We start from the raw sequence: 288,358 nt of genomic DNA, 5'->3' as shown, positions 1-288,358 counted from the left end.
AAAGTATGTTGGAGTCAAAAATGAGACTGCAGAGTTTCTTTGAGCTAATGAACGATCGAGAGCATCTTGAGAATGATTGTAAGCGATATTTAAAAAATAATTATGACTCGGGGCTCTCTTTTTTTCCAATTATCTAATTAACTTGTATTTTTTTTTTCATTATTGATGCCAGCAAATTAAAAAGAGACATCTCGGGGATAAACAAGTCCTGTTTTTTTTTTCTTATTTTGGTACACAGGTGTTTAGAAAAGTAGCTCTATCAGAGATCAATCAATGGTACACCCAATGGATTTGAAGAAACAGTCTTAGTAACTATTGAACTTGGCTTTGGCTCCTCTCCATTGACTAATTGGGGTCAGGCAGTTTAATTTTGAAGAATTGGCCCTAAAGGGACATGGCCATCATTTCTCCGGAGACAATATAAAGTCTTAAAACTACTACTTTTCAGAACTTAGACCCCCCAACATGATTTACTTTCCCGGGCTACACAAAATGATGCGGCGGGCCAGATTCGGCCCCCGGGCTGCCACTTTGACACAGGTGCCCTAACACATTGTCCTTACTCGATCTGCTTTCAGGAGGATTTTCGAAACAAAGTCCAAGATTACATCAAGCACTACGCCAGATGATAGACACATCAGGCCACACCAAGTTTGCTGCCAAGCTGCTCCGCCTTTGCCTCAGCTTATTTCTCCAGTCCACACTGAATAAGTCTTTCGGGTCGGACGCTGTTCACTTCGCAATAAACCTCAACATAAACCGACCCGGGAAACACGTTTTGAGAAAAGGGCGCGTAGCACGACGCTTTTATTATTCTTTCGGCGGTCACGGCGACTCTGCTCGCTCGACACTAAGACAACTGACGGCCAGCCGGAGAGCCGGCACTACTCGACTCTTTTCTTTTTTTTGGTCAAACGCGAGTAGTAAATAAAAGAAGGTTATATGGGCGCGTTCTCCGTTCTAGTGCCTGCAGTGTTCGTGTTGCCAGAAAGAGGGGGGAAAATGCATGCCAGGTTACATGGTGTTATCGGGACACGTTTCTGGACACCTTACGTGCTACTTGCCCACCACTCAAAGACAGCGTTTGAATGATCAGCACCATATCGTCCTCATTCACGCACACGCTTGGAGCTTTTTTTTTTTCTTCTAACCTTTATGTGTAACATCGGAGTCGCACCTCTTTGTCATCTCCTTCCCCTGTTTTTCACACTTTCTAAAACACAAAAATTGACAAACTATCATTTTGTAGATGACGTAACCCCAAAAAAGGGTACATTAAGTCAATTTTGAGTCAACTTGAAGAAAAAGAATCTTCCACGTTAATCTTTTTTCTGTCAGTTGTTAATGTTTGTCAATTACAAAGGCAATGTAAGATGTTAAACTAAGCATCATTGCCTCATATTTGAAAACAAAGAAAAGGACAGGTTTAACAAAAGCGATTCCAGTTAGATTGATTCAAACTTTGCCTGGATTAACCACGTGAGAAAAAAATTAATTACGGTAAAAATATGAATTGTTGTTATGCCATTAGGTGAGAAAAAATATTTTTAAATTTAAACAAACTTATTTTAGTACTATGGTAGAGACTGGTGCATTGTGATTAACGTACACGCTCCTTTTATGCTATAAGAAACTCGTCAATGTTCTGCAATTAAAAAAAAAAAGAACTGCTATTAAAGGTTTAATTAGAACACATTTCTATTCAGTTTTAAAAACATGTTACATTTTTGCATTTGGACATCTTTTTTGCCATGTTCAAAGAAAAAACTGCGAAAAGCTGCAAATGATGCTTTACCATGACTAAATTGACAAAAGCTTTGATCCCCAATTATTTTTAAAAAAATCCAAGTGTGTATGTGTACTGCTATGTCAAATGCTAAGCATCTATCGCAGCGTGGTACCGCCAACCTGTCCCTAACTAACTGTCAACGCTATTTTTACCACCCGATCAGATCAGCTTTGTGTTTACGCGCGTGTTCACCGCGTTTCACGAAGGTGTTGAAAACTAAGTTCAGCTTGTGTGAAGACTATTTAGAAGCAATTCAAAGACAAAAAAATGGAATATCATTCATTTTTTAATTGTCTTCTAAATCGGAACACTTAATAAGGAGACTTAAATGCCGCAAAACTAAATGTTGGTCATTTTTCATGTGTTTTCATGCTCAGTATTTGTTTTGACGGTCACTAATGCTCTGACGTTGGAACGGATGTCCCTTTCACTTAAACACTGCATGGTGTGCTGTTTATTTTCCGATGCTGCTGTTGGAGAAAAGCGTGTCTGCATGAGGTCTATCCATACCAAGAGAGAATTGAGATTGACAACTAGTTGATCCTTCAAAATCTTCAACCCTCTCTAAGATTGTATATCCATTTTTTTAAATAAAGAAAATACAAACACCATTGGGTTGTTATTAATATTTTAGTGGGCGCTAGCAGAAGTGCCAATAAACTCAATCAAACGTACTGATATTTGTCACTTGATCACATCATTATTATGACATCGAGAAGCATACCAGTAACCATTTTGACTTCATCTGAAAAACATGACATTTTATTTATCTCTTAAAAGCGACATTATCTCTTTTAATGTCAAAAATATGCGACAGTTCATCAGGCTATCATGAACAGAAGTGCTTATGTCGGAGAAACAATCCTAGTGAATCCCCTTGTGACAGTGACGGCTGACAGCGACTGCCACATAATGATTGGCAATGCCATATCAATTTTTTGCAAGATCACCTCTAATGCCATGGTTTCCCAACAAAAAAAAATCACCCTGGCGACAAAATCGAAACTTGCGAAGCAATATTTTCCTGGTCAGGAATTAATGAGGGGCTGAGCAGAAATCTCGGTCGTGTCGACAAAAAACCTGCTTACACCATTAAGTGTGAGATTAATGGCTTTAAATGATAACTCATTTATCACATGTGGCCTAAATGCAGCCCATAGTGCTTTAAACTCCTTAATGCAGGGGTCTCGAACTCAATTTACCTGGGGGCCGCTAGAGGCCGAGTCTGGGTGAGACTGGGCCGCATCAGGATTTCCACAAGAAAAGCACTGATAAAACATTCCAACGTTATCAAATACCTTTATTTTTTAACAAAAAATAATGAATTAAATAAATTAACTTAAAGATGAATAAAAAATAAATCAATCAGTAATATAAAACCAAATAATACTAATGAGCATACAGTAGATATACACTGGCTGGCTAAGTAGAGAAAATGAATTATTTTTATTCCGTTTCAAATGTCTGTATTAACAGCTCTTTAACCTTTAACTTTCTGAACTTGAATGGAACATTGAACATGAAATATTCTGAACACGGCTTCTTTTGCCTACTCCTTGCTGCTAGAGACCTGGCAGCGCTTCTTCTCACATAGTCACATTTGGCTTGAGGGAGGAAGCAGTAGAGACCCTCAGTAGAGCTTGAAGATGCTCATCAGTAAGTCTGGACCTGTACTTGGACTTATTGAAGTTCAAGGTGGAGAAGAGCTTCTCACACAAGTATGTGCTCCCAAAAAGGCACATGGTCCGCTTGAACCTTCGGGAAAGTTCAGGGAAGCTGGGGGTCAACTCTCTCAACAATTGCCCAAGCTTGTCTGCTTCTCCACTCACCTCCCTGAACTTGGCTTTGAGTGCAGAGTTGCACTGCAGGTCAATGAGCTCCATTTGAAGCTCAGGAGGGGCATCTTGCACATCAAAGGAGAAGGGGTCCGCAAAAATTTGAAATGTGGCTTTGTGTGTCTTGAAGTCTGCAAATCTGTGATCAAATTCCTCCTGTAGCTTCGAAATGGCCTCAACATACTTCTCACCACTGAATGGTGTGCCTGCATCCACGAGAGCCTTGCATGCTGGGAAATGGCAAAGGTTGAGAGAGCTGGGCTTTCCATAACACAAGTTTAGTGCAGAATGCTCTCACGTTGTCATAGGCAGCACTGACAAGTTGCCCCTGGCCTTGTAGCTTCTTGTTCAGTACATTAAGCTCATGTGTGATATCAACAAGAAAAGCCAAGTCCATGAGCCATTTGGGATCACTTAGCACAGGATCAATCAACTCACAAACGGCGTAGCTAGCTTTGACTGCTGCATTACTGTCTTTGGTAGCCTTCTTGAAGAGATCCTGTTGCCTCAGAAGACGTGTTTTAAGACTGGCAACCTGGTTGGCTCTCTCATCTCCCTGGTATTTTTCGTACTCCACAGCATGTCTCGTAGTACAATTACGTTTCAAATTGTATTCCTTGTGCACCGCAACTTTTTCAGTGTAAATGAGACACGTCGGGGTGCCCCTGTGTTCAACAAAGAAATATTGCACTCCCCACTTTTCTTGAAACTGTCTGTGCTCATCACCGACCTTTCTCTTCACGGCAGGCTTTGAAAGAGACATCTCTGGGGCTCTGTAATATGTTTTTCCACTTGGAATGAGTCTCGGGTTGATCTTTCACATTCAGTCGCGCGGGTTTGTGGCGCATGTGCACTTTCGCTCTCCGTTTCAATCGCGGAGATGGCTACAGACACTGACACAGGCTGGATCACGGATCATAGCGCCTCATTCAGTTGTATGCTGAGAGCAGCGGAGGAGTGTGCGCGCCGAGCGGAGTGATCGGCCTCACGGCTTCTCCTCCGCCCAGCTGATTGGAGGAATGAATGAGTGAGTGAGCGAGGCACTGGACAGCCCGGCCGATGTCCCGCCCTCCAGAGCCGTATACCTCACCGTGATTGGTTCATTCAGCTCCGAACCAAAGTTCCCTCTAATTTTTTGTTGGTCTGAGCAGAAAGACAACCTCCCCGAGCGCACTGAGTACCAGTGTGAGCGACATGATCGGTACTCGGATGATTCGCCTAAAGTCGTTTCGCCGACGGACGTTTGACAGACGGGCAGGTCGCCGAATGGACGTTCCACCGAACGTTCATTCGGCCGAACGGAGGTTCCGCCGAAACGGGATTCGAACGCTCGCCCCGCCGGATCGTGTGTGTACAAGTTTTTCAACCTCGGCCCGCGGGCCATATACGGCCCGTTAGGATTTTTAATCCGGCCCGCCGCCGGTGTTGTCCAAATTATAGTAAAAATCAATGTTCGTCTACCATCAATGGCAGTCCGGGAATAAGCACTCTTGGGCAGGCAGATGTAGCAGAACCGAGCCGTAAAATGACAGCAATCGGGTCAAATCCATCCTAAAACAGCATTTAATGATTAAATACAAATACTGGATGATATCGCGATGGAGGCAAAAAAACGTCTATTGACGTCCATTCGCCAAACGGCTCAAAATGCTCTCAAATTCGGTCAAATCCAGCTGAAAACAGCGTTTAATGATTAAATACAAATACTAGTATTTGTATTTAATCATTAAACTAACAAATACTAGTACGACCTGTCCGTCTGTCAAACGTCCGTCGGCGAAACGTCTTTAGGCGAATCATCCGGTCACGACATCATCATTGCTCGCTATCGGCACACCAGTATCACACCTGCCACAAGCAGGTGCATGTCAATGTTCCCTCTAATTTTTCATGTAAAAAAACATGCTGTAAAACAAGAAAAACATGAGTGGACAGAGCTACTGCCACTGGCTGCCACTTAAACGGCGCCATCATGGGGAAAGGGGTAAAAAAAAAAAAAAAAAAAAAAAAAAAAAAAAAAAAAAAAAATATTGATCTTTCATATTAAGACGGGGGCCGCAAATTATCGTCCCGCGGGCCGCAGTTGGCCCGCGGGCCGCATGTTTGAGACCCCTGCCTTAATGTGTGGAATTGACATGTTCTGCCCTGTTATTGGCTGGCATTTCAGAGTGTCCCCTGCCTGGTTTCTATAGTTAGCTGGGATAGCCTCCAGCACCCCCCGCAAACTCCTGTGAGGATATGTGGTTATAAAAATGTACTCTTGAATTAAAACAACAACAACCTTTGAATATTTAAATATGTCAATTTTATGCGTACCGCTGCATTCCATCCCTGCCACACTTTGGGAACCTCTGCTTTGAAGTAAGTCTAAATTCCTCTAAATTGGCTCTATTTTTCCGAAATGTAAAGACAAATAAGTGGACATCCATTAGTGAAAATCATGCTGCGGCTGCTATTTAAGCATCTGGGTGTAGATGGTGGTGGGGGGTAAATCAGACTTTATTAGTAATGTCAGGAGGCCCCAAGGCCAGACAGTGTTGGATGAATCAGATGTCAGAGTTTCATCTTTCTTGCTTTACCAAGAGTGCAGTTGCGTGTGTTGTGTGTCTGCCTGTTTTTTGTTTGCGCGTTTGTTGTGCTGACCTGGTGGGCGTTCGCTGCTCGCCGCTCGCTCCATTCTGAGCGCAAACGTGCTTTAATCCTACGTCCTGGTGAACTGTTGCTTCCAGACTGCATTCAATTTTGGCTACTGTCTAAAAAGTGGCTGATTTACAAGGTCAATTGCTGTGGTATGTGTTTCATATACAATTGGAAAATTAGTTGAAAATGTATAGATTGGTTTACTAGATTTGACAGGATTACCCTTAATAAAAGTTAAAAAAGATTGGATTTTTGTTCCAACAATATTCTCGATATGTCGCAAATAAATGAACCTGCAGCTTATTCATCGCTTAAGAAAATAAAATATTTTATTCTATCATAAAAAGTCGCATAAAAACTTGTTTTTTACATTCATCAATGGTTTCATGTTCATGTCACCATTAAAATGAGCACTCCAGTGTTTATCCCCAATCCCATGCAAGAAAACAATCATTTTCCTCCCTTTCAATTAGTATTGGACACATCTAATTAAAGTTTAATCAAACAGATCATGACCGTCAACTGACACCTGTCCAAGTCCAATATACATCCATATTTGTAAGTTGAGCGCTAAGTGGCTCTCCATTCGCTTTGTTGTGCTTGAAAGGCCGCCCACACTCAAACGCGGGCTGTGGGCGGCTTCTCTTTGTGCAGCCACATGAGTTTGGCAGCCTACAAACACAAAGTCAAGCCAACTTGCACACAAACACAAATATACATCACTTCTGTGATGCAATTTCGTTTAATTATCACCATCGGATGTGAGAAATGTTCTTTAACGCTTATTACTGGTACAAGGTACAAATATCTATTATCCGACTAATGCATTGCTAGGATGGATGCTTTAAATTTTGAACAAGCGGCTGGAAAGGAAAAGCACTCCCATCCTGCCGAACACAAGTAGATCATAATGTAGTACATCTAGAACGGGAAACGTCACATGGACAAAATGCTACATAAGAGTGCTTATCTAAAAAAAAAATGGTTGCCTTCAATGAAATTAACCCATTTGTTGCCATTAATGACAGTAGCTGGGACCCCCTCAGTCAAAATGGATTGGATAAATATTCCTGTCAGTGACTGAAGATCTTAAAAGTTTAATTATCTTGTTTAACATGCAAAAAAAGTCAATTTTGAAGGCTATTTTCAATGTGACATCAGCCCTTTGCCATTTTACGTCTTTTCTTGCTATGGTCCATCCTTTTTCCACCATGTTGACTAAGGCAGACACATTTCTCTTCAGGCATTCTTTCAACTTAACCTACCCCTGGCTGCACTTCCTCATTTGTTTGACTCATTGTCTTCCACATCTAACTTCCACAGAAAAAAAAACCTTATTGCATTTTTCAAGACCTTGCGGGTCAGTTATGCCCACTCCATTAATAACACCAGACTTTGGATTGCTTGTGTAACCTGACCTGGAGTCGCTTTTGTTTTTGCTGCCCCTTAGACTTGGTAAATCAAATATAATAATGTGGCAGCCTGGTAGAAGTTATTATGCTGCGTGAAATATAAGCCTGCTTATATGAACACAAAACTGATAACTTGTGAGATAACTTGATTGCCGGAAAAGTAATCAAATGTAGAATTTAAGGAATATCCCAAGAGGTTTTTCAGATACCGCCTAGCTTTGATGAAACGCTGAAGGCGATCGGGCACGACCAAAGAAAGGCTATCTCAACATCAAAAGTAGATATTTTGGAGACTTAGTACAGGTACATTTCTAGAAATTTCAATTTTACTATGCTGAGGGTTGAAGATGTGAACTGAAAAGCTATCTTATCTGCATGGTGAACTCTTCAATTGCAGGCTGTGAAACCAGTTGTATTACATTTCTTTGCAAGAACAAGATTCTAAACTCACTCAAATGGACAGCAAGTCAACAGAAAAGGAGTTAGTACTCTACTTCTGGCAAGGTCCTTGATAACATCTCATCCAGTTGCAGTTCCACTGAGGGAATTGGGAATGAGAAAGAAATACACAAGGGATGCTTGGGAATCAGAAGACGGCACTCCTTTCCGGAAAATCACATGCAGCCACATCTGTGGATGCTATTACGCTGCCTATTAAGGATAAGAGGCAAGAGAACCATGTTTATTTTAATGTCTTTTTTTCTGATTGTTATACAAAAGTGGTCAAAAATAACAGCAGTCCAATTGGATTAACCATGTTCAGTCTAGTTTTTAATATATACTGTACAGTACTGTATGCTTGAGGGTATACTAACCCATTTGAAATGAATAATCTACTCTTTCATCCAGTAAATTTGATAAGTAATATGTACAAAGATGTTATTGCCCCCTTGTTCACTTGAAGAAATACCCACAGAAAAAGTACATTGTCGCTACTATGAAACATGACGTAGACTTGCTTCATTTGTCTTTTATCTGGCGGGATACAATGATAAGTATCAATGTATTTGACAGAAAAAAGGATAAATAATTATGTATGTAAAGAAAGAAACTGTGATCTCTGTGAGTTTATGCACATGTCTATGCAGTATCATCATAGAACAAAAAAGGGCATTGAAAAATGCTCATCACCCACAACAGTATCATTTATGCCTATTTTTGTCCACAAACAGTAGAAACCCTCCCATCGCAATGATGTAATTGGTCAGCAGGCAGGCTTTTGGCAGCATTTGAACCTAACTGAGGTTGCCATAGTGATTCACTATCTAAAAGCAGCTTTGTAACACCAGAGGAGCTGTGTTATAAGTTCTCCGGTTCGTACGCCACCGACGAGGTGACGTGGGAATAAAAATACGGGACAGTTCACGTCATTGATGCGTTGGCAAAGCAACGTGGCATTGTCCAAATCAGGGGGTTGTGACATTTGGCTTTCTCTGGCCTGCCAAACAAAGCGAACGCAGTTGCCCACGCTTGTATCAAGTGCCATCCGGAATGCTTTTACGCTAACCCTTTTCTTACAAGTTCAACAATCATGTGGTGACGCAACGGCAAAAGCTTTGAAAATCCACTTTGCAGCTCTGCTAATTATTTTCTGCTGCCTTTTGCGCAATTAATTACAACCGGGCCAATGTCAAGAGGGAACACATAAATGGATGCAAATATTAGTTTACTTTCAAGCATGTGGTAATTAGTCTTAGTACAAATAGCGTTAGATGCCATCTGTATTTTAGGGACATCGGCATGCTTGAAAAATGATTGTCTTTTGGAAAAAATAGATGTATATGCATTGATCACCACCAAAATGTGTTGAACAAACCAATTTTTTGCCACTTTTGTGAACTCCGTTACCTACTTTTTTGCATGAAATAAAAATAAAAATGCTCAAAAATGACGTTTGAGCTACGGGAGCACCGAGAAACATTCCAAACAGGCATCAGGACTCTGGCAAAGTCAAAATATGACAAAAAGTGAACTTACGTACCAGTCAATCTTTGGCACTTTTGTAAGGGTACACTTTTCTTTTCTTCCATAAATGCTTAAAAATCATAGTCAGTCAGGAAGCAGCTATTTTGGCAAAGTCAAAATATGACAAAAAGTGAACTTACGTACCAGTCAATCTTTGGCACTTTTGTAAGGGTACTTTTCTTTTCTTCCATAAATGCTTAAAAATCATAGTCAGTCAGTAAGCAGCTATTTTGGCAAAGTCAAAATATGACAAAAAGTGAACTTACGTACCAGTCAATCTTTGGCACTTTTGTAAGGGTACACTTTTCTTTTCTTCCATAAATGCTTAAAAATCATAGTCAGTCAGTAAGCAGCTATTTTGGTGATTCCCGCGTCGTACATGGTCAAATGATGACATCAAAAATGGGAAAAAGGAACCTATCAACCTGTTCAGCTTGAGAAAATTTGAATTTCCACTCGTTACACACATTAATAAGACACTTTATTCAAGTTTTCTTCTGATCGCAAGGTCAATTTTCATCCTTCCAATAAAATAAACAGTTATTCTTTCTATTGTCAAATCCGCCTTCTATTCCCAAAAAAAGGTTTTGGCACAAAGTACAAAGTGAGCATGTTAGGGAGGAGTGGGCGTGTTCTGTTTGTTTCTGCTGATAGGCAGGTTACAGCTCAACGAACCTTAAGTGGAAAGAAAGCGTTCAAAAATATCAATGAGGAAACCACAGTGTGCCAGGAGATCATCAATCAATACAAAGCTCAGTTCTGTAAAACAAAAGCGTTCACCATTGGCAGCACTTCGAAGAAATGTGCCTTGGTTTACTTGAGCTGTTAAAACTGTTATTGTGCTTTGAAATGTGGTTTGAGTTCTTTGAACATTCGGACCTGAGTAGACGACCACTTTTCAATCAAGTTCAGAATGATCGTAACTCTTTCAGTGACAATGACAGTGACAGACGTCCAATCACGGGTTGTTTTCATCCTTCTGCTGTGAATTTAAATGAGTTTATCATGAAGTCTGGCAGCAGATGAATACACGTCTCTTGATGTCTAAAGCAGCCAATGAGTTGAAGGATAGTTCTGTGTGTGTTGGGGGAGAATTTTTTGGGGTAAATTTTGATACGACTCACTTTTAATTAGACTTTTCATCATGACTTCATCATGAAAAGCAACCTTCCAATGCCTAAACTCATACCACGTGCGCCGTCATCCATGTCTTTGTTCAAGTCCATCATCTTGGTAACGGCAAAACAGACCTAGATTTAAACCAATTTTAAATATTGCATTTGCTGCGAGGTATTTTCTAATGTACAATAACAAGAGGAAGTTGGGGAACACCAATCTAGAAAGTAAAAATTCCTATACTGCACCATTCCTTCGTGATTCTCTGCTGTACAAGTGCTTTCAGTCATATAAATATCTGCTAGGCTTGTTGTCATCCGGTTCCTCAGGGTCCATTTTGCCCCTAAAAAAGCACTCAAATCCCAGCATCTTTTTGACTCCGCTAGACCATGCCCTCGCTTCGCTTGCTTCTCCACACCACCAATGCGGTCATGAGCAGCGTCACCAGGATGGGCATGACGATGAAGGGGCCCAGAATGCGGTTAGGGGGGTCCCTGAGCAAGCGCCCCGACAGCGAGCAATTGTGGAAGTAGGTCTTGTGCACACGGATGAAGAAGTCGTCCACTAGCAAGTTGGGCCAGAAGCAGTCCATCTTGAGCGCCACCTGGTACGTGCAGTTGGTCAGCTCGCCATACAATCTGAAAGATGAGAAGACATGTCTTTGCAGCAGGTTTGGGGACTGTCAAATCTCATAAAGGTTGATGGTGTTTCGTTTTGTGCAGTCGACATTGTCGTGATGTTTTGCTCCCCACACAAGCCAATATTGTCACATTCAGGTCAGTCTTTCATTTTTAATGAATCCCCTAAACTACATTTTATACTGATAAAAGATCTAAAGAGAGCTGTTTTTGTTGAATTGCATCCAAGCAATTTCCTTTCATTTTTTTTACTGTTTGGATCCTTCATCTTGTATTTATTGAACATTTTTTTTACTGTTTGGATCCTTCATCTTGTATTTATTGAACATTTTTTTTTATTGTTTATCTTGCATTTGATTTAAATGGTTTCTAATCTGTCACTGCTCCAAAGTGATCCAGTCATATTTCTTGTTACTAGAAAATTCCCATTAGGAGACTTTGGTATATTCAGAGAATAAAATACCGTAAGCGTACTTGTCTTTAGACTCAATACAAGAATTCCATTTTCCTAATCAATTTTGCCTCATTTTTTTTCTTCAATTCAATAGTCATTGCGCTGCTCCTTCTGGTGTGCATGGCTTTGCCTAGATTGTTTTTATCTGATATAAAAACCTGAAGTTTCTCAAAGTAGAAAGTAAACCAGATTGACCCAAATTACGACCCCCCTGTATTAAACGTTGCGTATTTTCCTCTTCGGTAAGGGTCGGCGGGGACACCAGGATATTTTCAGACATCCTGCAAATTGCTATTGTGGGCATGGTAATTGGTGACAATACAGAGGAACAGCGGGGGAATTCGGAAGGGCTGGTTGATTTTCTGGACGACCTGACGTGCATAATCAAAATGTGTCTGCCGCGGAGGGAAATAGGAGCAAAGAGACTCGCCGACATGTGTTGTTGTTGTTGTTGCGGCGGGCTAACGTGACGTTCAGCTACTTGGATAGACGCCAGACGGCACTGGTGCAGGATGTCAGTCTAAAGAAGCACTTCCTGAGCTACTTTAACATGTTTGAATGAGCACCAAATTTAAGACATAACGGACATTAAAACAATTGTACTTTTGTCATTGAGTTACTCCTAAAAACACTCCAAAAAGCAGGCATAATTCATTCAATAAATGCATCCTTCAGCGGTGTTGTTGATTATGATAATCATATGCAAATAACTGCAGTAAGCTTTAATACCACAAAATTAGTCATGGTTTGCCAATTGCTCCTTGTCAGCAGTGTACTAATAATAGCAAAATAAATGACACCCATTCCACAAATTTGTGTATAGATACAGCAAAGTGCAAGTGGAGAGACATGAATCTAGGTTCATGCACAGGGCATGAAATTGTGAAATAATCACCTGGAACGTTGCCATATTGTTTTTAATTTCACACAGCCAAATGAGGTTGGCAACTGATGCAGACAGGCAACGGCTGATTTCTTCCACAACAAGAGAAAAACGAGGACCCCTCAGGTGTTGGATTGAACAATTGAATTACGATAGCGGGACATGAGCAGAAAGATTATGGGACTCGAAATTAAAATGCCCTTCACGGTCAAATAGGAAACAATGGAAAACATCAAATCTCGTGACATCAAATGAAGACAAATGAGGAGAAAAGGATTGCATCGCTGCATTTTATGCATAATTTCCTGCCTCTTTGCCACTTTATGTTTACAGTCACTCATTAAATGACCTTCGATATACCGGCAGAATCTAATGAGATCCAATACAATAGCTTAATCCCAAAAGGCTCCAGCACCCTACGAACATGATACTCAGATACGGGTCTTTCCTGGTTATTGGTGACTGCTCATCATTCTAACTTTTTTTGAAAAAAAAATTTTTTTGGTGTGTTTTAACAATCAGGAAAATTCTGTGACTAATTTTAAGGAGATTTTTTTATTTTAGTTAGACCACCTCCCAGTTAAAATGGTTTAGACGTCTCTGACCGTCAGTGGTGACCAATGAATTACTAATCGAGCAACTTTGACAGCCTTTAAACAAACTCTCACCACTTCCTGGATGCCATCGAGTCATTAGAGCCCTAAAACCCGCCAGCCATACTTTTCCAATAGGGTGTCTAATGAGATGCTTAATTGGAGCGCGTCGCGGCATTGAAACCACGCTGCCTTAGCTTTCCACACAATTGAGTGCACAATCTTTCCCTCGGCCTCGCATTTCTACAAATGGAGCTTGGATCCCCCAAAAGTACTTTTTAAAATTATTACACAGCTGACAGGCGTGCATGGCTGACTGAACAGAACACCTTCCAACGTTGAAAATTGAGCTATTTTTACACTGGGAGCCTGCAGTAAGAAAATCGGAGTAACAAATACAGCTGTAATTAGGATTAATCGTGAAGTGGAAATATTCGCCTCAAGATAATTTCATGGAATGTCTTCTTCTACTTGCACGTGGCTTTCTGGAATAGCCTTATCTTTTAGGATTACTGCACAAGATAAGTCACATTATATTCATCATGGTTAATACAGTGCACTCAACATTATAACAGGCACTCTGAATATCACATTTTCCTTTGTAACCGTATGTAATAGACACGTAATGGAGGTCGCGCACTCGCTTATGATCAAATTGGAAAACTTTTTCCACTTTGGTTGGTTTGCAATACTCTGCCATTAATTCAGTTAGGATGATAAATTCCAACTGGATAATTGCTCTGCTCATTAAATACAAACAGACTCGGGCTATGGAAGAACTTTCCTTTTGGGCCGACTGCAGAGAAAACGAGTCAAAGCTAGTGTTAATTAGGATCAAACAATGATTTTATATATTTCAACTTCAGTTTCCAATGTTAGTTTAATGTAGGCAAGGCAAATGTATTTGTATGAGCTCCAATTCTGGCAACCAGAATTGCCAATATATTTATAACCGTGTGCTGTCGATTGCTCACCGGTCTTTTGGTCGCCAGTCTTTTGGTCGCCGGTCTTTTGGTCGCGGTCTTTTGGTCGCCCCGACCGTGACAACGGGCGACCAAAAGACCGGCGACCAAAAGACCGATGACCAAAAGACCGGCGACAAAACAAGGTAAAACAACACAATCTACGCATCAATAAAAGCCAACAATGGCCATGAGCAGTTTCACTGAGCCAACGTGTGAGTGTATAAGAGTTTGTATGTACATGCGTTGTCCCTTTAAGAAGCTACGTCAGTCAGGGTCTTAACAAGTTCTACAACAAAAAACAATAAAAGTCCGGGAAATTTGGAGCTTTTCTTTAGCCTGATAATTACTAGGGCATCAAGTATGACTAAAAAGTAATTCGCAGTTTGTATTTAGGGAATTTGAGCAACGATTTAAATGGTAATTATCACTTACCTTCAGGGCGACCAAAAGACCGGCGACCAAAAGACCGGCGACCAATCGACCGTGTACCATTTATACCATACATTTGACATGTCATTCCAAACTTTTCTTTTTAACAGTGTCCCAATTGAACAAGAAGTCTTACATTCTTATTGAGTCCTACTTCTGAATTTCCTTACACCTCTTCATAAGAAGAATGCTTTTTTTTGCTGCGTTTCTTAGCGGAGTGCATTACATCTTTGCTTTTGCGTCACATTTATGGCACTGTGCTCGGCGCCCCTTTGTGAAAATGACTCATTGATTTAGACGTGCGTAAAAGATTTCCCAGTGGTGTCGTTAGGCGACCTCCCGCATTCTGAAGCTGTCACGTATCGTGTTCCTTGTCGGATGTTGACTAGTCAAGAACTGAGATGCCTTGATATTGCACTGAATTTTTCTTCTGTGGTGCCTCCCTGCTGCAGCAAAGCTTGTTAGTACAGTATTTTTGGTGGAACTATTAAATAAACAAAAGCTCTGCCATCCAATTTTGCGCAGATCTTCAACACTTCAACACGGCAGAATTTTTAGATTAATTCCCTGAAGTCTGAGCCAGGAAGCCAACTTACTGTTGAATTACTGCTCGTAAAACTTTTTATGGTGGACATGTCCACTGAATTTCACGGGTTGGTCAGATACATTTTCTCTAACTTTTCCAGTAGCCACTAGTGTAATAATTGGAGCGGTCATGGTAGACTAAAGGAAGCTTTTACAAGAATTCCATAATGAGAATGTGCAAGGAGGACTGGTTCTCCTGGGAGGAGGAGTATGACAAAGACTCTTGGCTTTTTTCGTCACAATGTCAGTAGACTTTTTTTCAATTCTCTTTTAACAAAAGAGGTCATGGGACACCTTTGTAGTGTAATGGATGGCAGGTGCACTCTGGAATGGACGGTGAGTTGAATAATGTATACCATCGTTCAGAATGCCCCAGAAAACATATAGAGACACAGATTCTAACTTATACAAGGAATTCTTGCCCAAAACTAATGAATCAAAAAGGCTGATTTCCTTTTCAGTCTTCTGGATCATGATTGTAAAGTTTCCGTTGGTTAAATGTTTCATTAGACTGACACTGAGGTGATAATGGCAATAAATTCCTGTGAGTGAAATAAGTATTTTTTTTAATCGCTGAATGATTAAATATTTAAAAGTGAGAAACTGAGCACAGGAAGAAGAGAAGCCTGATAAGCGAGAGGCCTCCTTTCGTCTTATACGTGTCTACGTCACATTTCCTGAGTTTCGATCCACCACACCGATAAGCCGGACCTTATTTTTCCCCATTGCCCCATTTGATTGCTCTTCGACGCAGTATTAGACTAAGTTTTGACGTCATGCTCTGTTTTTCGGAGGAAGCTGAATGCCGAAAACGAGGTAATGATTGGCCATTGCCCTGATATACTGTTACAAATCACACAATGGCTGTCTTGACTGGTCAACCGCAATGACGCACGTGATACTTTAGTTTTAAACTTACTAACAAGTTGACACACAGGAAACTCAGAGTAGAATGCGGGAGGCATGGAAAACATGACATTTAAAACAGGCGACACATATACTGATAATTAATCTGGGTTTAAACTATGATTGCCCTTTCACTTGAGAAATAAACACTGTCTGTTGTACGCTCAGTCCCGCCCTCTTGGCAGCAGCATCACGACTGCAAACAAATAATAAATATTTGGTGCCCAGACGCCTGTGAATTAGATGACTGGTGAGCGTGTATTGAAAAAAATAAAAATCACTGACAGTGTGCCCGTTGCTTACAATTTCCAACATCATTGATAGTAATCAGGCTAAAAAATATATATATTTTGTATTGTTTTTTCCAAATAGTGTGGGTATCGGCATTAGCCGATACGTCACAGTTGTATATATGAGAATTATTATTGGTTGTGGGGAAAAAGGCAATATTTCTTTCCAATGGGACTAAACGGTTCCCATGGTGATAGTGAACCATGACGTCCAAGACAAATAGACTGACAGGTAAATTATAGTACAATTTGAAAGCCTACATTAGATGTTTTACATTCCTTTTTTTGTGGCAGCACATAAACTGACCTGACTCGAGTGCATGCTTGACATTTCCAACCGTGTTTGCACTGTAGCTGACCTCGTGTGAGTCAAATAGCAAAAGACTGTAAGCCTAACGTGCACGGGATCACGCCATGGTCATACGAGGCGGAAGTAGGGATATCAATTATTTAAGGACAGATTTTCACTTGACGCTGACCTTTAAGCACAGTCTCTCAGAGCACAGCTGGACAAATCTCGTGACCCGTAGAGGAAGAATTTTGTTATTTATAGTACAAGTGGACCAACTGACACACTCAAAGGGACTATATACACTTTATGGGGAAAAACAACTTTTGCGTATCATGCATCTTTCGTGAATGGATTTGTGCAAATATGGAAAGCTTTTGATTGTGGTCATGTTGCGTTATTTTTTAGAGAACTCACTCAACAGTGTCCTCCCAGCTGCACCAGTGTCGCTGGTCCAACTCTTGCATGTCCAGTCGGAATTTCTCTAAACAGAACTCCTCGATGGCGTACTCGTAATGGGGACCACAGCTCAGACCTGATGTGCAATGAGTCACTGTTGGGGAAAATAGAAAAGAAAGAAGAAAATTGATTACCATGTTGCAAGTATCTACTGTATGAATCAAAGCCAGAACCTCAAAACTGTCACCATGCCACAAGGCAATCATCAGTATGTCAAAAACAAGACTAAATCAAATAATTAGACTTTACATGAACACTGGCAAGAATACAATGCTGCATAAAAATATACTACATAAATAATAATCAAACCTATTTTCCACTCATAGGCCAAGATACTATAAAAATACACCAACAGCTGTTATGTAGTGACTCGTTCAGATTATTCATGTGATGATTCATGATTCAAGGAAATCTTTTTCACTGAAATGATGTCTGACTGCCTCTATCGTTATTATTCAAGATAGCAGCACAACGCCCACTATTTTGACTTTGAAACAGTTTTGACGGCTGCTCATTGACGACAATCTAAATGTGTTGACCGCAAAAATCTGTGTTTCATGAAGAAAATACACTATCCTTCCTATTCTTTTTTTTGCAGGATATAAATATTCTGATACATATGTATTATTGCTTTTCATAACCTGAATACTTTGTATATAGAGAAGTTTGTAGGTATATATAGAGGTCCACTGTAATTACACAAAGTGCCAAAAGCAACCAAACCCAGGTCACCAGGTCGTCTGCAGTGAAACGAGCCAAACGAGGTAGGCGCCGTTTGGCTTTTCAGAAAAGCTGTGCATACATCTGATAGATTAGAGGACCGACATGAGTAAGAAATGTGCCGTCCTTCTATTTCAGTTGGAAATTTGCAGCTGTCAATCACATGCTGACACACACACACACACGTTTGCACACACACACACTTCATCTGACAGCTAATAAGACAGTGGGAGACCCAGGCAGGAGATTTCATAACAACATCTGTGAACTGTTGACATTGTTAACTGGAAACAGGGATCAAGGAGAGATTTTCATCAAAGAGATGTAGAAATGAACTTTTAGCCTGTTTAGACGCTTAGACCTTGGAAATGGACTGCATCACCAAGCCCAAACAACATGTACGCATACACACTTAATTCAGCTCTGGCATTCTATAGATACAAATTCACCTCATTATTATATGTATTTTATTCTGTTATGCCACATATTGGCACATTCATTTAAAAAACGCAACAATATTTCAAAACGCCATGTCCTCTACGTTTGAAGCAACCTGTTGTGGAAGGAACAAAAGGTATGCAAATTAATTTTAAGATTGTGTATCACAATTTTTGGTTGCTCTCCTGATTAAAAAAAAAAAATCAGCTTTTCACCTTAGTGGCTTTGAGACACGGTGAGTGACATTTTTAGAACATTTTCCACACTACCAAAACCACATTAGTACTTGATAGGAGCACCATTTATCGTGGCTCATATCTCCCACGTTGGGGGCAGTGGCGTTACTGAAACCCCACTTAAAACCAATTTAGCTGGCCTGGAATTCTAACCTACTGAACACGGATCGATGTAATTGGATTGTACGATTAGAAATTGAAACTGCAATGTTAGTGAATGAAGCCCTACATCACACAAAGTAATATTCTTCCGCCCAATGACAGCAAACGTAGGCTACAAAATGTTAGTCATAAACAGTACTCTTTCATAATATAATGACTTCATAACTTATAACTGGCGTGGAGCTTCACAAGCTGCTCTCCCCCTCTGAAGTCTGCTCCTTGTGACTATTAAACCCCTCAAGCATGCTTTGATGCAGCTTGGCAATGTTTAGTGGGTAAAGTAGCAGCCAAAAATAAGCCAGAAAATTTCAATATAGCTTTGAGCTCGCTGTTTAAGCCAGTTCACCAGCTAGCTTGGGCTGAAGTTGAAGAAGAAAGAAAATTGTTGTGTTGGGTGATAAAAGACAGGACTGATGCATGAATGATTCTTCATCATTTTTGTCATCCGAAAAACAACAACGACAAAAAATCTATCACTATTTGCTGTAGGAAAGATCCTTAACCATCAAAGCTGACATTCGTGGTCCTATTTACGGGCCGCAGTTAAGCAGCTAATTACCATTAGTATCTGGCCTTGCACACAGATGTTTGCAATTGTTTGTTATGCAAGAGCTGCACGTTGTTATCGCCGAGTTGGATAGGTAAGTACAAAAAGACATTGTAGCTGTGTGTTTGGCTTCCGTGCTTCTGCACATTAGTCGCTATCGCAAAATGCAATATTTACTTTGCAGGTCTATTTCATTCTAATGAATGTGTTGCTGGAATAAACAAGGGGAGATGCAGAAAGGTTTTTATTTCCATGGACATCAAAAGATGTAAACTGACAATGCAGATGCATTTTTTTCCTTTCCTGACCTGTAACGATACCATACAATTATTTTTATTCTACATACATTGGGTTTATTTGCGTGATTTGTTCATTGTTGTGTATATCTGATCTATAAGTACTACAAATGTTTGGGGGAGGTTTTATACTCATTAAATCCAAGGGTTCACTTCCATGTTATTTCCACAAACAAAACTATAAGTATTAGTTCATCTTATTTTTACATTATGATGGTATCATCCTCATTATAAATGGCTAAAAATGAGTTAAACAGACCATGTATTGATTAATTACAGGGTCCATTTTATAACCAATCACCAAAAATATACAAGGCTATACAATATAGAATATTTTTTACAAACATAAAGAAATGCATTTCTCTTTCATATTATTAAGACCTTAAATAATACATTTAATATGAACAACAAATCCACATCCTGTCACTATATCTACGAGTTTTAAAAAAGTGCTATAATATTCTCAGATTTGTGAATGAACACTGGCATTTTGTACTCTATTTTTACAATGGCAATTACTGGTCATGACCAACTGAGGCCATGAAAGCCATCTATGACCTAGTTCGGACTTTTTTATGCTGAGAGCAGGAAAAAAAAACAGTGTGGCTCTGGCACCACGGACACCGAAACACACTGCAAATGTGATGATGCATGCATGAATAATTCAATGTTATCTGGGTTAAGAATATTTGACAAAAAAACAGCTTGGGACATCCAATGAAAAACACTTGCCTTAAAAAAAAGCACCAATACGTGTGAAATAATGTTGTGTGGTCGGTTTTGCCTTTTTTGTTTTTTTTAAAGGGTTATATAATTCAAGTATTATAGCATTTGCTATAAATACCACATTGGAGTTGAATGAAGTGGTGCTCTACTACTAGAGAAGGTTGTAAAAGGTTTTGGTTTGGGCATTTGGTAGACCAAATAAATGCACACATCAATGACGTACAGATGGACCTTGGCTAGAGACAAACCTGAAACTGTGCGTGCATGTCAAGTTGGTCCCATCTATCACCAGGCGGTCATTAACAACAGCAGGGCTATCAGCCTTCGAAGGTAATAGCACGCAATTAGCATGGATGAAAGGGCACATCAATAGAAGCAGCAGCAGACGACACTGTACTATAGAAGTATGCCAAAAAGCTGCAGGATGAATGAGAGATGAGATTTTTTCTCTTATTTCATGAACCAAATTAGATATTTTTGGAATGGGGTTGTAAAACTGAGTATACCTGCAGATAACCCACATAGGTGCAGGGAAAAGATGCAAACTCAATAGCTAGAACAAAACCCGGATTTGAACTGTGAAGCCACCGTGTCATCAACTTATTTATGAAATAATTTATTTATTAAAAAAAGATATGATTGATTGATAAATTACTGATCGAAATAATTGGAAATTGAAAGTATTTCAGTGTTGAACTAACTGAAATTGCTTAAATTTGGTGGCTTGATTTATAAATGGAATAATTGGTAGAGTAATCAATTTGACAGATATTCAAGCATATATAATGTAACGATTTGCACTCGTAAAAATTAAACATTTATAATGGCTTTCCAAGCAACTAGAAGACACATTGTGTCTTTGCTTAAATATACTGAACGTGTGCAAAATAGGATGTTTTTCTACGAACAAACTTCTCTGTCCTAATATTTACCACCGCAGATAAACAACAGAAGACTTTATTTAAGAACAAAGAGGAAGTTCCGTGGATAGAACAACAATGTGAAACATTTCCATGAAGAGCCGACGTCCATCAAATAGGAAAATGTGCTGTTTTGCATTTTGGCTGTCAGAATATTCACTTTGATGAATATTTCAACCGTTTTACACCCATGGGGGGGATCCCTTGTGCAAACCCATTATTTTTTGCACCTCAACCTAGCCAAGGTTAGTGTCACTCTTTAGTTTTGTCTCATCTGTCTGTAAACACGAGCACCCCTTGGCATCAGCACTACCTTGAACAAATAACAGAGCATTTGACATATATAGAAGTCAAAATAGCTTGAGTGGTGTCAAATAGCTGTCGACCGATTTATTTTTGGACAATCACCAGGATGCGCACACGCACGAGTATGCTTTATAAATGCCCCACTAGGAAAAGGAGTGACAGTGTCAATCGATAGTTTTAGCCTCTAGAGAAATCTCGGAGGTTCGGATTTCCAATGAGGAGTAAAGCATCCCTTGTGTCCTTGGTCTTCTAATTTAAGGAACCCAGACAAGACTCTCGTGACTGCAAAAAAAATCCCACTGTGTATTATCATATTCCAAACAAATCCATGAATCCAGTGACACAATTCTTAGTTATAGCTCAGCCTCTGTGTTGTGTTCAAAATCTCGCTACCAGAGTTGAGATTTGAGATGAGGCAGCAGCAACATTGGTGTATAAATGTGTGGGTGAATGGGTGTGAATGTAAAGGTAAATGGTAAACAAGGTGTAGATCAAGGGTGTCAGACTCGGGTTAGTTTGCGGGCCGCGTTAACGTCAACTCGATGTCATGTGGGCCGGACCATTTTAGATATAATATTTAGATTATTTTTTATAAATGGATTAAAACAACTGGATTAAAAGCCCTGAATATTCAGTTTTTTGATAGATCTAAAACTATGTTTATTTTAGCTTTTTTATATATATTTTTTTAGATTTTACAAAATGATTTTTGAACTAAAAACACAGAAAAAATGGATTAAAAATTACAATTATTGATTTAAAAGGGGGAAAATCAGGAAATGTAATATACATCTATACTCTTCATTTTAATTTGATCCAAAAACAGAAAGTCGGCACTCATGATTTACTTTCCCGGGCCACACAAAATGATGCGGCGGGCCCGATTTGGCCCCGGGCCGCCACTTTGACACATGTGGACTGTAGATAAATGCGCTATGCAAGTACTCTCTATTTTTTCTTTCTTATCGGGTGTCTGCATGCGCACATATAATTCATTTAGGTCTTATAGATGCCTGACGTCTTGTTGACTAAAGAGGCAACTATAATTTGACTCTTCAAAAAGTAATTGTTTGTGTCTCATTTTCCGTTTCGCAGCAAATTAGGCCTGCTGAAGCTGATTTCGATAAAAGCTACATGACAAGGAAGTCGGGCGACGGTTTGGTTCCTATAAATAGCTTGCCATCTACAAACTAATGTGTGCAACTGGAAGGGGTAAATTAAAAAAAGCAGCAAGGCAGAACGTCAATAGATTAGCAACAAACAACACTGTTGGAAATATATGTAGGCCCAGAAACTATGATGCAAAACAACAAGCTGCTCAATTTAAATTCTAATTATTCCAGTGCGTCAGTGTGATGTCATACTACGACTCAAACGCCTTGAATCACAGATGTATTTCTTATTTGTTTTATGTGTGAGTGGGGACTATTAAGATTTAATCCGCAAATGTTTTCACACAGTGAGGCCACAATGTTGTTGAGTTTGTAATCTCATTAGAAAATGTGACTGAGCCAGTTGAGCTGTTGCGGTTGTAGCAAAGGGCAAGTCGGATCTCAGACCGATTCAGTGAACACTAGCCAGACTAAAAGGGCAGAACAACAGTTTATGTTCACCTAAGCAGGCCCAAATTTTACCCTGAATCAGTCAACTGGGACCATGATCATCCATTACCTCCATTTTATTTCTCTGTGTCGTGACATTTTGACACTCATTTTCACACCTATTGGCAATTTAGAGATTTCAACACAAGACTCTTGCTTGTAGAAGATGGTAGGAAGCTGAAGCACAATAAGAAAAGTCGGACAACCCAGACAAACCATAAAAAGTCCAAGATTCCAATATGCGATCTGTTGACTGGAAAGTGTGCGTGGGAATAACAACATACCTTAAAACATAGTGTGGGAGAGCGAGGCTGCCAGCATTGTTGCTGTAGTATGGCATTATGATATTGTCATTAGGCCCACTAATAACATTGGCATTCTTTCAATACTGGGAAGTGTAATTGAATTGAAATCTGGCTAAGGAAACAGTAGGAGTAAAGGAAGGGAACATAGGCCGGGCCAAATGAATCCTGCTTCTCTCTTATGATATGAATTCACATATTGATATGCCTGCTGAATACAAGACAGATGTAGAATTTATCCACACATCGAAAATACAATTCTACAAAAAGTCAATCTTGCTTCCTGGCATCATTTCTTTTGCTTATTTATTCTTCTACTAAGCTTTTCTGTCTCTCTCTACAACACCTGTATAGTGATAGAGTGCGAAACCTCCCTCGTGTTCAGATTACAATTTTAATCTGCACCAATTCCCAGGACATGCCGATGAAATCTTTGACATTCTTTCCCCAAGATATTGTATCTTGGCATGCATGACAATGAAACATGAAACATCCAGCAGAGCCTAATAATATGATATATATATATATATATATGTATAAATGTTTATATATATAGTATGTATGTATATATATATATATATAAATATATGTATATATATGTATGTATATATATACACATATATGTATATATGTATGTATATATATATGTATGTATGTATATATATATATATATATATATATATATATATATATATATATATATATATATATATATATATATATATATATATATATATATATATATATATATATATATATATATATATATACTATTTGGTATTTACTATATTCTGGGTTTTCAGCTATTGTGGTCGGGTCTGTGATGGATGAATTTGGGTCCACTGTGCCCAGCCAATTAAGGCACAGACCGCAACAAAAGGTTTAATCAACAAACACTCCACAGATTTGCTTTCAACCACCCTTTGGCGTGCAAAGTGTGGACCGGTGTTGGCATGTGGCTAAATGGCTCCCACTCCCACTGTGACAGTGTTAATGACAGTCCCTTGGTGGTTATTGCCTTACAGACAGAAGCGGTCAGTGAAAGCGATTGGATGAAAAAGTGTAAACAATGGAAACATCTGGAATAAAGAGCAGCCCTCATTAAATTCAATGACAATTTGGGGTTCCAATTGAACAAAGCTTCTACTCCTAGCAACATTCTTGTGTTGTACAATAACAGCTTTTTAGAATAGTGAGTAAGGATCTAGAAGAAAAAGTTCAGTTTATACAAATAAAAACAATTTTAAATAAATGAAGTTGTACTTCATTCAATTGGTCCACAATAGCTAACATAAGAAAAATACAGAAGTTTAACTTGCCTAAATCTTTATCAACAATAAATATACATATACTATGTATATAATATAACATGTATACTTAGATTTGTGAAATAACAAGAGGAATTTTCCATAAATTCAAGTCAAAGTTTTTACAGAAAACATCAAACTGCATAAAAAAAACAAGTCATCACTTTGAGAAAATTCTATTTACTTTCAAGACTTTAGCTTTTTTAGTATGAAAACAAATTAACTGACTTGTCAAAAGTTGCTAAAATGGTCTTTCATGACAATAAGAGCATGAAAAAATATATTTCCCCACACACGGCTTGAAATATTCCCGGTACGACTTTCACACTTTGGACTGTAAAAATATGAAGAAACCCCAACCGCTCAACAGCAAACAAAGAGAAATCCGCACATGCACACTCGCACGCTCCAGTAAACAGCGGCGCCTCAACACTTGCTCATTAGCTGCTCAAGCCCGACGATGAAAAACAGTGCACCCCGCCGTGCATAGACACACGTACTGTATACATACAGTACTATGCACAAATTGTCAGCGTTCCCACACAAGAAATCATAAAACAGATTCATAGCGAGAAAATGAGAGGCGCGCGTGCGTGTGAAAAGCGCTCCGAGGCTATACTGCTTCGTGTCGACGATCGAGCATCACGAAGGGATTTTTCACGGGTGACGGATTTTTTGGCCCGCAGATTAAGTGAAGTGATAATTCAGCTGCATCTTATATTTTGGAGCAGATCAAGGGTTCTGGAAGGTGATGATGAGAAGCATCAATTTTAAGAGCATTTTAAGAGCAGGTTACATTTGGATAGATTTGTAGCCTGGAGGGTGGGGGGGGGGGTGGGGGGTGAAAAGCTTGCCAGTGGGGGGAAAGTGATGCATGGCGGAGGACGCCAGGTGATTACTGATACAAGGGAATTTGCTGCAACTTGTGAAGATTATGTTTATTTCCAGAGAGTTTGGTAATGACCTCCGTTGACCTTTGTTGAATAAGTGAAGAAAAGTGGTTACACGGTTTGTGAGTATTGTTAAATCCAACATTTATTCGAATAAAGGTTGTGATAGTTTGAGATTGTTCATTATAGTTTGTTTTCATTTCGCTTGTCAAATCCAATGAGTAATTTTTGGACTATAAACCACATCTGACTATCTGAATGCCCATCAAATTTAACAAGGAAACTATTTTCTGACATATAAGCCACGGTGATGTGTAAACCACAGGTTTTCACATTGTATTATGGGATGTTTATACCAAAAGACCTGCCACATTGAACTTTAAAAATTCATGAATTAGCTGCTCTAGAATACAAAAATACACGGTTTCAGAGCAGGGAAATAATGTCAATTTAGAACATTTATAGAGTGAGTTTATTAGTTTGTGTTTTTTTTTATTTGAATTAAATTTCTATTTTCCTTAAGATTTATAATGTAATAAACCACAATGAGAAATATCAGTAATAATTCTCATAACTACTTACAAAGAGCTGAACAAACATCAAATGAAATTTAAAAAAACATCATAACATTCAGTTGAATCCCATTTAAACAAATCTTAGTCTAAATTAATGAGTGGAAAGAAGTGACAGGGAGGATTTAGATTTTTTTTTTCATATTTGACATCTCAATTTTCACCCACTTAAGCCAACACTCACTGATTGAAGGACACTTTTCAATGCAGCATCCCTGCACTTTGCCGTTGAAGCACAATGCATGAGACAGATAATAGATAACAAGACTTTAACAAGGTGAGTGCCTTATTGGATGACCTCAGAAGTGAAAAATATTGTTTGCATTATGCAGTGCACAATGCGGCATACTATAACCAATAGGTATTTTTTGCATTAAAAAAAAAACTAAAGAAAATTCAACGAGAAAGAGTAACATTTCCATCAACACAATAATTCACATCCGCAATGTGATGCTCGAGCTGTTTGAAATGGCCACTTTTATCTTTACATCCTCGGCACATAGGCCCATTATCTTGACTTCATTTTTCCTTCCGAAGTTATGCAAAAGCAAAAATACACCCACACTTTTGCCCTAGATGCTCCTCTTTCGATGTCAGTGAAAGAATACCGGTACCATCTGGGCTGCCTTCCGATATATTCTTTTGCACATAAATGCAGTCCTCTGATGTCATTTTTTTCTTCCTGTTGAGGAAAATCTGAAAAACGACAACTACTCTCACAAAGGTTAATAAAGCAGCAACCATTTTTTGACCATATAAGACGTTAGCAACTTATTGGCAAACGCACACAATTTCTTTACTTGTGTCTTATTTATCCCTCGATTTTTTGTGACTTTCTCGAAAATGTTATCCCACACAAGATCAAAGAGAGTAACCATCCGTGCTATGCGCTACCCGACCACATTATGTCTCATGACCAGCTTTAAACCTGCGTCAGTCATTTCAGTGAAACTTCAAAATGAGATTATTGCCCCTCACCTGATTCTAAAATGATATATTCCACATAACATGCAGTTGGAAAAAGGTTCTTCAGTGTAATAAAATAGACAATTGCAGTGTACAGTTAGCTAATGAAGACAAAATGGGGCATTGTGAATTGCAGCAAAGGCGAAAAATGAGTCGCAGCACCTTTTTGGTAATTGCAATTCTTGTTACAGAACAACAGAAGCGAGCACCAAATAAACCAAGCAGGCGTCTTTTGTGCTTGATAGCGCTTCTCCAGCTAAATTTATTCATAGCATGATCACTGATGACACTTATTCTGTAATGGATTGGACGTCTATTGCTGTCAATGGCATGGAAGCATTCAATAAAATGACTTTTTCCAATGTCTACTCTGTTTGGTGTTGATAGCAAATACGTTTGATGGGAGTTAATCTATCAAAGTCAGTATAAATACATGTATGAGTACTATGCATGTATAGAAAACTACAGCATTTATCAAATTATATATTTCTACTGTACAAGAGCGCCTGAAACAAGTTTTGTGCATTTATCTTAACATCTAGTGATTGTTATTTCCCATTTCAATATATTGAAACACACTGACAGCCCGCAACACTAAAACATCAGGGTCGCGGGGGGTGCTGGAGCCTCTCCCAGCTAACTACACCGGGCGGGGGACACCCTGAATCGGTGGCCAACCAATCGCAGGGCACGAGGATACGGACAACCTTTCACACTCAAGGCACTTTAGAGTTTTCAACCAGCTTACCTTGCATGTTTCTGGGATGTGGGAGGAAACCGGAGTACCCGGAGAAAAGCCACACAAGCCCGAAGAGAACATGCAAACTCCACATAGTGAGGACCGACCTGGTATCGAACCCAAGACCCCAGAACTGTGAGACAGACGTGCTAAATATAATATAAAAGAGCACTAAATGAATTTAAATGGAATAAAGTTCCTTCATATGTCATGATGATTTTAATGAATGGAATTAAAGTTGTTCCACAGTGTGGTCACGATACAGCAGGACAGAAGCATTTGTTTTATGGTCTACTTACCCAGGATGATCCACAGAAGCGTCCGTTTGTGCTGGGGTGCCATCCCGGCGCCCCCCGGCACAAAGTTATGCGGGGTCTCGGGAGGCTCTCAGAGGGGCTCGCTGAGTCCTGCGGGAAGCCGATCAACGCGCATGGTGTGCGGCCACCGAAGTAGGTGAGAGCTTCGCTAAAGAGCCAACAATCGGTCGCATGCGACGGGGGAGGACAGAGGTCCGGGGTGGGGGGCGTGACCGGCTAGGGGATGGGGGTAATTGGCTACCTTCCACCTCCAAGAAACACCGATCGGTGCGCGCAGTTGGGGAACGTTCGGTGCGCCATGGGGAGGGGTCGCTTTGGCCGGGATAAAGTTGAGTCGCGGCTCCGACGGCGACGGTGCTCGTCCAGGCTTCAGTGTGATCGTCCTTCCGTGAGGATGCCACACTGGATGGGCGGAGAAGACACGGGGGTAGACCCAAACATAGCAATCACCGCACCGGGAGGCGGGATGAGCCCCGTTTAGGGGTGTTAGGTGGGGGGGAGAGGCGGTGAATTCTTTGGGGGAGATTTCCATTGGCTGCTCTGGTAATTGGGAATGAAGACTTTTGAATTGGGAAATCTTTTTATATAATAAAAAAATGAATTCTAAATGCTATTAAGTCTTTTTATTACATTTTCTTTGGGATCAATTCCTCTATATGTGAGTGACTTCCCAAAACTTCATTTCTATCTCTATTGTTACCAATTATATATATTCCCCTCTTTTTCTAACTACCACATCACATAGTTTGTCAACCGGGGGTTAAACTAATGTGAACTGTCTCTGAAATAACTATTATTTAGTTTGTGTATTCAACTAAATGTACAATTTAAATTATGAACATGTTATTTCTTTTTTTATAAAGACTAAATACAAAAAGTGGATAACTAAGGTGTCTTTTCATTACCAATTATAGTATTTTAAAGTTGGTTAATGACAAGTGCGTATATCGTATTGAAATAACATTGTTTGTTACTGCTCTCTTGTGGCCAAATATAGAGCTACAGTGTTGGCATTTTAATCAACGGTGGTGTTAATGAGCATTCAGGTGTAATTTACATCAATTCAGTCACTGGAAAATTAACAATCTTTAAAAAAATCATTAAAACATCAACCATACAGTGATGTTCAAATAAAAGTTTATTTTGTATATAGTCAAACATCAGCCCCCAAAAATTACAATTCACACATTACACAAAAAACAGACTTTCAAACATTTCCCCCCTATTTTGACACATCAACCCATTATAACATAGAACAGAAATAATAACATTCAAGGGGGAGATTCTGATATCTTTAAAATCTGTTGGGAAAACAAAGAATTAAATGAAAAGAAATGCTGACAAGCGTCCGGTTTCCATTCAAGCCGTGATGATCACCATCATCGATTGCCATCAAAGGCAGTAAATAAGTTAATCTTTCGGTATTCGTTCCCAAAGCAGGCTGGAACTTTCCAACCAATAAAAATCACACGTGTTGTTCAGTGGACAGTCACCTTGCTCTTTAGCACAAATCCCCTCAGAGTCATTTTCCAAATAAACACTATCATTCCCATGTCATTGACTGTACATTGTAGTATATAATACAACACTGTCTATCTGCTTCTCTAGCCATCAACATTTCTGTATGATGCCATGCTACTCCACACATTTGCCATTAATAATTACGCTTACTGTATTTTAACCATGTTGCACTCAGCTGGCTATCCTGATCTTGAGGACCTGCCGTTTAATTTGGTATTATTACCATGAATTGGTGGATGGGCTGTCTAAAGCAGGGTCAGGTGGGATGAACTGTGGGTGGGGTCTCCTCTTTGTCATAACCACCCCAGTGAGTGGCTGAACTCAGAACCCGCTCTAGCCAGCACAAAAAAGGTAATAACCTCTGCTGTTTCTACTATTAGTACTGTAAATTCTCATTTTCTTTAAATACAGTGACAAAAAGTATATTAGTGGTGTGTTTGATGCCTCTAAGGAAAATGAGGAGAGTCCACCCAGAGTCCAAAACTCTATGGAAACCATGACGGACAAGATGCAAGCTTCCCAGGACGGAGTGATAGGAAGCAGGTGGGCAGCATGTTTATGTTCTTTTTTTTCCAAGCGTCTGTTTCTACGTAATTGCGTACACGTAAGCGTCGGTGCGTACAGCAAACGGAGTGTGAGTTCAACGCACACCACCTTAGGTGGAATCAACAAGTGCGTCAAACAGGGGCCTCTCTGGTTACACTCGCAGGATTGTACGCAGCCACCTGTCGCTGAGGCCAGAGGACACCCTGTTCTCCCAAAACAGGTTGGAAACAGAAAGATAGCGAGTGAGTAGGAGTTGGTGAATCAGCCCCATTGTGTTTTACAAAGAAGCCTCACTTTTGAATCAAGGCCAAGTTATCAAGGCAGGTTTCAAATTTCCAGAGGTACAGAACGAGATATAAAGGATCCGTTTTTGGGCTCATACTGACATAAACACTGGACTTAAAGGCGTTTCTCATGTAATACATGCTGAAAATAATATTGTGTCACATTTCGTGCTAAACAATGTTTAAAATGTGTGACAATTAAGCCAATTTTGCACATTTATTTCTAAATAATACGTGACATTTAATCAGGAACTAAATATTTAAATAAAATGTTAAATCACAGTCTTATATCTAAATCGCAATCAAAAATATTAAATCCAAGTTATTTTCAGCATGTCCTGCTTTATAAACGGCACTTTCATTAAGGGGGGCATATTTTCATCAGGCCATTATACTTGGATCAGTATGCAAATGCCAATATTTGTATCAAATCCTTTTTAGGAGAAAGTTGCGGCGCCATGGCCATCTGGATTCAATTACTTCATCAGGACTGCTGACTCACAAAAGCACCTGCTTGCTTGTACCTCTAACACACAGGTACATTGTGGACAGGTGGAAAGATGGATCAACTAGAAGTAGATTTTCCCCTTTTTTTCTTGACAGGAGAACTACAAGGATGAACTGAAAACAGATACTTTGGGTTTTGGCTAAAACACTGATTGCACTTGTAGAACACCAGATTGGTGAAAATGTGTCCTCTATAGGTTAGAATGAAAACCCCACACCCACTGTGGACCTTTTGTGGAATAGTTTGCCCAGCCCTGTGATAGAGCTATCCTTATCTTGCAGTTGATTGTTATTTTTTACATTTTTTAATTGCAAGATACAGTATCAAATGCTTATTTTCACTGATCTGCTCAGTTTGACTTTGTCTAGCGAGTAATAAAATGTGTATATTTGTATATATTTATGTGTCCGTCACAGGCATCGAACAAGCAGTATGGTTAACGCACCTTCGTCCTCCTCAGGCCTGCCACCTGTGGCAGTACAGAGCAAGCTCAGCCAATCATCTCCCAGCATCAGGGAACCTCTTCTATGTGCCAATTATGTGCTTCAGGCCAGGGCACACATTCAGACACGTATGGACCATTAACATATTTTCTTTGTAGAAAAGTTGTTGTTTTTTCTTCAGTTAATTTTAGAGTAAAAATTAATACTGTTTACTACTATATAGCAGCCAGGTGCTATTTGGGTTGAAACAATTTGGAACTTCAGCCAAAAATCTAGATTCTGAATCTTGCACAATGTTGTTTCTGCAGGCCTTGGCTCTCATGAACCTATCAGTCAACAAAAGGTGTGACAGTAAATATAATCATTTAGACTAACATGCACCCTACTTTTAACCACTGTTCTGAACCGTTGTTTACATTCTTTTGTGTTACAACAGCGTGGCTTACCACCTTCACAAACAGCTTCTCCGCTTCGCATGCCCAAGCAACTAGCACCGCTGGACCTCAGGCCAAAAGATAATTGTGCTGCGCACATACTAAAGCACTGTATTGCCTTGAAGCCCATTAGCAAGGATCCTCTTAGTCCTGTTAGTGCGCACAGAAGAAGGGCAAATCCTGACAAAGTGTGCAAGAGTATAACACAACAGTGCCCAAAAAGTAGTGAACTAAAGAGTGCTCCGAAGTCCAAGAGTCAGCAGACGACGGGATCTCAAAGATCCAAATCTACTGTGGACTTCATCACATACAAAGACATGTTTACAACCATTCCCAGTGAGGGCAATGGGCCCGCTATGTACGAAATGTTTCCTGGTTCTATTTATGATAATTTTCAAAATCCAACTATCTGTGAGAACAACCAGTTGCAACCAGTTCCTCCCAGGAGGTCACGTCACGTCAAATGTAGACCATTGAAACAAGTACAGACGACCAGCGAGTCCTCAAAAAACACCCAATTCCCATTGACTGACACATGGACATCTTACGAAAGTAGTGGCCCAACTGTTATGTCACTAGTTTACCAGAAATTTCTAGATAGTGTTGTCGATGGGCAACTTACAGATGATTTGCTCCAACGTCTGGCTGAAGAGTTGAGCTCATTGGATGCAATAGATATATCCATTGGCCCGTGTCCCCAAAACCTAGAAATGGAGCACCAAAAAGGGGGCAATCACATGCTAGAGAGAAATGATAACCATGGGGTAAATCTGAAAATAAATACTACATTTCCCAATAAATTAGGTGGGAAGTGTTTGGTATTCAAATTATAATTGTTCCTCCCCTACAGATGACAAATAAGGCCTCGTCTAGCTTGGGTGACAATACTTCATGGACAAAGGGTGAAGAACTTGGTAGTGGAGCCTACGGGACAGTAAGTACTATGGTAAACTTACTTATCTTATTAAATGAACCTGGTCTCTGGTAGGACAAATACCTTCCCTCTCAATCTCAGGATGATCTTAATATGAAAGAATATAACACCATACTAAATATAGATGGAACTTCCCAGGTATACTGTGGTCTGACCAGCCAAGGCCAGTTAATAGCAGTGAAGCAGGTGAATCTAGATGTCTCCAACCCAGAAGTTGCAAGGACAGAGTATACCCGCCTGGAAGGGGAGGTCGAGCTTCTTAAAACGCTTAGCCATGCCAATATTGTTGGTTTCCTCGGGACTTCATTTCAGCAACACGTGCTTTCCATCTTCATGGAGTACATCCCAGGAGGCTCCATTGCAAGTATCCTTCACAGGTTAGTCTGTTGCAATTAGAAGAGATGGTTGCTCTCTTACTCATACTTTTTTTTCAGATTTGGTCCACTTCCTGAGCGTATTCTGGGATTGTACACCTACCAGATCTTAGATGGTGTGGCATATCTTCACCTAAATGGGGTGATTCACCGGGATTTGAAGGGAAACAATGTCATGTTGATGCCCACTGGGGTCATTAAGCTCATAGACTTCGGTTGTGCTCGACGCATCAGCTGCGTAAGCCACACCAGTATCAACAGTGCGGAACTGATCAAGTCTGTTTGTGGGACTCCGTACTGGATGGCTCCAGAGGTAGCGAACTAGAACTGTAATTGACTTATTTGCCTCCTGGTTAATCAATGTCATGTCACATTTCACAGGTAATTACCGAGACAGGATATGGCAGAAAATCAGATATCTGGAGTATGGGCTGCACTGTCTTTGAGATGGCCACGGGGAAACCTCCGTTAGCACACATGGACAAGATAGCGGCCTTGTTCTACATCAGTGGTAAAAGAGGTTTAATGCCATCTTTGCCAGATGGATTCTCCGAAAATGCTAAAGATTTTGTGAAAATCTGCTTGACAAGGTGAAAACTTTTGCTGCTTGTATAGTGTTCGATGAAAATCAGATTTACTTCCTGACAGTTTTTTTCTCTAGTGACCAGAAATTACGACCTGCTGCAGAACAACTGCGCCGACACTCATTCATCCTGAGAAACAGGGCTGGGTTTACCACTTGGAAAGCCCAGAAAAAACACTTCTGCAGACACTCAGATGGACTTTATGATTAACAAGCATCACTCGATGATTGGAGCTTACAAAGATCGATCGGTTTATAAGCGTGGAGCTTGAAAAACATTGGAATTTTAGGGAGTAAGGTAATGTTGCCTGGTATGCAAATTAAGCAAGTTGATGAATCGTACATACTGCTAATTACAAAAGCAATTGATATTGAGGTTGGTGCCAATCTTGAACTTAATTTATTTATCTTCTCCCCTGATTCACAGATGGTTGATTAGATTCATTATTTTTATATGGATACAGTACCAGAACAAATTACAGTACTTACACTTCCCATAAGATGTAAAGGAACACCTGTTCTTAGTTAGGTTTTTGGGCACAAAAACACCTGTGTTCATCTTGGGTCAGGACAGTTCAAGTTAAGACTGACAAGAATGCACATATGATTTTTTGGGGCATATTGTATAATAATACAGTTAAGAGCAGACAGTTTCACGGCATGATTCAGAATTGAGTTTAATGTCAAGAACTAATGCAGAGACAATGGCTGAAATGTACCAAACTGGATAACAAACAACAAACAACCAGATGTGCCCAGAGAAGATTCAACTTTTGTCAAATAAAAATAAAGAAACCACAGCAGGGCATTTAATTAACTGATTTTCTTCCACATAGCAGTCGAGTAAATGTCATTGCCAAGTAAAAAGCTCCAGCAGCTTTGTGATTACTGGGATGCACTTCAAAGGTTATAAAGTATCGTTTTCCATCTTGGCACACTGATATCTTGTTAGCTTGTATTTTTTTTAGGTGCAACTCTTACCACGAAGGTAATATGGTCAAAATCACATGCCTCGCACACTGCATGTCCCAATGGTGTCCGATCGAATTACCAACAGAACAGTTTTTTGTTTGTTTTGTTTTTACAAATATTTTGTCATAATTACAAGTTGCTCCAAACCTGAGTAGTCATGATATAGTTGATGTCTTAACATACAAAAACGTATGTACATTTGCCTCCACTTCCTGTGAACGGTGAGTGTTCTTCCATATCCCTTTGCAGAAAACTTACAACTCAAACAGTACTAAGTGTAGAAAACAAGACAGTTACTTAGATGAAACTACACGAAAAAAATGCATCCATCCGTATTGCAATAAGGAATGACATCAAACATAAGTCAAAGTCCTCTCCAGCTGGCCATTAGAATGCTGCGTAAAATTGCATAACTCTTATTTAAATAGAAAACGAAAGGAACAAAATGAGGGCGCATAATTCGTGACTATTGAAAAACTTGTAATACTTCAGTTTTCCTATAAGGAGATGTGAAATGCAGGAAGATTATTTTCCCCTCACTCCAAATACACACTTCCGCACCCACCATCCAAACGCAAAACCTTTGCGTGATCAGTGGCGCATTTCAGGAAGTGGAGACCAGCAGCGATTTTACACCCACTGAAAAATGGGATTTACAGCCCAGAGGTCAGAGTATGGAAGCTTTACGTTCCTGCTTTTTTTCTATCACAGGCCCAAAAACATTCTTCATTTCTTAGAATAATGTCCTGCCTTACAATAAAGGGTTTATAATCACCTCAGTTTCCCACCTAGGGCACTTAACAAGGTGTCACATAATAGTTTGAACTGTAGGTTGTTTCTTGCAATATCCACGTGACGACTCGTGTCTGCACAAAAGTTGCTCAGTGCTTCTGGTCTCCCACTTCATGAGGTGACCCACCAGGGGAGAGGAACTGCTGAGAGGTCCGTAGCCCACCTGAGTGGAACAGAAGGGAGGAGAAGAGGCGGAAGCGGAAGTTAGCAACACCATTGCAAGCTAGTAGACGAGACACTTCAGTATAAGAAAGAAGTGAGGCGAAAACGTACCTGCAGGACCAGAGCCGACCTTGGAGAGTTTGCTCGGTTTTGAGCATGACGTGGAGGAAGATGAGGCAAGGTGTTGATTGTGATTGACCTCGGGGTGTGTCCTCTTTCGTAACGAGGAAGAGGTCAAAGATGCAGAACCGCTATGAGGAAGTGCGATTCCTTCTAGCGTTAACAGTCCTGGAGGACCTCGGTACAGGCCTTCGGAGGCCCCCTGTCCGTTCCCGCTGTGAGAGTGGGGGTTGTGGTGCGTGTGTTTATGATGGCGGTGAACATGATCAGCACCTCGGTACTGTTTCTCTTTGCTCACGAGAGGGCTGGAATGTTTGCTCTTGTTGTTGTTGGTGGTGGCCGCGCTTTCGTCAGATGAACTGTGACGCTCTGCCGACGAGGAAACTTTGATTTTCATCTTGAGTTCCTCCTTGCTTCGGTCCAGCTGGGTGCTTCCAGAATTGGGAATTGCTAAATGGAGATTCAGTGAACTTTTGTCCCATTTGTCACCGTGATGCCGTCTCTCTTGTCCTGATACCGTGGAAGGAACTCTGTTCTTCATTGGTGAAGCAGTGGCAGTGCTACCGCTACCTAAACTATGGGCACTTTGGGACATTTGATGCATCTGTGAATACTTTCTATGATCGACTTGGCTCAAAAATGGCGGTGCATAGCTTGAGGTGGATGACAGATCTCCCCTGGAGTTGTTCTCTGCAAGTGTAGCGTGCTCCTGTCGGCCTTTCAGCGCAGAGGCGGCAGAATCTACAGTGTGTTTTTCTCTGTATTTGTCCAGCGACATTTTGGGGACTGAAGAGTGTTGAGGTGGTGGAGGATAGGAAGATGAACTAGATGGCAGATGCTTACCAGCTCCACTTGCACACGCTCCTTTCAGTTCGTGTTTGATATTGAGATCGATAGTTTTCTCAGTCTTGATTGCTAATAACGGTGGGTGCAAAGAGGCAGAAGATGCCTGTAAGGACAGTGTCGGGTCTTGATGAAGGGGGCTGAGGGGTTCCTGTTTAATATAACTGGATGAATAGCCTCCTTGACTCGGATTGGGCTGGGGCCATTCACTGTGGCTAGGTGGGTTATAAGGGCCAGCCAAGGAGTCCAGAGATAGCGGCACACCTCCAGACTGAGCCGAAAGAGAGACGGCAAAGGCAGGGCCTCCCTTGGGAAAAGTGGACCGTGATACTCCGACAAGTGAGACGTCAAGCAGGGAATGGTCATGGAGCATCGAAGGACCAGCAATGGAGGCATCGGTCAGTTGGCTGTTCTCAGATTTGGGCTTCTTCGCAGCTTGGGTTGCCTATAATATAGAGAATATTTTGTTGGAGTTACAAAGACTAATTGGTCTGGAACCCAGTAACCAATAATAGAAAACTATAAAAATGATCTAACTGAACATCCCCATCATATAGGTAACACAGCAATTTCATAAAGGGTTGTTGCCACTAAAACAATATTTAACTCAAAGTACATGTTGCCCCAACAATATGGCCCCAACCAATGATTTTTAAGCATTGGAAAACTGTCACTGCAACTACTAAGTTCTAATTTCAAATAAGTGACTGCGATACATTTAGAACAGAAATGATTTGTCTTACTCTCCAGTTGCGTATTCTCTTTAACCGACTTGGTGTCTTTTCCAGAATCTGCAGAAACTCATGAGTCAGCTCTGTAAAACATAATGCAAATGGATGACTATAATGTAGTTGTTCCTCTACATAGTAACAATAGGTTAAAATACTTCCAAGATATTTTAGCCAAAAATCCTACTAGAGTTTGGTCTTACCATCAAGCAGCTCAAGAGTAACAGAGCTGTCCACGTACACCCACCAGTGTTTCCCATCGGTAGACACTGGTATCTCCCAGTTGGACCACTTGCATGCCAGGTGAATACACACACATGCAATCACTGTGGGCTTGTACTGTAGGCAGAATGTAGTGAGGTGTAGACTGGTGTGTGTGTGAGTGAGTGAGTGAGTGTGTAAAGGTATGCCCATTGAACAATAGGTATGTATGCATGTGTGTGTGTGTGTGTGTGTGTGTGTGTGTGTGTGTGTGTGTGTGTGTGTGTGTGTGTGTGTGTGTGTGTGTGTGTGTGCGTGTGCAGAAGACGTGAAAGGATTGAGGCCATCGTCAGGATCGGTCCCACATGTGAACAAAAAAAAGGAGGACAAAAGGCGCAAATTGTTTCAATTCATGGTTCGTATCCACGTAAACAAAGCTGAAAAATATTTTGTGTTGGTCAATTAATATGGAAAAATTGAACTTGAAAACAAGTTTTCCCCAAACCACCTGCGAAATGATGACACGCTGGTTTATCAGGTAAGGCCCATACATGCCAGAAAGGCATTGAATAAAATTAACTTCTGTGTGGGGAAAAAATGAAAATATCAAGTATATGAAATTGTAACTTTTTTTTGTAATTTGAAGGAAAAATTAAGGTAAATACTAACATAAATAAATTGAGTTGCTTCAATGTTGAAAGCATAAAATATGTGGCTTGTTGAAGGTAAAGAATGGGCTAAGCAACAGCAAAATATTTTTTTTCAGTTTGTACAGACGATATCGTATCACAATTCATCCCATCTAATGTATTTGATTGAATAAAATGTGCAGCGTTTAGCTTCACATTACAAAAAAAGGACTACATTCTAATCCAAGAGATGTGAAAATTTGGCTAGTGTAATGAAAGTTATTTTCAGATGAGCACATTAAAATCATAAGACATTAAACCCGTTAAGGACCCACATTTAATTGCATCTAGTCATATATCAAATAAAATCTTAAAACATTTCTACCATACTCATAATTTTGTAAATGTATCTATTCTTGGCATGCGGGTCGTTAATGGGTCAGATTTGGTAAAGATTATTATGCGTTGGTAAAAAAAAAAAAGCTTAAAAAATAAAACACCAAAGAACGTTTACAGATATTCATATATGCACAACAAACGAGATATGAAAAAGAGAATTTAGAAAAATGATTTTGCTGTACTTACCGGAAAGACCTCTATGAGAAATGTTTACGTCTGCGAAATCTTTAGCGGCTATTCAGGCTACCAAAGTGTCTTTTAGAATTCTGCACTTTTTCGCAACCGAACAAACATGTGGCTTTTCAAGCGCACCACTACACTTCGCATCTTGCATTCAACCCATCGGTGCCAACACATGGTCCCCTGTACAATACACCGCACTGCGACTGGGGCCGGTAACGCCTCAGCCACAAAACCCCTGTCCCGCTCCCTTGGGTGGAGGGAGGGGAGTCACGGGCCATAGGCGGGCGTCCCAACAACCACCAGTGCAAGGAGGGCCTGTTGGACACTGAAAGGGTACCCTGCATAACAGGAAGCAATGGTGTGCAGTCAAAGTGCAACAAAGGAGGGGCAGGATAACAACCTGTTGGTAGCCATGAAATAGGAAGTCTGAGCCAGATCCTTGCTTGCTGTGAGACACAAAAACAAACCACATGAACGGGGAAAGCAGCCACAATTCATTTAGGTCAAACAACAACAAGACTTGTAACAAAGATTGCAAATTTTTACAATTCAGTCCTGGACCTAGCCTAGAGTGGCTCTACAGATCTTCAGTGTCCAATGGGGAACCAACTTAGTAAATAGCGTTTCAAAGTATGCATGTGCATATTCATATGATCAGGGTTTTAAAGAGCCCCACATCTATTTTAAGAGGTAGTATTGGAAAATAAATACAAAATAAAGAAGTCTCTACCTCGTACTAGCTGGGAACATTTCACCACATCCGTGTGTGGATGATCAATAGTAATTTCAAAGCCTGGAACAAAATACAAGACGGGTGAGTTTTTAGTTTTTTTGGGAGGTGACTTGTCATTTTCTTCTCATTTGACACAGACTTTCTTTTCTTCAGACTACACAAACAAGGGCAAATAAACACTGGTTAGAAACAAAGGATTTTTAGGCATTTTGGTGAAAGTCAATCACAAAGTTATACAAATGAATGAATGAGTAAAAAGTGATTCCTCTGCCCAGATTGATTGGGTATACAGTGGTACGACGAAAATTTCTCAGAAAAAAACTTCATTACCCACAATCAATACGTGGGTAAGCTCAGCTATTGCATTTCCTGTTATTCTTTCTAAGGAAAGAAGCTCTCACGATCGTTCTTTAAAGACTATTTCTCGTTGGCAAGTGGTCGTGCGTTATCCTATTGTGAGGACATTTGTGTGCATCATTTTCGGAATATTTTGAAGGCAATACAACAGCAAACAGTCCATCGATAGCGAATGTGAGGGTGGAGGCGTGGCAAACCGCTAACCCGGAATAACCCGAGTTAGAAGAAATCAAACATTTTTTCCCAATCCAATATCGAGTTTTTGGTGTTTTTTCAGAGGGTTGTAACAAATTAATTTGTTCATTCATTTCAATGCGAAACGTTCACTCGAGTTACGAAAATTTCAACATACGATCTCAGTCTCGGAACGGATTACGATCGTATGTCGAGGTACCACTGTATAAGCAGCTTAAAAGAAAAACGACAAGTCACCTTATGAAAATTCATACATAGGACAGTAGTGGATGTTGAGTTGACAAGTAAACTGTCATCAATAGGAGGAAACCCTCAAGTATGGCGGAAGCCAAAATTGATAAGAATGCACATGGTGCTTGCTTTCTTTCTCTCTCTCTCTCTCTCTCTCATATCATATCATCATCCACTCTGGTCACCACTACTTACCAAGAGTCTGCAGCACTATGGATTCAAGTATCACCAGCTCTTGGGCTTGCTGGAGGTATGCCTGAAGTTTGATAGACAGTCATTACATAACAATTGTAATGAGTCTATGATCTCACCTAACTGCTAACTTTATATGACCCAAGCTGAAATCAGAGAGGCCATTACGCTTTTTAACTTAAGCGCGTGTAGCCGTTTAGACTGTGCCAACAGAAAAAAATGACCCTGACAACAGGGAGCGGCACAGGGTATACATTGGGGAACCACGGCCAATGAGTGGACAGGAAAGATGACTCATGGAAAGGAATGGAAAAGAAAAACAACAACAACTTAACATCATGCTTGACATAGAGGTCCTCCAACTTACATTACTCTTAGTGTCAAGAGGTGATTCTTGCGGGTTTAGGCAGGCGTGCGCAACTTTAATCACATACTCCAGTTTCCGTGGCTGTTCTTCCACCTTGGCGGCCAAAAATAGGGCGGTGGGAGATATTGTCTGAAATGAAAATTATGGAACACATTCAGATATCCCTCTTCAACATTTAATAGTGCTTGAAAAATAAATTAAAGGTAATAGTACTTACATTCCTGTGAAATTTGGTGAACGAGTGGTGCATATAAAATCTATGCATGTAAACAATTGCTGTATTTATAGTCAGTTGAGAGCTGGAATGTGGGTCAAGGGAAATAATGACACTGTTGGCTCACTTATCAATTGTTTTCAGTCTGGTTCTGATGAAAACAACTGAATTCTTGGAGTAGACAGAGCTCAGATCATAATCTATTTTTTTACATTGGAAATTATTATAAATAATTGTAGTATGAAACTAATTTACACTAACACGGAAAAAACTGAAATATATTACAAATATTAAGCCAAATTTTCCCTTTGCTAATTTATACAGCACTCAGTTGACAATACCTTATCTTTTTTTAACATATGCACTAAATATCACAGATATTGTAATGGACAATGTATGGATGATGATCTCAAGGGTGCATCACACTATTTTTAAATATGTTACCAGATTACATTTTCTGATAACACTTCCCAAATTCCCCTCTATGTCGCATGAAATTCCAGATACAACTAAATCAATCCGTGAGGCTTTCTGTGAGAAAATGTCAGGCTCTTGTCGACATCGGGATTTTGAGGGGAAACCCAGTTGAAAGTTTAATGAACAGGTGGCTGCTAAAGTTCCTAGTCTCAAACATGATTCCCGGCCTTCTTATCGACCAAAACCTACAGCTTGCTCGCTAGCATGCTATATGCTAACCGTGGCTAAGTACAACGTGTTCCAGGTGGTTTAGATCGGAATTATCCAACGCGATTTCAGTAAAGCGTTATAATTTGCGCGATTATTTGTATATTATACAATTAACAGACGATGCGTTCACGGCGGATTTCATGTCGGATCGTTCGCTAGCTTCCGCGTCTGACTTCGGAACCAGTTTGTTTCGGAAGGATACACATTGAGCCTCTGACCCATGTCTTGGATCAAATTGGCCGCTTGTTGCCGGTAAGATAGCTCCCGATCCGGTTCGACTCCGCATCGGCGAGATGGCGTGGTTTCCAGCTGCTCCCGGGTGAAAACCCATCTCGAAGAGGACCCCCGGCTCGCCGCCATTGCTCTTCGACGGTCATGGAGAAAGCGGAAGTGACGTCAGTGAACACAGGAAACCGTGAAAAATTAGTAGAAGCTGCTAAATCAGTTTTAATGTAAACCAAGGATCGAACCACTCATATAGGGATAAAATTCAACGTTTATGAATTTAAAATTTTACTTTACTATTGAATTAAGTAATATTCTAATTAATCCATCCTCTATATGAGCCAAGGAGTCTGGGATTTGACAGGTGGGGAAGTCCTAAAATTCACGTTAAGGCATAATTGATACAAACAAATGTATATTGGCTTTACTCCCAAAAGACACGTGGGAACAGCACCACACCCAGATAATCAAATGGATCATCAAAGAATCATACATGTTGCAGTCCAAAAAGTACATGTGTATTTGTACTCGGCTTATATTGTAGATTTGGGATAGGGCCGCATGATCAGCTCATGTTCTCAATACCCGTTTTTGAAAATGTCATTGCATTCCACTTGGCAAGAGGAGGGCATACTAAAGAGTTACCCGTTTGAATGGATTTGTTTGTTTATTTGACTAGGGAGGCAGAGGTCAAATCCAAAGGTCACCGGCCCACTTGGATCCCTGGGTGTGTGACAAAACATTTGTCGCAAAAGACCTTGAGGTAAGCATTTCTAGTACTTTACATTGTTGATTCATATTACTACACACATACAAAATATTTTTTCTATCCCGTTACCAAGGGGCTCTGTATGTGTACATTTCTGTGTGAAAATTGGTAGCTTAATTGATGTAGATATGCCCTGAAAAATCATTACGATCTTCTGGCTTCTGCGGTGACGTGAGTATCATATTCATGTGACAAAATGGTTCCACTTAAAATTACAATTTTTTTAATTGAAAATTACCATTTTTGTATTTTCAACTTCGATCACATATGGATTTCCAAGCAAGTGGCAAGGGAAGGAAAGGCAAATTTATTTGTATAGCACAATTTGACACAAGATAAGTGGATCCCTGAGAGGATTATTCTTGGATTTCACGCAATAAAAACATCCTTCCTTTCAGTTAAAATGTATGGAAGGTAAAATGTTGCATTATTGTGTCTGCTTGAAGAACTATCCATATTTAGTTTTGTGTGCACATATTCCCTGAAAACATGGAATAACACTCAATCAAATGTGAGTTGAAGGATTTTAGGTGCATCACTGGTTGAAGTAAATCTGCCTTCTACTCAAAGTTTTCCTTCTTGAGACCCAAAAATTCCAGTGCATTTCCAGCCAGCAGCTTGTCCTGTCAAACAAAAAAAAGCTAGTAGTTGTTATTTTGATTTTTTAAAAACTAATAAATGATTTTGATTACATATTAGGTACCCTGGGACTCTCAAATGACACTAAATCCTATGGCACATAGGTTAAGGATCAAAACTTATTATAGAATAGAATTGATTGCAATACAGGTAGTTATCAAGGAGTATCTTTTTTTGATATTGAAGATCCTTGCCTTGGGGCAAAAGTGAGGCAGTAACTTAATAAGATGCTTAAATGGAGGTTTGCAAATGTGCAATATCATTTAAAAATGAATACTACCTTTAAAGTTTCATCAAATTCCTCCATTGATTCAATTAGAGCTCCAGGTTGCAGCTCTCCCAGTGGGAAAGGGTAATCTGTTCCTAACATCACTTTATCCTGAAAACAGAACAGATCATCAGTGCGGGAGTCTTTTCTGACCACTTATAAGACCCTCACCTTTCCAATGACGTCAGTCAGAAGCTTCAAGGAGACAGGATCGTGAACGAGGGAGTCAGTATAAAAAGAACCAAGGTATTTCCGGGGATTGGTTTTATTGTGCACAGCGCACAAATCGGGACGAACTTTGTGACCATGTTCAATTCTACCAATTGTGAATGGGAAGGAACCACCTGCAAAAAATGCAGAGGCTGTTGTTGTTGTTTTTAAAAAAATATATATATAGTAGTAGATTTGTGTTTGTAGTATTAGATGCATAGTTTACCTCCATGAGCAAAGCAGACTTTCAATTTCGGAAATCTCTCAAAGACACCTCCAAAAATCATTGAGCAAATCGCCATTGTTGTTTCTGTGGGCATGCCTTTTGATAGACAAGAAAAAATATAATACGTGATGACAAGAATTTAGTGCAATTTTTTACTCAATCAAATTTGAAGCACTTTGATAATTTGAATGTCATATTTGATATATTCATTCCCTAAAATTGAAGCGTAAACCAATCAATTAGATCCCGATCCTTGTATGTACTTGTAAATTAGGCTTTTTTCATTCCACAAAAGTTCATTTGCTTTAGTTTTGGGGTAAGCAGCTACAATTTGGAAAACTTAACAACAATGTTCTACTGATGATTACAAAAAAAATGAGATCTTTTATTTCCTGGTGAAACAAAAGAGTATATATATATATATATATATATATATATATATATATATATATATATATATATATATATATATATATATATATATATAAAACTTGGTAAATATGGTGTTTGTTCAGTGTACACAATATTCTCAAAGTCTTAAATAATCAGTCATCTTAAAAATGACCCAATGTGGGATTGACTTTAGTTCCAACCGAGCTGGTCACATTCTGCAGAAAACAAGAAGCACCTGACTGGAATCAACTGGTTGCACTTGAAGGACATCAGATTGGTAAACAAAAAAGTGTCTTATGGTTTGGAACGAAACCCCCCCACCCACTATGGCCCTTTGTGGAATAGTTAGCCCATCCCTGATCCAGGGTGTTTGATTCAAGACATGCACGTTGACCTGCAGCAATTTTTAAAACATCACGCATCTACGCCATATCCCTCACCCACCAGCCAGGGCAGCCAATACTTAGCCATTCTCCCATCCGTCTGCATGTCCCACGGGTGTACAAAAATGGAGCAATTCAGCGCCTCAGCCTCCTGTATGAGAAACATGCTGCAGTGTCAGTGCTTCTTAATGAGCAGAAACATGACCCCCAAGAAAGTCATAAAAATATCGAACGGGAAGGAGGGTGAGGTGTGAATACTCGATGGTTTGCAAACACTGCTTACAGCGTAGAAAGGATCAAGGTCAGCCGCATTGAGGTCCCAGTTGTTTATATGCGAACCGATCTGCACGCCGGGGAAACCCAGTTCCCGTACGCAGCGCCGCATCTCCAGCACGGCCAGGTCGGGCGCTTGCATGGGCAGCGTTCCCAGGCCCACGAACCTTTTAGGGTGACTGCGCACTGTCTGGGCCAAATCATTGTTCAAAAGGACGCAGAGATCCAAAGTGTCGTGTGGTTTGGCCTGAAGTTATATTTTTGGATAATATTAAAAAAACTGTTTTGTTTCAATTTAAGATTCTTCTAGTGTGTCTTACCCAGTAGCTGAACATTACAGGAACAGTGGATAGGGCTTGAACTGAGACACCTGAATATTGGGAGGGGTAGAAACTCTCTTTGAGTTCATTGATGATGTTTGTGAGTGTGGACCATTGTGCCAGTGATTTTTACCATATTGATTCATGTCTCGTATGCGCGCATCTGCATCCCAGCAGTTTTCTTGAATAACACGAAAAAGATTCCCGTCCTTCATCATCTTTGCTTCACCCTGAAATTAGGTTAAAATTCCAAAGCTCAAATGGTGCGGTAAATCTTGATGCTTTGGATATTTTGACAAAAGTAGGTCACCTGTTAAATCATCTAGAGATGTTTTAAATGGTTCAAGGCTGGGATATTTCCATTGAGCAACCTTTAGTTACGTTTTTTATTTTATTTTATTTTTTATTTTATTTTTTGACAGTTAAAGACAAGTGGACCTTGTGTTGGCTGGATAACAGCCACATGAGGGCAGCATACAGTTTATAACTTTTCATACTGCAGACCCTTAAGAGAGTGATTTTATGACGACCCAAAACAAGAGCTCACCTTTATTCATTTAAAAAAATAATTTATAAAATAAATATAATATCTTTATAATTTTATATATGATAAATAATTTATATGAGAAAATGCACTATATAACAGTTTAAAAACAAATAGTATATAATATACATAACAGTTAAGTAAAACTGAACTCTACATTAAAAAAGACACCCCTGCATCAAAAAAATGTTAATTGATTTAATTCTAATTTTTAACATTTAATTGACTAATTCTCTCTGATTTGAAGGGAATATTGTGTATCCTTTTGCAAGCATCAGGCTGCTCTCGACTCACCTTGCAGTGATGATGAAGCTGGACAAACCCTCCGTAGCCGTACCTCTGAAAAACAATTAGTTTATAGTTTGTAATATATCTGTTAATTGAAATGTAAAATCAGTACAATATAGTATCCATACTTATTATCTTAAACGGCCACAATCATATTGAACCTATAGCCTTTACATCAAAATGACGTGCAAGTTTAGACTCAAATTTTGGATAAATAATAATTCTGTTGTAAATTTTATTGGACAAACTTACAGTAAAAGAAAGCTAAAAATGAGAACATCTCATATCTACCAACAATAAAGTCGGCCAATCATTAGCAAAAGCCAAGCATGTGTAGTTATTGGTTAAAGTTTAACTACTAGCTGAGGTATGGACTGAGCAGTCCCGTTTAACACTGCATGAACATTTTCACTAGATATCTTGATGATAAATACAAAACTAACACAAAATAATATACTTTTGTGAATGAATAATAACAAAAATCTGGCTGGATGGACCATGTGGGCTGACTCTCCTCTCCATTCCATAACATTTTTATTTCCCAGTGAGTGCCATGTGTTGTTTATCATCCTACCTTCTTTAAATCAGGCCATTCCTTAGGTAAAATATGATTATGTATATCAACCTTCATCCTTTTGGACATTAGGCAACCTGCCTGCAGCACTTTCAGTTTTCTATTATTGCGAACAGCCGCCAAAAAGAGTCCTCATCGTCAGCCAGAAAGCAATGACCGACAGGTGAATAACTGCAGCTAAGACAGCCCTTGTCATTTATTAACTTAGGTTAGAATCATGTCATTTTGTAAATAGAATTCTAGTTTAATTTTTTGTTTTTCTAATGCAGCATTTACATTAATTCATCTCTCTAGTTTTGTTGGTCAAGCTCTTTAGGCTATTTTTTGCTATTTTTGCATTTGTTAATTTTCTGCTTTCTATTCTGGATGTAATTCTAGAGTTGAACACTAGATGATGACAATAAAATGTTCACTTTTATTCTGTCAAATTGGCAAAAGAAGAATGAAAACAGGAAGCTTTTGAGCTCAACCAAGTTTTTGAATGTCCCAATCCTCGTCCCTCCTTGATAGGTTCACAATTACTGATGGCCATAAACATACTAAAAAACCATTAAACTAGCTGTCTGCGGTGGAAGCTAAAATGTTGTTCTGTATTTTGACTTTTAACATAAGCCGATTAACTCATTTGTGTTCCTTCATTATCAGGCCTCACATCTAAAATGGATTGGACGCACACTTTATCACTGTCATGAGTCGCATAAACCATTGGACTTGGAAACAATAGACACTATTGAAGATTGAAACTTTACTAGGTACAATAACGAGATTAATTTGGTCCATTTTATTCAATAAGGACACTTAGTCACAACACTTTGTCACAACAGTATATTCAGCCATGAAAACAAGTTATGTGGCATCATGTGCTGATTAGACAACATCCCATTATGTCACTCACTGCTTCACCATTGTGGTGGTTATTCACAGGGGGCTGTCACATGTGCAAGCCCTACGCAAATACCACACTGGACATGCGTGATTTTCTCTTGAGTTAGCGGCCATAATGTGGTCACACTGCCTTTATGACAGTTATGGAAGCTTCAGGCCTCAGGAGACCACTTCCTGTCTGCAATTTTGACTAAGCAGCCTTCACGGAAGGATATGTGGTCATTTTAATGTCGCAACCTAAAAACTAGGTGGCTATAGGGAACTAGACAGCTTGGTAAACCCTAAAGTGTCTGTGGGTAAACAAATTGTGATGTTGTTCAGCACTGTTTTGTTGAAAAAGTAAGCAGGTGCTAGTGATCTCTTTTTCTAAAATGTTTGTGTTATGATAAATGCTTACACTGTTTGCCCCAATAAGGCTTCCAATTCTAACTGATGTGTTTGGACAGGTGAGGTACACCCAGGACTGGTTTAAAATAAACACTTACATTGACAGCTATAGACAATTTTGAACTTGAGATAAATGGCTTAACATTTTTGTAATGTAGGAGAATGCTAGAATCCCTGAACCTGATCTGTCCTTTCAAAAAGTAGTCTACTATGCAGCTATTATATTAATATTCACCCAGTGGAGGTATAAATATATAAATAAATATATATGTAAATAAATAATAATAGTGCGTCAGCCTCACAGTGTGGGTCCTGGGTTTAAATCCAGGTCGGTCCACCTGTGTGGAGTTTGCATGTTCTTCCCGGGCCTGTGTGGGCTTTCTCCGGGTACTCCGATTTCCTCCCATGTTCTAAGGTAGGCTGATTGGACACTCTAAATTGCCCCTAGGTATGAGTGTGAGCGTGAATGGTTGTTGGTTTCTTTGTGCCCTGTGATTGGCTGGGCAGCAATTCAGGGTGCCCTCCGCCTCGTGCCCGAAGGCAGATGGGATAGGCTCCAGCACCACCCGCGACCCTAGTGAGGATAAAGCGGTTCAGAAAATGAAAAAAAAATGAATGACATGAAAATATAAATCCATTGAGTAGACAGTATTCGATGTTTACAGGAAAAAGATGAAAACACAAATCATTAAACTTGAAAGAAGGAGCAAAACATTTTTTTAAATGGAAAAAAAAGGTGGGGCGGAATGTGAGGGTACCGCCCGCTACATCCACACTACAATATCGCATCACTGCATCTAATAACTCCAAAGTGTCTTGGATCTCACTTGGGCTGCTTATTCTATTCACGATCCTCTTCATTGTGGGTGTCACAAGTTGCTCTTGCCTTATCGCCGGATGATATCTTTTTCCCCCCGCCTTTTACATCTTTTTATCTGTCATTGCATCGCCATCGCCCCCCTCCTCCTTCTCCTCCTCCTCCTCGTCCTCCGCCCCACGACGCAATCTAGCCGGCGCTGGTGATGTTATAACCCCTCACGCTTGGATGTCTGCTGCGCTCTTCATCGTCCAACCTCCGCGTCATTTCGGCTGCTCTTCCACTCTCAAACTCCAATAGAAGTCAAAGCGAGCGTGCCCATTCAAGCAATGTCAGACCCGGCGACCCGAGAGTCCTACCCAGTCCCGGATTTGACCATAGTGGATCCGTCTCCTGGAAACGTGCGGAACGGCCAGTGCGCCCCGGATGGCATCGGCAACAGCCACCATAACCACCACAACAGCCAGCGGCAGCAGCACGTCAAAAGCCCCGTGCAACATGAGGGGCTCACCACCGGCCAGGAGATGAAAATTACCGACAGTGTGGAGGGAGAAGGTACACTTACTCCCATTCATCAATCTTAATGTTATTTGTCTACTCCCTGGGGAAATAATAAGGGGGTATTTTTAGCCTGCTCTTGTTTGAATTATTCATAAATCAGGTGGATCCCCCTTGATAGTCTTCCACACCCTTAAAAATTATATATATATATATATATATATATATATATATATATATATATATATATATATATATATATATATATATATATATATATATATATAAATTTGGCAAAAATCCATGGGCAACATAGGGGCCTCGTGATTAGTACCTCTGCCTTACAGTTTTGAGGTTCAGGGTTTGAATTCCAACTGTTCAATGAGGTTGTCTCAAGGTGCTCTGACATCCTGCATTCCAAGCATATCTCAGGTTAAGTTAAGAATTTTAATTCTCCATAAATGTGTGTTTTTCATGGTTGTCATGTTGTGTAGCTTGCATTGCATGAAACAATGAACTGGTTTAGGTGAATGAATGAGAATGTCAGTGTGGAACATTCCCTCTAAAGTTTTGACCATTCAAAATTGGGCTCAGCAATTGGTTGAGGATTGCAAATGTTGAAATTCCGCTGAGTTTCTCAAGTTTTAACCCCTTTGACATCTACTGTCACCCATTTGTCAAAAACCTGGTTTCACCTTGGTGCCAGTCACATGCATGATGACCGGTAGAAATCCCTTACTGTGTGTTTGCATACTTTCAAGAAGCATGTGTGTGAAAGAGATTATGTATGATTTTTGGCCATTTCTAATCCCATTCATTATATGCGCTAGTGGAACTAAACATTCCATAGTGTATAAGTGGGCCCACATTAGGTAAGTCAATTCTAAACCTTCAATCACCCATCAGATTTATTTAATCTGTGTATGTTTACTAAATATTATTACTAGGGATTAATTTACATTTATTCATGATGTTTAGCCATGTCAAGATGTTAGATTGAAAGAGAGGATTAATGAATATGTCTGAAAAATGTGCTAAGAATGAGAATGAAATTTGTAAATGGAATGACTAAAACATAATATGTTATCTTTTTGACCAAAACAGCACCCAAAAAAGTATTACTACGCCTTTAAAGCAAGCAAAAACCACAACAGTCCAGATGCAATTGAGTCATTGCATGAAAATAAAATAAGAAATAACATCTAGTACATGATGATGTCTGTTAATGTAACAGATGGGTTCAAATAGAAACACACCTGAGAGTCTATTTTTACAATGTCCATGCACTTTGGCCTTTCTGCACAGAAGGAAGAAATAGTATAGCTAGTACTCTCCCTGGCAAAATGATACGTTGTGTTGCTAAATCAAAGTGTTAAGGATAAAGACGATGGCCTTGTTCAGAAAATGAAATGTTAACAGTGACAGCATTGGTTGAAATGTACAGTTTAATTAATGTGATTTGCAAAAAGTCACAGTCTTGAAGAGTATTTATGTGTTCTTTCTTGCTTATAGTGTGCAATCAACCTGTGATTGAGACCATCCAGCATCTTGAAGTGCTTTTTATAAATAACTGAATTATTCGGTATTTAAAACAAGAGTGAGGAAAGCTAATTCTAAAACTAGATTAAGACAGAGTGTGCCTTTTAAAAATGATGATCACAAAACATTGAATACAGGTGTCAGCATCGAATTTGGATTTTTGAAAGGTACACTATGGTATCCGTACTCACTGTCAAATGTGAGTTAATATAATTATCATTACTACATTATCTTCTAAACAAGAGAGTTATTGCTTTGGCAACACTTTGCCAAATGGAATGGGTCCATGTGAAATCTATTTTGGTAGGATGAGCAATAGCTGTGAATGCTATTTAGCGTGTAAAAGTTTCATCTCATGAATATTGTAAGACTCTGCAGAGGTCGCTTCATGTTTCACGACGACGGATGTGCTTCAGGCACTGAGAGAATCTTGAATCATTTTGTCTGTGACTTGAGGCAAAGTCTCAAATATCTCAGACGTGTGAGGTTTAGACAAGTAGATGATAAAAAAATGCAATTGATTGTTCATCTGTGGTAAATCTCATTTGGATGCCAGATGTTTTAGCACTGCACATTGGAAAAACATCAGCAGCTTGTTTAACAAGGACAGATTTTCTTGCTTTGTACTTTCCTTTCTGCCTCAAGCTGTTTTATTATTTGCTTACATTTAATGTTCTTTAAATAATCATTTCTAACCAGCTACTACATTGCTACATACAAAAAGTTTGAGACATTTTACCGTCAGTTTTCGTGTGAGTTCAAGGATTTTATTTCTTCCCAAAGACAAAATCAACCCCCCTCCACATAGTCTGAATCTGTCATTGAAATGATTTTATGTTTTTACTGCAGGTCTCCTGGAGAGCAGCTTGCGACTGAAGCCTCATGAGGCTCAGAACTACCGAAAGAAGGCACTCTGGGTCTCGTGGATCTCAATCGTGGTCACCCTCATACTGGCTGTGACAGCGTTCAGTAAGTATTGAAAATTCTTTGTCATGGGCTTTTGCCCTGGTTATTAGTATGTGCAAAAAAATCTATCTATCCTGACAATTGTTACTAGTGTACTAGAGTCGTACTATGGGCACTATACCCTAAATTTGTTGCCAGACAATTGCAAAGAACACACTCATAACTAAGGACAGTTTGAAGAATATTGGTGGGACTTTGGAGCAAACCAGAGTACCCATGGAAAAAAAAATGCCACACAGAAAAGCTGAAACCCAGCATTGAACCCTTAATCTAAGAACTGTGAGGTGTGTCCTATAACCACTCTTGCGCTGCTACTTTTTCATCTCAACTCATTTTTTCTACATTCCTCAGAGAACTTTCAATGTAAATCTTTTTGGGGAACTAAACACAGTCATGTGATCCCTGCGACACTGTCAAAGATTGATGTTCTTTGGTGTCATCATCACAAGACAGAGACAGTGGCACTCATGTAATACGCAATGCTGGTGGTGATAAAAGATGTTGCTTTGTCATCTTGACAAAGCATCAAGCAAGTCGAAATTGCTATGTCATTTTCAATCCTGGAGTTCTCAGAATTTTATAATCGACTTGGTCAGACCAAATCTAAACATCAACTCATTGTTTGTAGCTCATAAAAGCATGTTAACAGATGACAGACCAACGTCATCAATTACTATTGCCATGTAATCTGAAGCAAGTTATTAGCCATTTCACCAAAACAGATTGTAAATCCTCACAGTACAAAGAACAATCAAGATTGTTTGAGGTAATTTGATACATCCCCGACATTAAACTTGAGAATCAAGGACTCAATGAGAAGGACGAATGAACAGCAGGGCACGCCTCTCAGCAGTGCGAGGTCCAGTCAAAGGACAGGTTATGAGTTCATGGTGAAGAGATCAATCAGTTGACTGCATTGTCACCGTGTTGAGTTGGAAAGTAGTAAACCCGCATGAGCTCTGAAAGCAACATTGCCAAACAGATGAATTATGGAGATGACATACTAGTCTGTAAAATGTGAAGATGCAGGATGCAGGAATGAAGCAAGATGAATGTTGGCAGGCGGCACCTGGGATCTGCTAGTTGTGATGGCTCCGCTTGAAACAACACCACTAGCGCTCTAGTTTCAGTTCACTCCTTTTGCCATCTTCTTTCTTTGATGTCTCATTGCCTTTCTGCCTCCTTTCTCAACTTTACCTAGCAAATGAAATTTCTGGCTCTGCGTGGGCTTCTTCAAATACATCGTATGAGAAGAGGTGTGCCAATATGTAAATGAAACGCAACATTTTTTCCTCTGTTGAACCTATTTAGAATTTCAATTTATCAGAGGCTCTTTTAAATGGAAATGTTTCACAGAAGATCAGGAAGAAATTGAGTATTTTTGACAGTTATCAAAGGCCATCTTATTACACGTTTAATAATAATTACCCTAATTAGAGGGTAAAAAGCAGAGATTCAAATAGTACCCTATTTTTTTAATGGGGGGGTGCTCCTGCGGAAGCACTGTAATAATTGAGCACCAACCCAGATACATAACGTAAAAGGCAGACATAGTTATAAATAAACGGTGAATATTTATCTATGTCTGTGCATGCAGACTAAAACGTGTCTTGAAGAAAAATCGGACCCGTGCTTGTTACCACAGTAAACACATCCAGTTATATATATAAAAAATATTTGCAAACAATTTCATTAAATGTTATTGTGTGCCATCATTGTTTATTAAAATGTATGCTGATTGTGTACTTTAAAAGGTGGACAATCTTGCAGTAATCTCTCCTACGTCGCTGGGGTTAGGTTCTTCAATGAGATATATCATGGGAGCAAAAATCACTAAGTCACTGTTCAGAAAAAATAACGATCAATCTTGATAAGAACAAGCTGAAAAAGACTGATGCTCAGAACATCACTGTGATGTAACTTTGAGTATGGAGTATTCTTGTGATCATTACATAGACATTTGCTGACACTGGAACCTTTAATTCATATGCCGACTGCAACAAAAACAACACCGGTGTCAGCAGGCCATTCATCACACACAGGCCAAGGCTGGAGAAAGATTTGCCCGTCTTGCTGCAGCTCTGCCTCCCGACAATGGACTCCCATGGGGTACGCAGTCACGCCCACTCCCTCTTCCTTGCTATTCTCTCCCTTCCAAGCCATTCTCCTTTGTTATCTTCTTTTCCTCTTCTCTGGCTGCTCTGGAGTCACACACCAAAACACCGCCATCTTCGACACCGACGGTCTGTCTCACACATGAAAACACAATCATTTATTCATTTTCTTTCCCTGTCTCTTGGATCTATTTTTAGGACTGACTATGTGGAAGAAGTCTATATATAGAAAGAGTGAGTGGATGGGAAAGCGCTAACTTTTAGGCCAAATGACATTGTTTGGGGACAAAAAGTAACATTGCCGATGGTTTGAGAACTGTGAAATTACATATTAATTCCCTGCCATAGGGCTCATTGTTATAACTATGATAACACTATTTCTCCCAGGTCATTCAGACCACAAACCGCCAATACTTGAATTAAAATGTTAGATCACGTGTCAAAGTGGCGGCCCGGGGGCCAAATCTGCCCCCCCGCATCATTTTGTGTGGCCCGGGAAAGTAAATTGAGTGCCGACTTTCTGTATTAGGATCAAATTAAAATTAAGAGTATAGATGCATATTAAATTTCCTGATTTTCCCCCTTTTAAATCAATAATTGTAATTTTTAAATCATTTTTTTCTGTGTTTGTAGTTCAAAAATCATTTTCTAAAATCTAAAAATATATTTAAAAAAAAGCTAAAATAAACATTGTTTTAGATCTATAAAAAACTGAATATTCTGGGCTTTTAATCCAGTTCTTTTAATGCATTTATATAAAAAACAATCAAAATATTATATCTAAAATGGTCCGGCCCACATGAAATCGAGTTGACGTTAATGCGGCCCACGAACCAACCCGAGTCTGACACCCTAGTGCTAGATCATCAATCCATCGATTTTGACTTGCTGGAGCAATGCCATCTGATTTAAAGAAAAAGGTGCCCTACACCCTGATCAACATTGTTAAATTATGTTGTAGACAGTGGTGCATTGAGACCCTTTTTTCCACATAATTATTTACATAGTTGTGCCTTCCTGACAGACAATGTCAAATACTAGTAAAGCTGAATGACGCCACACAAAGTTGTGTGCTGGTATGTTAATCTTGAGTGTTTAGGATCCATGATGTAAACTATGTGAGCATTGTGTAAAATAAGTTTTAACTTGTACTCTCTCGACAAGTGTATTGTTGGATAGATTCCATTTGTTGACAATTACTGAATGAACAAGAAATCGTATGTGGAGGGTGACAATAGTGGTGCTGTTAGAATAAAGCGGACACATTCAGAATGACAGACTCCACCGTAGACATGCATATTTGCATCTCCACTTCTACCAGTAACAGTTGAGTCAATTTTTATAATAGTGAGTGACTTTTGTAAAAATCAGGAGCAGTCTGCAAGACACGAAACTACAAATGTGCAAATTTTACGCAATGTGATGAAACCTTTAAATAATCATTTTTAAAAACAACAAGAAGTGCAGCCATGGAACCGAAAGAGCCAAAGGCAATTACAATAAAAGACCTGACACAGCACACAAGTAACCTACAAAAATACAAAATCTGTGGAAAAAACAGGTATCAAAAAAGACCGCAACTAATTGGGGGACACAGAAACAATCACTGCCTGCACCGAAGTAGGGCGAGAAGAACCACTGCACCATCGGATGGCTCTTTATCTGTCATTTCTACTGAATATTGATATGGGTTCTCACTCTCTCTTGCCTAGTCACGCTTTCCGCTTCCTTGGTTTCTCACAGCAGATGCTTCTGCCGTACTTTGCTTTCTGTTAGAACTGAAGTCATCTTTTTTCCAGCACATCTTAATATTACTAAAATACATCAATACAAGATGTCCCTATAAAATGACGCCTTATTTCTGACATGTTAATGCGTTGGACTTTTAGTGTTTTTGTGTAAAATACAGTGATATTGATCGAACCCCAAATTAGAGGTTTTATTTGCTGTAGAGATGAATGTCCCTCTAATCTCTGTGAGATTTACAGTAGGAGATCAAAATGAAGATGAGAAATTCCTGCATTAAATGCTTGCAATCTTCTTTCTTTTTTCTTCATCAATTTTTGGCCATAAGCATTTCCACCCAAGTGCCGTCTGCATTTTATCAGTGTGTTTTGCTTGGCTGTCGAAAGCTAGCCATCTGCGGCGTAATTATAGGACGGCCCTCTCGGCAGCCTTGCACCGTTGTTTCGCAGTAAACACCACTTGACTATTTTTATGTCTCGTCACCAGAATAACCAACAAGATCAGATAAACGTGTCGGTAGAGAATGTGCAATGAAGTCTTCTTATGCCCGAGATATACAAAGGAAAATTTCACCGCTATGAATTACAGTTTGTTTCAACCAACAGAATACTCAGTGGCTTTATTATATGAATTCTGTAATGGAACCTGCCACTTTCAACTAGCAACTTTCTCTTAAAATATGGTGCATTGTGACCAATGTTCCCAATTGCGCACTACTCTCGTCTTCTCTGCGCACAGCAAATCATATGGAGCGCACAAAATAAAATCCCTTTTTTTTTTTAGCTGTGAGGCCGACGCGCGAACCACTCATCCGCCGGGCCGCCCATTCATAGATATTAATCATTACATTTTATTATTACTAAATCATTTATGTGCAGTAGACATGCACCTGCTTATGGCAGGTGTGATACTGGTGTGTGCCCATAGCGAGCAATGATGATGTTGCTCACACCAGTACTCGGTGTGCTCAGGGAGGTTGTCTTTCTGCCCAGACAAACAAAAAATTAGAGGGAACATTGATTGTGACATCCAAGGTGTCATTGGACCGGCATATTAAATTGCGTTAAATCTCCATTATCACGTTGAAACAAACCTGTTCACATGAGCTTGATTATTCAGTGAGGGAGCTTCGTCGCAAATGGCATAAAATGATAATGTCATGTAACATACCAGGAAGCTTACCTGTGCAGAAGCTTTTTAGAGGTGACTGTAAAACAATCCACAATTAGCTTGTTTTGTCGTAAACGATGGTAAACTGATGAATGGAGGGAATTCATTACCAAAAGGCCCGAGCTTTCTTCTACTTTAATATGACAGTGGGGTATATTAGTAAATTGCATGCCAGGGAGAAGGAAGCTTTACTAAAGGGGGACTGGAAAACGCTGGGATCCAACATCACTCATGAATTTTTCATTAAAGCTATACTTGGGGGCGAACACAAAATGTAAATAGCATTTAAAATGTGGAACTCCATTTTTGTGTGTGGATTTATTGGCATAAATTCAACCAAAATACGAGTACAATTTGAGTTTTTCATTGCTATTCTCCCACATTTCTCCACCAAAGTGAGAGATCAGAGATGCTTCTCTTTGTGTTCACAAAGCGTTGCTGGTATGCCACAATTCCATAACCGTAATGTGAAATACCACATATCTAAAAAACACGGATGTGCTAACCATTCTTCCACTGTGCTGGCATCACCATATTTACTTGTGGGAAAAAAAACACTGCAGCATGTCAGAACATGTTTTTTGTCACTTGCACGAGGCTAAACAAAACATCGGAATAACCAAACTGTATTGGATGTCGCACCCTGCAATGTGAAATTAGCCCAAGATGACTATTGGTCTGAATGTGATTTCTTTACTATATAAAAGGTGTATTGACTCCCAGTTGAAAATGTACGTCCTGCTACTTTTTTAAAATACACCATCAGAAATACTCTGTGGTGTTTTTAATACTGAAATGTCAGTGTTCGCTGTTGCGTCTCTTTTTAACAAGCTCTGCTGTGTTGCATCTGGGTGTCATTAAACAGTAGTTAACTGGTGAGTGCTGACATGAATAGCACGTGTGGGCACACGCTTGTGTTTTGTGTGGTTCTTATTAAGGGAAGAGGATGTGTGGTGTCTTGATTTTTATTGTGGTTGCGACCTGGTTGACGTCCCATTGAGCAATGTGGTCACAATTGACAATATGTTAGACTCCGCAAGAGTAGTGAGATAACATTTTTGCAGTAGATTTTGCTAACTGCCATTATGCATTCATTTATTTTCCATTTTGCTCATCCGCGGGGGTGAGGGGTCCCACTCAGTAGGTGGGGTACTCCCTGAACTAGATGAACACATAAAGGAGATTAAGCTAGAGATGAAGGAGGCAGGTTTTATATTACTCAGGAGGGAATCCTCTTTTTTTATTTAAGAAGATACCGATGTTGAGATAGTCATACACGAGGAAGTGAATGTGAGAGGAAAGGGTAGAAGGGAGGTTAAAGAGAAGGTGGGTGCGCTTAACTACAGAGCCAACAGCGCAGTGCAGAACCTGGTGCTCGGTCTTGAATTAATTATTGAACGCGATATTTTGCAGCTGGGCAAAGGGCTGCGGCCTTCTTGGATGTCTGCTAAAAGGCCGGAAGTATGGATCACTGGACAAGTGATGTTGCAGTATTTTTATACTGACTGACTTCATGTGTGCCACTTAAGTAGTCCCACTGGTGTCTGCTATCCTCAGTCGAAATCTTGTCATGCTTACTTTCTCTCCTCACTTTTATGCAAAACAGTTCCCAAGGAAATGTTCATTTTATGCCAATTACTTTAGAAAATTTATTCAGTTAAGAGGAAACTTTTGTTTGTCTCAAGGACATGGCTTCGTGCCTAAAATATCAATTTGTTTCTGCCCAGAGAGATCAATTCATGGCTATATGGTATTTTTTATAGGACATTTAAAAGCTCCCTACTGGCCTTCAGTTTTTTGTGTGTGCTGAAACCAGAGCATTCAAAGCCGGTCTTCCAAGGTTTGGACACATTTACAGGTTACTGTTAATTTTGACTCACTGGCTGTTCATTTAGGGACATTATCATTAAGATCAATAAAAAGGGACGCATAAATGTACCAAAAACAACAAGAATTGACCCAGAAATGGCCCACAACCACCAAAATTGACCAAGAATAGCCCCAAATCATCAGAAAGTGACAACAAATACGACAAAATAACCCAAAGTGCCTCCAAAACAAGTAATTGGCTGCCATTGGCTGCCATTGACGGTCATAGACGTCCTATCCATTTGAAGTGGGAGGCACGGCACTAAATGAACATGACAGTTTTGATGACTAGAGGTTAGTTTAGAATTCTTCATATACGTTTGTATATATGTATATGGACATTAAATATCCTGTTTGTCTATATTGTGAACATTTATTCACCCCCGCCCTAGCCCACTGAAATCTCTCCTCCTATTCCTTCCTTTTTTTTTTCCCACACCTCCATATCACTCTTCTCCACTTCACCCATTCTTGATAAGCACGGTGCCAACTCAAAGCTCACACTCAAGCGAGTATAACATTTCTATTTATCCATTTTGTCTGACACAATGAGAGCAAAATGGACTAAAATGAACACAAAACATTTACATCTAAATTGTTTTTCCCAATGAAATGAATGCAAATCACTTGAATCTAAAGTGTGCACTCAAGTTAAATAGGATGAAAACCAGAAATGAGACTAAACCTGTTATAGTTCATGGGTCAGTGCATTTTAGCTTGCTCCGAATGCTCATTGTTGGAATGCAGCAAGTCACACATTGAAGATTCCTTTGGACCCAATTAGGCTCAAATAATCCTACATCAACTGAGCCAGAGAAAGATTATATTTAGATAACAGGCAGACAGGTGGTGTGCCGTGCTTGCTACTTTTGCACATGGATAGCATTCAAATGAAATGGGTTGCAAATGTACAAAAAATTGTGTCAGATATGAAAACCGCCAACACTAACGAACTAATGTCTGCCATTTTGTGTGTCTGTTCGTGTGTGTTTCCACAGTCGTATCTTTCATGAGGCACAGCGCATCGGCGTTTGGATTTGCTGTGAGTTTCTAGCCTCATCTGTCCTTGTTCCCTACATTTGCATTGATCAATTAGTCATAACTTTGGTGTCAGTGATTTATTAATGAATCTTGGAAGTCGACTTTTATTGGTCCACGTTGTCTCCAAGGTAACGGAGCAAAAAAAGGCAGGACTGAGATTAAAGCACAGGTGTACGTGCTGTTAAGAAAGATACAATAAACAAAAAGTGCTATAGATCTTTTTAAATTGGTAAGACTCCCAGTGAATGATCTTTTTTTTACTGCCATTGATGGCGACAGGCAACTAATAATCCATTTAAACTGGGAATGAGGCCCCTCCTATTTGAAATGGACTGGACATTTATCACCTCAATAAAAGTATATTATATCACCTCTAAATCAACTATGTTTAACTGGGGTAATCCAAAGGGGCCACACTAATAATGTACTTTAATTTCAAATTGGGTTCCGCAAAATTGTCCCATGTGCCTCAATTGGTCCCTGAACCGCAGGTTCGAGACCTCTGACCGCCTACTTCAATAAGAAAGCAGGAAATATTCCTGCTCGTGAATTCAATTTTCATTGTGTGGAAGACCATGGATTCACACAGTCATACCGATTTAAATTGTTCGATTGTATCAAATTGTATTGAGGCGTTACCGTTCCGCATTCCAGTAAATCTTTATCCCATTGAATTGATTTTTTTACACATCATAGAAAATGTTAAAAGCTTTATTTGTAACCATCTAATAATTCTGCCGTCCTTGTATTTTTCTCCTCGAATCGTACCTTGTGCGGCTAGTTTGACGCTACCTTGGATGTTCTATCATCAATCATCGTGCTGTGGCGCTACAGCAACGCCGCCGCTGTCCATTCAGCGCACAGAGAATACATGTGAGTGGGAATTGCTAAATTCATGCATGATCATGATCAATGTCCATGAGATTTCTTCTACATGGCTTCTACTAGGAAAGTCTCTGAAAGTACACTAGAATGGATCAAAGACTGTTAGCTTTAAATCTAATCATTTGGATTTAGCCAGATCACATTTGCTAATGTTTGATGTCTGGATTTGCTGTTTTGTTTGCAGAGCGTGTGTGGTCCTTGGGATTGTGTTTCTGCTCTGCTCGCTCTGCATTCTTGGAAAGGCCATTCATAATCTGGTTACAAAAATGCACCCAGAAGTGGTAAGACATAAAGAAACATCTTTACAGCCGAACCACAAAAGAAGCCTATCTGATGAAATGGTCATTATGAAAGGCCTCATCAAATGTATTTGGATTTAAATAATACCTTTGATCTACTTGAATATTTACCTGAGACTACATGACATTCTGTGATTTATGTAATCCTCAAAGAAAGAGGGCTAATCATAATTTTAAGTAATCAAAATGAAATACTTTCATCTGCTTTTGCCTTGGAAAACATCTATACATTTATATTGTTAATATTATTCATAGCCCATTTTTTCTCAGTGTAGATGTTTTGATTCTGTTGCAATTTTTCACATTTTGCAATGATACAATGATTTGGAAGCAACAAACAAATGGAATCAAAATTTAAAAAATTACATCAATCGTTCTCTATAAAATATCCTGTTGCTTTAAAATAATGTTTTTTTAATGTCTGAAACTTTACAAAATTGTCCTTAACCTTCAAAATTGTTTAGCATTTTTATTGCCTTAGGTAAAATGTCTCATTCACTCATTTTCCATTCAGCCTAAGCGAGCGAGGGTCACGAGGGTGCTGGAGCCTATTCCAGACAACTCTGGGTGGTTGACAGGAGACACTGAATTAAAGTTTAACTTCTTCTTTAATAAGTTTAACAAAACAATTGCCATGTAGTGTGCATACAAAGCTTACCTACTCAATGATCAAGGGCTTCTTCATGAATAAGTCTTCAAATGGAAGTTGATAATGATACTCCATGGTGGTAACATCATCTCTGTAAGTACACATTTTTAAATAGAAACACAAGGAATGCCACCAGCCACTTTAAACAGTATTCATTAGTCATGGAGGCATGTTTGGTGTTGATTCTCATCCATGACTTCCAGTCTATTAGCACTAATTGGCTGTTCAAGTGGAGTGAGGGAGACCGGTGAAGGCTCAATATCAGGGATGTCATGTATACGCTCAGTAGCCTCCATCATTAGCAAAGCGTCTAGGCATAGCGGTGTTTGCAGTGCTCCACTTATCCTAGACACACAAAATGTATCTCATCTCGCTGTTCGATGGATCTACATACACTCTTAAATGGATCAGAGCCTCTTAAATCAAAAGTATGACACTATAAAGGCTTTGACCCGACTTTATATGGTTCTGATTTGGAATTTTTACAGAAAAATCATTCGGTAATGAGGGGGGGAAATGATGGCTTTTACTGGTGCCGTAAGAGGGGCAATTGTCTCTCCTGTCAATCTTCTGCTGATCATGAAGCTTCTTTCAGTCCAGTCAAGAAAGTCGCACTTTGTGCGAGCTCGTTTCATCTAAATATCATGTCTGTGGTCATTACTCTGTCAATTTCATGTCCTCTGTGCTCTTTTCTGACAGCAGTTGCCATTCATCCGGACAATTTTGCAGTTGTTTCAGTGTGTCTTTGACCTTTCGCTACTTTAGTGTGCTCTTCAGAGTTTTCCCTCTATGGTGAATTGGGATCGTGGTTGCGTTCTTAAGGGAAAGCGGCAGGGGGTGTTCAATTTTTTTTCTTTCAGAGGGCCGCTTTAAATAAAATCGAAGGCTGCATATGCCAACTTCAAATCATTTCACTTTTATTTGTTATATAGACAAATGGAATCAGTTTTTTTAAAGCCTTTTAATGCCTTTACATGTATTAAGTAGTATTAAGTCATTGTCTGCCAGTCCTCCCGGTCATAATGAATTAGACCTCTATAGGCTGCATTAAAGCTTCTTGCTAGGAATCTCAGTAATATTTTCATCAATTGCTGGGGACCAATAAAAACTGAGCAGCCGCGCCTTAAAAGCTCCAGCGGCAAAATCGTACTCCGCGCGGGCAGAAAGTTGCGAATCATTATTCGTGTCACGTTGTGGCTTGCTGCTCTCATTGCGAGCTGTCTGCAAGCAGCGCCTGATTAAACGCAGAACGTGGAGATTGTTTGCACCATGCGGCAACTGTGTGAAAAGGAAACTCAAGGACTGCACGCTATTTGAAGTACTTCAAATTACGGAGCATTTTATGAGCTCTACAAGGTAGACATCTTATTTCTTGCCATTGACAATGATAGATGTGACATCTACAAATATTGAATTGGGAAGACTGGTAGAGAATGATCATGTTCCAACAGGTGCAGTGCTAGTGGTCTTGAATTTTCTGTATCACTTCTACTCACAAGGGTTGCTCTACATTTTTTTAGGATGACTTTCTCTTCAGCGTGTCCATCGTGAGCGGATTTGTGTGCACCATACTGGCTGTTGCAAAGTTCATGCTGGGCAAAGTGCTTACAAGCCGCGCACTCATCACGGATGGTAGGTCAAACACGCTTCAATGAGAATCATGGACTAAAAAGCCAATAAAAGACTCGACGTAGCTGCGGTTTCTATGATGACGGATGCTCTGTTTGCATTGGGACCACCAATTGAATAGAAAACAATCCGAGCTGCAACGTTCCATGGGAATGAGAAAGACAAATCTATCCGTCGGTTCATTCATTTTCTCTTTTCTTTCAGGTTTTAACTCTCTGGTTGGTGGGATTATGGGTTTTACCATTCTCATCAGCGCCCAAGTGTACAAGGACCACCCTGATGTGTGGTTTCTCGACGGCGTGATTGGAGCCGTCATTGGACTCGTCATTTTCGCATATGGGGTCAAGTAAGAGATGAACTAAAAGTCGTCTCCCTTTGTTTGACTGTAAACAAGCAACACACTAAATCGTCTCCACTTTGTGTCTCGACAGGCTACTAATGGATATGGTGCCCCGTGTGAGACAAACACGAAACTATGAACGATTTGAGTGAGGTTCACACACACACTAATTGCCCACCCCTTAGGCACTAAATGTAGTGCTTGGACATTTAAATTACAGGCGCTACATTCGTCACCATCTTCACAAGTGTACCCCTATGGAGTGCATATGCTGCATTCATGCATTAACACATCTTTATTAAAGGTATTTTTGTTCGCAAACCAACAAGAAGATGGAATGTGTTCAACCAGCTGCGCCATTGACCCATAAAACCACAACATACATTTCAGATTGCCCTTTTATTTATTTTATTTTATTAGTATTTATATGTCCAAAAAAAGGTTCAAGCAAACTGTAGTCAGCAAATCAGATTTTTTTGTTTTTTATGTGTTGTGTCAACAAAATTAGCAACACGGATACATTTTGTTTACTCGTTTCCGTGGGCAACATCGGATAGTCCCCATTTAATCGAATTGGTTTCTCTATAACTATTTGACTGCAATTGACTTTGATAGACACCTCCCACTTAAAAGGGATTGAACGTGTATCACCGTCAATGGCAGCTCCCACTTTCCTTTAAGGATTAAATCTACTATATAGACAACGTATTCAAACCCACTTCATCAAACTCTTGATTAATTGTAATTTGGAACAGATTAGATGTAGTAACCTTAAATGTATTTATGTTTATGTACTGCAGTATTTTACTGTATGGGTTTCGTTTTGTAACATCCTCTCAGGTGTTGATGATCAATGTGAAGGCACTGTTCTCTCAAATATCCAATGTGCCATATTCTTGGCTTGGAATATCAAATTCTCATATTTATCTTTTATTTATTGCTATTTGTGTCATGCTTGAACATTCATTTGAATATGTTAACCATTGCAACCTAAAGTGGGGTCAACATGGATGGGTTTTTAACGTGTTAATCGATTGGAAATGCGTTCTAGCCAACTCCACAATGATGTTTTAGGTGTCACATTGAGTTTTCGTAAGTGTTTTTGTAATTTTCGTAAGGGAGATCGGGGGTTTTGATCTTTTAGAGACATCCAAAATTTCAAGACTTTAATCGCAAAGGAGGGAAAATGTGATATGCTAATGTTTACCCCGCGTTGGAAGAGACATTGCACAACGACTGAGTCTCTTTGTAGATTGTCAGTCAGGACACGGTCATTCACAAAGGTTCAATTGAGGCAACTTACCCCGATTCAACTTTTGTTGAACACTGACTAAGAGGAAAACAAGTGGAAACGTTGCAACTTGGCAAATACAGTTCACATTATAGCCTGTATTTTCCCACCAGCACAGATTATTTGTGCATGTTTCCACTTTGTAATGACGAGAATGTAAATAACAACTGCACAATCTGTGAGCGATTCCACCGAAAACAGACACTTTGTGTCCAAAATGGACAAAATTGACAAGCTAACCTCTGAACCGCTTATCTTCACAAGGATCGTTGGGAGTGCTGGAGCCTATCCCAGCTATCCATGGGCACCAGATGGGGGAAACCCTGAATCGGTAACAATAAATAAAAGAATATTTATTAAGAGACCAACATAGTAAGACTTTTGGACTGAAAGATGCTGATATTGAATGAAATATTTAAAAAAAGGGTTTACTCTATACTTCTCTTACTATGTAAATATTGAAATAAAATGACACATTTAACTGTCGATTTTTGCATTGTAGGGTGTTGTTGTCTGACAGTAGTGGCATTTTCGGCCATGTGTGTTATGTGTGGCTAAACCGGTGGACTAAAAAAACAAAAAAAATCATGATCCATGCTATTGTATTATAATTGGTTTGTGAATTGGTTAGGGGTTATTGTTCGTGGGTGTCTGCCAGGCTTGTTGCTTGACATAGATGCCATTTTCCATCTATTTATACTGAGCTAAACAATATTATACATGTAAATACTTTGTACTACCAATTTGGATAGTGTCCATTTTGAGTAATAGAAGTGATGAAGGATGTGATTAGCTGATATATAGATGATGTGATATCTGTGGAAAATACAAAGGGTTCACAAATACTGAGCTACTATATATATTTACTGTATTGAATTTTGATTATCAATGCGTGTGAGCCCCCTTCTGGTTAGAAATCACATGGCAACGGCTTTGTTTAGTATGCTGTGTATGTACACAGGGAGTCCTCAGTTAAAGCAAATTCAAGCAAATATTTATTGATGGACCAGATAAAGTATAAAAGTAGCTTATTTATTATGTTGTATTTTACAGTGTAACACTGTAGGGTGGTGACTAATGCCAACTATGAATGAATCAACTCGAAAAACATCATCACCAATAGCACAAGGATTTGTATCATGCCCACCTAAGCATTAGTGACAATCTAACAAAGCATCTTTTTAAGCACATTCTGACTTTGTGAAGCAAAGAACAAGCTGACAAAATCATCAGGGTTAATCAGTTGTTTAGCAAATATGTTTTGGATGTAGACCTTTCTACCTCTCTTCTTAGCACTGTTTCATTCCTTTTCAACTTCACTTCACACATCTTCATTCATCTACTGCACATTATAATGCTGCCATGATGGACCTTTATTCCTAGAATCTGAAAGAATATGTATACATCCATCCATCCACAAGACCATTCATTTTGTAGAAGAACACAGCTCTCATTCATTAACGGTCACATGTTCTTCAAATAGTATTTGCACTGATTAATAATACCAAATCATTGATGGGATATGATTGTTCAATGCTGACAGGGGTAATGCTCTTCTCAATACAGTATATGCTTTGCATGGGCTCAATCCAATGTACTCCCTTGGTAGTAAGAAATGTATTACACAAATATGTATCTTTCAATGTTTGTACTGTAATACGATCTGTGATATTATCTATTATGTGTTCTTCATTCATGTTAAAACACATATTTGTTTAAAAAGAATTTTATTAATAAAGATTCATGCTCATCCATAAATGAATTGTCTTTTTGTTTTGTTTTTTTACAGTGAGGCATATTTATGAAATCATTATGAGCTCAACTATTTAAGAATACTGGACTCACACAATTTTGTCATGGTAAAGGCATATTAAATAGATCATAATGCCATTAGGCCATGAAAATTAAGTTTTATACTCCTAATGTGGGTTTAATGAAACTCCAAACTTGTGAGCATAAGCGGCTCAAAAGATGAATGAATGCATTTATTTTTTTGAACCATTTACTTCTGTTTCTATATATTTATAGTCTGTTAGTGTCATTGAGTATATTTTACGTATATCTATATTATTTATTAATTAGGTTTGCAACTACAGAAAGTAGCTGGAAATATATTATATACAAAGAAATACACTTTCAAATACCGACTCAAAAATATTGTTTAGTATAATTATAGGAAAGTGCGAGATGAAAGTGTACGTGTGAACATAAAATCTGTTAAAATTCTATGATGTTTTTTTACTGCTAAAAAGGGAATTCATTGCGTGTTCAAAGGTAAATATCTAGAATAATATAAACATGTAAAAGTGCGCAGTCGTTTCACAGGTTGAAACGTTTGCGTGACGTCAAATTTACCTCGTTTGCTATTGGCTGATGGACTTTAACACGGAAGTGTTATCCTTTCGCAGACTTTCGCAACATGGCAGCAGAACCATGGAACAAGATAAATATTCCCCTTCCAAGTGCTATTCACACCATCTTTGTGCAATTTACTCCAAAAACAGGTACGAAGTGTGGTTTGTATTCTATTTATTATTACTTTTTTTTCAATCTAAATTCACTCGAAGCTCCGTGCGAGTCAGCATGATGCAAAAACCGCACGTGGGTGAGCTAATGTGTGTATCGTAGAAAGTGTGTTTATTTATTTTTTACAGCCGAGACTATAACACGATTGCTGATAGAGATTGAAAAAACCCGGCTAATTCTTCGGAGTAAGATACTTCAGACGGAAATTCGACTTCTCTACGCTTTGCTGTACACTCTCAATAACAGCGCGAGGGGGAACATAACCTTTCGTGTTTTAAAGCGAGTAAGTACACACTATACAATACGTGTGTACCACAAAGTAAACCTAAACGTGCATCATTCATCATCTAATGTTTGTTTTGCTGCCACATCCAGGTTGAACAATGTATCAACAGACTAAGAGAAATGAAGCTGGACATCGCTCTACTGAAATTCAGTGAATTGTGTCCCAAAATAGTTCGAAGGTACACACTATCATTCTTTCCACTCATTCTGAAGATAAAACATTATCTCATCTCATTTTTTGAACCGCTTTATCCCCATTGGGGTCGCTGGAGCCTATCCCAGCTGAATTCGGGCCAAAGGCTCGGGACACCCTGAATTGGTGGCCAGCCAATCACAGGGCACAAGGAGACAACCATTCACACTCATGCCTAGGGGGAACTTAGTGTCCAATCAGCCTACTATGCATGTCTTTGGAACGTGGGCGGAAACCGGAGTACCCGGAGGAAATCCACACAGGCCCAGGGAGAACATGGAAACTCCACACAGGTGGACGTGACCTGGATTTGAACCCAGAACTGTGAGGCTGACACGCTAACCACTCACGCCACCGGGCCGCCCGGATAAAATATTATGACTACGATTATTGCAAAATGTTTTTATATTCCGAATATATTTGTCAAAAGTACTTTTACTTTGCTGACAAAATATAACATCAAGGTTTTATCATTATGACAACTATTATATATATATATATATAAATTTCATGAGTAGAAGTGACTGTTTACATGGCATTTAACCCCATCTAAAAACACCCTACCCCCATGTTTTAATTTGCTCTTGCACCGTACTCATCTCTTTTCAGAAAGCTGAGCTTAGACAGGGGCTCGTGTGAACTTCCGAGCCAACCCATAATAGAGTGGCAATGTCTGAAAGTGATGGGAGCTGCACAACTGCTAAAATGTACATTAAAACACTGCAGAAAAGCTTTCCTGTATCCTTCCCGGTACACGTTCGATTGGTCGCCGGTCTTTTGGTCGCCTGGAAGGTTATTGATAACTACCATTGAAATCGTTGCTCAAATTCCCTAAATACAAACTGCAAATTACTATTTAGTCATACTTGATGCCCTAGTAATTATTAGGCTAAAGAAAAACTCAAAATTTCCCGGACTTTAATTGTTTTTTGTTGGAGAACTTGTTAAGACCCTGACTGACGTAGCTTCTTAAAGGGACAACCATCGCATGTACATACAAACTCTTATACACTCACACGTCGGCTCAGTGAAACTGCTCATGGCCATTGTTGGCTTTTATTGATGTGTAGACCATGTTGTTTTACCTTGTTTTGTCGCCGGTCTTTTGGTCGCCCGTTGTCGCGGTCCGGGCGACCAAAAGACCGCGACCAATCGACCGCACACAATCCTTCCCATATGGGGCCAATGAGTAAAACTGCTGTATTTTTCATATTCTGTGCCACCACCTTCCCTTAAACATTTTCCTGTAGCTTATCCAAGCAGCACATGAAAATCGATTTCGAGATCCGGAATTTGACGATAACCAGCATGGTCAGTCGCATTTGGTGAGGCAGCTGCACTTTTTGTAGATAAACATTCCTAATTATTATCAGCTTCATTCTTCCTGGTTCTTTCTTGGACTTTAGGTTTTTTTTCCGAGGGATTCTGTCGCGCTTGTTACCTCTCTACCAGGACCTGTATGCACTCGGGACACAAGTGGCCCTTGCCCGACCTATGCCCTTCCTTCTGCATTTCGAGTTGCCTGCCAACTTGTCCAACTTCCTCGATCTTAGTGGAGTAGATTCCATCACCTCCAAACCAAAATCTCCCAGGGACGGCGTAGACCATGATTCAACAAAAAAGCGAATGTGCCGTGTTAAAGCGAAGCGCACGAAAAAGATTAAAGAAGATCTTGGCGTTGCTGTGCAGAGAAGTGAGTGTGGATTTTATGTTCTTTACAGTAATCCCTCAATTATTGTGTTTTTACTAATCGCGAATTCACTACTTAGCGATTTTTTTTCCGCTATTATTGTTTTTTTAAGTTCATAAAAATGTGAAAATCCATGCTGAAACTTGTAAGCGGAAGTCACTTTTGCTACTAGGACACTACTTCGCGATTTTTTAATTATTGCGGCCATGTCTGGTCTACAAAAACTGCGATATTTGAGCATTCGAGATTACTGTATAGATTTGATTTACAACTTTCACTGCCAAGGGGCACCAGTGACCGGCGCTATTTCAATGTAACATTCTAACAGCCAGGAAGAAGGCTACAAATAAAATGAAATACGATTCTGTACTTTCACCTATATTTCGTGGGCTGATTTAATTTCTTCAGTAGGCCTAAAATATGCAGAAAATTCCATGATCGTGGAATCACGGGTTACTGTAGGAACGATGAAGTGTGAAATTTGGCATCTTTTCAACTATCAAACTTCCCAATTTCATGTGTTAAGATGTTGTTGTTTTTTTGAACAAAGAAGCATTTGAAGAGGTAAATAAATAAACTATTCTGTCTTTTACAGAGCCACTTTTGGACTCTGACATCAAACCTGTCACAGTTACCAAGGTAAAACGTGTCACAGGTACCAAGGTAAAACCTGTGACTGTTACCAAGGTAAAACCTGAAACAGTTACCAAGGTAAAACGTGTCACAGTTACCAAGGTAAAACCTGTCACATTTACGAAGACTGTAGCAAAGGTAAAAACATTGACATAAAAACAAAATCCTCAGATTTCACTTGCTATTGCATACTAATTCTTTAATTTGATGCTTCAGAAGAATCTGCCCAAGGAAGAAGACAACGCCAAGAGAAAACGCTCGTTTCACAGACACGTCAGGAAAGCCGCTACCTTCAAAGACGTGGCCTTCACTCTTGAAGAAATGATCAAGTGGTGCACATCCAAGAAAAGGAATCGGACCAAACAACGTTTAACCTTTCTGAGATTGAAGTGCCGAAGGTTGACAGGAGCTGAGGCTTTAGGTTATAAGTAAGAATAACAATTTGCAGTACAGTTTGGTTTGACAACATATCAATTCAAGTGTGGTTAATTTTAATTTGCAGTGTGCAGAACAAGTTGCGGAAATTCAAGCAAGATGCTTGCCAGGCTCCGTGTGGCATTCAAAGCCCGTTCCTGAAGAGGCGCTACTCTTTTTTCGCCTGCCAGAGAAGCGGTCGCCTGAGAAAGAGTCTTTGGTCATTCAAGATGAATTTTTTATCATCCAAAGTGAGGAATAATGTGAAAAAAAGAGTTGAGCCAAAGAAGCACTTGTCAAGTGCAATTCCAGATGATGATTGGATAAGAAAAATAGGAGAGATGTCGACACCCTCGTTGGTTGCTAATGAAAGCTATGATGACATTGATACGATTTTTGCATCTGTAGGTGTGTGACAGTTTTTTTTTTAAAATAAAAACCTAGTATTTAAGATTTTTTATTTAACTTTTTATTCTGCATTCTTGCCCAGTAGGCAAGCAACGATGCACCCCGGACTGAACTGTCATTCAAACGGCTGACACATTCAACCATCTCGTGTATAATAATGCACATTTTTTCCCCCTGAAAATGTAATGACAAGGTTTTTGAAATTATAAAATGTTCACCCATGAGTCACACATTACCCATCCTATTTCAAGATTTATTTTTCTACAAATAGCATTTCAAGTTTTCCCCTTTCTTATTTATGGTTTTCAGTCAGGAAATATCTTTGTCAACTTTCCTTTTGCGTCGGGGGCCATCTGTGGGAAACTTTCACTCGATTATTACCGTGGCAACAAATAATGGCTGAAATGTGATTGGTTAAATGCTTAAATATGAAAACACCTGGAAGCAGTACAACCAGGGAAAGCAATGAAAGGAAGCTGACAGACAATTTGGAATTATTTAATAAGTATTCATGGTAAAAATATAATTAACATCAGTCTGTGATTGAGATATTTTTAGGCCAGCAGAGAAGGCCTTGCAGGCCCTGACGGTCCAACACTGAGTCATTGTATACAATACAATGAAGCATTTTTTTGCGTTTCAAATGTTACATTTCACATGTGCGCCTTCAGTATTGCTATGTCTGAATCAATCCAACCCCCAATAACTATTTTATGGCTATAAAACCTTTACTGCAGCTACAGCTGCAACACATAAAAAATAATCAATAAATCAATGCACAAAAATGGGGTAAAATCCACTTTCTAGCAGCATTTCATGATTAAATACAAATACTGGAGCTTTTCAGACATTACAACCGGGCCGGGGGATGATTTTCCCGGGAAAAGACAGTAATGAACGTCAATGGCGTACAGGCAAACATTCCCCGAAAATGGGGTAAAATCCAGCCGAAAACAGCATTTATTGATTAAATACAAATACTGGAGCTTTTTAGACATCAGAACCGGGCCCGGAGTATCATTTCCACGGTAAAAAGACAGCGATGAACGTCGATACGTCCATATACATCCATACGTGAATTGGCAAAAAAAAAATATATACACTGCCACTGTTTAAATGTCTAGAAGTAAAAAACAAACACTAAAGTGCATGTCATCACAATGTTCATAATGTGCAATACTGTATTTTAAAGGATTAAAGCCGAACCAAAAAATATTTACAGCTCCCCCCACTGATTAATGCACGTTATGATGAAAACAATGTGTTTTTTAAGTATGAATGCCCAATCAACACGTATTTAAAGCCCCGCCCCCGCCCCACCCACTGACTAATGCATGTTATTATGAAAACAATGTATTTTTTTTAAAGTATTAATTCCAACCAAAAAGGCTTTACCCCCCCCCCCCCCCACACACACACACACTGACTAACGCACGTTATTATGAAAACAATTTATATTTTGTGTGTGTCTATTCTTAATAGGCGTGGCCAAGGTCAGAGTTCAAATAGCCGACGTCAAACCCAAGATGGCTGATGCCAGGAGGCAGCACGGGAGTGCACTGCTGAGCAGCTCAAAAGTGACGATTTGCCGAAGAAAGCCTGACAAACTTCACACAGGACGATGCAGCACATTCGGTACGTTGTCGTTTGGGGATTTCGAAGCCCCAGTTCTCGTCTTAAGAGTGATAAGAGCATGATTCGTTGACGTGATGTAGCCCCATGTGTGTGCAGACAGCAAAATGTTTGCAAACAAATTGGCTACATTGCGTTACCGATCGCTCTTTGTTTAAAAAGAAATCATTCCTTTGTGTGTTTCAGTCCCTCAACGAGCACAGACTGCTGGGAAACATCAAGAATGTGGCCAAAACGACCAGAAACGGGCATCTTGTCGATGGCATAAAAAAGTGAGTCATTTTTAAATAGTTCCGATTTTCTCTATCGGTGTAATATTTAAACGTCAGCGTTCAGTATTCAAGGCTTTGCGCAATTGACTCGTTTTTCATCATGATTCGTTCAAATTTTGAATGAAAACACTAACTAGCTTGGTGTTTTTTTAAAATAGCAAAAACCTGTGGATAAGTCACCCACACAAATGCCATTAGTGGACGTGTAAGGAATAAACAGTAATCCCTCGATTATCGCGGTTAATGTAGACCAGACATGGCTGCGATAAATGAAAAACTGTAAAGTAGGGTTATCCCTATTGAACTTAATTTAAAAAAAAAAAAAAAACATAGTGGCAAGTGTAGGAGTAGCTTACGCTTGTGAGTTTCACATCTTTCTGAACTTACAAATAATAATCGAACATATGCTTTGTCATCATCATTGACTTGACAAAAGCCAAATTATCATCATACCCAGATAACTGCGTATGGTAATTGGTACAAAAAATTCTGCCATTTAGTGGAACTGTGCACTTGAATAGATTACATACTTTTACTCTGTTAACTTTCTTAAAGACCTCAGGACCGTTTCATTTTTAGTTTTAAATGTGGTTTTGACAAAACCTAAGTGAGACATTTAAACATTTTTTCCTCGGCATAAGAGAAAAATGGAAGCTTTTTGGATATTTTTTAAAGAATGAATGGATTTGAAATAATTGACTGAAAAACTCAAGGCAGAAGTAGGATTTACTTTATTTGTTATTTTCATGCAATTTGTACCTTGTGGGCCCCTGTCCAGTGTGTTTTCTATATTTCCCACCACATCAAGATCCTGATTATTTGTTTGTGGAGGAAAACATGAAAAATAGACTGGATAAGGGGCCTTTAAAGACTCGGATCATTTTTAGTCTCTCTGCAGCAGACAAAAAGAAAACCAGACCATCAGGAGTATGTCTAATATTGCCTTTTGCAGTGTCTGAATAATGGGTACCCTTTTGATGTTTTATAGAAAAAACTAAATCTAGGAGTTTTTTAGTTAAATTTGACTTAATTAGGCCCTTGTCTGTATTTCTTTTTTTATGGTACTTAATATATTGTGCCTTGACCCCTTTTTGTTTTCCAGAATTCCACCCAAGGGGGGGGGAACAAGGTTTCCTGCCTATGTACAGAGGCTGACGCACCCACGCATTTCTCGGTGCTGGGCGTTACGCGAGAACCTATCTCCAAAGTTTTTCAAAATAAAAGGTAAGACCTTGCGAATGTTTTTTTACTTAACTTTGTGTATTGACCCCCTTTTTTGTTTTCCAGAATTCCATGAGGGGGACAAGGTTTCCTGCCTATGTACAGATAGGCTGACGCACCCCCCCATTTCTCGGTGCTGGGCGTTACGCGAGAACCTATCTCCAAAGTTTTTCAAAATAAAAGGTAAGACCTTGCGAATGGTTTTTTACTTAACTTTGTGCCTTGCCCCCTTTTTTTTCCTCCAGAATTCCACCTGGTGCCAAGGGGAGTGTCTTTGTCCATTTGAAAATGGATGAAGGCAACCCTGATTTTTCAAAATGCTGGAGGGCCTGGGCGAACCTATCAGTGGAGTTTTTCAAAATAAAAGCTCTTGTAAAGTATATATGGGTGTTATGCTAGAACCTATCTCCAAACTCTTTCAAAATAAAAGTTTTTCAATGTATACATGTGTTTGTCTTTATCTAACAAAAATGCAAGTAACAATGCAAGTTAAAAAAATTTATTTACAGGTAAACATTTCAACTTTAAAATACTTAGTTGGCATTACATTGAAGTGTTGATTGGAGTAGTCAGTCTTTGGTTTGTCCACCTGTAGACATAAGACAAGACTTTAGTTAAAGGTTCACAAAATAATTTTACACTTACAATTAATTTTTGTAAAATACACTTAGAAAATAAAATAATAAAAGCTGGGGGAATAAACACAGAAAATAAAATTAGGAAAAAACTGGGTGTATATACACTGACAATAACATTAGAAAAAAAGCTGGGGGAATAAACACTTAGAAAAAAATGGAACTTAGGAAAAAACTGGGGGTATATACACTTAGACTTTTTTTTTAAAGCTGGGGGTATATACACTTAGAAAAAATGGAACACAGAAAATAAAATTAGGAAAAAACTGGGGGTATATACACTTAGAAAAAATGGAACACAGAAAATAAAATTAGGAAAAAACTGGGGGTATATACACTTAGAATTTTTTTTTAAAGCTGGGGGAATAAACACTTAGAAAAAATGGAACACAGAAAATAAAATTAGGAAAAAATGGAACACAGAAAATAAAATTAGGAAAAAACTGGGGGAATAAACACTTAGAAAAAATGGAACACAGAAAATAAAATTAGGAAAAAACTGGGGGTATATACACTTAGAATTTTTTTTTTTTTAAAAAACTGGGGGTAAATACACTTAGAAAAAAATGGAACACAGAAAATAAAATTAGGAAAAAACTGGGGGTATATACACTTAGAATTTTTTTTTTTTAAAGCTGGGGGAATAAACAGACAATAAAATTAGAAGAAAGAAAATTAAAAAACTGGGTATATACACTCAGAAAATAATCTTAGAATTTTTTTTGGGGAATAAATACTTCGAATTCCTGCTCTAACTGAGATCCTTCTTACCTTAAAGATTTAGTCAAAGGGCTGTGGAAATGAATGGCCAGTGAAACATCACCATGATGATTTAGGCTTTTATTCAAGTTGGATTTTCAGAAGTACAGAGACACCATATGATTCAAGTGGGCAACTTGCAAGGAAGATCTCAGGCCTGTTGCATGCAAAAAATAGCAAAAGTTAGAATATATAGAATGGAGATTCAACTTTTTTAGTTTTACCTTCATCTGGCCCAGTCTCCTCTTCCTTAACCTCAATAGTGCTCTAGGCATGCTAGAAGAACTGCATCTTGGTCCTAAACAGGGAAAATTTGCACACAAGTTAGCATGTATAGAGCCTGGAGATTCAACAGATAGGCTTAGTTGTTTTTTGGGGAAGTAGTTTTATCTAGATGCTAAACAGGGACAACTTGATTTAATCAAGGTATTTGGGGGTTGCCAAACAATTACAGGATAGAGAAATCTTACAAGAAATTTAATAAACGATCAAGATAAAGAATGAAAATTAGTTAGCGAGTGCCAAGTGCTATTTTTCCTTTTTCAGACAAGGCGATTAAATTTACAGACTGACGTTAACAGCTAGGACAAGGGTGTCAAACTCGGGTTGGTTCGCGTTTGTTTTTCATTCCAAAAGGAAACAAAATATTTTTTTGAATATGTTCAATATTAGAGTGGAAAACAGAATTTTTTTTAAATATATTTATTTTTAGATTTTACTAAATGCTTTTTGAACTAAAAACACAAAAAGTTAAAAATTACAATTATTGATTTAAAAAGGGGAAAATGAGGAAATATAATATACATGTATAATCTTCATTTGAATTTGATCCTAACAGAAAGTCGGCACTCATGATTTACTTTCTCGGGCCGCACAAAATGACGCGGCGGGCCAGATTTGGCCCCCAGGCCGCCGCTTTGACACCAATGAGCGAGGCGAAAGTTGGCTTAATAGTTTTGCATACGGCGATTAAATATACAGACTGACGTTAACAGCTAGGAGAAAGTTGGCTTAACAGTTTTGTATAAGTGATTTTTTTTTTGTAAAAACAGAACAATTACAAATCGGCAACGGGTGTTTAGCACTCGGAATGAAAACTATCATTACAAACTAAGCCGTGCCTCTGCATGTCATTCTAGAGTGAGCATTTACCCAGCAAACTGTCGGTTGATGACTCGGCGTTGTTTGATTAAATTTAAAGTCTTGCCACACGACTCAATAATGGAGAGAAAACGGACAACATACTTTTAAAGTCAAATCGTGACGCTAACGCTAATGTTAAATAGTAACATACGGCACACAGCCGGTGAGGAAAAGAGTCGACGGTGTGCTAAACCTCGCATTAAACTAAGATATTTGTTGGCGTTTTGGGCTCAATTGATTGCTGAAAAATCTCCCGATAGCATGATAAAAACGCATTTAGGCCAGTGAATTGCGAATCGTCTTCTGCTTACCTCGTTAGCGTGCTGGTCGACAGTCAGCGTGGGAAAGGAATGGTTACTGCGCATGCGCTTAATTAACTCGTCTGCGTCTACAATGGGCGTAAACTCTGGCTACTCCACTCTACCACTAGCCAATCATAGGTGAAAAGGAAAGAGCCTGTAGAACTAATTATGAAGATCTTGAGGCAGATTTCTGACCCTGGCAACAAATAATGGCTGAAATGTGATTGGTTAAATGATTCAATATGAAAACACACATCTGGAAGCAGTGCAACCAGGGGGGAAAGCAATGAAAGGAAGCTAACAGACAATTTGGAATTATTTAATAAGTATTCATGGACAAAAGATAATTAACAGGTAGCTTCAGCCTGCCGGAGATTTTGTCTGAAACAAGATGGCCGCTACTACTTACGTCGCTGATTCCGCATTAAGAAGTCTAGCCCTACGTATAGTTACTTATCTGGCCGTTAGTGTTTCCCATCCGGAAGGTGGGGCTTTTGTTGCCGACTCTTTTTCGGGGGAACCAATGCACCAATACGGTCCTTTAACCCAACCTTCCTGATAGCACCGACCAAAGGAAGGTATACATACAAGTTAGTGCACTGGTAAGTTGACAATATTCGACTTATAATAATGAACTGGGGCGATGTTTTGATTTTTGGCAGGGCGCCTCGGAATAAGTGTTTCTACTTTCCTAATGGTATTACTCACCGTCAAGTTTACTCACTTTTATTGTAACGATCAAAAGTCTAATAACGACATGCAATTTGTGTCAAACGCCCTTTATGGTTCATCGTTCAGTATATTTTGAAACAAGTCTGCATGAGCGTTAACGTTGAGCTAATTTAGCCAGGGTTGTTCATCACAAGTGTCCATCACCTGGCGTGTGTCATTTAAAGGGGGACACCCGTTATTCACTCTTAGTTTTAAATTGCTTATTTTCCCCCATCGCGCTGAATGTTTTGTGTTCCAAAGTTTTCCTGCTGAGTAGGCGACACGCCCAACCTCTCTTTATAGAGATCGTGCTGTAAAACAATCGGTGAATTTGTTTTATATAACTTAATGGTCGCTATGTATTTTGTATCTTTAGTGTTTTATTATCAGGTGGTCACTATAGATCAAGATGACACAAATGACAGTTTTTTTAGTTGATGCTTTTGCCGATTTTATTGATTTTTCTAACAATCGTGGCTCAAAAGTGCTTAATAAAGTAGCCTTTAAGTAGTTTGTAAAGTTTGGAACGTAAACAAACCGTCTGTGGTCAAAACAAAAGCAGACCATCATGGCAAAATAAGGTAAGATTTACATCCTGATCTGAAAAATGTCACTAATACTTGGGTGAACCTTAATAAATGATATCTTTCTCTTGGTTATTGAGTTGCTTCAAATATATTGCACTGTTTTATATGTATTTTAGGTTATGACAATAGAGGTGGATCTTATGAAAATATTTCTAACCATGAGTCAAGTGAAGGGAGAGATTTAAACAGCTACATTCCAAGATGTCATCAATTGTCGGTGGTATTATTTCAACAGAGAGAAAACTGCTGTGGGGGAGAGATTTCTTCAAATAGTTCTGTTGTAATGGGTGGGATTCTAATGAAACCTGTTTTACACTGGAAAAGACTTTCTCCAGTTGTGTAACTTAAAACTGTTCAAATCCTCAGATTTCAACTGCTAGTCGTTTAATTTCATGATCAGCTAATTATTTATTTATTTTAGGTATTGTAATAAGCCCAATTTGACTGTTATGAGTGGAAAAATTGTGGATGAGCTTCACCCTCCATTTCTTTTTGTGTTATTTATATAAAAAATATAATCAAGAAAAGGCTTGTGAAAGAAAGGTAGTGTAAAGGATGCTACAATTTGTGGACCAGGCCCTCATATCCAAACATTGCTGATGTTTTACCTCACAAATACCATATTTCCCAATTTAAGGTGCCGATAGTTGGTTGGAATAGGCTCCAGCACCCCCCTTGACCCTTGAGGATAAACGGTACAGAAAATGAATGAATATATTCATCCTGCTGGACTAATACGCTTGTGGTATTGGTTTTCTTTTTACGTAGTCAGAGTAGATCAGTTTATCAGCGCATTCAGTTCCTGCTGCTTCTTTTGGTCAAAGATACTTCTGTTTGCATCCCTTGGCATCATTAGTGTCATTAGTATGCATTGTGGGTTTCTCTTGCAACAGTTCCGCCTGCCTGCTTTATACTATCTTTACAAGAGCGAGTAATTTGCGCTTAATATACAGGCTGTTCCTTTTTTTAGCTCACAAGGAGAGTGCCCGCTTTCCATGCGAAAGGTAGTGGGATCGATTCCTGCATAACTCCAAGTTGTCACTTTTCAGCTTAAACAAAGGTGACCAAATGATATAAGCCTGCACAAAAGCTTACAATTTGAAGAAGCCTTACTATACATTACTAAACACTATGTATTTTCACCTTACCTCACTATGAAGCAGAGGGACAGCCAGGTGCGGACGTGCAGATATCTATGGCTCACGCAACCCCATCCGGGGGCGCTCGCAATCCATGGAACGGCGAGGCGAGTCCTAAATTGTTTTGTAGTTGGTGCCTTCTTTGCAAAATTTGTGAAGAAGGCACGTCACACTGTCTTCGGTGACTGAGTCCGAGCATTCTCTAACACTCAAAATGCCTTTTCTTTTGAAGGGAACGCCATTTCTTAACCTGAAAAGATAGACATGCCAAATGTTACACACAAAAACTTGAACCATTTCTACACAAGCTGTGAAAATCTGAGGTCATTCCAAAGAAAATTGTTCAAAATTATTGCCCTATGAAATTGGGTCAAACATTTTGGAATACCCCGTACTGTAACTTTTTCTAGGCAATATTAATATAATGGGATAAATAGCATAAATTCATCACGCTGTGCATTGAAAGGGTAATGTACATGCTAAAGGACACACTGTCAGTCAAAATTGATTAAACGTCTATGTGGCAGTATACATGTATGTTTGCCTATTCTCCCCTTTCAGCCATTTGTTTGAGCCCATGCAATTTTAACACTTATAATTATGTATTTATACACAGCCTTTGTAGGCCTGACAGCAGGGGTCCAACTGTGATGGACTCGTATCTATAAAGACCACAGCTTTGACTGGTGCTTAATCGAGCGGAACCCTTACATGATGCACTACTTTTGGGAGAAATTGCCTGTTTTATGTGTCCAGCTTTGATGGCATCGTAGCTTGTTGGGGTTTCCATCCTCTTTCATCATTATCAATGGGGGGTCCCTACATCTGGCATCAGGCGGGAGGGAATGCTGTCCTGTTTTTTTCCCTCCCTTGATAAAGGGAGTTTTGATGAAATTTTGTCCAAGTAGCACAGTTTAATCTATATTTCAGGAACTCAGCAACCCAAGTGGTTTTGAGACGCCCCCACGGCCCCCCTATTCTCTAACGCTGTATTCCATACAGCAGATCAGATCATTTTCAATACTATATGGGTCATATTTAAGAAAGCTAGTCTTTTCCCCTGGCTCACATTTAGAGGATGGTTTAAAATGATACATTTAGAAAAGTTAATTCAACAATTTTTACACACTAGTCTGTGTTGTTTACTTAAGATAGGTTTATTTACAGTATTACGAGTGTGTGTATGTATTAATTTAGCCCCATGTGTAAATTATGCTGAGTAGAAGACACATGTTGGCATCCTGTCCATCAAGCTTTTCACTGACCTGCTTTGTTAACAAAGGGAGGAAGGACACATGGGTGATTCAGGAAAAATACCACATCCTCACCATCCCACTTGGCAAACTCAGATTTGTCTTTACCTCATAATGCTAGTCCTGTGTGCCTGTGGGATTCTTGGACGATGATGTATGTTGGTGACTGATAATAGCTCATGGCGTTGGAATTTTTAGTCAGATATGTTTGTGGGTTTTGAAAGTTCCGTGTAGATTCGTCAAGAGGGCTGGAGAAGCATTTTCAACAACACAGTTAATCCTCAATTAAATGGACGAGGGGTTGTCTGTTGCCGATTATCTGTTAAAGTGAAGCACTATGAGGTTGTAGTGTAATGTCTATTTGAAATTAGAATATTTGCGTGCCATTGTTTTGATTGGGCCAGGAAATATGAGGAGGAAAATACGTACAATAGGTTTTAACCTATTGGAGTCTCTATGGCGAGTAATAAAAATGCCACATTTCAACACAATTATAGATTAGTGCTTTGAATATGAGGTACGTAAAAGTGTTTCTTTAAATGCATATTCGAGCAGTCCCCATATTCTGTACAAGGTTTTTTGCCTAATCATTTTAAAGCGGGCAAGCTTTAACTCTTGAGGTTAATTCAAGTTAATTCAGGAATGAACAGAACAATTTTGAACAATCTTGGTTGAAGTAATACATCTCAAGTTTCATGAAGCATGTTTTGTACACAAGTAGTATCTTTTGATATGCATTTACAAAACAGTAAAGAAACTCTTTGTGACTGAGATGGAAGATATGGAAGTTAGCGGAAAGCAATTGACTCGGACCTTTTGCCCTTTAAGGCTGTGACCCAAATTGTACAGAGATGACCAGGGACTGCTCTTATGCTTTTAAAGAGCATAGCTGAACGTGATTGATTTGTAACACATTCCTGAAGGCCAACCTCATCAGCTGAAATGACCTCAAAATGGTGAACTTCATGAAAGTGGGGAATTGGGAGTTGCCTGCTACAAGCGTGGCGTTGATTCTGAACGGTCCGCTTGTCATTCGCAGGTTGTCAAGAGTGGTAAGAGGTCTTTTTTTGCAGCCGTGAGGGACCACTCTGATGATGGCTAGTGGCAAAAGTAAAAACCAGAGTTCTCTCGCTCTGCACAAGGTGATAATGGTAGGCAGTGGCGGCGTGGGAAAGTCGGCACTCACCTTACAGTTTATGTATGATGAGGTAGGTATCCGTGACCAGTTTCAATTCTTTATGTCCTCTTTAAATCTGTCATAACACCTGTAAACTGCATTGCAGTTTGTGGAGGACTATGAGCCCACCAAGGCAGACAGCTACAGGAAGAAGGTCGTCCTGGACGGCGAGGAGGTCCAGATCGACATCCTGGACACGGCCGGCCAGGAGGACTATGCCGCCATCAGGGACAACTATTTTCGAAGCGGCGAGGGCTTCCTGCTCGTCTTTTCCATCACCGAGCAGGAGTCGTTCGCGGCCACGGTGGAGTTCAGGTACCCCGCCACCTGACGTGTTTTCATCTTGTATCATTCAAACAAAGTAGAGAAAGATTGAGTGTGATTTAAAGGGAACAGATCCTGCGAGTGAAGGCGGAGGAAGACAAGATCCCGCTCCTGCTGGTGGGAAATAAGTCTGACCTGGAGGACCGCCGGCAGGTGTCTTTGGACGACGCCCGCGGGAAGGCGGAAGAGTGGGCCGTCCAGTACGTCGAGACCTCTGCTAAAACCAGAGCCAACGTGGACAAGGTGCTTATTCTCACAGGCAAATTAACAGATGAACACACATAAGCACATGCATGGACTTACACACAGATTCCTACCTTGATCCTTATCTGTTTATTTCTCTTTGCTTCCATTCAAAGGTTTTTTTCGACCTGATGCGTGACATCCGAGGGAAGAAAATGGCTGAAAACAAGGATAAAAATGGAAAAGGAAAGAATAAGAAGAGCAAGAAGAGCTTCAGAGAACGATGCTGTCTACTCTGAACTGCTCACAGACATTATGACGCACAATACAACTGCCCAGTTTTTTTTTAAATTTAAATGTACGTATATTTTTTAAAACATGTGTTTCCAATACTTAATACTTGTTTCCGGCCATTGAAACTGCCACCGACACTAACTGTGGTCCTTTTCTTCTGTGGAACTAAGACCTACTGGCTGCCTTTAATTCTGTCCCAGCTGCTGCTTTTTCCATTGCAGGTTTTTTTTTCTTAGTATTTTACTGCTAATGAACTCTAATGTTAAGTGTTTGTCATGTTAAATTAAATTTACAGCAACATAACATGGCTAAACAACTCTAATCATATTAATTTATTTTTTTTCCTTTTCCTACATGGTGCTCATTCATATTAACAGAATATTTTGTGCTATAATTACATGAACACAGCTTGCAAAAAGATTCATTTACCTTTCATCTTAAAAACGTTGTACTATTTTTCCATTCTTTAGTTAGGAACATTTGTGAACATCGTAAAACACATTCTTAATGTCTTATGTACTGAATGAGTTCCATTTTTCCCCCAGCATTCCCTAAGTGCACCTTTTTGGTTAATTCCAAGTACAGAAAGTGCCAATCAAAATGCTCTTGTTTTCTCGGCAGCAGCTGTATTTAAAAAACAAAAAACACTAACATTCCTGTGTTGATTTGATGTCTTAACTACAAGAAATATGATTTTGCCAACATTCTTTATATTTTACCCCATGAACTTTTTGGGGAGTGTTGTTTCTCTTGTGTATTTCTGAATAAATGTGTTTATAATATATTTCTATGCCCCTGCTTCCACTGCCACAACAAACAATTGAAACGAGCCAAAACCAATGCAGAAGTTGCTTTGTTAGCTGTGATTTGTTTCTGTTTTCCATTGTTTAGCAAAAATGTTTGTGGCACTTTCTACCTTTATCTGACAGTGATAAACTACCACGTATTTATTCCGGCTCAGTCTTCTCCTACTTGGAGGAATTTGTCTCCCTGCTGGAACCTTTCACAGCCTTAACAAAATACAGCCACATTATTTGTTGAGGGTAGGGATAGAAAGTGTCCCCTGGCACTGTGCAAAACAATGGAAATACCACTGACTTGAAGTATTACTGCTACTCTAGCTTCCATAACCAAACATAGAAGTCATTTTTTGTGCTGTGCCAGGTTCTCGATTGCGCATTTTAGTCAAATGGGAATTTTATACTGACCCCATTCTGCTGTCTTATGGTATTTATGGTATTCTGAGATCATTGCTTAACAGGGATATTAAATCTGTATACAGTATTGTTATATTTTCACCTTAGTTGTAGATGCAGCGTGTATGTGCTGGATTAATTAGGTGCATATTTGAGCGCTATAAGTACGTGCAAAACAGCAGTTATCAGGAATATATTTTCATTACAAAAAAAAACTGTCCTGCTTAATTTAAAACTGTTTAACATGCACTAAGTATCTTGCTTGGTATAATTCTTCTAAGCACAACATGTATACAAACTAATTATTACAGTATAACCTATTACACAACTATAGTCAGGAAATAAATTCACAAAAACATTTTTTAAGTAAAGCAATCAATCCAATAACTGCTTTTCAAAGGACAACTGGCAACCCAAGTACCAATAGTTTAGTATTTTAGTGTGTGCCCTCCCAAAGTCAAAGACCAACAAAGCAAGCGAGATTTTGAGCCCTCCCTTGGCCTGTCTAAAAACTGGAAACAAGTTTAATAGGTCGACTTTCTTATTTCAACGGAGAAAAACATTTATGTGCCACTTTTTTTTCTCGTGATTACATGAATACGATGTACTCAAAGTTAATTTAATGGTAGGTTAGTGATTTTTTTGGGGGGTAAAACTGACACATTCCAGGGATGGGCCTGCCTCAGCATCTCCACCTGAGGGATGAGAGTCAGCCCTTCTGATAGGCACATTTAGCCGCTCTCCCTCCACTCTGCCGCTAAGTAGGCAGATTAGGTGGTCCGTTAAACTCGCAGGAAGGCACTTATTTGGAAATATATGAAAGGGCAAAGTGAGGCAGCCTAATGACCGATGCACTGTCACCAGCACACTCCGAGGTCTTTAATCATCACGCGGAGAAGAGGCCCCGTCCTCTGAGTAACCCTCATTATATCTGAGCTAATGTTGGCGATGAGGATGTTCAAGTGATAAAACACCATCCCGTTTCTACATTATACGCAAAGAGAAACACACTCTGTGGAATTGAGTTCGACCAGCAAGATAAATGCAATGAACGAGGAATAACTTCTATTGGAGCAACTGTTCTACTGTTGTCGTCTCTGAGGAAGGGGTTGCCTGTTCTCTTCCCTGGCCAGCAGATGACACTCTTGCTTTTTCATTTTAGTCTAGTTTTTTGTGTGCAAAAGTACAGGTCTCCCTATCGCTTGCCATGTTTTAATTCCTCTTTTAAACTATAACTCCATTGACTGGTGATGAATGACCACAGTCTACTTTTTAATATTTTTTAAAGAAAATATTATTATTATTATTATTCTGTTATTTTTTAATAAGGAAAAAAACCTTATTGTACAAGGTGTTTTTTAAGAGAAAAAGCCTTACTATCATTTTTTTTAAAGGAAAGAAGCCTTACTACAGATGGTCTTTTTTTTTTTTTTTTTTACAAATAAAAGCTCAACTGTATGTGGTTTACTTTTTTTGCATGAAATTAGGCTTTCTATACATGGTCTTTTTTTAAAGGTAAAAAGCCTGACTATACATGGTCATGTTTTGCAAAAACAAAACACACATTTACTATACATTGTCTACTTTAAAAAAAGAAAAATAACCTTCACATGGTCTTTTTGTTTACGATAAAAAGCCTTACTTTACATTGTTATTTTTTTAACACCCTGACTATACAATGTGTCATGTTTTGAACAAATAAAAACCATACTACTATAAATGGTCTACTTTTTTTTTTGATAAAAAAAACCTTACTATACATGGTTATTTTTTTTCAACAAATAAAAGCCTTACTACTATAGATGGTCTACTTTTTTTTAAAAGAAAAAAAACCTTACTACACATGGTTATTTTTTTTCAACAAATAAAAGCCTTACTATACATGAATCTACACCTTTTTTTCAACGAACTATTCAAACATGTGAAGGCTCTAAATATTTTTTTTCAGTTATAAAATCTCCATTGCCATTATGAAAGGACATTTAATGGCTGCATACAGTATACTTTAAAGTTCTATCGTCAGCGGGCAGCCAAAATACTAGCAGAACCGTCATGGAACCACAGCTTCTTTTATTCCCGTCACTTCAGAAGACATCACATTGTCTTCACTTGAATCACACGTTATATTTAGAATACTCTCCCAATACTTTTCACAGGAATCCCTAAGCTTAACACCACCTTTATTTCCGTCTGTCTTTTTGTAAGCAAACACGGCTTTATTGGAAAATGCGGGCCTGAACCTTTTAAATCTGTAATTTAAAAGTGCTGCTGCAATTCCCAAGCCTACAATTTGAAAATGTGCATTATTCACCATTTCAGCTTCTGATCTGTCACATAGTAAGACCTACTTTTCGGAGTTCTGACTAATGGATGCCGACTACTATCTTCCACGTAACATAGGGCTCTGCTCAATAGGGGCTACACTATATGTCAAAACGGTCCCACAGTGCTCAAAGACAAAGACGTCTCGCTGTCCCTGTTCCATCCTGCGCGGGCTTTCCTGGGGCTCATTCCCAAATGGGGTCTTCTCATCCCTGAGTACTAAAGGCACACACTTTAAATTGGGTCTTTCTTTTTTCACCAACCACAGCTAAACTCGGGTCCTTTGGTTTAGTTTTTTTTAACACGAGAGCTTTACATTAAGCTATTAGGGTCTGACACAGGGGGCTTAAGTGTGAAAATGTAGATTTTTACTAAGTCCCAATACACCCATTTTTTTTCCAAGTTCCAACATGCCCATTTTTTTTCCTCCTAAGCCAAGGTGATGCTGACGACATTTGGGCCAGACAGAAAAACGTGACAGCATGATATGGACATCAAAAGACCACCTGGACAAGGCATGACAAGACCACCTGAGATGGTACACGGTCGATTGGTCGCCGATCTTTTGGTCGCCCGGAAGATAAGTGATAATTACCATTCAAATCGTTGCTCAAATTTCCTAAATACAAACTGTGAATGACTATTTAGTCATACTTAATGCCCTAGTAATTATTAGGCTAAAGAAAAGCTCAAATTTCCCGGACTTTTATTGTTTTTTGTTGGAGAACTTGTTACGACCCTGACTGACGTAGCTTCTTAAAAGGGACAACGCATGTACATACAAACTCTTATTTGCATTTGAGATGCCACGCCTTTTGGTATTTATGCATCTTAGCTGAGTTGAGAGACAGTAGCGGTACTTTCCTGCAGCTAGACTTTACACTGGTTGAGGACATGGTAATATGAGCCAATATTGTGCTTTTTCAATAACTCTGGAATCGACTATACTCGGAGGAAATTGCAACCGGTGTCTGAATTATTCTTCACTGCATTTTGAACTTCCTCTGAGCACAGTAAGGTTTATTTTAACAAGCTTTCGGGCTAATGTGTTACATCCTCTCCATTTCCAATGAGGGCTTGCATGAAGTTTTCAGAGAGGAAAATTCTCAAATGGAGTTGTTTTGGAAGCAGTGAGAATTGTTTTAAAAAAAGCCAGATATATTTGAAAATGGGCGACCCGGTGACTAGTTGTTAGCGCATCGACCTCAAAGTTCTTGGACCGAGGGTTTGATCCCTTGCCCTCCCTGTGTGGAGTTTGCATGTTTTTGCGTGGGTTTTATCCGGGTACTCCGGTTTACTCCCATGTCCCCAAAAAACAGGCAGGGTAGGCTGTTGAAACACTCCAAATTGCCCCTAGGCCTTCTTCCTTGTGAGGATAAGCGGTACAGAAAATGAATGAAACAATATTTGACAATTTGAGCGTACAACAGCGGCCTTATGTTAATCTTAAAAATCTATTAGATTTGATGATTAATCGCCATTATTTTTTCACCTCTAACTGCCTATCCAACCATTGTGAGAGCTGCTTTTCTCACTCAGTAACTTGACAGTGAGTATACTCTGATTGTTAATGTGCTTCTCTGTCGGTGTCAGCAGCGTGACTTTTTGAGTGATTGACAGGCGAAGGTGACTGTTCTATAAAAAGGAAGTAGAGGACTCCCGGAGGGCAGATGTTCTTTCAATTTGCTGTGTGATTTTAATTTGAGTATTTCTAAATCTTTTATTGCCTTGGTGTATTATTGGGAGCTTTTCCTATTTCCTTTGTTTGTTTCCGCATGGCCTACCTTGAATTAAGTTGAATGGGTGGACAATGGCATGAAAATTGATTTATTTAAAAATTGTTTTTTCCCCATAAGTGTTTGAAATCATGAAATGGTGATTTCATATAATGCATGCCAATTTTCATTGACAATCATTATAACTGAAATATAGTTATTTAGTAATTTACTTACGGGGCGGCCCGGTGGATGAGTGGTTAGCACGTCAGCCTCACACTTCTGGGGTCCTGGGTTAGAATCCAGTCGGTCCATCTGTGTGGAGAATTCTAAAATTAGATGGCCGGTAATGGCAAAGCATCATCAAACCATCAGACTGACTTGAATTAGTCACCATTTGGAATAAATGACTGTCCATTTCTACATTTAAGCAGAAATTTGGAAGAAAACAGCATGTGTGTAACAACTGTCACGACACTAATTCATGCCAGAGTACCCCGATAGAACTCAGGCATGCCTGGGGAGAACATATAAATTCTAGACAGGATGGTTGGAACCCAACAGAGATCAAACATTCAATCTCAGAACTTTGAGGTGGACGTGCTAACTACTTCTTTTTATTTTTACTTTTACTTTGCAGTATTAGTCATGGTGAGACCAAAAGTTGATTCCCAGATACCCGTATAGCAAGCGAGGGCCTCTATCAGAGGGAGTGCATCATCAATTCTGACCTGGTCTGACTTTTGATTAAGCCCAGGAAGTTCCCAGGAATACGTGTTCGCTGGTGATAGATAGATAGTACGTGTCACTGCTAAATGAAAGGATGTGTGGCGGAAAAGATACCTCTCCTTTCTGATGCTGGTGGACAGGTTTCTCTCTTGTGCAATAGGAGACTGCTGCTGTTTTCTCTCCTCAATAGATTTCCGGTGACAGAGCAGCAATGAGGCACTCTCTGAAGATTTTTTTCCTGAGGGGATACACAGAAGTCAGTGCCCTTTTCTTGCCACAAAAGGGGAATTAGGCCCTTTTCCCCTGTACAACATATACTGTATCTGTCCCGGTTGAACCTTCTGATCAAGTTCTACTTATATTTCTGTCTGTCAAAAAGGCCTTGAGTAAAGATCAGAGAGAAAGGGGCCATTAACCACCTGCAAGCACTTTTTGTCTTTCTTGTGACATTGTAGGACATTTTCTCTGTTGGTATTGGTGTCTGTTCAGAATGTTTCCTGGCGCTCTCTGGCTCAAAAGGTGTTTTATGAGCATTTTGAAAAGCGTAATAGCCCTGCTTAGAAAACTGTCAACATTTTTTTCACTGTAGGCTTGTCAGAATTTTTTTGATGGGAATATTTTTATAGCTCAGGCGATTGTGTGTCGGCGTATATTGTGCAGATTAAGAATTTAGGACTGTTTTTGACACCCTTTTCAGATAGAATGGATTGGATGTCTACCAATGTCAATGAGTTAATAGTAAGTACGTTCTCTAGCCGTTGAAAAATTGCTACGTTTTGGAGATACATTCCAGAGTTTAGGCAATCAGTCTGATTGAGTGAAAATCTGATAACTCCATTTCAAATTTACCATGATTTGGAATTTCAAAACATAAAAAAATATCCTTGAATGATGGTAAAATAAGGGCAAATTTGCTGTTTGTTTTTTATTTAAAAAAACCCCCACTAAAACAAAAAAAGCGAAGAATTGTGTACTGTTTAACAAATTGGGATTCTATGGTGACTTTCAACAAGCATATGGAAATACCTGACTTCTATGCCTCATAAACACGCTTGCAAAACTTCTCCCTGGGCATCATCCCTTTATAATGTATTTTCCTCTGTTTAATATTGTGGAGAACTGTAAAACAGTCTTTATATCCACACAAAACTGAACCGGCCAGCTACATCTTGGAGGTCCCGTGTGACGAACTGGTTTTGGTTTCCGCTTCGCAAGTGTCCGCTTGCTTTGCTGAGTAACTGCTAACACAGCCGCACTGCAATTGCTGAGCCGTGTTTATTGTTCAATTGAACAGCATAGGCTGTTTTTGATAGAAGATAGGAAATGCTAAGTCAAAGCTAAATGGGCTTCTAGACAAGACTGAACTGTGACTGAGCCCACAAAAGGAGAAAAAAAGAAGACATTTGTGGGTAAGGAGAGAAGGTGAATATGAATGTTGGCAATGATCCTATTTTCAAGTGATCTTGCAATTAATTTCAAATCCAACGTGCTGCTATGTGATGGGGAAACTGCCAAGACACTTTATGAAAGCTCACTGAGCATGCGCTGGAACTGTAAACCCCGATCAAGCGACACCTTTGTCATGAAATATTGTATCATCATAAGTGTGCAAAACAGTGGCGCTTCCAATGAGTTTAGGGAAAGAGAAAAAGCTGCACAGTAAACAAAAGGGAACAATGGAGGATATCCAGGATTTAGTGTTCTTTCCTCTTGGCATGTGACTGTTTTATTACAAGAAAATGAGTTTTGTTTGTGAAAAGGCTGCTGTATGGCCATCTGGGAGAAATTCTCTGCCTTTCTTTATGGATTTTTTTTGTTTTTGTCGAGGTGTTTGTTTGGGTTTTCTCTGGCCAAAGTCCAAAAAACGTAATGCTTGGTTAATTAAAGACCCTAGCTTGCCAGGTGAAGGAAAGTTTAATTTGCCCCCCATGATTGACGGGAGAGCAGTCGAAAAATATAACCACCTTTCACCCTGAATCAGCTAGAATCAAAAATGATCAGGATCTATTGACCTTGGTCAAGTGTGTTTTTTCCTCCTTGAAATCAGTGTATTTGTAAGCTTGGCACACTGGTCAAGAGTGGGTGGCTATACCCCAAATTGTATTGCTTTGTTCAAAACAAAGCTTCTAGTTTGTTTTGTCTTCTGATTTTCGGTGGCACCAAATTCATGTAAGGTACTGATATTTTAAAAAGATCGGATGGTGATTATCAGATTGTTTAGTAGTTGAAAACTGACGAAAAGTTACAGTCTGGTACTCACTTCTCAGCTTAGTCCCTCGTATCACACATCAGCACTTCCAGCCTGGTTCTCCATCTGTTCCTCCGCTGAGATTGTCCTCATCATGAGGCTAAATAATGAGAGAGAAGGAGCGTTAGCCAACCGGTATTTGGTATGACATGGACAACGTTTGAGATCATCACAGCTCTACTTGGGCAAACACCATTAACCCCCTGCTGTTTACACAGGCTGTTATATTGATGCTACATCATCGTCTCCACTTTTATGAGAAAATACTTTTGCCTTGTCTTGTGTTTCAATAAATCAATAGTTGATTCTACGGTCATCTAACAGCCGGGAGACATTTTGAGAAACAGTCTTTCACATAATTCATATGAGCAATAAACGTTTCACAAAGACTGTCTTTACAGAACGAAACCAAACTATTGTGATGTATGTACTACCAACTGTCTTGGACATGGGAAAATGCCACCAATGCCAGGAAAGTGCCACAGCATCAGGGCATTTAAAATAGGTACACAGAGAAAAATTCTCAAGGATAATCAAATTGCAACAAAGAGGAAACACTTAAGAATAAAAGATGTGTGGTTGATTGTTGGCAATGATTGCTCACTTCATCCAAACTTTGCTTTCTGCTCAGTGCTACACATTGTTATGATTCGTGTAAAGCACAAGAGAATTTTTGTTCGATGACCAAATAACAGTCGCCATGGTGACTGTCCCGTTGGATGGGAAAAATACATTTAGGCTGTCAATGTATGAATGATATACAATGACCAGTAAGTGCCAAGTGACAAGTCCATGGTTATACGGCATCGCTTATTCATTCAGCCAGTAAGTGCTGGAGCTCAGCTGAGACCCTTAAAAGGGTATCAAAATGGTATGGGAAATGGATAAAAGAACAGAAGAGTAATAACACAAAAAAAACATCAACAATTAGCGAGTTGGGCAAATGCGTCACAGAAAACGTGTGGAATTTTAGAAATTCTATCCAGTGTTGCGGTATAATAAAAGACTCATCTCCAAGGACAAAGCAAACAGCTAAATAAGTCCTTAAGTTGTTTGTGCCTTTGCTTGGCAGCACTCACACAAAGAAAAGAACAGAAGGGGTATAAGATGAAGGAAGACCATCTTTCTTCTCTAATTTTGTTATGATGGATAGTGTAGACTGAGTGCCCTGATGTGTGTTCTGCGTTGTGACCAGCGGGGTCATTCATCGATCCCCAGCCATCTCCACTAAACCACTAATAAGACACTTGGCATTTTCCCTGGTCCTTTGTGAGCTTCCTCTACCCCTTTCATTTATTGGAGAGGTTGGATTGTCTGTGCTTGTGTGTGCTTGTGTGTGAGAGACAGACAGCAAAAGAGAAAGAGACTCCGACTATCAGTATTGTCACGTCATCTGATGACTGCGTGTGGCAAGAAGTCTGTCATAGTTCATGTAAATTGAGCAAACATGAGTAGGGGTCTTTGTTACAGTGCAATTTGTGTATTCCAAACTATACGATAAGGGAAAAAAAAAGGATACTAATGTCAATCTCCGCAACAGAAATGTAAATAGCCGCAACGTGACAGTAGCAAACCTACAGCGCTAGAGTCGTTTTATGACCATGTCTTTTTTTTCAGTCGAATTTAGTTTCACTAAAAAAGTGTGGTTGTACTTCTGTAGGTAAATGTTATACATGGACGCCTACAGTTTGGATATTGTCATAATTGCTGGCTCTGGGCTGGCTTGTGTTACACATAAGGCATTTTGTGTTTTGATTTCATACAGGTTTCCCCATTTTAGAGCAATTTTTCCTTTGCTCTGGAAGGTAATGCTTTCAATTACTTGTCTTGTCATTTAGTCACCATTGGTAACTAGCACAGTAAGTTTTTTACACACGGTTGACTCTTGTTTCTTGGCTACCGCATTGTCTGGGGGCTGAAAACACATTCCTCTACTGTAATATTATTTTTCTTAAACTACTCCTAAGTTGCCCAAGGTAGAATGTTTTGTATCAATGTCAAACTGGAAGTCCCGCTAACATCATTCTTGCCGAGGAAATGAGATTTTCATCCAAGATTTTATGCCACATGGCTCCCTGTGAGTGAATGTCGTGAAGTAATCCTATACCCTTTGGAGATAAAGAGCCTGGAAGCGTAGTGTTTCCACTGCCATGCTTGTCTGTAGGACTTAAGAGAAGGCTTAGATGCAATGGTGATGAGATAAGCTCAAACTGAAGTTTGAACCCACATGGGACATCTGAAAGTCAAATTGGCTCTGGAATGAAAACAATATGAATTCCAAATTTGGTGTTTTTCCAAGCCCATGCTCTATTAAATGGAAATTTCCCAACACAATTGCCAATATTGGCGATAGATCCTCAACAAAGTGAATAAGCGCGATATTTGTCGGAAGACATCTGCTCAGCTGAGTGCTTGCAAGCTGGATTGTATTGAAAAATCAATCTAAAAAATGAAAAAAAAGCCACAGCACAAGCACAGGAGATGATATACACCTACCCTGGGCCGGGTGTCCCAAGACCAGCGTCCTGCATAGTAATAAATTTGTCTGAGGAAAAATGATGACAAATAAAAGGCCTTTAAATGTTCCTATTTTCTCTACCTGACATGTCACGCAGAATTGATGTTTCACTATGTGCAAGCACAAATTACCCCCAGAGAGGAAAAAAAATAAGCAGTTCAATGCAGACAGCGTGGTGAGCAAGGTGGGGAGGTTCCCGCCTGACATATTCAGATTGATCGGCTCGTGGGGAATTTAGTGGGCCGGACTTTACTCTTCATCACAGTCCTTGACTCAGTCCTGATTGGAGTGATGCACCTTTAGCAAATGGAGCTCACCTGTTGCCTTCGATAAGTTGTAGCTCATTTTGTTTTGAAGTCTTGCTATCAACTCAAATCCTGATGTTGTCATGCCTTCTTGGATGCAATTTACACTCAATCTTGATGCAATATATTTCATAATTAGGTTAGTCCGTTTCATAGAGTCAAAGATAGCCCATCAGATCATAAGCCGCTGCTTACTGCCCCCAAGAGTGAGCGCCTCGCTGTTCGCAAATCCCTCTCTGCTCCTGATGTGTGTCCTGCAGATTGGTTTCGTGCTGCTTCAAGCTCTAGGACCACACAGGCTTCATTAACTGATAGCAGCAAGGATTGAGACACCCCAGGTTTGGTCAGAGAGCAGCAGGAGTGAGAAATATCACATCTTACCTTGTCTGGCACATTCTAAAACTCTCCGTCTTATGTGTTTACACCTACTATTTTAGTCTAAACCTTTAGTTTTATATGATAAAGGAGAAACCGGCACGTATATGCAGGGTCGTTTCATCGATCATCCATTTTTTTTCACCATTTTTTCCTCATTTGGGTCACAGATGAACCGAAGCTATTCTAGTTGACATTGGGCAGGGTGCAATGCTGGAGGAAGCAAATGACCCTGGGAACAAGTTTTCTTTTTCTCCTTTACTATAATAAAATGAAAATGCCCATCCACTACAAGTAGATGGCAGTGACACTTTTATTGTCAATGTGCGAAGAGAGTATTGGCCTTACCCCAAAATGACGCCTTGAACAGCTGCGTTGCCTCTTTATCATGACTATGAAGACGTCTGAGGTCAATCTTTACAGGTCACAACTGTGAACGTCTGCGGGAATCAGACAGAGAAAATCATTAGGGTCAACATGAGAATGCAAATTCAAGCACAATTAACAGAAACATGGTGGACAGATGTCGCAATCAGCACATAAGAGTTTGTATGTACGTGTGTTGTCCCTTTAAGAAGCTACGTCAGTCAGAGTCTTAACAAGTTCTCCAACAAAAAACAATAAAAGTCCGGGAAATTTGGAGCTTTTCTTTAGCCTAATAATTAATAGGGCATTAAGTATGACTAAATAGTAATTCGCAGTTTGTATTTAGGGAATTTGAGGAACGATTTAAATGGTCATTATCAATAACCTTCCGGGCGACCAAAAGACCGGTGGCCAATCGACCGTGTACCATTGGATTGTGTACTTGATCAGACAAAATGAAGTCTCTTGAATAATCCAATTAGTTCCAAGTGTTATGATTTTTTAAATATCAAAAGGTAGAAACAGTTTTACTACCGTATTTTCCGGACTATAAGTCACACTTTTTTTTCCTTTTCAAATAGTAATACTTAAGTGCAACTTATCTATGAAAGCCTGTTATGTTGTTTATTTTTAACTGATAGTTTACTGAAAAACTGTTGTTTGTTCTTGCTTTCTGATAGAATAAAAAAAAATGCCCTCCCATAACTGTGACTTATACTCCAGTGGTCTCGTTAAAAGTGTTCCTCACTTCACTTAACGTGCCATCTCTGATTTAGGCGATATTAGTTTAAGATTGAACTGTCGCATTTTGTAGATAGCGAGGCAATCTAAAAAGAAAGCAAATGATTACGCCCTTGCGCAAGAGAAACTAGTTGCAGGAATCCAAGTGTTGTTTTTCTCCTTTGGGTTAAATGGTAGACTGTGGTGAAATGTCATCAGTCAAAAAGTGAAACAAACAAATAGTTTATTGATTGTTGTGTTCTTTAGGAGAGGAAGGACTGGAGTGATTGGCTAAATCATTAAAAGGAGCTGAAGCGATGTCCCAGAAACATTTCACACAATTTGGAGGATGAGTCAAATTTAATTGTGAGCGTGGTGTTGCTTTTAAAGAAAGCAGTATTGCCCCTTCTTTCTTTCATAGGATTCCAATTTACAATTCAGTGTAATGTGTTTATAATTGAATATAGCAAGCATACAATACTAATGGTAACGTAAAAGAATAATCAGGAACGTCACATGTTTTATCAGAAGTCAATGAAACAACAAAATTGGCTAGTAGGTATCACCGAACTAGAATTATTTTATCAGCTCAGAAAACTTAAAAAAAATGTGAGTAAGTAAAATAACAAGTTGAAGTTGGGAAAGGCAATGGACCAGAAAAAAAACAAAAAAACAACACAGGATTTGTCCTAAAGATCCATTTCGAAATCACAGCTGTCTTCTCACTATAATCACAGCCTGCAGGGGGTATATTTGCACATTTGGGGATTATTTTAATATATTGAGTTGCATTCAACAGCATTGTTTTTTTGTGATGGTCTTTCTAAGAAGGATGTAAAATGTCAGAGACTCAAATTGCATACCTCCCCAATTATGATCCATCAACTCTACAAATACAAACCTGCTGTGAGATTCTTCAGCAAATGCCACTTTAAATGCTGCTTTTTACACCGGTCATAATTATGGGCTGCAAATCTGGCAGAGCAGATGGTGGATAAACCAGTAAATGTGAAGCAGAAAAAAAAAAATCACAATTTTTACCCTTCTGCTTTAAAAATCAGTTAGCTTTATCTTGAAAAATCCCAATACACCATTAAATACAAGCAAAAACTGTCATTTGGTACTCAGATTATGGATTGATATCAATTCTGTGTTTTACACTAATACAATAGCCGTTACATTTGTTGACTTAAGGAAACTTATAATGGGAGCTTGTGATGTCCAAGATCAGTTTATAAGATTGAATCAGGCTGGAGGAAGTGATATTTAATTGAATATTTTAGAACTTCAGGCTAGCTCATTTGATTTTGACCCACTCAATAGTACGTTTATTTACCTTATTTCTTTTCCTTACACATAATAGCTGAAAATGCATCCATTTTTCTAAGCATTTGTCCTCAAAATTGTGGCAGCTGATGTCAAAAGGTAGACAGACTCAAGTAGTTGCCTGACAGTTTTAAATTTGCTGAATGCCTACAGGGTCTCTGCCAGGTTTTGATGGAAGATGCCTGGGGTGACAATGGTTCACATCCCCTCTTCATTTTGAAAGGTGCAATAATAATCACAAACACAAGTTGTTGCTCTAACTTTCAGACAGCTTTATAAAAAAAATGTGCCCAACATATCTCTGAAAACAGTAGGTTTAAATTGGGAGTTTTGATAGCTGATCGCTCATTAAAAAATATGCCATACATTGCAGCGACCTTTATTCTATAGTGCAAGATTACGCAACATGAATGACGACTGTACAACTACTTTGTGTGCCTGCTGACTGCATTGGGAGCCTTAATTATTTCACCGAACTCGCCCAACAAATGTGGATTCACAAACTGCTGCTCTGAGTCTCGGTGGAGGTCATTAGAAAGGGGATAAGTACGTATCACCGCGCATTGTTTGCTGCAAAAGCAATGGGGAGGGAACACAAGGAGAACTGGATGAAGAGAGAACAAAATCTGTGTATCCAGGGGATAATAGGAGATTTTCTTTAAGGGACAGAGGATAGAACAGAGGATGCAGAGTAGAGGACTGATTCGTGCAAACAACCCTGCAAAAACTAAATAAATAAAAACAAATAGAACCCATCCGTCAATCTCTTGTTTGTCTTTTTGGAAAAATTGCTGGTATCTGACCACTCCTCGTGACCGGACGTTTGGTCGCCGGACTTTTGGTCGCTGGACGTTTGGTCGCCCGGACCCAAACGTGCGGCGACCAAACGTCCGGCGACCAAAAGTCCGGCAACCAAAAGTCCGGCGACCAAACAAGGTAAAACAACACGGTCTATGCATCAATGAAAGCCAACAATGGCCCTGAGCAGTTTCACTGAGCGGACATGTGAGTGTATAAGAGTGTGTATGTACATGGGTTGTCCCTTTAAGAAGCTACGTCAGTCAGGGTCTTAACAAGTTCTACAACAAAACACAATAAAAGTACGGGAAATTTGGAGCTTTTCTTTAGCCTAATAATTAATAGGGCATTAAGTATGACTAAATAATAATTCGCAGTTTGTATTTAGGGAATTTGAGCAACAATTTTAAATGGTAATTATCAATAACCTTCCGGGCGACCAAACGTCCGGCGACCAAAAGTCCGGCGACCAAACGTCCGAGTACCACCACTCCTAAAGGTGGGCCAACATCCAGTATGAATGGGTATCGGTTATGTAACAAGAAAGAGAGGCATTCACCCTAACATGAATATTCAATATCACTTCAGTACATATTTCATAAAACTTGCACAAGTACAGCAAGTCCTAAATTAGGATTTTGGGTGCCCTGCTGCAACAGATGTGTTTAAACTCACACTATTTATACATAGAGTCCTGTTTTTCTAGATTTTGACCAGATAAACATTGTCGTTGGGTCATTTAAGTTTGTCTGAAAATACGCAGGTGCCAAAATTACCTGCTTTAGTTTGCATATTGAATATGTAACATTGAATATGTGTTGAGCTACTCCATTTACTCCATGCAAGATGAAGGATCTCATTGTCAGTAGCACTTAATCTCTGTCTGCTTCCTCTGTATTATTGCAAATATGATCTCACACCAGCGCTACACATTTGCATGTGATAATTGGTTTGAAACTGCAAATGTACAAGGTAATTGCCAGTCACCGAGCTCCCTCGTTCGCCACCAACTCTTAAAAATAAATAAATAAAAGATTTCATGTGATGTGATTCAAGGTTAGCTTCATGCTTCTTCACAGTTGGAGCAAAATTGCATGGGGAGGGGGTAGGGTGAAGGCACAACCCTATCGGTTCGTGTCAGATGCAAATTCCCTGTTGAGGCTTTAATTGCATCTCTGGTTAATCCCACTGCTTGTCAGGGAGTCTTCTGCTCGTGGCCTTTTGCCAAGCGATAATCGCAAAACTGATAGGAAAAACATCAGGCACACCTGTCTCAAAGATATGGCAAGTAAATTTTGCAGTGACCAATTTAAACAGTGGAGTAAAAAGCACCACATTGCAGAGCCAATCTATACCTTTCCTCCAGTTGAACGGCACAAAAAACTATAATTGCATTAAATAGATTTGAGCAGATAAAAGATGATCCGGTGGACACCAGCTGCATCAAGGCAGATGTTTATGTTGGATTTTGAAGACTAGCAAGGGATTTCCTGGCAGTTTAGTGTGAGTGAAATTAGATTAATTGAAACAAATTTGCTTCTGTAAAATACATTTTTTAAAAAGGACCAGGGCGCATTGTGCTGGTACTTGAAATTCAATTGGTGGCTGATGTATCTGATTCAAAGCCATGCATGCTGACAGATAGTATAAATGGCACATTTTATAGCGCTTCAGGAGCCTCGCCCATTTTCTTTTCAACCTAAACTTTCAGTGGAGAGTTGAAATCCAAATCCAGCCTCGAACTCCATGTTTCCTCTATATTTCTTTTTGCGACCAGTTTTGTGCTGCTTTTCAAGGAAACAAACTAGACAGTGTTACGCGGTTGTGACAGTAGCAGGCCAGAGCTCAAAATGTAAAGACTTTGAACATTTTCGATACTATCACAACACAGCATCTAAAAAATCTGTGACCAACGCTATGTTAAAAAAAAGTACATTTTCCCATGTTCAAGAAATTCAAGCAGCAAGTTTGACAAATCCACAATACACCAACGATGGTGGATCACATTCTCTTAGAGGGGGGGGAACAGTTATTTATTATTAATAGCAGTACTGCCATCAATATTTCACATCAAGATTATGAAAGAACCTTGCCTTATAATGTTTAACTATTTGGAAAAAAAGGGATCAAAGCTTGAGTACATTGCTTCACATTTTGTTTTACACCCACACTTATGAGAGTAGAAGCAGTCATCCAGCTGTAGTCTGGTTTTAGCCAATTTATGTTTGATTTATTACAATTGAGAATCCTCCATTCTTAAAGCAACTCCTAACAACACTGAGAAAACAAGTGAGGTGTTGACAGCATGGATTCGACAAAGGCTGAGCTGGACTGGAAAACTAAATAGACTCAAGGTAATGATGCAAAGGAAGCACAGCTGGTAAAGCAGAAGCACAGGAAAAGATCTGATTGGCTCAAGACCACATCTTTTTGGAAGGTGCATTTGTTTAGAGGCTGATGACATCTACACATCATGTGAAGCCAAATTCAGACACTAGAAGATGCCTTCAGATGCAGTCCATTAGTATTGTCCTAAATGCCAAGACACAGACTTTTGGGGAGCATGAACCGAAACAAGAACAGGAGCACAACATAAAATATGAAATACCGTTTGTTTTCAAGGTGTCTTGCAGTCAGTCCCAGAGAATAAGAGAACACAAAGGTCATATTCACACCTGAACTGTTTGTTCCATATTAAATCCTAGCTTGTGGTGCACACCTTTTGTGTTGGGGTCCACAAACCAGTGAAATCTGATGCAAAGCAAAAAATCCAATCCAAGACCTGATTGGAGAGGTAGTCTCGCTTTGAAGCAAACTGTGGTGCGGGTTGCTATATGTAGGAATTTGACAGCATTGTGGTGTGAAACACACATTTTCGCACTTAACAGGACTTCACAGCCAGAGGCAGTATGTGAAATGTTTTCAGGTTAACACAGTCTCTGGTTAGCAGTACGTCGGCTAACATGAGTTGGGCTTCAATTTGGAACAACGAGAAGACAAAATACGGGAACATTAAAGATATGGAAATAGCATCCTGTGCTTTGAAGACAAAATTCGGACTCTTAAAATGAACTTTAACCTGTACAGGCAGGTAGCGGAGGGAGACCATAGCAGAACCACATGCTTCCACTTACATTTTGACAATTTTAAACTAACTAAAGACATTTGACAGATGATTGGCATTCTCCGCGTTTAAGTTCTATTTTATATCAAGATACGGACTTAAGATGAGTACATACTTTGTAGAGCTAGAGCTATATTGTTATGAAAACAAGTGACATATGTCAGCATGACTCCTACGAACTATTCCAGATTGTGGAAAAAAAAAAGTGCCCCGTACGACTCTTAACAGCGTTTTTTCGTTGCAATGTTTAGACATTGAGCACAAGCTACATGCTTTTTACCCTGACCTTTATCGATTCTACCGAACATGCTCTTACAAGAAGTACAGCAACATTTCGTCATTTATTCGTTTCCCGTTCCCCGCAAAAAAAATAACTATCTTACTATGCTCCTACAGGAACAGCATTTCTTTACTACAAACTGTGAACTGGCAGTGTTACACATTGCAACTTTACAGAGGTTCAATGTTGAGCTCAACCTCATTAATAACCCTCAGGAGTTACAAACCTGTTTGACCTTAATGGTTCACCTTTACAAATGGTTCAAATATGGCAGGTCCAGAGTTTTCCGTAACAAATGGGAATCCTCGACCCTCTGAGGAGTTGAAGCCACTTACTTATAAATGTGACAAATTACCTTTCCAGAGATCTTCGTCCTAATTCGTCCCCAATAGCCCGGGTCAATAAATGACACCAAGGAATGACCGTGGTCGTGACATTAGTAGTATGGGTTCTCCTTAGTGGATATTTTAAAAAGGCCATAATACATAATTAAAGTTTTCTTAAATGGGATCTGTAAAGGAAAAAAGTATTAATTCTTCACAGAACCCATTCATGGCCCCAAGGCATAATTGAATGGAACCGTATATGTAATCTTTGATGTGTTAAACTTAACCCATTAAGCAGCTTTTTTTCCGGTGGTCACACTGCAGGTGTACTAACTAACCACCATGAAACCCAGCCATGAATTCACTACACAATTCACTACAAGCATGCAGGGCAACACTAAATCCTCTCTGTAGAAGATGATACTAGGACACTGAGCCAATTTACTGACATTTACTCACACCGAGGCCTTACTCTAACTATTTCAATACCAGCTGTTTACTGAAGAAAATTACATTTAATGACACCGTTTTCATGCGGAGCAGGTAATGTCAGGTAAAAATGAGCAGGAGATGCTATTACAAAAAAACAAAACAAAACATGCCTGTTTGTTTTAGGACAATACGCAAAAGGGTGCAATTGTGGAATATGTCATTTGTCTCAAGGGGTAGTTAGGTCATTAACGATCACAAAAAGGATTGACAGCTATCTAAAAGATTTCAGTATGTATTGAAACTGCTCAAAGCTGGGGTAGCTAGCTCCCATGGGGGAGCATAAAAAGAGGATCTTATTCTTTTTTTCTCCAACTTTTCATTTCCCGCATGGTTGAATCTGAGTGCACACTTTGGTATGCTTTTGTCTCCTCTCTCTGCTGGTTCTCTCTTGTCTTTTCTGTCTTATGCTTGACATTTCTCCATTTAGGTCAGTCTCAATAGGAGGGGAGCAGTGAGAAAAGAACAAAACCCAAAGGCGACAGTATAAGAAACAACTATTTAGGTATGCTCCTGTAATACATGCTGTCAAGGGTTCAATGCTAATTGTCTCCACAAGTAGGAGAGTCTTTGCTTCATTTTATTTTGGGATTGCATGGTTCATTAGTAAGGAGAGTGAATGTTTTGTCTGTTAATGAAAAAAAGAAATGAAAGACTGGAATTCTCAGCAGCTTATGATTACACAGAGGTACATCTTAATGGAAATGGAATTCAAAGCTGGACCAGATCAAATGTGAGTGCTAACTTCTAAGAGTTGGAAAGCGAGGAAAAGTATCTGCTTCAGAATTAATGAAGAAAAATCTTTAGTATTTCAAGTGAGGGAAACACAGAGGCACTTTGTGAAAATCTGATCATTTTCCAAATGCTTTTAAATCATCCAGCTGTAAACTCAAACACTGGTGCACAGAGAGAGTTATTTGAAAAAGATAGATAAAAGTTGATATGGCCCTCTTGAAACAAAGCACCCAATGGAAGAGCAGTTGGTGTCTCCCAGTGTCATCTGATGCTTGCCCAGACGAAGCCTAAAACTATCAGTAAGATGATGAGCCTCTTGAGGTGATGACACCGGGGGAAAGAGGCAGCTCTTAATCTTCTGATACCCACTTATCTGGCAATTTTCCCAACATAGCAAGACACCAAATAGTGTCTTTTCTCTGAGGGTTATTTGCATAGCTGCTCCACATTGTTCCTGCTTATATTGATTGGACGAAAACTCCATCTCCAAACATAGAGCTCTGCAGTGGATAGTATCACATGGTCTAATATCTCCCTGCAAAAAAGGCAAAATGTCTGGATTGCTAATTAGGGATGCGGACTGAAACATAGCTCGTCTTTTCAAAAGAGTCTGGCATGCTCGAGTGGAGCGCGACAGAGGGAATCCATCTCCAGCCATCTCCCCTATCCATTAGCTCTGCATGGGAGCTGTTGCCAGCCCTTGCGAATGAACTCTTTCTGATGAGCTGAGCTGATCAGCCAGGAGGGCCATCATTTGGACGCAGTCAGTCAAGAGGCTTCAGTCCACACGAAGATGACCAACTAAGAAATGAATTTCCCGTGATATAAGATTGAGCCAAAGCATTTGTCCATTTCCTTCACGGAGAATTTTAACTCATAAAAGTGAACTCGCTTTGAACAGCGTGGGCAGAGGTGTAGCGCAAGATGTCAGCAGTGCTGGGGAAGTCAAACTTTTGCATTCCTAACCAGTGAACTGGTAGCATTGGTGCTTACAGTTCTGTTCAGTTTTGAGATTTTTGAACAAGTATTCAAGCTCATGTTTGGAAATGTTAAGATCAAGTTTGTTTACCTGCATATGTAATACTTTGACTACAAAACAATAGGTGACGGGAGGTGTGGAAAGATGTCCAGATTCAATGAAAGTTTCTTTCCTCTAAGATTGTTGAGGGAGATGTTCCTAAAAGAAAACTGGCATTGCCAAGACTCGGAGACCAATGAGACTAAGACTTTGTCCATGTGTAGCAGGGTATTTATCGAATTTAAGAAATTCTCTTTTGGTTTGACCAACCAGGCACACATAAATGCAAATTTTGGGCATTAAAATGATTGCATGTCCGGAGCACGACCTCGAACTACTGTTTAAAAAACGTCATTTTCACACTGTACCAAAGTCTGTTATGGACTTAGTGGGTGGCCGACAATTGAAAAAAGTTAGCAGCTTTATAAAGGTAAGATTGTCTGTCCTCACCTCTTTCGGTCTAAACCAGTCTATAATAACTCAGGGTGTATTTTTTAAGACAATTGATGAGCGGACGCTCAATAACTTTGATGAGAATGGGGGGTTCAGACTCTTCGTTATCCCTTAGCCTACCTTTTACATAAACAGGGCAAAAATGTCATTACGGGGAGAGGAAAAAAAATGACTGCAGTAGTGAACTCATAGACCTCACACCTGGGGAATAGAAAGCTAAGCGACCGGTGATATAATCTACATAATTACATGTCATATAGTGGTTCATATTTATTATATCAAAGGCAATAAATCAAGTTAAACCGAATTGAGCCAAGCATTGCATTAATCAGACAATGAAATAAAAAGCAATGGACCTAATTCTACAAGAGACTACAATTACTGTCACAACTTAATAATTAACATTTTATAATATGAGTATATGTATCCCTTTCACCTCAGTCAAACCAACAAGGAAAGGCACAGAAAAACCCAGATGACTGGCTTCAGATCTCGCGACAGTGTTTTTATTTACTTCAGTAGCCTATTGGGGGCACTAAACCCTCAGAAACTGGAGTATGTGAACACATACACACAACACGCATCCAGTGAAATCACTGTTACTAGTGAGAACTAAATGAATAATCCCTGATACGAAGACTGTCTCAAATCTAACGCGAATACCACAGAATGCGTGCTTGATGAAATTTTTCTTGGTTCAACATACTGTAGTGCCGGTGGGGGCGTGGGCATTTCCCAAGCCCTCTTTATATTTCACCAAAGGAATAGCCAGTAACCGATGTGCAATACATCAACGTGTACAATGGAATCGGGAACAATTGGATGTTGATATCCGTTAGCTGATTGAAAAGCGTTGTTGATAAATAAAGGTTCTTGACTTTAATTATCTGCCATGGATGATATCCAAGCCTCGGGCTGTTTGTATGCATTTGCTGCCAATAAATGAACTTTGGCAGAGAAAGTTATGACTCCTTGAGCAATGGAGTCTGACTGCGAAAAACATTGTCACTCTTTATTAAGGCTGTAAAACAAATTGAACCCTTAATCAAGACAACGGCGCTCGTCATGATTAATCACAAATGGAACACATACTGTCTCTGACAGCATATTGGTTCATCTGCCTGTTACCCACTCAATGAAGGTGAGAATGTATGTCTATCCATGTGCCAAGACTGACTGGTAGCCTGTCCAGGTTAGATTCCATCCATACCCTACCCAGTATAGAATATACCTACTTTGATGGAAGTATCATTAACATTGTGACACCTGAACAAAACCATGTCAGTTTTTTTGACCCATTTAAACATGACGCCATCAATTGTGCATTTTGGATCTATTTACTTCACAATTTTAGATTCAATACATTGGGCTCCTTTGGAACTACGATGAATGCTAATTAGATGGCATTCTAAAGTTAATCAAACACTTGTACTGCAAAAAACGCTTGCGTTTGCAGTGTTTATGTAACAATCAAGTATTGACCTACTGAGCACTAGCAACTAGTATATAGGGTTTGTTACTATGCTTAATTAAACTTCAATAAATGGATGGCCATACGGGAGGGGAGACTGTACATTGGCTTCTCTGAGACCAGAAAACAAATGCCCTGCGTCTGGAGGTCTAGATTGCATTCTTATGCTGCACTTATCGCGCTTTGCATGCATGACAGCTGAGTGCAATGCACAATAGGTTTTGGCAGCAGGCGGGTGAGTTAGTTTTCCTGATCGTATTCTTCTGACAGATTACCTGCGCCTGTTCTACTCACTTTATTGATTACTCAATCACGGTGGCAATCATGCCACATAGGAGGATATACGCGACAGTTATCATTCGGAAATACCCGATATGTCATCAACATTTCCTGTTCTCGAGAGGCTGGGGATGTTTGCGGAAGTTTCAGTACACAGTAAACTAAACCTGGGGTTTCCGTAATTGTTGTCTAAGCATTTTCCCATCTTAGTAAGATCATTAAGGTTTTGGGTCTAACTTCCACATGGTCCTTAAATATGAAACTAGGTCATAAGCAAAGCACTTTGGCTATCCATCAGTATTGTTACGACACGAGTCTGTTATACCCCTGTATCAAAAGACAGTGGGAGCTAACTAAAAGCGTGTCGATGACAGTGGTCAGTTTCCTCTCCAGGCCGTCTCATTTCATCTATACCTCACTGTCTATTGTGTCTCACGGGGTCTCTGGAATGAGCCTCATTATCGCACAGCTACAGGATGGCTAACAAATGAGCTACAAGACAAAAAAATGCAATCTGGATCATGTGTACCAGGATTTTCATGTACTGTAAGCCTACACGATTAACTGGAATTCAGTCATGATTGTCTCTACATTTGAAGCAGGAAGAAATGTGTACAAAACAAATTTGCTCAAGTTTTCTTGAAGTGAGCAAAAAGTTGACAATGGCAATTATATACAATATTACGTATGCCAAAATATAAAGAGGATTCCTTTTTGGACTAATGTGTATAAATCAACCCAAAGTGGGGTTGCTTTGACAGCTTGGCAAATCAGATTGTCATCAATGCATTGAGGGGATCTCTAAATGTGAATCCATCCAGTTCTCTTATAACATAAAAGCTGCTTCATTCCAGGAGAGGCTCTAGATGATTTCCCAGAACAGATTTGATTAAATGAACATGCTTTTCATCAGAAACTGTCAGTCACACACTTCTGTACAACTGTATGTTCCACAAGTGGCTTTGACTGGTGTTACTCGAGCAAAGACGTCTGGGTATAAACCTCAGTGGAGAGCGGCAATAAACGGATGAAAACCTCTTGTTTTGAAGAAGCAATTAAATATGCCAAATATTTTAAGATGATTTAAGAATAGCTAGAGCTAAGAGTAGCTTATTTCAACTGTGCTGTCTTGAACATGATTGTGGCTCCTTAATTCAAGGCTAGACCAAAAAAAAAGTCTAAGAGACGTCTTATTTCCATTGAAATTCATAAGCCATGCTTCTCTACCTTGGTCCAATCCAAAGCTCCAACCATCTTGAAATCATAACACTTACCCGAATGCAACTGCTGGTGAAAGGGAAGACTGACTTTTGATGAGATTCATTAACTGGTGAGGCAAGACCGTCTGGAGTTCCTCGTCCAATTAGAGCGGGTCATTTGATGCCCAGTTCTAAAATCGAAAGATAGAGATCATATTTTATTAAATGTGTCCATCTGCACTGTGTTCTAATTAGTGGGTGTATCGTCAATTTGAGACTGAGATTGAGAGGGACCACGAAAGGAACTGGTTGTTGACTAGTTACTCCTAGGGATTCCTGATATTAGTTATAGTACATTACAGGATACTTTATTGTCTCTTTAAAAACAGCAGATGGTGTCAATAATGAACCAGCGCCAAATATTCAGTTTGCCATGTTTTACATTCAGTTTTTAACCCAGTGACTTTTCTAGAGGACTTAAAAGATCAAAACAATTTATTTTGCCATCACCTTACAGTTTTTGAGTCACATTTTTGGAAACACCCTTTTTGGAAATGACTTTCTTCACAAGTTTGCTTTTAAGAGATTATTGCTGATTTTCTTAAAGCATTCTTTAACATTCTAGTAAAATCAGCCACCGTTTTATTGAGAGTCAGTTGTGCAGTCTGCCCTAGAGCGAACAATAATCACAAATAGTTCATAATTATAAGGACATTTTTTGGGGAGAGAACGCAATGACATCATACTTCTCTCATAGATATTTAATTTAGAAAATTGACAATAGATTGTCATTTATATAATGATGACCTTCTGGATTCAGCAGTGAAGCAAAGCAAGAAAATATCACATAAGCTAAGAGTAGCCTAGGTTCGTTTCTTCTGATTCAACTCCCCCACCTTTTTTTGAGTTGTCCAGTAATTTCTCTGTTGGTTCAGTTAAAAGAGCACCGGTAGCACCCAGAAGAGGAAAAACAAGGTTGCTGTTTTGAGGGATTTGTCTGAGGCTGGGATGGTCAAATTTGAGATTAAAAAATAAAAAAACAAAAAAGCTCATTTACAGCACTAAGCTGCTTCCTTGTGATATCCTATTCATTATTTTTTTGTAGAGGCCAAAATAAACTCAAAAACCAAATGTCCAAACAACCGAGATGGTAAGTAATGAGCTAAAAGATGAATGTGTCACTTTGAGACAAAAAGAAAGACAATATTGGAGCAAAGTCATTTCTTCCTTTGTTAGCTCAGTGTTTCCATGCAAGGAGAACAAAAGGCAATTACCTGTTCAATAGCTTTTTGTCCAACAAGTTAGTTTTTTTTTTTTAAATTGAACAATTAAGCGATTGCTTCAGTTTTGAAATGTGAAAGAATAAAGGTTGTCAAACTTTGAATACTAATTTTACCCAAACTAATCCTGTCTGAAGTAGAAGTAGAAAGATAAGCAGTGTTGAAAATGGATGAATTGAGAATTGTCTGATAAATTTCTGGTAGGACAAACTAAAATAATCACAATGTTGCTAAAGAAATTGGATAAGATCATCGATATCTATATAATAGGTTATACTTTAATAGTCATTCGAGGAAACCAAGCGAAATAACTTTTAAAAAAGTGCTTTGTATCAAAAGCTTCTTTAGTCAAGAATCAAAAAATAGGGCTGTTTTTACATTCCTCAATTTATTACTGTCCACAGTTGTCACCAAATGTGAAGTCTGAGGTTATTGAACTAGAATGTCAGATGGCTTAAAAGCTAATTATACCAAGGATTTATGGCTTGAGTCTTCTTATGGTTGTCCATGTCATCAGGCATTTCTTATTAAAAGGACATTAAGACTTTTTTTTTGCTTGGAACGGACAGTTTGGGAAAGAACACCTTCAATTTTACAATTGCTTTTTAAAAAAGTTTTTAATCTTTACAGAAACATTAAAAGCTGTCAAATTGATTCCGAATGGCTCAGAGTCATTATCAAACCCAACTAAGTTCTCACAAAGTTTGAAGCGTGCAAAGGAATTGTTAAGACTGGATAGTGGTGAGGCTAAAAATCTAAATGAAACGATCGTCACGCACCAACCTGGAAAGGTGGCAGATCATAGAATGGACATAAAAAAATGCATAATTAGTCCCCCATCTTTTAGTAGTCCTTTACATCAAAGTTCAACTATGCAACCACGTACTTGGAACGAGTGACCACATTTTGCTCTAAAACCTTGAAATAGTCTGTCATCGGGATTTGAGTAATAGCAGAAGCTCAAGAAGCTCATTTGTTTCATCCATATTTTCATATTTATGAAACTGCGGGGATTGTAAGCTAATTTTGCAGAGGGAGAATTTCTGTATAAGAGCTTTTTTTCCACAAATCCTGACAGGCAGACAATGGATTTTTGTCATTAATCCACCAGCATTACTTTATAACCAGTTAAAGCTGTTGTGACATTGTGACAAGTATTTGGTGCCCCTCACTCTGTTTTTCCTTCTTTTATCATTTTGTCAGCAGACTGAACTTGCTTGCTTTACCAATCAACAACAGCGTATTTTCAGAGCCGTTCTGAACTCATGAATTAGGTTCTGAGCCCTTTAATGGGGGAAAAATGCAAAAGAAAAGTCTCTTATCATGCACAGAAATTGCATTAGGTAATTTAGAAAACAACAGAATGGTGACCCCTCTATAAAAGTACATACTTGCATAATAATATAGCATTGTGTCTCATCTCCAAGGCATATTTTATTCAATGTTTGGGTCAGACAGATTGCTTTGCCAGCTCCTTTCAACTGAAAAATAAGATGAATTAAAAGTGTTTGGAACAGTGTCAAGACAGTGATCGATTTATCCTAACCCAACTCAATTAAAATTATACATACGAGTATTATAAATAGATACTAGATAGATTGAGTGAGCTCCTCAGGAATTTGTCATTGTGAGTCACATGACCGATCACACTGTGTGAAAATGCAAGATGCCCATTTCACTTTCAATAGAACTTTTCTTCTGGAACGGATTATACGCTAATTCATCCCAGCCGGACAGTTTGTCCTCTATTATAGAAAAGTCATCATTGTCATGTATCATGTATTATGTTTCCCTCAGGAAGCAGTTTGGCCCGGGAGGTGGAGTAAGCTGATTCATAATTGCAAAAATCCAATTGTTTAGGTATCCTTAAGCAAGACATTCAACTGCTAATTGCATTTGATGACCAGCATGGCAACTTTCTCTCCAGCATGGGCCATTAGTGTCTTAATGTGGACATGAATGGGCGACAAGAATGTATTGAAAAGTTACATGAGTGGTCGGCGGACCAGAAAAGTGCTGCGTGAATGCCGTTGCTGATGATCATTTAGGAAATTAATGAGGATTTGTTCTGTCCTTTTGAATCAGCATATAATGAGGAATTTCCAGAGTGGCTAGCTTCCAGGAACTGTAGAGTATATCCACTTAAGACCTCCGCTGGCCAAATGTTATCCCACTGGGTCGTCACCATTTTGTTTCATGCCACAACAATTAGGCCCACCAAGGCTAAACTCAAAATTTGCACTTAAAACGTCAGTTTCTACGTGGGCTTCTGTGTTAATGAATTTAGCAGACTAAAGTGTTTTTTTTCCAATTAAATGTCAGCAATTATTTGTTTTACAAACAACACCATTGTGAAAACATTTTCAATTAAATACGTCAGATAATAATAATACTTTACAAAAGCTCTGCTCCCCAGATATATTCTATTCTCACTTGTCAAAAAGCTCTCTAGTCTAAAACATTTATGGTATTTGTTCACAGATTGTCACAAAAGAGGTCACGATGGTGTGTGATTCTACTGAGACTCCATTTGCACTCTGCACTTTAAAAGGATTGACAAATCTGTGTACATTCAAAAGCGTCTTGTCTTTAAATTTTTAGAATGGAAGAGACTAAAGGAAAATATGAGTGAGCATGTGCTCTCTTTATAGTTGGCTAAATCTGGAGCCAGCAATATCTGTATGGGCAACAAATAAACACCATCTCAGCAAAAACACCGCTCACTTTCCTGAAGGTAGCCACTACTGATAGAAAGCTTACAGAAAGTATGGCTAATGCCTTGAACATTTGGTGAAAGAACTAGATTTAGAACCAAGACCTGATCACCAAAGTTATAGAGCAGTGTTACTGCCAAAAGGAAGGACTGAATTAATAATATAATAACTAACAACCACAAAAATGTTCCCAAAAGACATTTGGTTATGCAAACAAATCCATGGTTTAATCACTGCTGGGTTCTTTTAACAGTAGCAGAAATTGAAAATAACTCAAAACAACTGTTGTTTTGATTTCTATAACAGTCTGTAGTGCATTTTAGGGAAAAGTGCCTTTTAACAATCGTTTGCGTTTTGATGTCACTATTCTGTGTGCTGCCATCTAAATCCACAAAGGCCTTTTACATTTGGATGGCAGCCATGCTTCAGAAACAGTGAATTGGAGGCAATCTGAAAATACGCAATTGGATGCTTTCTTCATTGTTATCCCATAATTGTAATAATGCACTGTAGAGATTTGACCCATATAAGTTGTTCATAAGTGATCAAGGCCAAATAGCGTCAGCAGGAGAAATGGAGAAAAAGTGGAAAAGCACAAGACTAGCTGGAAGAATGTATCGGAGATGAAGGCGAGACTCCCATCCTCCTCCATTCCAGCCAGTAGCGTGGCAAAGATCCATCATACCCCCAATGTTCAAATACGTGCCTATTCATTCTGACAGAATGTAAAGTAAGCCTCTCCTCCCAGGAATGGTGCACCTAGAGATACAGTATAACAAATACTTGTCTAGCAAGAGAGCAATAAGTGCGACAATTGCTTTGGTACAAGTTATGGAGCGAGGCCATCACAAGTTCTAACCAATTGAGAGAAGTGGAGGCAATTCCGGATTGATATATGCTAGATAAATTCCAGTTCCATTAGAGATAATAACCAACCTGAGGCCTGACTTGGTGCTATTGTTCACATCAGGAGAGGAATAACTGCTGGTTATGGCTGAAGAGACAGAAACGTTGGCAGCTTCCCAGAAAGGAGGACTTGGACCAAATGTGAGCAGGGTGGTTTTGGAATGCAGTACTCCCGTGCTGAACCCACTAGAGACAACAAACAACAATCAGTAAACATTTGATGAGAGAAACTTGCTCTACAACCCCATTGATTCAGCTCCGTATGCCACAACACACTCTAACCTTTCTACCACAGTTCCACATCCTCAAGGTTGATGAGTTGCAATTCACCCATTTATGATGGCTATTCAGTTGATTTTTTTCCCCTCTGAATGTGACTGATGGCAGCGTAAAGAAAATCAAACTCTATGGACTATGATGTCCTCAAATCAAAAGTGGCCTCATTCAACCGTGAACAAAGATAACATATCGATTTCGTGTCAATGCAATCTGGGATTATTTGTGTCTAATGAGAATTGTTTAATGTGTCAATATCCATAAAGAATCATGTACATCACTTACAATATAAAATGGAAATTGAAGGTCAGGAAGCAACATTTAGGCATTCAATTGGAATTTTGGACTCTTTACTCTTGATCAAGTTTCCCAGTTAATTACCCAGGAAACGTAACTAATTGCGTGTGGCCAACTCCATGCTTATACTATTGTTTTTTTTTATAGATTGGAGGACAGTTAGAGATTAAATGTTGCTACAAGAAGCTTTCGCCCCACAAGAGTTACAATCCTGAAAATAGTAACATGGCATCCACAGAGATATTGGAGAGAAAATACATCATCGACTTTGTAAATTTGGGTCACAGGCAGATCGGCCACCTTGGGGAACGGCTTCAGGCAGATGTTCGCAGCAAGACTCGCGACTGAGCTGCGTTTAGCATCCGCTGTCAACATGTTCCCAGCAGAATACAAAAGTAAATTCAAACCAATACATTGCCCATACTTTTTACTTTCCAGATGTTTGTCAAAAGCTAATTACATAACTTACCGTTTTTTTTTAATCCAACTGGTTTGTGGTACATTAGTGATATGCATACTAAACTATACACTCCAGTGGATTATGATGACAATTATTCACAGGTAGACAGCCCAATGATGAAAAAACTTGGAGCCAAATAAAAAGTGCAGCGTATTTAATGATTGAAGTAATGAAATCACTTAAAAAATCCCAGCTGTACGACAATTTGCGTAATATTGCCTGCGGGTGTTGTTCTAAGTTTATAACCCATATTAACGTACAATATATTTTAGTTCTTAAAATGCAGGGTGAGAGTTGCCATGCGTTAAGTGAGGGATTGAAATTAATTTGATATACAGTCCTGATTACCACACCTTTACAAGACCCATGAGCAATTCTCGCAGTATAAAGTAGTTGATATCGTAAGCACAAAGTATGTAAATAATCTCTGTACTCCGTCCATTGTCATGGGCCTGCTGTCCTACTATTTACAGCCAAAATCAACAAAATTAATTATTGCATGTATTGTTTTTGTTCCCAAATTAAGCAAATGTAGGCTAGGGAGCCATCTAGTCTCCAGATTGCATTGTCATGTCACATATCTCCCACATTCCAAAGACTATCCAAGATATCCAAACACCCGCAGAGTCTTGTTTAACCTTGACGAACAACAGAAAGTGAAGAACCCTGAGGAAATATACAGTACACGTTATCTGACAAATAACATTGACCTTCTCATCTTGCAAAGGTTTATATTTAAGGTCAAATCCCACTTATGGCCTCTACTTAGTGGGTTTGCTCTGCCTGAAGAAAATGCAGAAATATATCTTCATACTTTCTTGTACAAATCCATCCTGTCTGTCGCAAAGAGAGTCATGAACAAAATATAGATCAACATTTATTGTAATCCTGTAAAGTTGCTATTACAACATAATATTCACTAAACATGATCATGTAGTGAATAGCCACCCACAAAATATAATACTGGTGACATAATCGGATACTTAAAGTTTGACCGGTTCCATTTTCAGTCACTCTAATGAAAGACTTTCTTTCATGACTTCGTAAAACAGTAGCGTATCCAAGTTCTTATCCTGACTATAATGCATTGTGGCTTAACGGGATTTCTTTCCAAGACACAGCTTTCAGTAATTGGTGAGAAACAGGTTCAAGTCCTTTCTGACAACGGAGGACTGAAAGAGCACACATTTTGTCAGTTGGGTGCAATGAAGTGAAACTGGATACTAAATTGGGGTAACTGGTGTGTGCGGTATAGTATGTAAGGACCACAGTGATCACCCCCCATTTGCTTTAACGGCTTCCCTCTTCCTCATTGGGCAGTTCGAAAAGCTTTTGTCAGGCTACCTTTTGGCTGAAACATTCCGTTTGTAAGGTTCATTAACACAGTTGTGAAGTGACAGTAAACTTCTGTAGGAAATACAACTGATAAAACAATAGGAGGCTTTTAAAAGTATGGACTCAAAATGCATCTAATATTGACTTCAATTTTAGCCAATCATTAGCAATTATTTGAAGGGAAAATGTCAACTCAGATGTCACTTCTTATTCTCAGGTCATTGAATAATTACAATTGGACTGTTATAGATGATTTGAAAGATTCTCTCCCAAGCTCAAGAGACAAAACAAACCTGTTGTTATCCCAGCTAGTTATTTGTAAAAGCTGTCTCCAGGAAAAAAGAGACAAACATAGTGTCGTTCCATACATGTATCAGGTCTACCTGGAAAATAGAGAAAGATGTTTTTTCCTGTACATTTCAAACTTGGCAACACCATGAGACAGACACTCGTAGACCCCAAAGACTAGAAACCCTATTACCAGGAAAACAAACACTGTCAATGCTGTCAAGTGCATTGAAGAATGCACTGATTTATATATTGGGGAAATCAAGCAACCACTGAGCAGGCACATGGAACAACTGAGGCTAAATCCTCAGGTCAACTGTCAACTGTCTTTTTGCAACGTACAAGAAATGGCAAACTTGGGGAACAAAAATTTACCCATTTTGGACAAAGAGTAAGAGAGGCCAATTAGAACTTGTTTGAAAGACTATTTCTGAAGAGAAGAGCAAGCTTACCACCAAATGATAATTACAAAAAAACAACACCGTCCTAACACTCTCTCTCAAGACACTCAATAATTTAGCCTCTAACAAGTAGCTAACAAAACACATTGCCCCATTTGGCTTTTCGGTGGCTTAACCATTTTTATAACCAAGCGGAATACCAATAAAGGCAATTTCACTCAAAACGTTATATTATTTTCTGCAGGGCATCTTATTTTTTGTTTTAAATGTTTTAATTCTAGTATGTAGATTTTTAGATCGATGCTCACGCTGGGGGTGTTGTATTGATTCTTTGTGGAAAAAGTGATGTCTATGAACTAACTCTACATTCTCGCTGTAGGTTCTGATGCCGTAGGACAATTGCCCACAAGATGTTTCTTAACACAACAGTTCTCGTCTAAATATTAATGCCCCTTTTTATTGCCAAGAGATTGTACGATACCACATTTATGACTGCAGGAAATACATTACTCAATATGTTGGTTTTAATAAAGCGCCACACTAATTTGCAATATGCAAATATTCACTCTGACTAATAGGATTCGTTCCCCTAATTTATATTTGCTGACACAAAAGTCTACATTCAGTATGATGAAGGAGTAAAACAGATGCTGGTTGCAACAGAAAGTGGTTGAATATGTAAAGCGTGCTAGTACACTATACTGCAATCTCCTGAGGATGGATGGCTCTAGAAACAAAGATGCAGTGATAAAGGAAAGCTATGCTTTTTAAATACTGCCCTCCAGACAACACGTGCTTTTCTTAAATTCTCTCACTCTCCACAAACACAACATTCAAACTATTGTTTATGCCTTGTAAGTGGTTCCAAGCATTACCTTTAGATCTCACTTGGAGTCATTTCAAAGGAATCTGTGCGAGACCAGAATTCCATTAGTATCACTGAGAGACAGGTCTTTATGCTACACTCCAATCTGTCCCATCTCTGATTTGTTTTAGGTCTTGGTCTCGACTCCCAAAGTCTTGATCATAAGTTGGTCTTTAGTGATTTCTGGTTTTGGAAAAGGTCCATTCTTTGACAATTTCTTGAGTAGAGCACTGGCGAGAGCCAACATTAAATGGCTGGTGCTCAAATTTTCACCGCTTCATTTTCAAATAGGTTGAATGAGCTTGCAAACACATCTCTGAATTTATTTTACCGTCTCTTAAATTCCCTTTCTTGTCTGGCCCAAGCCCCCCACTCTATTTCTGTCAGGGTGTCACATCATATCCTCGTGAACATGATAAGACACATGATTATCTTTAATCATCCTGATCCCACTTTGATTCCAGCCTTGTCCAGGATGCTTTGCAGGGAGAACCTGCGGGGTTATGGCTAGCAGACAATGTCAGTGAGTTCGGCTTCGCATCTTGAATACATAAGAATAACTGCCTGGCCCATTACCCAGTCTGTCGCACTTGGTTTCATATATCAGAGTGATAGCAAGGATTGTTTGGCTGTGAGACATGTGGGCGTATGCACTCGGAAAAAGATAGACAAATAGAGCTGACAAATCTGTTATGCTTGCTTATCACAAGGCCTTGGTTCTGTCAAAAGATGGCCTCATCCACTCCTGAATTCCAGCCTGCGTGCTGTCAATATCAACTCCTTAAATTGTCTTTCAATTGTGCCACCTGCAGTGCTGTCCTTCATGCGTGCACCCAGAAGCCAACATGAGTACATAATTGCTTGCGTGATCGATTGTCGCTTTTGTGAGTGTTTGTCCTTCAAATTGAGGTGTCAAATTCAACGGAATAACTAAACAGCATTTATGTGGGTTTTATTAATATGGTGATGAATAAATAACATATTCATTAAAAAGCCAGAGCACATTAATTTTTCCTCGGGGCAATGTCATTGAAACTTTTTCAATTACTCCATTAACTTAAGTGTTAATTGTCATTTTCAGTAAACTGATTTGACACCTTCTGTCACCCAGGCAAAGATGTCACTAGTAATTTTGTTCAAGTCTCATAGCATCACCTAGACGGGATTCGAATATTTAAAATTCAACAGAAAAGCACTTTGAAACATTGGTATTCCAAATGAAAGTCATTCCTCATTGAAAAGACAAACAAGCACAGCTCTCTGGTATTGAACTGGAAGCTTAATGATATATTATTCTCCCCCTCCCTGCATTTGTGACAGAAGAAGGCTTGAATAGCTGTGTGTGCAATACTGCTATCTACCTACTGTTAATCATACTTCCAATTGTTCTGGGAGCAGAGCTGAGAAGAAAACCAAAGACAGAAAGCGGTAATAAAGGTGTGCTTTTAAATGTGACGCCTATTTTCCTAATTTAAAAGAAAATGTCAAGTTAAAAAGTTACTTTAAAGGATAATATCTTTTATTTGCTTGGAAGACTTTGGGGCATTTTCAGAGTTGCTGATATACTAACAATCCATACATGGCTCACCAGCCAGTCTCCACTGTTATCTAATCATTCTTAGGTTGTCCATCTCCTCCAAGTCGACAGAGCAAAACAGGCCTAACCATCAATCTTTTGTCCCTTTTCACATCCCTGGTTGTTCACTTTCTCACACCACCCTCACGTACTCAGATGTATTTTTAGAAACAACCGTGGCGTGACTGCATTGAGCTTGTGTTATAAAATCGAAGATGTTCTTCCTAATGTAAAGATCAGATGTGTTTCTTCTTATGCAGCCAGAAGAAGTGAATTAGAGTTGATGGGTGACAGCATACAATAAAAAGATTTCAATTAAGTATTTATGAAACACTTCTACTACAAGACAACGTCACTGAATTGTTTCTTTTTCCCATTATACTTTTTCTTCCTGCTACTTGACTGAGGTACTGCCACATACACAAGTCACTCTTAGAGACAGGCTTTTTCACCCAGACTAAACGAGGAAAGAGAATTGGGCTTCTGGTTGTCGACTTCATAACATTCTAAAGTCCCTTTTTCCCTCCACAGCATCTGTTGAACATCTTGCCCTTTAACTACAGCAATATATCTGGCCTAAAATGTCTGCAGCGCAACGTAGTACACATTGGCTTTGAGGCTCTTAACGTCTGCGCACTTTCCTTGAATAGATGATGGTGACAGCGCGCACTTCAAAAGTGATGCTGCAGTGATTCTGGGATAGATCTGATCTCTTTCAACATACGAGAACAGGTATAGAATCAAAGGTTCTCAAAGTGTCTCCCGCTGCAGGGAACACGCAGGGTTTTGTCTGCCAAAAGATGAAGAGAAAGCAACAAGACTACGACCGAGACCCCGCTTTTCAGCGCTAGTTAAGAAGGTCGCAACACAAAGATTCGTATCGTCGCACGCATTAATTACCTAGTCTTGCTTTAATAAATTTACGCGTCTCCTTTTGTCGCGGCATCATTGGCACTAAGCTGGTTTTTGTACAAGAGTGCATTGCTTTACATATGGCCTTTGAAACGCTGCCATATATTTCTCAATAACGGTGCTTACATTTTTATCCTAAGAGCTCGTGGAAATGCTTAATTGATTTAAATATGGGGTTTTATGGAGCGGGTATATTAGAAAGTAATGGTCAGCTCATAGGCTGGTAAATGTCACATTTTCTTAGTTAACAGGACAAGCACACAATACTGTGTTTATAAAATGATAGATCATGAGTCCCATGAAGCAATAAATGAATAGATCTTGAACAGAAAGAGCACTTTTCTGTACAGTTGCATGAATTTTCTACTTATTTTTCAAAGTCTGTCCTTTCTATTACACTTCTTTCTGATCACTAGAATGAGGAATTTCTATGGATTTTATCTCGACCAGAGAATGTATCCACAAAGTATGTGTTGTCGTTAGCAAAGTGTGTGTGGAATTAATGTGCACTCTGGAAGATCTTGAAGGAGCCACAAAACAATAGAAGACTGAATGATGATATTTGGTGAGTTGGTGTGCGCATACAATATACTGACTAAACATTGCAGATTTAGTTCATTGGCATTCTTCTTAAGTGCATTAAGAAGTACCAACCATTTTGAATAGAAGGATATCATTTTGGGGATAATGGCAACAACATAAAAAGCTGAAACATTGCATTTTCATATCAATTGAGTCTTTTAGACTGGGTCTGGATTAAAAAAAAACACTCTTGGATTGTCTTATTTCATATTCAAGTTCCCTCTGGATCATATAAAATGTCATAAAATGATGGGGGGTGGAATGATTTCTGAATGCCAGTTGTATACTAAATACAGCTATAAAAGCCCTAAATTATACTGTATGTCACAAACATCATTCCGACATTTGAATGCGCATAAATCTACCATCCATTCTTGGTAACCATCAACATGGACTATTAGTTTTGCAAAAGAAATTCCATCAATTCCAGAAAAAAAACATTCCGATAACACCACATAAAATTCCTTACAAATCACCTTGACTTTTGACACACGATAATTGGACTTTCCGACTTCTACCTGCAACAAAACCACACATTCATAAGTTATTTCTCAAGGATATCCCCACGACAATGGATAAAAGACTCAAGAGAATGTTATCCTGTAAGCTCCATCTTTGCCTGACCTTGAGAATCAGTAATTTATTCTTAGCTCTTCAAGTAAGTAGTACACACAACGCCATTAATGTCTATGGAGGTCACGCCAAAGCATAACTCCGCTTGTAATTGTCTAGTTACAGAGACGGGATGGTTTGAGTGTGAGAGGTTATGAAGAATGAGGTTAGATGATACAAGCCTAATGTCAGCTCTTCCTATAAATACATTGTATTTACTTCAACATACTCGTATTTTTCAAGTGACAGAAAGCGGTGCGACATTCAAGTTATGCAAATACTAAGAACAAAACAACTAATCACAGTATTATACAGCTCCATCTACGTCTAGCCTGCCTGTTGGAAACATGTTTGTGTGCATAAAAATGAAGGCTGTACAGGTGATCAAATAAAACATCAAGTGGGGCTTTACCTGAAAAGACATTTTCTATGAAATTACTTCAGTCTAAAGATGAATTTCTGCACATTCATAAAATGAAATGCCAATGAAGCTACCTTTGACATAAACATTTATTAACTTGAAACAAACATCACGGGATAATATTGGCCCGCAAATGCAAATTTAAAGGTCAAGTGTGGGATGTTCTTCACATTGATTGTGTCGAGTCAAATCAAAGTGAGGAAATGATATTTAAAGGCGCCATGAAATACTGTAGCATATATTTCAAAGCGATAGCAGAGCATATTTTGGACAAGAATCCATCCCAAAGATGACAAAAAAAGCCTCAATAACGAAAGTATATGCTAATTAGCCTTCCTTTCTCAGCTGCCTTGGTCTCAACTAGTAAAAAAGAAAAAAAACACCAAACAGATCATATCTCTCTTTTCCACCTTCCATTTCGTAAGGTCCCATTAAAACGCTTTACAATGTCGGGCATGTCAAAAAAAAGATGGTCGTCATGGATTTTCCTAATGATCAATTTAATAGCTTTAAAAGCTTTCCAGGCTCAAGCTTCAGCATGCCAGCATATGTGCCTGAACTACTTAACATTGATTTTGTTTCAAAGATAGTAACGCATATTTGCTTAAAGACTGGGAAATAGAACCGCAAATGTCAGAGGAAGACGTTAAATGTATGCATTCTATAAGATGTGTGACAATTTAAAATAACGGCCACATTGAGACCTGTTTGAACTGTTTTTAGGTCCCAACATGATCTTTTTTTTTTAAAATCCAGATGGCAATCATGAATTCTTTCTTTAAAATCCATATTCAGTTAAAACAATATCAAATGAAGGCCCACTGAGAAATCCTAATAAACTGCCGGAGCCAGATCTGTTCTGGGAAAACTATAAAATTTGACCCGTTTTCTCAAGGATAATTTCAGTCCTTCTTCAACCGCCATCAGTTCACAACTGCTCATCACAGATAAGTGTAAACCAATGGAACTGTGTCCCCAAAGAAGATAGTGACTGTGCCTAATCCCATTTTAAAGCGCTCAGATGGGGAAAAAGCTGGCTGATATCACTTTAACCAGTACCAACGCCCTCAGAAAATGGTGCACCACCACAGCAGCCAGATCTGGACCTTAGAGACAAAGAGAAGCCACATGGGCCGTAATGTGGGTGCTTTATTTGCCCCTTTCCTGTGGGAATCAACAGAAGAAGTTGTAAACATATTATGTATGGCCAAAGCTGCAGGCCGGATGGGATCGTGCATGACGCATATGGGGTGGCGTTAAAAAAAAAAGATTAAAAGAGCACTCGAGGCAAAGCAAGAATACAAAAGACTGATAAAACCCTGCCGATAAAATGAAGTTGTTGCTGGCCACTGATGCACAGAAGGGTGCACACTCTTAAAGTGACAGTTTAAAATCCAGGTTTCCACAAAGTGACAGCTCAGTTTGCTACTGTACCTTTGAGATCAAGTTTGTTTTCTAATGGAAATTGAAAGCAGAGTCTCTGAATCTGTGGTTAACACATTAAGATTTGGAAAGAATCCAAACAAAGATTTCTTTGAGAATTGAGTCATCACTGGACAAAAAGTCCACCCCCTGCCAATTTAAATTATCGACACATACCTAACGCGCCCCCTCTTGTGGAACCTGCAAGTTATAGTCCAGAAAATACAGTACCCTAAACCTGTAAGTGTTATGCAAAAATAAAAAATAAAAAATCAACAAGTGCACAACTGATCCAGGCTCTCAAAAGAAGCAATGATTCCCATTGATCAAATGGAGTCAATAACATTGTTGCAACAATCTTAGAAAGCCTGCCAACCAATAACAGCCAAGGATTCTCAATAGAATCTGTCAACCTGACATCCCATTTATTGCATCTCCTCCTGGACTGTATTTTCCACTTTGTTTTCCATTACTATAAAATGCCATATTACTAACAGTGAGGGGGGGAAATGAATTAATCCGCCTTATTGTACATGGACCAGATGAAAAAACATCCAATAATTTTCCAAGTACCATACAAGAAACATTACATCTTTATACTTCAGTTAAAAACTAATTTCAATCAATGTCTTATACAATCCTATATAATGCACAATTTCTATACCTTCTCATCAATTAAACATGATATCTCAACTCCTTAAATGTCCTAAAGTTATTCAAATAATCGATTTCGGCCAGACCCAAATGGTTGCCTTAATGTCCTCGTTCAAGAGCATCAGTAGAGATAGCATAGCAAATGACTCCACATATAAGAGATAAGCACTGTCTGATTGGCTCACTGGATAACAGTTGCTTTAATGTATGCATATTCATGCACGTCAAGCGATGCATTTGGCACACCGCAGCCTCTGTAATCTCCTGCGCGGTGTTCGTGGTTTCTATTGGATCATTGTGGTAACTTACTAAAACACCTTAGACACCCAAAATGTGCGACAATATTATGGACTTCCCACCCCATATTTTCTTACAATAAGCTTGCAGATCAAATACAGTTAAAATTCAATCAACCCATGGGACATTTTCTGTAACATAATTGTTTTTAGAAGAAAAATATGCACAAGGAGATGGAATTTCACAGTCCTGACGATATGTATGAATCTCATTACATCCGCCTGTGGTATTTTGACAAATGGTTCGATGGCTAATGATTAAATGGACAAAGTAATTACCAAGTTTCACCCTGAGCTATGTGGCAATTTGCTGTGTGTTTAGGTTATAGTTGTTAAAAAGGAATAGTAACATGTTCACAGATGATGCACTCAAGGAAAAAACAAATCTTCTTTTCTTGTTGGGCGTAGCTTTGAATTTGAATGATGTGGCCAGACACTGTATGGCAATGAGTGACCATTCACATTCTTTATGTCTGTCCACTTTCTAATGTAGATCTATGGCACGGAGCCACACGCAACTTCACAGATGGTTTGTCTTCATCCCGGAGCATACGAGGTGAATCCTATAATGCGAAAACCCCAAAGTGACATTTTGGAGGACTATTCTATTTTGTCGTTTACAAATTCAAGCGACTCCTCCCAAAATTCTACGGCCAAGCCTTTTATGATGGTGACATAAAATGTCCTTTTGAGACCCAAAAGGCTAAGTTAATTAATTAGCCGTCCATGCTGTTGTGCCAGGAGGTTGTTGATTGTATCGCTTTAAACCGCCCATCTGTGTAAATTGACTGAGATTGTGATCTAACAAGGCTTTGACCTGGATCCCTCCCTAACAGCCTGATGTGAGAAACATTGATGAAGGGATTTGGCTGGACAAGGCGAGGGGACATGTTATCTTGAAGCGTGCCATCAGTGCCATAGCTAGAGGGCAAGCTTAATGCAATTGAACAGACGCTTGCTTATTGTGGACTCACGCATTTCTTTGAACTTGAAATTAAAACAAATAAGTATGTAAAATCTATTTCCGTTACCGATGTAACATCATTATTAAAGTTCGACTTATCATTTCCGCCTAAAAGGTATTGGACATGGATGAAATTTACAGTCTATCTCCCTAGAAATTAAGTATTGTTCCAATTACTTAGCAATATTTGTGCTCAGAAGAACCCCATATTCAATCTAGAATGACATTAGTTGCTCGACAATGGCTAAAGCGAGTTCCAGGCAGATATACTGCGCATTTTTGCATTTAAATCAGGAGTCTGTATTAGTTTGGGATCTATCACGCTGAACATTTGCTATATTTGCATCCTTAAGTAAAGAAATTGCTACTTATGAATGACCTAAATTATTTTCCATGGTACAAAAGTAGGGCTAAAAAAAACATGAACACGACTATTGGGCTATTTAGGTGTTGCATTACTCCATAATTTAGTCTCACTGTGTCCTTTGGTATTCATTTTTTTACAGTGAGAAGCTATTAAGATGGTTGATTGCAATGACTACGAACGGCTGGCAATGGTGATTTCGTCGCAATGTGAATATGCCGCAGCAACACTGTTCCGACAAATGTCTCACGGCACGTTTTCTCCCCTGTTTATTCTTGTGTTGAACACACATAAACACACCGAGGGAATGGCCGGCGTATCCGCTGCAGAAAAGTGACATTGGTGGTCACGCCACAGTGATTTGTGAATGCGTCGTCCTTTCAACGGGTCATCTACCGCTGCAAGGTACAGTGACTGTTATGAGCCAGCCCCAATGGCTCCGAAGGGGGTTACAAGTCTGTTCATTCTCGTTTCACATGCGCTTGGGTAGAATTACAAGTAGAGCAGCTTGGTGAACAAGTTGCTCTACAGCAACCAGATGCAAACCTACACGTGAGTGCGGAAAAATGATGAGCTAATCATTCATTCATTCATTCATTTTTTTAACCACAAGTGTCCCAAGGGGTGCTGAAGCCTATCCAGCCAACTTTGGGCATGAGGCAAGGGAATGTAAGAAAATGAAACCAAATGGAAAAGAAAAAGTCCAAATTGTTACAGTTTAAATACTTCAGTTCTCTTGATCTCCAAACACCATTAATATTTCAATCCTTGCTACATTTGGAGCATTGAACAGATCACCAGAGGATATTTTGAAGACCCCTTACTCAATCTAATGAGCAGCATCATTTACAAAGATGATAAAGTTAACGTTTTACTGACATTGTGGATTTATCACGTAGTATGTTGATGTAGTTGTATTTCACAGTGCTTCAAGAACTATACTGATGATGGTCTTTGTTGGAAGACATTCAACTTTCTAATAACCTCAATTTATCTCCTCACACACAACTCCTAAAATAATTATAGTTATTCACCGAACAAATTCTTAATGAGTGGGGGAAAACAGTCCCGAGGAGAAGCAATGCTCCAACCAGCCAGTCATCCATTTTCCATAACGCTTGTCCTCATTAAGGTCAACAAAGCAGTCCATTTGGAGAACTGAGTAACACCCAGTAATAATAGTTCAAGGAATCATTTGAGGGCTTGTCTGAACATTATTGATTCCTGGAATGGAAAAAAAAATAAACACGCAAAAAAACAAATACTTTCAAAGGCTGCTGAAAGTGCTTCGTTCTGGGTCAGTCAAATCAGCAGAGTGGAAAGCAGCAAGCAAAAAGAGGCAAAATCGCCTGCCTGGCATCTAGCTTTAATGCAAATTTGAAGGTATTAAAGCAAACAAACTCATTGGTATTATTTTATCACTATACTCAATGTAATCAAGAACAAAATAACTTCAAAATCAGACCAATCTGCACTATTGATAACCAGGAGTCCGTCATTGGAATCTCTGAATTCTCATTCCCATAGTGCCTTGTTAATTATAACCTGCAGTTTCATTATGGTCTTTTGGGATACGTAATTGAAAAGCTTTGAACAATTATCTATTTAGTAGGGCTAACCAGTGCCTTTCATAATAGAATATCTTTACTGGTACTACTTGAAGGCTGATAAGGCTTGATATACAAGTTCTACAGACCTAAAATATCTAATCATTCATTCTAGTTGGAATCATTTAAACCTGCGCCAGTGGGGAGTTCATCCCAGGATAGCCATTTTCTAGATTTTCAAATGGTCCACACATGCCTTTGGTTGCTTAAAAATTGAAGTACAGATGATTAATTGATAGTCTCAATAAAAAAATCTGATCACGATTCCATTTGTGGGCGCAGAAGACGTGCGTCCCCCTCCAGGATCCAATGGTTATTTCCATAAAAATCATTAGCTACTCGGCTCATAGCCCTTTCATTCACATTTCAGTCTGCGCTTAAACTTCCCTCAACTGCTTGGGATTGTACTATTGAATGTAAGACCTCATTCGGGCATTCCTCATTGGACTTTTGATCTTCCCAATAGTGCAAAGATATTTGAAAGTATTTTCTTCTTGTTCAAATTTGTGGAAAATCAAGATCATCAAAACGGCCAAGCCTACCTTTCAAATGTCCTTTGCAACCATCCATCATTTGAATTAATTGATTTCTGACTATAGTTTTCAAACCGTGTCTCATAAAAGGATAAATCTCCGGTTATATGGGATAAAATGTTAAGAAAGAAGCCACTCCACGTTCAAGTAATCACAATTAAATGGGGTGTGTTAAACATTTATGCCCAGTGATGCACAAAATAAAATCATCTAACAGAAAACTTTTCAGTTGAAGTGATATAAGCATAAATAAGCAAACAGTGTTATTTGTTTAATACTTGCTGTGATCCCTACGTACAAATAGTGTGAATCGGGAAATGCAAATGCTGTGTGCGTTTACAAACTCGGCAGAGCAGCATGATGTCATTGATTTAAATGTGTCAGGTCATGCTGAGCCTGGCATGTGTTTAATGGCAAATGGTTTGAAACGTCCTCCTTTTTCCAACACATTTAGCACGTTTCTATTATTATCGGTAATTTGTGAAATGGGATAACTGCTGAAATGGTCCACGAGACAACTAGGGAAGCACATAAATCATATATTCAACCCCCCCCTCAAATGTAAACAAAACAATATTTTGCTAATTATAGTCTCTGGCAAGCAATTGGTTCAGAATATGCAATCTTTACAGAATCAAGACTATGTAAATGAAATATATAGCTGAGCAAGGCAACTCAGTTTTATAATTGATTTAGCGATGACGTTTTATGCCACCTGGCTTTATTGACTGAGAGCACGCTATGCTGCTCTTTTTATTTAAAAAGTGGGCTGGCAGACTTTGTGCTTGTGCATGCTGTCAAGAATATTTACACAGAGCGTTATGAAAAAAAGCTTTGGGACTTCACTGAACTTCACTTAATTTGTCAAACAAAATGACACAACGTGAGCTTTCTGTGAATTAACGGCCTCCCCCAAACCTCAGACATCATTCTAATATACCACTAAAACTGTTCTGCTCGTGACCCAATTTGATATTATAGTTCTTTTTTGCCCTAGACACAAGATAATATTAACCTCGACTACGTGAATACAAAATATTGGTTATCAGTATAAAATAAAGTTTAAAAAGGGAAAAATCTAATGACCACAGTGGTCTTTGGGAAGGATCTTTCTGAAATAATAATGCCTATAGGTAAAATATTGTTTCATCATATTCTAGGGATAGTCAGATAGTATGATAAATTACCAAGACAATGTTTTGATAATTGAGCTTTGTATTCAAATATTGTCTAAATCTTGACCACTACACTGAAACACTATCCTATAAAAGCCAGTTTACTTTGAATGCACAGATTCGCCTTACGCTTCCAACGAATTGTGAACCAACAAGTCCTAACTTAGCATATCTACTTCCTCTGATCTCAAGCACGTTATATTGCAGGGCAAAATGTGAACAGGAAATTGTGTTATATTTTCCCTCAATCCGAGTGCGGAATCACTGAGCGTTTGTCTTTATCTTCATATCAGCCTTACGAAGGACAGTGAATCCTGGCTAACACTGTATGTTGTCATGGAGACACAGACAGGTTAGAGGAAACTATATTCATGAATCATAACACGTAATATGTGAGCTTTAACATGCCTCTTATAAATCCTGAAAGATCAGAAGTGCATGCATTTATACGTGCTCAGTTAAGCCTGTGATTTAAGACTGCAAGTATCTAAAGGTCATAGACTGGAACCAAATTAGTGTTATATCTTTTGACCAAATACTTTCTTTGACCGTCCGTCACCGCTCATATTTCCAATAGCCTAACGATTCAATGAACTCCACCCCTGGGATTTAAGAGTTCTAACAAATGAAGAATATTGTGGTTTAAATTTTTCTGTTAGGTCCCAGTCACCATTTCTGTCAGAGACATAATATTAAGCAATGTACATGGAGCAAAATAAGAATAGACAAATTACAAATGCTGTTAAAGAAAGAGTAACCCATCCTCTAGATTTATTGGTGGCGCTCAAAGGAAGTCCCGCATCCACCACGGGGATTACAATTCAGCCTATTTCCCCCATTAATCCGGCCATTAGTCAGGGTTTGCAAGGACGCACAACATCCTACACTTTTGCATGTAAATACAAGGACTTATTGACTAACATTTTTAGAGCACAAGATTCACTCTTTGCTAAGCAGCTTTGTTGAATGAGATAAGTATTAAAAAGGCTTGGGATTTACATTTTTCAGGTCTTCTAAGGATAGCGGAAACTTTCAAAATGTTTGAAAGTCATACAATCAAAGAACAATGCCAGCGGTGAGATTAAATGTTTGTTATTTACATTCTACAAGGAGGGATCATAGTGGAAAGGCACCCCAATAACACAGAAGATGAATGAATGAATTTGTATATGCTCACTTTAAACACATTATGTGAATGGATATATTAGACCAGATGTCCTTAATTTAATCTCAGCATTATTAGAACAGCACAAGTGATAGTTGTTTCTAACATTGTTTTTTTTCACCCTCAGAATCGGTCAAACTTTGGAATAATAAAGAAAAAAAACAATACCTGGCATGAAGTGCAGGCGAGCAGGCATGAAAAAAGAAGATGGACCCAATTGCAGGAAAACAGGGAGGCCAGATAAGATGGTGGTGACTCAAAACAGTTGATTAAATAGATCCTAAAAACAAAGTGCAAACACTAGGCAGGGGATCTAAAAATACAAATGTAAAACAAAAGCTAGAAAATCAAATAATAAAGAGCAAGACTCAGACTAGCAGAAATGCACAAGCAAAGGGAAATGAAATACACAGACTGGGTTAATGAGATATAGGAAACAGGTGGGTGACTCACGAGGCAGCAAATAGGCTGAGACACATGGGGGGTGAAACAGGAAAAACAATGTGAAAAAACAAACAAACAAAACAAAAAATACAACACAAAACATGTAAATACACTAAAGATACACTACAAACTTTTTCCACAGTTTGATATATATTTCTTGAAATAATGCCTACTGTTTGAGCAACCTTTTTTTGAAAGTAGAAAATGTTTGTTAACAGGCAATACTTTTACATGGGAAGTTTCACCATTTGGATTGAATTGAATTAGATAACTTTATTCATACTGTATTCGGGAAATTTCATTGTCACAGTAGCAAGGGGGTGAGAATGCAGATATAGGAAAGGCATTTTAGACATAAATAGATAAGTAATATGTAAGTTAATAAATAAATACATGAATAAATATATAAATAAATAAATGAATAAACGTGTTGCTGAAATATATATATACGTATATATATTATATATATAATATATATATATATACATACAATATATATACACATACATATACACACACATATATATATATATATATATATATATATATATATATATATATATATATATATATATATATATATATTTATATACACATATACATCTATATATGTAATTGATATTTTAACAATACCTATATCAATTCAAGAATTCCGCATTGCAAAGACACTTCCACAAACATGAGAATATGACAAATGGACGCACTCAGATCTGTAGTAGAACTTGGACTAAACTACAACCTGCCTCTGAGAATTTTATGAGGGGAAAAAATCCTGCTGCCCAAATAAAGTATGATCATTAATTTATTTTTTTATTCAGTGATTGACATCCTTAATTGAATATATTCAATCTGTCATGTGTTTACTCCTTGTAGAGGAATAGAAACTGTAGCCCACTAATTGGGGCTAAAAGGGGTCATAAAAGTCTGCTTTGGATTTCTGGCTAATGAACAGTATACGACGTACCTCGTTCTGACTTTTAATTCCAATGCGCATATATGATTTCTGTTGAGACGTGTTGTTCAATACAAGCTGGAATATCCAAAATATGCCCTTTTATTTAGATATTACTAAATATACTTAAGGCTATTGAAGATAAAGGGCTGTGTTCAAAATTGAAATTGCAAAAGACTCAATACAATTGAAATACTAACAATAAACAATACTTAGTATGGAAAACCTGAAAAGCAGAATATGATGAAAATACCTGACATTCAAATAAAAGAGGACGTTAACGTGGGCTTCTTCAACTTTCAGGGTGGAGGAATCTGACAAGGAAAATATTCGACTCAGAACAAATATCAGAGTAAAAAACAAGGTTGAAAGAGTGTATTACAAAGGTGGTTTTGCACTACTCATTGCCACTTCAATCTCTGAAAATAGAAATGGAACAGAAAAAGTGTGCATGTGTGTTCATTGTCATGTTACATGGGGTTAATAATTCTCTTGAAACATGGAGTGTCTTATTATTGACAGATTTTCCAAGGTTGGAGTGGGTATAGTGAAACTCAAATGTAATACGTACATGAATTTTCCCACTCGACTGCAGGTTAGTAAGTGCTGAAAATGTAAAGACATATGTACCGTGTATTTAAATAGACTAGTGGACAAGCTTAAATTACAGTTGTGTATCCAATAAGAGCAAAGCTGACTTAAATACATACAGGTACGCTTTGGCCGAAATCTAAATGAAGCTACTCAGATACTTGACATCCTATACAATTGAAACTTCAACAAAAATGCAAGACCACCGATTTGGAAACCCTTCAAGTATTGTGCTGTACTGCACATTGAGGTCTGCGTGTTCTGCCGTTTTGGGCCATTGCAGATAAAGAAAGGGCAGGCTTCTCTCTGGTTGCTATGGTGACCGTGGATGGGAGATGTGTTGAGAATATGTGAGGAAGGAAAGAGCGATGGCTTTGTTCATTGAGATTTGTATTGTATCCTTCCTAATATTAACTAATGAGCATTTAGGGGTGAGAAGAAAGAACTGCCATATGGAAATAAACCCCCTTTTATTCAATAATGATTTACATTTTATATATAAAAAATTACTTACATTTAATACATTTTGTCAAAATACATAGCAGTCAAACCACATACAAATCAAATATAAAATTATAAAAAGTCTTTATATTTATCCTCCTGTTTTTGGAAAGTAACCGATGCGATATCTATACTTGAACTAACCTCGTGGTAAAATTCCATCTGTGTTCATCATTGGCCAACCTGTTGATACATGACATTTAGAAAAATATGATATTTAGCATTTTGTCCTCTCAGCATACAGTACAGGATCTGATCGGAAAACATTCAAGGTGGGCTTCAGTCTCTTTCAAATAAAGAAACCTCATTATTGTACAGCATACTATAATCTTAACATGGATGATTATGTTTCAAGTCCTTGAACATGGTAGAGAATTTAAAACACGATATGCCCTTCACTGAAAATCCAAATAACAGATTCATCAGATCAGGACAAAACGTGGAGTGCTAAAGTTTTTTTTTGTTTTAATTTATTTTTAACTATAGTGTTGAAAAAAAATCATCCCATAAACAATGAACCCTTCCGCTGATTCGCTCATCTATGGATATGAATTACTGCCACGCCTGGAAAAAAAGATTCAATACCTCATTTTACTCTTTTTAACACGATAAGCTATTCCATTAATATATGATGAGCTTCACTTGCGCATTAAGCAAAATGAAACAGAGCAATTCCTTATGGATGATGTCACTGTGTCCATTTTAAATATTAAACCTTTTTGAACATGCAGCCTTTATTTATTTATAAATTTATTTTTGTATAAGATAAAAGAGTAGCATAGCTTCTTAGAATAGTTTCTTAAGAAACAAACAGGAATCTGCCACAACTTCACTTAAAGTTTTGACTAAAATTAGCAAGTTAAGACATGTTTTCACCTTATAATATGATAAATTATATGACTGGACATAATCCATTTTCAAATTACATCACGGCTTCACTTTTTTTTAACCTGACACATTATGTAAACAGCTTTCTAATGTGAAAATGTTCAAATTTTAACAGAAAAAAATGTATAATCGACGCTGGAAGGATCCCAAGAATGAATTATTATTAATTTCTTCCAACCGTGGCAGTCAAACAAGTCCCTTTCGAACTAATAAGTCCTCATGTTAAAACAGGATTTTTTTTCCTCCCCTGGTGTGGCAGCAATCCACTTTCATACGAAACAGATGGTACAGCTCGAAACATTGTGAAATGTGAGCAAACAGTAACGTGGTGTGATTACATTTTTTTGCACTTTAGAGGCTTGAGTGTCATTCAGTATAGGGTTGCGTAACCTACCTTCAAACACACATTAGAAAGCAATGTGAAAATAGCGTTGAGAATTACACCCAGCACGTAATGCTGATATGACCTAAAGGCCTGGTAGAGAGTTGTTGATTGACCGCCTTTGTATCATACATGGTTGCTGTATTTAAAAATTAAAAATAATGAAAAAAAAAAAAGGTAGAAAGACTCAAGTAGGCTATGCGGCGGTTTCATGAATAATCCCCTCGAATTTCTTTGGGAGTAGATCTCTTCTCTCGCCGATACTGATGAGCGGCTTCCGACAGTTTTGTCCGTCCATATACATCTTTGCATACATTGGGTTGGTGTAATTCATAGGCTGTATTAAGGAGAAACGAGAACAGTTAGAAAAGGCTATTAATAAGACATACAATGGAGGAAATGGAGTTGATCCTCTGTACATTTACTCACAAATTCCAAGTCCACGAACCATTCTACAGTTAAAAAAAAGAAATCAGTGATCCCGACGTAATTCTTACCCAAAGAACAACATCTCTTTCAAACATGGAGGTGGAAACATTGTGTTTTAGGGCTATTTTTTTGTGTGCAAAGGGCACTGGGCGACTTTAGCGCTCCAATGAACAGTGCCGTGGACTGTAAAATTTGGGATGAAAACCTTCTTCCCTCAACAAAAGATGGCACACCGAGCGGGATACCAGCAGGACAATCAGCCTAATCACATTGCTACGGCAACAAGAGTGCTGTCAGAAGAAGCATATTGATAACTTTAAAATAATACGATTTCCATGAAAAAATGTCAATGTGAAATGGCGTATTATTTGACAGTCCCTTTTTTGTGAGCAAATTTACAAAGTCAACAGAAGCGCCATTTATTAATACACAAAATGTATACTAAAGCAATAATTCTTTAAATTCTTTAAAGTAATTGAAATCAAAGTTGAATAGGTGAAAAAAAGTACAGAGGAATCGGAGGTGCATGCAAGATGCTTGTTCTGTTACCATACAAGTCACGCATGCATATTTGAAATCCATAAGCACTCAATGTTGATGATATTAATCATCAATATTGACTTTTCATCTGATTTTACAAGCACTGGACACCACCAATCACATTTAAGATCACACACAGAACATTGCAGGAACCCGCCCATGGATTGCTTACATTCTATACAACGATGATTCATCTCCTTATCAGGCAAACTCATAGTGAGGTTTGAGAAATTCACCTGTCCAGGGATTACCTCTTTGGGTACCGAATTGACACCCACGGTGTGAGGGTCACTGGATTTGACACACCAGCCCTGCAAACATGAGCAAGCCGCACCACTCAACATGCAAAGCTCGCCCCCGAAAAAGAACCTGTTTGTTACTGATTAAAAACATGCAAAAGACTACAGAGAAATTGAGTTTGAAAGAGGAGAAGAGAGGAAATCTAGTAAAGGGGTTGTAACTTAAGCTAAATTAAAAGTAAATAAATGTGTTATTACGTATGCTCATCATAGGCATTAAGTCCTGAGATGTGTATACATTTATTCATTGAAAATACCGTCAAAGTTTGTACTGGACTAGTACTTTTACCTAAATTAAACCTCAAAGTTTTGTTTTGTTTCTTAAAACATGCAGAAATTCAACAAAACAAAAAAAACTGACATTGGTAGATATCCAATCCATTTGAACTTGGAAAGGCTGACAGAGACTGATTGCTGCCAGCCCTCCCAGTTTTAACAGATGGCGATTGACTGTTTCACCGTGGCAAACCCCTAAGTTGAAAAGTTAATTGATGTCTAATGGTGTCAATGGCAGCTAATGGGTCGTGGTCTACTACACTCTCCCTAAATGTAACACACAAAGAAAATGATACATTTTATGCACAACAATACAATACGAATTTCATTTTTGCATGCTAGTCTAATGCTAATATACGATAGTAGACACTACTGCATAAAAAACTACAATGTAAAAACAAAAAAACATAAATTGAACCACTCTTTGGTTATCTGATCCTACCTTATGAGGGTCCAGCGTGAAACTAGGTCGTAGTAGACTGCCTGCATCGGCATGGTTGTCATGGTCCACTTCGTACATGTTGTACGAAGGGTTCCCAATCTCCACGTTGAGCCCTCCATTGGTCATGGGTTGCCTTTGGACACGTTTCCCCCTGAAGGCGTTGTTGTGTCAAAAAATATTTAACTGATGCAAGGACTGAAATGCTACTTGATCAACATGTTACATCATTTTCTGTAGCGCTTATACTGTAGGGTCAGCTTGGACTTGTTTGAGCCAATTAAAGATTACTAACTTCTTAACCGAGAGGTAGGCATACTCACCACTATTGCATCCTGTTGCACAGTTTTACAAACTGTCAAACAAACCCAACTGCCATGCTTTGTGTTAATAACTGAAAAGCTGAACAGCAATCCAGGGTTTAATGGATTATGATGTTCCCAGAAAACAAAATCATGTTCAGTTTGGACAAAGCTCTTATTTCCATCTCTAGATTTGTGCTATGTATCACAGTGAAATTTGGCATTGCTGCCTTGCAGTTCTGACGTCGTTCTGACGAGTTTAAATATCATGTGGGTTTTCTTTGGCTTTCAAAATTTAATCGGTGTAGAAAACGGAGAGATTTGTGACCAACCTTTGTTTCCGTCTGCAGATGTAAATACCCGCAACCACCATCACGATCAAGATGACCAGCAGAACCAGAGGAACAATAATTGCTATGCTCCCTAGGAGAGAGATGAACGATAAATGAACACAAACGTCGATTTTCTTCATGACCATTGTGCTAATAATTGTGCAAATGCATACAGGGTGAATGCCGTCCTGATATTGAAATCAAAATGATTTATGAGGTGTTTCAGGTCCACAACAGCATGATTTCAAATTTTAATACAGTGAATCTGCTGGGTTAAAGCTGTTGCATTTCAATCCAAACACAACAATTACTATGAATAATACTAATAATTTTCACTTTAAAAAACATGTTTACAAAGCACCAGGAAAACATGAATACAGTATACTATAAATAAATTCAAAATAACTCAACTAATACAATAAATGACCAAAAACGCAGTGATCACAAGGATAAATAATAACGATCACAATAACCAATAATTGTTCAAACGTAAAGATGATGGTGCCTTGAGTTACGTGTTTAATTTGTTCCATAACCGCACTCACGACTGAAACAATGACCCCTATATTAAATTATATTCCCAATTGAGATGAATGCATTTTTTTTTCAGTCCGAACACTCTTATTTGGGTCAATTTTGAAAAACTAACCTCCACTTGTATTGTCTGATCTGCTGCTTTTGGGTGCGGGTCTCTCACACTGTGTTCCAGCCCAGTTGGTAGAACACCTGGTGAGAAGAAAATACCATTAAACAACACCAGTAACGTGCTGAGTCATTGGATAAGAAAAAAAATGTTTAAACCAATATCTGGAGAAAGCGCAAAATGCGCATGCATGTTATTGATGTTGATTACATATCTTGTGGATAGAAAAGTAATGAAAAGATGATAGCGGCACAACAAGTCTTTGCATTATCTGTGTTCCGCCGGCGTATGATATATGGCCTTGTAACGGGGAAGGTAGTAGTATGTAATTTCACACAACTGGCGCAGATGGACTCATAAAGCATGAACGAACCGGGAAGGTGCAACCTGATAATGAAAGCATGTATGAATCATTGCTAATTACATACGGTCGTATTAATTACCGCTTATAGGACAGCAACATGAACCTAAACAGAGCGTCGACATTCTCCCAAATATACAAAGAATGGGCTTCATTAGGGGGAGAGAAAAAAAAACATGACATGCTAATATCGCTTGTAAGAGATCCTTGTATTGAGCTCACTGTCATGCGTGTTGCTAAATGCAGCCTGATGAGCGCATGATGCCAGATTGGAGTTCGCCCACCCCGAGGGTTTTAATGCTCCATGAGATGGGTGAACAAGTGACAGTAAGGGCCAGGAGAGTCAGGCAGGAACTGATCATGTAACAAGTGCCATTGGCTTAACTTGATAAGCCCGCTAGAGTTTGGAATAAATGAGGGTTGGTGCAAAATATATCAAATAATGCTGCATTAACAGTATAGTGCTGTTAAAAGTAGTAGTGTATGTGTGTATTGTAGTTTCTTATGTATAGTGCCCATTTGTTTTCTCTTAGATTAATGAGAAATGAAAGGCCAATTTTTTTCAAGTCCCCAATGATGAAGTTGGACTGTAGATCACTGAGGATATTTGTTTTCATTTGTTTTTTAATAGTATAAACCAAAATAAACCTTTCTTGTGATTTCAGATGAGACATGCACAACCATTAGAATTAATTTATAACCAGTCCTTTGTATAAAGCTGTTAGATACTTTTTGTTTCTGTCATGCCACAGTAATACAATTGGTTATTCCTGCTACAGGGTCAACTAGTAGTTAATAATTGTCAGGGTGAACTTATTCTGAAAGGGGAAAAAAGACTAAATAAAATGTTATTTTTGGAATGTGGTATTTGCCGAAGCACACCGCTCATTCTTATTATTTTTCACACATTTTTTTGGGACCAAACAATTTGTGGCCACTGCAAAAGTCGATTTCTTGGGAAGCGCTAACTAATCAGAACACTTGACAAGATTACCATTTGTGCCGTACTGCATCTTGAGTGGACGCTCACTCAAAGCTAGGACAGGCAGTAATCATTTAGACTATGTAATCATCCTTCCTACGGTATTTTGAGCACTTGTTACATAAGTAGTTACAACTTGAAGATGGTGCATGGGCCCATTTCCTGGACAAGCTACTGTACAATAATGGGAACCTGATGGATTTGAGTGAGGCGTCAACAAAGTGGGTGACGGGGCTGCGGATACGAGGTAACCTACTTGCAACGGGGTTTGTTAAGCGCTGTTAATGTGCACATCCCCTCATTCTGACAGAAGTAATCGCACGGGTTGGCCAGCTCATCGCAACGTTGGTTCTTGAACCCTGATGTGCAGCTGCAAAACATTGCGTTCCAAGTGATCAAACGGCCTGACACTGTTGACCTGCCGCTTTGTGTGATGCGTGCCGATCGACACAGTCTCTTAAAGTAGAACCGTAGTTATGTAGCGGAATAAATGTTGGACAAGTCTGGTGCTCACCCAATATCAAAAAAGAGGTATGGTCTCACCTTAAATTTGTTTTGATCAAATAAACTCATGAGGTGTTTTGACAATGTGGGATCAACAAGAGAGAATGGGCATCCATAATTCTTAATGCAATAAAGAATTCAACAATACTGCGATAAGTTGAATTAATTTCTGGAACTACACATGCTTCTATGCTTTTGACACAGCTGTAAATAATCTTTAAGTTCACCTGAAGCATTACATGGAAAAGTAAGCATTGATAAATGAATTGTAGCAAATGTCCCTCAATGATAATTCTGGATCAGCATAATTCACATAATATATTGCAGTTTAATATAAAAGGAGGAGGAAGCGAGACCTCAACTGCACGAGTGACGCTCTTGTGATTAAAATGTGAGCGGCAGAGTGAATGTGGGAGCGAGTGGAACCTTGACTGCAGGAAGGAAGGGTTGTGAATAGGTTTAGAAGTCATTGAATTCTAGAGTAATCCAAATGCAGCCTAAATTGAGGACCTTTTCCATGATTATAAATCACAGCTGCCAACATATGGAATATTAGTCTTTGTGAAAAATGACACGGTGAGCCGGCCGCGGATTAATACCTGCTGAGTTATAATCGCACGCTGTGAAAAAGGAAATCTAAAATAAGAAACTAAAGTTTCACATGAACCTATTATGGTTCGGAAGAACTTTATCCAATCACGTTCAGATAACTTTCTGGTCTTGTAGATGTATGGAACTTTTAAAACTCACACTAATTTATGTAAAACATGCATTTCTTTGTTGCTTGTAGCCAATAAACTGTCACAATAAGTATATATACTGAGGATAAGTACAGTTGTGGTCAAAGGTTTACATACACTTGCGGAGAACATAATGTCATGGCTCTCTTGAGTTTCCAGTTATTTCTACAACTCTGATTTTTCTCTGATAGAGTGATTGGAACAGATACTTCTTTGTCACAAAAAACATTCATGAAGTTTGGTTCTTTTAAGACTTTATTATGGGTGAACAGAAAAAAAAGTGATCAAATCTGCTGGGTTCAAAAATATACTTACAGCAGCGCTAATATTTGGTAACATGTCCCTTGGCCTTTTTCACTTCAATTAGGCGCTTTTGGTAGCCATCCACAAGCTTCTGGCAAGCTTCTGGTTGAATCTTTGACAACTCCTCTTGACAGCAGCTTCTAATTCTTGGCAGATCTGCTTTTTGGTGATTCTCGGTTGAATCTTCACCCTCCTGACCAATTTTCTCTCAGCAGCAGGTGATAGCTTGCGTTTTCTTCCTGATCGTGGCAGTGACAAAACAGTGCCACACACTTTATACTTACAAACAATTGTTTGCACTGTTGCTCTTGGGACCTGCAGCTGCTTTGAAATGGCTCCAAGTGACTTTCCTGACTTGTTCAAGTCAAGGATTCGCCTTTTCAGATCCATGCTGAGCTCCCTTGACTTTCCCATTGTAGCGTTTGCATCCAATGAGCCCTATTTAAATGGCCTCAGAGAAGTCACCAGCTGTTGTCACTCATAATCACTCACAAGAAGTTAAGAGGCCATGCTATGAAGCTCATTTCACTGACACAACTTTCTAAATCACCAAAATTGCTAATTTGTGTTGCTGTATGTATATTTTTGACCCAGCAGATTTGATCACTTTTTCTGTTAACCCATAATAAAGTCATAAAAGAACCAAACTTCATGAATTTTTTTTTGTGGCAAAGAAGTATCTGTTCCAATCACTCTATCAGAGAAAAATCAGAGTTGTAGAAATAACTGAAAACTCAAGACAACCATGACATTATGTTCTTCACAAGTGTATGTAAAGTTTTGACCACAACTGTATATATAAGAGGGTGCAGTGGTAAAGTTGTTGAGTAATGACAGTTTGTGTAAGAATAACCACCGTCTTTTATTATGTAGGAGTAAAGATTCTTGATAATGTTCTACATATATCTTCACGCACATCTTCTGTTCCTTTAGGAAAAACTAATGATCAGATCTATTGACCCCATCCAATAGGAGAGAATGATTTGCATAGAAATTGATTCTATCCACTCCAATTTGGGAGATGAGTAGAAATTTCAATCTAGCAAGGCCGGAAAATGGGCAGTTAAAAATGCAGTGCATTGGCTGTAGAAGAAAGGATTTCCAATTTCCCCCTTGAAGAAATTTTGAACAAAGCGCCACATGCCATTATACAGCTCAGGTGATATTCATCTACAGGCCATGCTTGGAGGAGTTACCGCACTTTTTCCATCCGCAGGGGTGTCGTGTTCAATGAGTGACACATATCCCCTTCATTTATTATTTTTTTGTCAGAACAAACTTCTAAATCCTCATAGAAACCTGACACAAGCTCTTTAATGCAATGAGGACTGGTGTGATATGCTCCGAATGGAAAGCTATGAACATGATTCCACTTTTTTTTTTTTAATTTTAAACGCCTTAAGCCACAGCGACATGTCACAGCGTAAGATGGCGCTCTGGCATCCAGCTAGCTCCATGCTGTGCCATGTCCTCCGCATGTGACATCCAACAAGACTTAGGTTTAAGGATTGTGCCGCATTGGAACATTAGTCGTCCTTAGTTTTGCTCCTCAAGGCAGGCTTACTGGGATAAAAAAAGCTCTATTTGCACGTGCTAGTAGTCAGTGAGGCTGCAAATAATCACAATGTGTCTCTGTTGCAATGATATAGTGACTTACTGACAGAAAGGCAGGTTGGTGTCAGGGTCCAGGTGACAGGTGCCTCCATTGTAGCAATATCCATCACACAGTTGGCAGCTTGGTGCAATTCGCCCGTTTGTGCAACTGGAGACAAAATAATGCATTTTTATGACAAGGAGTGAAATACACTACATGCTATAAATTAAATTTTGCAGGAATATTTCCTCGATATTTACTTTCTACCCAGAAGCAAAAAAAAAACTCAGTTCATTTAAGAAGAGAAAAGACAAAAAATATGAAAAAAGATCTACACATATGGTACCAAACACAAAATAACAGTAAGTTATCATAAAAACATGGTGACAGCAAGGATAAAAGATTTACCAGTTATGCATTAGGTTTTTGTTTATTGAAAATGGTTGCAAATGTAGCCTTAATTTCTGAAAAAAAATGTAGTACAACTGTCAAGGCCTCATCACAAGTCAAAAAACTAATATGAACTAGCACCTGTTTTACGATTGGGAGTTTGTCGAGAAAGGAACTGTTGCCCTAACATTTTTTTTTAACTTGATTTGTGAAATTCTAAAACTTGGCAGGGAAGAGCGCACTGTCAACCGGGATACGTACAGTCATAGGATTGTAAGCTGAGTTACTTCATCTCAATGCAGCACTATTCATGCATTGTACACGTGGGATTTGAAAAACGCCTCAATTATGCAAATTCAGACTTCAAGCACAACACAAAAAAAAACATGCTGCCCGACAGAAGAAGTAACAGCAAGGAGAAGGCGATAACTCACTTGCAAACCACATCTGCCGTTTCCTCGGTAATGAGGCAGGGTGCACCGTGGCACCGGAGACACTTGTCCACCTCGCACTTGTTCCCCTCGAACCTGGTGGGACACACGCACTCCACGTAGCCGCTACTGGACAATGTGCACGCCTTGGAGTTGACACAGTAGTGGTGACAAATATCTGCTTGCCATTTCGAGGGAGGAAAAGACAAAGGATGTTAGTAATGAATGCATTTTGAGCTGCTTTAATTGGACTTGTGAAAGGTTTTAATGGGACTTAATTATCCTTATCAAATGACATCTTAGCCATAGTAGAAACATTTCACCCGTTGGGCAAACAATGGGAGGAGGGATCGTAATGATGTGTGGCTAAATTTCTTTTCCCCACTAACAATAATTACAAAGCAGTGCAGAAGAAGACGCAAAAATCATTATCACTTCCGCACACAAACACCCAACGGTTATTTTAATGTAGTGTTTTCATTTTGTTGTTAAGTAAATGTGATATTCAGAGGACCTGCTGATCTGATAACTAGACAATGTAATAATGAGAAATGAAAAACAACATATACGATAGCATCACTATTTTCAATTTAAATCACTGTTATTAACATAACATCAAAAAAACTTACCATATTTTCACGACTATAAGGCGCACCCTCAATGAATGTCACATTTTAATTTTTTTCCATATATAAAGCACACTAGATTATAAGGCCCCCTCTCTAATTTGGAGGAAATTTAAGACTTAAGTGCGCCTTATAGTCGTGAAAATACGGTATAGTTTTTACTAAGTTCTGCGGCGAGTTTTTGCATTTCATTCTTTTTTACCATATATAATCCTTTTGAGTAAATGTCCAAGTCTTCTAAAAGTAAATGATGATGCACCAGCAGACATTATTACTCTTGAACAATGCTTTATTTCTTGCATTATCTATATATTTTGGTTTCTTTTGCCAGTATCTTTATATCTTTGCATTATTTTTTGTGCCATAGCCCTAAAAGTAAATAAATACATTCTTAAAACCCACTCATTTTGACCCCATTCTATACCTCTGAAAAATGACATCATCATCCCTATTTCTGACCACGTGATTGGCTTGGGGACATCTCTAGTTTGAAGTATTTTTATGCATAAATTAGAGCAAAAGTACTCACGGTAGAGACAGCGCTCTCCTGTGTATTCGGACAAACAGCGGCACACCGGTTGGTTCCCTTGAGTGACATCACACGTTCCACCGTTTAAACAGTAGTTGTCGCATATCCTTTTCTCACAGAACGGCCCTGAGAAGCCCAGAGGACACTGGCAAGTTGGCTTACCTAGATAAATGGAGATGTTAGAGGACAGATTAGAAAGTGGACGACAGAAAACCGGCAGCTCTCTTCTGTAAATAGAGTAAAGGACCTCAAAGCAAATAAAAAGTTTTCCAGGGCTTAGAATAATTTGTGCTATGTTAGTATTTATCGCATCTGCCTAATAATCAGATCTGGATCTAAATCTTCAAACTTGCTCCAATAAAAACAGGCATCTTCTTCATTCAAGACTCTGTTGTGTGAATATGACATTGGCGATGACCAGTTCAGGGTGGAGCCTAGCTTTTACCCAAAGTCAATTGGCATTGAATTTAGCTTTAATATCGCTTGTTTTAATAGAGCTTGTATTTTTTATTATTGCACAGAAGTGAATATGCTTATATATGGAGAGACCTTGCCATGGTCCAAATGATTAAACTTGTGTCAATCAAGCACTACGCTCGTTTCAGTGACATAATCCTTCACGAAACGTCAGTGCACACAATCAAATACACGGTTGTGTCTTCGTTACAATTGGCCACTCATTAGCAGTTCATTAGTAGACTATAGAACATGAGCACAATGGAAGCACTAAAGTAGAAATCAATCCCAGGCAACTTAAAGGGCATATATAATGGAAAATTGACTTGTTAATTGTTTGTATACAAATAGTTGGAGTCTCTGGAGTGCCAGTTCACCCATCAAGTGTGAAATTACACCGCTGGGTAAACCTTTTATTTTTCTCTCCAAATATTGCTATAAGCACGCCAAGATTTATTCTGCCTGGTTGTGAAAACAAAGTCAATTAAGAAAAATGATTCATTGTGAGCCAACAATTTCATCCATACAAAATTGGTGTCTTGAGATAAAAGTTTTAAGACCATTCTCGTCACTTAAAACACAATTTCATCCATTGAGAAAAATGACCTCAATCTGTTTTAGTTGCCTTCAATGTTAATCAGAATAATGATAATTATTTCAATTCAAAATCAATTGTTCTGCTCCATCTAGGGAGTATACAAATACCAACAGCAATGGTCATTTTCAGTAATATCCATTAGGATGAACAATTCTTCACAGAGGATTAAGAATAACTGCCGATTCCTCAAAGAGTTCCATTAAAATTAGTCCTGCTTCACAGAGAATAATGAGATGCCAATGTGCATTGGTCTTTCAGTACCTGTGCCTTGTTCTAGTTTTAAACACGTTGCCAAAAAGGTTATTATAATGCAACACTAATGCACTCAGCACTGATATCTCAGATGTTTTATTTCCAAGTCAAATGAAAAAAACATCTTGGAAACACTAATAATTCGACTCAAGTATCTCATGGCATGACTGCTGAGTGTATTGGAGGGTTGTTCTTCATGAGTGCAACCATTTTGGTGCTATTTACAACAGAAATGCCCCCCAAAATATGTTATGAAATACACCTATGGGAAAACTTGGCTCACAACATCGCTGACAGAAACAGAGTTGCCACAATGTCATGGAGGAAAGAGAGGTAGTAAAATGTTACTATTCACTGGATCATTGTGCATGAGGGAAATGGCCTGAAGCCCCCCACATTTAAAATGCCATTTTGTGTCAGTGTTCCATGCAGAGGATTCCCTTGGGGAGTCCTGTAAAACATGAACCTTCAGCTATACCTACTGCATGCTTGTGAGTTGAAGGATGATTTTCTTGACAAGTAGTTGCCAATTTAAAGATAAACTAAAACGAGACTGACACCGGAAACTGGCCCAATGGTTACGTAAAAGAAAAAGCATAGCGCTCCCAGCTCCGCATTTGTGAAGGTGTCTTACCCAACGGTGAGCCCACACAGGTGCCTCCATTTAGGCAGTAGTCTGTGCAGTGATTGACCTCGCAGCGTTCACCCGAGAAATCAGGCCAGCAGTAGCACCTCCAATCTCCTTTCTCATTGGTCAGGCAACGGCCTCCGTTCTCACAGGGGGGATGACAGAGTTCACCTTCACCACAGGAAAAAAAAGAAGCCCACATTTCATATTCAGGTACTGTGTGTGGAAGTCTGTCTCAGTAAACTCAAAAGCATACACACTTCAAATCCTACAAAATATAATCCCGACAAAACCACACACAGAAAACTCAGTTTTTTTCATCGATATGTAATCACTTTAAATAGCCATGTAAGTATTTTCTTTGATTTATTCCTCAAATACTTCATCTTAATTCTCCATTGGAGTGCGCAAGGGAGTAGTAAATACAATACATGGAGATTATGAGGTCAGACCAAGTGTATGAAGGGAACGCAAAGAGGAAGGAAGAAAGAAGTAGCACTTTTGAAGTGCCACAGTATACTACACATTCCTTGTTATACTGCCTTGTGGGGGGGAGTGGATAAGAAAGAGCTTATCCTACAAATAGATTGGTCGCCCGTCAATCCTGGGGCAAATGGGGAGGAATAACCTAACATTGTACAACCATGCACATGAAATATTTAGTGAACCTAAGGTAAGTCGCAAACTGGATTAAGAGGGCCAATTCATATTAATCATGATCACTTTTTTGCCATTGTGGGGCTAGGTGTGCCATATCTGCAAGTCTGCTGATCTGCTGTGAGTCGTATAGTGAATAGTTGTTTCATACACCGCAGCGAGTCGGGAAAGAGACCTCTCGTTTACTATGACAATTATTTGTTATTGATATGTAACCCTGTGCATCATAAATGCGCTAGTAAGATAAACATGAATTTATTCATGTCTCTGTTCTGAGTGACACGCTCATTCATTTTCTAAGGAATTTATCACAGTTCTAAGAAATTTATAATTTGCATATTTAGGTGCTTTGAGTAACCATTTTTAATTATTTTTTAAAAGCAATTAATCACTCCAAATTTAATTTTGCACTGTTTTTATTTTGATTGTGGTAAGTTCACAGTAGAAATGCAGGTCATGATATATTTATGGATGTTTTTAAGGGGATTATATCTAAACTACAGGCAATGTATTTATTAGTCTTTTATTGCCTTTTAGTTAATTTTTCAAGTACGCACCTACACAACAGTGAAATTGGGGTATTTCCTATTTCCCAATGTTTTTTTCAATCTAAAGTATAAGCCTACCTGAGGTGTTGACATCACTACAGCTGCTGTTGATCAGTATTTTGCCTTCTGGACACGTGCATCTGGCACCCGTTGGGTTGAGCAAACACATGAAATCACAAGACATCCTCAGGCAAGGATTGGATGCTGTTGAAGAAAGTAAGAGCAGGTTTGTGGTACATTTTCTGAGAAATGGTGAATTCACCAATTTTACCCTATGTTACTGTTCTGAAGGTTTAATTATTTGTTATGGTTCTGAGAGGAATTGAATTTTTTTTTACATCTAACTTCATCGCAAAAGGAAATACTTAAGCAGTGTAGATGTGTTAGGAAATGTATTCATGGATATTGAAAAACACAGAAGTACCGAGAGAAAAGCAAAAAATGAATTAATCAAAATCATACACATGGTTGGCTGGTTATATTTGATTTATACAAAAAAATAATCGTGCTGATATTGACTTGATGAGACGGGAGAGGGTTTTGCTTAGGATTATTAGTCAAGCCTGAGAGCTGACTGGCTTGACTAATGAATGACTAGCAATTGTTGAAGTGCACGATATGTTGCGTACAAGCCTGCTTTCTTCAATAACTTGACACTGACAGGCTAAAATAATTTACAAGTTGTTGAGAGGCACAGCTTTATATGCACAGCCCACACATTGCATGCGAGTTGTAATGAGTCCCTTTGGGATGGGAAAGCTTTCCTTTGAAAAACTGACCAAGTCACTCCATTTGAATGCAACTCTGGTTGGACTATAAGGACTGAACATACTGTACCATTGCCACGCATTAATTTAAAACCAAGGCAAAAATGGTTCAAACTACATTCAAGGCAGCCAGGCATTTTGCTCCCCATGTTAGGCAAGACAAATCCAAAAAGCTAATTACCATCCTGATGCTTGACTCGGTGGGCAATCAAAACATTGGTGGGTTTCTCTATACCCAAGTTGAAAAACTCCACAGAATGTTTTCCAAACTTGTGGATCTTGAAGACCTCGTGTTTAAGTCCAGTTCCGTAGATATAATCTTCAAATAAATCAATTCTATATGGTTGAGAGATACCTGTAAATCCAGAAAATTAGGGTACATATTTTACACCATACCACTGGAGTCAATTCAGTTTCCTGAATACAAAACAAACAAACAACTAAAATTTCACACTTGCGCAATCAGGCTGAGTACATACATGCATGAAAACACACAAAAATAAGTTTCTGAAGATCAATTTCGTTCGGGAGTAACACACACGAGAATGTATAAGAATTTACGTCATTTGATTCAGACAGTTTAACTTGGTTTTAGCAAAAGTGAGACATTTTATGCCAGGAATTACCATGTCTCTCATTGATCGTCATCAGTGGGTCGGAACCATCCAATCTCACGCTGCCAATCTGCGAAAGCTCAGGATCAGCCCAGTACAAACGTTGATTGAAATAATCGATGGCGAGCCCTGCAGGGAGGAGGAAGCAAAGACTTTTATTTACCATCCAAACTACAGAGATCTTAGCGGAAGTCATCGGGCGTGGGGAGAAACTAAGGTCACGAGAGTCTGAACTGAAATGTTTTTGTGAGTGTTTCTCCCTCTGCCTTGCTTTTCTTTCTAAAATTAATTACTATCTTGTGTGGAAATGACATAGTAGAGCTCACCAAATAGCACGCTGCACTTTGGATGCAAGTGCTTAAGAATGCTTACATTACAATTCCAAACAAATTCATCACTTTTACTTTGTGCACAGCATTTGACTAGATAATTGAAAGCCAGGCGGGGTTGTTTTAAATAGGTTTTCTACAGATGATGAATTCCTTCCGCCGTAAACACAACAGAACGTTGGCGCTTGGATTAAAGGAGGTCAACGCTGATGCGCAAAACTAGATCAGTGCAGTTCCCTTTATATTTAAAAAAAGAGAAAGCAACTTCAGATGTCCTGGGAAATGTTGTATTTCCATACATTTCAAAGCCTTACAACTACATACATGCATGTACTATTTTCAAACGTTCAAGGGTCATTACGCGTCCTATTGACCAACCCGTGACACAATTCAGAATGAGTCGATGGGAACATCAATTGAAGTACCAACTTGAACGATTGTGTGATTAGTAATTCAGATTTTTTTTCGTTGTTTCCTAAAAAACAATCATTTTGAAGATGGGAGGGTTCCACATGGTTGGCAATATTTTTTAGGGAATTTACCAGTTGGTCTTCTGAGATTCTTCTCTAAAAGCACTCTTCGTAAGGAACCATCCATGGCTGATTCTTCTATATGAGAGTGATCACCAACTACACTCCAGTACATCATCCTGAATGACAAGAAGGCAACACTCGTATAATTACAAATGATTCCCATATCTATGTACTATAAAAAATGTGTGTATGTTGTTGGAGGGTGTATATATATATATATATATATATATATATATATATATATATATATATATATATATATATATATATATATATATATAAATAGTCGCTGACCTGCAACTACCTTCAACATTGCCTGGCAAAATAATTAGATCAGCATCATTGGCTGGCTGCAGATTTAAGTGATCTCATTATGTTGTATTTGAATGCGGGAGGCATCTATGGTATAAAATCCAAATGTACACTACATTACCTGCTCACTGTCTAATGACAGGCATACACAATTAGAGTCCAGCTGGTTTACACAGCAAAGTTTGCTGTTAAAATAGCAGACAATTAACGGTGGGAAAGTGCTACTCATGCATGAGGTTCTGGAATGAGCAATTTCATACTGTTTTGGTTTGAGACAGTTCTTTGATTTTCTGGTGTGCCTCACATTTTTGGATGTGTATAAAAATATATACATATCTCCTAAGGTCCTGTAATACTGGACCACTTACCCTCGGTTGGGATTTACGATGATGGCGTAAGGCTCCCCTGTGATGTCTGTGATTAAGCGAGTGCAATTCGGGCCCTTGAGTTGCCCGACGTTTATGGAATATCGTAATTTCGTCCAGTGCGCAGTGTAATAACTGAACCAGTGCATCCGTGAATGATCAGTCCAGTAGATATTCCCAGTGATCCAGTCAGCGGAAATGTCTCGGGGTCGTCGAAAGTCTGAACACTGTAAAGGAAAGCTATTTCTTCAAACTCCAGGCAAATTGCATTGGACTTCTATTGCCCAAATGACAGTTTCTACGGTAGATGAAAGTTTAACTGTGCACTCTATTTTACCATGTACAGTATACTCACAATATTTCGGACATTTGCTTTAGTTTGACTTCTTTCCAGACTTTCCTTGTAAAATATTCCACCAGGATTGAATTGGGTAGCCCATATAAATTTATGCTGGTGAAACAAAGCATCCATTCCAATAATGCGTGCATTGTCCTCAACTTGGGTGAGCACTCTGTGTCCGAGGCTCTGGTTAAATGGATACGCATAGCTTTGGATTTCCGTGTCATTAGCTATGTAGAGCACTTGATCCTCTGTGCCTGCTCACAGTGTAAAAGAAAGAAAATAAAAGTTGAAAATTAGTTGGTAGGAGCGCACATTGTTTTTCGGAACAAAAGTGACGCAGATATGAAATCTTATGAGCGTACCATACCTTTTGCTATGCAGTTTCCATCCACTTCCTTATAATTTCTGTCACACGTGCATTTGAAAGATCCTTTAGTGTTTGTGCAGTAATGAGGGCACACATCAAACTGCAAACATTCGTTTGTCTCTGAAAATAATGAGAAAATAATATGGGAGAAAAGCTTAGCATATGGATTTGGACACATTGAGAGTTATTGAGTTATGTTTTGCAGTGTCAGCATAGAGCAATAGGCAAAGGTCAAAGGAAACGTCGGAGTGCTGACAATATCGTATTTCCACTTTATGACAATTTCCACATTTAACATAATGAGTTTTTGTACCGTCGCACTGGCCCGACTTGTGGTTCCTCTTGAAGCCGGGTTTGCATTGGCAAACTGCAGTTGTATTTGTCTGGTTGCATATTGAATCCTCTCCACATGGATTAGTTTTCTTGCCGCATACATCACCGCTGGAAACTACAAATACAAAACACAAGCCTTTTGATGATGCAGCTGTCCTCTGCTTCTCCGTCACCTGCTGTGGTTTTCTTTTGATGCGCAAAAAGCCAAAAGGACAGTTACTGGTATTTCACATCACACACACACAACATATCTCAAATAAAGAGGCGTCCATATATTAACATGAGTAATGAAACATCACAGCTAACAAGGTAGCTTTCAATTCGTCCGGTTGCTTCTTTGATGGCTTGGGTTGAGTTAAATGGTGATGAACTCACAGGCTTTGCAGTCCTGCTCATCTGAGCCGTCGTCGCCACAGTCATTGAAAAGGTCGCATTGCAGATGAATGGCGATACAACGGCGGTTGTTGCAAGAAAACTCGTTCTTCCCACAAGGTCGAGGTCGTCCGACCGCTGCCTCTGCTTTGGGACCCAGAAGAAAATGTCAAAAGTTAAGCATTTTCTACTTTTGGGTTACAATTGACCAATTGATTGGATGCCTATTGCCATCAATGACAGTGAAAAATGATTATTACCGGTTAATTATTATTTTTGAGATTACTTCTGCCTTGTGTCGACATATTGTTATAGCGGATACTAGTTAATTGCGCTTCATTTTTAACCTTGCAGTGTCCTATTCGGGGACACTCTATATCTATTTATTTGTTATACTATTATTATTGAAATGTCTCTTTCAATTAAATAAAGACAATTTGAGTAGGTGATGCAAACAATTGCCACAATTTGTGTACATTCTTCCTAAAAATGTGAAGCATTAAGAAGATAATAATTTGATAGATTGTGATCTCTTACTTTAGGGTATTTTAATTTTTTATCCACAGCAGCGTCCAATACTTGAAATCAAGAGTAAATCTAATGTTATGGGGGCAAAGGGGTAGGAGGAAAATATGTGTTATCAGGACGGAAGCATACCATGATGGCATTGAGGTGGGATTGAGAAGACGGATGGAGGGAAGAGGCGGACAATGGAGGGAGGTAATGGAGTGAATTGAGAGATTGATGGCCGGATCAATGGGATTAGAGAGCAAGATCAGGAGAAGAGAGAGAGAGGATGAAAGAGTGAAATATGAATGAAGTCATTTGTCCCGTTCACTCAGGCCTGCTCGGCACTATCACTCAAATCAGCGTCACGCTGCAGAAACATGTCAGGATGGCAGAAAAAGAAAAGGAGATGCAGCAGTTATCATAGAAAACTGTCCGCCCTCTGCACCCAAAATAGAATTAACTGGAGACGTTGGTATTCACCAACTTGGGTGTCCCTTTTTTATTGTTTTAGCTAGTTTGCCTTCATTTCCAATTAAAAAATAGTAAATCCAATTGGAAATTGTAGGAGCGTCCAACACGCATACAAAGCTAGCAGTGCTGAAGTACCTTGCATCGGCCCCTTTGTATGATAATGAGTTAACATAATGTACGGTAAATTGAGACAACGTGTCCTCACCACACTCTTCTTCATCCGAGCTGTCACCGCAGTCATCCACTTTATTGCAGACTTGCTCGGCACGCAGGCAAACATGATTATTTCTACAGCGGAATGGCCTCGTAGGAGGGCAAGGAAGTTTCTCTGCAGATGAAAGGAGATAAAAAGCAAACAGTTATGGCTTTGTAAGGGAGGAGGGAAAAATCCCTGCACAGCATCCATTGAAAAAAAATCTACTGTGTCGAAGGGAAGTAATGGCTCATAAATATCTGGAAAAGAAGGTGGACACGCCTGTGGTGAAAAGCAAGTTGAGTCCAACCCACCACACATGTCTGCGTCTTCATCAGAATTGTCTCCACAGTCGTCCTTGCCGTCACATATCCACGTGTGAAGTTTGCACAAGGTGTTATTGCAAATGAATTCATCAGCCCGGCAAAAGAAAGCACCTACGGTCATACAAAGAAATGAAACACTCACCCACACATTTCCAGCATTATCTCTCAATGGAAAGTCTATTCGGGCGAACAAAAGGTGTTAGTCAAATTCTTTCTCTCCCTCTCCAACTTATCTAAAATCTTTTAAATGTGTTTTTTTCCCATCCCGAAGATGTAGTTGGAAAGTACTTGCCTACAATATGTGACAGTTATTCAGTTTTTCCAACTAAGGTGACTTGAACAAAGGGACTGATGACGGCTTCAGAGCCGTGTGCTGCGCTTACATTGTTCTGTTGCGGCTGTCGGTGACTTTTGAAAGTACAGTAGTATTGTTTCTAAATAATTCAAATTGTATAAAATATGGTATTATAATTCTAAAATATGTCAAAGCTGCCGAAATGCCACGCCATTAGACTTTTGGTCATATTGTGTATATAACTAGAGTAGTGCAAACTACCTACCCTCACTGCAGTTTTCCTCATCACTGTGGTCCATGCAGTCCATAATGCCATCGCAACGCCAGCGTCGAGGGATACAGTGTGCGCGATTAAGGCACAGGAACTCATCTTCTCTGCACTCCTTCACGCAACCAGTCTGTTATTACATAGTGTGAATATGCTCATTTTGGGAGGATGTTTTAAATGGGGGAATACATTGGGTGAAGTTAACGGCGTGTTGACCTCATCCGAGCCGTCCAGGCAGTTGTCGTGTCCGTCACAACGCAGGCTGGCTGACACGCAGCCGCCACTGTCACACACATACTCGTTTACTGAACACGACGGAGCCACTGCAAATGAGGAAACAGGATCATTATCGCGCAGGAAAATAGGAATGCAAGGGCCACAAATTGACACAAAAATCATCTCAAATATTAACTCATATGTCCAAAATGGCTGACAGATCCCGGCTGACTTCAGGAGAAAGGCAAACTATACCCTAGACTGGTCGCCAGCCAGCCATAGGGAACACAGAGAGACAGACGACCATTCACACTCACAATTATACCGCCACCAGCAGGAATCTAGCCTGCGTATGTTCGCACCGAAGTCTGGCGAGTGAACTCCTACATTATCGGGCTGCTATATACATTATGTACATATATATAAATAGAATATGAACCTGTTCCCTGGCAGTTTCTCTCATCCTCTCCCATCTTACAGTCTTCTTGGCCGTCACACAGCCACTTTTTGGAGATGCAAAGGTTATTGTGACACCGAAATTGGTCATCGGCACAGTGCGCCTCACAGCCCTTCTGTGAGCAGAGAAAATGCAAGAACAGATAATGCTAAAAACACGAGTCCACTGATATGAAACCAATCTGGCAAAAGTGTACATAATTTTACGATACCCACAATTTTATTACGACCCACGCAGCAACTCAAAAGGCAGCACATTATATTACACTTAAGCTCAGATATACAACAGTAACAACGATGTTCATCATTCATGCTTGAAAATAGCAAGTAGGTGAAGAGGCACTTAGGATTTGTATTGCGCATCCACTTGGAAAGAGAACCTTTAGCGCATATGCCGTTTTCAGCTTAGCTCAAAGATCGGAAAACGGGCTGAGAGTTTAACACCGTTTAACTGTTGTGACCCTGCAAGCTTCCACTGGGGAGGAACATCCCTTAAAACAGGTTAATAAGAGATGCATTGGGAGAGATTATAGATGTAAAATGCAGAGCAAATGTTTAGAAAAGGGGTAATTTCCCAACTAAACTCACTAGGAATAATGAATAATTACAAGTGTTTGCCCCTGAATTATGCACTGCATCATTACTATTGATGGTCTTACTAAGATGAGCCTTGAAAACTCAACTTGTACTGCAAATGTTTATTCCTTAACAAATTTTAAAGGAAATTAGAAGCGATGGGATTTAGTAAATCACTCACTTACCATCTGGATTTGATGAAGGTGAATCACTTTAGAACGTAAACCCTTTTAGTAATATATACTATATACATGGTTTGCAAACAAATTTATATACAAGTACAAATATACACATATATAGAAACCACCATATATATATATATATATATATATATATATATATATATATATATATATATATATATATATATATATATATATATATATATATATATATATATATATATATATATAGTGGTTTCTATTTTGAATTTTTGGTTGAGTTATAATGTTCAATCCTTAAAAACTTGCCTCATCAGAATTATCCAAACAGTCATAGTCCCCATCGCAGCGGAATCGTGATGATATGCAGTCTCCGTTTGTGCAAGCAAAGTCTTTGTGATTACAGGTGACTGGCGCTGTGTCAAGGGAGTGAATATATAATATGAATTAAAACACATACAAACGATACAATCTTGCAAATTAGATTTACAGCAAAGCCATTTCTGAATCTTGTTATTAGCCAAATGTTTGTGTTGACAACTATATGCTAATGCCTTTGAAAAAAAATGATGCAATTTTACATAATTACTCTCATTTTGTATGGATGATACGCCGTAACAGTGGAGACTTCTGGAAAAGCTGATCACCATGTAAATGCATTCAATTCTGCTTCTGCAACCGACGAGGGTAACACTCTGCAAAGGCTGTTGCTGCCATTTAGTGTGTCCCGAAGGACAATATTAGGACGTAGCTAAACAGCTGCATCGCATTCACTGTCGGGGCTCTCCCCCTCATTATCCTGGACCATAGATGTGTGTGTATCTATTCTAGATTCGCAGCTTGCACTGAACTAAAATCAAATATTTTGGCATCCGCCTATGTAATTTATTTTAAAAGAAATGTCCTAGTGGCTTTGACTGCAAGAGCCATGAACAGGTAAACAATAAGCATCGGGACAAGATAAACACAAATTAACATATTCAAACTTCTTTATAAGAAGGACATTTGGCTCTCAAAGTCCCTCAACTGTTAGGCATAATGTGAGGACATATCTAACATCATTTGTCAGCAAAGTACCTGGACTCCTGAGATGAGATATGACGTACGCTATATAATGTGTGCATTTTCAAGATTTTACAATTGATGCTTTCAAAAAGACATTTTACAAATAAACCTTCACCTTAGAAAGTTTCACTTTAAGGCAAGGGTGTCAGACTCGGGTTGGTTCGCGGGCCGCTTTAACGTCAACTTGATTTCACGTGGGCCGGACCATTTTAGATATAATATTTCAATTTTTTTAAATAAATGGATTAAAAGAACTGGATTAAAATCCCTGAATATTCGTTTTTTTATAGATCTAAAACAATGTTTATTTTAGCTTTTTTTTAAAATATATTTTTAGATTTCACAAAATGATTTTTGAACTAAAAACAGAAAAAATGATTAAAAAATTACAATTATTGATTTAAAAGGGGGAAATCAGGAAATTTAATATACATCTATACTCTTCATTTTAATTTGATCCTAAAACAGAAAGTCGGCACTCATGATTTACTTTCCCGGGCCACAAAAAAATGATGCGGGGGGCCAGATTTGGCCCCCGGGCCGCCAATTTGACACATGTGCTTTAAGGTTTTGAATCATATTGTTCGTTCAGGAGTCCGCATGTGACCAGAACCATGAGGATAACATAGAAAGAAGTTAAACAGTAACCAAGGTTGTTTGTTTTCTGCTGTCTGTGTTAAAACCCAGGAGTAATTCCTCAGGTATTTTAAACTACAAGCTTGTCTTCATTTCCTTTGATATATTCTCCTATTTTATAGTAGTAGTTCACATCTCTTTTAGCAGGTGCTTTCACAAAAGTAGTATTTTGTCAGGCTACTCACTGCAGTTGTGCTCATCTGAGCTATCTCCACAGTCGTTCTGGCTGTCACACCTCCAGTGGTCTGGGATGCAGTTGTTATTCACACAGCGGAATTCATGGGGTCCGCATGTCTTTTCATCTTTTTTTGTTATAGGCAAACAAACACAAAGACGAAAAAAAAGAGAAACTTCAAAGAGCATGAATAATAATGATGCACTTGCTATCACATTCGCCAGGTCTAATCATCATATCCTCAAGGTTTTTGCCAGAGCAAGTTTGACAACGAGTTCAAAACACCGTATGTGCACCTGAGGCCAACACACCATCAGATGAAATAGTGACTGCACTAGGAATCACCCTCAGCAGGATTTGGGACACCAAGTTCCCCCCCAAGAAAACTTCAAAAAGATCTTCAAGTAGATTGTTATACAATAGCAAAACAAAAAATACCAAAAAACAGTTATTTTCATTTCATTGCTCAAATCCTGCGCTTAATCAATATGTCATATCATATTTACTTTTGATTTACTTTCAGGCTTTATACTGTGCATCCAAATAGCAAAAAAATAATAAAAATTTGTCTCAATTTGATTAAAATTTTGGTTTGGTGCGGAGTATCAATCATATTTTGGTTTCTGTGTTTTACATTGGCATCCACGCATCTATGTCTAATACATCTTAAAGACTCTCTTGCTACAATCAGACAAAAAGAAGGCCTAGGCCTGCCTGAGAGGCAAGATGAGTGTAAAATTGATTCATCTTAAATCACATTCTCAGCCAGCTTTAGCTGAGGGAAATGGGATGTTGTGATTTATGGTTAAGTGGATTTCCGCAACTCACCGCAATTAGCCTCGTCTGACCCATCGGCACAGTCGGGGTCCTCATCACAAACCCAAAGCTTGGAAATGCAGTGCATAGAGGCCTTACACTGGAACTGGTCAGAGGAGCATGTGCTCTCAGCTGCACAGAAGAATTACATCAGAAAAATCTGAAAGGAACTCTAGTAGCAGTAATTTTAGTAATCTAACATTCCTGAAATGAACGTAGAAGGTAAAAATGGGAATTGTTCATCGAAATCATGCAGACATGGCTTTGTTGTATTGGAATGGCTACCGGTTACATTGTGATAACATTTTACGTTGTCTCAGGAAGCACTTACATATTCACTGCTGTAGTGTTAATTGCAACAGAGCATTCAAAAGCACATCCAGTCTTGGGGAGTAGTGGAATAATTAGCGCCAACATAATTAGAGGGATTTTTCTTTAACTATTTCATTTTCCTTATCAAAGCCTTTCCATTGTCATTACTTCTGCTAAAGCTCCTCTCGCAATCACACGCAACACAAATGTTGCAATATGAAAGCCATGAATGTAGAGTGATACTCTGGTGAGCCACAATTAGGTTAAGAAGTATTGAAACGTGTCCACTACAAATTTCTTTTAAAAACCTATGAAGAAAAATTACTGTTGATTACACTGACAAACACAATCAAATGTTTTTTATCAGTCTTTCAGAATAATTGTAAACACCTATAGTATATGAATACAATTTAGGGTAGAATTTACGCTTCAATTCAAGGTTTAATACACTGTAAATATTGAATTAACTACTTGCGTATTTTTAGCCTTTTTTTTGCATTGCAAGCATTTTTTTTCGACTAGGTGATTAGATTCTAGACATGCAATCGTGAAAGAATTAGCGTGCACACGCTATAACAAGTCAATTAAATTGCCTCTGTCAAGGCTCATTATAATGAAACTTACGGCAGTCTGTCTCATCTTCTCCATCACCGCAGTCGTCTTGACCATTGCAGCGCAGATTCAGAGGAATGCATTTCTGTTTCCTGGTGCATTTGAACTGGCCTGAAAGGCAGATGTATGTCTCTGGGGAGAAAAAAAAGGAATCCATAACCATTTTTGCCACTAATACAATAAAAATTAGACTAACTAACCCAATTATGATGCATCAACAGAGTCATTACAACAAATGTGAACACAGAAAGGCAAACAAAAGCTAGCAAAACAAAGGCACTATAGAACATCCAGATAAAAAGTATACAAATCAAGCAAAATAATTTATAGCAAACGAGGGGGAAAAAATTTAAGCATGAACAATTATACGATCTGAAGCTCTAAGAGTGTTGTGCACCTGCTAAATCTTACAAGTACAGAGAGTTCTGAGATAATAAGACAAAACACTGAACATTTAAAATGAAATGTATTGTTTCCAAGAAAATTATACAAGTTTAAATATGACTGCAGAAAAAATGTACAACTGTTTTACCGTGGAACAGCTAAACACCTCCAAGTTGAAAAATGCAATCAGCGCCCAGATTCTAATTACGAGTATACTCATCAATCGTAATGTAGAAAGAAGTGTGATCGATTTACTGTAAGCAAGTTAATTACTGTTGTTGGTGGCCCCCTTGCCTTCGTCGTCTGTCTTGCTTTTTTAAACCACAAATCTCTGAGGAAAACTGGCAAGGTGGATGAGAAACATTATTTTTTGTTCTTATTCTGTTGTCACTCTCGGGGGACAATGAAACATTTGTCAAAAACAACAACATGCCATCTTTATGCTTCTAATCAGTTCCATATAAAAACCTTGCAGCGAAAAGCCTGAAGTGACTTAAATGAAAGAGATTTTCTCTTTGTTGTAACAAACAACTCACTCAACCACAAACCCCCCTCACTCACCCAGTCACCCACTTACCACAGTTGGCTTCGTCGGAGTTGTCGCCACAGTCGTTCTCGCCATCACAGATGAAAGGAGGAAGAGCGCAGAGACCAGTGCCACACTGAAAACGCCCTGGCTGGCATTTGAATTCCGCTATTGGAACAGAAAGGAAAACTTGATTATTTTACACCCCCAGGCATCAAATACAAAACGCTTTTCAACGTTAGTATGAAATGTACTCACGACAATCCGTTGGTTCATCCGAGCCATCCCCGCAGTCATCCACTGTGTCACACTTCCACCAGAACGGGATGCACTCGTCTGTCCCGCAGCGAAACTATTGGTACAGAGTGGTATCTTAGGCAGAAATAGAATTATATGTACCAAGTCGACATGAACCTTCTGTTTTAGTTCCAGCTTTCTTCAGAACAGAAACACAAATCAAGACACGATCTTTCTATGAAGCCAACAGAGCATGTCAGAGGAATAAAGCAAAGCAATGTGGTTTGCCTCCGGTAGAAAGTACTGATCAAGACGGAAAAGTGACATCATCAAACTGGATGGACAAACGAAAAGGCAGAGGCGGATTGCTGACCTGACTGGAGGTGCAGTTAGAGAGACAGGTTTTATTGTCAGCAGCTAGGTAGAAATTACTGGGGCAGGCACACTTGTGTTCCCCTCCGGGGGATAGCAGACATAGGTGGCTGCAACCTCCGTTTGAAATCTGACACTGGTGCTTGGGCACTGTGTGGCACACAAACACAGTGAATGACTATATTGAGCTTGAAACCTCTCAAGGAGACTGACCGCAGAGGCCAGATGGAGTTTCTACCTTCAGGCTGGCGCAGAGAGTGGTAGACCTTGATAGATTTGATGGCCTGCCAAGAGTTGAGGAGCTCCAGCCCTTGAGCGCCTGTCGTCTTGTGAACTCGTCGCAGTGATTTAGATTTGCCGTCGGTCCAGTAGAGGAAGTCCTCAAACAAGGTCAGTGCCATTACCCCTTGGATGTGATCGTAGGACACTAGGGAGGGGCAACGTGGTCAACGTCACTGATCACTTTTCACTGTGCTAAGTGTTTGTTGTAGTACATTCCGTTAAAGCAAACCGTGGAACTCATTCAGCCAAGAGTGCACACAATTTGTTTAAGTGAGTGCTGCTCTGAGCAAAAGATTGAAATTTTAGTGAACTGCATGCAACAATTTGGTCAACAATACACACGCTTTTAGAAAAAAGTAATTTATGGCCTGCTGTTTACTATTATTGTCAATCAGGCTGTATGTTTTTCCAACGTTTACTGGAAGTAGTGTATAACATTTGGGCTGAATAAAAATAATCATTCCTCTTTATTGCATGTTACCTTTGTGAATCTGGGAGCCATCCATGTTTGCAAACAGAATATGGTTGTCATCTGCCCAATACAGCCTGTTGTTAGTATAATCTATAGCCAGAGCAGTGGGACTATAGATCTTTTTGTCAATGATCACTCGTTTCCCAAGGCCATCCATGCCGATGCGTCCGATGAGTGGCGGTTCGCAGCAGTCCACCCAGAATACATACCTAGTAGGTAGAACAGCAGTTCAGTGAATGTTCCATTTTTGGACAAGGTTTCGAGCAATTTGAGCAAACATTTGCATAAATTAGGAATAAAAACAGAAACATTAGGAATTGCTCATCTTTCCCTGCACATACCCTGTCTGTGGGTCCAGTACTAAATCTGTGGGGTTCTTAAGGCCCGAGCTGATCAGCACAGTTGGGTAAAGACCATTGGCTTTGGACACCTCCAGTGTTTTCTTTTCTGCATCACACCAATAAAGGTTCTTTCCGATCCAATCCATCGCCATGGCGCTGGGAACTGCGGTTTTGTGGACAATCTGGTAATGCAAGAACAGCACTTTTCACTCTCAATATCCAAAATAAGAGGACTGTGGTTTAACAACATAACAAATATCCACATTTCTGTTGAATCCAATTGCTGAGCATTAATTTTAGAAAAACAAGTTGCCTGAATGCATTGTGAGACGAAATAAAATCAGAGGGGGGAAAAAGCCCCACAGCAAAAGTAATTTGTCTGGTGCCTGTGTACTGTGAGCATAATCAAGCATTTGGATTCTAAACTAGTTTCGAGCAACACCATATATTTTGTCGAGCGTGATCAATATTTTCAGGGCAGCAATCTGGCAGCGTTTCTGATGCCTCTGTGACCTGCTATTGTTACATTTGTCTTTTACAGTGTTTTTATAGGCCTATTTGTTTAGTTGTTCTCGCTTTGTATTCTGTGCATGGCATTGGCAGGGCTAGTGGGTGGAAAAAGTGGGAAAGTAAACGAGCAAAAACGTAAACAGATAGAACAGAATAAATGAAGCAGTGCTCAGGATTCTGGTAATAATGGCATATTTAAAATAAATACACAACAATATAGTACAACAAAAATAATAAATATACATCCCTTGAGAGATGGGCAACAGGTGGTGGACACCCTGAATTGTTTGCCAGCCAATCGCAGGGTGGCAAGGTGACAGACAGCCATTCACACTAATTACTAGAGGTAATTTAGAGTCTTCAACCAACCTAACAAACCTGGGGGGAACATGCAAACTCCACACAGAACAGTTGGAACCCTCTGGGGATTGAACCCTCGATCTCAAAACTGTGAGATGGATGTGCTAACCATAATGACTGGGCCACCTTTTTAAATGTGTGGTATTACAAATTCATACCTACAAAAATCACTTTTAAAGTTACATATACATATCTACCCTCTGTATTTCATGTAAAAGCATCGTATTTTGCATCTTAGTTTACCCTCCTCCAGAAACACTCACCTGCGCCACATGTGAATCTATGCTATAACAATTCCTTAAAGCTTAACATTTTCACCACACTTTTCCTAGCCCATGCACTCACATTATAATCAGTTTTGTCTGTGTAGTGAGTGTAACTGCAACTAAAAATGTGCATGTATTTGTATATAATTAGCAAACTCGTTAAATTGCTTTTTTATGCCAGTCATTAAATGTAATGCAAATTATCAGCCTCCTATCAGTAGTCCATCTGTGTAAATGTAAATATTGTGGTTTAAGCAGGTATGCTGGCGGTGTGGGAGAACAATAAGGATGGAGAGTTTGGCAAGCGTTTTGTGTGAATTAGCAAGAAAAGTGATGGAAGGTTTACAACGGATGCCAAAAAAAATGTGAGTGCCATCAATATTCGAATAAATCTTGCCAGCTGGATAGTCTTCCAGATGCCGTAAACAGATCTGCCATCAAACAACGGGACACACTTTGAGGCTCATCAGTACCAAGATAATGAATCGTCTTGGCAAATCACTCAATTGTCATCCAAGCAACCATTTTGAACCACAATCGAAATAACAACATGCCTTTCATTGTGAAGGTTTTTAAGAAAAGACCTCCAGCAGCATGAGGTTGACGGCCATTAAAGAAAAAAAATAGCCAAACAGTTTGATGATGAAGTTACACAATCATGAGTGATTTTCTTCTGGTATTTTATATTGTGAATTTTAGGTTTTTCCCCCACAGAATGACAGTTTACTATTATGGAGAATGCAAACAAATACATGATAAAACTTCCAAAGAAATCTAAATAATGAGAGATAATTGGGACACATTTCTCATAGTTAGAAAACATTACTAATCATCTCTAAAACATTATTTTTTTTTGGCGTGATGCTTGTAAAGAATGAATTGTCTTTCTCCCACATGTCCAAAGTTTTGACTTGAGACAGCACAATAGCCATTTTACGGGGTTACACAATCAAAACCGATGTTTTTCGAGACCACATTTAGAAGGTCTGAGGATGCTCTTGGATTTGACTCCCAAAAGACCCAGTGTTTGTTTTTGTAAAGCTTTAAAAAAACATGCCATCTGATTCCCTCGTTGGCTGAGATGGAAAAAAATAATTGCAGCAAGATCCAACGGTTTGTCATTCATATGTGGGACCAGGTAGCACAAATGGGTTCTTTTAATTAGCTAATCTAAAATCTTCGTTTGGAGACACTGTCCTCCTGGCCAATTATGCTTCAAACATAAACAAATGAGATGAATGGGTGTAATCCCCTCTTCATACAGTAACAGAACTAATGAGATGTTGGGTGCAGTAGGTGATGTCGACCCAACGACCGCAATAAAACATTGTTTGTTTCTTATATTTCATCCAAAATCATTGCTGTAGTTATTAGGAAGTGATTTTTTATTATTATTGTAAAGGTTGCCTTGACAAATGTCTTATTAATTATAAATTTGAAATATCCTAAAAACAAGATTCAGTGTTACCTTAAGATCGCTACCATTGAGTCGCATCCTGTTGATCTTCCTCCCATTGGGCCGGGTTGAATCCACCCAATAGATGAATTCCTTCTTGTAATCAAAGTCTATGTGGATGACGTTATTAAGGCCCTGCCACAGCAAACAAACAAAAAAAAACATCAAGTGTCCCTCATTATTTTAACTGGTAATCCATAATCTTGACACACAATGGAGGCATAAGTAACTATTCGTCGGAATAAAATACTAAAAGCAAAGGATTAAAAAATGTCCTTATGGTGTTCTAGCCAACTTTCCAAAACTGTAAAGACATTCAGAATCCAACTGAAGCTGAAGTAATCTATTTTTTTCCTTGAGATTTGAAGAAATTCAAGATCTTAAAATATAAGAATCATGATGCAAACCTTGAAAGGCAGCTTTCTGGCGTGAGTTTATCCATAAATAATAAATAGCTGGCATAAGATATAATATACAATTGACTTAGTTAAAAACACTCATGTCATCTTAGATGAGTGATAATTTATCAAAAGCACTGCATGGCACACATAGTTTTTAAGTAAAATGGAAATCATTTCATGATGTCACATCTAATGACAGGTTTGTGAAAAGCAGTACAGTCATTGTAGCAGCGTGAGTCTCACGCCCCTGTCCGTCTAGTAGGACCTCACTGTCACTCAGACATGCAGGCACTCAAGCACCCCCCCCCCCCCCCCCCCCCCAAAAAAAAAAAAACGCCCACACCCTTCTCACCCATCTCACTGAGAGACTGCCTTGAAAAGGTGTCAGATAATCCGGTAGGTGAAATGAGACATCTTCATCAGATCATCAACACCTTCTCAGACAGGCGCCTAAGTGCCCCTCGGGAGTGGCGCACTACTCCAAACATCATCGACTGAGATGAAATCAGCATGCACCTTTTATCAGCACGCTCAGATCTACGCTTTTTAGTGTCCCTGTGGAAAGTATAGAAACCCTGCTGCTGCAAAGGTAACTGCAAGCTTTTCATCAAGTGTTCCAAAAAAGCTTCACAATTTTGACATTTCTTAACAGTAGTCACATACCAACGCTGATTTCCTGGTCTACATATACGATACGAGCATCTTTTGGCTGGCCATATAGTGACCATGAGGTCTGTGATCCTCGGCACGGATCTACAATTTCTGAATTTCACCCTTTTTGAGATGTTTCAGTATACCTAAAGGGAGAACAATTCTCTGCCAATGTTTTTTGAGGTTATACTTGGAATTTATAGAGTAGTATGTGCTGACTCAAATTTTGTTTAGTACTGATGAATGGTGCTACTTTATGTAAAAATGTATAAATACATTTAAAAAAAATACAATTACCAAATCCCTAATGTATATTGGTCGACTGGACTTATTAACAAAAGCTATGGCTACATCTTGTGTCATTTTAGAGTTTTATACAAAAAATATATTTTTGCGGATTATCTGGGGATACCACAAATAAAATAGCAAATTATTAACAGATGTTGTTTTAGTCAAAATAAACAAGGAAAATGTTGCAAATCAAAAAATATGTTTTCCTTACCTGTTTCAAGATAGTATAATTGGAGCCATCCACACTAAGCTTACGAATCTCATGGTGGTCGGCCATGATGAGAAAAGGCTCCTCAGCTGAAATAAGGCACACATGCTGTATAATTTGCTGGTCTTTTAATACTTGAATTCTGATTGCAAAGTAAAAACGAAAAGAAAATGCTAACCTGATGCAGTCTTGCAAACATTAGGGTTGCGCTCCAGTGCTTCATAACCATCTACACACAGGCATTTGTAGGAGCCGTAAGTGTTGATGCAGCGCTGGCTACAAGGGAGGGTGCTGGCACATTCATCAACATCCACACAGGTCCTGCCGTCATCCTTCAAGTGGAAACCGGGCCAGCATTTACACTGATGGCAGAAGTACAATTAGAACACAAGAGTTCCATATGAAAAGGATAAGTAACAGTCATGAGATAGAACAATCATTGCACAATGATAACGATGACACAGATGCAAGATGAGTCAACCATGCCGAAGTATAGGGAGAATAAAGCGGCCCTATGCCAGAATACTGCTATAAAACCCTGCTGTGCCTTGAACAAAATAGTAGCACATACAGTACATGACTGTAGTTTCACTTTTACAAGTTGTTGGAATATTCTTGCAAAGTATCTGGGGAATAGGGATTGGAAAAAAGACTCGTTACTTGATATATAAAATGCTACAATAGCGGGAACAACAGCAATCATGGAGGAAGAGATGAAAGTTTTGATTGGAGCAATGTATCATCATTTCTCGGATGCCAAATGGTTGATTATGGATTTTATCACACTAAAATAAGATGAATCATTCCAAACAAAATATATTGGGCCTGATCTGGAAACACATCCTTTCCTTACTTAGTGTTTGTGGTACTCTGGATAAATGCGGCAAAGGCTGATCCTTTGCCAATCGCTACCCTACTGCTGAGACCACAAATGTTTCAGATAAAGTCAGCATTGATGCACTCCCAGATCCAGCTCTGACCCTATCACCACAGGAAAGCAGAAATTTATTGCGCTTTCAGCTTCTTTTCCGACATGGCCATACACATCTTGGGCAGGCAAATCCAGGGATGAAGGCATAAACATTCACAGTCAGACAACAATGATGGCCGGGGATCCAATGGATATGGCCTTGACCTGGATTCAACCGTGACATTACACACCAGGAACAGGCTGCGAGTAGTTGAGTTGTTGGCATATCATTAAAGCATCCTTGCAAGATTCAAGGTTATTCCAAAAGTCAATGTATGCATGCCCCTCCCGGTTTTATCTGCACGATAATGGGCCAGCTCAGGACGGATTTAGTATCAGCCATGACACATTCATCTCCACGATGTACATTATGAATATGATCCCCCTGGATTAGCTTGAGTAAAATTTGAACTGGATGCTATATCAGAAAACAGTTCAACGGTTCTGAATACTCCAATACAACTGACAAAGCGTGAGTACTGACTGTGAAGCATTCAACCCTTTCACTGTGCAACAAAAGAACTGCTAAGTGCATCAATACCATGCTGCTTTGAAGCCATTCATCACGGTAGTCAATGGACGAAACCGGATTTTTTTCTCGGTCTAAACACTATTTGCACAATTAAGTAAACGGTTCAGGCAACGTATACAAAAGCAACAACGGACTAATTTCATTGCATTGCTGTGCCCTATTGTGTTGCATCAACATTATATTTAAACCCCCTTGAGGGTCCTACTGTACTATTTTACTATGATCATTTTCCGTTTTATTTCCAATCTTTGAATGGTTAATGTGGATCAGCTCACAAAGATAGACAGATAAGAAACTGAAAAGCATAACATTTTTTTGCCTGACATTAATATTAAATAAATTGCAAAAATGTGTTTGTAAAGAGTACTTTTACCTTGTATCCAACAGGTAGATCCTGGCAGTCCTGTGTGCATCTGCTAACACGGCGATTCAAGCACTCGTTGACATTGCAGTTTCTCTCATCCGACTGGTCGCCGCAGTCGTCTTTCCCATCACAGAGATTTCCCTCAGAAATACAGCGTCCGTTGGAACACATGAAGAAGGAGCCATTGCACAAACTTCCTGAAAAAAAAAATGAAAACGAGACTTCTCCAAAATGTGTCAGAGGTGTTTTTGTCTTGATGCAGGACCTTGACTGTTTTATTCCTGTACTAGACACTATTTGGTTCTCGCGTCTCTTGTTTCTATGGTGTGACCTCAACACTTTTCCAGGTGCACGCTGTGCTGATGGAAACTCGGTTAAAAAGGTCCCCGCTGAGAGTCAAACAGCAGTCTTACCTGCGGCCAGACATTTGAGGTTCAGTGGCAGTTCATCTGAGTGGTCGGGACAGTCTGTGTAGCTATCGCACTCCCACTGTGCGCTGAGAAGGCAGCGACCATCCCCACAGCGAAACTCTCCTGGTCCACATGACCGGTAGACTGGAGAAATACAGACAGATAGATCTTCTTTAATTTGAATCGTGACCATACAATGACATGTCAGTTAAACAGGCAACATATTTCAGCTGTAAAAAGTAAAGCTGAATTAGGAAGAGGGGTAATTATTCAGTGGTGGGATGAAAACCCTTTCAGTTCATTGTACGTTACTGATTGCAATTGGAAATGGTTTCATTTTCTGCCTTGGTCTTGTTACTTTTTTTTTTATCCTCCATGGATGATAACTAAGTGTGTTAAAAAAATAGAAAAAAATATATAGACATCCGCTGATGAGTTCTTGATTGACTGATGGATTAAGATCTTGGAGACTTTAAAACAGCAGCGATATGGAATAATGTGAATCAGGGCGCATTAGCAGCAGACAAAGATTTGGAGAAGGATTATTATGGCTGCATTTCAGACAGTTGTTTAAAGTTGTCAGCTCCATAAATGTTTTTGGGCAGCCTATAAAGCACTAGATTCCAGTGTTATTATATACAATAGTTATTATATGCAAGAGATAAGTGTTTGAGTGCATTTTTACTGAATTGACTGCCGTCACAAAATGAAAAGAAATATTGAAACACATCAGATTGTAATTTTACATTTAATGACATTTTTAATGACTTAAAAAACTTAAGTAAATTTAGAAAACTTTACATCCAATAAATCACTGTTTTAACAACAGTTTATTAAAAAAATGTTTCATCAATTCATAAATCAAAGCTACATCAAACAATCCTCCTTTAGTGATTAAAATATCTTTTTTTAAGAGAGGTGGATATTTTAAAATCTGTGGGCACTAAATCCATAAATAAACATAATTCAAAATGTTAAGAAAATATGCCACATTATATTGTGTCGACATGCATTTCATTTAATTAGCAATATTTCTCAATGTGAATCTAATCAATTATAACGATTGTTTCAAACAAGTGTTTGCTACTTGTACCAAACGCGAGGAGTCATACTCGCTTAATTTTGCTCATTTTTTTGTACAGTCATTTCCAGCCTCAAGCTGTCATTAGACTATCCTATTAAAAATTGTAATGAAAGAGAACATGTAGAGAGCATGCAAATGAGCTCATCATAAACGGCAGATGAATATTAAGAGGAGAAAAGGGCACTAAATGCGTGGACTTGCCACATTCCACGGACTCGTCCGATCCGTCTCCGCAGTCGTCGTCATGGTCACACACGAATCGCTGAGGGATGCAGGCTTTGTTGTGACAGTGAAAGGAGCTATCATCACACGTGTTGTTGGGTGCTAAATAAAAAAAAACATGTGAACATGGAAAGAGTCAATGTTGTAAACAGAATCATAAACTAGTGGTTTTCACCATCATGGTGATTGATTGGGACGCTTTTCATCATAAAGTAGTTAAGGTTCAAAAGCCTTATTAATGTACTGTACTACTGAGATGACCAACATGTAGATGATCTATACACACTTTCCATTTGGGATTTTTGTGGGGGTGCTGAATGAAGATTCACAGCAAGATAAAACATGGGCAAATCAGCAAAACATTAAATTTTTAACGGCTGTTGGGTGGTTTCTTTATTGTTGCTTCTCAATGGATTAAAACCCAAAGAACAAAATGTGCATCCCAAGTGGGTAAGAAATTACTATTCACCGCTTAGTAAAAGTTCCCAAAAATGGGCTGTCTACATGAAGATCAAGAGGAAGATAAAGAAAAGCATATGGCGGAGCCCTCGCAAAGCTTTCATTTAGTCAATTGGAGATTATGACTATGCAGTTGATGATTTGCTCAGCAAGCAAAGCAATGCAGGATGCCAATAATCGCCTCCATATTGTAGTTTCCTGCCATGCTATATCTTTTATATGTGCTAATACGATTACTCTTCAGTCTGGCTTTTTATGCCTAGAAAATGCATATTGTATACTGCCAAATGATACATTTGTTAGAAACATGAGATGTAAATGGATTTCTATATCACAGCAACACACGCAAATCTCCACACAAAAAAAACAATTTATAAAAGCTACATTATGCAATCTGGAACTGAATTTTGACTTTCGGAAATCCGCTGTGATATTTGAAGAAACAACACCAAATGCATGTATTTCGGATCTTTTATGTATTTTATTGGCCAAATTGTCTTTTAAAGACCGGATTAGATAAAACGTTGCAGTCATAATTTAGAGGAAACAGGGAGCCCTTACCACAGCCAGCTGCAGAAAGCTCATCACTCCCGTCAGGGCAGTCTCGCTCGCCATCACAAAGCCAGCGTTTTGGAACACAAGCATACGATCCTGGACAACTGAAAAGCCCTGGGGCACATGTCACCGATTCTGAGGAAAAAAAGTGCCTATTTTAAAAGCTGTGACCATTTGGTAGTCCAGGCGTCACATGACGAGAGTGCGACATGAAACGTAAATCGGAAAGTGGTCAAAAACTGATAACTGGCCATCCATTACAACAATGATGTAAACATTGGAAAGTGAGATTGTTTACTTTTCATTACTTATACACATCTTCATTTTCCAAAGTATGTATGCCTCCTGTGCCTCTGTTAAACATCTATTTATGACCGTCTGAGTCATCGAAGATGGCTGAAGTCTCATAACACTTCTCTCTGCTTTAGTATTTCTGTAGTTTTTTTTTTAACGGGCTCCGCTCAAGGAACAAAAGCAGCTATCACACATTATGTACTGCATCCTACGTGACCTTTCCTGATGAAGCGGCGTAGGAAAGGGCATTTACCGCATGTTTGCACACTCTCGTCAAGGCCGTCATCACAGTCATTCTCGCCGTCGCACAGCCATTGTTTGGCAATGCACTTATTCTTGGAGCAAGCAAACTGGTTCCACAAGCATGACGAGTCTGAGGAGGCAAGGGAGGGATAAATCAATGGCATATGCAGTAGGTGATAAATTGGCATACGTTTTTCAAAGACCTAAGCCTCTTTATTTATTTTGGTCCAGACAACAAATGGCCGGACTTTTGTCTGAAATTGCCTTGCCATATTTGATAAATCACATGACTGTCAATAAGAGTATGCATAAAGTGAAATTATCCTACCCTATCCTCTCACCCTTCAAAACTGTAAATTTATAATTTTTCATTCATTTAAATATGCCTTAGCTGGGATCTTTAAGTTACTTAGTGTTCCACCGGGAGTTGTTCATTGGTGGCGTTCATTCACTTGCCAGCTTTGATGAGAAAGGATGGGATGTGTGTTGTGGGTCAAATGATTTGGCGAATATTTATGGATATGGATCCCGCCTGGGAGGTGTATGGAACACATGTTTATTGTGCGTTTACCTCGCTGTCAGGTTTACCTGTGAAGATACAAGATTACGCTTAGAAGCCATGATTATGCAGACTTGCTGCATGTGAAACTAAATTTGCGCTTCAGACACTTCAAGTGCATGATAAAATAGTGGATTTGCCACGTGTTAAATATATCAAAGCTATTCTTTTATGTCTCAAATGGAAAGGTATTGGAGAGAGCAGGAAAATGTTCATCGCAAAGTGGCAAATTATTATTTTATCATAGACCTTGGTGGAATTAGAAATTATTGGAAATTGCAATGACATTTTCCTGAAACCGCTTTGCCTTTGCAGTCAGATTATCAGTGTCTGGAGCTTTTTATATGATAATTAACATAGCAGAATGGAGGTATTGTGGACTTGTCCTGAAATGCTATTCAGAAAGAGCTGCAGCATAATTTTATTCTGATAGAGGCAAATATAGAGCTTGGCCTGTCTTTGTTCCAGGCAGGTATAAAATGAGGAAATGGAAATGCTCATTAGTAAAAGATCCCACTAACATTAATTTATTCACTATATAAGATAACTCAAAGACAATTAAGCGCTTAACTTTTTTTGTACAGGTGTCACGCAGACTACCCACAAAAAAGTATTGCTGTGCCAAGAGAAGGGAGTGGGAAAAAAAAGGTGTTCCATGAATAGGAAAAAAAATGGCAAAGTTTGCAGGGTCTTCATCAAATTGTTGAAATGGGGTCAATGCATTCTGAATAGTGTTGCATTTGATTGAATAATGTTTGCCATTGGTTAATTAAATATACCGATTGTTCATAATCACCATTTGGTTTATTAATGAGTGTATCAATTGACAAATGACATTTTTGCACAGTTTAGTGAAGTCAAGATTACACAACAGTGCAACATTTACAAAATTGTGTCCTTTTGTTGTTTCATGTGGGATTGTTGATGCTAAAAACCACTGAAGAGTACCAAACTCCATGAAAGCCACAATCTCTGCCTTTGTCCCGATATATTGTTGCACTGCGATAATTTACCATTATTAGACATTACCTATTTTTAAATGCCGATTCACAAATTCACAAAGCAGCAGGGCTATTGTGGAACTATTTTAAGTTGTCGTTGACATTTTCCTGAAAGCTCTTTTTTATATGATAATTAGCAGAGCCTATTGGGAGTATTTTCTTTTTGTTCTCAAATGCTATTCAGAATGAGCTGCACACAATGAGGCAGTAAAATCACTGGAAAATATATACACTGATGTTTGGAATTTCAAACATTCGTAGATTTAAGTATAAGTTAAAAAACCATTCTCTTTGGTCATGCTGTTTGATTTAAACAGTCCAACCTTTGGTACCAAAGATGTGGAGACATTGTACATAATGATTCCCCTCTTGTGTATGTGTATGTGTATGCGGATTGGTGTAATGTAAGCTGTCCAATTAAATAGTCATGCTCAACTGAACAGAGCCTGCAAACCTTTGGGAATTTCATTGTACAATTGACACTTTCATGGAACCTGTGAAATGGAAGGTAAAAACTAGATCTTTTTGGGAGAATATTTCCAATCAATTGATCACAGGTAAAGTGTACACACTTTGTAGACCAAGGATGTTCTTCACATTGCAAGTATCTTGTTATCCAGATGGCAGATGGCTCATTAACTGTTACACTTGGGAGATGTTTGCAATGATTGGCAGAGAAAAGCTTCCCTGTCAGCGTGGAATGTAAATTTGACTTTCAAAAAGCAGTCACAAGGGCACTCTCTAATACAAGAGAGCAAAACAAAGTGTCGGAAAATTGCCTCATGGCAATATAAATAATCACTGCCTTTCTCTCTTGCACTGTCTCCTCATCACACATCAGATCTTTTGTGATGCTTTTTTTGTGAGTGTGGATCTGGCTAAATGAACAAAATATGTAAACAAAAGAGTTGGGTTTTTTTAATAAGAAGATAAAACGTTATTCTGTTGAGTGTTGACATTTGTGAACATACCGCACTGGAATTCATCTGCGCCATCTTCACAGTCTTTCTGGCCATCACAAAGCCACACGCTGGAGATGCAGTTTCCACTGGGACATGAAAAGTGACCTTCCTCACACTTCTGACCTTGGGAAACTTGCACAAAAAAGCAACAACAAAAAAAGTCACTTCTGACCCTGGCAAAACTTGAACATTGACAATATGACTAATTCTCCTTAGAGAAAACCTTTAATTCTTTAAGGTCAACATCACTATTCAAAAGCCACCACCAAATATTGTGTCATGCTGTGATCACGTCTGAAAATTCAGTCTCTTTGAAATGTCATAACCCAATGAAGGCCAACCAGAGTGGCATTTTTGCTTCGAGCAACTCACCCTGGCAGTTGACCTCATCAGCATAATCTCCACAGTCATTGGCACCGTCACAGATCCACGAGGAATGGATGCACAGTGAAGTTGAGTTGCACCTGATGAAATCTTTCTCTTTCACACCCAGCTTGTAAAAGTGAGAGCAATCGGTGTGGTCTGAATACAAAAGACGAGACCACAATAACTGTCTTTCACCGCGACATTAAAAGGGCGAGGTAAGCTTTGGTGTCGAGGGCATTATTCTCTGTGATCTGAGTGACATGCGCATATTCAAGAGGCTGAATCCAACTTAAAGTGCAGTTCTATTGCCAGGGGTAACTTAACTTTACATTTCCTTTTTAACTGTCATGCAAAGCGCGGCCTTAAGGACTCACTGCAGCTTTTTTCATCCGAGGCGTCGGCACAGTCAATGACCTGGTTACACCAGGCGGTGCCGGGTACGCAGCTCCCATCCTTGCAGGGTAATTCTGATGAGCTGCAAGTGACATCTGGGAGGAGAGAATTAGCATTTCACAAGGAGAACTGAGATGGCATTACAAGCACGGCACACAAAAATACTGGGTAAGAAGAAAAAATAAAACATGTATTCGTTACAAGCTGCTTCGTGCCTGTGAAGTCATTGTGATGAAATGGTAACACCCTAGTTATCAAGTGTCAAGGGATATTTAAAAGTCACAATTTCTTATCTAAGTATACTTGATATTTAAGATCAATTTTCAAGTGTACTCACTTTTCTGATTACGATTAAGCAGCATTGTGGCTACCACATAAAGCATTGAGAGAACAAAGTGAAAAAGCAGATACATTTTTGAAATCTTTTCTTTAGTCATCAGTTTTGGACCCCCCAATAATGTTTTGTGCTTTCCTGTCACCATTGTTGATAGCTGATTTAATATTGGAACGATGAGTTCCAAGCATATTATTATTCATATAGTGAAATCTGCTTTATTCCTCTTTTGAATGATTCAAGGTCTTTTACGGCGAATAAGAAAAAGAAAAGGATTCTACTCGTTGGAAGTCTTCCCAATACTACTGCGACTTACAATTCTAAAAATCAACTAAACAAAAGCAACCCGTCGGCAAAAGGATTGTGCAGTTGATCAAAAGCAGCTTTTCAGGGTGTCCGTCGAGGGTGGGACTCATCTTTTGTGCATCCGGTGTAATCTCCAAATTCATTAGAAAGAGTAAGGCTTAGCACAGCATGTGCTGTTGTGTGTTGGAATAATATTAGTGTAAGAGTGGCCCGATCCTGCCCTCAGAGGCATGTGGGGACAGTTTGTACGCGAGATGAAATGTCTTTGACTCACTGGCGCAGAACGCTTCATCAGAGTTATCCCCACAGTCATCGATCCCGTCACAAAAGTGGCTGTTGGCCACACAGCGTTGGTTGTAGCAGGGCTTGAAACCCTTACGGCAGTTCCTGTTGTCTGAATATGGAAAGACGATAAAAAAGGCTTTATTTAGTATTCGATAGTGGGAACTTTGCTGGGGATTTTTTTGTGAATTGCTCCTCAGCCACAGCAGTGTTTCTTACCGCAGTACAGCATCTTTTCATCAGATTTATCTTTACAGTGTGCTATTCCGTCGCAGGTGAGCTCATACCTAATGCACTCTCCATTCCCACACTCAAACTCCGCATGGATGCTGCAAGATGTTTTTTTTGCTGGAAGAAGTGAAGGAGAGAAGTTCAATAACTGAATCAGTTGTAGAGTGACAAACTATGCAATAACCTTATTAGCTCCATGCAATGAAACAGCCTAAGGATATAGTTTTTAATATTGTTTTAGCATGATTAATTTGACCATAGAAGTTTGTTTTAGAACATGTATGGGCAATTTTTTTTCTTTTTTTATCAACAGAATAATAATTTATTCATATATTGGATAACTTTATTCATCTCGTATTCGGGAAATTTCGTTGTCACAGTACCAAGAGGGTGAGGATGCAGAAATAGGAAAGGCAGGAAATAGGAAAGTGGTTAATCTTATTTTAAATAACTAAGCCATTGCTTATAAATAGTGAAATGTAGAATATAGTCATTCCCTCTATTGCAGTGAACCTACTGTATTTATTTTCATCATATATTACATTTATATTCATATTAATTACGTCACAGGAGTCTGTAATATACCACGTCATTGTTGTGGTAAAAGAAGACTGAAAAAGAATAAAATACCTCTTAATTTATAGTTCATTATTTTACAATACTTTAATGCAATCTCATAGATTTTTCGCATTCTAGGTAAAATTATGTAATATAAATGCAATGCTTTTCAAAAGCGCATTCTGTCAAAACCAAGGTTAATCTTTGCATGAATAACACGTCAAAATAACTAGACCATGATGAGTACCATTGAAATCAATATCCGCTAGTGCAAACACTTTCCAGGTGGCATTTGCAGCCTTTGCATAATTGAATCACACTTACACACACATCTGTTGTCATCCAGTAGAATGCGTTCCCCGCGGCAAGTGCAATTGACCCTTCCTTGGGCAGTCAGAAGACAGAGGTCACCGCAACCCCCGTTCATATGTTGACACGGCGATAGCTCACCTTCCCAAAAAAATCATCAAAGTGGCATTGAGCATCCAGAGGCAACAAATGCTTCCTCATTTAATGTCATCAGTTCCTCGCCTTACTGCTAGACACACCTCATGGCTTTCTTTTTCAACTCAAACACAATGTGTGTTATTCAAGAAATAATAATTCTTCCTTTTATGGGAAATGCAACAGTTTTTCAGTCTAATAAGTACCAAACTGAATCTTTATAGCCAATGAAAATGAATGCGGAGAGGGATGATTTTGCTGTGCAATTCATGAGTAACTGCTGAAACAAAACTCAAATATGTTATCATGTTTTCCCTAAATGCTGCATTTGGGATATCACAAATGAGTAACAATTTGCACGTATAAATGTCCATAATAATCTGCATAAAACATAAAAAGGGTTGTAAAATGTTAATGTGATTGTTTGCAGTATACGTGTCAATAAAAATGCCCGTTAATGTCTCGGTAGTTTATCTAACTACCACGCATTGTTATTATACAGTAATATTTTGAGATATGAATAGATTCACAAACTTGCAGGCATCAAACAATCTTTTCCAGCCATTCCTAGGCTGGGGTGTATATTACATCTTACAGTTTCTATCCATAGCAATGGCATAAAAAGCAAATAACACATTGAAAATGTGCAATACGTGGATTCACATGAATATTCACATGAATATTGGATAGCTTCCAATAGCACATTTTACAGCACAGAGGCTGCAAATCACTGATTTAAAATGCTCTAAATGCCAAGGTGGGTTAATACTCACAGTTGTTTGTATCTCTGGCCACAGCAATAATTCCCATGGGCTGATGGGGTATGTCTGCTCGAAGCACCTTCACGTCAGCACCCGTATATTTGTCGGCTCGCAGCACAGACCTGCGAGCCCAATCGGACCAGTAGATAAAATCCCCATAGATGGCCAATCCATAGAAGTTTCCTTCGCCAGACTTCACAATGACCTGGAAGTAATTGAATATGCATATCAATGACATTTTGTACTTGAAACAAGAATGTCCCTACGAGTTGATTCCATAGCTGTATTGCAGACGACAGATCTGGCAACAACATATTCGGTTGTAAACATATTTGCTTTCAACCACGAACAAAGCTTTAACATCTGTTCATGATCTGGCCAGAGGATCCGACAACAGAAATTCAATCCAGGTAATTAATGTGGTTCATAATGTTTCCTTGCATTAATCAACACATCACCCCGCCCAAGTGCCGAACCCAGATGTTGCAGGGGGGTGAATTGCACTGTCATTGGCAGGAAGAAAGGAATCCATCAGCTTCCTCCTTGTGGGACTCTACAAGCTTGTGTGGGAGGATCACAGCCTCCAGCAGCTCGGTAGTCGCTGCCATTAGCAGGACAGGCTTGTAAGCGGCGTCACATTAGCCCCGTGCCATACTGCGATGATTAGGACAGGTGTTGATTAAAGAAGCCCAGCACGCATATGCAACAACTGGCCACTGAATGACTGCGAGACACTGACGTAGAGGGAACGATCGGAAGGCAGATGGGGTAATATTCTGCCAGGAATTATTTGGGAAGGATGAATGTCACCGGCATATGGTGTGTGTGGCTTAGTTAGGGTTAGTTGCTTGTACTATTGTTCATATATTTCATATTCATATTTACCTTTACTTTAAGTTTTTTCCTGTCCCACAATTGGCCAAAATGTTGTGGCAATCATTAGGAATTTCTTTTTTGGTTTAAATGATCACGAGAAGAACCGGCCACATAAATCTGTTGATGATTGGTTGCCATTTTTGGAAATAAGTATACATGCATACATGGTGTCTGTAATGTTTGGGTTCATGGGGAGTATCAAAGGTTTTACTATGATTATTAAAAAAATAAAAATAAATTTAAAAAACGTGAAGTTTAGGGGTTTAGAGTAAAATCAAGACCAGCCGCCACTTATGGTTTAATTTACACATTTTAATTGGAATGCACTTTGGGCATTCACGAAGCAAAGCCTTCATTATGGGAATTAAGACTCCAGGAGGGGTAGGTAAGGAGCCGAAGGTAAAGGCTTTCCAGCTGACCTTGCTCAGTCAACATATGGATTGCTAATTGAGATGGGCCAAAGTGCTGAGCTACATGGCTAATCCGTGGCCAAGACACACACAAATTAGGACGCTATGCAGTCAGACCAGGGAATGGTTCAATTTGAAAGCCATAAATCCCACTGTACATGTAACATCCCATAAATCAATCCCATTCGGTTTGCTTCATACCGAATGATAAATGCGTGATTTTAGAAATTCAGATTCTGCTGCAAACATATGTTAGATTTTGCAATGTTTGATCAAATAAAACAGACATAAATATGAGTATCCAATAAATGATGCATGTGCTTTGCAGATAACCACAAATCCTTCTTGCCAAAACTGAAGCAGATAGGAGTGCGAACGGTGGTCCTGTAAACCTGTGTCGTGAGCTAAACAAACATATAAACATGTAAACAATGGCAGCCCCCAAAGAGATCGTGGATAATTTTATTGATGTCGTACCTGAAAAGTTTCATTTTCACATATTTTGACTGACTTAAAAAATGTCTTTAGTTCATCTTTTTTTTAATGCTCAGGGACATTCTCCCTTCAATTTATTCTTCAGCATACCTTGTCCTTGGTTTTTCTGCCATAAAATAATCTTGTAGATCTCCCATTATGATTGTGGGGTTATCTGTGCTATGAGGTGCCATCCAACATGCTCTGAGACATTTGGTTGAATAAGCATTCAATATTTCCCCCAAAACTTCAAAATTCCTCCAGCTGCTTTCATCCGCGGTCAGATTATCAATAAATCCATTACAACCTTGCATTGCCGATGATGCCACGAATAATGCCCTATCCATAATTCTAAAACAGATGATGGTAACATTTGTATAAATACTCACATATCTGCCAGATCCATCGAAATCGCACCTCTCAATCTTGCCAAGGCTTCTGTCAGAAAAGTAGAGCTTCTCTGCCTTGTGATCAATTGTCAGTCCGTTGGGTGTCAGGATATCAGTGTTGATGATAATCCGCATGTTCTTGCCTGATAAAGTGGCCCTCATAATGCTGGGTCTCTGCTCGTTCCAGTTGGTCCAAAACATCAGGCTAAAAGAGAGAGGGAAAATCCAAGCAAGTATTATTAAGTGTGGGCATCTGTTGTTCTAAGCAATTGAGCAATGAGAGATATAATCCAAAATAAGCATAACATTACTTCACCTCACTGGTTTATAAAATTCAGAGACATTTGCCAAACAACTCAAATTAATCAATTTTGAAAAAGAATTGAGGCGGAAGCACAGATTATATTGATTTTTCAGAGAAGCTTCACATGGGAGTTCTGCTGTTTTCAGAAATATCGTTTAAAATCAGCGTCAATATGCTATAAACATTTTTCCTCTTGAAACTATGTGGCATATCATCCGCTTCCCCCTTTTACCCTCAAGCAGAAAAAAATGCAACTCCTTTTCAACAATACAGATAAGCATCACTGGTTTTGAGATAGCGCTAAAAATACAAACAAATAAAACTGCGTCGAGTAAGAAGAAGGGAAAAAAGATTCATATCTGTATTTTATTGGCTCTGCCAGAGGGACAGTGTAGCTTTTTAAGAGAGATTTAAGAAGATAAATAACAGCTCATCAAGGCTTCCAGATCCTGTGGGGTCTAAAAATAGAAAATACAGGTAAATTGTCAACCAAAAAAAAGACGTCTAGTGGACATGGTGATGTTGCTGAATGTTTTAAACTGCTCCTAACATATGATATAATATACTAGTTTTACGAGTTTTATGTATGAAACATCACTTGATTTAAGATAAGATTGTCCTTCTGGCACCTGTTCCAGGAAGTTGGCAGCAAACATCCATCCACTATCAAATCAACTTTTCTGACAGGCTTCTTATGTTACTTAAGGACTGCAGCACATGAAACACAGTTAAATTTGATTTGGACATACGAAGCGCCACTGACTTTTGACACTCATCCAAGGCCAAGGCATGTGGGTGGTCTTCCTCCGAAAGAGTAACTATCGCCTCACGGCTAACAACACCAGCTCCGTTCTGCTCGATGGTTTGCCTGCTGATTGTGGAGGTCGTGGAGCTGGTCCAATACAGCATGTCCCAGGCTCTGTGGTAAGCCAGACCCTCTACTGAACCCATGCCTGAAACAACAGGCAAAGGATAGGAATAAGATTGAGCTTTTGCGTGGCTCTTCCATCTTGCAGCATCAAGATCCACAAAGGGCAGTTTCATTACACAGATTGTTCCAGGCAGTAACAACACTAATGCAACTCAAGTTTATGTCTATAAGTAGATATGTTGTTGATACATGAGAATCATTTAAAATTAATTCAGATATTTAGAAATTGATGTATGGAATACATAGTTCATTAATGAGAAAAATTCACAGTACAGTTGTGACTATTGTGGATAAAAAATGCCAAATGATAGACATAGCAAAAGAAAACAAAATAGTTTAAAATGCCAAACCTGATTTAGAACACCTCATTATCCGCAGGGGCTGTCTACACCTATCTTGCCGCTCCTTTTTTTCCCCTCCTCTACTAAAAAAGCACCCCCCCAGCCCACCATGAACGTTCAACTACCTTTCATCCTTCAATCATTCACCTGTCAATCCAGTCGGCAACTGTTCTCGAGCTATATTTGACGCAGATGTGCGAAAATAGCACTTTTGTGCTTGGGGTAATCACTGAATGGACAAACTCAAGATTTGATTTGAAAAATATCGACTTTTTTTTCCACAGATGGCTGACTCCATTAGAGCTAGGATGACTTTCCTTAGTGATTGCTGACAAGTAACAACATGTCTTTGTGTGTTGAATGGGCAATTATTTTGAAATGGACCATCAAACACATTTTCAAGCAGGGTGCACGGAAATGTGAAATGAGGCAAAGTACTAAGTATTCCTGGTCTTCAATCTGTTTCATGGTTTAACAGAGGATAACACGTGTCTCAAGTGAAACTTGTAATTGGATCATATGTATGTAAACCCCAACAGAAAACTAAGGCGGGTCAACGTGGGAATTAGAGTGATTCTCCCACTCATTTTGTATTCCAGTTTACAACAATTTTGAGAGTTTCATATGCTTCTTATTCATTCCCAAAGGTGTCTTGCAGAGTTGTTGTCGTTTAAGTGGGTCAAAAGTCTAGAGAACTGTTTCCAATGAAAAGAAGAATAAGTGGCATCACAAAGCGACAATAATAAAAGCAGTAACCTTGTACTTGTCAAAAATCCGAGCAAAACAACAACTTTGCTTCTGAAACGTTTACCCTGCAGTACAAAATAGAGAACTGACCTAAATTAGAGTGACATTGCACATGGGTTTATTAATGTTTGCTATAGTTATGAAAAAGTAGTCAACAGCAGATTTATAATCAGTGATGAAATTATTATTATTTTTTACCTTGTAAGTAGAGACAACAAATTCACAGATTTAGCTGTCATATTGCACGGCAATTGGTCTTTTTGAACGACGCTAACATGTACCTACAGTGAGACACCAGGCATGTTAACTGTACTTTTTTCTTCCAGTGAAGCATGTGTTTGTTGTAAGAGAAACAGAAATGCTTTCATTATGAGCAACATGAGAAATGTCAACGGATTAGTCGTCTTAATATGTCTCCAACAGTAACAAATGATGACAGACAACAATGAAGAACCTAAACTTAGATTGCTGGATTCACATAAGATCAAATAATGGTCTTGAATGAGAGAAAAGCTGGTCTTTTTTTGCATAACAGCATGGCAGTTCTTAGAAAGTTTGTACATTTTCACCAAGACATAACCTGAGTCAGCTTCTGATGAATTAATAGTTTGCAATAAAAGCCATCTGGCCGAGTTTGCCACAAATTGTCACTGGGTTGAAGGATTAATTATTGGGGGATGTGGAGATTAATTAGGGAAATACGGATGATTAACATCTGCACCTTGTAATAATGGTGGGATGCAAGCAGAAGTTCCACAGACAAAATTGTTGTTTGACTTTACATATCCAAGATAGAAAATCTTTTAGCGACTCTAATAGTTTGTCCTGGGGGGACTGAATGGCGCCACTTAAAGTATTTTCCTCTTTACTCATAAACTTTTCTCATAATTTTCTATGTGACTCCCTCAGGGGAAATCACTTAACTGTACTATTACAAAATAAAATTTTAAATACTTTTTAGTGCTTCCTTGTATATAAATGTATATACACAAATCAGCCTTTCCAGGCATTTTTTTTGTCTTTTCAAACCTACACTAAGGTTGAAGTGGGCATAGCTAGTAATGTCCCCAGACATTTTGGTGATTGTGAGAAAAGCTAAAAATGTATACGCCATGTATACATTGAGATATTTAACATTATAGATAACAAGACTACATTACGTAAACAGTATCTAAAATAAACAATACAGTTATTTAATTATTATGTGTTTAAGTCTAATATAAACAATATTATCTATTATGTTAATACCAGATAGTATACTGTTTACCTGTTGCTTGTCATTAACTTACCAACAGCGTATATACGTTTATAGCATATATCATCAGGATGTGTGCACTTGTAACTTGATGCTTCCAAAATGTGGACATCAGCTGTTTTGGGGTTGTGTAAGGGAAGGGATCCGTAACATTCTGCTATGTGAAGGTGTGTGCGTATAGCAAGGGTACATGTGTGTGTGTGTGTGTGTGAAGGGTTTCTACGTGTAGATTTGAACAATGCTGAGCGTTGTTCCCAGGGGGAGAATTGTAGAGTTTCAGAGAATCTAGACTGAGCTCAAGCTATTTTTTTTTGCTGTTTTGACTCTAGCCATGTTCTTGTCAGTACTGAAATGACTCGGACTAAAGAAACCTTTTATGAGGAGACTGATGCAATAGATTGTAACTGTAACATTAAAATGACTTTAAATGTTTTATATTTAAAGTAACATTATAACTATATACATTGAGTCAGCTAATGGTTGTATTGTATTCTTGCCAGTCAATTACTGAAAGAGTAATTATTATATCTTCTCAGTTTAGAACCGTACCAACTAACAGAAATGAGATATCTAGATTTTAGCATTAAACATATAGAGAGGTCTGATTTTATACCACATCATGATTAAGATCAAATAAAGCAAATATAAATCTTGGGTTGGAAAAATAAATAAATAATATGAATGGCACTTACTTTCCGCAATAATAGAGTGTCCCGTCCAGTCGTCGTTAATCATCTGGATATTTCCAAAGTGAATGTCGCTGAAAAAGATACGATTGGTTCCAACTGTACTTTGGCTGTAGTCAAAAGCCAAGGCTATGGCATTCTTGAAAAGAGCAGGGTTTTCAAAAGGCCGGTGCGGTGAGTTCAAGTCATTCTCGTCTGAGAGGTGGATGCTTTTGAGTGTCGTCCTCTCAGAATAGAGGAGATAACCTTCATAGCGCTCGCAGGAAAAGCCATTCTCTGATAAGCGGCCATGGGCGCAAGAGCAGGTTCGACGGCCACTGCCTACATGGAAGCAAAGCTGGAGACAACCGCCGTTGTTCCTGGCGCACGGGTTGGAACCTACGGGATAGACCACAAACCAGTTTGACTGCTATAAAACAATCATAGGCTGGTCATTTTGGGAATCAATACAGGAGTGGAATACAACCATCTACCTTTCTCTCTGCCACGGGTGAAGACTGTCACCCCTTTCAAATTGACCCCAAGGCCACTTCTCATTGTCACCGCCTCACTGCTGTCAGTCTTCAAGCCTCGCCGGATTGAACCATTGGAAAAGGCCCTGGCAGGGGGCGGGGGGAGTGAAAAAAAGTGATTTGACTTTCTGTGAAGATACATTTGGAGAGCTGATTGTGGCTTTGTCATTGATTTTTTTTCTTCCATTGCTGGATCAAGATGATCTCATATAGATAAAAAAAGATCATTGTGCCAAAGTAAAACTTGATATTGCCACCATTTGAACATAGATTTAAGAATAGCTATGGAAAAGAGCACAATAAATCCCACTTTTTTTCTCAAGAGCCACGAAGCTGTTGCTGGTTCAGACTAACCTTGGGAAGCAACTGGATTCAACACAAAACAGGGATGTGAACTCGAAAATCAATTCCACCGAGTCTCAAAATGACAGCCTTTAGGACAACCAAATAATGACACATCACTGTCCTTTGAGAATGTGGCTACAAAAGGGGTTTTGATGTCAATGGAGCGAAGAGAGAGGGGAAGCCTGTAAACAATGGCTGCTGCTGAAGAGATAAGCATAGAAGCTTCCATAGAGGCGCTGTAATAATAACTGGACATGTCTCCAGAGCAAATAATGCCTTTGCACAATCTACTCGTTGGCCCTAATGGATTTGAAAGACTGACCCTTGAAGATATTTTCCATAGTGCTTCTATTTGCTCATCTCTAGTTGGATTGGATTTATGGAATAACCTAGTGTCACATCAGGTGTTTTCCAGCGATTGAAATGCTTTTTAACTTGATATACAAGGCTCATTTTGCTCTTATGGAATGAATTTGTTTGGGAAACATTTATCACATTTGGCCTGACAATAGTCATAATTTATTGGCTGTTTATTTTTGCAGTACAAGTCAAACTCGAGTTTGTCGCATTAAACAAAAAATAGTGCAAAAAACCTAAAATAAAATAGTTGCAGAAAAAAACCACGTTAAATTGCACTGGAGAATAAATCATTTTTGGGGGGGTTAATGTTAATTAGAAGTAACATTCATCAATAAAATGGAGAACAACAGGCTAAATAAATATCTCTTAATTTAATATATCAGTTATTCACATTACTAAAACTTAGACAACGCAACAATCTCTTCATCTGACTCCAAACCACTACCACATCAATTAAAGTCCATCTCCAGAATCACCTTTGGACAACTCTGCCTCCTCAAGAAATAGAGAGCATGCCTTAGCATTAGTCGAAGGGAAAAAGAAAAAATAGAATAGAAAATTACCTGTCAGTCCAGTAGATGTAAGGCCCAAACACAGCCACAGAGAACAGGTCTACATTGGCCGAAGACAGTACTATCTCCCGGCTCTCACCTGTCTCAAGGTTGATCCTCTCGATCTTATCTGTGCGAGCATCGCACCAGTATAATGTATTTTCCTGAGAGGCAATTTGAAAATGTATATTAGACACAGTAGTCTAGCCAGAAAAGGAGTAGATGATGTCTAGATACAAAAAGTGAGAGTGAGAGTATGGATTTTAGGTAAAGGAGGCTTTAAGTAGCACCCGTGATTGTTACCTCATAGTCTATAGAAATCCCGTTGGGCCACATAATGCCTGAGTTGACCAAGGTGACTTGGTCTGACCCATCCAATCGAGAGCGACCAATACATGGATTCTGGCCCCACTCGGTCCAGAAGAGATACCTGAGAAAAGTAGAGTAATAAAGATACAATTGACTGGTTTCTGATGGGTTTCCTGAGCAGAGCCAACGTGCCATTTAGTGAATCACTTCACATCAAGAACATTACGGCATGGTTGCTTTTACATAATATCGGATTGTGCATTGGCCTGACATGCTTGAGTACCAAATTTCGATTACGAACTATAAAAATTCAAATTAGTGTGTCAAGTAACCCCAAGTAATTGACTCGTCCAGCTATTTTTTTATTGCCTATTAATTGGTTTTTGTTATTCACTGTAGTATTCATTACGGATTTGTTGCAGGTTTTAATTCAATTCAGGGTGTTCCCCACCTCTGGCCCGAAGTCAGCTGGGATAGGCTCGAGCACCCCCCGCGACCCTAGTGACGATATATATATTTATATAAGAATAAAAAGTAATAGCTACCCTTTCTGAGGGTGCACAGCGACACCTCGGGGCTGATCCAGACCTTCAGATATGACCACAGATCGGAACGCACCATTCAAACGAGATATTTCTATAAGATTAAAACCATGGTCTGTCCAGTACAGGTTTCCTGTGTAAAAAAACAGACATCTTAAAATTGCTGTCCGAACACCAGCCATTCTATCAAATATTTTACTAAAAGATCCATCGCATAACACCAACCAGCCATCCAGTCAACAGCAATGCCCTCCACCCGACTAATTCCAGAAGTAACAATGTCCTCCTTCCAGGTCTGGTCACGTTTGGATCTGGATATTCTGTTCAGGCCCATGTCTGTCCAGTATACTGTGTCATTCCCTGCAAAAAGAGGTAATAACATGACTTGGATGATGGATGTGATTGCCTTGAACATATTTATGCCCTCAAACAATGTGGCTCATGAAAACACATTTTATGACAGCATGGCCCATTTCCCCAAATGTTGTAAGGGCTAATAATGTGTGATGGTGACAGTGCACACAGTGCACATCTGCTGCCTTTTTCACTTGATTATTGTCAAGAAAAGTTCAAAAGCCGGTCAAGAGTGTATGACACAAAACGCTGCCTTAATCAAATTATTGGCATTTTCGTTTTCATCCATAGTGCAGAAGTAAAATGTCTTCCACAGTTGCATGTTTACTGAGTAATTGACGAGCTGTGTTATGCAATTTCTAACTTTGTCCAAAAGGCAACTTATTATTCAAAAGAAGTTTTAAGTTTTAATTAAGAATTAATGAATGCCTTTTTTAGAAACCATGTGGTCCGGTTTGGATGTCCATATTTCTCGAGTTGCTCATATTAAGAGCTCAGTTGCACCATCTGAAATAGAAAGAGTTTATGGAACGTCTTAAGCCGCTTTACCATATAAATATGCCGGCTTGGCTTATCTCTATTCTACTGTGTGTGCCACCCCAGAATGCAGGGATTTGAATTTCCATTACAACATAGTTACTAGCTTGCATGTGGGTCTGGAACAGACAACACACTCGTCTGCACTGAGCTGATCTACAGCTGTGATCCAGTGGCCTTTAAACTGATCATCGTTCATGAATTCATGTCTATGGTGAATATGACAATAATACTGTCATTTATTAATGCCATCTAACGTTAAATGGATGAGCATCAGATGTGTGTTTGGGAAGTAAAAAGAAATAAAATTAAAAATTATCGGAGCTCTTGCCTTGCCTCCCTGCCTTTGCGTCCATGCAATTTTTTTCACAACCTAACACACAGTAAGCTTCAGGTTTGAGTTAGTACAGTATCTTTTCAACGCCTTAGTTCTCATGCATCATTTACATTCTATTACATACGCCAGAATGTGGCCAGGCTACATTGCCTGTCATTGGGACAAATCTATTATTTTTATCACATAGAGAGTAGAAGGAAGCTGGGATGAAACAAATTACTATATGCACTATTTGCTCGTACGCTACGGTTCCTTGATGCAATATCAGGGGAATTGCTTTGTATTCCAGTAGTTTCAGAGGCTCACTGTTATTCATAGGGCTGCTCGTAGTAATGTCATATGATTACTTCATCAAAGCTGCAGCCTTCCAACCCATAGACCATGATTCAAAATCTTCACATAAGAATAACCGCAATGTAAAAATAAGCAAGACCCCTCTCTTGATATCTTTATTTTAAAGCAAAGGCGGTTGGAGGGGAATAGTGGCAAGCAAGACATGATGGTTTAAGAATAATAATACAGTTTAGCGACTATTGTAAATCAAATCTATCACCGTCTAAGGCAGCCAATGAGCTAGTGGAGCATGAATTGAAGCATATACTGCATGAGAAGTCAGTACTTGGATGATCATGAAATATGTATCAGCTTTGATGTTGATAACAACATCAATCACTTCAAAAATGGTTACAAGTTGCAAACAAATGAAGTAAATTGAAAGCAAATGCGATTAGACACACAATTAAATAATCAAATTCAATTCCACATCATTAAAACTACAAGTGGATAATGGCATCTATTCAAAGCAATGGTTTTTTTCTATTGTTAGAATACAAGCATGTATATGAAATATGTTATAAATAATTTCACTGATTAACTATTCTGCAAATGATAAGGTCCTCCATGAAAACAATGTAATTATCAATGATTTATGATTTAAATGAACTCTAAGTATAATGAATGTTTCACAAACTTTACAAACATACAATCTGCATGTATCTTACCTGCATGAAAATCTACGCCTACAGCAAAAAGTGTCCCAGTTATGGGCATGAGGGCTTCAGTATGATCATTTGGGTCCAGAGAAATCCCTCTTATACCCTCATGGATGGAATACATCAGAAATGAATCCATACCTTTGGGGTACAGTAGACAAAATGAACATAGACATTTTCAAAACTAGAACTTATGTATGTTTTACTTTGAATACTGTGAACTAACAGTACATGTGATAAGAACACGTACCCTCACAGGACATACGATCACTCTTCAGGTTGTATCCAACAGTGCAAGCGCAGCTACGGGTGCTCTCAGAAGTTGGAAAGCAGAGCTGTGAACATCCTCCGTTGTTTATTTGGCACAGGTTTCTTCCTAAAAGTTCACCAAGAGCAGTTGGAATAGCATCATAATCCTACAAGAGCTGCGAGGGAGCCTGAACTTTTGTGTTTCAGCACAAAAACACATTGAAAGCAAGTTCAAGGATTTGTTTGTGTGATTTTAGACTGTGCTCACCTTTCTGACCTTCCCGGTCATATACTTTCATGTGAACTACACCACCAGTCTTGTTTCTCAGATTGACAAAGTTACGACCATCCCTCTTATCGACAGTTCCCAGCTTTGAAGATTCATCGTCTGACCACCACAGTTTAGTGCCTGCAACCCCAAAAATAAAGACCTAGATGAACACATCGCACAGCTCATTCCGACTGCATTCATTGCAATAGCATTGCAGTGTTTTTTTGGTGCTGTTCTGTCAAAATATTGCCTCATGTCAAACTGTTGAGTGTCACAAAAAAAGATTAAGGACCGCTGACACTTTCATTCAAAGCCAAAATGGGTAAGTGTATAAGCATTCATTCCAAATAGCTGCAAGGAACTCGCAGATTTATGTACGACTATAAAAACGCCATTGATGATATGTGTAGAGTATGATAAAAAAAATACAAATAAAAAAAGTTGACTTTTTACTTAACGCCAACCATCCCATGACGGATGCTGTATTAGTTTTAGATTTGTGTTATGGCCATAATGTCAAAACTTCTTTAAAGATGACTGGTTGACACCTGAGGCCTGTGCTGCTCGCGGTGCTGTCACACCCACACAACATTTTAGAGGGAGGTGGAAGGAGGCTGGTAAAAGGCATAACTTCAAAGAATCATAAATTTAGAGTTGCAGTGAGCGCAAGGAATGTCACCATTTATCATGGGCATCGAGATAATTAGGCATGCCCACGTCTGACAAGGCCAAAAGCAATTTTGTCTTCTTTTCAGATTGAGAGTACTCATATAAGATATATATATATATATATATATATATATATATATATATATATACACACACACATATATATATATATACATATATATATATATATATATATTACATATATATATATATATATATATATATATATATATTAATTATTATTATTTTTATACAATTTAATACGGCACTCGGACGTTTGGTCCCCGGACGTTTGACAACATGACAGAGAGTTTACTGTTGAAACCAGCTCTCAAAATTATATTCACCTGGGCGACCAAACGTCCGGGCGACCAAACGTCCGGGCGACCAAACGTCCGGGCGACCAAACGTCCGGCGACCAAACGTCCGGTCGCAATTTAATACGCCCTTAAAATGAATGATGATTTCCATTTTCAAGTCAAGCCTATGGGTTGCAAATTGCTTATCATCAAACCTTCTACCAATAGTATCAACCATCCAATGCTGTGTCTTCTGTTGTCTCATCCAAAAACACATACACACAAGTGATTCCCACTGAAAATAATATGTAAGTGCAAGTGACAGTCGACACCAAGTTTACAAAACACTTGACCTGGCGGGCAGAGAGCCTAGATTAGCTTTCCTCTCTATGTTAATTTGCTGCCGTGGGGTACGCTTGCTCGTTGTGATTGCTTGCTCGTGGCGCATCATATTCAATTTCCGCATCAACTGCTTGTTGGATTCCGGGCAATTCGAAACTGATGAATGGGCTACCTTCTAAAGAGAGGTCGTCGTCTATCCCTCCGGCCAATCCAATTACCACAGCGCCTCCCTCACTGACGTGTATACCTTACCCCAGCCGGCACCGTGCCCATACAGTACAAGAACATGAATTGATTGATTTTCATCCCGCAAGCAGTCTGGGATGAAAAAAATTAATTCATCAACTAATTCATTTCACTGTGTTCAACGATTTTCTGTCAGCTTGTCTCCTGTCTTCTTTTCCTGATTGGAATTGAGCGTACCTTGTTTACACACGACGTTGGATGAACCTTTGGTACTTTATGCACAACCAACTAATTAATCAGGACGGAAGAAACAAGAACATAATCACAGTTGGATTAGTCTGCTTGAACAGTGAATGCCTTGTTTATTTATCCTATTGATCTTGAAGTGATATCATTGGGTTGATGTACACATAACATTCACAGCAGTAGTTTAACCATTGCTCTCTAATTAGATTCTATACAGAAGCAATGGCAAGATAAAGTTTGTTTTTTAATGACATTGACAATGTGTACTGTTGTGTAAAATTGAACTACCTCATAACAAGAACTTTTTGTTTCTAAGTCATTGATTGGCTCCTATTGGCAGCAATTGACGTGTAATTGATTTGAAATGGGAAAGGACGACCCAAAATTAATAACTAATGACCCAAACAGAGCAGACCTGAAATTGCACAAAATTCTCCAGAAAATTGCCCAGAATCAACAGGAAGTGACTTTTTTACATTCTACTCAACCATGCATATACTGAATGTTTTTGTAAACTCATTAACTACCAGCCTTGATATATGTATAATATTGATAGAGTAGGTACTGTAGAAGTTAGTAAAATCATAATGTTCTCAAGTGTCATTAACAACAGTAGATGTCCAATCTATTATGACTGGGAAGACTGACTAATCCTTCGCTGCCCAGCCCTCCAAATCACAATGAACTGAACGTTTATTGTTGTCAATGGCAGCTAATGTTAATGATTTCATTGGCTTACTTCCCCATAAGAAGTAAGATTTAAAGGAAAAGTGTTAAAATAAATGGACCAGAAACGTGAGTTATTAGTTCAGAACATTAGTACTGCCAAGCTGCAGTGCAAAGTGTATTTCCAAATGTTTTCAGTGCTGTTCACACTCCCAGTCCCAACAATTTCCTCTACATTAATTGTGATTGATGGCGACCAGTGGACAAGATTGTGCTGTTGGCTGTACCTGCTAATATGTCGCTATAACGCCATTATTCTGTGTCACCTTCTCCCCTTGAGCCCATTTGTTGAGGACAACGACAGTATATTCGGATTAGGAAACACTCAATTTCAGGTAACACAATTCAATCCAACATGATACATGAACCAAAAAAACACAACCTAGTATTCGGTGTTCAAACTTTTTCAGCCCGCTTGTTACGCCAAGACTTCTATGGAAACGTACTCACCCATCACGGCAAGAGCAGTGCCTTTCGTAAGTTCCCTCTTCAGAGTTTCAAGCACCTCCAGCCCAGTTCCATCAAGATTGCACCTGTTGATGGTGTTATTGGCCGAACTAATCCAGTATAGCTTGTTGGCTGTGTAGTCTAACGAGAGACCTGAGGATGAAACAGAACACGACAAATTCTGATTTATCAACACATTGGCCTAGAATTGTTTTCTGTAATTGTGGATTGCTTAGCATGAACAAGAAAACATCATATAGGGAAGAGCAAATGTGATAAGGGAGATAAAAAAAATAGCTTTACTTGAGTGTGACAATAGAGTAAAAAAACAACTGTCAAATTTATTTTAGCCCAAAAAAACTGGCTGATTTTGGATTAGTCACATGCGATTATAGAATAGTGTGCTTTTAAATGTACTTCAAGGCTGTTTTTTTCTTGGAATCCCACCTGTAGTGGGTAGGTTTTTCAAAGCTATTTCAATTGTCGACTTCCAGACATCTCCCACTATGAATTAGATTTATGTGTGGCAGGTTCACATTCACAATGCACCATTAATTTACTCTCATGCACAGGTCTACTCCATAATCATAAATGAGGCCTGTGAATCATGGCGCTTCCTGCTGACATGTCAAGGAGGGTGAAGAAATCCCGAAGAGACTAACCCGCATAAAATGGGTTAGCTTTGACCTTGAGCTAATTGAGAACAACTTCATTGGTGTTAACAATTCAGCATCAGAAAAGTATTAATTTCACTTGAAATATCGATTTGTAAAATCAATCGCAATGACAGACATGGATTTATTCATTCATTTTCTAAACCACTTACCACTTTATCCCCACAAATGTTCTTTAAGATGGTCTCCGTTGTCTTCGATGGTTCTTTTCCATCCTACATTGGAGCCAAGTAGTCCATGACGGCTTTCAGATAACCACAATGCGTACGCAAGATCCCGTGCAGAGAATCCGACAAATGGCCTTAATCTCACCAGTTTCCCAATTAAACCCGTCTCACCAATGTCAGCTGGCAGAGGTGAATGCATCATTTAGCCTTTGACGAAAAATCCCGAAGGATTTCAGATGCGTTCTTTGTTGTCATTATGCATCATACAAAAGGGTATAAAAAGACTAAACCTCAACAGAAGGCTGTGGTTTTGTTCATCATCTATACATTTGATAAATGTGGTTTATTTCTGTTTATAAATATGAGTGAAATAAACCGGATCATTTTCCTTTTTCAGCCATTTTGTAAGCGGTCCAATTGCCAAAAATGTTGTTACTGACCAACAGGTTCCCTCTGGTTTTGGTGGAGGACCTTGCTGTTACTTCCATCCATGTTAGCCATGTTAATGGTGTTGCCATCTGTCCAATAGATTTTCCTGAGACACAGACAAATAGTTAGTTATCCACTCCGGCCACAGGAAACCTTGTTACTGTCTAAAATATAAATATAAACTCCTTGACAACGAATGGTATGAATGATTTGTTCCGTCTTGGCAGTCAGTTGGCCTTGTTAATTCTGAGCATCGATGGAGACATTGTGATAAAGGATTCAGATAATCTACTCACCCCTTGGCGGGGTGCACTACAAGGGACCTTGGTTTATCAATGCCATGAATGACCGAAGTCTTCAGGGACCCATCAAAGCGAGCGACATTGATTTGTGACTCGTCATTTTCCGAGCTAAGCCAATATAAGTTCTTGGAAAGCCAGTCCAAAGCCAGGCCACGGCAGTTCACTATGTCTGGTGGAAAGCACACACGCAAAATATTTATAGATATATATTTACAAACAACACAAAAATCTGTTGAAAAAATTCTCCCACCTGAAGAAATGATGGTTTCCAGCTGAGTTCCATTAATGAAACCCCGTTTAATAGTCTGTGTTTTAACATCAGCCCAGTATATCCTCTCTTCTTGAGCATCATAGTCCACAACAGTTACATCATCAATGTCTGGCACTGTCAGGGCCGTCATAACATTCATGTACGGGTTGTCAATGTCCACACCTCGGATCTCGGACCGCCGTACATACAGGAGGAACCTTTTCAAAGCTTTTGACATAATATGAAAAAAGTCAACATCAATAATTACTACACTGTGTTGTTGATCAGTGTAAGTTTCACATCAACGTAATCAAATTTAATTAAAAAAAATATTAATGATAATAAAGAAAAGAAACAGTCCCTCAGGAATATTGAAGACAAATTGTTCTGTAGATTTTTTTAAACTTTCTTCAGTTCCAATTGTTTGCAACAATGGCCATTTAAAGGCCGTGGCAGACAATCCCTGACATTAACATGGAGTAGTAGAGGATGTTGATATAACTATTTTGGGCTTTCTAAAAAAACAATTTATAATCAGTACATAGTAACAATTCAAATTTCATATTTTTTCACCCTAAATGGTATTTTAAGCTCCATGTAATAAAGGCAAGAGACAAGATATAGTTCAGAAAGAAAAGTATAAGCACAAAACAAACGTGCAAATCATGAAGCTACAATAGGTCTAAAAATGGCCTTAAATCAATTGGATGTAACAGTGGGAGCTACCAGGATCTAACAGAACAAAGCCTGTACAATTGATGTCAATCAAACAGTATTCTCGTAAATGCTGATCTCCTGCGCTACATCTTTACCGTCACGAGAAGAAAGTATGACAAATGACAAATCTTTATTCTCACCAAAGCAAGATTGTTTGTTGGGCGCGAGCTTCATAAGGTGTGGGCAGGTGCACGATGGAGTGGAGTTGTAATTGATGAGACACAGATGCGAGCAGGGCCCGCGTCCATCATTCTCCTCACAAGGGTTGAAGGCTGAAAGGAAATAGAAGCATGAGAGTGTGGAAACAAATAGAAATATTTTCTTTGAGACCTTGAACGTTGAAATGCCAAGACGCTTTCACTCGACTCCGGCAAAAAATGCTGACTTTAGTGTCAAAAAGGACAAGTGGAAACACGTTTTGCTATGGTTTAAAAAAAGGAGATAAGACATCTCATTTGAAAGCACTAAGAAGTGTTCAAGAAAAGCAATTTACTCTTACCTATATATATTATTAACAAATGTTCGGTGTAAGCATAAACAAAAGAAACAAAAAAAACAGATCGTGGTTGAAAAATACAGTGAATTTGAATGGAAATACAGCTGAAATGTACAGTTGAAAGCAGACGTTCCCATACAAGTGCAATTCAAAATATGTGAAATAAAAGTATTTATTACGCAAAGGAAAGGCGCTTTTCATTACTGCATATTGTACATATCAATTAGATGTTCTCGGTGATGCGGAGCTATACGCACAAAAGGGGCTGCTTTTCAAAAAAAATCATAAGGAGATATTAGACATGCTCATCTTGAGAAACACAGTCCCCATTTGAGGACTTAGCTATCGTGAACAATAATGCTAATGCATGCAGAGTAAGGAACGGTAATTAATTAGGGACAAATTGGGAAAAGCAGAGGAAGCATTAAATTGACGAAAACCCGATTAGCATTATGATAATATTCATTTATGCAGGGTGTGCATTTTGCAATCAAAAGATTCTGGGGAGTGCTATATTCAGAAATTTGACAATAGTGAAAATGTAATAAGATTAAGAATCAAATTTTACTTTGACCGAAAAGTCATTCAAACTGTTAAATGACTTTCAATGATTCTGAATATTTTGTCTTGATTAAAATGGTTCCACTAATATTTGTGATGCCTTTGAATTTAAACAAGTGTTCTATTCTATGAGTAATTTTGTTGGTATGAAAATCTTATGTTAAAAAAAGCAAATCAATATTCCACCTACGCTCAAATGTAAATGCAATTAACTTTTTCAAGACATGCTCCAATCTCAACCCAAAATACAGTTTTAAAGAGTAAAGAAAAAATGCACTATCAATATAATTTACTTAGGAAGTGTGTGAAAGCATCACACAAAATTGACATTGCAAAAATGGGAAAAAGAAAACCAAGGCTCTCCTACTGTTTCAGACAGCAAACCAAATTTTGACATGTTCTAGTAACCTCACTTAATAAACCAGTAAGACATGACTACTCACCTTGTGGCTGCCTACTAGAATGAAAGATCTGCAGGTCAAAAGGCTGAGCGCTTGTCTTTTGGATGACAGTGACATTCTGGCCCGTCCACTTATTGGCTCGCGCCAAAGTGTTGGTTCTCCAATCCGTCCAGTAGACGTTTCCGCCGAAGAGTGACACGGCAAAAGGATGCGACAGGTACTCATGGCCCTTAAGGATCTCGATGACGCCACTGCCATCGTAGAGTGCGGAGAAAATGGCGTCTGAGCTGTTGGAGAAACCACCCAAACTGCCCTTCAAATACAACATTTCTCAGTACATGTTGTCAAAGGCAATAAATAGCATACTTTATCCAGTGTTACCACCTAGAATGGGGAGTCTAATACAACATTTTCTAGGGAACTCAAGTGCCCTTTCTTCACATCTCACACTGGAAAGTAAGATGCATGAACGCTTCAGTACCGTGCATCAGTCCAAATAATCCTCTTTTCCAGATGATCCAGTGTCAGTCCATTGGGCCAGGCTCCAATTTCCATGTCTTTAAACACAATGTGGCGACCCTGTCCACTCAGTGATGCGGCTTCGATGCGCGGGAACGTTGCATCCCAGTCGGTCCAGAAGAGAATGCTATAATGACAAAAAACAAACGTCAGCAATTAGTTTTGAGGCATCCACAAGCAAAGCTCAGTGTTTTTATTTTTCTCCATTGAGAGGGTTTTCTCTCAGAGAAATAGTAATTTGGTTCCATGACCACAAACAAACATATGCTAGCTAAATGTTTTACCATGAATTATATGCCCAACTAAGTTGTCCCAGTGCTTACAATTGTGTTGTGCTACTGTGGACATTGCACCATTGACATAGCAGAAAGTGACGATATCAAGGTTTGCGAGTCTAACTCAAATATTTACACTTTGTTAGAGTTGTTAATTTTATTGTGATGAAAAATCAACAAAATCCAGCAGCGAGCAACTGTCCGTATTGACAGATGCACTCACTGGCTCAGAACAACAGCCACGACCTCGGCACAACCTGCGGCAGACCTTGAAACAGGAGACCATCTGTTTTATTATGACTTTTCACAGCTCAATGAGGCCTGAAAATGAACACCATCGATGCGAGCATTAACAGCATCCCGATTCCATACCTGCTATCGAGCCAAGACGCATTTTGCTTTGGTCCACAAAGTCATCTTGAACAAAAAGCCAAAACGACCGAGTGACGTCAACAATATGCAAGCTATGTCCGGCTCAATAGCCTTATTCGATTGATAAGGTCTGTCTGCTTTGAGTGGATTCAAGTAATTAGATTAGAATTATGGCTTGGAAACGGAATACCACAAAGAGTGGCCATTAATCCTTGACTGGGTGGTCATAACATTTAGCCATCCACCCAAATGTGTTAAGGGTATCATAGAGGAGAGAGCAGGAGGAGATTACTCATATTTTAAGAGTGTTAAATTGATTTTAGGGATGTCTGGGTTATGTGTTAATCTGAAAAATTCTTGCCTCAGTATATAGCCGGTGTTCAAGCGCTGCGCTGCTTTAATCAGGGATAAACTCCCGAACGCCATCCAAACAGCAATATCAATATTACCCATCTAAATGCAGAGCAACACATGGGCTTCAAAGTATTTAAACATATAAATGATATAAAAAAAAGTCTATGCATCCCTGATTAACACATTCACTACCTTGGATTTGTTGTTTAACTTTTTTTGGGGGGGGGGACTCACAGTCAGATGTGGTCTTATACTGTGGTCCAAAAATCACAGCAGTCATGTGACAACCAATAGTATAGATATAGAGTAGAATAATAGAAATCCATCACAGCTGCAGTTTTAGTAAATACATACCCTTGTCCCGGGTCCAAAGCGATGGCCCTCGGATGTTCCATCCCGCCTGCAATCAGCGTGGTTCGCATCTGCCCATTTAATTTAGCGACCTCTATCTGGTCCAGATTACTGTCAATCCAGTACAGTTTTCCCGTAATCCAATCCACGGCCAGACCTTCTGGGGTGGCCAGGCCGTGTTGTATGACCACCTCTATCCCACTCACACCTAGAGCAACAATACAAGCATACAATGATGGATGTAGCTAATCACATTTGCCAGCGATGCAGTCTCCTCATTTTACATAGAATACCATGTTTAATGTTTCTCACTTGAAAGAATCTTGTGATTTTTTTTAATCCTCACAAAGAAGTCAGCGAAAGACTGAAATGTGTGTCAAGACCAGTTCATAAAAATGGCCTGTTATCACCCACAAGGCTTCTTTTAGTCAGTAGCTCACTGCAGTTTGTTTGTGTACATAACAGTGCGTACTCATAAATTGGCATACCTCCACTCTCAGAAAGCCTTCCCCTGTAGATCTTATCCTCCACCACATCCGTCCAGTACAGGAGGCTGTGATTAAAGTGGAAATCCAATGCAATGGTATTCCTCAGTCCTGGTACAAGCAGGCTGTAGTCTCTCTTGTGAAGGTCTATTCGTCTTATCTCATGTCGAATGGAGAAAATGATGAAAGCCTCAAAGGGATCTGAGCGGGCAAAGTGACAGGAAACAAGGGGCTTGTTTGTATTGAGAGTGTGACACCAGGGGCTCAGTTAATTGATGGCGTGACATCAGCTTTGAGCGGTGAGTTGTCATCTCGTTTAAATTGATCTAGTGTGCAACGTAATCTAGATCCAGTGCATATACAGTGTTATTAGCTTGGATGATATTTGATTCATTTACTTGTGGAGAGTTATGAAGTACATTCAGCTGTCAACGATACCTAGGACTTAACAATGAACTAGAGAAATTGACACACACTGCTTTGGTGTGTGTGTGCTATGTGGAAAGAAACAAAAATATATCCTATTGCGTACTGGATGTCTTTAAACATGCACCACTATATAAAAAAAAGGAGGGCTGTTATTTTATTTCTTCATTTGGTAATTAACGGAGATTTCTGTAATGTTACTATTTGTTGTTACTAATGTTACTATTCACTTAATGTGCTGAGAGAAAGAGAAATAATGGACTTATAGATGTGAAAGACTGGCTCATACAGACTCTACCCTTTGAGATATCCTTTTATATGTCCTCTGAACTAAAGAGTAAAACCTTACGAAATGACTCCCAAATACAGTTAAAATGACTCCCTCGTTACAACATCTGGACGTGCCAATTTCACATAGAAAACACTTTTATTACTGGCACATGCAAATAGAAACGAGGAGACGCTGCACATTCAGGACATCACATAGGATCCAATAACACCTCTCTCCAGATTAAATTGTTTTTTGTTTGCATACAAAGTATGATTTATGATCGAGTGCGACAATTCTGATTGCCTCGCATAGAGAGAATGCTTGTGTTCTTTTTCACGTTAATGTGAGATTAGAGTTGCGAATGGCATTAGTCTTGAAATGAAAACAGAGGAGTGACTAATCAAAACAAGGTCCATTAATCTGCCTATGACAAGCCAATACTGGGTGTGTTTTTTTTTCTGGTTACAGAGCAGTCTCATGGAAATAAGCTTCTTAAAAAACAAAATCAGAAATGCCGCAAAACAACATTGACAGACTCTGTGTGTGTGTAAAGGATTTAGTTTAAGGAGAATGTCTGCGTAGGTGACGAAAGCTGCGGTTTGCGGGTGGGCGCCTCCATCTGTCGCTATCGATGCAGATAGAAGAAGACATTCACCAGTCAGCACTTGCATGTCTCAGATAATTGAATGAGATTGAATTGGACCTCACAAACCACCTTTGCTTGCTGTTTTTCGGAGAAGCATGTTTCTTGACATTTGAAGAACAAAGAAAAGAAAATAGTTGTACTAAGTTCCTTTTGTCTTCCTGTTATCTATGTTTTGACTGGTTCGTTTATAACAGACAATAGTGGGTTATTTTTTTAGGTTTTAGTCCCCTGACATGTTTCAGCGTTATGCTCCCGCCTTCTTCAGAGTGGACACTCATTACATTTACTTTTTAGCACTACCAAATTCAAAAAAAAATTAATTGTCACACTTAGCAGCACCCTCTAAATTCGACAAGAAAACAATTTGTTCAGGTCTCCCCATTATACAATTATGTGAACTAAAAATACTCAGCAGCCAAACCTTATATAACCCCAAAACAGTTAGTTTTGAGAACTTTTATATTGATAATGCATGCACATTTTGTCTTAATAAGCCCCATATTTGGCCTTCTTGTTAAAGTTCCAAACTCATTGGTCAGCAAGAACACCTCACAGCAATAATTTTAAGTTTTAAAGAGGCTAGTGAGGCAAAGGATCAAATGGTGACACATTAGCATAACTCCCACCGTCCCTCCATTCCTACATCCCGGGGGTGACGCGGTACCTGTGCTATGGCAGCTGTCTCCATCGGGGTCAAGCCTCCATCCTGGATAACAGGAGCACTTGACTGTGGTTTTGTACTGCTCACACACTTGGCTGCACTTCAAGTGACGGCTGCAGTAGTCCACCACCTCGCATGTCTTGTTGCTGGAGTCCAAGTGAAGTCCCGAGGGACAGGAACACACAACTCCTCTCCCCGGCGCCACCGTGCACATGTGGCTGCAGCCCCCTCGGGCCACCAGGCATAAGTCTAAGTAGGTAAACAAATAGCAACATGGCCCAGGATCAACACACTGACAGAAGAAGTGTTTCTGGTTAGTCCAAATACACAAAAAAAGACACTGGCCTCCCAGAATTCAAATTTAGAATGTTAAAATGTGAAACAGCATAAAGTTTTGTGCATAAAATGTCAGTCTGCGTGTTATAAGTTGACTTAACTTTTGTGCATTATAAAGAAAAACTTTTTAAAGTAAAATACATTTAAACTGCGAGCACAGTATAATTTGACATTTGTATCATACAATTCAAACATTTATTTACTTTTGAAATAAAACTTTTTAGATTTATTTATTCACACTTTTAGGGAAGGGTCTGTGATAATGAAAAAAAAAGTATCTATCAAAAGGCTCTTAATATAATGGCTGGCAGTGGATGGCCTATTATTTCAGTTTTAAATGTTTGTTTTGCGACTACAAAACACGAAAGCGCAACAAATGCAATTCAAAAAGGGTTATATAGTACTATATTCTTCTTAGTTAAAAGTAAACAATAGCCCACAATATTTCAGTAGTGGGGAAATCGAGTAGTCTGTGGTCACAATAGCTAATGGTGGCAGTGAGACCTGGTCATCAGGTGTAAATCATAAAAAAAGACCCTGAATATCTCCCTGGGCACAACCTAATTGACTTTGAGGGAAAAGGTTCTTTTCTCAGCGAATATGATGCAAGCACTGGAGGGCCCTAAAGGGGACTCCTGAGTATTGACTAGTCGGGCTCGAGAAAATGAAACTCCATGTTTACGCTGGTCATTTTGAGAGATTAGAGGGATACTGCAAGCCACTTGAGAGCTCATTCTTCCATCGTATGGCACTTAGACAAACACTTGCCTTGGTCATCATTAATGCCAAGTATTTCCACATGGTCTGTCCCTTCGCACAGTGGTCCAACACTGGTGTGACAGAAGAAGCTCCAACACAAATTGATAGACAGTAATATATTGTGTTATAGCAACAACTATAGTGACAATCAGATTTATAAAACAGGCTCGGGGGCCAGATCTGGCCTGCAGCATCATTTTGTGTGACCCGAGAAAATAATTGATTTGCTCGATGATGCTTAGATGATGAATTGGCAAATATTACCGTTTGATACCCATGCTGTAGGAAGATGATTCCATGTCAAAGTTTGTAGATAAACAACCACTCCAACTCAAACGTGAAATCAATTCAGCTTCCAGTTAATATTATATCTTTTAAACACATGAAAGAAAGCCAGAGTCAAGATTCAAAACTGAATTTAAGGTTCAACCTGTAGTCATCACACGCTGACCTAACTTGTAAGCAGAGTCAGAAAGTACTGCATTTCCATGGTTTAAGAGCTATTGAATGAAGATATGTTTATACTCACACATTGTGCTTTACATCTAAGAATTACTAATACAGATTTGAGTATTTCCACATACAAGGTCGCCTTTTGAAAATTATCTGGTTCTCTTTGACTAAGCTCCCAGAATATATGCTACAATATATATAAAGTCTGAATAGTTTTGAGAGTTGGGAATGGATTCAAGCACTAAAGTCTTACAAAGTTAAGAAACTCCAAACGTAAAAGGTCAAGTTCACATCCACCTCAAACTGGCGGGGTGTGCGCAGCATGCTGTCGCATTTTATCAGACCAAATCTGACGTGAACATGCGGTTCAGGCCAAACTTTAGAAATGTCTCTCCTCACTTCCTTAAATTTGATTTCCACTTGCAATGTCACATCACCGACACAGTCAACTGTGTCTATTCAACAGAAAACATTAACACTTCCAATTAAACTTATGGAAAATGTAATCAGTGCTGAGCTGTGTTTGAGCATCTACTGCATAAAATAGATATTTCAACAATCTATAAATTCTTCATTTCAGTATTTTATTGTACCTAATCTTTATTTTGAGGTCATCTGTGTGCCATATTGGCGAGAATGGGCTGAAAATGAAGCAATATGTAGTTTAGGACTTTTTATTCAGATGGTGTAACAGACCTTGGCCGCCCTTCAGTGAGCAGTGATTTTTAAAATTGTTTGATTTTGAAATGTCAAGGCCAAATTTTATCAGTAAAAGGTTGGATCCGGTGAGGTTGAATAAACATTAGAGCATTGGACTGACTATTGTTTTAGTTGTTGTTGTTTTTTTATTTTATTTTACGTATTTAAAGATACATTACCACAAATTGGTCCTTCGTCCGAGCGATCAGCACAATCCACTTTGCTGTTGCAAATCTTGTCAGGTGTCAGGCAGACCGAGGTGTCGTTGGCACAGTGGTACTTGGGTGGCTTACAGACAGCCGATTCACACGACTCCTCATCTGAACGGTCCTCGCAGTCGATGTCACCATCACACACCCAACTTTTTGTAATGCATTTTCCTAAAAGAAGTGAAGAAATCTTTACACACTATCTTATGGGTGTCCAACTGGTGCATTTGTGGGCATCTGAAGTGGAGGATTCAATATTAAAACAATGCCATTATTATTACAAGTCTAGGCATGCTGTTAATGCGTTACTTAAAGGCAAAAATATTTTGGTGGGCTTCAAATACAGCCACGTTGTTCCAAGCAAAGAAAAAAAAAATGGAAGTATAAAGTTGCAGAACTTGTGTTCGTCATCAGCCTGCCATTCCTCCACGAGGCATGTTGGAAAGAAGTAGGTGGAACTACTGACAAAGGCAAGCAAAGAAAACATCACAGACGGCTGCATGCCTCATCATTTTTATGCTAGTGCAGGATTGCAGCATATTCCAATTTACAGATTTTCCTTCAAAGTCACCGCATTGGTTTATTCTCGGTGCCAGATCAGTGTGTGTGGGAGGATGAAGCGACAGCTGAGGGTGTCATTGTGTGTCTGTGCGCTGTGAGTTAAAATGTGTGTGTTCAGATTGGTACATTAGTCGATATTGAATTGGAAGGACTTGGGGTGGATGCCCTATAAAAAAAAAAACATATCCACATATCACCCGCAATATGTTTTGTGTCTGCTGTGGAGCTAGCACAGTAACAACAGAAAATATTGTGTGTGAGAATGTGCATTTTATAGACTTGCACAACATTGATAAGAACATGTTTTGGGTATGTTTTTTAAAATATTAAAATGGTAAAAGTTATTCATGCTTGTCAATAAATTAATTAAAAAAAAATCAGTGGGATGCCTACAAACAGGGAAGGGAAGTGAAAGTAATTGCAAAACACAAAAACATCATTATTCAAGGAGTGGGTGGCACAGAAAAAATATTTTTAGGAAATATCCAACAACAATACCAGCTTTCAATACTAATTGTTGCTCGTGGTAAGTATTTATTCCTAAGATGACCTAATATGTTATATATATTGTAATATAATATATTATAATATATATTGGCCCTGATAAAATGTAAAATGTGCTGTAAAATGTTTGAAAACTTGTGTGCTAAAACATAATTTTTCCCTCTACCTGTATCTTTGCAGGTGAACTTGGCTTTCGGGTCGCACATCCTCCGGGTGCCTTCACAGTCTTTTTCATCGCTGCTGTCCTCACAATCCTTGTCGCCGTCGCATCTCCAGCGTTCTGGGATGCAGGTTCCATCTGCGACACAGTGGAATTCTTCCCCACTGCATTCAATCACAGATGGCAGGACTGAAAGGAAAGTTAGTCAACTATTGATTGGATGGCATCAGACCTCGACAATACACCGTCGCGGGACACAGTGTGGCAGCCCTGAATCATTCTATAGGAACATTTTATTGGTCACGTATTTGTATTTGCAGGGCAAGTGAGGGCAGTATACTTTTTTTTTCCAGGTTCCAAAAATGAAACATTTCAGATTTTGAGGTGCTAAACATCAAGGATATGTGACATTTTCGCAAAAATGGTCTTTTTATTATAGATTTTTTCACTAATTGGTCAGTCGGCATATGCATTGTTTTTTAAATTTATATGGTCTTCACTGTGCTGGAATCGCATAACGTTATGTAATCTCAAGATTGAAAGTAACCCTAATAGCCAGGTGGAATAGAGTTTGACTTACTATGACCCTGAACAGGATGAGCGGCAAAGAACAAGAATAGATTGACGTCACATAATGTTTGTGCTGGGTCTAGGTCAATGTTACGCTACCATGGACCTTGTTGTGTTTACCTCTCTATCTATATATATTTTCCCAAAGTTAAAGGGTTGAATAGTTTTAAGTTCACATTGTACAGTCAAAAGGAGACTGAATATAATAAGAAACAACCTGCTGTTTGTTTTTAAAAAAATACGATACTATAAATAAACGACTTAAAAAACTGCCAAGAGACCAGATATTACTGCTTGAGACTCAAAGCCAAAATGTACTGCTAAACCTCCTGCTGAGTTACTCCATTGTGCTAAAAGCCAAAGCAGACACAAAAGACAGCACGGGCAGAGTGAGAGAGCCCACAGTTGCCATCAGAAAACCATGTGATGAATAGTCGACAAATTCCAACGACAAGCAAGTGAGCTGTGAGACTGTTTTTTTTCCTATTAATCAGATTAAATGATTCAACTCCCGATGTTAAAGTTCTCCCAGAACAGTGGCTAGATAAGATTAGTCACACAAGAGTGTTAAAGCAACGTGATTCAAATGATGATGATTCATTGCTGAACTTGTAATTACAGGAGCTGAAATTATGCATTGCCCTGAATTGCCAAAACACAATTAGCGCACGCTAAAATGGATACAAGGAAACAAGCCTATCATTAAAAGTCAAAGCATGCACTGAAAAATGAACATTGTCAGGCGAGGGAAAATTATTTTATAATTTATGGCTCTAACGATCCTTCCATATTTTTCAACTCTTTAGGGAGAAAAAGAAAAACAAAGAGATAAGTCTAGTTAACTTTGGTGGTGAAAGAGCGTCCTTACCTGCTGATCCAACCCTACAAGTGGTGTTCTCATCACTGAAGTCTCCACAGTCGTTATCGCCGTCGCAGGCCCAGTGATCTGGGATACAGCGACCGCTTTTACACTGGAATTGGTTGTTGGAGCAGGACTGGATGCAGCCCACTTCATCACTGCCATCGCCACAGTCGTTATCTGCACATATACAGACATACAACTAAAACCAACATATCACAAAATGGACTCCTTTAATTTAACCTATAGCCCAGTAAATACATTGAAAAGTTGCCTGACAAATCTGTAAAAGAGGGGAAAAAACTGAAATGTGACTTGAAAAAATGAAGAACTTCACTAGCAGACATGTTAAGTGTATGCAGGCTGTAAGCAACCCCCAAAAATGTCATACCTGAGTCACAATGCCACTTGTTGCTGATACATCGTCCGTTGGAACATGTAAACTGGGTGAGGACCTCACAAGTTGGAAATGCTGTTTAAAAAAACAAAAAACTGTTATTTCCTTTATAAATTGAACAAAATTATTGATTGATTAATTCATTTTCTGACCCGCTTATCCTCACAAAGGTCGCGACTCCAGAAGCTGCCGGCCCACCACTTTCATCTAAGTATACTTTTTAAACATTTTTTTGTTAACTGACAAACCACAAACCGGGTTGATGCTAATCTTTTCCATGCAGTTAAGACAAAGCAACCTGATGGATGTCCTCTACCCATCTAACAAGGACACTTCAACGTTATCTAAAGTATAGAAATATAGATTCTTCTTCCTGACATTTCTATTCCCAAAAGAGATGCTTCTCTTTTTGGACTAGGAGTGCGATAAACCTTCCGTAAATAAAGTAGATTGAGATATCCTTACAGGAACGTCTGAGGCTTTATTGACTTCAGAATGAAATGCAATTCCAGATTCAAATTGATTTGTCAGCATCTGACTCTCCGGATTGCAATGTCCAAGACCGATGTGGCAACATATCATAGGTATACCTGTATTATTATTATTTTTTAATCACACAAGTGTTATGTATACTCTTCTCAAATATGCCTGGCCTCGCTGACAGCCCCTGTCTGGATGGAGTTAAACATTCATTAAAAAGGAAGCACTAGACATCCATAAATAATGACATGTTCAAGTAAGTCTGGCTAAAGAAAGAAACGCCGACATCTATAAATAATGGCAGGTTCTCGTGAACAAAGCCCAATGTGAGATCCTATGTGACAACTCCTAAACTACTGACAAACAAAATCTACATCGGAATCCATCTTGACGGGAAGCGCTACTTGGCTTCAGGTGTTCTCAAACCCACAGATGCACTACTGAAGCTGCCAGGACTGCACAGTAGAGTGCCTGGAGAGGAGTAATGCCTAAGGAAGCTTAGACAACAGTGAGCGAGAGAATATATTTCTCTGCACAGCTTGATTATGATTGAATGAAGCCAAGCATGAACTTCAATTACTGCTTAGACCCTGGCTGTTTGCGACGACGTCTTAGAACGGCTTAAGACGCACCAAAAGAAGTTGCGAGCGATTCAACCCAGTGCGGCAAGAGGCAATAAGCACTCACTGAAAAAGACGAAATACTAATGACGAAAGGGAATCCCAGACCTTTAAATTGTCTGGATGTACGGCTGGGTGTAATTGATATGTTGCCAAAACAGTCTCGTGTGTTGCAGGCGAGGCGCAAAACTAATAGGATGAAAGATTTCGTGATTGCTTCGACATCATGTGTTGAAAAATGACTTCAAATTGCACTAACCCACAACTCAAATCACCTAAATCAAGCCCATTGAAAATCTGGTTAAGTTTTTTTTATAATGTGTTCTTTTTTTATTCTTATATCTTAGATCTATTCTTATAACGTGTCTGTATTCTCACCCTCTTGCAACTGTGACAGTGAAATTTCCCGAATACGGGATGAATAAAGTTATCTAATCTAATCTCATATAATAATATACAAGTAACCTGTTGTGGTGTCTTTCATTGAGAAATATCACAGTATAGAATAATAAATGAACCAAATGAAGTCATTTTTAATGGCCACCCAAAAAAACTTAATTTACATAAAAATCATGTTTCATTGTTGACCATAAATTGCAGTTCCCACATGTTGATAATATTACACGTTAAACATATTCCACAAAAGTCAGTGATGAAAAAAGGAAAAATCGACCATAATTTAACCTTTTATAAGAGATCAAGTTAGTTATCAGATCATTTCTTAGGACATTTCATTTATTTATAGCCCTTATTTTTTAAAGATTAACCCAGAACACAAAGTGAAGTTTTATTTGTATTTATTTATTTATATTTTTTTTACTAACCCTGTCTGACAGATTGTATAATACCCTCAGGATCAAATTTAAGAACAGCAACGACAGTACCAAAGTGGTATGTGTTCAGCAACACCTTTCATAACAGATGCCATCATGTCAGTTTCTTGCTCCAAAGAACCAACATCAATAATTCAGCTTGAAATATCTCATATACCGCAGTCAGAGGCAAAAGTGCAGGGTTTTCAAAGAATTTTGCCTGAGTTGCGGCGCTCTGACTATTTAGTGTTTTGCATTTTATTTAATAATGTGCAGTTCATTTGTGTGTCATTTCACGAAAAAGCAAACGGGTCTTGCTGGTTGTCTCCCCTTTAATCCAAAGATTGTTGGGACATTCTCTGTCTGACACTCAACATGGATCAATGTAAGGATCCTCTCATCTCCTGTGGGGTTTCTGTCATCACATCAGATCAGACGGTCAGGAAAACGAACCTGATCCAACTGGTTTTGTCTCCCTATCGACATTTGGATGAAGACGTCATCTGCTTTAATTCTCAGCATCCTGTTTTTTTGCAACTCACTGGGTGCGCTGATGGACCGAAAAGCTTCACGCTGCGGGCTGACCTGCACAGTGAACCCGTGAAGGAGCTTCCACAGTCAACGTGTGGTAGCTTTGAATTCACGCTGTGATGACACACTGAGTGATGACACAGATAGTGTGTGTGTGTGGGGAGGGTTTGCAGACGGGGTTTTAAAAATCACTGATTTTGGATGTGATTGGTAAGGTAGTAGTGCTAAATGTATTTTCTATCAAAATATACTAGAGAGAAGGGAAATAGTATCTTGCTATTAGTCTTCTTGGATCACGGCTTCATGGCATATTTTGTATTTTGCCAATACAGCTTCAGTTGTTGCAAAAGTTCCATCAAATTGTGAAATCATGCCTGAAATTGAACAGGACGATGACAATTTTGGTTTTCGAGCCTGCATTTTCCGAAATTTTCATGGTTTGTACTATGACAGACAGTTATTATAATATTTTTTTATCCAATTAATTGAATTTCAAATATGATCACACATTTGACAGTCATAATTCAATCAAGCTGATAGTTGGCAATAATGAATTATAAAATGTGGGATATGCTCTACACATATGTGAGCACTTTTTGTAATATTTGAGTAGTAAAATAAGCGTATCATTAGATTGAAAGTTGGGGAGGGGGAGCACATAACAGTTATGAGAGTGTGTCAACAAATAAATGGCACCAGTTCTTATTTGTTCTATTTATGTAAGTCTGATTCATATCTTTGGCATGACATGAACTATGAATCTTAAAGAGGTAGTAAAATCATCTTGCAATATTTCGAACAGTTTTATGCATTAGAAAGGGAAATGTGTGTCATCCATATATTTTTTTAAATTCGATTGCAATCGCATTCGCAAGTCAGGAGGAAGTCTTAGCGAAAGCTTACTATGAGGTGCTGAACTGACTTACTGCAAGATACTTCATCAGACACATCGCCACAATCGTCCTCGCGGTCACACAGCCACACTTGAGGTATGCATCGGCCGTTTTGGCACGAGTACTGGTCATTCTGACACGGCCGGGCTGTGTTAAAAAGAACAAAAGAGCCACACAAAACCATTTAATTCAATTCCAACCTGCATAAGACCATGAAGAATAGAGAGCAGACCTAATGATCACTACATCACCGGGATGTCAATGTCTACCGAGTGCTTTATCACTCGATCACTCAACTGCGGCTCGGAAGGTCTGACGGCCTTGGGAAATTATGCCACTCGATGGGCTGACAGCTACATGCTGGACACCCACCGCCGGCCCACCAGTGATCGCTTGTTGATGTGGAATACACGCGTCAATCTGACCACCGGGGTACATTCATCACCTTTAGTTAATGTGTGCTGATGGATCTTTCAAAAATAAATCTCTTCAGGGAGGGTTCATTGAGGACATTCCAGATAATAGAATGAACGCTATATAATAAATCTATCGGTAGTGGTTAAAAGTTGCAACCACATCGTTAGAAATTATCACATCGTTAAGCATTTATATGGTGGTGTCTTGAGATAAATATGTAATCCATTCAGTGAGCATTAAAAATAAAAAAATGATACAAAAATGTGCAAAGTTTTTTTTGTTAACGAAATCCACCCATTGGGAAGCAGAATTTGATTTGAGTACAATACGATTATTTTAATTTCTTCCATCATTATTCGGAAATATTTTCGTGTCATATCATACACTGCATTCAGTACATTTAATTTACACCAATGTTTGCCAACCCTTTCAGACCAAGTGGCTAACATCATGGCTAACAGAAAAAATACAGAACCATAAAAGGCTAAAATTTTCAATCAAATTGACAAATGTAGAAAAAAATATATCTAAAAATGTTAACAGAGCTTAAAGAATGCATTTCCAAGTTAAAGAGAATTGAATAGTTCTTAAAACCACCATTAAATTTAAGGTAAACTGAGTATTTAATTATTTCATGTCCCTTCCCACCAGCCACCCCCCCCAAAAAATCAGAAAATATTAAAACACTAAACTCGCTGTAATTGTGTTAAGAAAATACACACCTGAGCAGGTACTGTTGGCTTCATCCTCATTATTACCACAGTCGTCTGTCCCATCGCAAAGCCATTTTTTCAGAATACAGCGGTTGTTTTTGCATTTAAAGTGACCAATAGGACATGAGTGATTGTCTGCAAAGAAGATGATGCTCGTCAAGTACAACACTGTGCACACAAACATTCTGTCATCTGGCAATTGTTCATCTGTATATAGATGGGGAAAAAAGCACGAAGAGTACAGGCTTACAAATCAATATGGTGTATAAAACATTGTGTTTTCTGACAGCCTCCATAAAGACACTATTCTTTATTTGCCGTATCCATGAGGCAAATTGCCACTATATATCACACATAGAAGCCACTGTCCAAGTGTCAGGATTTAGAAGTGTTAAGAGTGAGTGTGGATTGGTGCGTGCAGTAAATTCATGTGGAAAAACATGTTTTTTCGCATGACTGCTTTGGGTTATTACACTGCATTTAAAGACATATATATAATTGATCCTTTCTAACAAAACATGGGAAGGCACATTTTTTTCCAGACCATACAAGGACTCCAAACACCCCCCAAAAAAGTGTAGGCACCTCAATATGTCTCAGAGGGACAAAATTATTAATGCATTATTTTGTCCAAGTTCAGATAGTTTTTCATTCCTGCCCTAAGAACGTATACATGTTAATGTCAATAAACATATTTTACAAAATACATATAGAACAATTTGTTGTTTAAGATTTTAATCAACCACAATTTAAGTTTAAGTTCAATGTAGCACACAGGTGTCAAAGTGCCAGCCCAGGGGCCAAATCTGGCCCACCAAATCATGTTGTGTGGCCCAAGAAAGTAAATCATGAGTGCCGACTTTCTGTTTTAAGATCAAATTCAAATGATAATAGATGTACATTACATTTCCTGATTTTACCCTTTTTAATATCAATCATTGCAATTTTTTAAATCCATTTTTTCTTTTGTGTTTTTAGTTCAAAAAGCATTTCAGAAAATCAAAAAATAAATATATAAATATTTTCCGTTTTCCACTTTAATATTGAACATAATTTAAAAAATATTTAGTTTCCTTTTGAAATAAAAAAACATGATTAAAAGAAATTTTCCAATACTAAGAAAAAAAGCTCCAATAAACATTGCTTTAGATCTATAAAAGCTGACTATTTAGGGCTTTTGAACCAGTTCTTTTAATCCGATTGAAATCTAAATATTAGATCTAAAATGGTCCGGCCCACATGAAATGGCATTGACGTTAATGCGGCCCGCGAACCAACCCGAGTTTGACACCCCTGATGTAGCACATTCAAAACTTAGCAAAATTGAGAACAGATGGCAAACAGCATTATGTCAGTGCAGACATTTAAGCATTAAGGTTAACAGAGCTAACATTTCAGCTCAGGTAAGAAGGGAACGACACTAATCGGAGAACACTCACAGCAAGTATGGCTTTCTTCGTCACTGCCATCAAGACAGTCGTCGTCTCCGTCGCATTTCCACAACGATGGCACACAGCGCTGGTTGTGGCACTGGAACTCCTCACTTTTACACCGCTGTGGTTCCAAATCGCCGCCAGAGCCTTCTGGGAGAAACAATAGAAAAGCGAAATTACCTGGAGAATTTCCAGAAAGAATCGGTTTTATGCACATTATTGGCATAGCTATGATGATGTAAGAAAATGCTACTAATGTGCTGTGACCTCATTCGTAACCACTGGGATTTGAATACACTGTATGGAAATGTGGTGGGAAGATTTGGCCTCGGTATTAATATGTTCCTCGTCTGATTTGCATTGGAGAAGAGGCAGGTATTAGTTTCTTTTCTCCGTAGAATATACGGATTACAGTGGACTGGGAAAAGATGATTTTAAGCCTCTTGCTCATATGACTCATTTTCCTCCCACCTGCACAGGTGACATTGTTCTTCTGCAGAACTTGGTTGTCAGCGCAAGCGCACACTCTTCCTCCTGGGATGGCAAGGCAGAGGGTACTACAGCCTCCATAATTCAAACTGCATGCATTGTCACCTGGGAGCAAATAGGAATAAATTAAAAATATATTTAGGAGTCATAATAAATGGAGGTCCATGTTCTGAAACATGTATCACATATTTCTAAACAAATCAGTGACTTCACTTTACAGGGTCTTTTCAAAAACCATGTCAAGAAGAAATGTGGTTCAGTCTAAGCTCTTTGAAAATAAAAGATTGTATTGATAATGATTTAATATCCTATTCTAATGTATGCAAGTTGGATGGCACGATAGCTTAAATGAATATTAATACATTTTCCTGTCAAAACAAATTTCAAATTCGCTTGTGGGTAGACAGACAAAAAACATAGCCATATTTATTAATGTATTTTCATTAAAAGTGAACTGAGACAAAGGCTTTCATTTTCATTTCTACTCTATGTAAACTTAAAAACTGAGATGTGCTAAATGGCAGGAAGACTAAGAATTCTTCAATTAAAAAAAACATTACCTGTAAAATAGATGGTAACAATAAAAGTTTGCTTTAAAGCTGAACCATCAATTTAATTGTATAGTGCGTGTCTGATGCTTTACACGCCTATTCCGAGAGAACAAAAGAAAGCCCTGCTGTGCGGAGTGCTTGCATCTCCACTGCCAACTCTATCGGTTACCTCTCCTATCTGCTCTTTTCAGCTTCCTAACAGCATGAATCCATCATCATTTGCAGTAGAGTGAGGAAGCCGCTGTCGGCCACCCTATATAACTTCACAGAGCGGAGGCTCAAGAGATTTCAGAGTGCCTGTCATGCTATTTTATGCAACGGCTTACAGTGCCAACTCTGATTCAGGTATACATTGACGTGGATTCTTTGGTCTGTTGTTTAAGGGGCACTTTTATTATATAACTGTATGCCAAGTCATAGCAATGCGTATCTGAGAATATACTCCTAACTATTAAATGTGTTAAATTGTTGTATTTTTAGGACAATAAGGCACCGTTTTTTTTCCCCAGAGTTTGTCCAGGCCTGCAACTTATCCTCAGGTGCGAGTAATGTTTCTTCCTTTCACACCGATGGTGAAGATAAAGACTATAATGTAACGATCGAGAGTGTGACTAACATCAATAATTAGATGAACTTGTTGTTCAAGCTGCAGTTATATGGATAAATGTGAATATGTTAAATAAACAAGCTGCTCTCAAATTTATTGGATTATTATCTAGTTTTTTCTTGGTCTTTTATCAAATAAAATCCACCTCAAAAGTGATTGAAACTCTTGCTTGTGCATGTTATGGCTAGTGCGACTTCTGCCAGTGCAATTTATAGTTCAAAAACTATGGGAATACTTCCAAAATAGTGTCAACAAGATAGAAGCATTATCAACATGTATTTGATGTCCTGAGATTGGTCAAGGGTACATTATGCAGGGACTGAAAGTATGATGATGATAAACAAGTGAGAAAATGCAGATTAAGGTTTTTTGTTCTTGGCATTTATGCGGCGCCTCCTAACTCAAGAAGTTAATATATCCTTTAACGGTGACATTGAACAGTACAAGCTGCCAGAATCTCTCACACCTTACTTTTTAAAAATCTTGTTTGGTGTGGAAAAGGTGCCCTGACTGCTCAGATAATCAGATAATAAAAAAAATTAAAAAATAGTCAAGATTTACAAAAGTGAATTGCATTGATAATAGTCATTGGTAATTAAATTTTTACAACAATAGGATATGAACTAGCAAGATTGTTGAGAAAGCATCATTTCGGGTACGAGGGAATTTTTTTAGCTTTCAAACATGGCCGCCTTGTCAATTTACGGATTTGACCTCTAAGGTTTTGTATTGAAATTTCCAACCCAGCACACTCAGGGAAACCCCACGCATCGCTAATATCTGGACACACAGCAGAGAGTCGTTCAATATGCAGTCCAACTTGGACTGTGAGGGTTGTTATGGTTGAGTAACACAGTATGAGGGAAGAGTAAAGAGGGAAAAATAGCCAACCTTGCTGACTCTGTGCGTCATAAACTCGCAGGCCAAACAATGGTGGCCTCTCACTTTGTAGCACACTGACATCCCCAGTGGACAAGTCCAGCTGGAAGACTGATGCATTCATGTACTCAGTCCAAAAGATGAAATTGCCATAATGGGATATTCCGAAAGGATGGTTTAGCTCTTTTCCATTGTAGACCACCTGCAATTTAAAATAATCCGGCGTCATCATAAAATTAAACGATTCGTACTTTGCCGGCGCAAGTTCCTCGAAAACGAATAACACTCACCGTGCGTCCGGTCCCGTTGAGATAAATCTTTTCAATGTGATCATAATAGGCATCGCACCAATACATGCTACTGGAGCTGTGGTCCAATGTAAGACCATTGGGCCACAGCATATTCGTGGTGACAAAAATGCGACGATTCGAACCGTCCATCCAAGCTTTTTCGATCCTCCCGATGCTGTCGTTGACCTCGTCTTCTTCCCAGTCGGTCCAATACATCCAGCTAGCAAAATCACAACAACAACAAAAATACAATTTTAATATTACTACAGTATATAATAAGATCTTATTTTTTAAGAGATATAGCATTGCTATGTAGGCTTCTTTCAGTTCATATAAAAAAAAAAGTCCAACTCAGAGGTTGCAGCTTCGATCATCCACCCTGTTGACCTCGTCTAAGTATTCTTGCCAGTATAGTGTTGAAGTGCTTTGAATGCCTTGAAAGTGAAAAGAAACTATCTATACAAGTGTAAATCCATTTACCACAAAATTATTAAATAGCAAATCAAGGCAGGAATTTGTTTAACAAGCAAGGCTGGTGGTTCAACTGCCTTCTAAGGATGAAGCCTTACCCCTTATTGCTTGGAAAATCTACTTAGAATACCTTTGATTTCTTATCCAATAATGCACCTGAGGATTTACAAGGGTTACTGCTCCATACAATGACATACATCACCATAGATTTTGTTCTGCAAACCTCTTGGGAATGACGATTCCCTGCTTTGATTTTACACCCGTGACTAACAAATGTCATATAGAAGAACGGGTTCATAATACTGGGTTTAATTCACAACAAGCAGACACCGAAAGAAATGTGAAATTTCCCTCATGTAAATCCATTTAATTAAAAATCCCTGTCAGAGAAATGCGTGCATGTTGTAGCATCACAAATCACTCAGACTTATGAAGTTTAAAACATGCTTTGTAGCATATCATAACATCATGTTTTCCCAGCCACAAGTTTCAGGAGGAGCTGCACATCCTGAGGTTAGAACTCACAGTAGTCTTGTAGTGTTTGAAACTGGATTTGAAGTGATGTGCTTTCGAGTAACCGTGTTCGGCAGATTTGTTCATTTTGAGTGTTGCTGCGTGTTGCCATTTCTCATCACTGCCACTGATAGAGGGCTGGGTAAGGGAAGATGTTAGAGAATCTCAGGTTGAGTTAATGATGACTTTTATGTGTTATCAAGTCACCTCGGTGACCTCATGAATTATTCAGTGGGACTTGAGGCACATGCACACAGCCCGCGGGCGCACTTACGCCACATTAGTTTAACATTTGGGTAGTAGTATATTGTTGTAATATCTGAAAACAAAACTGACCAAATATTTTATGATCTCTAACCACAGCCTCTGATATCCACAACCGAAAGGTGCATAGGTGCACACTGTTATGCCTTAGGGCTACTTTGGTGTTCGGTATTTTGAACTTTCGCATGACAAAATTAAATGTGAAAACTATTAAGGCATTGTCAGGAGAAATGTGCTGCCCAGTGTAAGAAATGATGACCTTAGTCACCGGTAAAATTAAGCTAAAACGACTGGACTATTTTGAAGTCGCATTCTCTGAGCCCTAATGTATTTAGTACATGCGAATAAGTCTTAGTGCTGAACTAAAAATGCAGTATTTTTGTCGAATGTAATTTGAGTTTGTGACTAACATGCAATTTGCATAGGACTCAGATTGAGTGTGATGTTTATGTGCGTAGGTTTATCTGCTTTGGCTGTTTCTGTGTGAACATTAGTGCCTCTGAAGTGAGATACTTCGAGCTTGTTTTTTCGTGATGAAAAAAGCATGGAGATTATAATGATTCTACCAGTGCCATTGATTTTTATATTCCATCACTGGTTTCCAACAGAAACGTGAATTTTCATTATTTTTCTATTTCAATGGGTTGGCAAGGAATCGGGTCTCACGAGTCTCTATGAAATTTATGTTTATAAACTACAATAAAATCTAACAGCCACATGACTCAAGTCTCTAAAGTGGCTTGCAAAATATCAAACACTTTGGTAACTTATAATGAATGCTTTAAAACTCATCAATTTGTCTAGAAATACTGACTATCCTGTGCATTTTTCCCATTATATGGAGATCCTTTGAGAATATTCTGTTTATTTAATCTAGAGACACACCCAACAGATGTAGAAACCGCAGACGTCATTTGAATAATCCGTCTCCTCTCTTGAAAGAACTTCCTCTGAGTATAAGAGATCTAACTCTTCAACCGTAGCCTACAAGAAATGCCTGGTTCGCTTAAAGCCAACTGAGTGTAACAAATACTGAGCAGCGTGAGCAGCTATTGCAGTCTCCTGTGTCTGACTTAAAACTTGTCAGCAATGAAGCATGTTCAAACCGCAACGCCATATTCAAAAGACCTTCCCTGATATACGATTAAGGCTTGGTCAACAAAGGACCAACAGCATTAAAAAGGTATAAATTGAATCCACAAAATCTTCCGATGATTCAACTTTACAAATAGGCACCAGAGGTAATTTATTCATTTCTGAAGATGAATCGACATTAGAGTTCTAATTACTGATTTTCTACTGATATGAGCACCCTGTAATTAACAATGTGGGACGTGTGCACAAACCTGGGAAACAGATGCTCATCTGTGAATGCATATTAGACATGCTTTGGCCAAAAACAGTCTCGGGATAATAATTTTTTAAACAGATTTCTTGCTGAATTTCAATCAGTGTGGAAAACAAATCACATTGAGTTAGGTGGGTGATTATAAACTGAAGAACAGCCCAAGTTCTAATCGATTACATTCAAATCCTAGACAACCCATCAAATTGCACATTGAACACACAGTCCCCTGATCAAAATATTACCAATGAGAAAACAATTTGTCTGAATAATTTAACAATAATGAATATTTCTTGTTTAAAGTTTGTGCAAGTAATCCAGGGCACAGGATAACTAATTAGGATTATCTCAAGGTGCATTAACAAATACAAAGTAGTTGGTGTTAACCAAATTGATATCAATTTAAAACCTATCTATGTAATTCTTAGAAAACTTTAATTGAGTTCTGTAGTGAAGTTAATTCTTATCTAGGCTGGTGTTATGCACTATGCCTCAATTTATAAAGGGAATAATATGTATTAAGGCTAGAAAAGAAGTAATCATGTGAGTTAACTGTGGCTAATGAGGTGGTGGTGGTGGTTCATCTCCTTGCAGCTACGCTTTGAGACACTAATACAAAACCCAAACTAAGTGAGCGTGTTGCATTTACATCTTGGGTAAACAAAAAAAGACTTGAATTTGAGAGGAAGCATTATCTGACAAAAGCAATTTCTTTACCTGTTTAGAGGGTCTACTATGATGGCCCGTGGGTGTGACATGTTCCCTTCCAAAAGTGTTTTCCTGGTCTGTGATGCACTCTGTAACCTGGCAACGCTTATTGTCTTCCTGTACCCATCATTGGTCCAGTACAGGTTATTGCCAATCCAGTCCACAGAGATTCCTTCCACGTTGTCCAGTTCTAAGGCAGAACAATAATGTGGTGTAGTTTCAAAAGATATAAAAATGACTAAAAATCGGACATACCATCGTTAAGTATTGTTTCCCTTTTGCTTCCATCGATGTTTTGCCTTCCAATTAGAAAACTGGTGGTGTCAGCAAAGTAAATTTGTCCTGATGCTGCATGGTAGTCGATAGCGCGAGGGTTGACCAGGTCCTCAATTGGCACCATATGTTCATCACTAGACTTAACGTTCATATCCAACCCTTGGATGACCCCGGGACGTCCCTTTCCGTAGAGCAGGAAGAGATTGTTTTGGGGCTCTGAAAGGAAAGAAATAAGAGACCATTTATACTGGTTTTAGCATTTAATTGCTGCGATTTGTCAGTGCTGATCCTAACATTAAGCTCATTCATCAGGCGTGTTGTTCTCCGGATCTACCCATTTACTTTAATAGAGTCAATGACCATTGCCAATGGCTATTCTTTCTTATCTCAACCATCCTGGAGCTGAAAAGGTTGCCTGGCAATACGAAAAAGAAACACCAAGACAGACCAGACAATTGTAAATACTTACCTTGGCTGTGAACAATGTCTTTTATCTAAAATAATACAACGTCTGCATAAAGGGACAAAGGAAGAAGACTCGAGAGCTGACGGAGCTCCTTTGTGGCCCGCTGCCTGCAAAGGGGGCTCTACGTTCTCAAACTATTTCCGATTCTCTGGAGAGAGGCAAGAGGAGGCATAAAAGCGGGCTTGCAGAGAGAGAAGCGGACCTCTCCTTGCTCTCAGTCTCAACCCAGGAGACTAGAATTCTGGGAATGAGGACCACACATGCTTCAATTCAATTTATCATGTTGTGCGGGAGAGACTGACTACCCGGGAGACAATTAAACCTTGCAAGAGACCCAGATATCAAACGTGAGTGCGACCACTGTAAGAAGAACTAGCATTTAGCAGCACAATCTCATTATGCTTGGGAAGAGAGAATGCAAGCTGGCAAAACAAAAGATCTTCTACCGTCAGATCATCTGTAATAGGGAAAATGAATCAAATATGTCAAACCAAATCTTGTGACGTTGTGCTACCCCTAAATTAACTCGGTCGACCCCTCTTCCAACCTGACGTAGATTCGTTCTATTGCTTTAAATGTCAACCACACAATCTTCCTGAATTGATCAGCCCAGTCAACAAATGCCGACAAAGTTAAAAGCTCATATGGCAATAATCAATCAAAATGGCATGTGATGATAGCTTTAAATCGCTTTTGAAATGATCTGTGTCCATCAGCAGCCTTCTTAATCAATGTCAGTCTATGGCAGATTAATGCACCGTCTGCTCTATTATGACCTTATGTTGTCCTTTTCAGACATTCATTACGAGCGCTTCCAATTAGCTTTGTTCCTGACAGAGCTTTATCAGAAAAAAAGGTTGAAAGAATATAACACATTTTTCAGACTATAAGTCACACTTGTTTATTGGTTAGTGGCTTGCCTTTTGTGATGTTTTCTTTATCCACACTGTTAGCCGAGAGCACCGTTGACGAGCGCTTTACTTACAGACTTGGCAGAATTGCTCAGCAGTGATAGTGAAGATGAATACATTCATGATTTTTTTAGCTTTTTTTGTTGGTGATTTGGTGAGAGATCATGAATGTGGTCAAGATGCTATGATGTGTGATTTAGGCTGCATATTCTGTTAATATGCTATGTAACAGACACCTCTCCATCCTATTGTTCTCCATTTTATCATTATTATGTCTGTAAAGATTATTTTTCTCCTGCTCTGTGATTGGCTGGCAACCCGTTCAGCGTGTATCCTGCCCATTGCCTCGTAATTATGTGGGATAGGCTCCAATGGCCCTGCAACTCTCGCGAGGACATGGAATGGAAAATGAATGATTGAATGAATAATTTATTACTAAGACAAACTTACTTTTGCAGGACTGGCCATCAAAACCAAGGATATAGCCAACACGGCAATGACATGTTCTGGACTTGTAACTGCCACTCAGAAGACAAATATGCGAGCATCCACCCATTTTCCCGTAGGAATTCATCTCACATGCATGAGACTTAACTGTGGAGAAAATCAGTCATAGTAAGAAAATAAAGCATTATTGGAGGAATGCTCACAATTGTCAAATTCACCGTTATGCACCGAGGATTAACGATTGGTATTCATTAATTGCAAATTTTAGCATTATCAGCATCTCTAACGTCTCCTCACCTTTGGGTTGAGTGAGTTTGTGGTAAACACGGAGCTCGGGCGCATTCCCCATACTTGCAACTGACTTGAACTCTGCCGTGACATTGAACCGGTGGATTTGTAGCAGCATCACACTGAGCATTCCTTTTAAAGCGTCAGACTGGGTATACTGGGTGGCATAGATGTAGTTCTCAAACACAGCTAATGCATAAATCTTTGACACCTGAAAAAAACAAAAAATATTTAATGAACGCTTTTCAGTGCTTACCTTAAAGCTAAATATATGTCTTAGTTGGCTTAATGGATGCAGATGGTGAAGGTGGGTAGTAAAGGCAGGGCCCGAGTGCACATCTGACAGGCCATGGACTGGACCGAGAAGCTGAACAGCTTGAGGGGGGCTGACACTAGACTGATCCATCAGCATCCATGCTACATTTACCAGGCTGACACCCATGAAAAGCGACATGACTAGCCGTGCTATGTTCACAGAAGTAGAGTTAAACTCAAGGGGATGAAACGTGACATCGAGGGCACAGTGAAACATGAGTGTGAATAAATAAGTAAAACAACTGTTCCACCTCTCGGCAGTATCAAATGGGTCCATGTATATTGTTGATGTTGAAAATCAGGTACATCCACTTTGTCATGTAGTGAATTCGTTAGTTCAATTTATAGTGTTCTACTGTGCAGGAAGCAATTTGGCAGCAATGTACTAATAAAAAAAGACTTATATTAGCCTATTCCTGACTGTGTAACTGCCTTGGCCTAGAAGCAGGTATGTAAAAAGCATAATCCTGCCCATAAAATACAGATCTTCCTTTCCTGAATATGTAGATCCATTAGGCTGCAATAATACTTTAATGAATAGGCTTCTTCCCTGCTAAAAGTCATCTGAAGAGCTAATGTGAAAGATTTGCCACACTTGTATCCTATTCATCAACGGGGCTATCGTGAGCTGACCTTTTCTGTCATTGTGTGAAGTGAATTATGCTCTGAGCAAAAAGAGGATGCAGCACCTCTCTTATTTTGATTTTAAAAAAAGAGGAAAAGGAAAACAGTGACTCACTTGGCTTCCTTGGATGATGTTGTGTCGGTTTTTGCCTTGGTAGTCCACAACATCTATGTAATCCAGGTAGGCATCTGCCCAATACACTAGCCTTTTGACCACATCCAATGCCACAGCTGTGGGCTGCTCAATTTTATAATCCACCAGACGGGTTCTGTTGGTGCCATCCATGTTACAGCGCTCCACCTTGGCAACATTTCCGTAGTCTGTGAAGAACATCATTCTGCAAATAAAAGAACATATTCAAAAAAAGGAAAAACTGCTTCAATCCTGTTTGACACGCTTCAAACATTTTGTAAATACAACATAAGAAATTATAGAGAATGAACTAAAATCGCTTTTTTTAGCAATTTAGAAAAAGTTTCAAACAATCCTCAATCAAGGAAACATGGAAGAGCAGAAATGGTCAGCACAGTATTGACAGATTAAGGAAGTAACAAAAGAATCAAGGACGCAATGAATATTTATGAGACTAATCTTAGCAAAATCAATTATTGTATACAAACCTGTTACTTCTTTTACGGTTCTTTTGTAAAGCCTAGCGATACTAACAACTGCTGGCTGACACTTTAACAGCTACCTTCCCACTAACCAAATGGAGACAACAGCAAACATATTCAATACAAGCTGTCAAAAAAAACTTTGAGAACTCCACTTGAGATTTCTTTTCATCGATACAAATGTCAGTTTTATGTTCATGGTCATATCTGCAACCTTCTTTCAAATGGCACAAGAGATTTTTTTTATAAGCTCAACAAAGACCATAAAACAAGACCACTTGGCCTTTTACTGTACATAATAGATGCAATGCGTGAAATATGAACACAATGTCACTAAAGAAACTTCATGATGTTGTAAATTCGAGGGCAGAAAACCCAAAGAGCAATTATACAGCTTGAACATATTGTACAACGTTCATTAGATGAGCGTGTCTAGATGACAAGTCCCAGTGGTTTGCCATCTAAAATGTAGCCGCTAGAGAAAAACGCAATATAACCCTTGCTAAATAAGTTAGATTAAGCTCTGTGAAAATGCAAAATTGCCTTCTTTCATTATTAAAAAAAACCATAATATATGGCAGAGACAGAAAATGAAGGAATGGAAATAGACAATGGAATTGCATAAATATTATCAGAGCGCTAATTTAGGTTGATGGGTTGTGTGGAAGATAACATGACAGCCCATCCCATTCAAAAGAACAAATCACCTACAGGATTAAGCATCTCACAGTTGGTTAACTCAAACAGAACAGGTGGATATTTGTTTTCGGTTTGTAAAGTAGCACTATTAATGTGTCTGTCTTTCACAAGCAATTGTTTTCCTAAGTAGATTCCATGCAAATTGATGGATGCGTTGTGATGCAGACTCCAATGGATATAGTTAAAACAGACTTAACACAGCCCACATGAGAAATTATGGCAATGATACACAACATGAATCAGGCTAACTATAGATGATCTATTAAATGAGCTTTCGAGACAGAACTACATTTCACCGATTAAGATACATGTAAGGCTAAAGTTTATAATCCGTTGTTAAATTTTGATTTGTATTTATTGTGTACTCAAGACCACAACGACACTGATATATATATATATATATATATATATATATATATATATATATATATATATATATATATATATATATATATATATATATATATATATATATACAGGATGAACAAAAAACAATCAAAAGACAAACAAAAGGGAATCCTAAAGACATTGACAATGAATTGAAAAAAGACAGTGCTTTTCAGGCATTCTTAAATCCCCGCAAGAATAAACATGGGATATCTTAAATACTTTAAGCGTAAAAAATAACAGCAAACATTTTCCATTTCCTCAACTGTAAATGTCGGAAATTTAAAAAAAGGGTGCTGCAGGAGAGCTCAGGCCATGAGATCAGAATGCACAAAGGAACCAAATCACTAAGCACAGTTAATGCTGTGAGTGGGCTGTTGAAATCAATTCCAAAAGACAAAATCATTCCATTTCACACGCAACACAACTGAAACATCTTGTGGATTCTCTTTCAGTTCAGGATCATTTGGCCTGGTTAACAATTGCAGAATAATTTAAGGTATGCGGTATGCTGTATTAAATCTGGCCCTTTCTGTGTGTGGTCATGACAGTGGGAGATCCACTATCATTGCCATACTCCACGCTGGCTAAACTTGTCATGCTGGCCTCACTTTGGCTCACATGGGAAGTAATGCTGTGTTGTGAAATCCCGCCGTTTGTATTAGAAACCTCTCATGAATTGTAATAATAGTCTCAATCTAAAAAGTATAACATATGTCTTAAACATATTGGCAGTCTTAAAACTTGAAATTTACATTAGAGCAACATCTACTCCTTCATTCCGACTTCTTGAGAAATACAATTAGACACACAAATAAAGCTTTGCACTGTCTAATTATCGTCAAGGATAGTAAATTCAAAGGCCCCTTTGAGAAAGAAAAAACAAAAGGGAAATGTCAAGGCTTTTTTTTTTTAAATCATAAAGCGAGGACATCCTATGAATTGGTGAAATTAGTACGTTTTATCAGTTGATCACTGGTTATTGCACTGTAATTCCTCCACAGAAATGTACCCTTTCAGGAGTCCTTTAACAACAGTTTTGTTTTCTTGCGTCAGGGTCGATCTTGTCAAAGTTGACACTGTCTTTATTTTACTTTAAATTCAGCAGTAGGTTCATTTCCATGAAGTGTCTACCAACCTCAGCTGTTAGAAACAAGGACATAGTCAATACATGCAAGAGGGAAGCTCTCAATTTACTCGATGAAGTAGGGTCCGGGATTCACTCAGGGTAACGAGCTAAAGCTGACTGAAAGAATGAGGTCGGAGTCTCCGTAGCAGCCGGCAGCTCGGACGTGAATCAATCCCAAATCATGTCATGTTCAAAGATGGCCAGTGTAGCGAAAGCCCAGAGTGAACACACTCAAATCTGAGGAGGTTGAACTGACTAATAAGTGATCAGCAACCCACAAACCACAAAAAGGCTTCCTAACACTGGCAGGTGTCCCACTTCAACCACAGGAAGCAGGCAGCATTACTGCCAATGATTGGTGCCAATATTTGTCATTTGAACAAATATTCAAATGAAGGAAAATAGGATGTCTACCTTATTTATAGCTGCACATTTATCACATCAGAAGGTACTTTACCAAATTTGATATATTGGACTTTGCTGAGCTGCAATGGATTGTAATTTTCTTTGTAAAATGAACCAAAAACATGCATCAAAAAGATTTAATCGAATTTCGCTAGACAAAAACATTCCAAAAATTCCCAAATTAAACACACCATGTTTTCCTCATGTTTTTCTTTCCGCCTCCTCAAATCATACACAATAAATTAGTTGAACCTGTTATGCTGTTCATCCATAGATCAATTTAAGTGTGAACTGTTTTCCTATATGTGCCATGCAATTGGATGGCAAGTTGTTCGAGATGTACTTAACCATATTAATTGTGGTACATTGTGAAAGCAGCATTAAAAAAGAATGCTTGAAAATCCCTTCATTGCAACTCACTCAAAGTCTTTTGCCTGATCAAGGACTGTAATTATTTTCTTTTATGGTTTTAATTTCTTTCATAAACCAATGTGACGTGTGATGATAAATGAGGTTGCGGTCTTTTCTCAGACACATTATTACACAGGCAGTGGAACACTCACCCTGTGAGAGGATCCAGCGCTATTCCTTTGGGATTCAGTAGGTCTAGCTGCAGGAGAGTCACACAAGTGTTGCCACTCTGGTCGCACACAAATATCTTGTTGGTGACCCGGTCAACAAAATAGAAGTTGCCCGTCAGCCAGTCGATAGCCATGTGCTCAGCATCTGTAATGAGTGCAAAATAGCTGAAACAAACAGCTTCCCGTGCTATGTCACGCCATCTAATGTCACTAAAACGTCCCCTTTCACACATAACGCATGCAGAATGGTTATATTCTGAATTTAGAAAGCATTTAAAGAGCTGAGTGGTTGCTCTCAAAGTGCTGATAGTTGCATGGCCCACAGTGCTCTCGGTTAAGAAATGTTTCCTCAGGGAGACAATTGTAAGAGAAGGCAATATCAGGATGAGGATGGCGGCTATCGCCGCACAATTACATTCCTGACAGGACAACCGTATTTCTCAAATTATATTTACAGTGGAAACTGTCTGAGGTCAGTAAAACAGGGTGGACACGTATCTTCAAGAGAAATCACATACATAATTAAAACGGGATTTGTGCATTAAGAAATAGTTCTCTTGTAGTGTCATGAGGAAGTGAATTATATTCTTCCTTTTTTTGTTTGATATTTAAAACAAAATATCATGACTGACTTGAAGTCCAGCATTTGAATAGCAAATGTAAGTAGTTAGATTTAAAAATAAAAATAAAAATAAAAAACTGATAGTATAATGCCGTATATGTGTTTAAAATATAAGTACAGACATCTCCACTATGTCCTGATTTGTTAATCCATTAGGGCAGGACATTTGTCTAGTTCTGTAATTTATACCTTTTTTTATTCATTCATGACTACGCACTTCTTTTCTTCTAAATTGGTTCCAGGTATCATTTGGACAGACGTGAGGCTATCACCATTGGACAGCTTTGGCTTTGCCTTTTTTGTCAGCATCACTCTCTTGCTCCTGCTTCACCAAGTGACATTGCAGCAGCATTGCAAAATTGCCTTCTTTCAGGTAGTTCAAAGGCTTCAAGCGGAAGATTACAATTCTCAACAACCTGAAGCAACACGGTTCAACGTTTTATCACATTTTCCAAAACATCTTCCGAATCAAACATTTGTGGATGCGGATTTCCACTCTGGATAGACTTGTCCTGTTTATAGTAGAACATCTCCTTTAGGGGTTGGTTTTCATCTGTTTTGCCTTCACCGTTTGTCAAGAACAGATTCAATAACTCTACCTGTACAATAATTTAGAACAGTGTGATGGCATTCCTAAACCTTCGTAATCTGACAAACTGAAGGATATGTTTTAAGGTGAGATATTTTATGCACTCAACCAAGTGTGGAGACAAAAAAATAAAACAAAAAAACATACTGTGCAAGTTTTTTTGCGTTGTTATTTCCTTTTCCCGTGTGAGTCTGCGTAGATTCCTCATTTCAGCACATCGAAGTTGCCCAGAGGACTCTTTCGACAGAACCCAGCAGATTTTCTCCTGGTTGTGCTGGAAATCCAATGCCAGACTTCCATTTGCACTCAGAGACCTCAGGGGCAGAAAGCCCGTTCCGTTTAGATGGGTGATGACAATACGATCTGACCCACCCATGAGAAGCATGGGAGGTCTGTCGCCAGGATCTGGTATAGATAGAGAGAAAAAAAATGCTACATTATATAATATATCAAAATTTATTTGTTCATCCGTTTAAATGTCAAGGAGGGCTTAGCCCTATCGGCGGAAATTTATCAATGACAATCACATTGACAGTGATAAAAGTAAAACAATTGCATTGCATCTCATCAGACGGATTACGATGTCATGTAATAATGGATCAAAAGTATAACCTAATCAATTCAAATAATTACATGGGAAACAGACAGACTGTCTTAAAAGAAAATGCCAAGAGTTGCTGAAGTTCACATTAAATTAATAGTAATGTAGCCAAAATTGGGTTCACTTAAATATAGTGGTAATCATATTCGGTTTATTGCTGATGGGACACCAGTCAAAGTGATTTAAAGCAACAACAGCGGCGTTCTCCCACTGCTAGGTCTATATTGTGCCTCAAGTTATTTCAACACATAAATTTTGTCATTGAGACAGCAATAAATACAATCAATAAATGTATCTTCAACAAAAATATGTGCTGCATGAATACAGTTTCATTTTTTTTCTTATTGAAGACCAGCCAGCTAAGTAGAACATCCACTTGGGCTGTTATACTTGTAAGTGGGCCTTTTAATTCATTTGGGTATATTAGCTACTACAATCTGGCATTAACATAAATCAGGGTTACGGTGGGCATTGTCTCAGCATTAAACTCTGTAGACTGTTCCCACTTCCCTCGTGCTCATTAATTTTATAATTATCCTGCCCTGACCACATCTACTCAATTCCCACGTGGGTGATTGATGCAGTCACTGCCAAACCACATTCATCTTGCTCCAACAACCTGGGAACCAGGCAATATGCGATAATAGTGCTCAGATTAAGTGAAACCCAAGTAATTAACAGAGAAGGAACATATATATGATAATGAACGTGCCATTTCCTGATGCAAACTGACCTTGTTTGGCTTTACACGACCTCTTGTCAGGCTGCAGTATATATCCTTCCGCGCAGCCGCAACTGAATGACCCGTAGGTGTTCATGCAGGTTTGGCTACATGAGGCATACTGGGCACATTCATCATGATCTTCAGGGGTAGAAAAAAAGAGTTACTAAGTATGCTCTAAAATGACCCAAATACATAAAGCATACTTAATCGGGGCCTCACTTGCCGGACCAAAAAAAAAAACCTTGTTCGGGACAGTGCAATGATCTGGTCATTAGACAGTGGTGCAAGTGGGTGGCTTTGTTCATTCTGTCGGTACTGATGTTGTTTATTTTAAGTCTGAATGTGTGTCTCTGGTGTCAGCCCCTGGTTGACTGGTGATCATTTCACGGTGAAATATCATTCACAGCTGTTATAAAGTAAATTTATGATAATCTCTCCACCTCGGGGCCCCAGCTCTGTGTGTGGAGTAGCAGGAATTGTTGCACAAAACCCAGCCTTCTTGTCTAAACTATCTAAGTCGGCCTTCTCTGTTCCAACGAACTGCAGTTTTCCCTCTGATGTGGTCAATTCTGTTCCATATATCTGACCCCTCTTCTTATAATGGTAACACCTCCAACAGTCAAGAGTGAATTTTCTTTCATTCATGAAAACACATTATTTCGAGAAAAGCCAAGGACCGAGTGTCCGGCACAGCGTAATATTCCCTCCATTGCTGCTATTCAGTGGCATGGCGTTGTGTTATCATAAAGTAAGTGCAAGCAAGAAACAACTCCGGAGGCACCTTTTGGCATTGAATTGATATCTCCTTTGGCAGAAAGCTGGCTTGTGGCACATTTTACGATGAGCAAACAAAGCCACAGTAAGACACACACCTAAATAGTCCGCCTTATGTTGTGTGCTGGGGCTGTGATACGCTGTGAGTGGAGGCCCCTGCCTACAGACAGATGGTCTTGCATACCATCCACCTCACGCTATTTCACCTCAGGGAAGGTTTGATCGAGGGCAAATGGGGAGAAAGGCTTGGGCAAGCAGGAGAAAGGCATTTCAGAATCTTACCTCTGCAGCTCGTGCCGTCCTCTCCAACTTCAAAACCGTCAGCACAGAAACAGAAGGTGCCATTTCTTGTCATGACGCAGCCGTAGCGACAGCGGAGCTCGTGGCAGGCTGACAAAAGCTCTGCAGGAGAGAGAGCAGTTAATTAAAATGTGGTGACTCAACCTTTAGCTTTCAAAGACCACTTAAAAAAATAAATACATGCTAATAGTAGCTCATGTTTCTTGTAAGTCTTCTAAAACACAGTTGGTGGTGGTAGTGAACTTTCGGCTTATCTCCTCAGGTGTCGCCACGGTAATACTGCAGAATCGGCTCTGAGCATTTCATGTGCAGTTAGTTATGCAGGTTATGGTCATCTTCTGTTACTAAATTAAATATGATTGGACCCTTGAAGGCGCCTATTACGTATGAATGTAATATACTGAATATGCTACATGGAAATTCATTGAGCCACAAGCCATAGTCCTTTTCTTTGGAGAATAAACCCCCCAAAAGGCCCAAAAACAGTTAGTAATTTCATTTTGCTATTAGCAAGAATACTACTGACTCTTGAAATCTTAAATTCTTTATTGTGGCGACCAGTGCGAGTTGAACAAAAATCCAAGAAATTCAATCATATGATCGGAAAATGGTTAATATGTGTTGTGCAGGAAATTCGAACAACACAAACACTGCCGGTATTGTGATCTTCTTTCATTTTTGTATTCCATGATAAAACCAATTGGAACTCGTCCACGAACTCTCTTCTATTGAGGCATATGCCCTCTGCTGGCTCTTGTATCCTTGTGATGCTTTTTTTTAAAGCGAACACCAACGTTAAATAAATGACTTAGTTTTTTGTACAATTTCAATAGGATCTGTGTGAGTCTATTTCATTGGGGTGCTAACAGCATGGCTTTAATTATGACTGTTAGTATTACATTACTGTCCTTGTGCAGAGATCAGTGAAACTATGACCCAAGTGTTTAAGCCAGCAGAATATCAGAAGCATGACAATGAACAGTAATTATTTTATGTCCACTCTTGACTCGGCAGGAAGCACCAAGACCATTTCTGTATTTTGCACGTTGAGATGAGCGCTGATGTTTGACTCTATTTGGCAGACAGAAAAGAAATAGAGCAAACACTGCCACAGTGAATAAATGGGACAGATGTAGGCAAAACCCTTAGAACAAAGCCCTGAATCATTTTAATATTGATCAGCAATTCTTGAGCATTATTTAATGTACAGTCACAGATAAAATATAAAATAACAATGGTTTATTTGATTAATAAACAATTAATTATTTATTTATTAGGCTTTAGACCTTAAGTAGTGTACAACCACAAACAATTCAATCCACAAACCTAGCTCACATTGTGGCAGTTAGTTATCTTTTCTATTTCAGGGTTGAAGATTTTGTGTTAATGGCTTAAGAAAAGACATTGCTGTGTACCGCTGTGCAGCAAAGGTCACACAGCGATTTGTTGGCAGCCTCCGATATTCCTGCTGTCTTGACAGTCTTAGTCAGCGTGTTTTTATTTACTACACTTGTGTCCATCCTAGACCAGTATATTAAATAAACATCAGGACTCACGCCAAGGCATGTTCAGTTCGCTTATTAAAAGTATCTTTTTTGAATGCACGAACATCATTGTCAGTTGAGGTCAAAATGTACCCTTGGAATGATTATTAGACACGCGTATTAGAGTTGAGATGTGGTAAAACAAACAGCAGCAAAATATCTAAGTGACATTTATTGAATATCAAACTAGAATTTAAAGGAGGTATTATGAGTGTGGAAAGACCAACTTTCTGTTTGTCTTCAACGGAGAGAATATATTAAGTTCATATATTCTGACACAGGAATGAGATATATTCAAATCAGGAATTACATGTAGCCTTTCCTCGTCGATAGCCTCCAACTCTGTTCTATCTCATTTTGAGTACTTGGCTGACAGATGATGTGTTTGTTATGCCTGTATCCTAGTGATAAAAGCAAAAGTTTAATTTAATATAAATGCAATTTACTACTGAGAGCATATTTTAACAGGGAGGAAAGAACATTCAGCTCAGTTCCAATTGATGTTGAAACATTCTTTCAAGATTTTATAAAGTGCAGCCGTGCGCACTATAAAGAAATATATATACATGCCTGTAAAGAAAGGAATTATCCAAGGTGTATTGAAGTAGGCATTGATCTTTCTTTCAATTTCAACCCCATGCTGGTCAAGTCCAGAAAGGAGAATAAGTTGTCCTGTGACCTTCACAATGAAAGTATGTGTCTGTGCAAGTCAACTGGCAGAATTTTGTTTAAAATCTGGACTGCAATAGCAATAATAAAAGAAAATAAATAATAAATATCAGGAAGACAAAGTACAAAAGTTGCAAACTTTACAGGGAGTAGAAGTTCCCTGCCTTGTTGTACCCAAGTGAGTTATTTCTCACAGAAATGAGACAGGCTGTGTTCTATAATCACCAACAAACTGCTACTTCTGCCTTCAGTAATTTTCTCCACCTTGTCTTAAATGTCTGCAGTCAATCTGCCAGGAAACTCATCCTCAAGTTGCAATCACGTCTGTAAAGTGGCTTACATCTAAAACCATAAACGCAATTTCAGAGAATTCAATTTTTTACACTATCATCAAGAAAATATTGGCACCCTCGCGTACAAAGAAGACAATTGCTTAGAACTTTTTAAAGAGGGCGTGTTGATTAATAAACAAAGAAAAGCCACTGCCTGCACAGCATGCATTATTTTCTCAAAGTGCATAGTGGGTTTCAGATTTAAAGAGCTGGATTACATTTACAGCATTCCGAACTTTCACAATCCTTTCGGAACAATTAGCCTCATCCGGATGAGAAAATTTGTATGATCTATAATTTAATGGGCGCTACATTCTACATTGTGCAAGCTGCCATCAGAAATTGAGTTCTAATAATTTCGAGGCTGACTTGCCACTGAGAATAGAACTGGCCCTTTGCATTTTCCTTTTCCGTTGACTGTTGACCTAACTTGTTTTCTGTTGACTGATTTGCTCAATATGAGAAAAGACTGAGAAACCACAGAAGTCTCACTCTGCCACAACCGATAGGTAGAGAATCTTATGGTTGGCAACCTCCACAACCCAAATACATCAAAGTTGGGTTTTCTAATGAAACAAACCTGGCAAATAAGGCCATCCAATTTCTCTGGCCAGGGCCACAATGGATGTGGGATCCATTCACAGCTAACAACGAAAGGTGGGGAACATGTTGTTTATCACATTTCAACAACGGGATAAACAATCTTTCAATCACGATGTAGCATTTTTATAGTTTAAAAAAAGGGATAAGAAAAAAAGCAAGGGGCTTTTAATTAACCTCTGCATACACTACACATTCTGCCACTGTGATTTTGGACATAGCAAATCACGCAAAATAAAATCCATCTATTGAATATGCAGCAATCTAGCTAATGCACTAAAGGCTACTAAATTGGACTTTTAAATCCTCTTTTTCAAGCACTTGCTTGGTTTTTCTGTTTCTAGATTAATATAAATGGTGCAAATAGGAAAGTGCTAGGAACTTATTCAGGTAGAAAATTGGTGAAATTATTGGACTCAATTTTACATACTATATCCATTGACTGCACAAATGGAAATACATGTACATTATTCACTAATGTTTTACGTGTTCACCCTACCTGACCTCATCTATATTTGCCCCCTAATTTGCTGATAACTTTGCTCACTGAACAACAAACTAAGGTTTTATTTTATTTGGGAAATATAAAAAGCAGGTATGTAGCAATATTCTTTTAATTCACACGTCTAATATGCTAATGATGTGGTTCAAATTACCCTAAAAAATAAATCAACAAATGTCACACATCCATCAAACCGGCCTTAATCTGACACTCCACATCCATCCAAACAGATGGCCTTGTGGTAATGGAAAGCGTGCCACCGTTCATGTGCCATCATTGGGAGAAAACCCCTGAGTAACAGTCAGATTGCCCCATCTGGCCCAGTTATGAATTCCATTTAATTACAGTCATGGACTAACTAACTTCTCAACTCCAATTCCTTTTCCAAGTCCTACTATTGATGAAAGAACTGAATGGGACGCGAGGGCAACCAATGAGACCCACCCATAGCTGGCTTCAAGGACCTTTAATGAGTGGCTTCCCTAGCTATTAATTAGGATCTTTCCTGATTCTGTTGGTCTGAAACTGCAAGGACCTGATGTCCTCGGGGTGGCAGGAGCGACAAGATTGATTTCAACAAGGTGGAAATTGGGTCAAACATTCCCTGGGGCGCAAAAAGTTGGCAATTCCCAGAAATATACGAGGGGGGAATATTTTCGAATTAGATGCTTTAGGATTGCGGGGACACTATTTATTATTGAGGTTGTGCAAGTTATCTGGGAAGCTTAGTAAGTGTGTCAGCTTTGAAGTGACATTGTGTCCGGATGGTTTAGAACTTATAACTCATGCATGCAGGCACAAAATATTTCTTGTAACTCCAGAAGAACACTTGGCTTTAAAATTGGAGAATGCACGGCCAGTTCCTGATAGAGCCTTAAATATTTGTGCGTGTCAAAATATTCAAGCAAACAATCAATTTTTAATCTGAACCACTCCAGAGGAAGGACATCTTCTGTAATAGCATCCGATGACACCAGATTGTTTCCTCAAATCAGTGGGTGCACTGACACCAATGACGATATCTTGACAGTGCGAGAGAACAAAGCGAGAGACATGAAATATTGATTGCGGGCATCTTCCTGTGTTTGTACTGCGAAGCACAGCTTGGCATGAGGCCCGTGCCATGCTTCCAGAGATAACAAGACACTTTGTAAAAATAGAAGTGATGGAATTGAGCGTGTTTTACTTAATGCATTCCTTGAAACTGAGTATTACAGCTTCTCTTGTAAAATGTATCAGTAGATAATGTACTGTAAATATTCCATTAGATGAGCAACAGTTTTGATAGCCTACAGACCGCCACTGCAGGGCTGCTAGTTGCATTTATAAATAGAGAAGCATTAAGATAGTTTGGGGCTTGTTTCTAACAGAGCACCCATTATTAAAGTCATTATTTAAAGGGGGATATAGACTGTATTGAATGTGTGACAAATAACTCCCACAGAAAATATACTGCAGTGAGTTTCGAAAATAGTGAATTTTTGATTTTATTTGAATACAATTTCTGAAGTCTGAACTACATGATACTCCCTGAGAACTGAATGACTGCAAATGTATACAAGTTACTCCCAGGCCCCTTTAGATGCCACATCTGTTCCCTTTGTGAAGGAGATTGATGTGTGAAAACAATTCTACATAATCGCAAAGGTCCATCTTGCCAAGCTTCAAAGTGAGAAACAAGCAGATGAGGAGATCAATCAACTTCATTTGAGGATGCAAAGAAGACGCGTGTCAAAGGGAGAAAACAAAACATCTTGTAAAACAGATTTTGAATTGGGAGGCAGCCTAACAAAAAAAATAAATAAACCAATAAAAAACACATTTTGATTAAAATAAAGCTGGACAGCAATTAAGGTATGCATTGTAAATTGAGTCCAGAGATTGGGTTATACACAAGAAGTAGTTGTATGTTTGAAGATATTTGGTGAAAACGTGCAAACTGATGTGCCCACAGTCCAAAAATGCTTCTGAGTATTTTGTTGGAGGTGAGCCATCCATATCAACATATTATTATCATTACGTGCTCACCATGGCTCCCAAATGTGCTCAAGTTCTACTGAATCTTTGTCATTGAGGCTACAGTGGGTGGTGTGTAGTACATTGTACTGGCACGTTTCATGAATTACGCATGGGTAGCTTTTAATCTCGTGGGGGTGGATTGCCAAAAAACTTTCCTGATTGCTGATTTGTTGCCAAAATGAAGGGCACACAAAAATTAATTAGCAGGAAAAAGTCAGTACTAATAATATAACTTTAGTCGGTATGCTAATGTATCTAACACTGCATATGAATAGATTTCAATTAGTCGTGAAGCTCAGTTTGTGAGATGCTATTGCATAAATGTGAGATGAGGTGACAGAGCCTCCTCCAAATGCAGTTTGACAATCTCATTTCCTCGCATCATAAAGTCTCAGTCATAACACATCCATGCTGTTACTTTTTTAATCATGGCTTTTATAATGATAACTTGCCATTTTTTTCAAACATTTCGTAGCTATTGAATGTTTCTTACAGATTGGCCTAAGAATAAAGAGTAAGTTATGTCATGGCTTTAAGAAACTTTAAATTGCATGTTATGATGACAGAATGATGAATGATTACCATAATGACACTTACCTCCTAGCAACTGTAATTTTGGTATATAATGAGGCTTCGATTTAGTCAAAGAAGCAATATACTCTATGCCACTATACACTAAATGCTGCAACAAGTTGATTGGATGCACTAAATGCCAGGTCGACAAATTAAATACACTACTAAGGAAAAGATAAGTCGGTTCTAAATCAGTTTAAGGTTAAAATGCCAGTGTGACATAGTGTATTGTCTAAATGTGAGGTGGACAAAAGATGATAAAGGCATGACAATAATAAGTCATTTATATTGATTCCATAAATAGAATACATATATATATTTCAATTTTCATCACTATTCAAAAGTGTGGTTAGATCTTAAATTGGAAGAAAGGAACAAGCACCAACATACATTGATAATGATTCTGTTGGTTGATATGACAGTTCATGTAATTCACCTAGCAGCCTACCGTGATCATATCAAACTAGAAGACACTAAATGACAGAAAGTAATAACGGACTAGAACTTTTAATAAAGCTCAGGCGCATGTTTTGAGCATCAGAAAAATTAATATTGAACCAAATGTAATGGTAGGCCTTTGTTTTTTTTATCATTTGAAAAGCAATATTTAAAAACACAGCTTCAAGCAATGTGTCACAAATGAAGTTATAAGTAAACTAATTTCCTGTGTTGTTCTTCAGGTATCAATATCAATTTTGTGACTTAACTTAGAAAATTGACAATTATTTGTGTGATTTTAAAATTAAAGTGACAGGAAATGCTCTGATACTCACAAAAACACACACCAAAACACAGAGCAAAGGACACAATATTAGTAGCCATTGATGACTATCATTTGCTGCAAGCCCCTCCCAGTCCAAATGGATTGGACAACTATTGCCATCAATGGCTGTTAATGATTTAATTATGGGTAAAAATATTCAAGACTTTAGAACACCTGTAAGTTTGCTGAGGTGTTCTGTTCTGCGCATCCTTGCAATGGTTGCACGGTTTGCAGGAGCCTATCCCGGCTGCCTCTGGGCCAAAGGCAAACTACACCCTAGACTGGTGGCAAGTCAGCCATAGGGCATAGAGAGAGAGACAACTATTCACACTCAGAATCATACCAAAACCGCACAGGAATCAATTCTACGCTTGCCTGCACCAAAGTCAAGCGAGGGAACCACTACATATCAGGTGGCGCATGTTCTTAAAAAATAAATAATAATCCTGCCCCCCCAAAAAGTAATTAATGCTACACTGTGACATGTGTATTTTTATTTAACTATTCATCTTTATTTCTGCCCAGGTGCGACTTACAAGCCTGAAAAATGTGGCATGTGTCCCAAATATACTAATATATTCATAAGGGTGAGGCTGAATTGTGCTTGTTGAAGTTAAAAAATGAAATAAAATAAAAAATCCCACGCAATACGTCCTCGGTTAGCCGTGGAAACGTGACTAAGAACGAGCACCTTTCCTGAAGGTGAATTAAAACGAGTTTGGTGCTTTTCCATCTGGGCACCTTCACTTAAGTCCCCTCGGGAGGCGAGCATGTATATTCATAAGAGGTGGGCAGAAGAGGAGATAGTTGCGTGGTAGGGGGGGATGGTGGGGGGGATTTTAGAGAGAGACCCAGCTGGTTGTCGAAAACTTCCCCTTCGTGACCTCAATTCTGTCAGCCCCTGTCCGCATGGGTCTCGGCAGCATGCTTGTGTCCCCGTGTAAACCAAAGCAGATGGTTGGCACCACGTGGTCCCAGGTGGCCTTAATGTCCAATTATTTAAAGCAGAAAACTTACTTGCGCCTGGTGGAATGTAAAGTACCTCAACGATACTTGCAATCCGGCTGGGAATTAATAACACGCCTTGAGGCAAATATGTTTTTTCACGTGTGGAAGCCGGTTGCCTGTGATCCTAGAGAATATTCTCAGTCATCTAGTTTGATGTTACAAATCCATAGCTAACAGAAAAAGAGAGGTGGGAAAACATTCGAATTTGTCTTATGACCGTGTCATAAAACTGTCCTAAACTTCCATAGCCATAAAGAACATAAATGAATGCTGATGACAGTGTCCTAACCCTAATTCTAACCCAAATACTTTGGAAGCAATGCTACGTCAAAAGTGACATGATTTAGCAAATGGCACTTAACAACATTTTTCATAAGCATTCATTGATTTTCATGATATCTTTTTTGTTGTGTGATTTCACGTCATTATTAAGACAGTCTTAGAACACTGTCATAAAACAAAGAGCAACCAAAGAGGCTGTTTTCCACAAAACCACAGTCACACAGTTACTGGATAGTAAGTCAAGTTAACCACACTTTCAATGACACAAGGTCCTTTTCAGTTTTGTAAACAAGATGCTAAACAAATCACGACAGGGAGCTGTGAATCGTAGTCTATGTTGTCATTGCACCTGACACCACGTACGGTCGGCCCAGCATGACTTTCGCCATCTAACCGGACAATAAAGGTCAAAGTAACTGGCGAGAAGGGGTTGTTGCTGAGGGCCCGCCAACTCCGACAAAGCCATACGTCTAAATTCTAAAAAGTTGCATAGAAAACGGGAAGCGGTAGGATTCAGTCGACAGAACTGTCAACTGATGCATTTATGTGGTTGCTAGTTCTGACAGTTTGAGAGGTCACCTTTGAAAAATTCACCAACTTCAGCAAACCCCCTCAAGCCAGCACACCGTGCACTCACATTGTATGGTGGAGCACTAGCAAGGCTTTTAATGATGTATATTTAAATGCCAGCCATTCACATTATTGACTAATTAAATGCTACAGACAAGCCCTGACAAAGTCACTTTTACACAAGGCCAGATCAGCATTCCAGCTGCAGCTAAGCAGAAACCAAGGAAAAAATGTTATAGATACAATTGCACGTAAATATTTAAAAGGGTATTTTTGTTCAGTTTTTTTTCCAAATGTGTGAATGCATGTTTCTGTAAAATGGGGTCACTTAAAGGCAGGATGACGAAAACTATGCATTAAATTATTGCTTTAAGCTCATGTGGGATGTGGAAAAAATTTTTTTTTCCCAAAAACATATTGTGAAATCCACTTAAAATGACCTCTCGATTAAATTAAGACTGCCGGCCATAAGTTTGATATATGTCTTGAACATCGATATCAACTAATGGAGCAATTTAATGGCCCATCATCTAAAAAGCAATAAAGCTCACTTGCATTTTGTGCTTCTTAAACCTAGAGCACAGCATTTACTGTATATTGCATATGTCTGGCAACTTTTTATTCATGAATAACTAAGAGCCAACACATATCCAAGAGTCTCTTGTTGTTTGTTTTTTTTCATTTTAAAATAATAGTGTCCTTTCATAGTATTTTACATTGGGTCTCTAGGTATGTGTTTATTTTTTGTGTGCATTTCTCAAGTGTGCGACTCTTCTTCGTGATTATTGGACACCCAAATTGAGATCCAACTGAATAAATTAAATACCCAAGTGGCTAGGACAGCTTCCGCAGCATCTTTAATGAATCCCCTATGCAGCTTCTATTTACTGCCTTGCGCAGGAAAATATGAATAAAATAAAAAGCTCACTAAGGAATGAGGCTGGTAAGATTTGTGTACACCAACTGGGAATATATATTCAATAGCAATAAAATACAGAGACAGATAAAATACCAAAGCGGAATTACTTACAAAAACAATAGATCACAATTTTTAAAGAACAGACAATCTGCTTCATTCTGATTATTTTGCCATGTAAAGTTCAAATTCATACCTCGACAGTGGACTCCTTCATCGCAGCCATCCTCACAGTCTTTTGCTCCATTGCAAAGTTTGTTGAAATGGATACACTTCTTTGTCCCGGTGCATTGTATGTGATTGAGTGGACATCGGATCACAATATCGAGTTTACCTGGAAAACAAAAAGGGCATTTGTCATTGTGCTAAACACCCTCATTTTCATCTTTTGAGATCCCCTCACATGATAAAAGCCAAAGTAACCTAAACGTATGCAAATACATTTGTCCTTCAAAGGTTTTCTCATAATGCTGCGTAGATGCTTTCAGCCACTCATGAAGCTCCTTAGAAAAAAAAATTATATGTATATTTATTTTAAATCTCCCACTGCTGGTTGAGCAAACAGCAGACGGCAGCTGTTTAAAGATTCATAAGGCACACAGGTGACCCTCATGTGGGAGCAAATAAAACACAGCTGACCATCTCCACCTTAACTACGACAACATTACCGAAGCACCGTTGCGTTCCCGTAATAGGAAGATTTATCACTCATTTGATGGCATCCGGAATGATCCCGGAAGTTATCCTCCTCGTAAGAAGTCCCATTCCAGCACACATGTACCATCTTGTCAGGCTGATTACTCATTCAAAGCGTCCATTTCTACTTGGGGACAGAACGATTCAATTAATGTGCCCGTTGCAACGCAGGGCTGTCACGCCACACTGATTTACACAAAGCTTGTACGCTTATATGCCTTCCGTAATGACGCAATAAAGACTTGGGCAAGTTTCTCCTCCCACACATTCCCATGAAAATGTGTAGGGGACCTTGGGCTTTAATGAATATTACTTGCTTCAGTACTACAGTTTCTGAGAGTATTTAGCTAATTCGAACAGAACAGCCCTTGTCTTTGAGGGTTCACATGGGAGGCCCTCCCTTGAAACCAGGCGCTTCTCGCAGTGTCAAAATGAGATATGACACCGTTTAGATATAATGTGTGTATTTTATCATTTTTTCCTAAATGATTTATGGATAAAGTGTCACCTTAGAAACTTTCACTTAAATGTTTGCAAGCTAAAGTTTTTCAGCATGCTTTGGTAGGCATACTCATATTGAGAATAAATACATTGTAACGTTCCAAAACCCGAACTCCAAAACATGCATGACCATTTCTTAGTAGGTGTAATTGGGATCGTTATAGGTTGTTGTGCAATGCATTTAAGGACTAATGTCTGTCTATTTTAAAACAATATTATAAGACAAGCTTATCAATTGTTGAGTAAAGAGATGTTTTTCACATTCCTGTTATTTACATAAGAATTATCAACACAAGACATTGAGATCTTTCAGCAGACATACATTTCCCAATGAAAGGGTTCACACCGACATCTTTCCCGCTGCTTTCAATAACAACCCCTGGCTACTCCATAGTGTTATGGTCCAACCCCCACACTTCAGTGGAGATTTCCCTGCCTTTTGATGGAAAGCTACCAATTTGTTCTCATGACATAAATGTGGACATAACAAAAAAAAGGAATTCCCTTCATAAGGGAGCCCCCAGTGTCCCAGAACATTCAACACCTCGGCGTCCATTTGGCAAATGTGCTATTTAACGCACAGCTGTAAAGGTCCCTGACAAGCTAACCACGTTGTCAAGCTCTCTCCTCTATTCTCGCCACATGGGTTCTAATCTAATGTGATAAAGGGAGGATGGCAAATGAATATTCAGTGGCTCGGATCTGTCACGCAAAGGTTCACAGATGGTCTCCCAACGGTCGCTCAGAGGTGCTCTCAGCGCTTCCAAACTACTAAACTTAGATAAATTAAAGCCAAACGTATAGTACACTCACATTTATTTATAATTTGTTTGGAGAGATGTGACATGGACCAATGATGTTTAAAATGCATCCTCAAACTCTCATCATCATTCAAGCAATCGAGAAATTTTCAAACCTGATGAAATGCATTTGGAAATTAATTTAAAAGATTATAGGCAGACCCTCTTGAGTTGTTTCCATCCGGTGTGCCACATCATTCAGTGATCAGCTGCTGGCTTAAACCCGATCAAAAGCACTGACCTTCAATTATAACCTAGATTTCAGTATTTGATCCATGAAATTGCATTTATTTATCCGCAAGGTGTATTCTATTTATTTGCTAGTGATTCATTTGCCTGCACTGCAATGTTATAAAATCACGTTTAAGTTTGTATTGCTATGTCAATTTCATTTGCCCATGGCCTTTAAAATCAGCTGCTGGTTTTGACTGCATTCAGCCAGCATATTTCTTCCAAACGATCACAATCTAAAACTACCTTGAGAGAGATCTGGTTTGATGTCTCATGTTTGTCAAGTTACTTTTTTCTTTCTTTCTGCTGTCTGATCGGGTTTAAGATCACTGAAGCAGAGTTTTATTGATAATTGCATTCCCAAACATCACAAAGTAATTTAAACAACTCACAGGGATAGTTCAGGAAGGTGATGGCAATTAAACAGCACCAGTGAACATGAATCTTAGACGGTCCGTCTGGCAGAATAAACATAATTAGCCATGTAAGTGCCTCATCAGTATGCAAAAGATTTAAAATAACTATGTGACAGTCTCAATGTTGTCCCAAGACATGTTGGAATGGATCGAAGCGTACTTGTTTACTATTTGTTTCCGCTCATTTGATGTGAATTGAAACAGTGAGGCATTAAAATAAAATGAAATAAGTCTTAGTATGGGCCCATTTAGGTTTTAAATGAATTAATCATACGAAAGGGGCAAATACTTCCAATATCAGTTTAATCATTGCCTTCTCTAACAGGCAAAAACTGTTTCCTGGCAAATAAAACCAGGAAATATATGTGGTCACAAGCAGAGCGGGAAACATTTAAGTTCAACATCAATATTTATTTAAGTCTTTAATAACACTGCGATAAATTTGAGGAAAACGTTCCCGCCTGGTCTAAACGCAGCCCATACATTAACGTCTGCCACTGCGGCAAGGACAACCACGGCGTGCTGTAAACGTACTGCAAATATGCTAAATGTGGACAGTAAATACTCTGAAAAAGCAATTGGAGGAGTAAGACTATGCGGTGATAAAAGAGGGAAATTGATAAAGGTGCGCCAGACATGTGTTATTTGAACATCTCAGAATTGTAATGAAAAGTAGAGAACAATTGCAACAAATAAACATCCACTTATTGATTGAAAGTTGTAGTTTTTAGGGGGGAAAAAAACCCAATCGACTGAGAAAAAAAATGAATCAATGTTTTCTTGGACCTTTTGGAGCACTTAGTGACGAAGTTTGCTTTTAAAGCCATTAAATTGCCAACCAACTATTCAATTCAATAAATCACTGACACTCTTTCTGGTAGGAAATAATATGTATAGATTTGCCAATCCTAAACATACCAGAAATATTACATGATTCCGTACATCTATAAAAACTTCCTGTGGACATTTTGCAGTATTTTGAATGTGCAGTGATTACTCCATCGATAAGCAAATTAATTGACGACAAGTAATAACATTTAAGTTAGAAATAAGAATTTTCAGCTTCTCAATAGGAAATGTTCTCAGATTTTTGTCACTATTAATGCAGATTTTTTTTAGTATTTATTCCAATTAAGTCATTTCCAAACATCTGATTTTATTTTAGATAACAATGCTCAACATGTTTGCCAGTTTATCTTTAATGTTATGTTACAAAATTGTAATTGTATCAATAAAGAGCAGTTTCAAGTAAAGGGATGGAAATTAAGAAATTATTTTGTCCTCCAATTCGTAGGAAAAGAATTAAACGATTATTAAAACGATTGCTGTGGGCCTAAATACATCCTTTGAGTAATTTATTTTTTATAAGAACCACGACCAGACAAAGGGATCGCTTTCTATTATATTGACATAAATTCAATATTGAATTGTTACTTTTCTCAGCGAAAACTTTGTTAACCCTTTAGTGTCGGCGTCAGATAAGCACTATGAGAAAAGTGAGGTATACAAATGAACTTCATTGCCTGCTGTGGACATTTCTACTGGCCAACTGGAAACCAAAGTGACAATTAGAACAGTTGCTACAGTAAGGGGTGTGACATTGATACCATTAAAATCTCATCGGTGTGGAAGAGTAGTCTCAGTGTGTAAAATAAATGAATATTTAGGTTAATTTGTGTGTGTACATGTGTTTATTGGACTCGACACATAGTAAAGTCACTGGTGTGTCCTAATTCTCGTCACCCTGACAATGACTCCGCTTCATTATCATAAAGGGAGCATTCAATGCATTTATTCTCTCTTTAGATGAGCCAGGATCAAGGATTAGTTATGGATCACTGATGATGGATCAGTGCCAGTGAGCAGATGGTTTAGTTTAAAATTCTTTAGTAATTGGATCTTGGATGTGAACACAGATAATGTCAAGTTAATAGATGCCGTTTTTTTTCTATCAAAATGAACCCTGAAGCAAGATCAGAAGGAAACTGCTGGTGCATTAAGAAAAAGAACAATTTGGTACAAAAGAGTATGAGAGTTGTGACTGTGTAAACAAAATATCTGACAAGGAAAAGCAGGTTGAAGCACACGTTAATGAGATGGAAAGACCCGGGTGGGAGGTGGTGGAGGACAAGCTAGGGCAGGGGGCCTCTGGAAAACAAAAACAAAAAATCAATAAGGGACGAGCGTCCACTGATCGAACGCGGGTGGGTTAGAGGAAAGGAGCGACACTAAAGGAATACGCAATTTAATTCACACAATACACTCCTAAGAATTTAACTTGTTTTTGAGGAGGACGCTGATCAATTTTTAATGTGTTTTGTGCCACACCTTTCAGTTTTGTCGAGGGCTGAAGTTCATACTATTATTTATTTATATATATATATATTTTTTTTCTTTTTAAATCTTCTATGACGTCATTATATTTTTCTGAAAGAGACCTTGGCTTTGAATGACCTGCTACATTCAAAGGTTTTGAGAAAAAAGTGGATCCTATTAGAGAAGAATAAGCATCATTCCATTCATTTTCATCACCAAATATCCTCCTCAGGGTCCTGGGGTAATGGCGCCTATCGCAGTTGACATTACGCAGAAAGGCAGATAACATACTGGACTAGATGCCAGTCAGACAGACACTGTGCAACCATTCGCACTGTTAACCTTTAATGCAATAGGTTGCAAAAAAATGTAAGAACTAAACACGTCACCATTATTCACAATTTTCGTTTTAAGTCTTGCAGGCAAAAGGGGAAATGACTGGAAACTTCTGTTAAAATGCCAAGAAATAGCAAAGCTTGACTTTAAAAAAATAAATAAAAAGAAAACAGCCTGTCTTTTTTCATTAATGCACATCTATATTGTCATCACCTTCAGGATCAATACATTTTATGTAATACTATTTGGCCGACGATCAACACAGCAATCTAGCAACATGTAGTTTTGGATGATAATGTAAACACAGATAATGTTTGTTCCTCTACATTTGGCACCCCCCACTACCACACACACACACACACACACACACACAAATACTGTATACGGAATAACATCGAGGCCAGCTGTTCCTAAGTGTCTATCTTGTTTACTAAGTACAACTGTTAAAAATCCAGATAACAAGTAGAAGGACACGTAAACATTGTACTAATCCAGACTCTTGTAAATAGTCTGGTCTAAAGCCATGGTACAAAACCAAGAAAATATTTCATTTATTTTGTAATGAAGCTCCTGTTTTGGCACTTAAGTAGATGCACTTAATCAAGTGTTCAAATGCTGTAATTTGTAACAACATCAGGGAGGCAAAATCCAATGTCACCCCAGCTCTAAATCTGCTGTTTCGGTTGATTATTTTGCTGACATGCTGTCCTTAACACATAGGGAGGCAGCCATTTTCAAAGCAGTTTCTCTTATCTCCAGCTGTTTCATTTTGACTGATCTTTCAAAAAACACCTAGTATTGCATTCTGTAACAACAAAAAAGTATTGAAATGTTTTCCACCAGAGAAAAAAAACCTACATATGATTAACGCTCTCTTGCAAATAACTTGGTTTCACATACATTTGAATAAATAAATTCATTCATCCATTTTCCAAACTGCTTATCCTCACTTGGGTTCATGGGGTGTGCTGGAGCGGTACTCGGATGTTTGGTCGCCAGACGTTTGGTCGCCCGGACGTTTGGTCGCCCGGACGTTTGGTCGCCCGGACGTTTGGTCGCCCGGAGGTTTGGTCGCCCGGACGTTTGGTCGCCGGACGTTTGACAACATGACAGAGAGTTTACTGTTGAAACCAGCTCTCAAAATTATATTCAGGAGAGAGAGAGAGTTTAATATCTAATGATTTAATGATCTATGATCATCAGGCAGGGGACACCCTGCATCCAGGTCAGTGCTAGTGGAAAACAATCATGACTTAAGATGTAATATTGAGTAGAAAATGAGTCACTCAAGTTTAACTGGCAGGATGGATTTAGTGGAAACACTGCACACCTCCTTGTACTACATTCAATTCTTCCGTGGATAACGGTGTGAGGGCATATGTGTTGCCAAGTAACCAAATCCACTCAATCAGAATTAAAAAACATGAACCCTATCAGACTAAATGCACATCAGAGAAATCTTGGCACGGCCACTCACAGCAAAATTTTGCCAGCATGAACACTTGCACACAATATTTGTCTGTTGCCTGCTTGCTGAACTCAACAATAACTTAGTTGCAGTAAAGTCTCATGTAATACATAGAAACTAAAACAGGGACCTGACATGCAAGGAACACTTGAATTGAATATTTTAATAATTGTGAGATGTCCTGACAACCTTTGAGATTCCTTTACCAGGATCATGATTCGATTAATAAAACATGGTTTTACTAAAGCACAAACATGCACGTTTAATGAATTTCGGTAAACATTAATAGTGCCTCCCGCGCTCAATGAATAATTTGTACAAAATGCATGAGACACATCAGCATCTAACCTTGACACGCTTGCGGTGATGACATATTTGTAGGATTTCTCGAGTAAACAGAAGGCTTGTACCTCAGCGGAAAAGTAATGTTACATTATGCAAAAGGCCTTGCCCTTCAGCTTAATAACAAGGTTTGACGCTACATTATTGTCTGAAGCGCCATCCAACTAATGCCAATTCCCATGCCCCCTATTAGATCTCCCCCAAAATGTTCACCATGATTTTTCTAGTCTCCATGAAATACATTTTTAAAATTGCTGATCACAGCGAGGACTACGTATTTATTTTCTATGAAGTCATCATTACAAACCAGCCATTTTAATGTGAAAATTATACGTACTTATTGAGGGTTGGATTTCACATTGCACATTTTTATGCTAAAATGATACCTTACCTTGCAATGTATTTCCGTTTATCGAAGTGGCTTCAAGGAAATTAACCATTGGCAAATTAAATCTAAAAGTGAGGCAGCTCATGATAATAAGGTATCTTATTTAACTACTTTCACGACTCCATTAATTTGTATTGATGTTACTCATTCGTAACAACAATGTCCACAGAAAAACATCTTTCAAGCTGCAGAGTCAAGAATTGCTCTCCACCGATTCAGGGTTGTTCTCAATGTATTTTGGCTACTGAGTTCTGGAGGGGTTCAGATAGTGTAAACATTTTAAAATGAGATTTGACGCCTGAGTCTCCTCTGATGCCAAAAGTGAAGTTCTTAGTGATGGATTTTAAAGTCTTATTTGAAGAGAACCAAATCTATGGCTCAGATAATATGGGGAAGCGAGCAACTACTCATTTTATTTAGCTTTAACTTGGACACATCTGCCCTTCCTCCCTTGGAAGAGGCAAGCATCGATTGTTACCGAATCACCGAAACACACAGAAAAGCACAGATGAAAGTAGATTTGAAACACTGAGCATCTGGCAGACGCAAATCCCGTTCATGCCAAATTTTGCATGTTGAAATTTTTATCCAGTCAAGCCCAAAAGTCTTTAAACGTCATGCCTGTTAAGTCCATTGTAAGAAACCAGATGAGTGCAGTCTCCCTTTCACAATAATGATTGGAACTAGGTGAGATGCAGCTTTGAAACTAAGCTTCGGTCCGGATTTTATGTCAGCGACTGACCTCTTTATTGTCTTTACCTCCGCATTCACAATTTATTGGATTTAGTGGTCGAGACGTCCAGAAGATTGACAAAAAGCTCCAAACAGCAGCATTTCTGATTTGAGCCCTAAAGTCTATAAAATGCTTTACCGGAGGATTTATAAAGGATTAACTTTTAAGACACTGTGTGCTAACGTGCAGAATAAATACAAAGAAGTTGACAGACACGGAGTCTTTCATAAAAATTTCTATAAAAATCCTATTATCAGAATTTGATCTGCCCTGCCTTCATAGCACAGACGACAAATAGCAGTTGTATATCTTGGCAACGTGCCTTGACATTTTGAATTCCTTGTTGACGCATTCGCTTCAACACACTGGACACTCAGCTGCCCCCAGAAAACAGCTGAGGTCTGAAACTGCACAGATAGTGATGGCTTACACTACACAATTGGAGAAGTACCATTTTAGTCAGGTTTTTTTGTTGTCGTAATTCTCTGTGGCTTTTTTTCCATTCCCTTGAATAACTGTCAGTGGCCATCCTGTCCCAGGAGACTTGTGGCTGTAGGGCTAAACTGGTTTTGCCTCCTGTTTGGAATACCTTCTCTTCTCCTTACATGTCCTGAAGATATAGCGGTTATGTGTCTTTCTGACCGAGGGCAGTGAGCATGAGTTTATCTAAAAAGAAAACTCAACAGCTCTTGCCTGCTTACAGAAAGTCTTATTTCTCAGAACTAAATTATTCACATTAAAATCAAAGCACGGTGGTATTCAACGCATGACATTCAGATGGATGCGTTGCTCCTAGTTAAAGCCTACACAGCTTCACATCTCGTATCATGAAAATGCTCTTTATACTCATTGTCCCATGGCACTCTAGTCCATCTTTGAAGAAAGTAGAATATATTCCGGTCCTGTCTTCTGTTTGCTGGGTAAAGCTGATCTAATTCCCCTTTCTATCGATACATAATCCATGTTAATGAGCCGTGCACTGTTTTTGAATGAACATGCAAGGTGTTCTTAAAACAATCTGCAATAATCAATGTGAGGATTAATGACTTAGCCCTAAGCAACCCCATATAGTTTGCATTCTATTTCTTGTATCAAAACAATTTGATAACAATATTGGTTTAGATTATAATCACAAAATGATTCGGGTTGGTACTGTCAGTGCGGGAAAGTTATTGTATTAGAGCTATAAACAGTCAAGAGACATTTGAATATGATTATAATTTTTAAGGGTTTGTAGTGTCGCTTGTCCAAAATCAAAACATTTTTTTCACTTATTAAATATTTTTATGCATATACATTTACTCACACTTCTCCAAAACGATATACTATAGTCAAGTCACAACGCACGGTTACCACAACCCTTGTTAAATGCTATATTAAATCCTAAAATGACCACTGACAAGAGCTATTGACGATACCATCAGCGCCGCAAAATCTTATACTGTACGGATGAGAAAATTCCGAGCAATAAAGTATATAATCTACTCAGCATTCGGGGCAAAATATGGATTATTTTTTATAGATTAGACAGCTGCTATGCCCTTTTCCTTGGTCCAAGTATTTAGGGTAATGTTACATTATCCCAGCAGCCACTGAGGCATAAACAGCCGCAACAAGCCTCCCCAATTGCTGTAATCCATTCGCGAATGTCCAAGTAGCTGTGAACATGATAACAGCTGCTGACTCTAATTATATAATGTTGACAAAAACAGAGGGGGTTCACTTGTTTTCCACAGAACACATTTTTACCAATGTTTTCTTTATTGTACGACTTCCCCTCTGAATGGAATTTATAGTTGCTCTGTGGTAGCATATACAAATATACAGCAAAAACTTTTAATTGCCTTGAAAGAATCTAATTAAAAACTAATGCTAGACCTTGATAAATAAAATTTTGGAAATGCTATAACTCCAACTCCAAATGCAATAGACCAGAAAGTCTTAGATCATTTTTTACATACTTTAATAACCATCAAAGTATGTGAAAAATGATCTAAGACTTTCTGGACTATTGCATTTGGAGTTGGAGTTATAGCATTTCCAAAATTGCAATAAAATAAACATAATTCAAATGCCATTAATTAAAATATATTTGAAAGCCAAACATTTGTTAAGTGTGTAGTACAGGTCTTTAGCGAGTATTTTAGTACCACAGCATAAGTGTCTGTCTGGCACAGTTTCTCAATTTCGATCACATTAATGGATTAGGAGAGAACGGTGTTGCCGCAGTTAAAACTTATCATATGCTTCTCTTGGCAAAATGGAAATAAGAGGCTTACGCTTGGTTTATGGAGCCAATTCAGAGGAGAGCTGGAGCAAGAACATGAGCATACGATAGAAACCCGCACGTCGATTGTAGTGAAGAGGCAGTATTTCATTCCTTTGTAAAGACATGGCAGTAATAAAAGGTGCCAATTCGAGGATTTGTTTGAGGGTAGGAGCTGTGCACAAAAAAAATAAAATGAATACATAAATATTATAATCACAAATGATTGCAAATGAGAAAAAAATTCATTAAATGACTTAAATCGATTCTTTTGGAACCTTGGCAACAATGTTGGTCACTGACTTTGACATCTAAAAAAACTCATCAGTTTCTATTGTAGTACACTTGACACCTGTCTCAATTGGCTTCCACAAAACACTTGATCTTGATCTTGTTTTAGGTTCTTTCTTAGTATTAGCTCCCATAGTCTTGATGTTGGCTTAGTTTCATCGTTTTCTGGTTTCGGCTTGTTCCGGTCTTGTTTATGGTCTTAAATACAACATCACTTTGGGCAGTGAATCAATCACGACTCGATTGAACCCAACTGCTACAAATGTCCATTTGCGATGGAGTCCCTGACTGGAGAAGTGTTTTTTTGAAGACTCTAAATCATATGCGTCTGTGATTGAAATGTGTTTGTCTATACTTGTCCTGTGATTTGGTAGCAGCCAATTTAAATTCAGCAGGGATGTGCAACCATAAAGAGGAAAAAGCACTTTAAAACGTAAATGAAAAAAAACCCTGAACGGTGTTGTTTTGCATTGAAGAGTCACAGATTGAAACCTGGCAGTGAATTCCACAAAAAAAAGGATGAATGCTACACATCCAAACAAAACGAAACAATAGAGCCTCTCAAGGATTTTTTGTCCTTTTGTCTCACGTGGCTCATTAATACAAGACATGCGCTGCTCGTATGAAAGGTGCATATCACTCTTTCTATTACATTCCTTGTGTCACATTAGACTGACAATTCCTTGCGGAGCCATCAATACACTTTTTGTGAAAAGTACTTTGTCACTTTTCTACCTTCGCTTTCTAGCAGGCAAAGAAAATCTTCAACGAGACTCTGGCAACCTAGCTAGATTGTGAAAGACCTTGCTTATATTTCCGCGACATTTAGCCAATATCATGTTACTAACTAGTGTTGAGGTCAGATATACTTAACTTCTCTTTGTGCATATTAAATGTGCCTTATGGAAGAGGGCAGGGCTGAAAGTAGGGATAGAATGATTGGCTTACAAGTCACGTCAATTTCGTCAGAGCCATCAGGGCAGTCGGGCTCGCCATCACAAAGCCATGCCTCGGGGATGCAGTGTTGCTGATCGTGACAGTGAAATTCCCCAACATCACACAAGATGGCCTCTGGATGGATAAAGGAGAGGGAGGTGGAGAGGGAGACAAAAACAATGAAGGATGAGATGAAAACAGCAGATGCGGGTTGTTATAAAAGCTCAACATGATCTCATGAGAATGATTGTGAGTGGACCTGCCCTTTAACAGCACCAATTAAGGTTATTATTATATACCCTGCTGCTTGATTGTGTGAATGGAATATAAATCACGAGGCAGTCTGATCATCCGAGACCTGGAAAATGCGAGCATTGTTTTTCAGTTGGTTTTTTTGGGCACTGATTAAAATTCTTTTTAAAGAGACACAAAGTGGTCCAGGAAGTGTGTTTGACAGCTACTCTAACAAAGACACAATGTCCTTGCCTTTATAAAACTATTACAAGGCAGTTCGGCGAAATTGCCTTTATCTCTCGACTCTTGTACTTTAGTGTGATGGAGGGAGTTCAGTGGAAGCTCAGCTGACTTAAGAGTCGTAGGAGCCTTTCATTACGGCAAGTATCCATCAAAGTGTTGACATGGTCGCTGCCGGTAGCTGTCAGAGATTCAGTTTGATCATCCGCCAGCATGACATGAACTTCTCAGGAAATAGTGGCACATTTCATCCCTAAAAATGATACGAGGTTTTGCTGTACAAAAAAGTAGTGATGCCATATTGTGACCTCCAGATATTTTGCTGAGAACATCACTAACATGATAATTTATTTTTACGTTTGAGCTCACCAATAAGCTCAGAATCCCTAGCCTTGTTTTTTTTATTCTATTCCCAATTCCCAATACATGTGGAAAATTGAGTTTGCAGCATTTGAATAGTGCGAGTGATAATTCAACGTGTTAGCGCTCAGTAGCCGGAAGGAGCAAATTCACTACCTAGGGACAGATCTGAAAAGGTCAAACAGCTAATTCATTCCATCTCTATCTTTTTCCCACTGATGCAATCCAGATTAAATTCGCCATTGAACGGCTGTTCTCTTGTCAGTTCACATATGATATGAAGTCATTTTTAATTCACTTATAACTAGTGCTTGAATTTTGTAAACAAATGTCAATTGTCAAAAACGGCAGTACACAATACCTATATACAACAACATACAATGACTTCTCAAATTCTTATTGTTTTGTGGCATTAAATTCATTAAACGTCTAGCAGAGATTATGTTAAATGGTAATCAGGTATTATATTTATTATCATGACCGGACGTTTCGTCGAAAGACGTTTGGTCCCTGGACGTTTGGTCCCCGGACGTTTGGTCGACCGGACATTTGGTAGAACGGACGGGCCGTCGACCGGACGTGCCGTCGACCGGACGTTTGGTCGCCGGGTTCACTCGTTGTCAAATTATGAGAGAGAGAGAGACAGAGAGTTTACTGTTGAAAGCGAGCAATCAGGTAATCTCTTGCTCTCAAAATTATAATCATGAGAGAGAGCGAGAAAGAGTCCGTTCTACCAAACGTCCGGTCGACGCCCCGTCCGTTCTACCAAACATCCGGTCGACCAAACGTCCGAGTGCCATTACAAAGTGTTTTTATATTGTCAGAAATTCAGGCTTTTTGATAAATTATAATCTTGTTCTATTCAACTGTGATGGACAACTTCAGAAAACTAAAAAGGAAAAAAAGTGTTCTTTGTAAATACTCTAGGAATCTTTGACTAGTTATTTGATATATGATAATAAATGGCACTCGGAAAGAGTAGTTACAAAGAACACTTTTTTTTCCTTTTTATTTTTCTGAAGTTGTCCATCACAGTTGAATAGAACAAGATTATAATTTACCAAAAAGCCTGAATTTCTGACAATATAAAAACACTTTTAAGTGCATATTAGAGTGTTGGTGCTACAATAAAATAGGGCATCATCAAACAGTACTAAATTGCTTTAAGCATCACTCTGTCACCATGTGACAAAAAAATAAATACACTTAGAGCTACACAATGCTGGGACATAGATTGCAGTCATTTTAACTGTAATTTGGTGTCAGAAGCATGTTAACAACTCTTGATTGTGTCACTTCCAAACAATGAACATCTGCAAAGCCTAATGAATGCACTCTGCTGCTTCCATTATTTAGTTTTGCTCATGAAGATAACATCAAGCCATATGCCGGGTTAGTTATTATCAGACACTTTCCAAAGCTCTTCCAAAATATGTCCACCATACATTTAAGACGGCGTTACCATGAAAACAGGCTTCATGGCATGAGGGGCATTTTCTCATTGGGAGCTGGACATATTGAGAAAGACCGCAAAGACATGTTTTACTTTTAAATGTTCTACTACCTTTCAAGCCACTTCACATTGAGCGCAACGGGGCCAAATGTATGTATACCAAATGACCTTTTATTCCATTTTTTTTCTCCAGGCAGCTGTTTTGGAAAATACTCTGCATTGTTCTATTCAAAGAATTAAAATAAATAAACGTGAGGGCACATTATTTACAGTAGAATCACAGAAAAAAATAATATGTGGGGGTGAGGAGAATGCTCAAACAAACAAAAGAGCTTCCAGTGAAAGACAACCCAAAAAAACACCAAAAAGTAAAATCCAAAGGGTTTCCATTTCTATAAGAGTGGAAACACCGTGGCAATGAGCCCGGCACATTATCATGAGCTTGGTTCCTGTAACCCAGCAGCCACAACTGGCACAGCATCCAGGCTCATTAAAGTCGCAGGGCTTTTGAAGTGTGCCGGATATTCGGAGCAACAAAGACTTTATTTTGAGGCGGGCAAACAAAAAAGGTTTCCGTACCCTCGAAAGCTTTACTAGCCAGCAGTCCCAGCAGCTGTATACATTTCTTTTCTATTGTTTTGCTTTATTCGAGAAAAGGCAGAGTGACAAGCCAATCGCTACCCAAGTCTGGAATACTGCGGCACTTGACTCTAAAACTATGATCTATCATTGCTAAAGCATACTTGCGTGATGTCAAAAAAACAACAACATGAGAATCTGAGATCAAGTAACCAAACGAAAATAATATTGGTGAACGTTGAGTTTTGAGAGTGCTCTATCAGTCAATACTCAATATAAAATAAGCACTAAGGCCCAGCACATTTGTGCAATCAGTCTCAGTAATAGTTTCCAAATCGTTAATCCAATGTGATGCATCTCAGCGTTTGCCGTGTGAATAATAAATCTTTATTAAGAGCATATATTTCTGCGAGTGACACACTCCATGAGGTATTTAGCTTAAATGCCATTCGAGTCAAGTTTGATGGGAATATTATGACAGGAGGGTGGATTCACGCTGCGTACTAATGTACAATCTCGTTCGGCTTGTGTTACAGAAAATATTGATCAGTGAACTCGGGGAAAGTTTTTTGTTTATAGAAGGCAAAAAATTACATGTTTGGAAAAACATCTCATTCTAAACTCTACCCAACGGTAAACAACTCAAAATTCTTGCCATGAAACAAGACAGAAATCAATAGGTAGAACTTTAATTAGGGCACGTGAAATTGTTGACTTTAATTAGAAACTGGCTAGGGATGAAATGGTTTACTGATAAACCAGATTGACATTTCAAAGGGTGGCAAAATGTCATTTCTATTGACCATCACTGTCATAGTCATTTCCAGTATATTTTTTGATGTCGTTTACAGTTTCTGATATGAGAAAATACTGAATTGGATTATTAATGTGAATATATGAGATCATTCATCTTGGTTCCACTTTGTCATATCATAAAAAAATGAGCCTTTGAAAAGGGTCGTGATGACTTTTTGTGGTTGTGTTCATTGTGTATGATACCCTTTTTTTGCAGGGACAAGAAAGTGCAAGATTTCACATGATGAAGTGCAATGGGAAATGCATGTTCTATATTATTTAGCTTTAAAAAAATTCATGATCAATATAATTTGATTTTCACTTCTTCAATAAACAAATGTATCCAAGGCTCCCTTCCTTAAACACATTCCCAGGCAACATCCCAACTTAACTTTTACTTTTAGGTCAGATTGTCAACATGTTCACAGCATGACAAAGCTTGTTGTGACTGATGCAAGTTGCCAGCCTGTCAGCCCCGGCTTCCTCCCCTTAAACCTGACAGCAAGGATCTGAACGCTAATCGTTAAAAGAACATTACCATCATCAAGCTTTTCAACGGATTTGACTAAAAATAGGACTAATTTAAAGTATCCTAAGCTGTCAGTACCACCGGATACTCGAATATGTGTTGAATATTCGTGTCGACACACTCCTTGGAATTAATTATGGTGTACTGATATACCTCTTCTTAATTTAGAGTGTTGTGACACCTGACCTAAAAATCCTGGGAGACTATATAAATATGAATGTACAAGTGTATGTTTTTCCGATTCTCAGTATGAATCTAATGTGTATTGAAGAAGATGAACCTTTAAGAAATGAAATTGTACAAGCATTAATGTCTGAATATGAATATATATAAAATAATTCAAAACACAGTATAATCTATTAAATCTAATGAGTATAATTTCCACTTCAAAAAAGTGTTCGCATGAATTTAGAAGACGACTTGTGTAAGTAACCGATGCTACTTTCAGCATACTGCAAATCGCAATGGCCAGAAAATCAAAAGCCACCCACTGCTATAGATCAGTTTGTCACATTGTGCTTCAGAGTTGTAAATCATGCTCATAATTTATTCCAACATACTGTAAATTGCATATCATCATACAGTGTAACGCCAATGTAAATAAAATAAGGAAGAACATGACACTGTACAATGGCTGCTTACTGACATTACTCATAAACAAGGGAGAAAAAAAGTGTCACATCTGATTGTGTGTGCTCAAGAATAGTGAGGATGTGTGGAAGTAAAGGTACTCCTGTTGGCCATTCTACACATATATTTATTGGATAACATAAGGTGTTACATAATGAGAAGCTCCCCTGCACTGTTGCCACAAAATCTGCAATCCCAGCGCACAACAGCTCTCATTCACCTTAGATAATGCAGTTTAATCTGAAGGTCTGGGCTCAGGAACTGACATGGCCCAGCGAGAACCAGCTCACGTCGGACAACCCTACTGGCAACCTTGACAGGCACTTTACCCGTCGGTGATGCCAGCAACCCTGTCCGCTTAAGCAGCTATTACTCCACCTGATTGGTAATCACGACATGGAGTAGAGAATAAATCCTTCGGACTGCTGCTGGTTAAGATAGAGGAACACAGTTATTAGGTGACCTTGGACAGGGCAGAGGGAAAAGGGGGCCCACCTGATTTGAGGATGAAGGCGTTATCATCAACGGTATAATGACACATTGTCATGCAAATGTAATTCAAGCGTAGTGACTACAATCCTATCTGGGAAGAGCTCATTGTAAAAAGGGCAATCATGTGGGTATATAAGGCTCATACCACATCCATAATGTATCGAGTTAGTAAGACATATTTGTCTAAATTTGAACAGATAAATAATGCAAACTTGAAAATTGTCTAATGTCACAATGAGTCATTCGCACATATTTTATTGGCTCCGAGGGATCAGCTAAATGGTTCTTATGGGTATTTTCCAAAAATAACTTATGCCAAAACAAATTATGGGAAACACCAGAGTGAAAAGAGATAGCAAATTTGGGTGAAAAGTGAATTAAACGTGTGAGATTGAGTGGTTCTTTGCCGAAATGTAGTGTGTAAATTGACTGAGACCTGTTCGGGGTATTACCCAACTAAACTGTATTGCAATGGCTTGATTGACTCACAAAAGAAGAAAAGTAAAATGTTATTTCTGATAAAAGGTCAGCAAATGGCTTCTTGGCTCAAATGCCTATCCATAATCAAGCATGTCCTGTTGCTAATGTGACATTTCTGCTGCATTGTCTGTCACCCCAATATTGATGTACGTGATTAAGATGGACTTGCCCTTTTTCGAAGTTTCTGTTTTGGAAACTTGGTCAATTCTGCTAAGATAAGTGTATGTGTGTGACTGTGTTTCTCAATTTCCCTCTCATATATACACATACTGGTACAACATGTATGCATAAGGTATGTATAATAATAATAGTTCCTGAGGTTATTTTAGTAGTATTAAAATACATTGCTGATCATCATTGTTGTTTGCTTAAAAAAAACCTCATACCTGCCAACTTAAAAAAACAAACTTATTTTGTTCCAACGATGGGAGCAAAGCCTTCAACCTGAAATTAATAATTGAGTGACATTGAGGACATTTATCGCAATCTCGGTTTTTTTTTCTTTCTTGAAGCTATTATCAAGCTGGGAACTGTGACCACCATATAGCAGCAATGTATCATGTTTGAAAGAGATCCATTTTTTATTTGGTAGCCGCACGTTATTCTGTGGGCCCCGAAATAACAGTCAAAATGGTCTACATGAGATGCTACCCCACAGTAGAGTTTGCCTTTTCTAAAACTGGCTGACATGAAAAGACTTAATGTGTTGCCTGCCTCTATAATTTTTGGGAGGGAGTATTTTTAAGTGTTCGGTTATTTCTATATTTTCATTTCTGACCAGAATATGTTTTTATACAGCATATACAAAGCTCTTTTTTCAACAATGCTTGAAGGTTAGACAGATATCAGAGATTATGGATTAGACTGCCAATCAACATCTCTGCCACTGAGGTTAATGGCGTGACGGGTATCGATCAATCCCACCTGGAAAGCTGTGGACATACAGATATGCTCTTTTAGCAATCTACTTTCACAAATATCTCCCCGTTTAACTTCATACATTTCATCTGACTGTATTAGTCTTATGGCCTGAACCTCTAATAGTTTGATGGGAAAAATGCTGACCTGACTTTTATGATGGCTAAAGGGAAGACTACTTTTTTTACTGTTTTTTTTTTTGCATCCAGAGTGGGATTATCATTTTTATTTTGTGTGTGTTTGGTGGGGAAGGATTATGCAAGAATAATATATTCCTCCTACAACCAGACAACACAGCCTCTCTTGCCAAGCCAATAAGAACATTGAAAGTAATAAAATAAACTGTAACTTGGGAAAATGGCTCAAATGTCATACTGTACCCCAGAATCTTGGAAAAATACCGTATCATCACACATCTCGGAGATACATTAATTTCTGTGTAGAGTAAAAAAAATAATTTGAATTCAAGGGTTGTAGTATACGATTCGAAAAGAAAATCTGCTTTTGAAAGGTGATTTTAGTTGCATGTAATACACACAAAACTTATGATTAATTTAAACAAATTAAAAAAAATGATATAAATCAATGTTAATGTTGGCTATTATTTTGATCTGTTCTTTGGTAAAACTCATATTACATTATGTATGCAGTGCCAAAGCATTCCCATTTCCTGCAAGAGACCAAAAATGTGAATAAATAGTTCATGTTGAAACACAGAACTCTTGTTGTTTGCATTCTGTGCGCCAAACTATGTCATTTATTCTAAGCCAGATGTGAACACAACAGCCAGTGCTCAAATCAAATCTTTTGTGCCCTTGCGTGTAATTATTATTACAGCATATGGAAACGTAGACACACGGGCACTGAGTAAATACATTGAATAATTCCAATAGCTGCGTTTTACAAAACAGGACACAAAACTTCAATATTAAAATGCAAATGTGCATGTACATGGCTACATAGTGTATATATTCATTAACCACCCCAGGTCCCAGAGCTAATGAACGAAAGGAAATGAAATGCAAAACATATTTCTTGTTGAGCCAATGACGAAAACAGCCAGTTTTTGACTACTTATTCATTCAATATCTGATGTGCTTATCCTCACATGAGGTACGGTGGTGCTGGAGCCTATCCCTGCCAACTATTAGAAGTGGGCAGAGGAGAGCCGAAAGGTTTGCCAGCCAATCGCAGGGCAGAACGAGAAGAGCAATCATTCCAGCTCTCAGTTATACTTAGGGCTAATTTAGAGTGTTCAACCAGCCTACCATGCCTGTTATTGTGGTGTCGCAGGAAACCGGAATACCTTGAGAAAACCCATGCAGGCACGGGAGAATATTAAAACTCCACAGGGATCTCAGACCTGTGCGGCAAACAGGCGAATCTGTCTGCACCGAGCCACCCCCATTTGGACTGAGTCATGTAAGAATAAAAGTAGATTTTTCAAAATTCAAGGCTTTCTTACAAAGCATTTGGAAAGAAAAATCGGCCTCCATTTGGCCTGAACGAATCCTTTGTAATATTTTTAAAAATGAAAATAGGCACTATTCAGCTTTGGATTGAATAAATGAAAGCAATGCATATGAAGGGCACAAACAAATCAGTAATATTGGCGTCCTCCGCAACGTGGCATGGTTAATGTCAAATGCCAATATGCAAATGCACAACTGCAGGAGAAACCATATTAAATTGAATCTGCTTGGGAAAACTTTTCAGGTTTGCGATGCCTCACACACAATGTGTGTGATATGTTTACCAATGCACCACACCGCCTACACTTGTTTTTCTAGTCCTTTTGAAGAATACCTCTCGGATGTTTTGGAAACATCATTACGTTTTAGAAGTCATCTCACAAAGTAGGCATCAGACTTCAGAAAAGTCTTACAACTATTTTATCGAGTAATACACTCCATTTTCTAGAAGAGTTGACAGGAATTAAAGGATGAAGAAATAACTGAGGGCAATTGAAACATCACAGAAGAGACTCAAGAAACATCAATCATTCCTCGACACATTGCAGAACTGTAAACCTTTATGAGTCGGATCCATTAGAGACGTCGATGGGGTTGGCCTCTTCGGGGCATGAAAGTGAGTCAACATGGGGAGGATCCGATCTTGGTTATTGGCTGATTAAAATCAATTTGCTGTGGCTGACACGGAAGGTGGTGGGATAAAATGACAAACCGGCGATTGGGAACTGTCTGGGGCTCTCGCACGATCGAAGTGCCAGGCATCACCCTCATCATTTAGAACATCTGGCATTTTAGGGCAGGAAAAAAAATCTAAAAGGTTATCAGATGTGTAGAACAGATGAGTCGGATTAAGGTTTAAATTGAATTGAATTGCTAATGGCAAGGACAAATTAAACCATCTGTTTGGTACACAGTGGTGCCCCGAGGTGCAAGTTAAATATAGTATAAGTACTCAGTCATATCTCAAATCAATATTTTCAGAGCCTTCCCATTCGGAAAACACAATTTAAAAAAAAACGGATATTTAAGATTCATCAGTTTTGTGCCGCCAACAGTTATTCCACACAAAAGATAAAGATTACAGTTATTACTGTGACTACTGTAAGGCAAAATTCCTACTAACAGCCCATTCATGTAGATTTCAGCTCAAACACATTTGTGCCAATTTCTAGGCCAAAATGTTTGAACTGACAGGTCCATACTTTAATCAAGTCTAAAGCATATTCCATTTAAGCCTTGACTGTACAGTCACTACGGATTCAGTATTTGGTTTATATCTAAACTACATACAAAAAGGCTTGTGTTGAATTTGAAAAAAAGAAAAGAAATCACATACTGTATAGGTCACAAAGGGCAGAACTATTCAGTAGGAGGCGCAACAAGTATTGAAACCATTCAATATTCATGCACTCTTCCTCCCTTTCCTTCTGGTTGTTTATACCTGACGTCCATTGGTTTCAAAATAAAACCGAGTTCAGTTGATGTCTGTTAAAGCAGTTATTTCCATTCAGTCGCCTACGGAATTGGGTGTAAAAACACAGATTACTGCAACCAATCACAGCAAACAAAATGGAACTTGCACCATCATTAGGCACTTGACCTTTTGTGCAGTTAATTAATGAGCTTGACAACCACTTTGGCTTAAAAACAAAAGCACTTTTTGTGCTCTAGTAACATGGAGAAAGTGGTCATAAAAACCATTAAGGGGCTTTTTAAAAAAAATAAAAAAATATCCTCATCACCAAAACAGGAACTCAATATTTAAGAATTTTTTTGCTAATTTCTGAGCCCACTCAGATTGCCTTGTCAAGGCCCAAGGTACTTATTAGCACTTACTCGAACCGTTGCATGCACTAATGAAAGCACGTCGGTTGGAATTAGTCAAAACAAAGCACTTAGTGCATGTATTGAAAGTAAAAGTCGACGGGATCTAATGGGTGGCTTCATCGAGGTCACTTCTTGCGGTAGATGAAAATGGGAGTAATCACAGGACAGATAAAGCAAAGCTTTGTGGGAGCAGCAGTCTGTTAAAACCTCACACACACTGACTGAAGCTAGGAATCATCTATCAATGCCACATGCCGCATTTCAACTGAAAATCACCTGTCGATAACATTCACAAAACTACAAAAAGGAGTCTAAAAATATTTTAAAATATAATAAAAATTATTCCACTGGATGCCATTGACAGTGACAGACAATTAATCCCTATTGAAGAAGGATATCTGGCAGTAAATCATCCACCAACTAAACCCACGTTTAAAAAAAAACATGTGGTGAAATAAATGCATGTATGATGACCCATCCCCTAAATATTACATGCAATATCTGCCAGGCAACAGCTCTGAGGCCAAGTCATCTCCACTGAATGTTTACACTTCAAGTTTCTTGAATTTAATAACGCTTTTGGCTTCATTATTCATACCAAAAATGTGATTCATTCGCCTAATGAGTACATACATCTATTTAGATCTTGTCTGCCTGTTGCCAGGTTTAAAAAAAACATGAAAATTCAAATGATATGATTTTACAGAATACAGAAATCAGTTAAATACGATGTTTTTCTAAGCTGTTCTTAATCAACAACACTGGCCTACATCTGGTTCCATGTCGGCTTTAAAAATAAAGATGTATTTTCTTGCCTTCTCTTTTGTTTAGTGAGAAAGACTGCAATACATTCATCATTTAAAGCAAATGTCAGCTACACTTTCATCAGGATCTCACTTTGAAGTTATAATATGTTGAAAGTGGAGACATCAGTATTTTAGTAACTTTAAAAAATGGCAGCAATACAGCAATTATCTCATCACAGTAAAAGGGCGAAAATTGCACTTTATCTGAACAAAATCCTTTTGAAAGTAGTTTGTTGGTTCTGTTTCTTATTAAGCAGTACTAGTTGAACAAACAAACGTACTCATCCTCAATCCACTTTTTTTTGCGCTCATCGATAACCTATTTATTCATTCTGATTGTATGCTAGTAATTCTCCCCCCCCCAAAAAATCGAGAAAAAAACATGGCAAACTACATGCTTAATGGTTGTCTTTGTCAGTAACACTCATGATAAAGGTTGGAACATAATGTCATAATTTCACACCTCAGCATGGGTGGTATTTTGACACCTGCTAGCAAATTGACTCCTTTTCACACCACGAGATAATCGCTGCGTAAAATCTGTCGAAACATCCAATAACCGCGCCTTTGCTGACCAACAATTATCACTTTATATTAACAAGAGTTTGCTCGTTGTTGGAAAGAAAGTTTGCCAATGAGGGTGATCAATAATATTAGCATTACATTACTGAAGCGCTGAATGAGTCATGGCACAATATTGACTATTTGTATTTGCCTGAGTCCAGTTCAGTGCTGTTGGATTTAGGGAGGATTACTAAGCAGGATTCTTCTGACCAAGTACGAAAGTTGTTTTTCAATTGAGTAGATCAACTTGTCAGACAGCGTTTTCGGCTCCAGACCAGATATTATATTGGTGCCATGACTCGACCTTCTCGCCCCATTCAGATGTAATATAGCTGAACATTAACACGTTATAAAACCTGGAAACTACCCAGGGTGTGACTTTCAGACATATGGAAATGCAGCTGCCACACAAGCTACAGAGTCTAAAATTTAAACCAGTGCCTACTGAATAATCTGCCCTCCAAAGGAAAACAACAATTAGGGGGGAAAGTGAAATATGCTATTTTGTGTTGTGCTATCTGACCTGTGTAAGATCGGGGCTGTGAAACCCGGCGGTCAAAGTGTCTCTCTGCCAATGGGAAGTGCCCATCTGAAGGTGATAGACTCTGCTAGCCCGGGGTTGGAATGAATCACCGAACCTGACACGTTCGTCAAAACTCCACAAAGTGCAGAGACTCTGCCGCGGGCAAGGTGACTTAAGTTCACACTTTTGGATTTTTTATTGTTGCCACCTGGCATCGCTCTTCCACTTTTGCCTCAATCTGACCAGCAGACACTAATCAGAAATTTGCCTGATTTTTTTGGGGAGCCCTAAAACCTTAAGAAAGATAAGTCACTTTCGGCAATCTGCTAATTAACTCTGAAAGCTAAACAAATGGAACGTCTTTGTGTAATTGAAATATAAATCGGATACATGTATTGGTTCTAGGTTCAAATGTTAGCATGTGCTCTTTTTATTGCCCTAATTTTAGATGGGCATACATATTGGCAAACGTTTAGTCCGAGACAGCTGCCATTCTTCTTCAATTTTGTCCAAAATGTTGAGATTATATCTGCGGGAATTTCGGAAATAATCCAGTGAGTAGGTGTTCTAAAAGCAAACTCTTTTGCAGTATAACCGACAAGATGCAACCGAATCGTTACAGACTCTGAATAATACTTTCAGGCAAAAGTCAAGGTTGCCTCGACTGTTTCCCGAAAGTATTATTTGATATTCTTTGATATATTTTGATATATCTAACTTTAAAGCAAAAAAAAAGCATATAATTAAAGGTAAATCTGCATGCACATAACCACAATATTTAAGAGCTTTTCTTAGACCACCATTAGCATAAAAGGCAAGGAATCACAGCAGTGTTATTTTTTTTTTGACAGACATTCTGTTTTCAACTGGCATGAGATAAATTTTAAAGATCACAGAGGGATCCACGTCTGCATTTTCCATTAGTGAGGAACCTCATGCAAGCTACTTCCACACTCACTGACTTTTGGTAGGTTTAATATTCAAGCATGCTCTGCAGATTAAAACGTAATATCAACATTTCCCACAATGCAAATCTGATTTCCGCTCCCTACATACATCAGACATGTTCCAAATGTGCAGAAGGCGCAAGTTTGAGATAAAAGTAAAGCCCTCCAGTCTTAACAAAGAAATTGTAGCTTCAAGGGCAAATTACCCCCAAGCACCCTCCGAGGGATGGCTGGAAATGAGATGATCGAGGTCTAGAATTAATATATGCAGCGTATTTCATTTAATCTCTCAGTATGTCCTATGAGAAAACTATTGCAACTATTGTGACAATCCAAAGATAATTGTTTTGTTGCTTAGCAAGGAAGTAAGTTGAACGCTAAAGAGAGTCGGATTGTGGTATGTGATTGTGTATCGCGGGTAAATCGCTTATGTTCAGCAACGTCAGATGAAATGAAGTGTTTCGACAGAAGTGCACAGTCTCGCCAGGGAATCGTCCCCATTCTCTCGACGTAGACTTGATGAACGCTTCTAATCAAGTGGCGGCCCTCGACTGAAACGACCCCATGAAGACCGCACGTAATAACACGGGCAACAAACAACTCTAAATGGAATATTGATGCACTCAGCATTCACTGCCTCTCTTTTCGCATTGACATCCTCTAGATCAGTTTAAGTCACCCCAGTGAATTGAAACTTGGATGCCTTTTTTTATTCGTACGTAAGATTTGTTTTTTGTTTTGTTTATTTGTTTTATCACAATGGTGGAAACCAATTACTGGATAAAACAAGCCATCAATTGTGGCGTACAGATCAGGTGCATCAGGTGCAACTCTGTTCCACCCAAGATGCTTCAAGTTAATGGTTTAGAACGCAGGTGTCAAAGTGGTAGCCCGGGGGCCAGATCCGAGCCGCTATATGACTTTCTGTGGTAAATCATGTGCTGACTTAAAGTTTAATGCTAAAATTGAAATGAAGATTACAGATGCATCGGAAATACTATTTTTTTTAGTCAAGAAAAGTATTTTTAAAAATCAAATTGTTTTTGTAAATAAATAATAATACATTTGTTTATCCTGTTTTTTAATCTTAAGAATGTTAGTAAATTTTAAACAATCAATATAAAGTGAATATGTAATTAAAAAGGTCAAAAAGAAATTTTGAACAAATCATAATTCTATGAATATTTTAATGACAATCAAAAAAGCTATTTATTCATTAATTGATAAATTGTGTGTGGCAGCCTGGTTGGCAGACATAGGGGATTATTCTTATCAAACTTATCACACCATGCTTTTGTGTGTGTTGAATATTGTTCGGACTGCAGTATGAAAACATTTTGTTTACGCAGGTAGGCCTGAAATTAGCTACCAATGATTACAGTCACCCAAAGGTCATTTAATCTTCAAAGGCACGAACATCCCTTTTACCCTGAGTTGATTAAAATTATTTTTGCCATTAAAGGGATATAAAATATATTTTGCTGAAGTCACGATAACACAGTTATTTAATGATTGTTCTCTATTCCTAACAATTAAAAAGAGAACAGAACAATGGTTTTCACAAAATAGAATCCACATTTCAGCCTTGTATAAAAAAAAATCTAACTAATTAATGCATTTTTTTTTTTAAATTCTTTAAAAAAATGTGTTCTACTTTTCATATGCATCATTATGGTGATTGGCTATTGCCAGCAAAATTAATTGACTTACTAAATCCATTTTTTTTCTTCGCCTTTCTAGTTTTGGAAAACAACTACTAGTTGTAGACTTTTACTATACTTGCAAGCAACACTTATTGAATGCTGTTTCTTCTAAATGGATAATGTTCCTGTGATTTGTCATGCATGTGGCTCAGGTCTGACTTGACACATTAAAAATATTTCCGGCATCAAAAGACATTTGCACACCCCAGCGGGTCTGAAGGAATCCGCAGAGAGGCAATCAATCCCTGCCATAAGGCTGAGCTGGGGAATAGGACAAGAGTCAACCTTAAGTGTTTCTCACAAAAACAATGATGCCATCCCATTATAGCATTAAAAAATAATTTAAAAAATACAAGGAAAATAAAAAAAACACTTTGGGTGAAACCCTTCTGAGTTTCAAAGTAAGCGACAGTTTTATCATGTTATTCAACGTCAAACAAAGATGGTCATTGAAAGTGAAATCCTTCCATTACTGGATGCTAATGTTTTAAAAAAGAGCACCATTATAGTCATGGCTTTTAGCGAGGCTTCTGGGCGTATTGTAAGCGGTCTGGAGGCTTGACTGGAGGCTGCTTAGGGAATAAATATTTCATGGTGCTTTCTCACTGTGCATCAGCAATAATCACACCTTCACATTCCTATAACCAAGCTCCCATTTATCTAACTTTTGAATGTGAAATTGGAACCATGAGGGGGTAAACTGAAAGTTGTCAATATAATTGTAGGATTTATACGCCCATTAACCTGACAGTAGTAGATTTGCAATCTTAGAACACAGTGCTAGATCTGGTGTCAGAATTGTAAAGTGACCCTATATCAATTGATGGTCACCTCTCCATCACCATACATCAAACAGACTTTGCACTTCAACAGTCAGTTTGCAGCAATTACAATAATTTAGTAAAAAAAACTTCATTCCAGTCATCCCCCATGTTAATAGTAAGTAGATAATAGACGTTTTTCAATGGTGTTTGTATCCCAAGGGTCACAGGTGAATTGAAACATGTCTTTCATCAAAGTTAGCCAAGTATTATAGTTTTAAAATTCAACTATAGAGAATATGGTTGCTAAGCAATTGAAATGAAGTCAAATGTCCTCTAACGCCAACATTGTAAAGAAGGGCACCTACATTAAGGAGACTTGCATAGAAAATCTTTCCTGCGTGAAAATGTCACCCTTGATGGCCTGAAGCTGAACTGTCTTTTATCTAGGGGAAGCAGGGGTGTGTGTATGGAGTCGAGGCCGCACAGCATGTGTTTGGGAGTCCTAGGAATTTAAATGTGACCGTGCATATGAAAATTAGAGAAATCAGCAGGGTAAGACTTCACCTTTCTCACACTCCAATGCTATTTCTAAAGACTAAATAAAATAAAGAAGAAAAAAAAACAAGCATCAGCCAATGGAATGGCCATGCATAATTTACATTGTCATTGGGCTGTGCAGTCAAATTGAAAGTGATTTGTAATTAGTTTATTTCAGTAATGTCACATCGGATGCCCCAAGGCTATGACTGAATCACAACCGTGATCATGACCTCTACTGTGATATTGGTTTAATACTGCTACAATATCCAATAATTATTCAATAGGAAAAAGGACAAAAAGGCATTTTTTTGCATGTTCAATAGTTATTCAGCTCTAATAGTTTAGAAATTGTTCAGGAATTGCCTTTAACATGTTAACATTCCAACGCCCCAAATTGTCCACAGCTATGGGTGTGTCTTACTGTGCAATGGAAATTTAACATAAGGGAAAAAGAACAAATGTATAATATCCAATCATCCAACACTTGACAACCAATCTTTCCATTTTCTACCTGAAAAACGTGAAGGGTGTAACTTTTCTCATGGCTGAAGTGCTCGAATATGCTTTGCAAGTCTGACACATGACGACAGCGCATGTGAAGTAGAGAAAAGTTAATGACAAAGCTAAAAAAAAAAAAAAACCCTAACTCCATTGTGCAAGGCCAGCAGCAAGCAGACAAGAAGCGCAGTGCCGGGAAAATGGAAGTAACCTCAGTGGGAGAGCTATCCTTGACTATGAAAATTGAGGCCTAAGGGTGTAAACATGTTACAAAAGGCATGCTGAGATTCTGGACTGCTCTATTCATAGCAAGCTGAAGGCAGGTAGCGCACCACTCGCTGCAAACCTCTTCCTCCAATTAAACTAAACAGCAAATTATGGTGCTGCAACTGAATAATTGCCCACTATGGTCGGCACTGGTGATGGTGGAGACCAAAGCGTTCCTATTCATGTCTGCAGGCCATAAACAGACACAGATGTTACTGTTTCTGGCTCTGTCAATCAAGCTGTACAATTACTCGTTCTCATACCGAATCCACCTGAAGCTGTAGTCTTACAAAACTGAACATAACCAACTGTATGTACTTACTAATACATTAAGACGTATGTCATTTATGCATTCTGGCTTTCCTTCTCAGTGCCACAGGGGGCTTCTCTTCATTAATTACATTCATTCACAGCCTTACAGCAAGGGCACCGTGGACATCCAATTCACAGTAAGGATTATTTATTCAAGAGCTTCTAGGATACACAAAATGCTTCCAATTTGGAGAGTATAATTTATATGGAAGACATTTTCTATCCATCAAAAATAACTATACAGCGTGAATGTACTACGGGAAATTAAAATTACACAAAGTCAAAAGATCAGTTTTTTTTGTTCAAAGACAGTTTAAATAATAATAAAAGAAAAATAAGGAAATGCTAAATTATGATTCAGGTCGTGCAGGAAATCAGCTTCACGGTTGTTATGTGCCTCAAATAACAAGTGAGTCTCTTTCCCTTCCTATAAACACTGGATCATAATTTGCTACTGTCTAATGCCATTTAGCAGAAATTAAGTCTGATACAACTACATAAAGTCTTACAGGGACCGAGTTGAGGTTTTACTAAAGGCAGAGGGTCATTGTAATTGGGTTCAAAATGGGTACAAATTAATACTTACTACTTTGAGTTGTTAATCATTGATTCATCTGACATTCAGAGGTTATGTTCTTACTGGTCTAATTAAGGCAACATCTAAAGTGTCTCCATTGGATGTGATGGCTCATAAATGTATTAGATTTCTGGGCTCAGCATTTTTTATGTTAGGTTTGAACACAAAGCAGCCCACACTCACCCTCATTTGCCGTGAGACAAAAGATGAAAGGACAGCATGACCATATTCATGAAGGTATATCTAACCACTGGAATGAAGGTGCGATGTAGCACAGCATAAATTTAAAAAGAGCACACCTTCAAAAATTAATACTTTAAGACTAAGAACATATGGAGTTTTACTTTCACTGGACTGATGTTTGTTGGAGATTTAAAATGCTCATATTCAAAAAGGGCACTTGCTTAATATGCATCAGAAAACTGATGTCATTAGGGAAAACTAGCTATCCCGAGGAAAAATAATTAACATGGACAAGCACTTTTTAAAGTTTCTTCCGGTGTCATTCTATCTGGGAATATTTTAATAACGTAAAAACATAACTAAAACATACCTTAACATTATAAAAAATGATGGGTGTCTAAAACTGAGACATTTTTCCATTCATTCCAAGAAATATTGTTCATCAAAAGCAGGATTGCTTTTTTTAATATCTTGTATTTACAGAATTGTGCTTTCCCAAGCATGGATTGGATTCTGGCAATGATGAGATTAATGTCAGGCCTACATGTTTTTACTACTGCAGTAACGGTCAAACTTATCTCCTGCTCTGTTAACGATCTCTGACAGACTGACAAGACTTCTCTGCTGAGATTTCTCATAAAATCGTGTATCGATCAACCGGGCTCCATAGCAGCCTCTAACTGATGCATATTTTATTAGTTTGCCCAAAACAAATCAGACACAGAACAATCTCATTTCCTAGTACTTACACACACCCGCATGGAAATGTTTCTTTCAAATACCGCCAAACGTTTGAGGAAAGCTAAAAAGCTTCTATCGCCTCATTTGATGAAAGGTCACACAACGTTTGACGTGAGCGTACGTAATTATCAAGGAAATACCGCTCTTAACGTTCAGCACCTCGATTTAATGAAGATTTCAAATGAGTCTCTCACAACAAGGACGAGTATATTATCACGTAGTAACAGGATATAGTAGAGGCTTCTACATCCAGGAGTAAATATGTCAAATTTCCCAGCCTTCATACACTTCTACAATACCTAAGCAAAGTCACTTCAAGGTGATACCTGGGAGAATAGAATCCTGAGGCCTATTGACTCTGTACATTATTAATTCAGTTTCAAGCTTACAGCAGCAGCGGTATCAATTCAAACGCAGAGATGAGAAATTGGAACAGTCGGGGTGCAATATCGTGACTTCATGTTATGTGCTAAATATTTCTTCAGTCTATGTTCCATGAATGGTAAGAGTAAAGTGCATGGAAGCCTGATCGTCTGTTTACAAAAGTAAAAAATGTGTTACACAAACCATGTTTGGACACACAATGAGGTTTCCGCCCAGCAACTACAAGAAGATCGGTTATAATTTCACAGTCTAATTGGAGAAACACAACATGGACAGTATATTAGGGCGGCATGTCACTTGTGAAATTGTGAAACATGTTGTCCTTGTGGGAGTCTTCATAACCTTGTTGAAGGTAACAAATCTAGAATAAAACTGGCCAAAATCCCATTATCATTCATCATTACTAAAAGCTTGCATCCAACAGTAAAAATACTCCTGAGAGTCCTGCACAAACTTCAGTAAAAAAACATTAAACTGACTGTTCACTCATTAGCATTGTTTCATGAGATTTTGCAGGGTCAGAGCGTCAAACCTAGTGCCTGATCTACCTTTCAAAAAATGTTGCTTTCCTGGTTATCCTCTAGAATCTTAAAATATAATAATTCCGCAGTATGCGGCCAAAAACGTGCTTTGAACAGAAAGCACAAGAAAACATTAACGTAGCTTCTGCCCGGAATGATAAGCGGAACAGTTTGTAATAACCGCCTTGGACAATCCATCAGCTGATCTATAAAATCTTATTACTAGCCCAGGTAAAGCAGTGTCGATACAAGGCGACAGACGTGTTCCTATAAGTACATGTCAGCTTTGTTCCACAGCGACGTGGTAGTGACAGGCCTAACCTTTAAATGCAACCCTGACAACTTCAATCTGCCCACTTTGCCTGCTCCCACTTTGCCTGTTGTTGCTTTTCAGCAGGAGGAGACAGCAAAACAAACGCCGCCCGTGGGAGAATTGATTAAATGTGAATAACATATGAGCTATGAGCTACTTTCGCAATGATACTGGTCACTACTATGGGTAGGAGAACTAGTGGCAGGATAATTTTGCAGTTCTCTGCTAAGTCGTTGTGGCATCGCCGAGTCATCAAGAACGTGCAGATGAAAGCCCTTGAACACGGCTGACAGTTATGACAACTCAGAGGTGATGCATTTGTCAAAACACATCATGACTAATCACCAACTCAGCCAGACTTGGGGAAGTACAAGTTTGAAGTCAGACAACAAAACATCTCACAATGGATCTATAGAAGACCTAAGGTTACTTTTGAATTTTAATCGTACTTAATGGGAAAAAAAAATCTGTTTGTAGAATATAAAAGGACACATTTTTATATAAAATATTTACAGAAGATCCTTTTGTGGCAGTGCTTTTTTTTAAATAATGGAGATGTCAGTTTCTACATGAACAAAAGGAGGCATCTATTACGTTTTTCTAGCTAAAATGTTGGTCGACAGCCTGCAAAATGCACTTCAAAAAGTACCATTTATGTGGACACATTTATTGACTAGGAAAGGTTCTTTGACAATTATATTTGTGTTAACTCTTTTTGAAAATGTTGACGAAAAAAAAGATAAATCAATGTTCCTTGTCTGTATTTTTTTTATTCTTCTGACTAATAACACCACTCAAAACAGGTCGCTAAATATAACATTGGTTGGACACTGAGCATGTTCTTTTGGAGTGTGCCCTCAACCTGGAAGCCAAGGTTCATGGCGGCAATCGCCACTAAATGGCTGGATGACTTTTGATTTATAGGACATGAATATAATTTAAGCAAAAGGGTATTCCATCAAGGCATACCTTTTGATTAATGTTAAAAAACACCACAAGGCCGTCGCAAGGCACAGAGCAATGATGAAGGTACATCTGTTGGAGTTGTGCAGTCGAACAAGTAGCTAAATTCATAGCTGTCTCACACACAATGCAGTGTGGCCTCTGTGACAAGGGTGGACAGAGACTGAGTAGACTCTTACATGGAACATTAGACATGATTAAAAGTCATTCACTGAAATGCCAATCATATCTCTGGCTATACTTTAAAGTCAAACCGAAGGAGAGAGTAAGATGACTTTCACGCAACACAAAACAACATCTCAAGACACTGCAGATGGCAATCTGCATCTATTCGAAAAAGTTAACAGTATTATTTCTGTTCAAGCGATTTAATCAAGTGTGCTTTGGTTGTCCAATCATCTCGTGCTGGAACGATTCATCACACAATTCAAAGAAGTCAAAGCAAAATCCTCTTTTTTCCAATATTTCTGGTTGTGACAGGACAACAAGAATTCATAACTATAGAGAATAGGAAGCCTATGGATAACATGTGAGCAGACTGCAAAAATCTGCAGGTCTTTCTGTTGTGTGTGGGCCAAGGAAGCTAAGAAAGAAAGACTAATTAGGATCTAATTCACTTTCATGGATGGATTTGTGTCCAAAATATTATCTTCTATTATTTTAAAGTCACTTTCTGTTGTCTTTCGTAAAAGCTTTTTTATGACTATCACCTGAATTGTGAAGAAGTAGATGACAACACCTTTATATTCCCAAAAAGAAATAAATGGCTTCGCAACAAGAAATATGATTGAGATTTTCAAAACACTGATGTGTTTTTCTTTGGCTTTTGTGTTGGAAAAGGTATCTTTATCAATAGCCTCTCTGTGATTGAATTTGGGCATCAACAGATCAACATTTGCAGACTCCCACTAAGCTACACCGTAATCATGTTTGGACAGAGATAATCTAATTCTCAGTCAATTATCTTGGCTTTCACAGAACTGATAATGGTTGCTCTTAAGCAGCAAATTGGCAACGTTAGAATGTAAACATGTTTCACGGTAAATGTATTGGCTCAGTGTATCAGGTTCCCATTTTTTGGTCCGTGGCCACTTTTTCATTTGTGGCCCACAGCGGAGCTGCTCAATAGGAAGCAGGGACGCTGAGGGGGGTCCTGGACTCCATTATCATTATCTGTAAATCCCATCCCCGACACGGAGAGCGAGGGGGCAGATGCTGTGGCAGCGGACCGACTCATTCTGTGGTTGGCATATTTCCATGCCAAATTTGATGTGACATGATGAAGATGATAATTTGACTAGCAGTCAGTCAACATGACAATCGTATACTACACGACACCAACACATTCCCCCAAAAGTATTATGTGCAACTGTCTATTTTAACAAATTGGATCCTTCTGTCTGACGTTCTCTCTGTGACAACGCGGTCTATGTAAATCCAAACCAATTACTTGGTGAATGTGGAGACAGAGTTTCAGCATGACATACCAAACAACATGATGTTTGTTTTGGTCTTTAGACACAGCATTTACTTTGGAAAGCAATGAACCAATTACTATTTGGATGCTTATTGGTCAAGTGTTTCAAAACAAAAGTAAATACTGACATAAGCCATTTGACTGTGAAAAACAAAAAGTTTACAAAAAAAGTGTCTGCAAGCAGTATACAGATTACATTTAAGCAATCAAATTAAATGGTTAATAAGCTGCTTGCAATGCCCTGACATGATTGCCACATTATTACTATTTAAATCTCCCCTTAAATCCCTCTTGAAGTGACACAGTTTTGGGAATTAAAAAGTGGATGGCACAGCTGTCTCCGAGTCCAGTGATTGGTAGTTTGAATTCAACTTTGCAGATCAAATTTCAAACGGATCAGATATCTCTTTCGCTCTAAATATTTAGAAGAATAAACTTCCAAGATAAAGTAAATAATAAATACCTGCACTTCCTGTGCCAGATTTTTTTTTGTGGACAACATTATACGTTCGTTACATACCATGACCATGTACGTATGATCAAGTTTTTTTAGAATCGCATAGACCATATATTGCATTCACTTCCTACAATCTTTTGTATAACCACATGAGCTCCGAAAAAGTCCTTGCAACAACCTTACAACTCATTAGAAATTTGACTTCCTTTTCCAGTATTTGAATAATATGTAAAACAAAATGTTTTTTTTACATTGTTTATCATCACAGACATTCAGTTTCTACACCATGAACAAGCAATGTCCAATGCACCTCTCAACAACAACAACAAAAATAATTCTATCCAAACTAGCATGACGACATGCCATTTGATGAGTCCTGCATCAATAGAACAGCTGGAAGATTCTTTGTTTGTTTATTTGTTGGTTGGTTGTTTGATCGTGAGTTCAGTGTCTTCTTTCAAATGAGCATCTTTAACAAGCAACCAAAGGTGGGATGGCACACGAGATGAAATCAATAGGAAACAAAACAATAAAGCATATGTGCACTCACAAAGCAACTCGGTAACATGTGAGAGGATCAAGTCAACACATCAGTCAATCAGCTTTTCCTATTCAGGCTAGTGGGAAGTCAGAGTCAGAGCTCATCCTATGTCACTTTGGATAGAAGATACACTGGACTGAGCGACAGGCAAAAACAGGATACATTTTAACTCTTAGATTTCATTATTTTAAAGTGCACTATTGAGAGTAGGCGTATTAAACCCTCTGCATGGGTCATCCTCAAATGCTCTTTATGAAGGAAAAATCACCAGCTCAGGGCAAAGCACTTTCGGCGTCATTCAAGTCACAGACATCACTCTCTTGGCTGAGAGTCTCATTCATGCACATCAGGTTGCTTTATAGATGTGTATGTTATGCAGTTATTAAAACAGCACAGTGTTTAAAAACACAATAAAAGCACTACAGCTTTCATTGTGTGAGTGAGGCAATATGTGACAACAGCAGTCACTGCCATTTTTTTTTTTACACATGACCGCAGAAGTGATCTGGGGACTGATTGCCTGATGCGCACATATCAGTATAATCGAGCAGCTTCACTCAGCTTGTCGAAAATGTCAATTCATATTGCTAAGAGTTTCTATTAAATTGTTATATTCAACCTGGAAACTTGAAAATAAACTCACAATGTCAAAGGCATTGAAAAAAGATTTTAAAATGCACACCATGGCAAGATAGGATCAACAACAGATTTTTGGTAGTGTAAGATTCCAACTTATGTGTTAATTTCCGCAATAATAGTAGAATTATAAATTTAGTTCAATATAAAGAAATATGATATGTCACTGCTGTCTTTTTTTCTGTAGCTTAATTTGTTACATTTCTCTTGTGGGTAGCGCCAGTCATCAAAGCTTCATTTAATGTCTCTTGCTCACTATTCATTTTTTAAAGTGGCCAGCACAGATTTTAGAACTAAGATTCACAGGCACGCTAATACACTTATTTAAGCTTGTGATCGGTAGTGGAAGCACGCTCATCATAAGTCTGAATTACAATAGAAGGCATTTTGAAAAATGAATCTAAGCTGCCCCACACTGGGCAAGTGTTATAGTCAGCTATTTTTTTTTAAATACATAGCCAAAGATGACAGTTTTTTTGTGTTTTTATTTGACATTGAAAAATGCTTCAGGAATTGGAGATGGTATCATTCTATATAAAAGTTATAGTTAGACCTCAAAAACATCAAAAACCTAAATAAATAATTACAAACAGCTAAAGAGGACTTAAAATATGACACATTTTAGTCAAGAGAAATCCAAATGACTGTAATGCGTGTTAGGTGAGTTAAAATAATAAAGATGAGGTGACATTTTTGTAGCAGTAAATAGAGTAATGGTTTAAATGACACCACCATGGCAGATGCCAGCGAGTTAACCGAGGCATAGGGTGGCAACGTCAACCTCGCTCAGTTTGTAGATGCATGAAAAAACAGCAATACCATGAGCCCGAGGCAAAACTGCATGCTCTGTCATGTGTAAAGTGGAATTGCATTGAAGTTGCATTGAAGGCATCGCTTTTGGCTACAAAAGCAGTCTAAATGTGATTTAATGGATTACAAATTACTAATGGCTCGAAGCAACAAAAATACGAGGAAAGTCACTAAATTGCTCTGTTTGCACTCACTGATGAATGTGCTTACCTCAAGTTGCGTTTCAGTCACTTTCAAAAACATGCACAAAGCCAAAACGCAGAATTATGCTAATGGACTGGCAACAAGCATCACTATCTGTTAAAAGTAGGATTTACTGGCAGTAAAACTATTATAATATGTGAAAATAAGAGCTTTTTTTACATTGTTTATCACCCCAGGCATTCAGTTTCTACACCATTTACTAGCTGGGCCCTCTTTACGATAGTTTTGTGAGTGGAAAAAATGCATTGCCGCTACTCTCACACACTAAAGTCCAAATCCCATTTCTTTTATTTTTTCGACTTAAATTCTGTCTATCTATAAATAGACATCAATATTTAATGCCACAAAAAATGATCCCATTTTCCCATTCTACTAGATGCTATAAAGAACAATGATGCGGCGCTTTGGCTGCTGCTCCACAAGAAGCTAGAAAAGTGCAAACTAGAAATGCTCTTTAAAGCGAGGCTCGACTCTCCAGGAAGTCATTAGGTCAGAGAAATGTGGAGGATGGTCGACAAGGGGGCTTTAATAATGAAGAGCTCGGCTACCATAGGGAGATGCTGCCTGCAGCAGGCATTTACACTTCCTTTGAAATGAAAGATATTGAGGTGGCTCCAAATGTCCCCACTGTCTTTTGAAATAAAACAGACAAATACCACTTGATACGATGATTTTGGCTGACAGCATTTTTAATCTCCAGGAGAGTTATATTTTCTAAATGAGGAAAAATAAAAAGATTTTGGAAGTAATGCCCGCAAAGACCATTTTCTTGTAGACAATCTATTGTAGTGCTGAATAAATAATACCACAGGCAAAATAGTTGGAGTCGTTTCAAATAGTCTTTGTTTTTTTCCATTCTTTTTTCAACAACGGACTTTGGTTAAACACAGATGCATCCAGATAGAGTTATATTTTGACAAGATACTTAATCTGACTAGGTGTTAGATTAAGAAGATTAATATATTATAGCACGGCATCATATGATAGCCGAGACTCTCCTCTTAATCTTTTAATCCCTGGCAGGAAATAAAATATTACAATGAGGAAGTAGGATTGGACAACATTGAAGATTCTGTAGGTGACGCCTGCTTAACACTAATTATCGCAGAATTATTTTTCTTTTTTAATTAATAATAGATATGGATTCTGCATCTGTTATTACATTTTGGCTGGTTCCCAGTCATTCCTCTTGGGAAATCGGAATAAATACATTAATTCCATGTCTTTGCACAAACCGGCTGGTTTGCAAAGAGCATTTTGCAGAGTTGCAAATGTAAACACACCCAACTCCATTCGCAGCCAAACAGGGCGGCTCTTGTCATTTGCTTTAAATGTGGCGCAACCATGACTTTATGGACGGGAAAAGTGCTTAAAAGGGCAGAAGTAATTTGACATACTAGATCATGTAGCCATCCCCAAGTTGCCAAATATTTTTCCAATAAGTCAGCACAGGACGAAGTGATTTGGTATTACCAACCTTGGGTATTGTGGATTTTTTTTAAATCCGATATATGCAATACCACGTCTAATTACTGCAATGTCTGCAAAGTTGGTTTGTCAGTTATTACCCAATCACTGCCATTCAAGGCAAGCCCCATAATTATTTTAATGAAAAAATGTTACATTCTGGCCTTAGAGCCTTGTGTTTAGTTCTAAGAAAAAGTCTAGCATTTACATTTTCAATCCAAGCTGTCCCCAAGCGTCTCTGTAGAGATCATTTGCGATGCTGCCCTCGGGGAGCTCGTATTTCTTCACTTGGCTGATTGTTAAGAATGACGGGGGCACTTCAGAGAGTGACGTGATATACGGGTCAGGAGGAGACTATGCAAAAAAATGAGACTTGTCACATCACGTTGACCACATCTCATAAAGGCGGTGAGACCTTTACAAGAAATTTTGGGCATCAATATTTATTTATAGATTGCTTTTTTGTGGCTCTTTTCAAATTTGAGTCCCCTCCAACAAGCTTGACTGGATACACTTGTCACAGCTGCCAAGAAGACACACTTGTCAACACAGTTAATGGGCTTCTTTCTTGAGTGGTATCTCAGGAGAGGTTACTTCCTCACAGAAGCAACATGTCAGGTAGTTTTGACTTCAGTCTGAGAGATTAGGACCACAGTCGCAGCACCATTTTCATGATCTCACTCTCATTGTTTTTCAATTGAGAACCCAGTTTTTTTAGCACACCACTCATTACAATAACTGGCATAGTTTGCTTTGTGATTTCTTGAAATTTATGATAGTGCCATTGTTGTACAGTACAAAGTACATCAATTTGCAGTTGTTTAAATGCAAATTGGACTAAAGTGGTACATAATACAACAAACTCACTCAAGGACAAGGATGAGTTGCCTTGTAAAAATGGAATCAACATGAGATGTTTCAGTGTGACAAATATATGAAATCATTTTTAATTGTATTTAATCCTATATGGTTTTAGAAAGTACAATGCTAAAGACAGCAAAAAATTGATCTCAATGGGCCGTTGAGTTCATTCAATGAATGTTGGAATATGAGACATTTCTCCATTTATACCCTCTTTTTAATGTTCTGCTATATCACATATATAATAGAAGCCTAGTGAGACTCACACTATCTCCTCAGGAGATACTTTACAAAATTGGATAGATTGGACCTCACTGATCCACAACCCGGAGTTATTCCATCATTCATTTTCCATACCGCTTATCTTCACAAGGTTCCCCGGGGGTGCGGGAGCCCATACCAGCCAACTACAGGCACCAGGCCTACCCAGCCAATCACAGAGCATAAAGAGACGGACAACCATTCACGCTCACACTCATACCTAGGGGGAATTTAGAGTGCTCAACAAGCCTACCACACAAGTTTTTGGGATATGGGAGAACACCGGAGTACCCAGAGAAACCTCATGCAAGCTCAGGTAGAACATTTCAACTCCACACGGGAAGCTCGGAACCCACCAGGAATTAAACGCTCAATCACAGAACTGTGAGGCGGGCGTGTTAACCACACTCTCACTGGACCGCCAGTGTGTTTTGCCGATTTTGCCGATTAAACGTAGCTTATGGAGAAGCACCATCAATTTCGTCACACGCAGTTTCTGCGTGTGATGACAAGTAGGCTTTTGTGTTGTGATAATGACGACAGGGCCTATGTCCGATTATTATTAGATAATGTATGTTTCAATACAATTGGCAATATTGTATTATTAAATTAGTGTGAGAAAAAAAAACTGTAGTAGTACTGACAAATAAAGATAAAATGAAAAGTGGCAATGAATTTGGAGTTTAAAGGGTGTGTGTCTATTCTTAACTATATTTGAGGAAAATTTCGGTTTATAATGACTTTTTATTCACCAGTAGTTATCAGCTAATCAGCTATTCACTGGTGTGACCTTTACTTTCTCATTGTGTACCATTGATTGGCCTCCCCCAACAGTATGAGCTTTCGTTTGGACTTAATTAGTCTCATACGATACACTTCAATGTCATCAACACTCTTTTACACTCTGCTTAGAGGAGGTTTGAGATTTGGGTTGATTTTTATTAGATTTGTTGCAATATTTATTGGAGGATACAAGCAAATTGTGCATATAGCTGTCAGCCTTTGCTAGTTCAGTTTCAAGGTTTAATGTGTTTTGAGGGCGTTTAAATGTCCTGCTTGTTATTTACTCAGAGTGGTGGAGGCTAAGTTGCTTCAAGGTCAGGCAGTTTTTGCAGGGCTGAAGAAGATTGGAACAATCTAACGGAGCTAAAATATCCTATGTTCTTCAAATTGTTTTATTATTACTCACCAATCACACCACTTTCCTTCTGTGTCAACCCAATCAGGATGCGGACGGCCCTCATGTTCGCTACTGTCTTTCATTGGAATAATTACCGCTGAGTCGCTTTTGTGTTCGCTTCTTTCTGGCTCATTTGTTCTGTGATCATTGTTCTCACTTCTCAGCATGTCTTTTGTGAATCAGTTTTTTTTCTTTTAGCAGAAAAAACAATTTCATATTCCCTGTTTTGTGCCGCTTTCCTATATTTGTCACTTGAGTATCGAAAACATGTTTTTTTTCTCTAAACTGTTGGGCGGTCATTGATTTTTCAATTAGGTTTGATTTTTCCAAAACACATCAGGTTTATTACATCAACAGTCTTTGTTTATGATAAAAATCCGTTATTAGACTTTGTGATTGTGGTAAACCATTGTCACGCCAGCATGCTAAATCATTCAGATGTATGCTATCTTGTTTTTGTTTTTGTTTTTTTTGTGAACCAAATTTGTTAAATCGAGAGAAAAATGCAATCCCCCCCCCCAAATGTAATCCCCTAGAGATAGAAATTTAATTCTTTCCCTATACTTGGAACACTTATTTTAAAATCATCTTACTACACTTAAACTGATTCAAAAAAAGAAAGATATAATACTGCATTGAAAAAAAAAAATTCTTATTTCAAATGGAACATAAAAAATGAATTATGGTGCATGTTAATTCATCGATCTCAATGCAGTGATATACATAAGTAGTCTTTTTTTCTCCAAAAAGAATAAATAATAAACAACATATGCATCATTTACATTGTTACATTGAATAGAGATCCTTCAAACCTCATTGCTAAAAAGTGTTCGCTAGTGGGTTTAATTAGAAAATCCTGCTAATGATGTGACTTGTATCCAAGTAAAATTCCATGTTTAGAATGTGATTAGAAACTGCGACCTGCATTCTAAGAAGCAAATGCACCTGCAGCGGAGAACGGCAGCCCAGATGAGGAGCAATCGAATCTGATAATGGATGCAGAAGCATCCAAGCACTTATGCTAAATCCTCCTATTAAGTAGACCCTTGCTGTGTTCTACATGGCAACACTTGTTCCGAAACAACAACTGGCTCTTATCAGCCTCCTGGGTAGTGGCAGATCTCTTGGAGAGCCAACACATTTGAGGCCCAATCTTTCTTATCTCTTCTGGGAGTGGCGAGGGACATCGTGCAACACTTGCGCACATTCATACGCAGCCAGCAAGAAAGCATAGCGAGAAAAAGCCTCAAAATTGCTCTAATCTTATCAGAGTTGTCGACAAACAAAACCCAGGTGCACTATGATTGGCACGTGTTCTCTTAATGAGTCTCCTGATCCAATAGCTCATGAGAAAAGAGAAGAGAACAAAGATGATGAGCATTTGCGTAATGCATATGTACTGAGAACAAAACAAAATGCAATTGTGGCTGGTTACAAGGGAATCAAGGATTTGCTGCAGATGCAGGTAAGGCTATGATTTTTTTTTTTCTCCGAAGATCTTCCAATTCACCAAAATTGCATGAAAGTGTGTTCAATTATTCATCTTTCAATCTCACAAATATTTCAGAAGTAAAAGCCTCTTAAAGTGCAAAGTCAGGGGTTGGCACGCACTGAAAAAACACAAAGTCGATATTCTTAGCGTGTCAAAATGGGAAAGTGGACAGTAAACAAGGTACAGAGTTGTTAGTTTTTGCACTGTGAAGTGCAAATGATGCCCCTCGCTTTGCCTTGTTTTATCACCCATCTAAGTGGACTGGATTACAATTAGCTCTGGCAGGAAATGCAATGGCTGCACGCACTTTGATTTGATAGGATCGCCGTGTGTGGCGCTTGTATCAATGTATTTGGTTTGTGTCGAAAGCCACTGAAAATATCAATCCATCAGTCTGTGCTTAATACAACACTGCATATTAATATATCTATATTGACTCTAGAATCTTATGGATTGGAAATACTGACATATGTTTGGATACAGTCACGGACTCCAAGGACAAGGGCTAAAAGAAACAACTCAATTAGACAACGTTTGCAATTACGACACGCCTGGTTTGATTTTTAAGAGGAACACAGCGCCGCATCACCGAAATGCTTTCGGGTTGTCTGCTTAATGAATCTCAGTGAGAGAGGTGGAATGAATCCCTTCCAGTGTTTGCATTTTTTCTGGGCCAAGACTGCGAGATGGAGCCCTGTGAGCCCCCCAGCCTGTGCCAGGTGGCAGCTGGGACACAGAGTCTCCTCCATCTAGCCTTTAGACGGCGTCATTCAGTCTTCGCGTCTATCCAGCACTTCTGGCCTGGAACTATGTCGCAACTGGACTCTGATATTGGTCCTCATAAGAAGGTGTATTCTGGTTGGTGTCAAGAAGTGTTCCAACCAGAGATGAGGATAGGCCTATGACGAATGCTCCAAACTACCAGTACAGTCGCAAGATGAACCAAGACAGATTTTTAGGTAGGATGGCAGATGTTTTCACTTGGGAAAGTTTTTCAAGTACTTTACCAGTCCTAAGATGAAACCTGCGCGATCAATCATGTGGCTTCTTTAAAGTTCCATAAAAAATAAATATGGGAAAAATTTGGGGCACTAGTAGACCACAGAAAGCCGGCGATATGCATGTGTGCTCACTAGACACTAGAGGGCAATCATACTCTTGAGATGGTTACTTAATAAATAAGTATTTTCGTGTGTTCTCAGTAATGTTAAATGTTATGGTATAATAATAACAGTTCATATCGATGTCGTTGTGCTAAGTAAATTAGTGCCAAGCAAAACACCATGTGCACGTTAAACATTTTTACGGTCAAACAAACACACACGCATACACAAATAAGAAGTTAAAAGTTAAATAATACAGCTATAATTTACCCAGGACAGATATCTATTTCATTCTATTTTTTTTGTATTTAGGATTCATAACTTTTCAGAATGCATAATTTTTGATTATATTTACAACTAAAATTTTAAGGCCACAATGAATTGAATTTATATCATCATGAAATAAAACATTACAATAAAAACATTTTAGAAATGCTAGAGGTTTACGAGATGGAAAATTTACTGTAAACTTTTTTTAAATTTATATTTTGCACATAGTGGAAGCAACTCAAACTGGAAGTTAATGGTGGTTATAAAAGAGAAGTTACTTGGCAGCACGACAGCATGTTTTATATTTGATTCAATATTTCGCTGCAACATTTGTGATTTGTCGACTATCAAGATGATAATTTGTGACAGTCCAAGGTGCACCATGATTCAAAAATAGTCATCCTTGAGCTAATAAAACAACGTTTCCAGTGTGAGACAGTCAGTTATAACACTTAGATGTACAGCACAACAGCTTTTTGCAAATGAAGTAGTTCAACCAACAGCATGTCAACTATCCAGATAAGCCATCACAAGAAATATGTCCCTTTTTTTTCAACCCTAGCAGTGATAAAAGGTAAGGTATAAGGTTAAGTGATAGCACAGCAAAGTTAATTTCCTCGTCTTCTATATGAAAAAAAAGAATTCCCATGGTAACAAGCAGTGCAGAGCAACATCCCAGCTCTGTTCGTGTTTTGGCATGCATTTGTGTTACATTAAATATTACAGGCGGCCAAAGGGTTAGCGCGTTGGCCTCATAGTTCTATGCTCGAGGGTTCAATCCCAGGCCCGTCCTCACTGTGTGGAGTTTGCATGTTCTCCCCGGGCTTGCGTGGGTTTTCCCCGGGTACTCCGGTTTCCTCCCAATTGCCAAAAATATGCAGCGTCGGCTAGTTGAACCCTCTAAATTGCCTCCTAGGTATGTGCGTGAATGGTTGTTTGTCTCCTTGTGCCCTGCGATTGGCTGGCCACAGATTCAGGGTATCCCCTGCCTGGTGGCTGCAGTTAGCTGGGATTGGCTTCAGCAACCCCCGTGACCCTTGTGAGGATAAGCTGTTCAGAAAATGAATACATGAAATAAATCCAGGAGAAAATGTGAAATAAATATGCAGTGTTGTTTTGGATTGACGGTTTCTGACAATGGGAGATGTGTCAGAGCGCAGTGAAAACACAGAATAATGTGAGTGCTTGTCTTTGGGGTGTTGCCCTTCACCTCTTTCAAACTGACTGACTGACTGGCAAAGATTTAAACCAATGCACATTTTCCGCTCGTTCAAACAGTTCTAGGACGATGTTTTGATTGTTTGTTTATTTAGACTCAACTTTTAAAAGGAGGCCTCATGGTGGGCCATCTGCTCATTAAAACACACTTACTAAAGGAATAAATCAATGCATAGGTTGGCGCCTCCCCACCTTGGGAAAAAAAAATACCTATGCAATTCTTCTGCCAAAACCCTGCATACTAAGTTTAACCTTTCCAATGGAGCTGATTCGTGCAAATACTTTTATTGGTCGGTCTGTGTTTAAGCAGCTGGTGGAGGCCAGATGCCCAGTTTTCCCACTTTTTCCTTCACCGCATTACGTCAACTTTCCTTTTCATTTTATGATGCATTGCAGCATATCCATCACCCAATAATGACCTCAGTCTCACCCAACTCATTTTATTTTACAGCTGCCCCTATGAGACCTATTCTCATTAGAATATCTGGCAATAAAGCCTTTGCGCTTTCCTCTATTAATAATTTATATACTCTTTTTTTAATATTATAATAATTATTTCATGCTGCTTTCTGTATATGACCAGTCCACTTTCTCGGAATTAACTCTAGGCTTCCCAGTGGGAAACTTATTGATTCATTAATCACATTTTCAATTAAGTAACACTTGAGGGGGGGAAAAATCTAATATAAACCCTTTGGCGCACACAATGGGGTCTCCAAGGACATCAACACATCACTTCATTAGATTTGGAAAATGTAAGCCCCCTTTTTCAATTGCTAATCAATGTCATGTGTCACTTTTTAGCCATAGCTCATAACATCAGCCAATCTATTGCTGATCCAATTGGAAGACATTAGATTTGGGAGCTGATATTAACTTATTCCCTGCCGTGGGAAGTTCACAGCACAAGGGTTGTGCCTAGTTTGTATATCCTGTAATGCACATGTGTCAAAGTGGCGGCCCGGGGGCCAAATCTGGCCCGCCGCATCATTTTGTCTGGCCCGGGAAAGTAAATCATGAGTGCCCACTTTCTGTTTTAGGATCAAATTAAAATGAAGAGTATAGCTGTATATTAAATTTCCTGATTTCCCCCCTTTTAAATCAATAATTGTAAATTTTTAATCATTGTTTTCTGTGTTTTTAGTTGAAAAATCATTTTGTAAAATCTAAAAATTTATTTAAAAAAAAAAGCTAAAATAAACATTGTTTTAGATCTATAAAAACTGAATATTCAGGGCTTTTAATCCAGTTCTTTTAATCCCTTTATTAAAAAAACTAAATATTATATCTAAAATGGTCCAGCCCACATGAGATCTGGTCACCATGAATGTGGCCCGCCAACCAAACTGGGTTTGACACCCCTGCTGTAATGTGTCATTTAGAGTAGATTTTTTTGGTGGGTGGTGTCATTGAAATTGAAGGTATACATAAAATACATGGGAAATATACTGTGTATTTACCACAGGGTTGGGAATAAGGTTTACCTTCCTTGGTTCTAATACATATGTATTGGCGGCCCAGCGGATGAGTGGTTAGCGCATCACAGTTCTGGGGTCCTGGGTTCGTATCCAGAAACATTAGAAGATCATGAATAATTACATACAGCACCTGAGGGAGTCCTTTACTGAATTCGTAGGAAACGGTGCTTTAAAAACAGCTCGTAGCGGGTTAATCGGGGCACAATGCAACTCCAATGACTTGACTCAGCAATTTTTGCAAGAGGAGTGAGGAAGAGTAATGTCTATAAGAGTGGTCTGCCCCCCAGTTTAAGACCATGCATCACCTCTGGCCCGAGATTGATGTAAGAGCTCAGGGATAGCTACACTTAGATGACATCATTGAGTGGATCTGTCAGCTGTTTTAACGTCTTTTCATAACGTGCAAAAGACTAAAAGTGCAACTGCTGACAAAGCTTCTACCTCAGAAAGCCTCCGAAAAATCACTAATGGCCACTAAAACGTTCAATGCGCTTTTGAGGGAAAAGTCTCAATGCTGAGGTTTGTCTCAAGTGCTTCATCTGCTCATTTTGGTTCTCCGTGTTAGCAGCTGTCAGACCTTTTCTGACGACTCGTCTGGTTTTTCCGCCAAAAACAAGCAAGTGAACCAATAGTCAAAGAGCACCTGAGGCAGCGCTTGGTGGATGTGCACGACACAAAAGCCAATAACAATTGCAGTCTGTGGTTTTCTCCTCTGACTACAGATTGTGGCGCTGACTCATGTCTTTTCATGTAGACCTCCTCTTTGTGCTTTCTATTTCATCTCCATTAACCAGAATCCACACGAGCCTTCTTCAACCAAGGCCAAGAAAGTAACAGGGTGGCGTAAATAATATAATAAAGTAAAACATAAACAACTGTTACATTAAATTGTTGTTATTGTTGCATGCTGATTGTGTGAGGAATTTTAAAATGACGGTCAACCAAGTTCTAGGAAGGGGCTCCTGGATTCTTAGCGCTCCAAATCCAAGTATGAGTGTAGAGTAATGAACAACATTAAAATATACAAAGTAACAGAAAATAAAACTTAATTAATCAACATGACTGCCACTGCAAATAACCATAACATATTTGGCTTGTACACCTAAAAGAAAAATAATTCTAATTTTCCTTGGTTTTATTATTGAAAAAATGCTGCTTTTAAACGTGTTACAAAAAGCATAAGGAAAGTTAATGTGACACACTCTAGTATCAATACTACTTCAACTCCCAAAGAAAATAATTTGAACTTAAGCCGTTCTTGCACTACTAGAGGTAAAACATTTTTTTTAAAGATGACTTAAAATCGCACTACCACCTCAGGGGTTACTTTACTGAATTCAATATATTGGACTTTGCCAAGTCTCTTTTTTATTAAATCAACCTAAAGCACAAAAAAAGAGTTTTAATCTCATTTCGCTGTTGGCCAGAAAGCCAGAGTTGCTACCGAGTAATGTCACGGGCGGCCGACCTCTTCGCATACTGCGTCCTCTTATGTTTAGTTTCATGACTGTAACTGTCAGCGTTTTTGTTTTGTTTTGTTTTTTCCCCTCCAAGAAATTCAGTTGTTTCATTAAAAAATGTGTAATATTTGTTGTTTACGAAATTGGTAAACACGAACAATGAAGAGATAAGCTTCTATTTATTTAGTTTTTCCGTCCAACCCACCAGTGAGCTCAGTGAATTGAGCACATAGAAGGAAGTGGACCAGCCCATAAGTAGCCCATTCTGTCGATTTAATCCAAACATTTTACTGAAGATTGCGTGGACAAAGTGATAAGTGATGTGTAGCCTATGAATTGTTTAGCATGTGAACTAGCTGCCGTAAATAACATTGATTTAGTAACCAAAGCAACAACACTTCATATCTTAACAAAATTACAGTCCTTAATACTGTATTTGTTTCAATTCAAAGAGCAGACACATTTTTATTAACACTGATTGCACTCAGATTCTGCTCATAATTGACGTTACAATTTTCTAGTCAGTCAGTTAAATGTATTGTGTATGTTTTTCTTCTTTTTTTAAGTAGAAGCTGTAAGGTTTTATGCTAAAACAGCTTCCAATTCAGAAGCACCCATAACTCCCTCCACTCTGACGAAAGCTCCAGCTGGATAGAAACGGACCCAAACCATGATTCTCCCATGCTTCACTGTCGCCTCATTTGAATTAATGACCAAAAAGTCCGACTCCCAATTGATTGGACACTAAATCTCACCAAGTATAACTAAAATCTGTCACTTATTCAGATTACACAGATGCCAAATACAACTAGCCCTAAACCTAAGTATATTCGTTGACTGAGAAGCCAATTTCAGAGGCAGAATTAATACAAGTATGTAGGAAGAGAAAATGATGTCTTCATTATTTATCAGTCGGACATGCACTTAAATAGACCTCTGTGATATTATCTCCCCAAATGAGCTACTTAAGGAAATCCTTCCTTACATGTTTCCTCCACTACTACTGGATCAAATTCAAACAGCCTCTTAAAAAACTATATTTCAATACTTCAATACGCAGCTCATAGACAACACTATTCTATGATTGGTCTCTTAATATACATGAAATTGCTCGGCACAGACCGCTAGCTCCCCATTTGGTATTCACACGAACAATAAATGTTTCTACCACAAACAAATTAATATCCGACTAATTATGCTGACAGCTGCTTTGCTGTTGCAAGCTGTTTTTATTACGCTTCTTTTCGACACTGCACGGTGAATCATCAATTCTTCGTACGTGTGCCACCTCCGAAACTGAGCGTACTTGTGTGCAAGGAATGTGCTGAAAATATACTACAGTAGTGTTGTACGACTCGTCGCATTTACATATTATTGTACCGGCCCAGAGGAGACAAGTGGATGGCATGTAATTCTTCACTTTGATTTTGGCTACACTAATAAATCTCAACAGTACAATGCTGACAAATAAAAAAAAAAGGAAGGACAAAAAAGAAAAACTCCAAGAGCGTTTTGTGAAATTTCAGAGGTGCTCTTATTTCCTTCTCGCCTTCCTCAGGGAGACAGAGAAGCTTCGTCTTTTCATTTCACACACCGTAAGAAAGGTAAACAGTATTTTATGCTACTTTCCTTTCCTGTGATTGCCAGGAAAATCATAGACACCCTACTACTATTATTCTCGGTTTAAAGGGGAATTCAGGAGAGCCATAAGAAGTAAAAAATTGCTGAAAAGTAGAAAAAGTCCGAGAAATGTGACCTGAGCTAGAGAGCAGAAAAGGTTGTGACATCATTAACTTCACCAGGGAAAGTTTTTTTTCCCCAATAAAACGGAAGTTTTTTGGATTTGTTTGTTTGTTGGGGCAACTTTCCGGCTTTATTTTTGCTAGATGGGAGATTGTTCTTTATATCTTGAATCTCTTTAATCGTCCCTCAGAATGAAAAGACTACAAAATTTCAAATATAATTTTTCATAAATGTGCATGATATTCATATGACACATCAGCTTTATTAGGGGAAAAATATTACATTGCTCAAAATCCATGTATCAAATATGATATGTTTGACCATGTAGGGTTAAACAAGGTGTATAAGGATAATTCGCTGCATCTCCAGTGAACACACTGATGATGTCATAAAAATGGTCTTATAGCCAATTTAAAAAAGGAATTCACAAAGCTTTCATTTTTAAATATTTGTCTCTCTTTATTAGATGTTAAATTAGTAGCTCTTCAAACTAAAATAAATAAGTCACATTTAAAATAATTTCATATGAAATATGATGAAATATCCGCAATGGATTGCCAATTAAAATGAAGTTATAGGAGTTTTTTTAAATAAAATTTTGTCCTGATTCAAGTGGCAAATGTTTGAGTTGAAATTCAATATAATAAGATTATAAGCGTTATCTGAACTGGGCTCTTTTTTCCCTCTCGACTATGGCGATGTTAAAATTAGTTAAAGCCTTGATGGTCCATGTTTTAGTTCAACTACTTGATCACTTTTATACTTTATTCACATTGGCGTCAAAGTCCAAATCAGCCGACAGCCAAGTGATCAGCACACGGTTCCTACGTGTACATCCAATAATGAACAGCTGTCAAAGTCAGGATGTGACATTTGCTTCTTTTGGGCTCCATTGAGCCATTCAGTTTGATTATCGTTTGAAGAATTCCAATTGTGATGCCAAAAAATGCTCATTAAGACTTTTCAACTCTCTGGCCATGTCATTCAATGTCCAAGTTACTCCAATCCACATTCCAAACTGAAGCGGGCTGCCTTTCTTTCCCCAGTCGGTCCAACCCAAGGCAGTCGATTGTGCGCAATCCATTGATGATTGCACAGAGGCATCCTTTTATTTGTCCACACTAAGTGCGTGTCTCACAGTGGAGATTAGGAGCCCCAAGAGACAAAACCCAGCCCCGGGGGGAGACGTTCACCCGCTGCACGAGTCCTACGATAGCGCACGCCTCCTGACCACGAACATGCCGGTAACCGTCTTGTTACCACAATGGCAATTATTCAAAAAGAAGCGCAGGTGGAACTCTTTGCGCATCATCCCAAAATTGACAAGATTTGCTGTCCCTTACCTCGGCGCTCATCCGCTGATGCCGAGGGCTGGCTCCATGGAAATAATCCCGAGAAAAGGGCTAAGAAGGTGAGGAGGAAAAACTCGGGCATGTTTTCGGAGAGTGGCTTTAGCAGGAGCCACGGCGCGTCTACCCGGTCCCGATGCTCGCTCCTGGCCCACGTCCAGGTCCAGTCTCCCCCCCTCCCTCCTCTCCGGTCTCCTCCACCGCCACGCGGTTGTCAAGCGCCGTTATTCGGAGGTGTCCAGCGGAACCGGTGCGGCGCGCCCCCCCGCGCTCCCCGACACATGCAAACGGCTCTGATGGGAGCAGACAACACGGATGAGGGAGAAAAGAGCGCAGGGGGTGGGGGTGGGATGGATGGAGACAGAGGAGTGAGTGGCTCTCGCTGTCTTTTGGCGGTGATTAAATGTCGTCAAGGTGGCGCGGCGAGCGGGAGAGTCATCACGTTGGTCAGTCAGTGCCGGGTGCCAGCCTGCTTGGACTGGAGTCACAGGCAATGAATTTAAACTCAGGAGGAGGGGTGGGGGGGATTTGGAGCGAGGGGTGGTGGAGCTCCTGTGCTCCCTCGCTCTCTCTCAAGCACTTCCATTGCCTCATACAGCTTCTCGCATCTACTGTAGAAATCATTTACATTTCATTTATGTCCAGTGATGCCTTGAGATGTGAGGTTATTTCATCCAAAAAGCTGCTATAGTACCTCATTATTTGTCTGCTGTCTTCAGAGCAGACCATTTATGATATTTTTGAGTTTGCTGCTTTTCTGTCTTAATGATTTGATTTGGTGATTCTCAATGATCCCATTTACTTTGATTTGCCTTGTACTTTGTGCTTTTGCTTTGTTGTTCTGTCTAATCACCCTCTTGCTATTGCCACAATGAAATTTCCCGAATACGGGATGAATAAAGTTATCCAATCCAATCCAATGTTATCTGGATGTTTTATATTTTCTTTTAAATAAATACATTTAGATACAGTGGTACCTCCACTTACAAATGCTTCTTCATACGAAATATGCTCAAGTTACGACATTACGACAAGCCTTGATGGGGAAACCTTTTGTTCCAAGATTCCAAAGACAATCCAAGTTATGAAACGTCAAATAAAATCAAACATCCCCCAAAACGTAAATACACCACTTCCTATATGTATCTTCTTTTTTTGTAATTGTGGTGGGGAGTGTTTTTTCCATCTCCCAACACTTTGCTGGCATCCCATTCGCTAGAAGGGAGCTTCAACTGCATGGTGCCAAAATCGAAGTTAGCACACAGTTAGGCACGCTACAGCCCGCCTAGGCCCCGGGCCGGGTAGCAGCCATCGAGCCCGACAAGGGAGCACGACGCCAGCCCGACCACAAATGGCTGTAGGGCTAAACCATATGCTCAGGACGGGTGTCAAATAGCTGACCCAGGTCTTGAACCGGATCCAGGAACGAGACACATTAAGCACACATTCTGACCACCTCGTTTATGCCAGTGCTGAATAATCCACAAAGCAAAAGCCTTAATGAAACGAAGTCTAGACATTCTTTGAGAAGATGGTCCTTGCTAATGTGAAAAAAAAACTACCACCCACAATGAATTCCCTTGCTACCCTACAATTAGTATGGGCACCATCTCTTCAGCAGAGCACTCATCCCCTCCCACCTAGGCAACAGTAGAACTAGTAGTGCATTTATTTTGTAGCTGTTAAATGAGATTGTTTGCTAATAGTGAATTCATTCATTGAGATTATTTTACTTATACATGCACCTGAAATGTATAATTTACTACTTAACCTCCTAAGACTCTTGCAAGGCATGCATTTTTATTTTCTCTTTGATATTTAGGCGACATGTGACCTGGTGAGTGTAAAAACTAAGAATGATCTTTTACATGATGTCATTTCTGAGAAAAATGATGTCCACATCATAAGTGGACGCCAGGCCCATGTAGTCCAAAATATAACATTGTAGTCTTGTGACAACCAACAATGTGATGTCCACACATTTGGACGCCAGGTCCTAGGAGGTTAAAGATTGCGTGTGTTTGAGGGGGGGTGTCAGTTCGCATATGGTACAAGTACAATCAGTGACAAATCAGAATCTCTCTAGTGGAATACTGCATTAAATAGAAATAGCCTGTACTATACACATTTTAATTTGGGACTTAGTTGAAAAACTGTGAGGCTTCTAAAAAGTAAATTAAGTTCACATTGACAGTGCAATAAATTTGGCTGCCAATATTTTTTTAAACGAAGCAAGTGAATTAAGTTTAATTTTTGGCTCAGATTTATTTCATATCTACATTATATATTTTGGAGGTATTCAGCGTGTGGTAACACTGAATTTTTATTCAATCTCTTGCTTAAAGGTGTTTCAACATGACCACAAGGGCTGATGGTCAAAACCGTAAATGATACTAGACCAAATAAATAATTGCTGCAAAGGGGGGAAAAATAACAGTGTAAATAGGGTTTCTTTGTGACAGTGCGAGCCGCACAACACATTTTTGTGTGAATTTGCAGCCTCGTTATACCTCAACTTATTGTAGTTCATAACTACACACAAATGCTGGCTTCTTTGTTATGGTCATTAATTCCCTATGTGCAGCATAGTGATGTCGGTGAAAATAATAAATTGTACTTGGCTTATGTGGAAGGGGTGAAAGTAAAACCTAATGAAGCTGGACGGCAGGGTATTTTACAATAGCCTTGTTTAGACACAATGAAGATGCAAGTTGGGCAGATACATTTGTGTATAAATCAGCGGCAGGGCAC

At 38.7% G+C, this 288,358-nt stretch overlaps 10 protein-coding genes and 1 long non-coding RNA gene across 15 annotated transcripts in view; 5 read left to right on the top strand and 6 right to left on the bottom strand.

The window, feature by feature from the left end:
* Positions 1–763, top strand: part of ube2f (ubiquitin-conjugating enzyme E2F (putative)) — a 7,324-nt gene extending 6,561 nt beyond the window's left edge. The window contains exon 10 of the mRNA XM_077616938.1: positions 579–763. Coding sequence (XP_077473064.1) covers positions 579–629 — 51 coding nt within the window. The 3' untranslated portion in view covers positions 630–763. The remainder of the gene's footprint in view (positions 1–578) is intronic.
* Positions 764–10,105: 9,342 nt separating this feature from the next.
* Positions 10,106–28,731, bottom strand: LOC144086961 (receptor activity-modifying protein 1-like). Its single transcript, XM_077617172.1, has 3 exons — positions 28,276–28,731; positions 17,207–17,342; positions 10,106–11,395 (listed from the first exon to the last, which is right to left on the bottom strand). The coding sequence occupies exons 1-3, from the start codon at positions 28,316–28,318 to the stop codon at positions 11,140–11,142; spliced, it is 435 nt and encodes a 144-aa protein (XP_077473298.1). The 5' UTR covers positions 28,319–28,731; the 3' UTR covers positions 10,106–11,139.
* A 1,096-nt stretch (positions 28,732–29,827) lies between these two features.
* Positions 29,828–34,720, top strand: map3k19 (mitogen-activated protein kinase kinase kinase 19). Of its 2 annotated transcripts, XM_077616483.1 has the most exons (11): positions 29,828–30,164; positions 30,264–30,357; positions 31,086–31,181; positions 31,569–31,723; positions 31,904–31,938; positions 32,032–32,793; positions 32,880–32,963; positions 33,102–33,340; positions 33,398–33,650; positions 33,719–33,927; positions 33,999–34,720. In XM_077616483.1, exons 2-11 carry the CDS (start codon positions 30,302–30,304, stop codon positions 34,129–34,131), a joined length of 2,022 nt encoding a protein of 673 aa, XP_077472609.1. In that variant the 5' UTR covers positions 29,828–30,164; positions 30,264–30,301; the 3' UTR covers positions 34,132–34,720. The 2 variants fall into 2 exon arrangements, with proteins under 2 accessions (XP_077472609.1, XP_077472610.1); XM_077616484.1 differs by lacking the exon at positions 29,828–30,164 and having other exon boundaries at positions 30,172–30,357; positions 31,613–31,723.
* LOC144086576 (cyclin-T2-like) lies at positions 34,582–38,196 on the bottom strand. 2 transcript variants are annotated; one of them, XM_077616485.1, is made up of 5 exons: positions 38,059–38,196; positions 37,741–37,990; positions 37,553–37,623; positions 35,958–37,254; positions 34,582–35,847 (listed from the first exon to the last, which is right to left on the bottom strand). In XM_077616485.1, exons 1-5 carry the CDS (start codon positions 38,083–38,085, stop codon positions 35,774–35,776), a joined length of 1,719 nt encoding a protein of 572 aa, XP_077472611.1. In that variant the 5' UTR covers positions 38,086–38,196; the 3' UTR covers positions 34,582–35,773. The 2 variants fall into 2 exon arrangements, with proteins under 2 accessions (XP_077472611.1, XP_077472612.1); XM_077616486.1 differs by lacking the exon at positions 38,059–38,196 and having other exon boundaries at positions 37,741–38,002.
* A 1,050-nt stretch (positions 38,197–39,246) lies between these two features.
* On the bottom strand, positions 39,247–42,332 carry LOC144086580 (cyclin-T2-like). The gene is made up of 6 exons (XM_077616490.1): positions 42,128–42,332; positions 41,242–41,323; positions 41,025–41,153; positions 40,661–40,721; positions 39,680–39,742; positions 39,247–39,395 (listed from the first exon to the last, which is right to left on the bottom strand). The coding sequence occupies exons 1-6, from the start codon at positions 42,283–42,285 to the stop codon at positions 39,316–39,318; spliced, it is 573 nt and encodes a 190-aa protein (XP_077472616.1). The 5' UTR covers positions 42,286–42,332; the 3' UTR covers positions 39,247–39,315.
* tmem163a (transmembrane protein 163a) lies at positions 42,273–66,920 on the top strand. Of its 2 annotated transcripts, XM_077616488.1 has the most exons (11): positions 42,273–42,514; positions 42,830–42,913; positions 43,948–44,072; positions 49,320–49,681; positions 52,013–52,132; positions 60,027–60,070; positions 60,851–60,942; positions 61,139–61,235; positions 63,423–63,534; positions 63,736–63,877; positions 63,963–66,920. In XM_077616488.1, exons 4-11 carry the CDS (start codon positions 49,456–49,458, stop codon positions 64,021–64,023), a joined length of 894 nt encoding a protein of 297 aa, XP_077472614.1. In that variant the 5' UTR covers positions 42,273–42,514; positions 42,830–42,913; positions 43,948–44,072; positions 49,320–49,455; the 3' UTR covers positions 64,024–66,920. The 2 variants fall into 2 exon arrangements, with proteins under 2 accessions (XP_077472614.1, XP_077472615.1); XM_077616489.1 differs by lacking the exon at positions 43,948–44,072.
* acmsd (aminocarboxymuconate semialdehyde decarboxylase) lies at positions 43,206–47,207 on the bottom strand. The gene is made up of 10 exons (XM_077616487.1): positions 47,038–47,207; positions 46,470–46,514; positions 45,765–45,861; positions 45,632–45,681; positions 45,322–45,558; positions 45,096–45,189; positions 44,263–44,358; positions 43,998–44,170; positions 43,839–43,937; positions 43,206–43,542 (listed from the first exon to the last, which is right to left on the bottom strand). Exons 1-10 carry the CDS (start codon positions 47,104–47,106, stop codon positions 43,480–43,482), a joined length of 1,023 nt encoding a protein of 340 aa, XP_077472613.1. The 5' UTR covers positions 47,107–47,207; the 3' UTR covers positions 43,206–43,479.
* Positions 66,921–67,509: 589 nt separating the features above from the next.
* Positions 67,510–74,878, top strand: rmp64 (ribonuclease MRP subunit p64). The gene is made up of 14 exons (XM_077617819.1): positions 67,510–67,666; positions 67,817–67,971; positions 68,064–68,152; positions 68,776–68,904; positions 69,417–69,491; positions 69,573–69,859; positions 70,452–70,627; positions 70,706–70,917; positions 70,992–71,311; positions 72,794–72,946; positions 73,130–73,215; positions 74,318–74,439; positions 74,503–74,619; positions 74,682–74,878. Exons 1-13 carry the CDS (start codon positions 67,582–67,584, stop codon positions 74,510–74,512), a joined length of 1,899 nt encoding a protein of 632 aa, XP_077473945.1. The 5' UTR covers positions 67,510–67,581; the 3' UTR covers positions 74,513–74,619; positions 74,682–74,878.
* Positions 74,879–74,919: 41 nt separating this feature from the next.
* Positions 74,920–79,688, bottom strand: LOC144087038 (uncharacterized). Its single transcript, XR_013304633.1, has 4 exons — positions 77,285–79,688; positions 76,055–76,128; positions 75,843–75,987; positions 74,920–75,025 (listed from the first exon to the last, which is right to left on the bottom strand). It is a non-coding gene; the product is annotated as an uncharacterized LOC144087038 (long non-coding RNA).
* Positions 77,732–83,138, top strand: LOC144087037 (ras-related protein O-RAL). Its single transcript, XM_077617308.1, has 5 exons — positions 77,732–77,877; positions 82,005–82,173; positions 82,249–82,457; positions 82,532–82,709; positions 82,826–83,138. Exons 2-5 carry the CDS (start codon positions 82,057–82,059, stop codon positions 82,946–82,948), a joined length of 627 nt encoding a protein of 208 aa, XP_077473434.1. The 5' UTR covers positions 77,732–77,877; positions 82,005–82,056; the 3' UTR covers positions 82,949–83,138.
* Positions 83,139–130,480: 47,342 nt separating this feature from the next.
* Positions 130,481–286,144, bottom strand: lrp1bb (low density lipoprotein receptor-related protein 1Bb). 2 transcript variants are annotated; one of them, XM_077616628.1, is made up of 92 exons: positions 285,602–286,142; positions 246,998–247,120; positions 235,462–235,599; positions 225,470–225,589; positions 224,423–224,551; positions 223,236–223,493; positions 221,860–222,022; positions 218,177–218,399; positions 217,132–217,333; positions 216,838–216,981; positions 214,990–215,226; positions 214,744–214,924; positions 211,434–211,653; positions 211,156–211,345; positions 209,089–209,211; positions 208,624–208,767; positions 207,194–207,319; positions 206,088–206,201; positions 202,713–202,793; positions 202,331–202,501; positions 200,899–201,081; positions 199,638–199,838; positions 197,215–197,460; positions 195,211–195,408; positions 194,726–194,930; positions 193,333–193,497; positions 192,894–193,138; positions 191,534–191,665; positions 190,677–190,904; positions 190,421–190,595; positions 190,136–190,230; positions 188,858–189,007; positions 185,937–186,077; positions 185,670–185,795; positions 185,429–185,560; positions 183,425–183,559; positions 183,203–183,332; positions 182,652–182,778; positions 182,361–182,512; positions 181,054–181,178; positions 180,587–180,958; positions 177,384–177,573; positions 176,317–176,521; positions 174,180–174,372; positions 173,287–173,412; positions 172,393–172,521; positions 172,166–172,285; positions 171,233–171,346; positions 170,865–171,014; positions 170,502–170,624; positions 167,981–168,100; positions 167,440–167,568; positions 166,399–166,521; positions 165,117–165,257; positions 164,713–164,900; positions 163,016–163,199; positions 162,841–162,926; positions 161,299–161,421; positions 158,695–158,876; positions 158,363–158,562; positions 157,838–158,026; positions 157,601–157,749; positions 157,249–157,342; positions 157,042–157,158; positions 156,093–156,212; positions 155,169–155,288; positions 154,351–154,467; positions 152,774–152,880; positions 151,711–151,843; positions 151,272–151,378; positions 151,053–151,185; positions 150,481–150,603; positions 150,179–150,301; positions 148,996–149,139; positions 148,601–148,735; positions 148,288–148,407; positions 147,933–148,174; positions 147,581–147,804; positions 146,910–147,016; positions 146,051–146,167; positions 145,606–145,779; positions 144,736–144,861; positions 143,459–143,623; positions 141,519–141,680; positions 140,367–140,541; positions 139,606–139,710; positions 136,658–136,771; positions 135,065–135,141; positions 134,416–134,506; positions 133,785–133,935; positions 132,940–133,078; positions 130,481–132,135 (listed from the first exon to the last, which is right to left on the bottom strand). In XM_077616628.1, the coding sequence occupies exons 1-92, from the start codon at positions 285,690–285,692 to the stop codon at positions 132,008–132,010; spliced, it is 13,995 nt and encodes a 4,664-aa protein (XP_077472754.1). In that variant the 5' UTR covers positions 285,693–286,142; the 3' UTR covers positions 130,481–132,007. The 2 variants fall into 2 exon arrangements, with proteins under 2 accessions (XP_077472754.1, XP_077472755.1); XM_077616629.1 differs by lacking the exon at positions 136,658–136,771 and having other exon boundaries at positions 133,004–133,078; positions 208,624–208,764; positions 285,602–286,144.
* Between the last annotated feature and the right edge of the window lie 2,214 nt (positions 286,145–288,358).

This window comes from Stigmatopora argus, chromosome 13, assembly GCF_051989625.1.
Source record: "Stigmatopora argus isolate UIUO_Sarg chromosome 13, RoL_Sarg_1.0, whole genome shotgun sequence".
Lineage (NCBI taxonomy): Eukaryota > Metazoa > Chordata > Actinopteri > Syngnathiformes > Syngnathidae > Stigmatopora > Stigmatopora argus.
The sequence above is the reverse complement of the archived record's forward strand: the minus strand, read 5'-3'. Positions and strand labels throughout refer to the sequence as shown.

Coding starts and splice junctions, on each gene's coding strand:
- LOC144086961 (XM_077617172.1), bottom strand. CDS start 28,318: ATGGCACCCCAGCACAAACGGACGCTTCTGTGGATCATCCTGG. Junction 17,343..28,275: donor GCTTCTGTGGATCATCCTGG/GTAAGTAGACCA, acceptor TTTCCCCAACAG/TGACTCATTGCACATCAGGT. Junction 11,396..17,206: donor AGCTGGGAGGACACTGTTGA/GTGAGTTCTCTA, acceptor CTCATCTTTCAG/ATTGTATGGCGAGCTGACCA.
- map3k19 (XM_077616483.1), top strand. CDS start 30,302: ATGGAAACCATGACGGACAAGATGCAAGCTTCCCAGGACGGAGTGATA. Junction 32,794..32,879: donor AGAGAAATGATAACCATGGG/GTAAATCTGAAA, acceptor CCTCCCCTACAG/ATGACAAATAAGGCCTCGTC. Junction 32,964..33,101: donor GTAGTGGAGCCTACGGGACA/GTAAGTACTATG, acceptor GGAACTTCCCAG/GTATACTGTGGTCTGACCAG.
- LOC144086576 (XM_077616485.1), bottom strand. CDS start 38,085: ATGGCCTCAATCCTTTCACGTCTTCTG. Junction 37,991..38,058: donor CAATCCTTTCACGTCTTCTG/CACACGCACACA, acceptor CACACACACACA/CACACACACACACACACATG. Junction 37,255..37,552: donor AGAGAATACGCAACTGGAGA/GTAAGACAAATC, acceptor TCTATATTATAG/GCAACCCAAGCTGCGAAGAA.
- LOC144086580 (XM_077616490.1), bottom strand. CDS start 42,285: ATGGCGGCGAGCCGGGGGTCCTCTTCGAGATGGGTTTTCACCCGGGAG. Junction 41,154..41,241: donor TCACCAAATTTCACAGGAAT/GTAAGTACTATT, acceptor TTTTCATTTCAG/ACAATATCTCCCACCGCCCT. Junction 40,722..41,024: donor CTCTTGACACTAAGAGTAAT/GTAAGTTGGAGG, acceptor ATCAAACTTCAG/GCATACCTCCAGCAAGCCCA.
- acmsd (XM_077616487.1), bottom strand. CDS start 47,106: ATGTCCAAAAGGATGAAGGTTGATATACATAATCATATTTTACCTAAG. Junction 45,862..46,469: donor AGCTTCATCATCACTGCAAG/GTGAGTCGAGAG, acceptor ACCTAATTTCAG/GGTGAAGCAAAGATGATGAA. Junction 44,171..44,262: donor AGTCTGCTTTGCTCATGGAG/GTAAACTATGCA, acceptor CATTTTTTGCAG/GTGGTTCCTTCCCATTCACA.
- tmem163a (XM_077616489.1), top strand. CDS start 49,456: ATGTCAGACCCGGCGACCCGAGAGTCCTACCCAGTCCCGGATTTGACC. Junction 52,133..60,026: donor ACTGGCTGTGACAGCGTTCA/GTAAGTATTGAA, acceptor GTGTTTCCACAG/TCGTATCTTTCATGAGGCAC. Junction 61,236..63,422: donor CAAAAATGCACCCAGAAGTG/GTAAGACATAAA, acceptor ACATTTTTTTAG/GATGACTTTCTCTTCAGCGT.
- rmp64 (XM_077617819.1), top strand. CDS start 67,582: ATGGCAGCAGAACCATGGAACAAGATAAATATTCCCCTTCCAAGTGCT. Junction 71,312..72,793: donor TACGATTTTTGCATCTGTAG/GTGTGTGACAGT, acceptor TATTCTTAATAG/GCGTGGCCAAGGTCAGAGTT. Junction 72,947..73,129: donor AGGACGATGCAGCACATTCG/GTACGTTGTCGT, acceptor TGTGTGTTTCAG/TCCCTCAACGAGCACAGACT.
- LOC144087037 (XM_077617308.1), top strand. CDS start 82,057: ATGATGGCTAGTGGCAAAAGTAAAAACCAGAGTTCTCTCGCTCTGCAC. Junction 82,174..82,248: donor TACAGTTTATGTATGATGAG/GTAGGTATCCGT, acceptor ACTGCATTGCAG/TTTGTGGAGGACTATGAGCC. Junction 82,458..82,531: donor GCGGCCACGGTGGAGTTCAG/GTACCCCGCCAC, acceptor TGTGATTTAAAG/GGAACAGATCCTGCGAGTGA.
- lrp1bb (XM_077616628.1), bottom strand. CDS start 285,692: ATGCCCGAGTTTTTCCTCCTCACCTTCTTAGCCCTTTTCTCGGGATTA. Junction 207,320..208,623: donor CGAAGAAAGCCATACTTGCT/GTGAGTGTTCTC, acceptor TCTTCTTTGCAG/ACAATCACTCATGTCCTATT. Junction 189,008..190,135: donor AAACCAGAGGGAACCTGTTG/GTCAGTAACAAC, acceptor TTTCATCCTCAG/GTCTCTCGTTAGACTACACA.